Source organism: Equus asinus, chromosome 27, assembly GCF_041296235.1.
Source record: "Equus asinus isolate D_3611 breed Donkey chromosome 27, EquAss-T2T_v2, whole genome shotgun sequence".
Taxonomy (NCBI): Eukaryota; Metazoa; Chordata; class Mammalia; order Perissodactyla; family Equidae; genus Equus; species Equus asinus.
Genome location: NC_091816.1, coordinates 1,914,998 through 2,203,355, shown reverse-complemented (window position 1 = coordinate 2,203,355; position 288,358 = coordinate 1,914,998). Strand labels below are relative to the sequence as shown.

Sequence of the window (288,358 nt, the reverse complement as noted above, 5' to 3'; positions counted from 1 at the left end):
AGGAAGTGTTTGAGGAAGTGGCCCTCGGCTGGCAGGTTTAAGATTCCCGTATTTTAATGTCTTGGGGTGGTGCCAGAGACCCCGGTGGTGCCGCCCAGCCCCCGCCTCCCCCGCCCCGGGGAGCCGCTCCCCCGCCCCGCGGCCCCGCCGACAGGTGAGTCCCCCGGGCGGCGCGCGGCCCTGGTGCCACCTGCAGACCCCGCGTCGCCTCTGCCCTGGCGGGCTCGCACCTCCCTCCTCGCTTGAGGCTCCTGGAGAAACTTATGTCGAGTTTAAAAGTCAGGGGTTCAGGGCGTGGAAGCCTTTCCCTCGTGCGGTTTGAGTCGGGGGCCCAGAACAGCCCTGGCGGGGGCTCCCGGGGGCGGCGTCGAGGTGGGTGGCTTTGGGGGAGAAACGTGATTCGGAACGTAGAGTCTCCCCGCCACCTCGGGCAGAATGCGCGTGGGGCGCGGCGCCCCTGGCGGGGGTCCCGGGGGCCCCGTGTCGAGGTCCCGGGGTGTGGGCCGTCGTCTCCCTTGAGTGACTTTCCTCCCTGCGTGCCTCCACAGCCGCGGAGGTGGGGTAGGGGACGGCGAGGAAGACAAGTTTGCTACCCAAGCCGAAAACCCAACCAACCTAACTGGTTTATTTACAAAACGAAAACCAGCTCAGTTTCTTCTGCTCCCACACTGAGGGGCAATGATATCTCTCACCTTCTCCATCCCCATGACTTCCATTTTGTCTTAACTTTAACCTTTTGCCCCCCACCCCAAATTGCTTACAGAGTTAGCACGGCATCGCTATGAGCTGGTCACCTTCCCTGCCGACCCAGACATGTGGGGCCTGGGAAATGAAAGAGCGACTTGGGACAGGGGGATTTGGAAACGTCATCCGATGGCACAATCAGGTAGGGCTCTGTGCCGCTGGGAAGAGCTTTGGCCATGGGCTTCTTGGGAGAGAGTGCGAAAGGGAGATGGGAAGAGGGCTCCAGGGCTGCTAAGCTGTCTCTGGGTTAGTGATCTCTGAGCTTTATTGACTATGCCACCTAAATAAATAGGAAAAGATTTTAAGTTTTCCGCCTCAGTGATATATATTTTAAATTATCTATCTGTCCTGACATTAGACTGTCATGCGCTAATCTATTGTGTACTAATATTACACATTATAAAACACACAAAAATAGAAAATTTTGAGCCAACCCTGATGGCCTAGTGGTTAAAGTTCGGCGTGCTCCACTTCAGTGGCCCCAGCCCAGGTCTGGTTCCTGGTATGGAACCATACCACTCGTTTGTCAGTAGCCATGCTGTGGCAGTGGCTCACATGGAAGAACTGGAAGGACTTGCAACTAGAATATACAAGTATGTACTGGGGCTTTGGGGAGGGGAAAAAAAAAACTTCAAAAACAGAAAAGTTTAAAGGATGAGAATAATAAAATATTTTAAAATGTCTTAAAAATTAATTTTTACAATATTTACTAATTATGATGTCTTCCCAGGGTTGTTTGCAGTACTTTGCAGCACAAAATATGGAGAGCTACATGAAAGTGAGAATTATCATTAAGGATAGTAGATAAAAATCTGTATTTCAGATAATTTTTATAATTTTGAATTTTGGGGACCAGTTTCTTTTTAGATCTGGTGAGACCCTCATTGTTTTTACTCCTTATGTATCTGACATGAGTTTCTCAGCTTGGAAGTGTTGGTTCTTCCATATTCCCGTTTGTGCAAGTGTTGCATGTACTGAAAAATCTCTGCGGCAGCCTTTTTAAGCCACTCGTCCATTTTATGAGAGTTCTTTGATTAAAATTGGATGATACGGTCCGTAATTGCACCTAAGCAGGGCACATGTAACCTGCAACATGTCCCCACAGGCCCCTGTCCACCCCTTGCCTTTGGAACCCCATTGACCTCAGGATACCTCAAGTACCAGCAGTGGCACTTGACCTGACAAGTGGTGTGAGGAGGGTTTAGTATCAAAAAAACTTAATTTCTTTTTTATTTTTTTGGATTCCAGTCTTGGATAACCCCTGGAGTACATATACCCAATTTGGAGACCACTGCTCCAGGGGACCCTCACTCACCAAATAGGTGAGAGTAGCTTCCTGACCCAAACTTCAGACCCACTGAAGTCCTTGAGGGACGCATCTGCTTTTCAGTCAAGGGCTGCTGAGCGCCCTTTTCGACTGAAGGGATGGCAGATTGCACCCCACTTCCCAGGAGCCTGGCTGCAGCGAGCAGCGGGGGTCACGGAGCTACTGGCCAGCACGTCGAGGGTCATTCTGGTCAGCTGACTCCCGTCCTCAGTTTGTTGGAAGACATTCCAGGCCCTGCCCTGAGCCCTGTGAGCTCTGAGTGGGTGGAATGACCCCTGGAGGGATGTGGCAGCTGGAGCTGGAGGGCAGAGAACAGCCCTGCAGGTGGTAATTCCCATACCCAACTGGCAGGCTAGGATCCCAGCAAAGCCCATGGCTGAGGAGGCCTTAGAAGTGCAACTGGCTCAAATCTGTTCTGGTCAGAGTGTAGCCAGGAGCCCAGCATGTAACAGAAGAGCCAGATCGTTCCATGCGCCACATATACGTGGGCTGGCCTGCTTCTAAACGGGCAGGGCTTTTAGAGTTTTGACTACAGCAGATATCTTGTTGCAGCTGGATTAGAGACATCTTGGTTTCCTTCAAAAAGAGTTCTGTCCGAATGTGCCATGTCTCTGTCATCTCTGGTTCAAAATGGCCTCCATCTGCTCTCTGGGCTTGGAAAGCTATTGTCAGAATTTCTTTGAGGCTTTATAGATATGGCCTAAGGGGTGTGTGTGTGTGTGTGTGTGTGTGTGTTTGTTTGGGTGTTTGGATTAGTCTTCAAGAATTAATACTTTCAAGTTCCTTCCCCTGTTCAAAAACCTTAATTTGTTCTTTATTTTAAAAAACCCAAAAGCTAAACTCCTCATTCTGCCGCTGGAGGCCCCTCCATGGTCTGACCTCACCCTGTCTCTCTAGCATTACGTCCCCTTGTTGGCTCCCAACAGGTTGGTCGGCTGAGCCCTCTCTGGGACAAGCCTGTCTGTCCTGGACAGTTTTACCTAAATCCCGCCCGTTCCTCTGGGACCAGCTGTACAGCTCCTCCTCCATAAGCCGTCATGGACTCCTTCGTTCCGTGGGAATTGGTTCTCCCATTGAGTTCCTTCAGCTCCACTCCTTTGGCACGCCTCGTGCACTGCCATTTTGTCTGTGTGTAGGCGTGTGTCTTGTCAAGGCTCTAAGTTCCTGGTCAGCGAGGTCTCTCTGGTTTTTGGTTTCTTTCAATTCCCCCATAGCAACTATCTCTATGTTACACACATATTAGGGGCACAAAATGATTCTGATAAATGATTCTGATAAAGATCTTTTTGGAAAAGAGAAAGAGCCATTCGTCAGTAATTGTAACTGTAGACTCCGGCTGTGGTGAACGCGGCATGAGAGAGGGGCCCAGTGCAGCGAGACCCCGTGCCAGGGCAGGCCCAGTGCAGCGAGACCCCGTGCCAGGGCAGGCCCAGTGCAGTGAGACCCCGTGTCCCATGCCGGGGCGGGCTCAGTCAGGGGTGGGGAAGGCTTCCCCAGGAGGTGGCTCTTGAGCAGAGGCTGAGGGATCGGTAGAAGTCAGCCGAGCAGAGAAGGTGGGAAGAGTTCCGGGCAGAGGGGGCAGCCGGTGCCGAGCCCCTGTGTGGGGGGATGCAGGGTGGGGGGAGCCGGCTGCGAGGGAGGCTGGAGTGTAGAAGGCGAGAGTCGGACCCTGCTGAGGAGGTTTTGTTTTTATCCCAAGAGCAACGGGGACTCTGTTGAAGGGAGGTGCGCTCTGACTGCGGGGACACCTCGGAGCGGCCCAGGCAGCGGTGGGCTGGGAAATCAGCTCTCTGAAAAGTCTCCCTGGTGGGGAGTGTTGACCGATTTTCACAGGGTAACTACTCCCACCCTGGCTCATTTCAAGCCACTGATAGTTTCACAACGAGTTCTCACCAAATTCCTGAATATTTAACAGTCGGCTTTCAGGGACTGGTACTGGGACACCACTGGCACTGCCCTGTCTCGTGGGGAGACCAGTTATGAAGCTTTTGGGGTAGTCCAAGTGAGAGACTGGACGGGCTGACGGCGGCGGAGCTGGAGGGAGCGGGCAGAGTTAAGAGCTGTTTTAGGGGTAAAACTGACAGGGCTTAGAGACGGGATAGAAAGTGGAGGGGCTGAGGGAGAGGGAGAGGTCCAGCGTGCACAGACACCTGGTGCGTGCTTGCTGAGCCTGGCTCAGTTCGGGCAGCTCTCTCGCTCCTCCTGGGCTGTTCCTCAGCTGGAAGAATCCCTCAGGCTGCTCGGGGTGCTTAGGGGAGGGTCTTTAATTGATGTTCAGGATCAGAACGGGAGCACTGTGGCCTCTGGTGGATGCCCTCCTGCTCAGAGCCTCTTGAAGAGAGCAGCTGGGATGGGGTGGTCTCGATTGCTTAACTCCACTCAGGAATGGTTGTACTTCACACAGCAACCGTGGACCTTGTCCTGATACTCCAGAGATCCATAGACTTTATCTTGTCTACAAAAGAGAAAATATTTTTACTTTAGCACAAGAGAAATTGCAAAAAGAACCTATGCCTCTGTCTCCTTGGCCAGGGAAGTGACACCTAATGGTGAGACCCGTTATTTATTGAGCACCTACTCCACGCAGATTGGTCTAGCATTTTATGCGCTTTCTCTCCAGTCATCACAGTAATCCTAAAAGGACGTAATGCTGTCTTTACTTCCACTTTATAGCTGAAGAAACTGAAGCACAGAGAGGTTAACTCACTTTCCCCAAGAGGCTAAGCTAGTAAGTGAAAGAGCTGGACTCTGCGCCTACATCTATTTGTGTCCCAGACTGCACCTCACGCCTTCTCCACTGTGGCTTGTAACTTCTCCATCATGGAGGATGCAAACTTAGGGTCGCCCCTAGGACATTCTCAGGACCCCACGATCCGTCTAAACCATTTTGAAGCACTAAAGGAAAAACTCTCCTTTGGAGGACAAATATATAAGTTTTCCTCATTAAACAAGAACTTGAAAATAGGTATTTCCCAGTGAGGAAGGGCAGTGTAATAAATGACCCACCTGTTTCCTGAGTGTTTTGGTCCTTTTGCCAAGCATGGGCCTGGACCATCTTTGCTATGTTGGTGTTTCCTTAAATCTTCAGCCCAAGGGTCAGTACAGTGTAGACAGGCTGATATTTTCAATAAGATCTTTGTTAAATACAAAGGAAGAAGAAAAGATGACCTGAGTGACCTCAGCCTGCAACACCTTTTGGGAATAAGGGGGAAAAAACAGAGCTTGCAATCACACACAGCTAGGTTCAAGTTCCGGCTGTTATTGCCAGCGTTGTGGCTTTGGGCCACAGCCTCCCATGTGGATTTGGAGGATGCTAAGATATTGATCCCCTTGGCACTCAGCATGCCTCGGCCGGACATGGGGCGGCTGCTGTCTGGAAGCATCTGGAAACGTCCCAGGGTTCCTTGCAAATATCACATTCTCTGTGCACTTTGATGTGAAAGAGGCTGGGAAGTGCCACCGTAGGTCCCAAAGGATGAGTGTGAGGATGAAATGAGGTGATGTAAACGCTGGCTGTTATAAAGATACAAAAGGTAAGGGATTGTTAATTATCCCTTCTGTGAAGTAGTACTCACTTTTACTTGCCCCTTCAGTGGACAAGACTAAGTTCACTTCAGCTTATCTGTGTTTTGAAGTCTTAAAGACTTTAGTCAGTCAGTTCACTAAGAATTTATTGAGTGCTGGCCTAAGCTCCATCAGGGATCCATGAGGGAAGAAGCGGTGACCCGTCCTTAATGTGCCTGTGCTCTAATTGAGGAGGTAAAATGGAGACTTAGGAACATATCAAATAAGTCTAAATAGAAGCACTGAATTGTGTGGCCAGAATAATGGCTACTATTTATCACGAGTGTCCTGTGTCATTTGTGCTTTGTGCTCTATCCATCTTGTCTCTCCTGAATGCTCAGTTTCTTGAGGAAATGGAACTTCAGCAGGATCTTGAAAGGAGGAAGACTGTAGATAGTCTGACAGGAGAAGAGAAGGCAATTCAAATGGGTAGGGCAACATCTGCCTAGGGCGAGAGAAAGGAAATGATACTACTGTAATTTACTCAAGGCCCCCTCTGTACCAGACACTCCATCTCATTTTAACTGACAACACCGGGAGGGGTAGAGTCATCTCCATCTTATGGATAAAGACCCAGAAGCTAAGGAGTGGGCCCAGTGTCACACATTTACCAGGCGAAGGATGAGGGAGTTACACTCTGACCTACTTCGCCCCTGAGCCCTCGTGGGTGAGTTTGGAGGCCGCTGTGTCTGTTGGATATTTACACTGAAGGTAGTGGGTTGAAGTCAGAGCCCTCTCAGCATAGACTGGTCAGTGCTGTTGAGTGAGGGGCAAAGCTACAGCCAGCCCTGGACCTTTGACTCTCGGGCCTTGGTTCTGTCTCTAGGATCTCTCAGAGCCCAGCGTTGCTGCTCCTTTCAGAAACATTCGTCTTGGAGGGCAGGGCCTGAGAAGGAATGAGGAGATTATTACTGGTTGTCCCCTTATACCACAGTGCCTAGAGGGTGGTTGCCATGGTAACAAGAGCTGGCTTTCGGAGCCAAGGCTTTGAACGTACCCTCTTGGCTTCCTATGAGTTTCCCTTGGTCATTAAAAGAAGGCTGACTTTTGCAGGCAGGGCCGGCTCCCTCTTAGACTGGCGTTCCAGCGCACTTCTGCTGTGGCATCTGTTGGTAGCTCTCACAAGTCTGCAGATGTATCCCCCACCTCCATCTGCACCTTATAGTGCACTCACATTTATATACAAGTTTTGTGTTTTCGCATACAAAAGGCAAAGAACCACAGAGACTCTAAGGACCTTCATAATCAACTGCATTCAATGTAGATAATACTATTGGCCCCTTGCTCCATTTTCTCAAAATACAAACCAGTTTTAAATTTTCTCCCACATGAGGAGTCTACTTACTAGACGTTGGATATGAGATAGTTCTGGCCAAGTGTAGGTTTCTGCAGAATTGAGCTGACCCTGGGAAGTTCTAGACCAAATGAAGAAAGGCGCTCACTGTTCTGAGTTGCATTACTGGTGAAGAACAAACTCCCCAGGGTTTCAAAGCCAGTATTCATTGTCTGTTTCTGTACTGTTCAATTGAATTTTGCTTTCTAGAGCAGGTGTGTTTTTAGCAACAGAAAGTCATTGTTCAGGTTTCTGTTTCAAGTGAAACATACTCATGGCCACTGTGTAAGGAGACTTGAAGTGTGTCTGTATCTGTGGGACATTTCCAGGCTAGGAAGTTAGGAGTTCCCCTGCAGCCGTGGGCCTGAGCTGAACTCTCCAGTGATGGTCTCTGTGCCCTGTTATTCCACAACATGTTCAGTGCTGCTGTTGCTCCAAGCTCACTCCGCAGTCTGAGTTTGAGTATTGAGGCCAGGATCAAATCTTCAGTCTTTAATATCAGTCTGCAATATCAAAATCTATTCCTGGATTCTGGTTGGGCCAGGTGACAGCTGTGTCTTAGGTCCAGTGTTTGCACTGAGCAAAAGACTATGATTATCTACTATTATCTAATGTATAGAGACAGACCTAAAGTATTTTCTAAGTCACTTAGTATATCTGCCTTTCAGGTTTGATTTATCTGTCATTTTTATGAAGGAAGCATACTGTTGGTGGTAGGTGGAGTAATGGGACCTCCCGAAGATATCTCCGTCCTAACCCCCAAACCTGTGAAGATGTGAGGTTACATGGCAAATGGGAATTAAGGTTGCAGATGAAATTAAGGTTGCTGATCAGCTGACCTTAGATGGGAAGATTATCCTGGATTTTCTGGGTGGGCCCAATACAACCACGGAAGTGATTAAAAATAGAAGAGGGAGGCAGGAGAATCAGTGTCAGAGTGATACAATGTGACAGAGACTCAACTGGTCATTGCTGGTGGAAGGGGCCATGAGCCAAGGAATTCAGGCAGCCTCTAAGAAGCTGGAAAAACGCAAGGAAGCGCATTCTCTTTTAGAGTGTCCAGAAAGGACCACGGCCCTACCAACATCTCGATTTTAGCCTGGTGAGACCATCCCGGACTTCTGATCTCCAGAACTGTAAGGAAACAAATTTGTACTGTTTCAGGCCACTAAGTTTGTGGCAATTTGTTATAGCGCAATAGAAAACTAGCACACTGTTCTGTGTATTGAAGTTAAAATAGGTGCAGATTTTTAAAATTCTTGGTTTAAACTCTCAAGAGTCATTCTGAGGTAACAAACCATGAATTGCAAAATCTTCTACTAAACTGTTGCTTACAAGACTGTCCATTGAAACACTGCGTGCTGGGGGGGCACTCTCGACAGTGCTCCCTCGTACAGCACAGCCCGTCAGCCTCCTCTCGGGTAGAGCTCTGCCTTCCACAGGCTGTTTCTGTAGCGATCCCGCCTAACAGGAGACTAGCATCTGTAACATGTGTCGGTGTGTCGGAGCCACTGTTGACGGAGTTACCGTAGAACTGGGGAGAAATATTTGAGTCTGAACACTAATGGGAAGTGAAACTTGAAACCAAATTCAAATCAGTTTGAGAGCAGACAGAGGAATTGGGAAGCTCACGAGGTAGGGGGTGTAAGATTTGGTGAAGTGTAGCACAGTCTGCTTGTACATCGATTGAGGAACAGTGGGATTCTTTTGACATGTTCTCTAACTCTTGAAAACTGTTAGATGGACTTCTGCCCAAATTCACCTCTACAGCTGTACTAATTGGTTCAATAGCAACAGGATTTACAGTTTTTGAAAGAGGTCAGCTCTTCTTCAGAGAGCACCTCAGAATCTAGGCCAAAGATCAGGGTTCTAATAGCAAAGTAAGTGAAGGATACTTACAGCAGAACCTGGTTATCGACACCTACTGCTGCCATGGGCTGCACCGAGGAGTGCTGTTGTCACAAAAGTGGACATGCAGCTCCAGCATGGGTAAGCCGTGGAGACAGTATGCAAAGTGAAAGAAGCCATCACACAAGACCACATACTGTATGATTCCGTTTGTATGAATGTCCAGAATAGGTTAACCTGTAGAGACAGAAAGTAGATTGGTGGTTGCCTGGGGCTGAAGGGGTTGGGGGGAAATGGGGAGTGACTGCTAATGGGTATGGGGTTTCTATGGGGGGTGATGAACATGTTCTAAAATTGATTGTGGTTTTGGTTGCACTATGAATATATCCACAACCATTAAATTATATTCTTTAAATGAATGAATTGTATGGTATGTGAATTATATCTCAATAGAGCTGTTAAAGAAAAAGTAGGCATGTGAGGTCACCACATGACGGAGAGTTTAACCTCAGCAATGTTGGGATTTGATAGAAGCAACTTACGGGAGTATCTCCGAGGTGTTGTAAGTATCTGTTTTCTGCCGTTGGACCTGTAAGGATCAGAAGATGCTTCTACCTTATTTCTAAAGCTTACGGTTCTTAAGTCAGTTTTAGGGATTGGTTTGTTGATCAGTGATTCAGTGGTCTTATTAGACAGCTTCTGCTCCTGTTTGGAGCCTTCCATTTTTCCTTTTTTTAGTGGATGGGTCCTTGTTCCTGTAGGGATCATGGCTAGCTTGGTAAATGTGCGGCTGCGATGAAGTTCTCCACGTGCACACTGGAGGGTCTTGCCACAGTCGTCACGTCTTTTTTAAATCCCGTTCAGTTCTATACGAATTGCTATGCTTAAAAGACTTAATGATTCTTTTCAGTATGCATTTTCATGAACTGACAGAACAGTCTGACAGGCCTTCTGGGGCATCCTTCAATTGGGCAACAGTAGAGTTTTGGTGCCGTTCTGAAATTTTTTCTTGTTGTTGGATTGACCGTACCAACCTGCAGGCCGTGGCCTTTCCCCAGGGGCGTGCTGAGCGTGGGGCTGGTGGGGAGGTTCTTGCTGCAGATGCACAGAATACACAGGATATTGGTATAGGGCAGCTTGCTCACTAATGGCAGACCAGCTCCCAGGCCACCACCAAAGCCACAACCAGGGGCAGCTGCTGCCCCTCACTCATCCTGGAGGCCCCCATGGGCCCGAGGAGGTGGCAACACATAGTGGTGACCCCATTGTGTGGCCAGAGCACCCGAGGACAGAGTCGCAGTCCCTACTGCCACCGATGCTGCAGCCTCAGGGTCCGGGAGGATTTTTCTTGTCCGGGAGGACAGACCAAAAAGGGATTTTTGGTCTGTACCCCATGGCTCCTTGATGCTGCCTAGAGCACCAAGGAAAAGGGAAGAGTTAATCCTCAGGACCCGGTCGGCCAGTCAGTTATTCACAAAAATTTTATTGATTGCCTTCTTTTCCATTTATGAAACGTGAGGGCATTGTGCTAGTTACTGGAGAAGAGGTTAAAGTGCATGAGGATGGACAAGCCTATAATTTAACAAAGAAAAGAGACAATAACCCTATGACCTACAGAAAATGAGTCAGGTGGGTATGGGCAATGAAGGGGTTACCTGTGTAGCGAGGGGCAGGAGCCCCTGGTGGGGGAAGCCTGTGGTGCCTGTGCACCGTGCCGGCACAAGCACAGACTGCAACGGCACGGCCTGGGCCCTCGGTCTAATCTAGCTGCTGGTCGGGCCTGGGGTGGAGTCCTGGGAGGTGACTGGAAAGGCAGATTGGAGCCAAGCTTTGGAGGATTTTAAATGCCAGGAGTACCTGCGTGACGTGGGTCTGCCCCCAGGAGTATCACTGAACACCTGCTAAGGGCTGGACTTGGCTAGGGGCTCAGCTGCATGACAGTGGGTGTCAGTATTCCCATTTTACAGATGAAGAAACTGAGTCGGACCAAGGGGTGTGGTTAAGGTCACAGAGCTAGTAAATGGCCGAGTAGGAATTTGAATCAGCCTGTGTTCCATCTACTCGGCTTACATTCTCTCTGAAGAGACAAAACTCTCTCCAGAGAGAGAAATGTGAAACATGGAGACTGTGTGGCACTGACTATGAGATTGAGCCATGTGGAAGTGCCATTGGTGCAGGTGAGAACGGTCAACAACAGAGTGTCACATGGTTCGACCTGGTGTGACAGCAGGCGGGCTTCGGAGGAATGGGAAATCTCTTGGGCAGGAATGGGAAATCTCTTGGGCAGGAATGGCCAGCAGAGGTTTTGTGGAGGAGGTCGGAACTGAGCAAGGCCTTGACGCAAACTCTGGATGGATGGAAATGAGGGAAGTGCAGAGTGAGAGGTGGGGATGATGGAGACCAGCCTGATGGGCTGGCAGGTTACTTGGGGACATCTCCCAGTGGACACAGAGGCGCGCCTCAGGAGCCTGCTGGCAATGGCAATCCCTGCTTTGGGCCTGCTGTAAAATCGGGAGACAGTTCTGGATGTGACCCAAGGCTTTCTCTTGTGTTTGGTTGTTGGTTCTGCTCATCCTCCCGCGCCTGCTCTCTCTGCAGGAAACAGGTGAGCAGATCGCCATCAAGCAGTGCCGGCAGGAGCTCAGTCCCCGGAATCGAGAGCGGTGGTGCCTGGAGATCCAGATCATGAGAAGGTGAGGGCCTGGTGCTTCGAGCTGCTGCTGGCAACAGGGCTGCCACGGGGGGTGCCGAGGGGCCTGCAGGGGCCGAGGGGCCATGGGACATTGAGATGAAGTCCAAGGCAGTCAGCGGGGCTTGGAGATCTGGAGCAACGGCCCCACCTTCTGCGTCTGGAAAAAGAGAGTCAGAAATCTCAGTCCCTCAATCAGGACGCCAGCCGGTCTGTCCGGATACATGCCTTCCAGAAGAGTGGCAGTCAGTATCCAACGACTGACCTTGTCAAGGGCTCTTGGTTAGTTTTATTTGTTATAATAAATAACTTTAAATAGCTGTCACGTTGAATTTTCCTTTGTCAGCAAAAGTCCTTTTTTCCCCCATACTTCCAATTCCAAGCTGCATGTGACTCTCCACTGCTGTGAGCTGTTCCTGATCTTTCTTCCTCTCGAGTGGAGACAGGGTCTGTCAGTCCTCTAGGTGGATGCTGTCCTCCCAGCTAGTGAGGTGTTCAGGTAAACCAGCAACATAGTTAGCTCGGAAGACCTCAAACAGGTGCTCCGTCCATGAACCTGTTAGAGAGGGGAGCTGTCACCTTGTTGGCATCCAGTGCCCACGTGCACACACACCCCATCCCCACTTGAATGGCATGACATTGGAAGTCCCTCTACTTTCTCTGCTTTTCAAAGCAGTTTTGAAGTACAGTGAGGGCTTGGCGTGAGGCCCTCTAAAGAAGTTTAAGTTACGTGGGATGCACTGAGAGACCTGGGGTTCACAGGGCGGAAAGTGGAATTGGGGATGCTGACCGCCTGGGCCTGGAGGTCAGTCACCCGTTCCTGATTTCTATCTTCCCCTACTTACTCCTGAGGGCCCTTGCTGTTCCAGGCCTTTGTTGTAAGGTGAGCTTTGCTGAGACATGGGCGGAGGGGGAATGGGTTTGAGCCAAAGCTCAGGGTCCTCCCTCATTGGTTTCTCCTTCTTCCTAGGCTGAACCACCCCAATGTGGTGGCTGCCCGGGATGTCCCCGAGGGGATGCAGAACTTGGCTCCCAATGACTTGCCCCTGCTGGCCATGGAGTACTGCCAGGGAGGAGACCTCCGCAAGGTGAGGCGTCCAGGGCGCGGGGAGTGCCGGAGACCTTTCACTGCCTTTGTCATCGGGCAGCTCAGGGAGCCCTGGTGACGTCAGTGGGATTGCCTTCTCACATCCCCCTCGTCCCTGCCCCGTGTGGGGCGATGTGTGTGCGTGTGAATCAAGAGACTGAATGAATCAGAGGCCCTTACAAGAAAGTCGGGAAGAATCGCATTCTGCACAGTGGTTACTAAAACGACGAGGAAAAGGTCACCAGGTCTTGAGTACGAGGCAAGACTGGACGAGTTCCAGAACAAACTCTTCCTCCCTTGGCATGTCGGGGCCACTTCATTCTCTCAGTGTCCTTATTAGGAGGAGTTTCTCCCACAGCTGTGGCAGCACTGCACACAGGGCACAGAGTGGGGCAGGAAGGGAGGTGGCTTAGTAATCAGGGAGCTGGCCTGGGGTTCCAGAGCCACCACTGACTCACCTTCTGGGCTTTCTTTCCTCCTTCTGACCACAGTAACTTCTCTTTGCTAGAACGTACTCTGCAGAGGGGTTGATGGCAGCCCCCCCAAGTCTCAGGGACAGGTGTGTGTCCACCTCCCCAGCGTTCTCTAAAACAGTGTCACACAACCTGCTTCTACACATTGCCTCATTCACTTGTCAACATCCCTGTGACGTTGGTAAAACAGATGCCATTCCCATGTGAAGGATGGGTATCTTAGCCCAGAGACGTTAGGTGGATTACCAGGCCTCGCACAGCCACTGTGGCAGAGCTTGGGTCACGGGCCCTATGAACCCAACTGCAGGCCACTTCTCCATCTGTGAAACTGAACAATGCCATATAGCCTGAGGAAAACTAAAAGCTCTGGGCGGAAGAGTTGTTTTTGTAATGAAAAAGAGGCTGCTCTGTTAGCACACGTCTCCCTCAGCTCTTCGCTCTAGGAGAAGTCCTGTGATTTTAAGGGGGTGCAGGATCCCCGGCGTCTCTCCTGTCTTTCCGTGGCAGTTTCCTGGGCCAGGCTTCATGGCCATTTGTGTTATTCTTCTGGCCCCTTCCGCCTTCTCTTTCAAAAGGAAACTTTCCATGAGGGTCAATCTGCCCGAGTGGCTTTCTCCTTCCGTGGGAGGTGGGCATGTCCTGGGAGTGTCCTGGCAGGATGTGAACACAGTCGTTGGCATGCCCCACAAGCAAGGGACTGATAACTGATGAGAAGTGGGGAAACTGACAACGCTTTGACGTTCCTCTTTATTTTCCTAACCTTTGCCAGTCCTGTTACTAACAGCAGTTGTGTCAGGAGAGGAAGCCATGTTATCATAGTTTAGCAGACAGTCCTTAGAGAGCAGCGTGGGTGGGTCGCACCAGATTACAGAGGGCTCTGAAGCCGGGCAGGGGACTGTAGTCTTGATCTTGTAGGCAGCAAACAGCCGGTCAGCCAGGGCAGAAGAAACAAACGTCAGCATGATGGACCTAGTGTGGGGTGCAGGGTGGCGGGGAGGCAGGGAGCGAGTGCGCCCAGAGCACCGGGGTCTCTGTTCTCCAAGTGAGGTCACCTGTCTTTCCCGCCTCTAAAAGTTCAGAATCAACACCCCTGGGCCTGGAGAGAGCAGCGTGGCCAGCACGGGGGCAAATGTAAAAGCCAGAAGTGACTGTAAGAGGGCGTCTGTGGGCCTGGCTCAGGAAACAGGCTCTCGGATGGTCGTGGGTACCAGTGTTAGTTGATGACTCTGAATCTCAGTTGGGAAGCGCTTTACTCTGTTGTCTGCATTGAAGTGCCTGGGCTCCAGCCTCAGGCAGAACCTGGCTTCATGTTCCGGCTCTGCTCTGTGACAGCTGTGTGAGCAGACAGATGGCTGGCCCCTCAGCCCCAGGTTCCTCACCTGTGACATGGAGATTCCTGCAGTGCTCACCTCAGTGGCAGGGGGAGGATGAAGTGTGACAGTGCAGGGAAGACCTTCCTGAGCTAACCTGAGTGGGGGTCGGCCTGGCACAGGCATGCAGTGCGGGCTTGCTGATCGCCCCTCCTGCTGCACCACCCACTGGCGAGGCCGGCGGGGAGATGGCCAGAGGGTGGTTTTAGGGCCCTGCCCTCCTCGGGCCTCTCAGGAGCAGTGGGCCAGGGTGGCTGGGCTTCGACCCGGGCCTGCCTCCCTCAGGACTGCTGCCATGAGCCTTGAGCTCCCTGTCTCAGAGTGACTCAGACACCTCAGCCCAGCCCGTGCTATGGGTGTGCGAGCGCTTCCAGAGTTCTCAGTACTGCTCCTCCTCCTCGGGCCAATTCCTGCCAGTCCTGCTGCCCCCGCTCCCTGTCAGCCCTGGTCCCCAAAGCCCAGGGCCAGGATTAACACTCGATGACTTCCGCTGGTAAGAGATGCTTGTGGGCTTACTGGTGGTCGGTGACCACTCTCTCTGACGCTTCTTTTCACCTTCTTGACAGTACCTGAACCAGTTTGAGAACTGCTGTGGCCTGCGGGAAGGAGCCATCCTCACCTTGCTGAGTGACATTGGTAAATCCCAGCCCTGGAAGTCAGGCCGTGCCCTCTGGGGAGAGTGTGTGGTGCCCCTGTGAGTCCTTGCGGAGCACAGAGATGAAGATATTTCAGTCCTCTGATCTTTATAGAGGGTGGGGTTGGTGGGGACAGATGTGGAGTGGGGAGGTCACCAAGGGGCTAGTCAGGCAGGCGCTGAACTCAAATAGATTTCCCTTCCTTCCGGACTAAGTCATGAAGTGGATTATGATGTATATAGAATAACAGATTTCCTTTCCCATTAAAAAGCTCCACTCCCTACTTTCCTGGAATGGCCAGCAATGGACTAGGTTGTCATTTGAGTGAGTTTCATCCCTTGGCAATGAATTTTTCCACTTCCACATTCGCGGTTCTTTGCCAACCACAGGCGTAGGAAAAACTGCCCTGGTTTAATCCTTTGATCCTCTTGGTGTCCCCAGATGAGGGTATCTGTGGCGCTCTCTGAGAAGGCCAGGCTGGCTTCAGGGAGAAGAGTGACCTCAGCCTGCAGGGGTCAGGTGCATCTCCTAGAGCCTGGCTCCGGCTCCAGGAGGGAGCGCAGTGGGGGAACTCCGCAAGTCAGCATGTGGCTCCCGCCGCCTGGCGGGAGCAGCAGTGAGAGGGGCCTGGCCTAGGGCTCCTTTTGTTTTTAAGTCTCCACGGTTGTTGGTACAAGTTGATAGTTTGAGATCTGAAGTTCAGAGTTATCCAGAGTTTATCACTGAGTAGTTTGCCCCCAGATTTGGGAATGATGCTGTTCTCCTCCTCTCCCACCACAGCCTCTTTGAAGCTGTATTTTTTTCTTTTTGTTCGCTTGAATTTTTTTTTCAGAAAAACATCCAACATAGAAAAGTTGAAAGAGTGATACAGTGTAACCCACATACCCTTGGCCCGGCTTCACCGGTAGTGTTACCGTTTTGCCACATTTGTTACCGTTTTGCCACATTTGTAAAGCCGTGTTCTCTAACGCTTGGCCTGGAAGGACAGGTGGGCCTGCAGTTTCTACAGCACTTGGCCTTGCTGGCGTGGGTCCGCCTCTTCCGTACTCTGTGCCGTGTCTGCGTCCGTTAGAGGGCGGGCGAGAAGGAGGTGAAGGGGCAGAGTCCAGCAGAGACATGTTTAAGGGTAGGCCCCAAACAAACTAACAGAAAATTCCATCTCCCTCTGTATCCTGTGTCTTCGTCCTTTGGGTGGGGCTCCCGTGAGGGCAGGTTGGCATTGGGTTTTGTCCCTAGTTTTATTAAGATAGAATTGACATAGAACATATGTAAGTTTAAGGTGTACAACGTGGTTACGTTGCACCAGTTTCGTCTGACTTGAGTGGGCGTCCACCACTGGCCAGACTGATTCCTTTGTGGCTGGGCCCGTGTGGGTCTCCCGGAGGGCCTCTCTGTCTCATCTGTAAGTTGAGAGTCCCGCCTTTTTTCATGACACCCTCCACGTGGCTCGCCTGCTCTTGGCTTTGTTCGATGTTTACCTGATTGTGTCTTTTACCCCAGGGGCCAAATCCCTAATTTATTTTCTGTTGAACAGTTTGGAGGCAGGGTAGCAGGCTCGGCAATGTTCCTTTGCTCTTCATGGCCAACTTTTACCGTGTTTCTCTTTGGTTAGAGCTTTAAGTCATTTTGTTTAAATGTTATTCTTTCAGATTTTTTTTCACTCGCTAGATTGTGCATTCAGCGAATAGTTATTAAGAAAGTCTTTAAATGATCAGCTCAAATACACCTGACTGTTTACTTCCTCACGTTAACTTTTTACTCTTTTTACTTCCTCGAGTGGTTCTCAAGTGATGTTAGTAGAGCCTTTACTGGTTGCATATTCTTTGGGCTGGCCACATTTTGTATCTGGTTACCTTTGACTTGTATGGTAGCTTGTGTATTATCTATTCAAGTTGTATATGTGTGTTTGTTACATCTCAGTCAGAGTGATGAAGACAAGTGAATTTGCAAGTGCTTGTGTCATTCAGCTCCCCTGTACGTGGATGACTATTAAAATTCTTTAGGGGCCGGCCCCGTGGCCAAGTGGTTAAGTTCGCATGCTCTGCTTCGGCGGCCCAGGGTTTCGCCAGTTTGGATCCTGGGCGCAGACATGGCACCACTCATCAGGCCATGTTGAGGCGGCGTCCCACATGCCACAACTAGAAGGACTCACAACTAAATAAAATATACAACTATATACTGGGGGGATTTGGGGAGAAAAAGCAGAAAAAAAAAAAAGATTGGCAACGTTGTTAGCTCAGGTGCCAATCTTGAAAAAGAAAAAGAAATTCTTTAGGTCACCGATTCCCTCTTTCCTTCCCAAATTGGAAACACTGAGGCTTCGAAGTTCTAGTGCGCTGGAACTGAACTCTTGAAGGCAGTCTTTACTGTCTGTTCTGTCTCCAGCATCTGGAAGAGCGGTGCCTTAGAGCAGCTTCTTTGAGATACAATCTGCCCTCTGTATCTGGGGATTCTGCATCTGTAGATTCAACCCGCTGTGGATCGAAAGGCCTCCTGATGGTTGCGTCTGTAGTGAACACGTCCAGACTTCGTTCTTGTCCTTGTTCTCTAAACAATACAGTGTAACAATTGTTTACATAGGGTTTACATTCATTAGGGTTAGAAATAATCAAGAGATGACTTAAAGTGTGTGGGAGGATGTGCATAGGTTATATGCAAATGCTGTGCCATTTCGTTTGAGACTTGAGCATCCGTGGATATTCTTGGGGCAGACATCTTGGAACTAATCCCCTTCCGAAACGGAGGGACGACTGTACTTATCAAATGAATGAAATAAATCCCAAAGGAAATTAAAATAAGGACCTATTTCTTTTTAAAACAGATGTTTACATATTATTAACACTCCCAGGTCAAGTACCAGCTCCTCCACTCGTTGGCTGTGTGAGCTAAGACATGCTAATTAATTTTTAAGAACATCAGTTTTATTAGCTATAAAATAGGAACACTGCTCATCTCATTAGAATCGTTATGAGGATGAAATGAAATGATAGACAGAAAGCTCCCAGCACAGCAGCACGGTGCTCTGCTCCTAGCCTAATATGCAGTCAACAAGTGTTAGTTCCTTTCTCATCTCCTTCACCATCTGGATTTGGATTTCTCCCTAATTGGGGTTATGACCTGAGGTTGGAGTCAGTGAGCTGGCAGGTAGGTGATCGTCTTCTGAGACTTTCCTTTCTGGAAATGGTTAACCTTCCTCAGACCCATTCTTATCTCATGCACCTTTTGGATGCAATCACATCCCTGATTTTGTGGTTGGGGTGAGGTTGCTGATAAGCTTGTATTTTGCTTTCATTCCCATCTCTGATTCATGTGCAGGATTCATCAAATTTATTTCTTTTGCAAGGATCTTGTCACTGAGCCAGAGTTCAAAAGTTTTTCTTGGAGCTCATCTAACATAACTCTTTTGTACTCTGAAACATTTCCTGAGCATATTTTGTTCCAGTTTGTTCCAAGTGCTGGCCCCACATTCCTTTTGTTGGAGTTGCCACCACTCTTCTCTGCCACGTTGACTTCAGATAAGCAGAAGAGCCCCACCCTTGACCCCTGGGTCTAGATTCATTGCCTTCTCTTCTGGGTTAAAGCTGTTTTACCCCTAGCCTCTTCTGTGCTAACCTCTCAGAGATGCCACTCAGAGTCAAGATAATAGACATAGGTAGGAGTTTTTCAGTGAACTTTAAATTGCCCGAGAAGATAGTGCAGAGTACATATGGGAAAATGAGCAGATGCCTAGCAAGCATATGGACGAGCCTCCTGTTTCGCCTGCAAGGACAAGGCTGTTAGACCATTGCTCTTATGCTGGTGAGAGATCTGGGGACAGGTGCAGAGGCAGCTGTAAGTGATCTGTCTTCCGAACAATGTGACCCTAAAATAGCTCAAGGAAGTCATATGCGGGCGAACTCTATTTAAACAGTCTTACTCATAATCCTTTGGGCAACATTGGAGTGTGTTTCCTTCTGCCTGCAGAGGAGCGCACTCCTGAGCGCTCAAGATTGAGGGGCAGACCCCTGTCCTCTGAGGCCCACGTCTCTGCTGTGTGAGGGGTGGGGGCCTGCTCGTGCCAGCTGCTGGGGCAGTTGTACAATCACCATGGCCTTATCAAATCTTAGACTTGAATTGATTTTCCTTGATTCTCTGGGTGGCTGGGTTACTGTGGTAACTGACCATCCTGTCCCTCTGAGCCTTCAGGAACCGCACACCCCATTTTTGTGTGTGCTTCATTCTCTGAGTCACCAAACCGTCCCGTTGGAGCTGCTCGTAGCGGGCGTCCAGTACTTCAACATTAAAGAGCAGAGAAGGGTCCAAACAGCACACAGGGCTTTAGGGAAGACAGCTCCAATCTACGAGTCAGAAAACTAGACTCTATTTAGTGTTTCTCTAATTGCGGATTTTCTTGCTTGTTCTATTTAATGTATCAGTCTGACTGCCCTGTTGATTATAACAAAGATGATTACCTGATCTCAGAAATTCAGATTATTTGCATATAAAGTATGTTGAAAAGCATACTTGAAAATCTGGTTGACAATAACCAGATTAATGAATGTAATAATAACAAAAGAAAGACAACTGACCTTCAGTCCTGGCTTCTCCACTTTCCCAGCTCTGTCACCTTGGGCAAGGACCTTTTGGTCCATTAATCTTTCCATTTCTTCTCTATGGAAAACTGTGGTAACTTTCTCAGCCTGTGTGTCCTCAACTTTAAAATGAAGGGTTTGGGCTCGGGGGTCTCCAAGGTCCCTCCTAACTCTAAATATTCCATGTTTATTATTCAGGTAGCTGATTTGCGGAATGGTTGCCCCATAATATCTTTGACATCCATGCCACTGTCCAGCCTGACTGCTCCTACAGTCTCTCTTGCCTCTCCCTAACACATCATCTTTTGCCTGGGGCTATGTCTTGATGCCTCTGTTAATTCCTGCTCCATCCTACTCATCCCTCTCTGCACCTGGACTGACTACCCGCTGCTCTCCAATATTCTGTTTGCCAGGGCATTCTCATGACGGCTTTATCAACCATATCTTCTCCAAGATCTGTATATTCCACCCGATCCCCAGCCTCAACTCTATATCCATGTCTATACGATATTTCTCCCAAAGTCACTTCCAAACTGAAGTCCTAGACTTCTTCCTTCAACCAGATCCCTTCCTGATGTCCTCTTTCTTGTGTCACTAGCCCATCTTTCTGCCCGTTACCCAGACACAAGCACCAGTGTGGAATCTCATCTCTTCGTGGAGTCTGCCTCTTTTCCTGCTCCACATCCTCCCTTTGAAAAAGTCTCCAAATCCTTCCAACCTTCCTTCTTGTGGTGTATCCCATTCTCTCTTTCTGCTCCCGGTGCCTCCACTAACTCAGTGTCATAGCAAATCACTGTAGTGATCTCTTACCTGGTGTCCTTAGCTCCATTTTACGAATCCACCTGTCATGCTTTTGAAAGGACTCTTTCGTATAATCCATCGTTAGATCAAGGCCAAACCTCTCAACCTTGAGTTTCTCCCGATCCACGATAGCCAACTTCATATGTGCGTGGCTCTCAGAACCCACTTTTCAATCCTCTTGCTAGCCTTTGCATGTGCTGCTCCTTTTCAGAATGCTGCTCCTGCGCCTCCCCGACAACTGCATCTTGTCTTTGGGGCACAGCCTTCGATCTGCCCCCTCCATGGGAACTGCCCTGACCCGTCACGGGTTCTCCCTCTCATGGGATTTCTCTCCCCTTGTTGCCTCTCCACTCACTTGGTACTTGGTATCTCTGCATTGTTATGTGATCTCTTCCTGTTTTTGACTGTAAGGACTAACTTCTGGACTTGGGGCCCATTGACCAGACCATTTGTGCAGTCAGTGAAGAAAACATTTGGATTCAGTGGCACATTTTCCACAATGCCTAGCAAATAGAAGACCCTTTATAAGTTCTTGTTGAGTGACTGGGAGAATGACTCTGCACCTTCCTCTCAGCACTCCGTGTGGCTGCCTTGCTGCCTTGCCCATTGGTCTCAGGGGCTGTCTTAGCTGAGCAACCTTTAGCTGGACTCAGTCTTTCTCCACATGTCCACGCTTGGCCTTCAGTCTGTTTTGTTTGGAAAGTTTGGAGACACCAAAGTGACTGGCGCGTAGTAGGCACTCAGTCAATTTTTATTGAGTGAACAAGCATCCTATTGCCCTTCTTACTCATTGGTGACTGGCTTTTCTTTCTCTTCTAATCTCTGTCCCAACTTTTTCATCCATTTATCTTTCTGTTTCTTCTCTATGAAAAGTATCCCAAACAAAAATGTTCTCAAGGGAGCTTAGTAATCCTTTAAATTTGGAGTGTGGGAAGTGGGGATTCACAGACACAACCTTATGAGTCTGCTTTTGCACATGGAAGTCTAGCTGGTCCTCTCTGTTGCCTAATTTGCGATTGGTAAGCTGAAAAAATAAACAGGAGCTATGATTTGGGATTCTGGTTCATCAATAAGAACTCCAGGAGTGTCCTGTTCTTCAGTGTGTGTTTGTGTCTACCTCACAGGCTAAGGGAAAGCTGGGACAATACCTGGATGCTGTTTTTGACAAGGATAATAGGAGGAGGCTCTTGTTTTCCTGTGGCAGGTCCTTACCTTGGACCTGTCTGTGCAGTAGCTGTCCTCGGAAATGCCTGCGTGTGCCTTACAAGTGCACACGGGGTGCTTCTCACAACTCTTTTCTATAATTGGAATGGGAGAAGTTAACTTTTTGGGTTTTGTGCTTTGTGGTGTGGTTTTCAATTTTTATACACGTGCATTATCACTACTGCTAGGAGCTTAGGGTTTTTAAGGAAATTTCACATGCAAAAGTATTTTTCTTCATCTCAGCTTCTCATTTTCCATCCCATTTAAATCAAATTAGGTTCTCTTAGCCCGAGAGGATTTTGACTCATTCCATTCACTGCTCTTCAGGTGCTGTTTTGTAAACTGCAGCCCAGTCAGGCCGAACTAAGCTTTTTAAAGACGATTCTGTGAGGAGATCTCTGTAAGGGGTCTTGCCCGTTAGAATTCTGACTGTTTCACTCAGTCCAAGAAACTGTATATAACGATACCCACAGCGTCTTTAATTCCAGACTTTCAGTTGACAAAAGTATTTGGGAATAAATGACTGCCCTGAAATGAGGATTAATTTGTTACGTACAGTTGCTTAAGCGTAAACATAGCCAGCTATTAATAGTAGGCAGTGACTTAGTTGCCAGCTTGCCCTCCCCCTCAGTGAAGCTCAGGTGACAGCTCTTAATCAGCATGGTGGGGAGGAGAGTGCTTTCACTCTGGTCCACACTCTTCCCTCTCGGGGCTTCTTGGGGCGTCTCCGCTGCTCCGTGTTATTTGTGCTGAGATGTTCACATCTAGCTGCAGAGGCCTCGTCTTAGTCGGGGCGTACGTACTTGCCCAAGATACAGTGAGTCTCAACTTCCATATGTTCTGCTTTTCAACAAACCAACCCGCGCTTGGATCCATTATACCCTGACGCCCTTGTCATATACCAAAATGGGTCTTTTGTGAGTCAGTCCGTAACAAACACGTCCGCTTCCTGCGCAGCGGTGCTCGCTGCCAGCCGCTCGTTCAGGTGCAGCAGCACCACCCCATTTGCAAGGTTGTGTTTGTGCAGTTATTGGAATGTTTTATTATACTTGGCTCTGATTCTTTAAAAAATTAGTAAGACAAAAATGGAAGTGCTGGCAAGAAGCTTTGGTCTTTAAAAGTTAGTACAATTGAGAACGAGGTGGAGTGGAATTTTTTAGGCACACGTTGCAAGCAGCGAGTCTTTCACTGCATTTGGACATTGGTTGGACCTAAGCCAATCGACTGTATTCAGTTATGAAAGAAAAGAAGAATAAGGAACAAGTATGCAATGTTGGAATGACGTGTGCGGTCAAAGGCTGGGTGTAGAAGGGCAGATGGAATTAGAGGTTTGGAAATGTAACTTAATGTTCTGAGGTGGAACTCCCCTCAGATGTTAGTCAATTGTCCAGCTCTCTCAGTTTGACTTTCAAACGTGTTTTCAGGGGAAGCTCAGCATGCAGGTCTCTATGGAGCAATCACTTGGTTTCTGTGGAAGGTGTTTTTCCTCCTGCTCCTGCTGAGCAGATGGGAGCAGCTGCCCGGACCCGCGGCGCTGCCCACCGCCCAGGTTGGGCCACGTTCTGTCTGGGGTGATGAGCTTGTGTGTGTGGTGGCACAGGGAGGGCTCATTATTAACCTTTCTTAGTGTTGTTCTTGCTTTTACTTTTCACCTTTTTTTTTGAAAAAACAAAAAAGTGATCATACCATTGACTTGGCATACAGCCTTGACATCCCGCTGAGTCATAATATCTATATCTGAGTCATATTATCTATCAACCTACGTGACTTTAAAACAGTTGCCTAGTGTAGTGTGGATCTAGCGTCATTTGCTCAACCATTCTCTCATTGTTTCAGGTCGTTTCTAGTTATTTCACTCCGAGCTATGTAATAAGCATCCTTATGTCTATGTTATGATGCTTTTGATGTTACAAGCTCGATTACCAGAGGTGGAAATAATGGGTCAAACAATACATACCTTTTAAAATTTAATGGATATTGCCATATTTCTTTCCCCTAAAGGCACAGCAATTTTTCCTCCTTCCAGCAATGTAGGGAAGTGCCTTCTATTTCTCATCTAAAATTCTTGCCAGTTGAATAGTGAAAACAGGCATTTCATTGTGCTTTAACTTACACTTTTTGGACTGCTCGTGAGCTTGAGCAGCTTTGTGCAGAATTGTTCACCGTTTGCATTCTTCTTCTGTAAGTTACCCCTTTTCCTACTGAGTTGCTTTCTTACTGATTTGTAAGTGCTCTTTGTCTATTAGATATATTTACTCTTTGGCATATGTGTTGCAGATATTTTTTTCCAGCCCTTTTTGTCTTTTGGCTCTGTGAATAGTATCTTTAGCTATAAACTTTTAAAACCTTTTTATGTTATTTATATTGCTTTTCTTTATGCTGTATACTTTTCACCTAACACTAGGGTTTTTTTTGCTAAATTTGTCCTTTGGTATTTTGGAGTTTTTGTTGCTAATGTAAATGGGATTTATTTTTTCTCTTTCCGTTTCAACTGGATATAGCTGACCTTGAGAAAAGCTGTTGATTTGTGTATACTTGTTTTGTTTCCAGACAACTTACTAAATTCTTTCCAGTGGTTAGTCTATTGAGTTTTCTAGGCATATACATGGTCATATCATCTCCAAATAAAGATAATTTTATCTCTTCCAATACTTATTCTATTTTTTTCTTTTGTGGCACACCTTGCAAGGATTTCTGTTAAAATTGTTAAACCTCTCTTATGGGTACAAATCGCCTCCTGCTTGGAGTCTGAGCTGCAGATGGAGCCCGTTGCTCTGTGCCACGGCCCTCCTGTGTAACTCACCTCATTTCCTCTGCACAGAGGTATGGGTGTCGAATGACTTCACTGCCAGTATTGTGCAGACTCTTTCCTTCCCAAGTGGATTCTGGGCTCTTGCAAGTTGAGGATCATGTCCCTTGTTTCATGTCCCTCACAGAACCCAGCAGAGAACTGGGCACATAGTAAACACATGTCACAGGGTCATATGTGTTGAATGTGCTCCTCTTCTCTTCTTCCTGGGCTCCCTACTTCTTCCTTGAAGCAGCTCTGACCTTATTAGACTCAGATCACGTGCCCAAAGCTCTCTCTGCCCGGAACACCCTCCTCCTTCAACCACCTTGCAGAATTGAGATTTTTTTTTTTAACCTTTTATTGAGATTATGATAGTTTACAACCTTGTGAAATTTCAGTTGTACATTATTCAGTCGTGTTGTAGGTGCACCACTTCACCCTTTGTGCCCAACCCCCTCCCCCCATCCCCCTGGTAGCCACTAATCTGTTCTCTTTGTCCACATGTTTAAATTCCTCATATGAGTGGAGTCATCCAGAGATTGTCCTTCTCTATCTGGCTTATTTCACTTAACATAATCCCCTCAAGGTCCATCCGTGTTGTTGTGAATGGGACAATTTTATCCTTTTTTATGGCTGAGTAGTATTCCATTGTATATATATACTATATCTTCTTTATCCAATCATCAGTCAGTGGGCACTTAGGTTGCTTCCATGTCTTGGCTATTGTAAATAATGCTGCGATGAACATAGGGGTGCATGGGACTTTTGGAATTGCTGACTTCAAGTTCTTTGGATAGATACCTAGTAGTGGGATGGCTGGGTCATATGGTATTTCTGTTTTTAATTTTTTCCATAGTGGCTGCACCAGTTTGCGTTCCCACAAGCAGTGTATGAGGGTTCCTTTTTCTCCACAACCTCTCCAACATTTGTTACTTTTTGTTTTGGTTATTTTTGCCACAGAATTGAGATTTTTGAGCCTCCACACTAGAGAAATTCCCTTTCTCAAACTTTTTCAGCATCATCATCACCTGGAGAGCTTGTTAACACACAGATTGCAAAGTCACTCCCAGTTTGCGATTCAGTGGGTGTCAGGTGGGACCTGAGAATTTTCCATTTCTAACAAGTTGAGATGCTGCTGGTCCTGACAGCGGTGTTGGAGAACCGCTGCTCCAGACTGCAGTTGATGACCTTGTGGATCCAAGGCTGAGTTCTTTGCATGAAAAAGCCAGATTCTTGTGGTGGTGCTAGTCCTGCCTGTGCAGCCAGGCCCCCTTCATGTCACCCAAGGGGCTTCTGCCCCCGGCCCTGGCCCACACCGTGAGTCTGTGCACTGAAAGTCAGAGTGTGTGTCAGGGGCACACAAATTCATCTTTCTGAGGATAGGCGATTTTGAAATGAAAAGCATTTTTTCGGCTTAATGAAAATTCACTCCCTTTCCACCCTCTCAGCCTCTGCGCTTAGATACCTTCATGAAAACAGAATCATCCATCGGGATCTAAAGCCAGAGAACATCGTCCTGCAGCAAGGAGAGCAAAGAGTGAGTGACCTCCTGGGACTGGGAGAGTCCTGGGCTGCCTCAGGGAAGCTGCTTTGATCGAGAAGGAACATGCTCTGTGTGTTTGTTTATGTTTGCGTTTCCTTCAGTTTACATTTGCTTTGGTTCTCTGGGAAGGCTTTTTTGTTTGAAAACAAATTCAGCAAAAAGTTCTTGCTTGCAGATTGAGGCAAGTTTGAAAGGATCACATTGTTAATCGCCCAAGTTGCAGGAATCTGATAAGAAAAACAATGTTTCTCTTCCCACCTCCACCCCCAACCTTTGGGACTAACACTTCTTGGAAACAGACTTTTTTTGTTTTCCATTTCTTTGAGAGCCTCAAGTCCTGATGCTAGCGTGGAAACCAGCTCTGAGTGGGTTCTGGATGTGGCTGAGAAGAGGCATTTGGAGGTGGCACCTGCCCATGGAGCCTGTGCTTTCTCACGGCCTTGTTTGTTTAGCTGGGGGCAGTGAGAAGGGCTCAGCTGAGTGGAATGTAGTAACTCAGCTCCTGGGTCACTTAATCTCTTCTGATACACTCTGTCAGCATTCTGGGCCTGACCGTGACTATCACCGCTCTCACCTTTGTTCCAGTTCACACTCATTCTTGCCAGAGGTTCTAAGATTTAAGAACTAAAGATATTGACTGAAAAGGGACTGGCCTGGTCTTTCACCTCATAAAGTCTGGGTTTGGCATTCTTGAGGGCTGGTGCATGGTCTGTTACTTTTGACCATCCTCTGGTTATTGGTTGCAGAACGAGAGAGAACATGTGCCTTTTTTCAGCATTTTTACAGTGTATGTTTTCTTTTGCCCTAAATCTACCATGTGAAAGGCATTCTCCTGTGTCTCTGGTGGTTCCTAGGGACTTAGGCTCTAATACCACCTGGGAATTCAGAAATATCCTCTGCTGTGTCAGCAGACAAGCCGAATTCTTGTAGGAGGACAGTGTATTCTCATAACCCTCAGATTTCTCCTCCTCCCTTTTTTTCAGTTAATACACAAAATTATTGACCTAGGATATGCCAAGGAGCTGGATCAGGGCAGTCTTTGTACTTCCTTTGTGGGGACCCTGCAGTACCTGGTAAGAAATGGGATCTACGTGTTTCCTTAGCAGTTTCTCTCTGATGGCCATCTTTGTGGGGCTCCTCTTCATCCTTGCCTTCCAGCAGCTAAGTCCTGCCCGCTCTGTGGATGTTGCCTAGATGCATGGGAATTGTTGTATGAGGTCAGACCCATAGTCTGTTCAAGTCAGCGCTTTTGCCAGCAGAGGCCCTATGGAAGGATGTGGTCATCTTCTTCTGTCAAAAGGGCCCTGCTTGTGTACCCTTGCACAAATCCCATAACCTCTTGTGCTGCATTATTTTATCTGCAAATAAAGAGTTTAAGCTAGATTCATGCAGGTCTGTAGAGGCCACCGTTTCCATGAGGCATCTCAAAGGCCATGGAGAAGGATGCTGAGCTCTGAGCTCCCGCCCGTTCTTTACATTATTTGGTCTGATGTTGGGGTTCTATCTGAGTCACTCATTCATTCGAGAAATATTGACCAAGTGTAGTCTTAGAGTTTAGCAGGAAAGCAGGCATTCCCCTGATCCTTACACCAATGACTAAGAAACTACAATTGTGATCAATTCTACACAGGAAAAGTGCAGGGGGTTATAAGAATATGTATTAGGAGGACCTGGCCTCTGGCTGAGACCTGAAGGATGAATAGGTGAAAGGGGTGGGAGAGGAAACTCTGGGCAGAGGGATGGCACATTGGAAGACCAGAAGGTGTGGGCTGGGGCCTAGAGAAGAAGGAAGAGAGTCTCTTGAGTAGAATCTGGAGAGAGAGGTGGGGACCAATTCTTCAGGGCCTTTTTGGCTAGGTTAGAGATTTCAGACTTTATCCTGAAACCTCTGCAGAGACATGGCAGGGTTTTATGTTGGAGAGGAATTAGGTTTACCTTTGGAAAAGACCACTCTTGATACAGTGTGGAGAATGAATTGCACTGAGCAAGAGTAAATGGTGGACAAGTAGGAAGGAGGCTCTGGCAATAGGCCAGTTCAGAGCTGTGGTCACAGTGAGGTTACAGAAGATGGTTCAAGGATTGCCTAGCAAGTGGGGCTGGCCCAGTGGCGTAGCAGTTAAGTTTGCACATTTGCTTTGGTGGCCAGGGGTTTGCCGGCCCAGATCCCAGGTGCAGACCTGTGCACCACTTATCAAGCCATCCTGTGGCAGGCGTCCCACATATAAAGTAGAGGAGGATGGGCACAGACGTTAGCTCAGGGCCAGTCTTCCTCAGCAAAAAGAGGAAGATTGGCACAGATGTTAGCTCAGGGCTAATCTTCCTCAAAACAAAAAGAAATGCCTAGCACTAAGAGACTCAGCTAGACTTGGTAATAGACTGCTTACAGATGATAAGGGTCAGTAAAGTGTTGATTGAATACAGGAGCCTGCAGTTTAAAAAACAAAAACAAAAACAGGTTGGAAACCCCTGGGCTAGATGAGCTTAAATATCTTGTCTAGTTCTTAAAAAGAAAAAAATCCTTTGAAGTCTTTTTGAGTGCATTAATGCTCCCTACTTACCCCACCCACTGGGCTAATGGGCTGCATGGATTTATCACCTGCTCTGTGGAGTAGAGGTTTCACGGGGGGCTGCGATTCAGGCACCTGTGTCCATATAATGTAATTATAGAAGTCCCACTGAGTGTCCTCTGGAATCCTCGGCAGCAGTTAAATGGAGGGAACCTTGTGCTCTGACCAGGATGCTCTGTCACGTCACTCGCTTGCAGGTGCTGAGCTTCTGTCCATAACCAGACCTAGAGATTGACCTGACCATCCCCCAGTTTTTCCTGTTGGTTTGGACTCCTTGGCCTTGCCATACGTGTCCCACTTCTAGCCAGACTGTGCACAGTCCTGTCTGCGTGCCTTTGCTTGTGATGGTCCTTCCTGGAATGTCTCCTTTCAGACACTCCTGTGAGGAGCCTTCTTCTGAGCCAGGTTCCTGTCCTGCCTGTGCTTTGAATCTTTCCTTGGTCACCGCAGTTCTTTCTACTTGGGCAGCAGTCATACATCTGGCTTTTTCTGCCTGATTGTAAATATGTCATCCCATTGTACACCCATGTGTTGTAAACCACATTGGTTTAGGAAACTTAGTCAGCATTTAATGCGTGTATTATGCATTTGGTGTGTGTACCTGGTATCATTTTCCTTTGTTAAATGTAGCCTATCTTCCCATCTCTACACAGCGCCCAGGAGAAGGGTATACAGTGTAGTCTGGTCTACCTAGAAATACCCCTGGGGGCCTTTGTACCAGCATCGGGATTGCACGAGGTACAGAAGAATCCTGGCTCCCACTAGCTAAACAAGTGGTGGACGTGCCAGTGCCCCCGGATGGAACCAGCGAAGAGTGGGGACCTGATTAGAAGGGCTGCTTGCCCCCTCTCGTGTTGGCTTCTCAGGAGAGGGAGCGGCTCTGATGTGTCCCCACGTGCATCCTTGCAGGCCCCAGAGCTGCTGGAGCAGCAGAAGTACACCGTGACCGTGGACTACTGGAGCTTCGGCACCTTGGCTTTCGAATGCATCACAGGCTTCCGGCCCTTCCTCCCCAACTGGCAGCCCGTGCAGTGGTGAGTGTGAGGCCAGGGTCCAGGGCCTGGGGCGAGGAGGGCCACCTGAAGCGAGCAGTGTGTCCATCTGTCTCTGTCATACCGCTTCACCCGTCCCTGCCTCACTGGGCGCTCCCAGGCTGGGCCTGAGCCATCTGTGATCTGTCTCCTGGAGCGGAAGTCCTGTTAGGACCCAGCCTGTGGGCAGCCTGAGCTCCAAAAACCTAGATAAGAGAGCAATGGTTAAGTATCCACATGGATTCTGAACCTTAACAACTTGCGCTACAATACTGTGTGTGACACCTGAGTTCAGTAGCAACATGTCGGTACTTTCATAGCCTCTTGTGCAAATGTGTGCCCTGACACTGAAAATGCTGCTTATTAGTTAACAATTAAAGGATGTGTTCACATGACAAATAATGAGAAATATTTACATGGAAATTTATTGTTGACAAATTTTATTACTCCTGAATATAAATTTCATTTTCATAAATTACGTGATAATATATTATTGAGAAATTTTATTATACCTGAGAACAAACTTCTGTTTTCAAAGTATAAGAAATTGGCTGAAAATGTGAACTGAATAAATTACAAAAAAAGATTTTCTAATAAAAAAACAAAGGATACGATTAAGATTTTTAAAATTCCTCTATATTCTTTAACTTTTTTCTGATTATAAAAATGTATTGTTCATTATACGTATATATAAAAGTTAATCATGACTGAAATGCATAATTTAAAAATTAATGTTCCCTTAAATCAGTTAGATCTCATTCAGAATTGTTCCTTGAAAGGCCACACACTAATTGAAATAATGCTACCGTTGTTCAAAAACTTTTTATTTCCAGTTTATTTTTTTGGAGCAGTTGAAAGTTTTCATGGTTCAAACTTCAGAAAGTATAAAAGGGTGTGCCGTGAAAAGTCGCCCCTAGCTGTCTCCAGCCCCCTGCATTCCTTGCGCACGGACGCCCCGACACCATTAGTTTCTGGTCTGCTTCCAAAGATGTTTTGTGCTTGTACAAGCAAATTGGCATGTACTGTTTGTTTGCTTGTTTCCGTGTTTCACCCCTTTCTGATGTCAGTGGCAGCATTATATGAACACTGTCCTGTACATGCTTTGAAAGCGTTTTTACCCTGTGAGAGTTTCCGTCACACAACCCGGAAATAACCTCTGTGAACATTTGTTTGTTTCTCTAGGCTCTTTAGTGTGTGTGTTAGACCTTAAAAAAAAAATTACTTTATGTACTCTCATATAACCTGCTTTTCAAACTTACTGTTGAAAATGCTTCAGGATTTTCCATATTATTTGTAATATCTGATTGTTATTCCACTGAATGGCCATACTGCAGTTTATTTAATTTATCCCCCATTGTTGAGAGCATGGATGGTTGATAATTTTTACTTCTGAAAATAACACCAAGAATAGCATCCTTCTAGGGAAATCCTCATAGGTCCACAATTATTTCCCTAGGGTCAATGCCTAGAAATGGAATTAACAGATCAAAGATTGTGCACGTTTTGATGTCTATTAACTAAATGCTCAACAGGAAGGTTGTATAAATGACATTTCCACCAGGAACCCAGAAAGCTGCCTGTTTCGCCACACCATTGCCAACACTGGCTATTGTCATTTTTCTAAACACCTGTCTAGAAGTAGTAAAAACATTAACCTTTTCAACAGGTGTTTACATCATGAGAATATTTATTTGTAAGAATAAGATCTAGCCTTTGAAATCAGTTCCACAAAAGTGGATTTCTGTGACGGCCGTCCAGGTCAGTCCACATTTATGGACCGGACAGTGGAAGCACAATGATGAATGAGGCGAGATCCCCGCTCGTGAAATGGCAAAGTGTGCCCTCCTGTGGTGATGTATTTTGAAACAAGCAGTGCTTGTTGACCTGCATAGGTTCTGGAATATTGAGGAATTCGCTCATTAATTTATAGTCACACCTTAAAGTGACCATCCTAAAACTAACTTTAGATATCTGTACGTCTGTATTGCTAACTAACCAAGGAATTGCTGCATCCCTTCAGTTCAGATGTTGAGCTTTTCCATTATTTATAATGCAATGAGTTAAAATCCATTAGAACTGGGAGAACAAGTGCTATTTGAAAATACATCCCTAATGGCTCAGCATCTTCACAGTAAGTGTGCTGTCTGCAGAATCAGCTTCCTAGAATTCCCCTCATCAGCGCTAGAAGACCAGGGAACCACTTTCGCGTGGACTTCTCTCAGACCCAGTAAGGAGCTGTTGAGTGGGCTAGTTTGTGGGAAGTGCCTCTCTCGTCTGCTTTGTAAGGCCTTAGACAGCTTTTCAGAAATTTCGCTCTCATCTCAGAAGGCAGGTAAATAGCAATTTCGGGACAAATGCAACCTGAGCTTTATAGTTCTGTTATAAAGCTGCTTTGAAATACATTTTAGGACCTAAGCAATAAGCATTTTATTTATTGTGTCCTTTTATTTTTATAATTTACCATTGACAGACTAAGTTTTCATTGAAGGAGCATCCTGCTTGTGTGTGATGACAAAGTGTTGGCACACCTGACTTACAGCGATCACAGTTTCTGCCAGGGCTGTAGCCCCGCAGCCTCTGCCATACTCCAGCTCTTCTAGGTGTCCTCTGTGGTCGGGATAGGCCAGGTCACCCCGTGCCAATGAGAAGCATTCAGGGCTTAAGCATTTTTGATTTGAATTTCCTAGATGTTTTCGGAAAGGAAGGATTTGGACATTCAGACAGAGTAGGAAGAACACCGGACTTTGGATTTGAGTCACCAGTTCTGCTGCTCTCTAGTTGTGTGGCCTTGGGCAAATCACCTAGTCTTCGTTTCCTTACCGCTGAACAGGGGGCTACAAATAATGTCTACCACATGGGGTCATCGTGGCAAAGAAGTGCATGTTGGGTGTCAGCGTACTTGGTTATCTATGAAGCATTATTCAAATTTAAGTTATTATTCTTGTCATCAAGAAGATTTGAAACCAATTGGATTTAAAATGTTTTTCCTTCAAATACTATTTTAGAGGCATCAGTAAGTTCTCTAAATTGGGAAATGTAAATATTTACCTTTAGAAGTAATATTCAGCCATATCCATTTAGAAGTGTATGCACGTGTTGTGTATGTTTCCTCTAAATGTAATACACATGCAGTAATCTTGGTTTGGAAGTCCTAATTTTGTCCTCTATCAAAACATGGCAGTTTTGTATTAGATGAAGCAGAGAAAATGAAAAGGACAAGCCAAGGATGAGATAAGGAGTCAGCAGTCCTGTCTGCAGAACCCTGGGCCCAGGGAGGTGAATGACTACTCATCAGGCAGTACTGGCCATTCTTAAACTCTCAAAGAAGCCATCCTAGCAGGATACAGATGCACTGACCATTATCCCAAAAGATTAAGTAGTGACCTGGGGGGCATCCTGTACAGTTGTAAAGTGATATGTTACAAAGATAAAATGGCTCTTGACTACGAGGTGACTTCAGGACTGTAGTAAACCAGATCACACATTTGCAGGCATTCCAAAGTCCGGCAGAAGAGTGAGGTGGACATTGTTGTTAGTGAAGATCTGAATGGAACAGTGAAGTTTTCAAGCTCTTTACCCTACCCCAACAACCTTAACAGGTAAGGCACAGTGGCATTTCTCTTCTACAGATTTTTCTTCCTTTTTGAAAAATAGATATCTGAGGTGACATCTGATAGCTTTCAAATAAATTATCAGGATATCATCCGATGACCAAGAACTTGACATAATACATATCAATCTTAAACTTAGAATGGATCCCCACCCTTCACCCCCATCCAGAAATCATCTCTTTTCTGAATTCACATAACAATTTATCTGTGCCTCTTCTCACCATTAGTAGGGTCTACCTCGTATAACATTTGGGTTTGCATAGGGTTTATCTCCTAGTTGACTGCAAGCGTTTTAAGGGTGGGGAATTATACTTTATTTCTTTTGGCACTCCCTATATAGCCTAATACTGGGTCATAGTCAACAGAGAAATCTTTGTAGTTTGAATGGCGTTACAATCTAGTGTTAGGGCCAGAACATGAGCAGTTAAATAATATCAGAATTGAGCAATAGTACAAAAGGAAGCCACAAGGCAGTTACGCAGTTGAGCAGCATAGATGGTAACTACCATGAGTATTTAGTGGATGGGGAGAGAGGTGTGTGTACTAGAGCTATGTGGAATGATTTTGGATGAGCTGGAACTTTCTGGAGGGATCTGGCTAGACAGACGTGCAGGACATGGATAGGTGAAGAGGAAGGAAGTTCAAAGGGAAGGATTGAGGGCTGCAAAGGCACGTTTCGGCAGGCGGTGAGTAGGCCTGCTGACCTCGGAGGGGCTTTCATGGAGGGTGGTGGGAGGTGAGCTGAGAGTGCTCACAGGAGGCAGGCCGCAAGGGCCTGCAGTGCCCAGGGAAGGAATGTGAACCTGGTGAGCCACCAATGCCTTTGAGGGGGGCGACTGACAAAACAAATCAGCCGCATGGGGTCTAGATTGTGTGTGGGGTCACCTGGAGGTGGGGCATGCCTGTAAAGTGCATTTTAAAAAGCTTCACAGACCCTTCTCACTCAGCCAGTGGGAGGTCAGTCTCTGACCGTCTGTGGAGAAGTCCCTGACTTGAGGGGGTGTTTTAGCAGGCCAGGGAGGTGATAAGCACCTGAGTAATTAATTTGGTTGGAAATGTTCACTTTTTCTCTCAGATGAATTCATTTTCAGTAACCATTTATTGGCTGCTGTCTGTGTGTGTCATGGTGACATGCTTGTGAGGTGTGCACTTTTTAGTTTACACGTTAAGGCCACCTGAAAATGGCGTTGGAGGTGTGTCCCCCTACTCTGTGCCCCCTTTCTTCTCAGCATCCTGGCACAGCGACTGGAGAGGTGGCTGCAGCTAATGCTAATGTGGCACCCCAGGAGAAGGGGCACTGACCCCGAGTATGGGCCCAACGGCTGCTTCAAGGCCCTGGACGACATCCTAAACTTAAAGGTGAGCTCGCAGCCATGTTAGCCCTGAGGCACAGGTCAGCTCCCCATGGCACGTGGCGGTTCTTACGAGAAAGAAATACTCATTAAAAAGCAGGTTGTGGGCCGCCCTACCTGGGGGGAGATTCGGCTCCTGTAAGAGTATCTCTCTATGTTAAGTAGGAGGATAGGACCCTTGTGCTGCTGACATTGGTCGTAAGGTCATAGCTGTGGACGAACAGGAATATTAAAGACTTGAATCTATGAACTGTGGCACTCGGGCTGCCTTCCCCAAGCTAGGCCCTTGCTTTATGTGGCTGGGAAATGTTAGAGTAGCAGAGGATCCAGCAAATAGATGAGCATCTGTAAAGGTGGGTTTTTTCCAGTAACATCTGGGTCGTGTTGCAGCTGGTTCACATCTTGAACATGGTCACAGGCACCATTCACACCTATCCCGTGACAGAGGACGAGAGTCTGCAAAGCTTGAAGGCCAGAATCCAGCATGACACAGGAATCCCTGAGGAGGACCAGGAGCTGCTGCAAGAGGCAGGTCTGGCCTTGATCCCTGACAAGCCTGCCACTCAGTGTATTTCAGACGGCAAGGTGAGCCCCTGGCTTCTTGCAGAACGCCCTGTTTTTCTCTGACTTTGCCTCCAGGGAAACTTGTGCCCTCAGATTTCAGCTGTGCCTTGTCGAGCAGTCTCTTAATCAGTGCAGATAGCTGCCTGTTTTTCTAAGTTGGAATGCGACACCCCCTGAGCCCCTAATAGGAGACAAGAATCCCCCTTGATCCCTCCTTGACACTTGACCCTTTCCTTCCAGCCCACTTAGAGTGCCTTTCTTTTGCCTTTGTTGCCAAAGCGATGCTTTATTCTTCTGAGTCAACCAACACTATTTTTGATGTACCTCTCGTGTACAGAATGTGCTGACAACCGCAGCAATGCTAGACCCCATGGTCCCCACCCAAAGAGAGCCAATAAAGTTAACATATGAGAAGCAGTCACTGGATGGGGAAGAAGCTCATGAACGTGTAATGTGCACAGTAAACACAACCAGAGAATAGAATAGAGTGTAATAGTTGTGAATAAGGTGCGTGTTCAGATAATGGGTGTAAAAGAAACAGGAAAAGGAAGTGGAGGCCAGAGTCCTTCAGAAAGGCTTCATGGACACTTAGTATTGGCTGGCCGAAGATGATGCTGTTGGTGAACAGTGGGAGGCACTCTGAAATCTCTTCGTTATTACTTGGAAAAAGGAGAGCTTGGATTCACAAGGTCTCATTTTGTTCTTGTCCCTTTGCAGCTAAATGAGGGCCGCACACTGGACATGGATCTCGTTTTTCTTTTTGACAACAGTAAAATCGCCTATGAGACTCAGATCTCCCCAAGGCCCCAACCTGAAAGTGTCAGCTGTATCCGTAAGAACATCATTGTTTTTTTAAAAAATAATCGCTTATAATGCTTGGGACAGGGCAGGAAGGAGAGACATGGACCAGGGGAAGGGTCCACACCGAGGAGATGAGCTTGCCTGGGCCTGGGGCAGCCTTCCTTATGTGGGACGTGTGAGGAGTAGCCCAGCTGAAAAAGAGCGCGGCAGGCTTCAGTGAACCTCCACCTCAGAGAGAGGACTTCAAAGAGAGGACAGAGAGTCCTGCCTGCAAGCCACTGGACTTGAAGCAGATGGCTATTTTATTTATTTTTTAATTTTATTTATGTTTTAATAATTATTACATGCGTGTGATACAAAAAAATCAAAAGGGACAGAGGAATTTACAGTGAAAAATAAGCCACCCTCTCTCCTCTAATGCCCAGCCTCTTCCAGGAAAACCACTGCGATGAAATTCTTGGGTTTACCTTCCAGGGGTATTCTGTGTACTTCTAAATTATATGTACCCATATATATAACCTTCATGCCTTTCAGGGGTAGTCTATGCATTTATAAATCCTATATGTGTGTATACATGTTCTTTATATTATATATATATATAATTGTATATAGTCTATACAATATATATTCTCTCTATATATTCTTATGTTCTAAAATATATATTTTTTCTTCTTTTTCTTCCCAAAGAAGTGGTAGCATACAATACCTACTGTTCTGTACCTGCCTTTTTCACTTAATATATTTGGCAGATGTTTCCCCTGTTGGTACATATAGGGCTGCCTATGTTTTAATGCCTGTGTAGTCTTCCATTCTGTGAAAGTTAGATGGACATTTTAATGCATCTCCCACTCCTGTTCACACACACACACACACACACACACACACACAGAATTAAACAGATTGAGGGTCCAAAGTCTTAGAGATCTCTGGGCTTACTGCTTATTTAATCATTTTCCAGTACTGCTGGCTGAAGCTGCATTTTTAGAAAATTTCCTATGACCTTAAATGTTGTGACCCTAAGAGTTTCTATTGAAAATATATGTGCCTGTGTACATGTGAATGTCTCCACGTGGTTCACAAAGCGTTCCTGCAAATCGAATCAAGAGCTATTTACTGACTGGTATGTGCCTGTGCTGTCATGGGACACAAAAAAATGTATGAGACAGTAACAGGCATAACAGTCAAAAACAGTCATGTAACAAGATAGTAGTTTACATCACTTTTAAAAATGAGAAAGTGCCAGTGATGTGTCAAGGCACAGTGTGGCTCATTGTCAGAGAGTCATTGTCTGACAGTGCGCATGTCTCTGTTGCAGTGCAAGAGCCCAAGAGGAGCCTGTCTTTCTTCCAGCTGAGGAAGGTGTGGGGCCAGGTCTGGCACAGCATCCAGACCCTGAAGGAGGACTGTAGCCGGCTGCAGCAGGGCCAGCGAGCTGCCATGTACGGGGCCAGGCGGGTTTGGACTCAACTCATTTACAGTTGCTGCGTGGCTGCTGCCGTGGGGAGGCGGTGGAGGCAGGGCGGGGAGCAACTGTCAGGAGAGACAGGAGGAGACGCTGGTTTGGGTGGGCGGGAAGTGGCCTCTGGGCTGGATCGAGGGAGGCTCTTTTAGACCTGGCAGGGTGAGTGAGGTTAGCACTTGGAGCAGAGTATAGACTGAGGGCTGCACAGACTGAACTGAGGGCAGAATTTAGAACATGGGTTAGCGAAACTGCCCGGATGGTCATGCTGGGGACTGCCTTTTTCCCCAGGCTGTGACTAATTTAGGTTACTGGCCGTCTGTGTAGTGCTCTGCCTAATTCCAGTTTTGGTGCGGAAACTCATGTGTTGCTAAGGGCTAGGAAATGGTCTTTATGGTTGTAAGTGACTGCTATAATAATAATAATTACAGCAGGGATCTGCTTTAGTAGCTGAGGTGGTTTTGTTATGGTACAGGAAATGGTATTTGGATCCCAAAGATGCCCTAAGGTTCCGTTTCTTGTGGTCCCTGCAGGATGAATCTCCTCCGGAATAACAGCTGCCTCTCCAAGATGAAGAATTCCATGGCTTCCATGTCTCAGCAGCTCAAGGCCAAGTTGGACTTCTTCAAAACCAGCATCCAGATTGACCTGGAGAAGTACAGTGAGCAGACTGAGTTTGGGATCAGTGAGTGTGCTCTTTGCAATGACTTTGGAGAGACCATTCCTTTCTTGTTTTTCTTCCTGAGGTTTCTTTTGTCCTCTTATGATTGAGTTGCTTGTTTCTGCTTTGGTTTTGTGTTTTCATTTTTTCCCTGCATTTTTTTTCCAGCATCAGATAAACTGCTGCTGGCCTGGAGGGAGATGGAGCAGGCCGTGGAGCTCTGTGGGCGGGTAGGAGAATCATCTGAGGTTTATCTCCCTCCTGAGGGGGATGAGGGTTTTTACTACCATTTTCCACTTTCTCATTGAACACTAGGGCGATCTTGTTCGTCAGAAACTAAGCTTTCCTCACCATGCTCTGTGACCTTAACTAGTACTTGCTGGAAAGAGGCTGGGAGAGCAGCCAGTGAAGGGGGCCCCCCTGTGGCAGATGCAGGAGCTACACAGATGGACAGAGCTGGTCCAGATTTGAATAAGGGGCAAAGGTGTCCCTAGGGGGAAGCCTAGACCTCTCCCATTAGAAAGGGCCTTGGGTGAATGATCAGCACTCCATCTTGTCACAGGTTTTTGCCTAATTTTGTTGGGACACTAAATCTGAGTGAGTCTCGGGACAGTGTAAATCAGATGCCACTGAACAATGCTCATTACGAGGCATGGGAACTAAGTGTGACCTAGTGAACCTCACACAAATTGAAGACCTTGGCCTCTGAGGTTTTGTCCCAGACTTTTCCACCATTTTCCCCTGTGAACGTGGGCAGGGATCTTCACCTCTGTGTTTCAATGTCTGTTTATATAAATTGGTACTGATATGCCTGCTTAAAGATGGGTGTTCTATAGACAATACCTTATTTAACCATAGAGATGGGTGGGGGCTCCACCCCACCTTGGCACTCATATACGAAACTCATGAAAGAAAGGAGTCCAGGCCTCCCCACATGGGATGGTGTGGGATGGACACATTAAGAGAAGAGAAGGAATGTGCCTTGGGCATCTTTGGTATGCCAGGCACCATGCCAGATGATTTACATATTTTATCTTATCTAACCCCTAAAACAACCCTATTAGAAGCCTGTTTTATGGTGGAGGAATCTGCAACTCAGAGGTTAAGGAACTTGCCCAGGGGTCACACAGCTAGAAGGCGGTAGACCTGAGATCCAAGCCTGGGTCATTCTGCTTCCAAAGTCCTTGTTCCCTCTAGACAGTCAATTGAGAATCTTCAGTGACTTGAGAGGGTTTTTCCTGAAGATTTTGCATCTCAGCATGCTCTTATTATGTCAGTTGACATTAGCACAGCTTTTTCATCAGGAGAATGAGGTGAGACATCTGGTGGAGCGGATGATGGCGCTGCAGACCGACATTGTGGACTTGCAGAGGAGTCCAATGGGCCGGAAGCAGGGGGGGACGCTGGACGACCTGTGAGTACCACCTGGGCAGGGAACCATGCGCTGCACACAACACACGCAGATGCCTCAACTGGGGTTTCCATATGTGTATTGGGGTCATCTGAGTGTTCACATGTGGGTATTATGGACTCTCTGTGAGGCCGTCCTCCTGTAGAGCATCCTCCCCCAGTGAATCATCTCGGCATGTTCCTGAGATGAGCAAGGGCAGACCACCATCACTCTGAGCCTTAGTTTCCACATCTATTAAGTGTGAGAAAAACTGTCAGACCTCATCAAGTTGTGAGGATCAGTTCAGATAATGCACAGAGCAGTAGTTCATAAACTCTAAAGGCTGTAATGCAAGGAGCCTTGACCCGCATCAGAAGTCCCCCTGGGTCCAGCGCCCCCTGGATGTGGCTCAAAGAGCAGAAGGTAGAACAAAGTGAGCTAGTGAGTCTTAGAAGTTCATCTGAGTCTTTATCTGGAACTTGGCCTTGGCTCGGGCAGGGGATGCGCTGCCCAGGCAGAGCAGTCGCACCTGAAGGCAGTTGCAGGCGGCCCCAGGGTGCAGGGGGGAGGGAAGCTGGCAAGCCACATCAGCCTCTCAAGAGCTGTCTCATTTGGGCTCTGGTGTCCTCTGATGCTTTTACTAAGATTTTAGGATGAGAAGGCTGAATATCAGAAATCTGATTATTTGTATTCTATGTTTTCTCGAGTTATTTAACACTTTATTCTCCTCCAGTTTCCAAATGAAAGTCACTTCTGAAAATGTCAGTCAGCCTCACTATTTTAAGGAGAAAAGGGGTAGGAGTTTGCATCTGCCCTTGGGCTTGAGTTGCCAAGGAGAGCGTGTTCTCCAGGCTCAGGTCCAGTGATGGCGCCTGAATCACTGTTGTGGAAGACAAGAGGGCGAGGCTGGGGAATTCCACACGGGGAATGGAGACTCCTTTCCTTAAGATTCTCTCTCATTAAACCTTGGGGACATTTGAGTTTTGATAATGAGGGGGTGATCATTCCCTCATATAGATATCACTATCATATCCCTAGGAATAATAATTTTCTCCCATCAAGACCTGTTGCCAGTCTTGCTTCTAGAAATCAGTGATTCTGTTGGCGGGGATTAGCTAACCAATGCTTCAGATGTGCTTATTTGACCTCAGACGGACACAGAGCTGCTTCTTTGTGTGTTTCAGAGAAGAGCAGGCGAGGGAGCTTTACAGGAGACTAAGGGAAAAGCCGAGAGGTAAGGGGACTTTGACGTCTCCTCCGGTTCATCGTCAGCTCGGGGATGAGGCATGGAGCCCTCTGGCAGCCACTTGGAGGAACCGTGCAACTCCTTTCCCTTTCCAGACCAGCGGACTGACGGGGACAGTCAGGAAATGGTACGGCTGCTACTTCAGGCAATCCAAGGCTTCGAGAAGAAAGTGCGAGTGATTTACACGCAGCTCAGGTATAAGCCCCGGCTGTCCTACTCGAGGGTGGGACGTGGAGCGGCAGCTGCTGGTGTGGCTGTTTCTTCACTCCACACCGACTTGTTTAACACCTGGAGAAACTGTCCATGGCTGCTTATTGGATTCCTGACTGCCAGGGATTATGTTCTCCCGCTCGCCAACCCGAATGCCACTGGTGTTTGTCGTGTTCATGCTTTGCAGTAAAACTGTGGTTTGCAAGCAGAAGGCTCTGGAATTGTTGCCCAAGGTGGAAGAGGTGGTGAGTTTAATGAATGAGGATGAGAAGACTGTGGTTCGGCTTCAGGAGAAGCGGCAGAAGGAGCTCTGGAATCTCCTGAAGATCGCTTGTGTGAGTGAGCCCTGTAGCCAGGCCCGCAGCCCTCGGCCGGCCAGCCGCTCTGTGCCCCTCTGCGCTGCTGCCACCGCGCCGCCAGGGAGGCCACAGAGCCCCGACAGACCCCTCAGCTGCTGCTGCCCATCCTCCCTTGTCTTCTCCGTGACTTAGCCTGAGCAGGCATGGGCAGAGATGGGCCTGTACCAGCTGTTCTCATTTGTGCGTGTGTGCCTTTCCTGTGGCTCCTGTAATTCACCGCCACCAAGTTCCTCCCTCACAGTCCTGGAGTCCGGAAGCCTGAAATCAAGGTGTTGACGGGGCTGGGCTCCCTCTGAAGGCTCCAGGCCTCTGCCGGCTTCTGGCGGCTCCAGGCGGCTCCAGGCATTCCTTGGCTTGTGGCAGCATCACTCCAACCTCTGCCTCTGCCTTCACATGGCCTCTCTGTGTCTCTCTTCTGGGTGTCTCTTATACAAACAGTTGTCATTGGATTTAGGTCCCACCTGAAGCATCCAGGACGATCTCATCTCAGGGTCCTTAACTACATCTGCAAAGACCCTTTGTCCAAATAAGGTCACATTCCCAGGTTCCTGGAGTTAGGACATGGACAGGTCTTTCTGGGGTCCTCCATGCAGCCCCCTACAGTGCATGTGAGCATGACCCGCTTGATCCTCGTGTGTGTCTGTGCTGCTTAGTATGGTACCTGCGCTGTCTGTGCCCCCATCTTCATGCTGCTGTGAGTCCACTAAATGCTGCTCAGAGAGAAACTGTGACATAGAAAGGAGAGCCCGGAACAGAGAAAGAAGGGCCAGGTGAAAGCCAGGGAAGCCAGAGCTGATGGGACAGTGACCCCAGTGTGAAGGCTGCAGAGAGGTTAAAGGGGATGAAAAGAGTGATTTAGTCATCCATAGCCTTTAAGAGCCAAGAGGAAAATAGGAAGAGAGTTGCTCAAGGTGGAAACAGGATACAAGGATGGCAGTTTTTTACAATCATGGAGACTGGAGCAATTTGTAGGCCCAGCAGAAGGAGACAGGGTCCCGGGGGATGCAGATGTCAGAGAGGTAGGGGACAGTGGAGTCTCCAGTCCTGAGGACAGTGGAGCGGGGAGAGGTCAGAATCAGGAGCGTAAGTGGAAGGGGTGGCCTTGGAAGGCATGCGTGGCATCTCATCCTGTAAGTAAGGAGGAAAAGAGAAAAGGAGAGAGACAAGGCAAAGAAGGAGGAGAGAGTTGAGGTGTTCACAGGTGATGGCCGGATCTGCCATCTGCGTCCATTCGATGTTTGAGTGCTGAGTATGTGCCCAGCAGGGTGCTGAAAACTGGAGATAGAGAAGGAAAAAAGCTAGGGCGCTTGATCCAGGCAGCGTATAACCCGGCGAGGGGCACAGACAGAGAAGTGAGTGAGGACAGCTTAGGGCAGGAAGTGCTGTGCAGCGTCTGTGGTAAGCAGAAGCCGTAGCAGGAAGACAGGGGAGCGACGCCAGCTTCAGTCTCAGGTGAGGGAACCACAGGAAATGTCTGCAGCAGGCAGTGCTCAGCTGAAGACTGAGTAGCAGTTAGGTGGGTGGGCAGGTGGAGATGAGGACCCTGGGGGACAGAGACATTGCTCTTTCAGAGGCCTGCAGGCCTGAGTGTGTGGTGTGTTTTGGGTGGGATGGCAGGTTGGTGTGGTGTGGGGGAAGGATTCACTGGGGGGGAAATTGGGGAGGTGGCAAGGGCTGGCGTATGCGGGCCACATTTTATTTTAAAGGCATAGAGGAAACACTGCAGGGTTTGTTTCTTCCTTTCATTGTGAAGGAAGTTAAGTATGGAATGGTGTGACATTTGGGCTTTAGAGAAGTCGCTCCAGTGGCAGTTGGAGGACCGACCTGAGACTTGGGCAGACCTCACCCTTGGGAGTGAGGGGCTGCTTGGTGGGGGCTGGAGTTGAGTAACCCCTGTGGTGCTCAGGACAGGATGGTGGAAGGGTGAGGGAGCCAAACAGCACAGGAGTGATCCCCTGCCACACTCGTGGGCCCAGGCAGAAGTAGAGGAGATGGAAGCCCGGGTCTTTCCGTGGGTGACCATCAGGGAAGACGCAGCAGAAGGACAAAGAACAGAACAGGGCAAAATTGGGTGCTTGAGCGGCTGGTTGAAGTTGGACCTGGATGTTCAGCTGGAAGGGAATATGTGGAGACAGGGTGGGTCCCACAGCTTGAGAGGCTGAGAGGGGTTGAAGAGCCACAGATTGCAGTGAGGGCGAGGAGCTGGGTCAGTGAGAAGCGGGTCAGGCCAACAGATGCGAGTGTGGCTGGGGACGCGGGGAGGGAGAGGTGGCTTGAGGTGCTGAGAAGGTTGACAACAGGTCATGTCTGTGAGCTGCAGGTGTGAGGAGGTGCAGGTAGCTGGAGCAGGGGCATCGCTTTAACATCTTGGCTTTGAGGTGGAGTGGCTGGAGCAGCCCAGGAGTCAGAATAGCTTGGTTTTCTTCTCAGCTGTCCCACAGATGGTGCATTCACAGGAAGTTATAACCTTTTTGTGTGTCTCAATCTTCTACTTGGAAAAGAATAAAAACATCTCCCTTTTAATTTCCTTTTAAGAGTTCGTTAAACAAACTAATGAAATAAAGCCTACAAATATAGGCACTCAAATCTCCCTATATTTAGAATCTTTTATCAAAAAATATACCTATAGATACAGAAACATTTTCTAAACTAAAATGCAGCTATCAGCTGTTCTCACAGATGGGGATGTTGACTGACATTTTCTAGGAACAGCGTGTGTCTTGTGGCCAGTTGTCTCGAGAAAAACCACGGTGTCAAGGCGAAATTGGAATCATCCCTTTGCTCCTATATTTGACTCCCATGTTGACTTTCTCTTTGGTTTTGTCCTTTAGAGCAAGGTCCGTGGTCCTGTCAGTGGAAGCCCAGATAGCATGAATGCTTCTCGCCTTAGTCACTCTGGTCAGTTGGTGTCACAGCCTTCCACCACCCCCGACAGCCTACCTGAATCAGCCAAGAAAAGGTACGTCATCATCCGTGCTGCCAAGTGTAATATTCAAGGGCACGTTAGGAGATCGTGGGGGTGGAAATATATGTTTATCGTTGGTAAACACACCGTTCCATCTGTCTTATGATTTTGTGCATATTTTTCTTTGTGTTTGTTACATATGCGAGGTACTTTGGGGACGAATGTGATATTTTGCTCTCATAGTCCCTTCTAACTTGCTAACTAAAGTTTCCTTATCAGAGGATTGAATCACTGATTGCTTACTGAGAATATTGAAAGTGCTGGTCAGTCACATGCTGTCATGTAGTCCATCCGTCATTATCTGTTCTTCCAACCAGACTCCCTGCGGGCCGTGCCCTGTTCGTCACCCCTGAGTCATCCTGCCTCCTCCCTCTCACCCACCCCACTTTGAGTTACCAAGTTACCAGTTTCCTTCTATTGTCTCTCGTCACCTCCTGTTCATCCCTTCCTTTCCCTCCTGCCGCCTGGAGAGGTGGTGAGCAGGACACTCCAGTCCTTTGTGGCAAGGCTTCTTGCTTCCCTGCTTCCTGTCCGGTACTGCCTCTAAGCCCTCTCTGGTCAGAGACTCTTCACAAAGTACCATTTTGATCAAGTTATTCTTTGGTCACTTACTCGTAGTGGCCTCTTGCTCCCTGGAGAGGCAAGCCTGAGCCGTTCAGCCATTCACAGCCGCCTCAGAGCCGCTCTCCAGGCGGAGCCACTGCTCCTGTTCAAACTCCTTGCTCTAGCCCAGCGGCGCTTAAAGCAGCATCAGCATCATCTGGGTACTGGTTAGAAATGCAGATTCTGAATTAGAAGCTCGGGGTGGGGCACAGCAGTCCGTGTTTGACAAGCCTTGGCGGACTCTGATGCATGCTGAAGTTTGAGACCCATGGCTCTGGCCCATGCCCTCCCTGGAGGCACGTCCACTTCCCTCAGCTTCCCACCTCCTCCCAAACCCTGCCCACGCACACACACAGGCATCGCTCTCTTCTTGGCCTGCCTGTGGGGTTTTGTGTCTAGTTCAGTCCCTCACCCATTTATTCAGCACCTTCTCAGCCCTAGGCACTGCAGATGGTTAAAATTGGTTCCTGTAGGCAAATCTGTAGACGTAGAAAATAGATTAGTGATTGCCTAGGACAGGTGGGGAGAGGGGATGGGAAGTGACTGACAGTGGGTTCGGAATTTCCTCTTGGGTGATGAAAATGTTTTAAAACTAGATTATTGTGATGGTTGCGCAACTCTGTAAACATACTAGAGCTATTGAACTGTACACTTTAAATGGCTGAACTTTGTAGTTTGTAAATTATATCTCAATAAAGGTGTTTTTAAAAATCCTGTTCCTGTCCTTGGGGAGTTTGTGGCCTCTACTATGTTGGTACGTAATCATACGTGGCCTTGGACTCTTAGTTTTCTCCCCAGCCTATTGTGAGCTCCTTGAGGACAGTCCCTGGGTCCCCTCCTCTCATGCTGTCTCTGGAGCTGGCGCTGAGCCTCTCACCTAGTTTGGAGCCCTGTAGCTAAGCACAAACGTGCTGTGTGTGCCTTCCCTCAGAGAGCCGCACTGTGCAGGGTGAGGGGAGCCCAGGGCGCTGTCCTCCTGGATTTGCTGTGTTCCCTCCAGTGATGTCCTCAAAGCTCTAGAAACGTCGTCCCGGGAGCACAGGCTGCTGTTTGTCTCTCCGCGTCATAGAGCTGAGGGCCTGTTGTTGAGGGACACACGCATCTCTTATCATAGAAGAGGGAGCAGATTAAATGAGATTAGTTCCCAGAGCTCGCTTCCCACAGATTTCCAGGGTTTTCAAGGAGCTGTGGAAACCTGGTGAAATTGCTTTGTCTATATATATTTCTTCTGTTTGAAAAATTGGAAAACAGGTGATTTGGGAGCCAACTTTAGGTTTGGCAGTTTGGAAGGAATTAAATTCAGCTGTCTGGTTAAGTCAACGAGAGCACTTCTCCTTCTTCCTTTTCTGTTAACCGCAGATCTGTTTGCTTGTTCTTACGGTGAACAGTAATGCTTGTGGCATCTGAAAGTGTTTAACCAGATGAATGAACTCACTAGTCAGTGACGTGATGTTTTAAGACACTCAGCAGCAAAATAATTATTTAATTTTTAAAATCTCGTCAAAAGCTCTTTAACAGATTTTTAAACATTGGTGTTATCTCCAAGAAAATAATATTGACCACTTTCTAATAATGTGATCGTTTTCTTTAGTGAAGAACTGGTGGCCGAAGCACATAGTCTCTGCACTCAGCTGGAAAATGCAATACAAGACACCATGAAAGATCAGGACCAGAGTTTGAGGGTAATGGCCCGAGGGCATCCCAGCTGTTCCACGTCCTTCCTTTCTACAGCAGACGAGACACGGAAAATGGAAAGGCAATCCAGCGTTTCCTCCATCGCAGTACATGACTATGATTTTCTAGTACATGTTTATCTTTATTCACCATCACAATAATGCTGACAGTTATTGAACGGGTGTAGGTGCTTCATGTGCGTCAGCTCATTCCATCCTGACAGCACTTAATCCTTATGAGGAAGGTGCTCTCGTTCCAAGAAGGCCTTTTCCTCCTGTAGCTTCTGCTCTGTTGCTGAGCATCTGTGTGTGGGGAGCTGTGCCGGACTCGGGGAAAAGCAAGAACCTGGCACAGCCCCACTTCTCAGGGATGCGGAGCTTAGCAGTAGGTAGTACTAGTTACATGGAAGCTGACCTAAAAAAAAAACTAGTCAAGATACAAGTATATTAAGACAAAGCTTAAACTGTTGATCAGATCCTAAGTCGTTCCCTCAGATCTTTAAATGGCCTTTTCCAGCCAATACAGTTACCTGCCCTGCCAGCCTCCCCCTGACTTCTCAGTTTTTGGAGGACGCAGAGAGGAGACCACTACTTATCCTTACCTCCTGTTTGGTCATGTGTCCTTCTCCAGTTTGGGGGCTTCCTGTATCTTTTGTTGCTGCTCTTCCTCCTGGCACTGGATATTTTGATCCTTTCACACTTATTTGCACTTCTGCCAGAGGAAAAGAAAGTCTTATGAGGCCATTCCATCTGCTGAGGTTGGAAATGGATGGCTGAGATGAGCTCTTGGTACCAGCTGCCCACAGTGAGTACAAATAAGTGCTGTGAGCCACAAGTAATACTGAAATTGCCTTTCCAGTTTCCATAGTTATGGAATCTCAGGGATTTCAAGCCTGTCCAAAGAAAAGCCCCTCTACAGTTTCAAATATGTAGCTTTAGCTCAAGGGTACCCTCCAATAACAAGACTCTTATTAATGGCAGGATTTAAATTTCCTTCTAAGTCATGGGGTTGCCTCCTGAAGAAGAAAAACAACCTGAAGTGTATTGCTGGCCACTGTGTTTCTAACACGCCTGTTGACTTTCAGTCTCTAGACTGGAGCTGGTTACAGACGGAGGACAACGAGCAGCATAGCCTGGAGCAGGCCTCGTGACCGGACGGGTGGCCTCGACCACCTGGTGGGGCTGCCCGGCCTGAGGCCCTCCCGCAGCGGATGGTGTCCCAGCAGTCTTCGGCATAGGTGGAGATCTTCTCACTGCCCCAGCAGTTGTGACATTCGCTGTGGACATCCAAGGGTGTGGCCTTCCATGGACACTGCCAGCAACTTGTCTGTACACTGGAAGTCCTCCATCACAGAGGCCCAGCCAATGCTGGTGCCAGGCACAAGCATTTAGGGAGGCCAAGCCACAGCAGCTACTTCCTCTGCTCTGAAAGAAGTGCTCCAAGTACGATCGCCCCGCAGACCACTGGACAAATGTGGAACACGACTCTTTCAGGGCAAAGTATGAACAGCACTTGGTACCAGCCTGTCCTCTCCTGCCGGCTCCTGATCTCCAGAGGTCCTGATCCACCTGTCCTCACAGCTAGTGTTTCCCCTGGATTCGGCTTCTCTTAAGCAGACTTTTGAATCATAGACTTGGCCTGGCCTTGTCCTCTCTCTTCTTCTTTTCATTTCACTGCTGCTGAAATTTCCCTTTTACCTACAACTTGGGTGGTTGTCGTCCCTCCTGTAAGGTTGTAGATGAATGATGAGCTCCCCTTGTCTGCGGTCCTTTCGGCCACAGACTGACTCACTGGAGCCAGGATCGAAGAGCAGCTCCCTTCCTTTGGGTCCCACAGATGACCTGGGAGTGAGTTGCCATGGAGAAGAAAGAAAGAATGGGATATCTGTCAACCGCTAGCCTGCTGACCACTCTGCCCACACCTCGTGTGCCCGCTCAGATGCGTGTGTGTGGCGGGGGGACGAGGGAATTCCTGCCTCTCCTGTCATCTAGCAGTATTATTAAACTGATTTATTTAAAAAACAGTTTCTATATTTTGTAACATGACTCAACACTTATACTGGGTTCCACAGTCTATTTTTATAAGATCTGTGGTTGGGATTTATGAACTCAAAATCCAACTTAATGGAAAATTTTATGAGATTAAATAGTGCCATAGCACTAGCACTGCCTCTTTGACATTTCACAAAACTTCTCCTGCATATAAACAGGAGAGCCGAGTGTTCAGGCCATCACAATAGGTGAGTTTGGTTGGAGAAGAAAGTCGGGATAGAAGACTTTGACAAAGTAGCTTCCGTGGAGACAGTTCAGAGGGTTCCACGGTCAAGTAAGTTTGAGAAATGCTTCGTGCTTTCATTGCTTCTTGGAGATTCACGGTGTACACTGGAGTATTAAAGTATCCAAAGTCCTGTGATAATAAACCGGCTTAACTTTGTGTAAATTCACTGGTTACCAAACTCATTTGACAATAGAACCTTTTTTTTTTCCTGTGTGAGTGTATCATTTATTAACATTTGAAAGAACTGGAGTTTGATGAAGCATGATTTTGGAAACACTGGTGAGGAACATAGTGGGAAATAAGACCAGAAAGCAAGGCTGGGAAGGGGTCGGATTGCAGAGGGAATGAATGCTGGGCTAAGGGTCTTGGGCTTATAGGCAGATGGGAGTCACTGAAGAATTTTGAGCAGGGAAATGACATCACCAATTAATGGTTTAAAAGATTACTATAACTGCAATATGCTAATTAGTTGAAAAAGTGAAAACTCTGGAGGCAGGACTTTTGTGTCCAAAAAAATGAAGTAGATGTACTTTCTCCTATTTTTCCCACCAAGCACAGCTAAAAATCCTTGGGCATTATTTATAAACAAATATAAGAAGACTCTGAAAGGCAGAGAGAGATGAAGGCAAACCCGCTAGGGTCCTTGGAGCTGAGGAATGACGGCGGTGAGTTCCCTGGGTTTTCCTTTTGTCTCATATGTTCCTGACTAGATGCTGGAGAAGCCAACCAATGGGCACAAACACAAAAGCCTGCACTCTAGATCTCTTTAGATTCTTAGGACCGTGACAAATTACCACAAACTATAAGGCTTAAAACAACACAAATTTATTTTCTCAGTCCTGGAGGCCAGAAGTCTGAAGTCAAGGTGCTGGCGGAACCGCTTCCTCCAAAGGCTCTGGGGAGATTCTGTGCCCTGTCTCTTTCAGCTTCTGGTGAGTCCAGGTGATCCTTGACCTGTGGCTGCCTCTCTGCCTCTTGTGTCCATACTGCCACCTCTTCTTCTCCCTGTCAAATGTCTCCTGTGTGCCTCTTAAAGGAACCCTTGTGATTGAATTTAGGGCTGATCTTGATAATCCAGGATAAGCTCCTCTTCTCAAGATCGTTAACTTACTCACGTTTTGCCATATAGGTCACTATTTACACATTCTGGGAATTAGGATGTGGACATTTCTTCTTGGGGGGCCAGCATTGAACCCACTTCAGTTTACCATCTAGCTCCCCAAAATTCATGTTTATCCCACATACAAAATACATTCACCCCATCTCAACATCCCCAGATGCCTCAACCCATTACACAATAAATTCTCATACCAAAATCTGAATAATATCAGCTCAAAAGTCCTGAAACTCATCATCTACGTCAGGTTTGGGTGAGACTCTGGGCATGATCCATCCTGGGACAAAATTTCTCCATCTGTGGACTGTGAAACTAGAAAACAAGTTATCTGCTTCTAAAATGCAATGGTGAATAGGCATATGATAGACATTCCCATTTCAAAAGGTAGAAATTGGAAGGAAGAGAGAAGTCACCAGTCCCACGCAAGTTTGAAATCCAGCAGGGCAAATTCCATTAGGTTTCAAGTCGCGAGGGTAATTCTCTGTCTTTTGAGGCTCTGCCAGCTGGGCCCAAGGCAGCTCCATAGCCCTCTGAGTTTTTGTTCACAGTGACTCCATAGGAACCGCCTCTGCACCCGCTGCCTGTGTTACCTGCTTCTCCAGACTCTGCTTCTGAACCCGTGGCTCTGCCCTTGGAATCATCCTTCCTTTTTTCCTGAAGGCTAGCACGTGTTTACAACTGAGTGACTCTATCAACCATTTTCTGCCTGTAGAGTTTTGAAAGTCCAACAGATTTATCTCGTTTCCTCCTCTCCTCGTCCTTTTCAGTTCAAGCTGGTGTCTGCTGATATAACATTCTCAAAAATCTTGTGGGTCTTCTTTGTATGTGTTGGGAGTCCACACCATTAGATAAGATTCACAGATCTTTCTTGGATAACACCATCTCTGTTCCTGGCTTCTGAGATGATTGAGTGAGTGTTTGAGTCACACACATAATCTCTTCAGCAAAGGGTTGCCCAGCTACACCCTTGGGCTTCTCTCTAGAGCATGCTTTCCCAACAGTGAATTTCTTAATTTTAGCATTCTGTGCAATCTGGATAGGCTGTGAACCTCCCAAGTCATCAATTGCTGGGGGGGTTTTTTGCGTAACAGTTCTTTCTTCAATTTATCTTTTTTCTCTTGCATTTTACTATAAGCAACATGGAGAAATCAGGCTGCACCTTCAACATTTTGCTTGGAAATCTCCACAGCTAAATACCCAGGTTCATTGCTTACAAATTCTGCTTTCCACCTAATGGTAGAACACAAATCAGGCAGGTAACATTCATATTTCTACCAACGTTCTGTTCATGATGGTATATATATTCTCTAAGATGATAGAGGTGTTTTCTACCATGCTTCTCGCTTTCTGAGCCCTCATCATCAATATTTATATTATTTATGACATCCATATTTATACCAATAGTCTTTAAGGCAAGCTAGGCTTTTTCTACCATGCATCTCAAAATTCTTCTGGTCTCCACGCATTGTGTAAAAAGTCATTCCCCGTTTTTAGGCGTTTGTTACAGCAGCACCCCACTTCCCAGTTCCAGACTGTAACAAAGTACCACAAACTGGGTGCCTTAAAACAACCAAGATGTGTTCTTTCACAGTTTTGGAGGCCAGAAGTCTGAGATCAAGATGCTGTCAGGGCGGTGCTTCCTCCGAAGATTCAAGGGGAGGCATATTCCTTTCTTCTTCCAGCCTCTGGTGGCTCCAGGTGACCCTTGGCTTGTGACTATACCTGTATAATTTCTGCCTGTGTGGTCTCTTTGCCTCCTCTTCTACCTGTCATGTCTCTCCTGTGTGTCTCTTACAGGGACACTTGCCATTGAATTTAGGGCCAATCCAGATAACCCAGGATAAGTTCCTTCTCTCAAAATCCTTGACTTAATGGCATATTTTGACATATAAGGTAATATTTACAGGTTCTGAGAATGAGGACATGAACGTACCTTCTTGGGGGCCACCATTCAACCCACTACATTAGCCGAAGGGCGAGGACAGGTTCAGCCTAGCAAAGCAGAAAAGTTTTAAACAGTAGCCACTCTACTCTAGCCAAACACCACAGAAAAACTGGCCCCACCTCTGCCAGCAAACACCAGGTGGAAGCTTAAACTTCCGCATACATCAGGCTGTAATTAGGTGCCCAATTGGAGTGATGTCACAGAACATGGGTGAGGAACTGGGGCTTTCATAGATGCTGGGCAGTAACAAGGTCTCTCTTGACTTTCAGAAATGTGCCACTTCTTGTGGCTTCAGTGGTTTCTGACGAGAAATCTGCTGTCAGTGGAGACCAGGTGGGGGATGGGAAGGAGGCATCTCTGCCTTTTCCAATCTGGAAGACACAGTTGGGAGCTTAAACTCCCGCCTCTGCCCAGCAGCAGCAAGGAGCTTCTGTCCCCAGGTGTCAACGGAGGCCTGCTGGGGAGCCTGAACTCCCATTGCCACCCAACAGTGATGAAGAGCCCTCCCTACTCAGGAGTTCCCAGAAGCCAGGTGTGGGAAGCCTGTGCTTCCACTCCCACTTGGCAGTAATGAGCCAGCGCTCTGCTTCCCGCACTGGGACGATGTCAGAGGAGGCCTATTAAGATGGAAGGATTGAATGCAATGTGGAGTCTCATAGCCGAGTGCTCAGATGTCCAGGTTTCATTCTAAAATCACTCATCATAGCAAGGAAACCTCAGCTGAGAAAAGATGATTCACAGACACAGACACAGAAGTGGCAGAGATTTAGAATTATCTGAAAAAGATTTTAAAGCAGCCATCATAAAAAAATGCTTCAAACAGCAATCATGAACTTGCTTGAAAGAAATAGAAATTCTAGGGGCCGGCCTGGTGGCGCAGCGGTTAAGTGCGCACATTCTGCTTCTCAGCGGCCCCTGGGTTCACCGGCCCAGATCCCGGGTGCAGACATGGCACTGCTTGGCAAGCCAAGCTGTGGTAGGTGTCGCACATATAAAGTAGATGAAGATGGGCACAGATGTTAGCTCAGGGCCAGTCTTCCTCAGAAAAAAGAGGAGGATTGGCAATAGTTAGCTCAGGGCTAATCTTCCTTAAAAAAAAAGAAAAAAAAAGAAATAGAGATTCTCAGCAAAGAAACAGAAGATGTAAAGAAGAACCGAGTGGAAAAAAAAAATGTTTTTACTATTACTTTGATTTTTGATTTATTGAATTTCCTTTTTTTTATTGAGGTCATAGTAGTTTATAACGTGAAATTTCATGTGTACATTATTATTTGTCAGTCACCATATAAATGCACCCCTTCACCCCTTGTGCCCCTTCCCCTCTGGTAACCACTCAACTGTTCTCTTTGTGTGTTTGTTTATCTTCCATATATAAGTGAAATAATATGGTGTTTGTCTTTATCTGGCTTATTTCGCTTAATGTAATATACCCTTTAGGTCCATCAAGATTGTTGTAAATGGGACAATTTTGTCTTTTTTTTTTTATTGAGTTATTGATAGGTTACAGTCTTGTGAAATTTCAATTGTTCATTAATGTTTGTCAGTCATGTTGTAGGTGCACCACTTCACCCTTTGTGCCCACCCCCCACCCCACCTTTCCCCTGGTATCCACTAAACTGTTCTTGGTCCATAGTTTTAAATTCCTCATATGAGTGGAGTCATACACAGATTATCTTTCTCTTGCTGGCTTATTTCACTTAACATAATTCTCTCAAGGGCCATCCATGTTATTGCAAATGGAATGATTTTGTTCTGTTTTGAAGCTGAGTAGTATTCCATTGTATGTATGTACCACATCTTCTTGATCCATTCGTCTGTTGATGGGCACTTAGGTTGCTTCCACATCTTGGCTATTGTGAATAATGCTGCAATGATCATAGGGGTGCATAAGTCTCTTTGAATTGTTGATTTCAAATTCTTTGGATAAATACCCAGTAGTGGGATAGCTGGGTCATATAGTATTTCTATTTTTAATCTTTTAAGGAATCTCCAATACTGTTTTCCATAGTGGCTGCACCAGTTTGCATTCCCACCAGCAGTGTATGAGGGTTCCCTTTTCTCCACAACCTCTCCAACATCTGTTATTTTTTGTCTTGGTGAGTATAGCCATTCTGACGGATGGAAGGTGATGTCTTAGTGTAGTTTTGATTTGCATTTCCCTGATGATATTGAACATCTTTTCATGTGTTTATGGGCCATCTGTATATCTTCTTTGGAAAAATGTCTGTTCACATCCTCTGCCTGTTTTTTGATCAGGCTCTTTTTGTTTTTGTTTGTTCTGTTTGTGTTTTTGTTGTTCAGTTGTGTGAGTTCTTTATATTATGGAGATTGACCCCTTGTTGGATATATGATTTGCAAATATTTTATCCCAATTGGTGGGTTGTCATTTTGTTTTGATCCTGGTTCCCTTTGCCTTGTAGAAGTTCTGTAGTCTGATAAAGTCCCACTTGTTTATTTTTTCTTTGTTTCCCTTGTCTGAGAAGACATGGTATTTGAAAAGATCCTTTTTAGTTCGATATCAAAGAGTGTACTACCTATATTATCTTCCAGGAGTTTTATGGTGTCAGGACTTATCTTCAAATCTTTGATCCATTTTGAGTTTATTTTTGTGTATGGCATGAGATAATGGACTACTTTCATTCTTTTGCATGTGGTTGTCCAGTTTTCCCAACACCACTTATTGAAGACACTATCTTTTCTCCATTGTATGTTCTTGGCCCCTTTGTCGAAGATTAGCTCTCCGTAGATGTGCTGTTTTATTTCTGGGCTTTCAGTTCTGTTCCATTGATCTGTGTGCCTGTTTTTGTACCAGCACCACACTGTTTTGATCACTATGGCTTTGTAGTACATTTTGAAGTCAGGGTTGTGATGCCTCCAGCTTTGTTCTTTTTTCTCAGTATTACTTTAGCAATTCGGGGTGTTTGGTTGCCCCATATGAATTTTAGGATTCTTTGTTCTATTTCTGTGAAGATTGTCATAGGGATTCTGATTGAGATTGCATTGAATCTGTAGATTGTTTTGGGTAGTATGGACATTTTAACTATGTTTATTCTTCCAATCCATGTGCATGGAATCTCTTTCCATCTCTTTATGTCATCATCTATTTCTTTCAATAATGTCTTAGAGTTTTTTATTGTATAGGTCCTTCACCTCTTTGGTTAAATTTATTCCTAGATACTTTATTCTTTTAGTTTCAATTGTAAATAGAATTGTACTCTTGAGCTCTCTTTCTGTAAGTTCGTTATTAGAGTATAGAAATGCAACTGATTTTTGTAAGTTAATTTTGTACCCTGCAACTTTACTATAGTTGTTGGTTATTTCTAATAGTTTTCCAATAGATTCTTTAGGGTTTTCTATGTGTAAAATCATGTTGTCTGCAAACAGAGACACTCCCTATTTGGATTCCTGTTATTCCTTTCTCTTGCCTAATTGCTCTGGCCAAAACCTCCAGTACTATGTTAAATAAGAGTGGTGAGAGTGGGCATCCTGGTCTTGTTCCTGTTCTCAGGGAGTGGCGTTCAGTTTTCCCCATTGAGTATGATGTTGGCTGTGGGTTTGTCATATATGGCCTTTATTATGTTGAGGTACTTTCCTTCTCTACGCATTTTATTGAGAGTTTTTATCATAAGTGGATGTTGGATCTTGTCAAATGCTTTCTCTGAGTCTATTGTGTTGATCATGTGGGTTTAATCCCTCAGTTTGTTGATGTGGTGTATCACGTTGATTGATTTGCAGATGTTGAACCATCCCTGTGTCCCTGGTATGAATCCCACTTTATCATGATGTATGATCCTTTTAATGTATTGCTGAATTCAGATTGCCAAAATTTTGTTGAGGATTTTTGCATCTATGTTCATCAGCGATATTGGCCTGTAGTTCTCCTTTTTCTGTGCTGTTCTTGTCAGGTTTTGGTATCAGCGTGATGTTGGCCTTGTAGAATGTGTTAGGAAGTGTTCCATCTTCCCTAGTGTTTTGGAATAGCTTGAGAAGGATAGGTATTAAATCCTCTCTGAAAGTTTGGTAGAATTCTCCAGGGAAGCCTTCTGGTCCTGGGCTTTTATTTTTTTGGGATGCTTTTGATTGCTGTTTCAATCTCTTTCCTTGTGATTGATCTATTCAGATTATCTATTCTTCTTGATTCAGCTTTGGGAGGTTGTAAGAGTCTAAGAATTTATCTATTTCTTCTAGATTGTCTATTTTGTTGATATACAGCTTTTTGTAGTATTCTCTTATAATCCTTTGTATTTCTGTGGTATCCATTGTTATTTCTCCTCTTTCATTTCTAATTTTATTTATCTGAGCTTTCTCTCTCTTTTTTCCTTTGTAAGTCTTGCTTGGGGTTTGTCAATTTTGTTTATCTTCTCAAATAACCAGCTCTTTGTTTCATTGATCCTTTTTATTGCCTTTTTTGTTTCAGTAGCATTTATTTCTGCTCTGATTTTTATTATTTCTATCCTTCTACTGACTTTGGGCTTTGTTTGTTTTTCTTTTTTAAATTCAGCTAGGTGTAGTTTGAGATTGCTTATTTAGGATTTTTCTTGTTTGTTTAGGTTTGCCTGTGTTGTGATGAGTTTCCCTCTTAATACGGCTTTTGCTGCATCCCGTATGAGTTGGTATGGTATATTATCATTTTCATTTGTCTCCAGATATTTTCTGATTTCTCCTTTAATTTCTTCAATGATCCATTGGTTGTTCAATAGCATGTTGTTTAGTCTCCACATCTTTGTCCCTTTCTCAGCTTTTTTCTTGTAATTAATTTCTAGCCATAGCATTGTGATTGGAAAAGATGCTTGTTATTATTTCAATCTTCTTAAATTCATTGAGGCTTGCCTTGTTTCCCAACATATGGTCTATCCTTGAGAATGTTCTATGTGCACTTTAGAAGAATGTATATTCTGCTGTTTTGGGATGGAGTGTTCAATATATGTCTCTTAAGTCCAACTAGCCTAGCACTTCATTTAATTCTACAGTTTCCTTGTTGATTTTCTTTCTGGATGATCTATCCATTGATGTGAGTGGAGTGTTGAGGTCCCCTACAATTATTGTGTTATTATTAATATCTTCTTTTAGGTTTGTTAATAGTTGCTTTATGTACTTTGGTGCTCCTGTGTTGGGTGCTTGTATGTTTATAAGTGTTATGTCTTCTTGGTGGAGTGTCCCTTTCATCATTATATACTGCCCCTCTTTGTCTCTCTTTACATGTCTTGTGCTGAAGTCTACTTTGTCTGATATAAGTGTTCTGACACCTGCTTTCTTCTTTTTGCCACTAGCTTGGCATATCATCTTCCACCCCTTCACTCTGAGCCTGTGTTTGTTGTTGGAGCTGAGATGTTTTCCTGGAGGCAGCATATTGTTGGGTCTTGTTCTCTAATCCATCTCACCACTCTGTGTCTTTTTATTGGAGAATTCAATCCATTTACGTTTAGGGTGATTATCGATATACAAGGGCTTATTGCTGCCATTTTGTCACTCTTTTTCCAGTTCTCCTGCATTTCCTTTGTTTCTTGTCCTGTGCATTTTGTTCTACCAATTGAATTATGTGTTTTTTTATGTTGTGTTTCTTTGTTTTCTCTTAATTATTATTTTCGTCTCTGTTTTGCTTTTTTGTTTAGTGGTTACCATGAGATCTTGTAGATAAGATAGTCCATTTTCTGATGTCCTCTTATTTCCTTAGACTAAACCAATCCAGTCCCTTTCCTCTTCCCCTCCTAAGTTGTTTTTATCACGTCCTATTCCATCTTATGTTGTGAGTTTGTGGTTAAAATGACAAGATTATCTTTTTTTTTGGTGTTTTCCTTCCCTTTATCTTTAATGCTATACTTGAGCATTTGCTAACCTGTTCTGATGTATAGCTACAATTTTCTGATTTTGTCTACCTATTTATCTGCTTACTCTGTGCTTTGTAACCCCTTTCTCCCTTTTTTTTTCAGGTATGAGGGCCTTCTTGAGGATTTCTTGTGGGGGCAGGGCATGGGTCTCATGGCTACGAACTCCCTTAGCTTTTCTGTATCTGGGAAAGTTTTTATTTCTCCATCATATCTGAAGGATATTTTCACTGGATAGAGTATTCTTGGCTGAAAGTTTTTGTCCTTCAAATATTTGGATATGTCATTCCAGTCTCTCCTAGCCTGTAAGGTTTCTGCAGAGAAATCTGCTGAAAGCCTGCTCGGGATTCCTTTGTAGGTTATTTTCTTCTGCCTTGCTGCCCTTAATATTTTTTCTTTGTCATTCTCTTTTGCCAGTTTCACAACTATATCCCTTGCAGTAGGTCTTTTTACATTGACATATTTAGGAGATCTGGTAGCCTCTTCCACACGGATTTCCCTCTCTTTCCCTAGGTTTGGAAAGTTCTCTGTTATTATTTCTTTGAACAAGCTTTCTACTCCATTCTCCTTTGCTTCTCTCTCTTGAGTACCTATAATTCTTATGTTGCTTTTTCTAATTGAGTTGGATATTTCTCATAGACTTTCTTTATTTCTTTTTGGTCTTAGTTCTCTCTCCTCCTCTATCTGGAGCATTTCAACGTGTCTATCTTCTATTATGCTGATACGCTCCTCTGTGATGTCTGCTTGAGCATTCAGGGAATCCATATTTTGTTTTATCTCTTCCACTGTGTCTTTCATCTCCAATATTTCTGATTGAGTTTTCTTTATAGTTTCGATCCTTGTGACATAGCTCCTGAACTTGTTGAATTGTTTCTTTACATTCTCTTTTAACTCATTGATAATATCTATTTTTTCTATTTATCTATTTGTCTGTTTTTTATTTATTTATTTTATTTATCTATTATTTACTTTTCTATTTATTTTATTTATTTATTTATTATTTATTTATTTTTTCTATTTGTCTGTTATCTATTATTTATTTATTTTATTTATCTATTATTTATTTATTTTTCTATTATCTACTTATTTATTTTTCGATGATATCTATTTTGAATTCTCTGTCATTTAGATTACATATTTCTGTGTCCTCAGGACTGATTTCTGGGTACTTGTCATTTTGTCTCTGGTCTGGAGATTTAATATAATTTTTGATACTGCTAGAGGGCGTGGCTCTGGTTTTGTGCATTGTGGTATTATTTGGTTGCAGTTACCACCTATCGCCACTGAGTAGGGGTCAAGAGCCTCATATTCTGAGCCCTCTACCTTCCACAGAGATGTGAGGTGCTGGAGCCGGCGCTGGGTGGGTGGGGGTAGGGGCGCTTTCTTCTGCATGCTCTCAGGGGTTTTTGCTCTGCTTTCACTATCTGCTCTCCTGAGGTGTTGGCTTGATGAGGTCACCCCTCGCAATAGCTTTCAAACCAGTAGAGGGCTTCCTTCTAGGCTGCAAGAGCCCTTGGGGATCTTTGATGTTCCCATGAATGAACATCGCCTCCCCCCCTTCCTTCCCTCTCGGAGGCTGCCTTCAGTCCCAGATTGCAGTGTTTTGGGGAGAGAGCGAAGTTTTCTCTTACCCCTTTCCACCTCCTCTGAGGGGGCCTCCAGCTTCTCTGCCCTCCATTATATGGCTGTGTGGGTCTCTCAAACATCTTTTGTGTTGTGTTTGGATGTCCTCTGTTGGAATATGAATGTCTTTTTCATTGTATGTTGGAGGGGAGAGATTACTGGGAAAGCTCACTCCACCATGATGCTGACTTCACTCCAGAAAAACAGTCTTTAAAAGATATATTTGGAGCAGGACCAGCATGTATAGAGTAGTTAATGTATGCCAGGCACGGAACTATATTTGCTTGAAATATATGTGTCATCAACTCTAAAAAGCATTTTTTTCACAGTGGGATATGTCTTTGCATCAGTGGCATGTTACAATTACAGTAGGTCAGGTGGTAGTTGTCTTACAGTTGCCATTTGCATGTATGAACTTGGTCATAGCTGTCATTCAGTTGAGCTATGTACATTTGGTACTACCGATGTTGAGTTTAATTGTCTTTTAAAATCTCTTCAGGGGCCAACCCCACGGCTGAGTGGTTAAGTTCACATGCTCCACTTCAGCGGCTCAGGGTTTCACTGGTTCGGATCCTGGGCACAGACATGGCACCGCTCATTAGGCCACGTTGAGGCAGTATCCCACATGCCACAACTAGAAGGACCTACAACTAAAATATACAACTATGTACTGGGGGGATTTGGGGAGAAAAAGGAAAAAAAAAAAGGAAGATTGTTAACAGTTGTTAGCTCAGGTGCCAATCTTTAAAAAAATAAAATTCAGAATCTTACCCTTTGATTTGACTTGAAACAGAAATTTATTGTGTACACATAAAGGCATAGAAACAGAGCAGGGAGCATAAATCTAATATTGGTCAAATAAATATTTATTGTGGAGATATGCCCATAATTCCATATTTTCTTTCAAAATAACCACCAAATTCTCATGGGTCATAAGAAAGGAATACACCTACAAGTAGGTGAGGTTTCCTGTTTGTTGCTGCAAAAGGTCTGTCTATCACACATGCCAAGCAATGCAACTGAAGGTGAGAGAAATGGCCAAATCTCTCAGAACAGCTGAAAAAATTCGAAGCAACAAGAAGCTGCTATGACTAATCCGTTCGTTATGCAGGATTATTGTTAAGACATTGTGCCATAGTTCAATTGATAGCGTTTTTTTCCTAGTGGAGCATAAAGTAATGGTGTTTCTTACAATTCAATGGGTTTAAGATTGTTAAAATACAGTCTTCCATAGTCCTCACAACAATTCTAATGAGGCATCCTCATTTTATCTGTAAGGAAACTGAGGCAAGGAGCACTTTAATAAGCTTAAATTAAATTTGACCTCCTTGAGAGGGCCAAGAAATCTTTTAAAAGTGGATTTCTTGGGGCTGGCCCCATGACATAGGAGTTAAGTTCCACATGGTCTACTTTGGATGCCCAGGTTCATGAGTTCAGATCCTGGACACAGACCTACACCACTTGTCAGCCATGTTGTGGTAGTGACCCACATACAAAATAGAGGAAGACTGGCACAGACGTTAGCTCAGGGCTAATCTTCCTCAAGCAAAAAAAGAGGAGGATTGGCAGTGGATGTTAGCTTAGGGTGAATCTTCCTCAGCAAAAAAAAAAAGTGACTCCTTTTCTCTAGGAAGAGTTGGCTTAGGGAGTGGGGCAGAAGTCAGATTTCTCCCAACACAAACTGCTCCCTGGTTTGTTGGAATGATGGTTCCTATAGGATGTTGTGCTCCTGCACAAATTACTGTGCAGGAACATTGGGATGTCCAGAGTTTTTAAAAAGCTTTTTTATCATGGAAAATTTGACAAATGTACAAAAACAGGCAAAATAGTATAGTGAATTCTATATTCTGTTTTCCCAGATTAAAATATCAATATATGGCCAATCACGTGTCTTCCTCACCTCCTGTTTTATTAATGAAGCAAATTTCAGATGTCATAACATTTCACCCATACATACTTCAGTATGTTTCTCTAAAAGATTAACCCTCTGTTTTTTCAACATAATGATAAGACCATTATCATAATTCTTGTAGAATCCAACCAAGAGAATGAAACTACACAGTAGTTTTAACAAGGAAACTTTATATAAGAGGGAATTGGCTTCTAAGTGGTAAAGAAAACTAAGAATACAGAAATAGAGAGCAGCCACTACCCCAATGGCTGAGGCAGAGCACTTGAGGAAAGAACAAGTCTGGAAAAGACCCCCCTCCACTCCACTGCCCTGGCTAAGATCCCAGCCTCAGGAGAAGGTGTGGTTGTGGCTGTCCCCTGCCTGGTGGAGAAGTTTGTGGAGGTGCTGTGCTGGCAGGCCTCTCTGGGATGCTGCTCTCTGGATGCTGGGAGAAGCTGTCCATGGAGAGTTGCTACACCACACAACTCACTGAGAAACTGCCTACAAGGGTGGTGTGGGGGGAAGTCACCCTTTGGGGTTCCAGGGATATCTTCCTGCTGGTTGCCACACACTCTAGGAGCCACCAAGAGGAGCACACCAGAGCCAGGAAGAGCCCCTTCCTCCTCCAGTGTCTTTCGTGTTGCCTGTGACAAAGCTTAAATTTGTGCCAGCTAGCAAGGCAGAGATGCTCCAGTATCAAAAACAAGCCAGTGAAGGGTGGGTTTGGAATTAAGAGGCAACAGATAATCTGCACAGTCCACCCCTTTGACTTCTCAGCTTCCATGTGCATCCTTCTACATACATTTAAACTTCGTACAACTAAACTCTGTTTCTACCTAACAAGATACAGCTACCCTTCATAGAAATGAAAAAGCTCTCACCTTTTCCCCCAAATCAAGAGATTCACAGACCCAACAGTCACTGTATCCATCGCCAGCTATATTAATTACTCTCCAAATTCAGTCACACTAAATTGTAAAGTTCATCTGCAACAACTTGTATATAAAATAATATTGGGAAGAAGGAGAGAGAAGAAGAAAATGGATAGCATATACAAATAACATACATAATAAGCAAAGAGAAAATACACAAAGCTACAGCAGTCTTTGTTTCTGTAACTAATACCTATGTTTTCCACGAGGCTGTAATTGATAGCTATGGCTTTCTTTTCCCACTACCCATTCCATATTTCCCCTACCCTGAGCCACAACCTCAGCTGGTCAAGATTCTTTGCTAGCTGTAGTGATTGAAATCTTAATTCATAACCGATCCAAGTCCAAAAGCGTACACCTTTTTTTTTTCTGTAATTTTATATTAATCTTAACTATTGCACTTGAAAGTGCCAAGAGAAGCCTCAGAGAATCCCCTGGATTCTAGACATGGTCCTCACTGCCCCAATTGTGTAGCAGCAACTCAATTTCTCCTTGGAAATCAGGATCAATCATTCTAATCAGTATATTGTCTTTTGGCCTGCTTGCTCAGTGGTGTAAGGAACCCAAAATGGCCAGGTGGCAGTCTCATGTTTCAATTCAATGGGACCATTGTTATGCTGCTGGTTGAAGTGTTCCCTCCTTGGGCACTAAGACCTCTGGAGCAGCAGAGCTCAAGGTTGCCAGTGTGGGGAGCAAAAATTTTGGAAGTGGGTTTTTGTATATATAGTGAGAGAAGTCACCCCTACTTTCACCCTTTTAGTCCTAAACCTGTGTATTCTCACTTTGAAGGAGATAGAATCATATAATGATCTTTGATTCAACATATAGACTGCATCCCGGAAGACAGAATCCCATCATTTCGAGATGTGTCCCAACTGGGATTGTAACCGAGTCTTCATTAAGCCATTCCAATTTCAGTTATGCCTGCCACGTCTAGATGATAGGGTATGTGACTGGACTTCCTGTGCTGTGAAATGAGTTCCTTGATCAGAAGCAACTCTATAGGGAATGCAGTTCTGTGAGTCCATGAGTTCTACGGTGCTGGCAGAAGCAGACAGGGAAGGCAGATCCACATCCAGACTACGTGTCTGTTCTAGCGAGGAATGATAAGGATGAATCTCTGCTCCTTCCAATATAATGAAACTGCCATCATTTGGCTGGCTTGTTTCCTGGGAGAGTTGTGCCGTAATGCGGGTTCAGTGTTAGTCTCTGTTGGCAGGTTAACAGTAGCATTATCCAGGTCAGCCTGGATAATGGTAAGAGGAAGTTCATATTGTTGAGCCTGTGCATTCTTCCATCCCTGTCACCACGGCCACTTTGTTCATGGCCTATTGAGCAAACAGTGGGGTGACAAAGAGACTGACTGACGTCCACTCACTAAGGAATTGTGTCAGTCTTTTTATTAAGAATCTCCCGTGCAGTGGATATCCTTTGGTGGGCGTCTACAAGAGACACAAATATCTTCAGTCTGTGCCCATTCTGATGGGTTCATCCACATGCCTCTTCTTAGGATTTCCTTGCCACCAATCTTCTGGTCCCATTTTTTCCCAAGCCCCTGATCATCCAGCCAACCCCTGAGTGACAGCCCGTGAATCAGTGTAGATCCACACTTCTGGCCATCTCTCATTGCAGACAAAGTGGACAGAAATGCACTGCTCAAAGTTCTGCCCACTGAGAGGATTTTACTTCACTACTGTGCCTCAGAGCTACCCCTGAGGGGGCTGTAGTGCTGCAGCGATTTACTTTCAGGTAGTATCAGCATGTCATGCAGAGTCAGCCATAAACCAGGCTAGTTTTTTCTTTAGTCAACTGGCCATAAAGAACACCCCAAGAGGCCACAGGAATGGATTGAGGGAGAGGAAGCGAAGGAAAGGGAGTCAGTGTTGAAGGGGTCTGAGCCACCTGCTCATGCAACTTACTCATACCTTGTGGATCCTCCCTCCAGGCAATACCCACATCACCAAAGAGAACCAGCATTCTGACCTCTATCACCATAGATTAGTTTTGCCTGTTTGAACTTCATATAAATGTAGTCATATAATATGTACTCTTTTGTGTCTGGCTTCTTTCCCTCAACATTGTGACTGTGAGATTCATCCATGTTTTGGGTCTGTCCATTTCATGCAGGTCTTCTGTAAAGCTTTTAAATAACTTAAATATTTTCCCCATCTAGATCATGTGCATTAAAAAAATTCCCAGACACTTTGCAGTTTTGTTTCATTGTAACTTCGGTCATTTTTCAGTGTGTTTTATTTCTACAATTTCTTTTTTATTGGTTGTTGCTATTGGAAAAGAATTAATTAATGTTTACAAGTCAATCATATATCTGAGAACCTTACTGAACATTATTACTTCTAACAGTTTATCTTGACTGTATTGTGTTATCTATACAAAAGTTACTTTCAGCTGCCAATAATTATAGTTTTGTCTTTTCCCTTCTGAGCCTGAAGCTTTTTATTTCTTCCTCCTGTCTAACTGCATCGGCTAGGATCTTTGGTGCTGTTTGTACAGTTGTGACGATAGTGGACATCCTTGCCGTCTTCTGAGACTAAAGTTTCCCTGTCCAAAAGGATGTTTATGTGGCCTTTTGGCAAAGAGTCTTTATCAAGTGAAGGATATTTTCTACTATTCCAGTTTTCTGAGCCCTTTAAAATCATAAATTGGTTTGAATTTTATCAAATGCTTTTTATTTATATATTGACATAATCACGTGATGTATTTTATCCTCTATTCCATTAGGAATTGCATTGTTAGATTTTTCTAATGTTAAACTGTTCTTGTATTGCTAGGATAAACTCTACTTGCTCATGATTTTTTAAAATAGACTTTAGTTTTTAAAGTAAGTTTAGGTTCACAGCAAAATTGGGCAAAAGGTACAGAGAGTTCCCATATACGCCCTGTCCCCACACATGCACAGCCTCCCTCATTGTCAACATGCCCATCAGAGTGGTACATTTGTTACAACTGATGAACCTACATTGACACATCATTATCATCCAAAGTCCTTAGTTTACATTAGGGTTCACTGTTGGTATTGTATATTCTATAGGATTGAACAAATTTATAATGACATGTATCTACCATTATAGTATCATACGGAGTAGTTCACTTCCCTATAATTTTTTGGTTTAAAATTCACTTACCTAATATTTTATTTGAGATTTTTACATTTATTTAATAGCTGAAATGTGCTTATACTTTATGTTGATGGCTCATAAATCTACAGTTTTATTTCTAAACTTCAAATTTGTATATCTACCAGTGGTGAATGTATCTAAATATTTCAAGAACACTGAATTTATTATTTTCCCCTCCCCAAAACTTGTTACTTGTGTAATTTTTATTTTAGGTATTGGCATTGCCATCCACCAAGTCCTATAAGCCAGAGATTCATGATCAGACTAGACTCTTCCATTTTCCTCACTCCCGCCTATTTCTCACCTCTTTAAAAAAAAATTTCCTCTCTCATGCCTTGGTTTCTTAAATAGTCTCCCTGCTTTCAGATTACTTTCTAATATCTCCAACTTAACAAAAATTCATCCTCTCCGGTGTTGCTAGAGCGATTTTACTAAACGAACATCAGACAGTGTCACTGGGCTACTTAAAACCTTCGAGTGACACTACAGCACCTAAAGATTAAAGTCTGGTCTCCACAAGCCAGCATACCTGATCCTTATCTTGGTTTCTAACTTCATACCCCACCGACTTCCGTACAGTACTTTACTTGCCCGATATACACTGGGCTGTTTCTTCTTTATGGAAAGTTTTTCACTTCCCTCACCTAATCCAATCCTTTTCATCCTCATTGGTGGCTCTTCCTGTTTTCTTGGCTGATTCCATGACATCTCCCTGACCTCTAAACTAGTCAGAGCCCTGCTCCCCAGTTCTCTCCTCTGCTCCATCCTTAGTGTAAAAGTGATTTGATCCCACCTCACGGCTTTAAATACCATACAATGTTGATTCTTTCAAATTTATAACTCCAGCTCAGATCTCTCTCCTGAACTCCAGAATAATACACCCAACAGCCTCTTCAGCACTGCTGACTGGATGTATAATAGACCTCTCACATTCCAGAAGTCAACTGATTTGTCCCTCCCAAACATGCTCTTTATAGTCATCCCATCTCCTTAAAGGGCAGCTCCATTCTTCCAGTCATTCCACAGCAACGGAATAGAGAGTGCCTGGGTGTCACTCAGGAGTGTGACAAGGATGGGACTACTGGGCTGAGACTTGAATGATGACAAGAAGGCAGCCAGGTAAAGGCCTGAACAATGAGAGGAAAGCCCAGAAGCAGGTACATGTGTGTACTAAATAATGACACGTATGTACTGAACAAAGGGGAAAGTGGCAAGAAATGAAGAAGTAGGAAGTAGGAGAGTTGAAGTAGGAGGGTTGGCAGGAGGGAGATGAGGCCTTGTGGGCCATGGAAAGGAATCTGGATTTTATTCTAAGTGCAATGAGAGGGTATTTAAGCAAATGAACGACATATTCTGATACACGTTTTAAAAAGCTCACTCTTGCTCTATTTGAAGGATGGCCTGTGGCAACAAGAGCAGAAGCAGGAAGCTCACTGAGGAGGCCATGGCAATAATCGGGAGCCAGACCACGGTAGATTGGACGAGGATAGTGGCAGTAGAGGCAGTGAGAGGTAATCCAATTCAGAACATATATTCTGGAGACAGAACAGACAAACTTGCTGATGGATTGGATATGGGGTGTGAAAAGAGCAATTAAGAATGACTCCTGGTCAGGTGGGATTCATACCAGGGACACAGGGATGGTTCAACATCTGCAAATCAATCAACGTGATACACCACATCAACAAACTGAGGAATAAAAACCACATGATCATCTCAATAGATGCAGAGAAGGCATTTGACAAGATCCAACAGCCATTTATGATAAAAACTCTGAACAAAATGGGCATAGAAGGAAACTACCTCAACATAATAAAGGCCATATACGACAAACCCATAGCCAACATCATACTCAACGGGCAAAAACCGAACCTCATCCCCCTGAAAACAGGAATGAGACAAGGATGCCCTCTATCACCACTCTTATTTAACATAGTACTGGAGGTCCTGGCCAGAGCAATCAGGCAAGGAAAAGGAATAAAAGGAATCCAAATAGGGAAGGAAGAAGTGAAACTCTCGCTGTTTGCAGACGACATGATCTTATATATAGAAAACCCCAAAGAATCCATTGGAAAACTGTTAGAAGTAATCAACAACTACAGCAAAGTTGCAGGGTATAAAATCAATTTGCATAAATCAGTAGCATTTCTATACTCCAGTAATGAACCAACAGAAAAAGAACTCAAGAATACAATACCATTCACAATCGCAACAAAAAGAATAAAATACTTTGGGGTAAATTTAACTAAGGAAGTGAAGGACTTATATAATGAAAATTACAAGGCCTTTCTGAGAGAATTGGATGACGACATAAGGAGATGGAAAGACATTCCATGTACACGGATTGGAAGAATAAACATAGTTAAAATGTCTATTCTACCTAAAGCAATCTACAGATTCAACGCCATCCCAGTCAGAATCCCAATGACATTCTTTACAGAATTAGAACAAAGAACCCTAAAATTCATATGGGGCAACAAAAGACCCCGAATTGCTAAAGCAATCCTGAGAAAAAAGAACAAAACGGGAGGCATCACAATCCCTGACTTCAAAACATACTACAAAGCTACAGTAATCAAAACAGCATGGTACTGGTACAAAAACAGGTGCACAGATCAATGGAACAGAATTGAAAGCCCAGAAATAAAACCACACATCTATGGACAGCTTATCTTTGACAAAGGAGCTGAGGGCATACAATGGAGAAAAGAAAGTCTTTTCAACAAATGGTGCTGGGAAAACTGGAAAGCCACATGGAAAAGAATGAAAATTGACCATTCTTTTTCACCATTCACCAAAATAAACTGAAAATGGATTAAAGACCTAAAGGTGAGACCTGAAACCATAAGGCTTCTGGAAGAAAACGTAGGCAGTACACTCTTTGACATCAGTATTAAAAGGATCTTTTCGGACACCATGCCTTCTCAGAGAAGGGAAACAATAGAAAGAATAAACAAATGGGACTTCATCAGATTAAAGAGCTTCTTCAAGGCAAATGAAAACAGGATTGAAACAAAAAAACAACCCACTAACTGGGAAAAAATATTTGCAAGTCATATATCTGACAAAGGCTTAATATCCTTAATATATAAAGAACTCTCACAACTCAATCACAAAACATCAAACAACCCAATCAAAAAATGGGCTGGAGACATGAACAGACATTTCTCCAAAGAAGATATACTGATGGCCAATAGGCACATGAAAAGATGCTCATCATCGCTGATCATCAGGGAAATGCAAATCAAAACTACACTAAGATATCACCTTACACCCGTTAGAATGACAAAAATATCTAAAACCAATAGCAACAAATGTTGGAGAGGTTGCGGAGAAAAAGGAACCCTCATACACTGCTGGTGGGAATGCAAACTGGTGCAGCCACTATGGAAAACAGTATGGAGATTCCTCAAAAAACTAAAAATAGAACTACCATACGATCCAGCCATCCCACTACTGGGTATTTATCCAAAGAGCCTGAAGTCAGCAATCCCAAAAGTCCTATGCACCCCAATGTTTATTGCAGCACTCTTTACAATAGCCAAGACGTGGAAGCAACCTAAGTGCCCATCAACAGACGAATGGATAAAGAAGATGAGGTACATATATACAATGGAATACTACTCAGCTGCAAAACAGAACAAAATCATTCCATTTGCAATAACATGGATGGACCTTGAGAGAATTATGTTAAGTGAAATAAGCCAGCAAGAGAAAGATAATCTGTGTATGACTCCACTCATATGAGGAATTTAAAACTATGGACCAAGAACAGTTTAGTGGATACCAGGGGAAAGGTGGGGTGGGGGGTGGGCACAAAGGGTGAAGTGGTGCACCTACAACATGACTGACAAACATTAATGTACAATTGAAATTTCACAAGATTGTAACCTATCAATAACTCAATAAAAAAAAAAACACAACAACAACAACAAAAAAAGAATGACTCCTGGGGGCAGCCCCAAGGCTGAGTGGTTAAAGTTCCATGCACTCTGCTTCCACGGCAGGTTTGGATCCCAGGCGCTGACAAACTCCTCTCATCAGACATGCTGCTGCAGAGGCATCCCACATACAAAATAGAGGAAGACTAGAATGGATGTTAGCTCAGGGCTAATCTTCCTCAAAGACAAAAAGAGGAGGACTGGCAATGAATGTTAGCTCAAGGCCAATCTTCCTCACCAAATAAAAGAAGGAAAGAAAGAAAAATAGTGGAAACTTTAAAAGGACAGGATTAGAAGGCTGGAAGTATATGTCCCCTCAAATTAACAGTGGTTAAGCTGGATGGTGAGATGATCATTGATTTTCATTTTCTTTTCTCCTTTAATACATTTTTCAACAGCAACTATGTATCATTTTATAATAAGCTTTGAATTTTATTTACACACAAAGCAATTGCCTGGAATTAGCGGTTCAGTACGAACCCTAGGAGTTACATTTGTAAAATAAAATATTGCTGATGTCACATTTCCATTTCTCAAGCAGAACTGTAAATTCGTCAGCTAAAGGTCATCATATTATAATGATAATTTCATTGCTCAGAATCTAGGTTGAGCCCTTCTCCCTTCCTAGTGGTTTTTTCACTTTGGCTCCTACCGCAAAAGGCAGGGGAATAAAAAATAAAGTATCTTTCGACATTGGTTGCCATATCTGCTAAAAAGTTTTATATGGGGGGCTCTGCTGTTGTCAGCTTGTTTCATCCCAGGCTCCTGCGCACCCTAGTGCAGACGTCCGCCGCAGTGTGGACCGCACCACACTCTTACTGAAAGTTTTGACAGTAACTATGACGCCGGGGTTGCCTCGTGTCACGTATAAAATACGTCACGTACTCAGTAACTATTATTGTGCAGATACGATACGTGCATGAGAGCAGTCTTCAGTATCCTGTCCCCAGCCTCACCATCTTATATACTCCACCATCTGAAGTTCTGACATCAGAGTCAAAATCGGACTCCTCTTTTCCCCCTTCTAGGGAGAGGAGTGCCGAGAAGCGTACCGGGTGGGAAAACAGACATAATGTCTTAGGCTAAGAATCCTGGTCTTCCCAGAGGAACCCCACGGGGTGTGGTCCTGAGGCGTCCCTCTGCCCCCTGCCAAGTCCGAGTTCCGGCCGGGTTCCTTCCTCACTCTGCCCCACCCTCCAGGTTTGCTTTTCTTGTTCGCTAGGGGAGCGCCGCCCCGGCCCCGCCCAGCCCCGCCCGGCCCCGCCCCGCGTGACGTCACCAGCGCGCCGCGCGCCGCGCCTCCTGTCAGAGGCAGCCATTGTTCCGCGCGTCGCGCCGGCTTTGCCGGGTGGGTGGGTGCTACGCCCTCTTCGGGTCCCGGTCCCACCTTAGAGCTGGGAGAGGGGGCCAGTCCCTGGCCCTGAGCCCTCTGCGGCCCTCAGGCGCAGGCCACCATGAGCAAACGGAAGGCGCCACAGGAGACTCTCAACGAGGGAATCACCGACATGCTCACAGGTCAGCCCCGGGCCGGGCGCCGCCGGCTTCCTTCTCCTTTCCTCCCACCCCATCTCCTTCCCTTCCTTCTCGCGGCCCGACCGCCCAGGGGATGGGCTCGGCCCCTCGCAGCGGGGAGTCTTCCGTGCGGATCTTCCTTCGGCGCCAGTGGCTGATTGTCAGTCCTGCTGGTCACTCGGGTCACCGCCTGGCCTGGCCCGTGTAGAAGCCGGGGGTCACTGTCCGCTGAGAGGCTGTTTCGTCCGCTTTCCGGGAAACTCAGTTCTCATTTGTTTGCTCGTGGTTCTTGTTCACCTGAGCCTCTTGTTACCTTTTCAGAACTCGCAAACTTTGAGAAGAACGTGAACCAGGCAATCCACAAGTACAATGCTTACAGGTGGGACGGTGCAGCATGCTCTGGTAGCATGCGTTCTGGGACGTGTGGCAGTTAACAGGGCTGAGGGTCCAGTGGATATTTGGACCATCTGCAAGAGGAGGAAAAACCAGGAACTGAGGGTATTGACTCTAGTGGTACCTTTCTGCGGCATTTCTGGGAGAATTTGGGCAGAGCTGTGTAGGATCAATCCTGAGCAGTTCCCAATTCTGATTGAAAATAGGCTGATATGTATTTTCCTCTCATCAGACGTGAATTACTGAAAATGCAGTACGATTTTAAGCCATAATGAAAGACAGTGGATGAAGTCCGTGCTGTCAAATAGATGTGATTCAAGAAATGAGGGCTTTCCAGCTGGTTGGTCTGTGGCTGATCCTGTCACGTTTTTGGATCGGGTTCTTGTTCATCTCACCAGGAGCCTTATCCTAGCCATTGTTGCCATATTCCCCTGCTTCTGCTCCTTAGCCTATAAACACACCCAAGTCCTGCAGTTCTTAAAAGCAAAGTAAAGCAATCTTCTTGACTTTCCTCCACCCTCCAGCTAGCACCTTATGTCTTTCCTCCACTTTACAGTTATCCTTCTTGAATAATCTGTGTTTCTTGCCTGGATTTCTTCATCCCAAGTCATTCCTTGTCTCATTGCAGTATAGTTGCCAACCTGCCATTCTTCTGAAAATGCTCTCAGCTACATCCCATCTTACTGGACTCTCAGTGGCATTCACCACCACCTCATTCCATTCGGGTCTTACTGTTGACTTCCGGGATGCACAACCTCCAATTCTTTCACCTCTTCTAAATTATCTTTTTGTGTTGGTGCTTCCCAGAGGTTTGCCCATAGCCCTCTTTTCTCACTTTCGTGCTTTCCCTGGCAATCTTACCATTCTTGGCTTTGGATACCAGTTATGTCAGTGACTCCAAATCTCTATCTCATTGGACTTTTCTCTAGATTTCTTCACATTTAGGCCTATATTACCTTTATCTCTACTCTTTCAAAACTCCCTCCCCTTCCCACTCAACATAATTCAAAACTGATTACACTCTCTCTTTTCCTTACCTCCTTTGACTTCCTGTGTAAAATAATTGTACTATCATCCACACATTTGAGGGTCTAGAAATCAGAGAGTGATTCAACCTTATATTGTATTTGAGTCACAGCAGGCTTCAGAGAGGAGATGTTTAGTTTTGAAGGAGCCCATCAGGGAATTAGTGAGAAGAAGAACAATCTAGAGAAAGGAAGCAAAATGTGCCAAGGCACTGATACATGAAGGGACATAACATTTTCTAGGAAGTCAATAATTCAGTTTGGTTATGGGATAGGGTCTAGAAAAGCAGGCGTTGCCCTGCCGCCCCTGCATGCTCCTCCCACCCCAGTATACATCTCTCTTGATTGTGGCCAAAGGATTCTTTTGAAAATAGTTACCTGATATTGTCATTCTTCAATATCAGCTAATTAAATATTTCCTCTTTATCTTGATAAAGCCCAGCTTCATTGTGGCATACAAAAGGGCTTTCATGGTCTAATTCTTCCCTTTCAGGCTTTGTCCCATAGTACCAATTATCTGGAACTACTGCCTTTGATGAAACAATTCCCTCTACAGACTGCCCTCAACCTACCTTTCCAGACTCATCATCAGTAATATCCTAATAGAGAAGTTGAAATCCAAATCTAAAGGTTTATTTGTGCTAGAATAGAATGAAAAACCAAGGATCCAAAGACTATCCAGTATTTATGCCTTAGACTTAGATGTACTGTTACTTTTTATCACCATCACTGCTAAACTACATTTAACATTGAAATTATAGACAGGATACCGTCAGTGAGCTCCTAAGGTGTACCCAATCTGCCACCAGATTACTGAGCTGGATGTGTGGAGATGGACGAGAATCACAGGTCACTGCTTTATGCGGAACTGAAATGAGAGCAATGGAAAGAAAGGAGAACTGAGAGAACCACTTCTAAAAAGAAGACCGCCCCTCAACCCCAGAACATAGGGGAATGCAGGGAAACCACGGATTTAAAAATAGCCATCCCTAAGCCAATTTGGCATCTAGTAGTTCAAATGCTACTAGGTGACACATTTTTATGAAAGAGAATTATGAACAGCTTCTAAAAACTATTAAAACAAAAAAGGCCCAATGATATTTTCCACTTAATCCCAAAAAGGAAAGGCTACTAGTTTCCTGAATTTCCCTAGTTTTACGTATATAGTTAAAATCACATTATCTGCAAGTGTAAGGATTTCAAGGTACTTCTAAAAGTTAGAAATGAGGGTGGTCTGTCAGCTTATTTGAATTTTTAAGTTTTACATGGGTGTGGAAAATTAGTTGTCTTGGTGAAAGTTTAAGCTGCATATTTGCTTGTATGTGTATTCCAGTTTAAGAAAAATTAAGACCTCGCTGGATTTCTCATTGATTTTCCCTTTTTTTGTTCCTTTAGAAAAGCAGCATCTGTGATAGCAAAATACCCACACAAAATAAAGAGTGGAGCGGAAGCTAAGAAATTGGTAAGTTTAGTGAGCAGGTTGATTGAAGAATCCACACATTTTTATTTATCTATTTATTAAGATTTTATTTTTCCTTTTTCTCCCAAAGCCCCCCGGTACATAGTTGTGTATTTTTAGTTGTGGGTCCTTCTAGTTGTGGCATGTGGGATGCCACCTCAGCGTGGCTCGATGAGCGGTGCCATGTCTGTGCCCAGGATCCGAACCGGCGAAACGCTGGGCTACCAAAGCGGAGCACGCAAACTTAACCATTGGCCGTGGGCCGGCCCCAAGAATCCACACATTTGATGGGTTCCCATGAAACTAAATTTGCTTCTCTGAAGCTGCCTTGACCCACACAGGATTTCCCTGCTCCTGATTTCTTGAAATAATATTAAGGCTGTTTCAAGCATACTTTTTCAAGCTCAAAATGTTTTTATTGGGGGAGGGGGTAGATTAAAATTTTTTTAAATATATGCAATTACAGTTTTCTTCCTCTACGTTGCTGTATATATATGTACTCACCCTCACAGTGAATTTCAGCTTGAGTGTTAGTCCTCAAGAAGGGTATGGTGACAGAGTTGTACTAGCATGTCTGATCCCCAGCTGTTTTTTTCCTGATGGCCAGGTATAGAAACTTAGGTGAGTTAGTGAGAGTTAGTATTCCCAAAGAGATATCTACTAAAGCTCCTTTGTATATTATGGCATTTAGCCCTGTTCTCTGTAATTTCTCTGAAGTCCTGTGTGCTAGTAGTGTCACAGTTTGTAGAGGGTCACATCTCTTGGTAATTTGTATTAACATTGCTAAGAATATCCTAGGAAAATCTACCTATTGATATTCAGATTGTTCTAAATCTCACTAACAATTCCAAGTTCCTCAAAATTAAGGACCATGTCTTTTTCATCTTTTGTTAAAGATGTCAAACTTACGTGGATTTTGATTAGTCCAGGTCCTGATAGTTATCACCTTCTTCTGTTCTTTACCCATTTGTGCTTCACAAAAGCCCTCTAGAATTTAGGTATTAATATTTGATTGTGCTTAATTTTCTTGTGAGAACCTTCAGAGTATGAACCATAACTGTCCTTACATTTTCACTTTCCAGAGTCCAGAATTTCCAGAATTTATTACCATAAATCTTGTACATCTTATGACTGAGTGACAAATTATCCATATTAATCATGTGCCACATCTTCACTTGAATTTATTATTCACTACAAGTTATGCTGTGCTGTGTATATAGGGTTTAAATCCTTTGTGCAATAAACAGTTCTCAACATCAGTATATCCTCCCCCAATAGACTAGCCAAGCAAGTTATAAATACACTAGACTTCAATTCTGAGTTTCTATCTTGGTGAACTGACCCAGTGTTAACCTCTGGAGCCACTTCTGCATCCATTCTGTTCCCCTTTTATCCCTGTTGAATTTCCTTTTTTATGTTCATTGTAAATAACCTGCTCATTTATTAGAGGCAAACTTCTGACAAGCTCTAATGCACTTCATCCCGAATCTGAGCTTATGGTATTTCCCTAGAAAGAACACAGATGTATCCAAAATTCCTTATAAGACAGGACTTAATATGAAAATATCTTATTATTCCTTTTCACTATTATTTTAAGAATTACAGACCTACTCTCTGGTGATGAGTGCTTCTCAATAATTCTAGAAATCTGAAATTTCCAGAGTGTTTTGCCTTTTATTCCTTAATGTTAGGTGTAGAAAATAGCCTGGGCCTACACTGCTTTAGGTCAGTGTGTATCTTCTGACAGAGGAAATGAGAAACCTAAGCAGGTCCCCTTTTCTAATCTATTCTGCTTTCTAAATCTTTTGTTCATTTCTATCTGGTAATTGCTACTTTCAAAACTTGAATATGCATGCAGTAGTTTTGGGACACTTATTAAACATTAAATAAATCAAGAATATAGAAGGGTGAACTTGGGCCTAAGAGACAGTAGGAAATAACTGGCACACATGTTGTTATGCATGTTGAACGTTTAACTAAAAAGGGCCAATAAACATTAAAGAAAGTTCTACTTCACTAGTAATCAGAGTTGCAGATTAAAACAAGATGCTGTATAGTGCCTATTGAATTATGAAATATAATGTGCACTGTGGATAAAGATGTGGAAAAAGACACTTCTGTACTGCTGATCAAAGTGTTGGTTGTTTACAGCCTTTCTGAAGGATAGCGTGGCAGAATGTTGACAAGATGTATATATCCTTTGTTCCAGCAATTCCACGTTGAGGAGTTTATCCTAAGGAAACCAATAGAGATATGTGTATACAAGGATACATTCTTTTTGAGCACCTCTATGCCAGGTATTCACCAGATGCTAGGGATAAAGTAGAGAAAAGACAGGATCTCTGCTCTCTTAGAGCTTGTATTCTAGAGCAGTGCCATCCAGTACGGTAAACGTGAGCCACATTTTGCTGTTGAGCTCTTGAAATGTGGCTAGTGTGACTGAGGGATTTTTAATTTTAACTAATGTAAACTTAAATGGTAACATGTGGTTGTTGGCTACCATATTAGACTGTGCAGTTTTAGAGCAGTGCTTCTCAAAGTGTGCTACCTAGACCAGCAGCAGCAGCACCTGGAAACTTGTTAGACTTGCAACCTATTGAATCAGAAACTCTGGGGTGGGACTTTAACACATCCCACAGGCAATGCTGATGTCTGCAAAGCTTGAGAACATCTGTTCTAGAGAAAGTTCATCATAGCATTGTTATAATGTCAAAAATTGGCAGCCATCTAAATGTTCTCCTATAGGATATTTAAGTAAATTATGATACATTCATACAATGATATACTATGCAGCCATTAAAGATATTGTAGTTGTATTTACTGTTATGGAAATTTGTTTGAGACATATTTTTAAGTTAAAAAACACTTTGCAATGCAGTACAATTCTGGTTTTGTAAGAAAAAAGTATGTGTGTGTGTGTGTATATATACATATATATATATATATATATATATATGTATATGTATATATACACATATTGTTGACCTTAAACAAATAGACAGCCAGTTATTTTTCCAGCACAAATGAGTTTATTCAAGATCAGCAGAGAATTGCAATTCAGGGTCTGCAACCATGGTGAGCCAGGGGCAAGTCCCTGAGCATCAAGGGAAGAGAAACTCTTTTATAGAGGGGAGGAGGAAGTTGGAAGGCTATTGTAAACAGAGTTTGAGTTGTAGTAGCTTTTCATTGGTTGAGTTGTGACAGTCTCTCATTGGCTGAGCTTGCTGGTTAGAAGAGGAAGTCTTTCTTTTTCCTTTTGAGCTCTGCTATCAATGTAGGGCATGAGAGCTCCCCCTTTTGGCCTTTCAACTCCAGTTTAATGAGGTTTCTATTTATTAATTTCCAATTTCCCCTTTTCATAGAGATCTTTCTCTGAAATCATCACTCATCAAGCTAGGTTTTCCCTATTTCAGCAGCCTTTTGTCCCTTAATGCCAGGAAGGACCTTTCCTGAGTATGGTGGCCCATGTCAGAGGGAAACTGCACAGATTGGAAACCTATTGAGGTCACCTTCAGGTAACAAGGAGGGGTAGAAGGGGGAGCTCTCAGGCATTTCTCTTTTCTAAAGTCCATGTGTTACTGTCGTAGGCGTGGGAGATCATTTGAAGCCTTAAGTCATCGTCAAAGGTTTGGCAGACAAACTTCCAGCAGGCCTGGTCTGGACGTCTTGGGAAAGCTGTCTAACAGACGTCATCTGCTTCAATTCCAGGAAATCTTTGCTTTTAAGTCACCAGATGATGTGCAGGTCAAGTCAGGGCTTGGTGCCTTCTTTAGGTGTGTCACATGAATCCAAGAGTCTTGGCCCTGGAGTTTGGCAGCACAAGGGTTAGTAACAGCACCTGACAGGCGCCTTTCCAGCGAGGTTGAAGAGAGTCCTTCTGGAGGTGTCTTTTCCAATAGACAGAATCTCCAGGTTGCAAGGTGTGATTTGAAGGTCTTCGTCTCGCTGGAGTGCGCTGTGAAAGACTGCTCCACCAGAGCATGGTTACTTTTAATAGAAGCCGTTAGGCCTTTGCCGTACTGGAGTGTAGCTCCTTTATCAGCCTGTGGGTCAAAAGAGGCAGGAGCCAAGCGCATTGGGCGTCCTGTGATTATCTCTAAGGGCGAGAGTTTGTGAGTTCCAGAGGGGGTGGATCTGAGATTTAGAAGGACCAACGGCAATGCTTTTGGCCAAGGCGTCTGGAGGGTCTCTACAAATTATGCCAGTTGAGTCTTAATGATGCCGTTGGTGCATTTGACTAAACCAGAGGATTGAAGGTGGTAAGTTCAGTGAAAGTGAAAGTGTTGTGAAATCGGCCAAACAGTGCAGACTTGTTGAAGTCCCTCCCTGGTAAAATGGGTTCCACGATCACCGTGAAGCCTGAGAGGAGTTCCCCGGGTGGGATAATCCTTTCCAGAAAGACTTCAGCTGCCGAAGAGGCGGTGCCTGTCTGCAAGGGAAGCCTTCAGTCCAGCGAGAAAACATGCAGACCAGGACTAAAGCATATTTATCTCCATGAGATGGGGGAAGCTGTATGAAATCCATTTGCCAAACCTTGAATGGTCCATTAGGCAGTTTAAAATATCTGGGAGCCGTTATGAACAGGCTTCTCTGGATTGTATTTTGGACAAGTCGGGTAGGCATTTTTTGCGGCCTTGTTCATATTTCCCCACCAATACTGATTCATGAGTGCTGTCATTTTTTCAGTAGACCAATGGTTTTGTCTGTACAGTGGTTAGGAGCGGGAATTGTAGAGTCTCTGCTAGGACTGGGTTGTTGGAGAGCTTTGTCTTTTAATCAAACCAATAACTTGAATTTCCAATCTTGTTTTCCCTTTCTGAACCCAATTCCTGGGCTTCTCTAGCCAGTTTTTCTAACTTATCATTTGGGGAAATATCCCTTTGGCTGCTGTTGGTTCCTTTACTGCGTTTCTTGTGGAAATGTCAGCAAGGTGATTTCCTTTAGCTTCCAGAGAGTCAAGTTTAGAATGCCCCAGAATCTTATTAATAGCTAAAGCGGGAGGTAAAAGTATAGCATCTAATAATTCCGGAACACAGGGGCCATTTTTTATTTTATTGCTGCTGGAAACAAGGAAGCCACGTTGCTTCCAGAACGTTCCAAAATCATGAGCTAATCTGAAGTCGTGTCTACTCTCAGTATAAATGTTGGCAGTGTTGCCTTTGGCTAAAGTACAAGCCTGTGTCAGAGCGCAGAATTCAGCCTGTTGGGCTGAATTAGCCATAGGTAAAGCTGCTGCCTCAGTGACATCAAAAGGAGTGGCAGTAGCATACCCAGCACAGTGTTTGCCATGGTCACCCTTTAAAGGAGAACCGTCAGTGAACCATGAGAAGTCGGCATTACCCAGAGGGGTCTCCTGCAGATCATCAGGAGGGGTCAGGAGGGGATCCGTCAGCGTTAAGCGGTCGTGAGGGACTTCATTGGCAACAAAGGGGAGAAGAGTAGCAGGATTAAGGTCATTACAGCTTGAAAGAGTTACGTGAGGAGCAGTTAACAAAAGGATATCGTAGGAGGTGAGGTGGCTGACAAGTATGTTGAGTGTGATGAGAATTCAGTAGGGCTTCTACTGCATGAGAAGTACTACAATAATGGTTAAAGGGCATCCCACAACAATTTCTTGGCCTTAACCAAAAGGGCGGTGGCAGCAATGACTCTGAGGCAAAGTGGGTATCCCTGTGCCACAGGGGCCTGTTGCTGGCTAGAATGCCCTGTGAGTTGATGCTAGTCCCTGTGTTTTGGGTGCATACCCCAAAGGCATTCCCTTCCTGTTGATATACAAATAGGAAAAAGGGAATCTGATAATTGAATGTCCAAGGGCAGGTGGGTTCATCAAACTTTAAGGCCTTAAAGGCTGTGTTGTCCAGTTCCCATAAAATTGGATTGAGGTGGTGGTTCTTTGAATTGGCCATAAAAGAGAAAATTGGAATCCAAATAGCCCGAGAAAACCATGCAGCAGATGCTTAGTTTTGCGTTTTGGGAAACTCAGGGCACCATGAATCCTATCTGGATCTAGTGTAGCCCTCGTTCTGATATCAGATGCCCTAAATATTGAACTTGGATTTGGGCAAACCGCAGTTTCTCCTTGGTGACCTTATGTGCCTTTAAGTCTAAAAGCTTTCGCAAGTGGATGCTGTCTTCCTGTGAGGAGACTTGGGAGGGAGAGCAAAGAAGCAAATCATCCACATACTGCAACACAGTAGAGCCCTTAGGAAACTTTGTATCATCCAGATCAGCCTTCAGGATTTTCTGAGAAACAAGGGCTCTCAGTAAAAATGTAAAGCATTACTGTCCAGATGAATTGTTTTCCTTCCAAAGTGAAGGCAAAAAGGTATTGGCTAGCTTCATCAACTGGAATACTAAAGGATGCACTGCATAAATCAATTACCGTAAAGAATTTGCTTCCAGTGGGAACAGATGTTAGTAGCATGTGAGGGTTGGGAACAATAGGGTGTCAAGGGATAACAGGGTTGTTTATTGCTTGGAGATCCTGGACACACCTTTACCTTTGGCCCTTGGTTTTTCCTCACAGATAAAATGGAGTATTGTAGGAACTAGTACAGGGATAGTGAGGCCTTGAGCCTTGTAATCCTCTATTATGGGCTTTATTCTTTGAAGGGCTTCTTTACTTATAGGGTATTGATTAATTCTGGGGAAAGGTTTTTGAGAAATCTGTTTGAATCTTGATGGCAGGTGCACTGTGAATTTTATCAATATCACTTGGAGATTTGGCCCCTTAGGAGGATGGTAGCTGATACAATAGGGACAAGTGATCCATGTTTATAGAACTCTAGTACCATCAGAGACAGAGCAAATGAAAGATGTCAAAGCGTTGTTTAATTCACCTGATTGGCTGTTTTGATAATGACTATCAAATTCTAGAATTATTTTCTCCTTTCAGGAGAAATTCCAGCATGATATTTTTCCAAGAAGTCTTGGCCTAAAAGATGGATTGGGTGGAGGAACTAAGGAGAAAAGGGTGTGTTTCTCTCAAAGGGCCTAAACAAAAGGGAATAGGTTCAGAGAGGAACCGGTCGAGGTTTATTAGAAATTCCCACTTTTTGAACTGTTTTAGTGCTCCGAGGCGGGGGCTGCTTTACAGTAGTGGAGTTGAGCACCAAGAGTGTGGTTCTCTTGTCAGTTAGCAGAGAGATTCATCTCCAGTCTGGAGAAACGTTTCTTCAAGCCACTTAAGAGGGAGGATTGGGAAGAACCCCTGTAGTTCCTTGGAGCCCGTCATTGGGAATTTGGAGGACATTGGAAAGGCTGGTTAGAGGGCTGAAGGTGCGTGAAGCATTTGCATTTATAACAATCTCTTTTCCAGTGTCCTGGCTCTTTGCAATAATAACAGAAACTAGGAGATTTTTCGTTTCATTAAAGGGCCTTCATTTGCTGGAGTTGAAGGTTAAGAATTTTAGCAGTCTCTCTTTTAGGTGACTCATCTGGAGTGGGGGACAGTTGGTTTGCCAGATTAACCAAATCTGGATTGGACACAGGTTCCCATTCCATCCTGGTCCTTTTTACCAGAAGGGAAAGGTCCTGCTTCAGCCTGTTAATCAACATAGAATTAGAAGCTACCTGGATGGAACCAACTTCTAAGGGAGACCGGAGTTTCCTTTAAAAACAATCTGAAGTCGATTGTAATAGTCATGAACAGGTTCATCAGGTTTTTGTGCACGAGCCTGAGTTGCGTTCCAATCAGCAGGCTTTGGGAAAGCCCTAGGAATGGCCCGAGGAAGTTGTCTAGCGATTGCCTGAACCTGATCATACACTAGGTCAGCGAGTTGATCTCCTGGTTGTAATTCTAGAGACTTCTCAGGATTTTCCAGTTAGTGGTTTTCATCCAATGCTGGGCCTGGCCTTCGCTGACAAGCATATGAACTAGCTGATATAAGTGAGAGAAACTGGGTTGATAAGTTTGAATGACTCAGCAAATCGGTGAGGATCTTCAGTTCCTTTCGAAAATGTTTAACTATGGTTTGCAGTTCAGCTGTAGTCCAGGGAGTATAACAAATTAAGAGTTTAGCCTTTGGATGCTTAGAAAGCTTAATTTTAAAGGGACAGCTTCCGATAGGTTCCAAGGAAGAGGGAGTGAGGAGAGGTTCAGGGAGAAGGGGAAGTCTGGCGAGAGAGTTAGTGTGGGGGCCTGAGGGTATGGAGGAGGCGCAGGGGTGTGGAAGGGAGGGAGCAAGAGGATGCCGGAGGGGCGCCTGAGCGTGAGGAGTGGGCGAGAGGAATATGAGGCTTCGGAAGCCGTTTTATCTTTCTTTAATCTTTTGTTTGCCTCCATTGATCTTGAAGTTTTATTTTGCCAAGAGGCAATTTTAGGCTCCTGGTGACATTTGGAAACCTCAAAATACCAATTGAAATAGGCATTCCATTCAGCTTTGGAAATTACAGAGCTGTGGTTATTCAGTTTGAGTTTTTTTGTGTGTATGTTTTTTTTCCTCCCCAAAGCCCCAGTACATAGTTGTGTGTCCTAATTGTAGGTCATTATAGTTTCTCTGTGTGGGATGCTGCCACAGCGTGGCTTGATGAGCGGTGTGTAGGTCCACACCCAGGATCCAAACCACTGAACCCTGGGCTGCCAAAGTGAGTGCACAAACTTGACCACTCTGCCACAGTGCTGGCCCCTCAGTTTGGTTTTAAGGAAAGTGAGTTTGGGGAGTTCAAAAGTTCCCGACGTTGGCCATTGGTATTCTAAATTACTTTTGGTTAAATCAGTCCATTTAGTTAGAAATGCGCATGAGGAATGACCAAAGTTTTTAAATACAAAATCATCATCGGGGCTTCCTGTGGGAAGTACCCTTAAAATATTTAGATAATCAGGATCTCATTTCTTGAAGGTTTTTCTCTAGAGCAGAGAAATAATTAACAAACAGCTCCGCAGCTCAAACAGCCTGCAGACTTAATACCAGCCACTTCCAACAGAACAATCTGATTTCAGTAAGGTGGACCAAAGGTTGAATCAGGCAGTTCCAAAGAACGGTCCACTTCCAAGTGAAATGAGACCAACGGTCGATCTGCACAGTTCCAAGGTACAGTCTGCTCCCAGGAGTCAGGGCAAAAACTGGACTGGCACAGTTCCGGTGAAACAGCCAAAAGTTGGACCAATGGCTAGCACAGTTTCAGAAGAAACAGTCTGGTTCCAAAAGGAATTGGGTGGAAAGCTAGCATAATTCCAAGTAACAGCCTGATTCAAAGAGTCAGGCTGAAGTGCGACCCTAGTACCCTAGTACCTGGCAGACAAACATGGCCTTAACCAGAAGAGGATGAAGCCTTAAAATAGATCTTGGAAAACAGAGTAAATGCCACATTGTACCTGGTAAAACAAAGTATAAATACAATTTCACAGGGCAAAAAAAGATCTCAAATAAAGCCTAGAGAGTCTCAAACCCAAAGAGGGCAGAAGCTGGGATCGGGGAAAAAGTCTCACTGTCAAGTTCCTGGGTCTGCAAGAAAAGCAGCGTGCTCGGTGGGCCCTGTTGTGGGGCCACACCTGTTTGCTCACCAGCCTCGGAGTCCTTAGGAGCCTTCTTTGGATCCTTGCACAGGCCGCCAAAATGTTGACCTTAAACAAATAGACAGCCAGTTATTTCTCCAGCAACAAGGGGTTATTTGGGATCAGCAAAGAATTGCAATTTGGGGTCTGCAACCATGGTGAGAATGTGCAAGTCCCAGAGCAGCAAGGGAGGAGAAACTCTTTTATAGAGGGAAAGAGGAAGTTGGGGGTGCTGTTGTACACAAAGAGTTGGAGTTGCAGTGGCTTGACTGAGCTGTGTCAGTCTCTCTTTGGCTGAGCTTCTTCGTGGTCAGGAAGAGGAAGTCTGTCTTCTTCCTGTTGGGCTCTGCTATTGATGGAGGGCATAAGAGCTTCCCCTTTGGCTTCCCAACTCCAATTTAATGAAGTTTCTGTTTATTAATTTTCACAATGTACATAACTCTGCTTTTATATAAACAGGAGTCAATATATAGCAGATGTTAAGTGATGAGGTTACAGGTTATTTTAATTGTCAGGGTGATGAAATTAACAAGTGATTTTAGTATTTTTCTTTATGCAACTGTATATTTTCTAAATTTTCTACAACAAAATTTAATTTTAAAAAAGCAAGAGTCATTTAGAATTGTTTTATTAGGGCTCCTCTTTTGTCAGTCACTTAAAATTTTGTCTTTGGGAGAATATAGTTTTACTGGGGCTCAATTTTCTGTTACCTTTGTTTCAAAACTGGTCATGTGAAGATCATTTGTTTTTCATTTCCCACTTTTGACTTTATCTTTTAGTGATTTGGTAAATATTGTATTTATATGATTTGTATATTTTTAATTTTCTATGTAGCCTGGAGTAGGAACAAAAATTGCTGAGAAGATTGATGAGTTTTTAGCAACTGGAAAATTGCGTAAACTGGAAAAGGTAAAATTTTAACTTATTTGTTTGCTTATTTGATTAATGTCTGCCTTGATGGCAACTATCTTGTGGCAGCATTGCAGGGTGACTGATGTCATGCACCCTAGTGAGACAGAAGGAAGAGAGAATGGAGTTTATGGCTTTATATATTTTGGTTTTAAAAATGTGAATGTTGTTCCTATAAAATGTTTGCTTATTTTGTGTGGCTTTTAAGAGACTGTTAGCATATATGCTAGAACTTGCTCCTTATTTTCAGTACCATTCAGAAGGGAGATTATAAACTTTGACTAGAAGATTATCTTTTAGAATTTTAATGCTTAAGCTCTCCTAAGCATTTTTATGGTTTTATTTCACCCTGATGATAGTACGTGTCATTTTATGAATGAATTCTCATTTTATGAATAAGCCTTTTTAAAGTATTGGATAAATTCGGGATGAGACATCTTCATCTGCTGTTATTCACCTATAACCATGGAAGTGGTATTTGAATACTTCTGTGTGAGTTATCTAGGCAAATGTAGATGGCTCCTTGGGATTCTTAGCAGATTGGTGTTATTTCCAATAAGATCATTTGAGTCCTCAAAGCATTCCTAAATCATTGTTAGACCTTTTCTTTTCTTAAAGATTCGGCAGGATGATACGAGTTCATCCATCAATTTCCTGACTCGAGTTAGTGGCATTGGGTAAGAACTATTTTTTAAGCAGACACAGAAGTAAGGTTGGTTTTATTTTTTTATGTCAGCCAAACTAAAGTACTTTATGTTTCTCTTCAAAACTTTCCACCTTTCCACCTCTGTGCATTTGCCCATGGAGTTCACTCTTCCATATCTTATATGTCTGAGGCCAGTTCTTCAGATGCTGCCTCTACTTTAAAAGCCCCGTGCAAGGCAGACGTTACCTCCTTCATGACGCCGGTCTGATGCCCCAGCCAGAAATAATCTCTCCTTCCTCTGGCTCCACTAACACTTGTTCTGTGTGCATTTTATCAGTCTTTCCAGATTATGCCTTTTTTGCCTCTCTGAGTATGATATTTATCTAAGCATTTAAGCTTTTTTCCACAGCACCTAGCATATGAATTTGGAACAGGCACTCAAATATTTTTTAATGAAGGAATCTTTATCTTAAGATTTGAGCTAGCATGAAAGGAGGCTTCTTTGACACTGGACAAAGTAAAGATTAACATTGAAATAATAAGGCTGTAATGCTTTAGTTAACTCTCATCTTTATAGAATGAGGCATTCTTTTAGAAGTAGGATGATTGTTCCTTTAAATGGCAACATTTTGATGAAAGTTATTCTAAAATATATTAAATTCTTAAATCTGGTATACTGAAAATGAGCATGACTCCTTGGGTACCCAAGGCCATTATAAAATGTTAGCAGTTGTTTTAGAGAACTTGTGTTATCTTATCTTCTTTTTCCAGGCAAGGAAACTGAGTACAGAAAGTGAGATTGCTGTGGCAGAGCCAGAATTAGAACCCATACCACCTGACTCCCAGTTCAGCTCTATTTCTTCTATGCCTCATTGCCTTCCTGATGTGAACCTCAGTTTCTGTACCATACAGTTTCTGTACAAAGGCTCTTGTCATTAAAATCTCAGTTTAGATGTCATCTCTGGGGCCTTCCCTCACCACCCAATCTAAACCAGCCACTCTGTCGTTTTACCCTATTTTAATTCATCTACCTGATATTTTTATTTGTTTATATATCTATTAATTGTCTCTCTCTACCCACTGGAATGTAAATAGGTGAGACCAGAGCTCTTATTTGCCTTAGTCTTGCTCTGTTTTCAGCACCTAGAAGAGTATCTGACACACAACAGGCCCTCAGTAAATCTCATTTGGTTGAATGAATAGTTTTCAGGTGCCTGTATGTCTGTTTTATGGATAAAGGACATGGGTATTATGACGCCTAGCTGCTTAGATGTCTTTTTCACGTCCAAGTTCATGGTTGTCTTCCTAGATTGAGGTGTCAAGAATTCTCTGCTTTGGATAAAATTGAACATTATCAAATGCAACATTTTTAACAAGTCCTGTTTAGCTTAATAGTAATAACTGTTTATGTTTGACAAGAGAAGATGTAACTGGTTATTTGTTACAAGGATCTTGAATTTCACTTGATATTGAGATAATGCTCTTCTTTCTTTGTAGTCCATCTGCTGCAAGGAAGTTTGTAGACGAAGGAATTAAGACGTTAGAAGGTGAGTACGTACAAGTCACTAATTCCAGGTCAAATATGGTTCTGAAGGACCATTAATGCTCTAACAAACTAGAACTTGAAAAACTCTTTCTCAATTAGTGGATACACATGATAAGATTTTCTTTTTAACTCTAAGAGAATAGATAAAAAGTATAGTTTATGTTCTCACTTTGACATGTTTGGTTTATAATTCAGAAGAAAATCAAGAAGAGCAAGAGGTGACTTCTTGTCTTAAAGTCAGTGATTTCATTTGCAGATTTTTAGATGATTTAAATTGCCTTTGTTTCTGTAATAAAATTCTAGACAACAAAGTCTTACACATTCAGCCTAAAATGCGAGTTATATTTATTGAGAAAAATTCTGTAAGGGGCTTCCAGTGCTTATTGAAGGAATTTTTGCTGTCAGTGATAAAATAGAGCCTAAGTCAAGTAAGTATAAAACATTTTCTTTAAACCTAATATGCAATCCTTTAAATCTAATTTATCTCTTCATACTTTTCAAGGGTGTATACTATATGTATGGATTCTTTACAGTACATCTGTGGCATTTGGGGATTAATACTTGTGAATTCAACTAGTGGTAAGCAACCCAAATGGTCAGGAGGACAGGTTTGAGAGACTGACCTGGGTTTGAATCCCGTCTCCACCACTTTATTAGAATGAATGACTGTGGTGCTTCCATTTCTCAGCTACGAAATGGTATCACAGTTTCTGCCTCATATGATTTAATGCAATAATGTATGTGAAGCACTTAGCAGAGTGCTTGGTACCTAATAAGTACTTAAAAATAGTAACTGACTCTTAAGAGGCATGCTGGATTAGTAATATTACTGAGTTAAGAATTTGTGTGTCTTATAGCTAGAGAATGAATTCTGCTACATCTGCATCTCAGAGGATTTGTGCTTTACTGCTTGTGGCATATATAGTTTATCTGAGTGAAACATTGGTTAAAGATGTCAAGAATTTGTTTTTCCAAGGTATTCAGTTCCATCCTTTGGGAGTGTCAAGGATCTACTGTAATGGTTTTTACATTATATTTGTAATATAACTATCAATATATCTATCTGTATAACAAACTCAGTATTTGTTTCATTTTCAGTCACATACTTTAGTGTTTTCTGTGTGCACACAACTATGAGAAATATTATGTGCTCCATGTATCATAAAGAAGCTTATTTTTCTCCACTTTGCATCTCCAGAGAGAATTTGTTTGTCAATATAAGGGTGACTGCAGGAATTGCGTTTGAAGCATATTTGTCTTCTGCTGTTTCTTTAACAAGGCTTACTCCTGTACTCGTGCCCAGTAAAGGAACACTCAAATGGAACTAAGTCACTTTTAGATTTAAGATAGGGTGTTATGATATGACAGTTTTTTAATTAAAAAATAAAGACAATACCTCTCCTTTCAACAGGATTTTTTTTTAATTTCTTTTCTTTTAAAGATTGTCACCTGAACTAACATCTGTTGCCAATCTTCGTCGTCTTTTTTTTTCTTCTTCTCCCCAAAGCCCCCCATTACATAGTTGTATATTCTAGTTGTAGATCCCTCTGGTTGTGCTGTGTGGGACACCACCTCAGCGTGGCCTGATGAGTGGTGCCATGTCCACGCCCAAGATGTGAACTAGTGAAACCCTGGGCCGCCAAAGCAGAGCGCGCAAACTTAACCACTTGGCCGCAGGGTGGCCCCTCAACAGGATTTTTAGTACAGGGCCTTCACAAATTGATACTCAAGAAATACTAATTGAATGAAGGAGTGAATGAACAAATGAACAGAATGAATGAACTTAGTTAATCATAATCAATTCAGAAGTTGTTACTATTGCTGCTATTAACCATAAATTAAGCAGTATAGGTTCTTTTTTTTTTTAAGATTGGCCCTCACCTGACGTTTGTTGCCAATCTTTTTTTTTCTTCTTCTCTCCAAAGCCCCCCTGCAAAGAGCTGTGTATTCTAGTTGTAGGTGCTTCTAGTTCTATCATGTGGAACACCACCTCAGCATGGCTTGGTGAGCAGTGCTAGGTCCCTGCCCAGGATCCGAACCAGCGGAAACCCAAGCTACTGAAGCCAAACGCATGAACTTAACCACTTGGCCATGGGGCCGGCCCCCAATATAGGTTCTTATAAGGCTGCTTTTTGCAGCCTTGTGAAATTTGGTATGATCTTGGTATGTTTTATCTACTATTCCATGTAACTATAATTGAAATGTTGATTCAGTAAATAAAAATGATCATGAGATCTACTGTTAGGTTTTACTACATTGATTTGAAGAAGTCACTTTTATCTAATGCTTAATATCTGAAATTTTTTTCTGTTGTCTTTTCAAGGTCATTTCACTGTATTTTCCAGGTAGTTCTTTGTAAAAAGGATCTTTGAATTTAACATTTTTTCCCCAATAATATTTAAATTATTTATTTATTTATTTATCTTCTATACAGATCTCAGAAAAAATGAAGACAAATTGAACCATCATCAACGAATTGGGCTTAAGTAAGACAGCTAATTTTCCTTTGACATTTGAGATGTGAAAGTAAAATTTTTTATAGCTATTCTTCCATACACCATAATAATTCTTCCAACTTAGCTGAACACAGCCATTTTCCTATTCAGAAATGCTAATTTGTTGTGGACTCCTGTAGAGGATATGCCTGTATTCACGGTTTGTTGTTGCTTTCTAGTTTGTTTGCTTGTTTTGAGTATTTTCTTCATTCTCTTGACTTTAGCAGGGAACTTCCTCTTAAAATGCATAGAGGTGAGTGCACCAGTCAGTCAGCAGCTGTTGATTGTGTGCTTACATTGTAGAAAGCATTGCAGTATGTCTAGGGTAAGGATATAAAGAGGTTCAATGTAGCTCTTAAGAAGTTTAGAGTCTACCTGAGAAGATAGGACATGAACATGAAACACTAAATTAAAAAAAAGAAAAGAAAAAACCCTAAACACCTAAATAACAATGTAGGATAACTAGTAAGCATGTTGTATGTCAGCATCAGTAATTATTTTTTGTGCCAGATACAGTCTGGAAACCCCTTTCTAACTGATTATTTACGGTAGGTGGTGCATAAGCTATGTGCATGCGTAAGCATGTATCCTCCAGTCTTAAACAGTCTTGTTGGTGACTCAGTCCTAATAACCTTCTGAGATTGCTTACTGGTGCCTTCCTTACCGTTAATATTTTTAAACTTATGCTGCCTTACCAAAACTTAGAGCCAGTAAGAGACAGGATAGTGTAGTTCTCACTTTTCTTGCATTTACATAGTAAATAGAGATCTTCTGAAAAACTTGGTTGTTGTGAGAATTGGTATTTTGAACAGATGCTTTATCATTCTTGGATGTTATTTTTTCTTTTTCTTTTTTTTGCCCTGAGGTAACATCTGTTGCCAGTCTTCTCTCTTTTTTTCCCCCTCCCCAAAGCCCCAAGACATAGTTGTATATTCTGGGTCCTTCTGGTTTTTCTTCGTGAGCCACCACCCCAGCATGGTTACTGACAGGCAAGTGGTGTGGTTCTGTGCCCAGGAAGCGAACCTGGGCCACCAAAGTGGAGTGTGCCAAGCTTTAACCACTAGGCTGTCAGGGCTGGCTCCTTAGATCTTCCTTCATACTGAGACAATATTTTTATAATAGCCTTATTGACATATAATTCATTTACCATACAATTCACCCATTAAAGTGTACAATGTAATGGTTTTTAGTATATTCACAGAGTAGTACAACCATCATTACAGTCAATTTTAGAACATTTTTATTATCCCAAAAAGAGCCCAAACCCATTAGCAGTCACTCCCCATTTCTTTCCAACCACCTCTCCCTCCCTCTAGCCCCTGGTAACCACTCATCTGCTTTCTGTGTCTATAGATTTGCCTGTTCTGGACGTTTCATATAAATGAAATCATACAATATGTGATCTTTTCTGACTGGCTTATTTTACTCAACATAATGTTGTCTGGGCTCATTCACAAAATAATAATTTTGCAGGATTCAATAGCAATAAAATGTAATCCCTTGACTTGCCAGTAGGGAGCAGTCTAGCTTGCAAACATACTAACAAATGTATTTATTTACTCTTGGAATGTGAATGTGAAGCTTATTTAGAATAAGTATGGATGGAGTATCTGGAATATCACAAAGGATGACACTAAAGGATTTTGATCTGAGTTAAGGAATAAACCTTTCCCCACTCCGTAATTTTACTGTTGTCTTCTTAATGAATTTTGGTCTTGATTTTTGAATGATCTGCTGGTATAAGGACACTTGATATGGTAGGCAGTTTAAGTTTTAAAGAAGATTTAAATTTCACAAGAAACCTTCTGTCTACTTATTCTGTCTTTATAGATATTTTGAGGACTTTGAGAAAAGAATTCCTCGTGAAGAGATGTTACAAATGCAAGTAAGAGTGTGCTGAATTGTATCCTTTGATGAGAATTGAGAATATCACTTGGTGAAAAACCATTTTTAGAATACTGACTTAATTTTTCTTCTATTAGGATATTGTACTAAATGAAGTTAAAAAAGTGGATTCTGAATACATTGCTACAGTCTGTGGCAGTTTCAGAAGAGGTAACATACTTCCTAATCTTAGGTTATTCATGCCTTGATGTTAAAATTGCCTAATGTATATGAAAAACATGGATTCACAAGGTGTAATTTGTGTTACTTAATAGATGTACTAAGACCCAGTAGGATTAGCTAAGTTTATTTGTTTATGGATGGGAATATGTATTAAAAATTTGATGAAATTCATCCAGATTTTATTATACGATGCTATTTTAATGACTAGTTTTAATACAATTTATAAAATAATTTTATGTATGTTAAAATCCTAGTAGTGGTTGTCTGGCTAGATGCTAGAGAAGCTGTGGTTAGTATTTTTTTTAATTTACTTTTTTCATTTCCTAAGTTTTTCATAATGGATCTAAGAATAAGTTCTCAGAAGCACCAGTTCAAAACCAATTCTCACAACAACGAGTTTCTTCAGAAGATCTTGATTTACTATGTGAATAAATATAAGCAAAGTGAGACCCACACAATCCTAGTCTCTTATCTGGCAAAATTTTAGAAGGGAAATATAAATTTAAAAATATTAACTTTAAAAATTGGAACAGAAAAACTTTCTTTAAAACTTTTGGGATAGATATCTGACAATATCTCTGGCCACCTCTGGAGTTTTGCTTAGGAAGCGGTGATGGGCTATCAGAAATTCTCTGGGTAGCTGCTCTAAGAATGAGTTGGGGAGAGAAAAGGACTAAATTTGTAATTGCTGATAAGTAGAAAGAACATTGAATTGGGGCCAAAAGACTTAGGTTCTGAGGCTAAACCTGCTATCACTGTCTGATTTTAAGTAAGTCTGTCTCTCCACATCCTATTTTTCATATTTGCAAAATGAGAGAATAAAAGTTAACCAGTTGTTCAGGTCTGTCTATGCACCAGAAATACCTAGGAAATTTTTAAAAATATATGCATTGCTGAATCCTGTTACAAACCTACTAAATAAGGATATTTTTAGGTGGGGCCTTAGAATCCATATTTTCAAAACATAGACTTTGGTGCACGGCAAGCCAAATGCATGCTCAGTTGTATATCATAACCTTTTTGATTTATATATTTCTGTTTCATTTTTACCTTTGTTCAGAAGGTTATATGGTTACATGTTTTAATATAAATAAGGGACACACTAAGAAGTCTTTCTTCTACCTCATCCCTGTTCACTCTTTTCCACTCCCTCCCACCACTGTCCCATTGATAACCACTTTCTTGTGTATTCTTTCAATGTTTCTGCATGTAAATATAAATAAATATAAATATGCATTCTTGATTGCCTCCACTCCCTCCCTTTCTTTTACAAAGGTAACATGGTATATACACAGTACTGCACCTTACTTTTTTCACTTAAAAATACATCCTGGAGATCTTTCGACATCAGTAAATAGCGTCTTGTTTCTTTTTTATAGCATTTTGTAGCATTGTGTGGATGTTCCATACTTTAGTTATCTGGTCTCTCTTAATGGACCCTTGAGTTGTCTCCCTTCTTTTGCTCAAGTAGTTTGTTTTTGTTTCTTAAATGGATGGCGTAATACATTTTTGGTAGTAAGTGAATGGTGAAAGATGTTCAGCTTTTAGTAGAAAGAAATGAGAAAAAAGAAGACAATAAAATTTTCTCTGTTGAAATAGCTCCATGAATGTCCTGGGATCAGCAACTTCAGTCTAGTCATCTTTATGTTTAAGTGTCTCCTTAAAGATTATTGATGTGTAGGATAATGATCCAGAGACACTGCTAGATTTTCAGTGACCAAAAGTACGTTTTATATATATGTACTTATAAAAATGCAAAGAAGGGAGATAAACAGGATTATTTTCTGCCAGCTGTGTGCTAGCACTATTATAGATGTTTTGCATATGTTCTTACTTAGTTGCACAGTGGCCTACACAGTAGTTTTTAGTAGTTCATAGACAGGGAAACTGAGGCCTAGAGGAGTATGCAGTCCTCATCTGCAGCACTGGAAAAAGACGTTGAAAGTGGGAAAAAGCCACGTAAATGGAGACAAAATTTCATAGTACTGTAGTGAACGAAAGGGTTAAACAGCTGTATACAACCTACCTGAAGTTAGGTTGTTGTAGAGTGGGGGTCAAAACGAAAGCCTAAGTCGTTATAAAGTGCTGTGTTCTTATCCCTGGCACTGTGAGAGTAATTTTCACCAACGCTCGTGAAATGAGTTCAGGCCTAAGGAGTTGAAATGAGTTTTATGATTAACCTTTACAGAGTTAGAGCATATTGTTTAATTTGGGGGTTTTGGATATATAGTGTTCATAGATGTATTTTAAAGCTAATTTTACATGTTCTTTTTATTCATTATTGAGTAGTTACTTAGGTGCATTTTAATACGTTAAATTAACCAATTGTATGCACTGTATATCTAATGCCAGTTACTTTGTTATCCCAGATTCTGCTGTTTACTTCAATATACCTGAATAGTTGGACAGAAAAGTGAAATCTTGTAACTAATTCTGAATCTGAAGCACAGTGAAATAGAAAGTTAGGCTCTAAGAAGTAAGGCCCTGTATGTGTGTCATCCCCTGGGCTCTCTCTGCCTAAGTGGCCCGTGTATGTGCAGAGTCCCCTCCACAGTCTTTCTTCTCTCAGGTGCAGAGTCCAGCGGCGACATGGATGTTCTTCTGACCCATCCAAGCTTTACCTCTGAATCAACCAAACAGGTACCTCAGAGTTTATAATTAAATGTGATGAGTCTTACGCAGCAGTGGGTATCATTTTCTAAATGATAGTTGGGTATTTTCAGAAGGAGTTTTTGTTTTAATCCTTCTGAAAAGTCAATTGAAGTGTTTTGTACTAATTGGATTCTGTGAAAGGCAAAGAAATTTGTTAAAAGGGATACACGTTTTTCCACAAGGAATTGAGAGGACAATGTAACATTTGAAAGAGATGAGATTTAGTAAAATATTTCAGAATTATTTTATTGTCTATTGTAGATATTTTAGAACTACCCAGTGTAATGTTTAGGTTTTCATTAAAAGAATGTTTTTTTTCTTTTTCTTTTTTTTTGTGAGGAAGATTGGCCCTAAGCTAAGAACTGTTGCCAATCCTCCTCTTTTTGCTTGAGGAAGATGGTCCCTGAGCTAAAATCTGTGCACTCTTCCTCTACTTTGTATATGGGACACCGCCATAGTATGGCTTGATGAGCAGTGTGTAGATCTGCGCCCGGGATCCAAACCTGCAAACCCTGGGCCGCCAAAGAGGAGCACTCGAACTTAACCACTACACCACTGGGCCAGCCCCTAAAGGAATATTTTTTTATTAAAAAATCTTGTGTTAAGAAACTTTACCTCTATTAGAAAAATCCATGCAGGCAAACATTTTTTGATTTTGGAATGTCTACTTTTTAAAGATGAAGCAGCTATCTTTTTAATTTAATGAAACAGATACATACAGATGTTTGGGAGTATCATGATATTGGTGAAAAACAGTTTCTAAAAATATTTTTTATTTGATAAGATGAATTTTCTGTTAGAAGAAAAAAATACTCAGAACATAGGAAAACTAGGCATTTCTCCACAGATAATCAGAAAACTCGTGTCAAAAGTGTTTTCTTGCCGTAACCGAGTGACTGCTCTTTGCTTATTCCCCGATTGTGATTCTGCAGCCAAAGCTGTTGCATCGTGTTGTGGAGCAGCTACAGAAGGTCCATTTTATTACAGATACTCTGTCAAAAGGTGAAACAAAGTTCATGGTAAGTACTTGTTTAAATTTTCACATGTGAAAAAAAAGCCTTGGAGACGGTTCAGTAACCATCCTGATCGTGTGACCTCACTGTGGCTTAGTGTTACAGTCAATAAATAGGCTATCCAGGAGACCTTAGAAAAGGAGGGTCAGCAGGATGCTAGTCTCAGAATATTTTAGTAAGAATTTTGTTTTAAATTCCCCACTTATAAATAATATGTGCCGTTGGAATAGATAATTATGACTTTGACGCATAGTAAGTTTTTCCCGAAAATAGCAAATGTGCTCATATTCTCTGACTCAGAATTCTTTAGTAAGTGAGATTAGAATTGTCTAAAGAGGGGGCTAGCCCTGTGGCCAAGGGTTCAGTTCACACGCTCTGCTCCGGCAGCCCAGGGTTTCGCCAGAGCAGATCCTGGGCGCGGACTCCTTGGCTCATCAAGCTGCACTGAGGCGGCATCCCACAGAGCTCAGCCAGGAGGACCTGCAACTAGAATATACAGCTGTGGACTGGGGGGCTTTGGGCGCCAGAAGAAGAAGAAGAAACAAGATTGGCAACAGATGTTAGCTCAAGTGCCAATCTTAAAAAAAAAAACTGTGTCAAGAGTATTAATCTATTCCAAGACCAAAGAAAGAAAGGGAGTCAGGGTATGTGAGAGAACGCCCAGGGGAAGAAACACGTTGTGTGAAATGAGAAGTAGGGGAGTTAACGGGGGGACACTCGCAGAGATTTTCACGAGACCCATCCTGAGGAACTGCGAAAATCCTATAGTCTTCCTAGGGAACAAGATTTGAAGATTCAAGACAAATGGCAGTGGATTAAAAACAGATTAATAGGTGGCCCTGTAGAAAAACTGACAGGAAGGCAGTTAGAAATCTAGGACTAAGGTAATAAAGGCTTACCGGTATCCCATTGCTCACTTAAATACATCATTTGGATCCCCTTTTCTCCGTCCCTCCATTTCCCCCCAGTTATGTGACTGAAAGGAAAAAAACTGTGCTTTTGGATACTGGATGTGCTAAAATTAGCAAGAGTCTCCATGCATAGATTTGACAGTAGTTTTAGCCAGAAATAGAAGCTGGTTGAGATAGATAATTGAAATATCATGTCATTCAGAAAGTAGAATGGTGGTTCCTGGGTGGGGGGATTGAGGAGTTAGTGTTTAATGGGAATAGAATTTCAGTTTGGAAAGATGAAAAAGTTCTGGAGATGGATGGTGGTGATGGTTGCCCAACAGTGTGAATCTACTTAATGCCACAGAACTGCACACTTGAAATGGTTTAAATGGTAAATTTTATGTATATTTAATCATACACGCAAAAAAAAAATCATGTCATTAAATTCACCATAGTGATTTTAATGGGCTATGAAAGTGTATTGCTTAAGTTGGTCACACTATCAATGTTTTCAAAAGAAATTTAGGAAAGGTAAAAATAAAAATTCTAGTTTAGAATTAAATCTAAAATCTGTCTTCCAGAATCTCTTAGATTTTGAGCTCTTACTCTATGCCCAAAAATATATACACACAGGAGATGTTATTAAAAATAGGGTTTGTGTGTACTCCATGAACATCCTTGTAAAATTTAGATTGATGTTAATTCATTCAAAATGAATGTGCATTAATCTTACATTTAAGAAACAGTCAGATGAAATGCTAAAGAGAATATGTGTTAGACAAGTTGGATTTTTTTTCATAGTAGCAAAGTGTTTTGGTATGTCTGGGCATATTCTGGGGACCCCTTCTGGCCTCTCTTCCTCCAATAGTCATCTCTTTGAAAGGCACTGGGACTCCCTAATGGGAAATGAACCAGCTGTTTTCAGAGTTAGCAACCAGGAAGGTGTTTATGCAATACAAAAGCAGAAGCATTCTTTTACAGTCTGAACAGTATTCTGCTGTGCTCAAGGAGATCCAGAGGAAAAACCAACAGATGCTGTAGTATCCCAGCTAACAAGAATACAAGGAAAAAATTACAAGCTGTGGCTGGGTGTAACCTGAAAGGAAAGGTGGGTGGCCAGGAGTATGTGAACATGAAGAGTTGCTGACAGTAGTGGAATTGCATCATCCTAGTGGCTGCTCAGTCGAAGAAGAGAAGACTTTGTCTAGGAAGTGCAGGGACAGCCAGATCCCGGGGCCTGCTACAGAGCAGGCCAGTTTAGCCCTTCTGTGCGTGTGACATACGAAAGACTAAGGGCGCCCCCCCATCCTCGCATACGGCTGGAGTTGTGGGAAACTCTGCTCTCTCTTGCCTTCCCATTCTCCCAGTCATACTCCTGGCAGCACATGTACAGGCACTGCCAGAAGGGGAATCTTCCAAATCCATTTCCAGAAGTAAACAGGTTAAAAAATAAGGTGGTGAGTTTTTTGTTTGTTTTTAAAGTGTAGAAGGCTTAGATGACAATAAGAGCAGGAAACTAAGTCTTTTATGTTGTGACACGGGAATCCATCTTAGTAGATGGTTTTTGTGTAAAGTTTGGATACTATACAGGTGGTTTATATATTCCCTGAGGCTTAAAAAATGCCATGTTTGAGCCTGCTGTTTTGACGTTTATAATTAGTATTTGTTAGGATGAGACGCACTCCAGGTCAAGTTTCAAATCAATTCATTAGAGAGGCAGTAAGAGGTGATTTGCATCCTGTTGCAAGGGGCAGGTGGGCATCGGTATGCTTCTGTAGAAGAATAGATTTGCATCCAGAAGATAGAAGGTTAGTACTTAGATCTCTAGCAAAGATTACTCTGCGCCATTAGGAGTTCACTGTGTCACTTTACTTCTAAAGGCTTAATTTTTTTAATCTATAAAATGATACATTTACCCTCTGTCAAAGGACTATTAAGCAAATCAAATTACATAATATACCTGGAAACTTGGACGGGTTTGTACAAATGTCCTTTGAAGATAGTGAATCTTCAGAGAGTTGTAGAGAGTGCTGTATTAATATAATATATAATAATAATAGAAAAATAATATAATGTTTCTGTTTGGAAGTAGATCAGTAAAGGAAGGTGACCTGGTAAGGATCAAATTGGGGAACAAGAGAAGGGATAGACAGAGAGGAGGACGATATATATGAAAGAACAGAATGGGGAGACTGAGTGCCAATGGGATGAGGTGCTCAGTCATTTCAAGCAAGATGTCTTCAGCATCTACTGCATTCCAGGCACCGTTCTAGGAGCTGGGGTGTATCAGTGAATTTTAAGTAGAACTTTTATTTGGGGGGTGTGGGGAGGGACTGGGAGTTAACAATGAACATAAAAAATAGGGAAATTGCACGTTAGGTTAAGATAATAGGTACTATTCTAAAAAAAGGAAGAAAGTGGGGTCTGGGGAGATGGGAGTGCAGGAGCCGGTCAGAGGCAGCCTCCATGAGCAGATGAGACTTGGGGAAAGACTTAAGGTAAGGAGTTAGCCCAGCAGGTACCTGGGGGAAGGAGAGCCAGGCAAGAGTCGGAGCAGTGAGCCTAAGTCCAGGAGCATGGGCGGAGATATCCAAAGATGGTAAGATCTCTAGGGTTCTGAAAGAAAATTGCCTGCAAAATGAATTCAGCTTATCAAGTGGAATAAACCATTTTCTTTCTGTATCCACTTGATTTCAAAACCTCTTGTTGCTATAACCGGTGACTACATAGTTTTAAAGGTGTGGTCATCTGTGTTTTTTTCAAGTTATCTTCAGAACATAAATTCCTTTATACTAATAGTGATCAAACGTTAGGAATGCCAGGGTTGTACCAAATCTTCATGTAAAATCAGGGTCTTTAGTTAATTGAGCTTTTCTTCCTGTGAATATAACATTTGAAAGAAATAAAATAATTTCCTCTGCATTAGATGCCTGTTTGCCGTGTATATGATAAGTACCATTCAAATTTTAGCATTTTGTGCAAGTTCGGCCTTGGATGGTTTTCTGTGAAATACCTACAATAAAGATTCAAGGGACAATAGCAGATTCCTTGACTACCCTGAGGAAATGAAGAGGCTTCATTTCAGACACTCAGCATGAAGCTCCCTAATTGAAATGCCAAACAAAACTAATCCACTCGAGCTAATAAAGGATTTACAGTAACACAGAGAAATTATTTAACATCAGCACTTCAGAAAAAGTGCTGGAGACAAAATTAGCCTCGAGGAAAGGAGCAAAGCCGTTAGATGAAATCCTGTTACTGATGTGACAGACGGCAAGATCACTGCCTGTGGCGTTCAGACACCCACATCCGGAAGGAAATACCTCACGGTAATTCCAGATGGAAACCATTTCTGATGCATTTGAAGATTGAGTTGAAACTTGTTAGTGCCTAAGAAGGTAGGTTTCATATTTTCAAGAGAAACAGGTTTCATTAATCTTTCAGCTATGGAAACAGCTAAAGAAAATGCCCATTTTAGGTTTTAGATTTTAATTTTTCTATGTTGCTTAGTGAAAAAGCATGGCTTTTAGTGACTTGTATATACCAACTTGAGTATTCTTGAGGACCAGAAGCCTGTCACTTGTATATTTTTCTTAGAATGTGGCATTTGAAATTGGGTGATGTTTGTGGCTCTTTTTACATATTTATGGGTTGATGCCCAGTCCAGAATTTTCCCCCATTTTTCTGGAAAAGGAAAAGATAACAAAACAGACCTTGATAATTTTGTTTACAAACTGTAGGAGTTTAATGAAAACTCAACTGTAGAGAAGGAATTTTCTTATCTTTTAAATTTTTCATCTCTCTGCCTTTTCTCATTTTTGGGAGATTTCCTCAATTTCAAATTCTTCTACTTCTGCTATCACAATTTTTATTTTGATTTAAACCTTTTCCTTGAGCATTCTTTTTCTGTGGTATTCTGCCCTTATTCATGGATGGAATCTCTTCTGTTATCGGAAAATGTTACTGATAGCTCTTTTTTTTTTCCTTTCCCCAAATACTCATTTCTTCTAAGTTGCATTTTCTTTCTTTTTTTTTTTTTTTGAGGAAGATTAGCCCCGAGCTAACTACTGCCAGTCCTCCTCTTTTTTTGCTGAGGAAGACTGGCCCTGAGCTAACATCCATGCCCTTCTTCCTCTACTTTATATATGGGACGCCTACCACAGCATGGCTTGCCAAGCGGTGCCATGTTCACATCCGGGATCTGAACCGGCGAACCCTGGGCCGCCGAGAATCGGAACTTGCGAACTTAACCGCTGCACTACCGGGCCGGTCCCTAAGTTGCTTTTTCTGTTTGTTTTGGTGTCTATCATGTTTGGTGCTTTACTTGATTCATTTCTTGTTTAGAATCACCCAAAGGCCACACCCTCACAAGTAGAGTGCTTGCCTGCTGTTTCACATAGTTCTTCAGTTATCATGAAGTGTAATAGAAGGTGGTGATAATATGTAGTGCATGGAAAAGCTACTACGTTAAAAGTGCTCTGATTCCTAAAACTGCCTCCAGTGAAAGCAAAAATAACCTCACATTTAGCAACATTTGATTAAAATTAAGCTTTAAGTTTAAAACATCTTTAAACATTATTCTAAATATCCATTTTAGGGTGTTTGCCAGCTTCCCAGTAAAAATGATGGAAAGGAGCGCCCACACAGGAGAATTGATATCAGGTATTACTCAAAATTTGTTGCTGGCCTATTAAGTTTTTCCTTCTTTTCTCCCTTCCCCCTCCCTCTGTAGGACTTGGCATTCACATAAATGTCTAGGACTCCTGTTCGCTCTGAAGGGCTGTATGTGCCTGCTATAAACAATGTTTAGCCTGAAAATGTGTAAAGAATAACGACTGTCTACAGAATCTGATGTATTTTCTCTAGATTTTCTCTAGATTTGTCTCACCATGTTGCCTTACATAGCTCAAAAGCAGTTTCCTGCGTGGGGCAAGTGCGTTGTAATAAGTGATACTGTTTTTTACTTCTCCATCCCTCTCCCAGAGCGTAGCTGACCAAAACCTAAACCAACCGCGAGGTTGAAGGAATTGGTCAGTAGTCCACCCAATGATAGTCTCCTCTTCAGGTTGTCAGACCACAGAGACTTATTTTAGGTGTTTTTTGTGCCTTATTGATTTCAGAGTCTTATTTTTGCTAAAATTTGAAATGTATAGTGAAAGATTTATCAGTTTTTTTGTTTTTGTCTTTCTTAGATTAATACCCAAGGACCAGTATTACTGTGGTGTTCTCTATTTCACCGGGAGTGATATTTTCAATAAGAATATGAGAGCTCATGCGCTAGAAAAGGGCTTCACGATCAACGAGTACACAATCCGTCCTCTGGGAGTCACGGGTGCGTATCTGTGTCCGCGTGAGAGGCAGTGCCGTCATCTGGAGAGAAAGTTATTTTCAAAGATATTGCAGTTTGGCACCTCTGCTTTGTCATAAAGCCTCTAAGTCACTGTGCCTGGTAATTGTTGTTTCTTTGTATCGTTAGTCCCTCAGGCAGCACAAGAGCTATAATCCATAGGCGCTCTCAGATCCTCATTTGAAGGCCCGTGATGCAAGAGCTATTTCCAGCTCTGCTAGAATGGGATGAAATCCTTGTACCCTTGATGGGCAGGAAAACATCGTCTTGGTCTAGAGGGGTTTTATTTTTCTACGTGTATCTCCAAGACCTCCGAAGAACCCAGGTGTCATTGCTTTTAGTGCCAGGCCAAACTTGGTGGCTTTGGCCTCATGCTTTTGAAGATTAGAGAGTAAGAATTTCTTAGTCTCTGCTTTTTGGATGTTGTTAACATTTCACTGTATACCATGTGGTTTGCTGTTTTCTACTAGGAAATTGAAGATTGTGTCCTAGAAGCATAAAATAAGACTTTGATCCCTGGAAGGCTAGGGCAGTGCTTCTCACATGTCAGTGTGTGTACCGCCACGTGGGGGCCTCCTTAATGCAGATTTTCGTTCAGTGGGTCTGAGCGGGCTTCTGCATTTCTAGTCAGCTTTTAAGTGATGCCCATACTGCTGGTTCAGGGACCACATTTTGAGTTGCAAAGGAACTGATTAGGGTATTTTATGTAATGCGTGTGGCTACAATGGACATTCAGCCTAGAGGAAGATTGTGAATTGGCTCACTCCAAACGGCCGCAGTTGGGATCCCCAGGTTCCTTTTGCAGCACTGGTAGTGGACGTGAACAGAGCTCAAACACAAGCTCGTGCGGGAGGCCAGGCGCACTCGCTGTCTTATTTTTAGTGGCTTGGTAACTATTTTCTTTTCTTCTGAAAGGGAGTCCCATACAGCTCTCAGTCCTGAACCCTCTGTAACTAAATTCCAAAACACAGTCGCAAGTAAGTTCCTTTTCTCTCCTTACTTGCAGGGGTTGCTGGAGAGCCCCTGCCAGTGGATAGTGAGAAAGACATCTTTGACTACATCCAGTGGAAATACCGAGAACCCAAGGATCGAAGTGAATGAGGCCTGCCCTTCCTCCCAGGCGTAGCCCCACAGGAGTCTTAATTTATTTCTTAACCTTTGCTATGTAAGGGTCTTTGGTGTTTTCAAGTGGTTGTTTCTTCTTCATGCTTAGTTTGCACTGTAGTCAATAAAGCCTCTTATACTATTATCAGATGATCTTGTTCTTATTTTGTTAGCAAATATGTTTAAATTTACATATTATGGATCACTCTTTACTTAGGGTTTAGTAGAGAGAATTAAGAGATGAGATGATAGCTAATCTTTAATGGGAATTTTTATTTTCTCGTTTTCAGCCTTTATGCTATCAACCACATTACCCCACTACCTTTCCTCCTGTTTACTAATTACAAATTAGTCAATTAAGGTGCACCCAGAAGCTAGCCTCTGGAAGGTGGCTCAATACTTTTTAGAAACTAGGGACCTTCTTGAATTTAATTGTTTTGCTTTGGTTGTCCATATTCAATTCTGTAGTATATACTTGTAACTTAAAGAGAAGAACAGGTGTGTGCTTTATCTCTTAAATGAAATCTATAGCAGTTGGTTGTAATCCATGAGAAAGAGCTTCCCTAAGCAAAAACCACTTCTAACATCTACCCCTCTTATACTTCACACAAACAACAATTTCACCTTTTTGGCTCTAGTTTTCCTCCAACATAATGTCTAAGTTCAAATGGTCAAAATATATAAGTAAAAACACTTCTTGAAAACCCTACCTATGAAATATAAAAATTATGTAAATACAAAATGTAAAAAACTATCAAATGTAAGTAAAGCTATTGAAAACAGAATACGTGAAAATGCTTTGTAACTTGCAAAGGACTATACAAACATAAGATTACTACCTTTTGCATCTTATTTCTTTATTAACCAAATTATTTTGTAGTGAAATGGCATTTCCCTTCCAAAAACTGAAAGAAAATAAACAATAGGGCTTTAAAGAAAAATATAGTATTTGCTGTGATAATTTTCACTAGTAAGATACAAGAATTAATTTAACTGCAGATACTGTCACTTATTTTCCCCCAAAGCTAATGTAAGGTACCAGAACTTCACCAGAAATTACTTAAAGATTTAGTTGAACTAATTGAGTCACTAGATAAAAATTACATTGTTTTTGTTATAGAATCACATCTCTCTTCTGCACAAATATACAAAAAGCCTAAGCTAGTTCCCATTCGTCACAAGGTCGCATGTCACGGTTCTCTAGCTCAGTCTATTTCATTTACTACAAGATTTGAAAAGATAACTGTATGGAAAGATTTTAAAATTAATGTCTGGGATTTCTGCTTGAATACAATAAAGAGTAGTCTTTATTTTGACATATTTGCAGCTTTTTAGATTTTTTGGCATACGCTTAACCGTGCATGTTGTTGATTGCCAGTCACTTGATTTCGACATGATAGCCTGGGACCACAGTCACAGCGCTGGAAGATTTCTGGAGCTTGTGCAGCATCCTTATGCCCTCTCTTAGAGCAGACCTCTCCCTCCAAAAGGACTGGCTTACAAATTTTAGTCCAAAAGTGACGAGCACAGCAAAGTCCAGTTCCGCAGTCAAAAGTTCTGAGACAGCTTTCTCCCTCTTGTCCTGTAACAACATTAACACGGGCTTTACCAAGAAACGGGGAAAGTGGCACCTGGGGGATTGCTCTTGGGCTGACGGCATGAGATGTAAGACCGAAGGCCACAAAGTAAAAATAAAGACAGCATGCACGTCTCCTAGAGTTAGATCTTATGCTGAAAGCGATAATGAAATGGGAATTTCAGTCCTGGCTAACAGAATCCGTAGTTTTGTAAAGTTAAAGCATTTAAGGGATTTCCTGTCTTGAGAAATGAAATAAGTATCACTCATCAGTGTTTTATTAAATGGGATTTATACTGATACAAAAACTACTTATAAAGGGGCCACTTAACCTGAAGACACAAACAAGAATGGCCAGTTCACCACCTTCAAACATTCTAGCTATTTTATGTCAAAGAACGGAATTTGAGACTACAATTTTGTAAAAAGCATCTTAGTGAAGTTTGTATTTTGTCCGAGAATGAAAAGTTAATGCGTCTATGTTTCTCTCTCTTTTATTTTGTATCCTGAGCATCTAGAAAGGGAAACTGCCATTTGCTGAATTGTAGAGTGTAAAAAGATGTGTGTGTAAAATTCAATTAAACAAAAGTGTTTTTGCTAGCCAGTCTGTTATTACGGCTATTCCCCTGTGCTCTTGGCCTGATGACTACCTTACATACTCTCCCAAGCTGCTCACAGAAAGATTAGGAACAGGACATGCCCCCTGTGTGTTCCTGGGGCGGAGAGGAAAAAAGCCAGTTTCAGCCTATCCTTAACAGCCTAGAAGGAGAAAATATTTTTCTTAAAAAAGATTTACTCAGAATATTGCTCTTACCCTTACTACCCTGTGATTTCTTAATATTGGGCTTCCTTTTGGGTTTGTTTTCCTGAATTGGATGCTCAGTTGTTCCTTTGGTATCTGTGTCATCAATCTGCCTTTCCAATATTGGGGTTGCATCTTCCGTTGCAGTACAAACATCTGAGAGACAAGCAGGGGTAGAGTTACTAACTTCAAGGATTAGAACCACAGACATGCTGATTATCATACTGTGACAGCCTGGCAGTACCTCTGCCTTCTGTTTATATGTAAATTTCTAGATTTCTGGCACATATGCACTGAATACGTGATCACATATGGCAAAGAAGGTAGTTAAGTAACTAGTGGAATTCAAGTGAAGATGGGAGACTTTGAAAGATTACAACTTGAACCCTTCCTTTAAAATTATTAATCTCCAAATTGCCGGCAAGAGTTTTTGCCAGGAAATAAACTATTTCGTTGCTTCTAGAAAGGGCAGCTGCATAAATTTACTTCAAGAATGAATCCAGGAAATCTTAGAGAGCGCCTGTCTGGAAATAGTCTATGAGATGCAGATGCTTTCTTCACTGTGTAAAAGCCACTGTCGGCTGGAGGCAAGCAGCCCTGCCAGGGGGTATAAGAGCTCACCGTTCAAGCAGAGCGCTCCTGGGCAGCACATGGCATCGCGCTGGCACCTCCTGCGTAGCCTGTGGCATGTTGCACAGAATGCCTTCTCATGTCGGGGCTTGAGGCAGAATTTCCTGGTACTGCAGTCCTTGTCAGACAAGCACTGTGAACCCTGTGAAGAGAACCTGTTGTCACAGGGCTGGGGAACCCAACAAGATATGAGCTGACTCTCCACTTCAGGGCGGGAGGCCAAATCACAGTGGCACTTTGATGGCCGTGACAAACTTTAGGCGACATCTTAATTTTTTAATACAATTGGTTTTCTCCCAGTGAGGGGAGATCAACCCACCAGCCAAGAGACCTATGTGCTGCGAAGGTTATCGTGTTTGAAAAATCATCCTACTTTTAAAACTCAGAATTTAATATTCCTCTGCTCTTTGTGAAAACGGAAGAAAACATTTTCCGTGTGTGTCTTACGGACGGTTGTGAGATGTTTCCGTGTGTCTATTAACTCCAGAAGCTGTGCTACAGGGTGATCCAGTGCGCTGCTGCTGCTGCGTGTGGCATTCCTGCATGATGCTTCACTCCAGCGCAGCCCATCTCAGCGCCCCGGTGAGCCTTTCTCGGGAGCTGCCCTTTGACTGGGGGCGATGCCTCGTTGCAGAGAAACAGATACCAAAGGCCAATTTTTCTCATCTACAGTTGATGCTTTTTTGTACATATACATATGAAAGAATCCGTAAAACAATTCTGTGAAGTGAGCAGGTGACAATACAATGCACCTTTGCCCTCGGCGTTTAAAATCCAACTCCCACATTTCCTGGCTGTGTGGCCCTGGTTAAATTCCTCAGTGTCTCTGAGCCTCATTTTTGTCATCTGTAACGAGGAGGTGTCTTGCCTATCTCAAGTTGTGAGGAAGATTAAATAAGATATTATGTATAAAAGGTCTGGCACAGGGTAGAGCTTTCTAAATGTTAGCTTACTCCCCGATTTATAGGCAAATTTATAGGTGATGCCTTGAAAAGTCAGTTTGCTTACTTAAAATGTTAATGCTAAGGCCACTGGATTCTTCCCAGTTCCTAAATCAAACCAGTTTACCTTCTGGTTAAGATATTTCAGACCTTAATCTGAATAACTCCCTTAAACCCCAGTCCAGCACCCCCTGAGAATGAGCGCACAGAGTCCCCCCCCTCCCTAGCTGTGCTGTACCTTCTGAGCCCCTGGTACTTTGGCAGGGCTCTTGATGCCATTGAAGTCCAGAACCAGAGCTCCCAGGGGAGCGCAGAACCAGCTGAGCCCCAGCAAGACCACCACCTCCATCCTTCCGCACGGTCTCCTCAGCCCTCTCAGCACTCCACGTCCTCCGAAGCGAGGTGGCTCTGAACCCTCACAGAGCTCTGGCCAAAATGGAAGCTTTAGCTAGTGTCTGTAACTGCTGTTTCTGAAAGAGAAGCAAATCTTCGTCGAAGCAAGGTGTGTGAAATAGGATAAGGGAGGTCTGACCAGCAGGTTCCTCCTGAAACTATTTATAGCCAGATGTGCCCCCTCATCTCTCTCCTCCACCCTCCTCCATTTCCTTCCTTCTTACCCCACACAGGCTTCAACAAATCCCTTCAAATCTGTTTGATCAATAGTTCAAAACAAGGACTCCACAGAGGGAGGGAAAAGGCAGGGCCACAGCGGCTTCTCCTCCAGGGGTTGGATCCCTCTTAATTATTGCATATCAAAGTTAGTTCAAAGGGCTAGCCGGAGCGCAGGATGTCTGTATCAAAGGCAGACTCTGATAATCACCTGCATTTCCTACCTCCAATAATCCTTTGGGGGTGGAGGGGGTCTGCTCTAAGATCTCCTTTCACAGCTAATTGTGCTCAAAGAAAGAACGAATCACACTGGCCAATATGCCGTAGAGGATGCCAAAAGCTAATGAGTTACAAACTATACTGAGACACTTTAAACTGTGCTTCAGATAGCGAAGACAGATAGAAAAGGGGGAAAACGCCTTCTGATCAGCTCTGGCATCCAGATGTAAAAATCCAATAGCTCAAAAAGTGTGAACATAATAGCGTCTGTTCCGACTAAATGTCAATTGGAAAAGAATTCTCCTTAAAATGAAAGTTGAACTGTTTGAAGTTAGGGTTATTTAATTAGGAAAAATAATGAGATTTATAAAAATCCCTTTTTTTTTTGATGATGGCGACAACCACGGAAAGCCCATTTTATAGAGATTTAGACAATTCAACAGGAAGCTTTGGATCCCTTTTACGGGCGATGTACTCATCCTCATTGCTCTGTGCTAAGCTCCTTAGTGGACCAAGCCCCCAAGCTGCTAGCTGATTTCAGATGGGTTTTCAATTTCCCTAATTTGAACTTTCAAAAACTTCTGCCTCCTCCTTTTTTGTCTGATTATTTTTTCAGCCAGACTGTGAGAGAAGTCAAGTAATTTAGACATATGCTCACCATGCCTACATACTTTAGGGTAGAACAATCTAGACCTGGGTCAAAAAAATTCCTTTTTTTCTCTCTTCATTGTTTTCATTGTTCTCAGTGCAGATTCATCTTAGTACCTCAGGTGTGAGGTGCCCTTTAAAATCTAAAACTGCGTCTTCTCCGCCGTCAGCTGCAATGTGAGTATTCCTGGCTCTCCATCCAGAACAACCTAACTTCGGTGCATTGACAGTCCATACCATGGGCACCTTCTCAACCTCAGAGCCCAGGGCCATTCACCTGCGGATACAGCCGCCCTAAGGCGCCCCTGTGCAGCACTCTTCCTCGCTCTGTGCTGCTTGTCTGCCACTCACACGATGCGACGGGAGCGACTTCTGCTGCAAGTACTACTTTTTCTCACTTAAACTGACAACGTCAAACACCGTAGGATGATATGATACGCCTGGTGACTGGTGTGTCACAGAATTTATTTTGAAGTTGGACAATGAGGACCAAGGACAAAGGAGAGCAGGACCTGTGGTTAGATGTGAGAACAAAAGATAAAACACAGTCCTTGCCCCTGCGGAGCTGGTATCAGGCAGAAGACAGAGAGAGAGAGATGATTGCAATGTATTACGGCAAGCACTAAGATAAAGGTATAAATTCAGAGCTGGAGGATCACAGAGGAGGGCACGAGTAGACCTTCTGGAGAAATAAAGGAATGCATCTGCAGAGGAGGGAATATTCGAGCTGGGTGTCGCAGGATGAGTAGGAGTTTCCTAGGTGGAGAAGCAGAGGGTGGTCTTACCCCAGGCTCAGAGGGGAAGCTGTGCACGTGCAGGGAGGAGCATTTCGGTTCCAGGGACAGATGCTGTGTGACTCTAGCAGATGGTGGAGGGATGACATGAGGCTAGACTGTGAAGAACCCAATGTACCAAACAAAGACAATCGGGTTTTATTTTAGATGCAGTGGAAATGTGAGATCTGATTTATACACAGAGATATTTGAGATAGAAAATGGCACAATCTCATTTGCTTTTTAGGAAAGCGGTGCTGGTGGCAGTATGGAGCTAGGGTTGTGGCAGGTGAAAGGGGATGCTGGGCAATCGCCCCCATTATGAGGAGGAGGTCAGCATAAGGCAGTGACACAGTGACAATGAGAACCAAGCAAAGGATGGGATTCTGAAGTTGAAGCCTGTCATTTGATGTGGGGGGTGGGGAGTGAGTGAGAGGGAGGAGCTAACTCTCCACATCTCATTTTGTACACTGGGTGGATGGTGATGGCACTGCAGACAGGGGATTCAGGCCAGAAAGCAGGTGAGAAGAGGCAAGGCGACAGTTGGCCTTGAGAAAATTGTCCAAATCATCAAGGCTTTGCTGGACATCTAATATCAAGATGGAAGACGAACCATCACGTCTTCCAGGACTGATGCTGTCCATTTGGCCTCCTACAGACAGAGGAGAGGAGCCGGGCAGGGCCAGACACTGGAGACTTACACGCAGGGCATGGGGGCATGGCACAAGACAGAAAGCAGACTTCCCGGTCCCGGTCCCGGTCTCTGTCTGTGTTGTATAGGATTTGGAGTCAGGCCAATCTGATTTGATCACAAGGCGGGCCCCTCCTCTACCCCCAACGCACCCACTCCCCGTGCATCCACCTGCCTCTCTTGGCACTTAGAAAACTCTCTTCTAATTGTCTACGCATTTGCCTTTACAGCTAGAAGACAAGACTTGGGAGGGCAGGGCCACGGCTAATTCATCTTCGTATCCTGCGGGACACATAATGGAAGCTCCATGAATTTGTTTATGTGATGGAGGTGTGAATGCACAAATAAATGGATTTATAGTAACTTTGTGACCTTGGGCAAGTTACGTCGCCTTTCTAGGCTTCAGTATCCTCAACTGTAAAGCTGGCACCACTCCCCCACGGCTGTATTTTGGGGGTTCATTGTGTGAATGCACGTGTAGGGCCCGGTATAGTAACTGACACTCATAAAACTCTAAACAAATGTGTCTCACCCATTTTCCATGCCAGAGCTTTCCATCATCACGTGAACTTCAGTGCCCAGCGTAACACATGGCCCTTCCATCTCAACGGCTGTTTGCTCAATCCAATTCATCAAAGAAAAATCGCCCCTAACCTGAGGCCTCATTTTGCAATAAGGCTACTATTTCTATGTGTCCTCAAAAGCCAGGGCAATTCTGAGGCAAGTAAGTATGTGAAATCTCCCCGCAAAACGACTTCTGGACTATTTTCCAATCCGCCGGGGCTGCTTGCCCGTCCACCCCCGCAGCTCTCCTCGGCCGCGGTGCCAGCACCCTGGACGAGACGCCCCCGTGGCGGCCTCCCCTCGGCGCGGCCGCGTCTCCTGTGTGGGGACTGGAGGCGACGGGGCGGTGGGAGCAGGAGGACAGACAGCCGAAAGCGGGGAGAGCAAGGCTTTGAAAACGGGTCGGCTCGACAGGCCCTTTCTGTGCGCGCAGGTCGGGCCGCCAAGTTCCCCAGCGGACGCGGCAGAGAGCGCCGCAGCGCCCCCCGCAGCCCGGGTCCCTGCGCAGCGACTGGCTCGAACAGAGACGCCGGGAGCCGCGTCAGGCGCACAGCCAAGGAAGCCCTAAGATGCTGCCGTTTGGATGCCCCCTGGCCAGGAATACGAGTTAACTGCAAATCTCCAGCTGATCTTCTTAGTTCCGCAGTGAGCACCTGGACCAAAGGGGCGCTCAAATCGAGCAATTCTGCCTGAGCTTGGAGGCAATGAAAGGTCCCAGAAAGCAGCTGCCTGGGGCCCGGTTCGCGCTGGAGGTCTCTGGGGCGCCCCGGAGATGCGGGCCCGGGACCACTGCGGGCGGGGCCGGCACCTGCGGCCTCGGGACGGCAGCTGCCGCGGTTCAGTCAAAGGCCACCGTCAGGGCCCTGATTTATAGTCGCTTCGGAAGGGAGATTTTTATGTGTTATGGCTCCTGTGTCAAACCCAGTTTGATTCCCATAAATTTTGCTTTTCTTAAAAAAAGATCAAAGGAACTGAAACAAGCAGGTCCTTGGCAGAATCTCACAGGAAACGTTCAACAAGATAAAAGATGAGAAGGGACGTGTGGATGGAGCAGACGGGGACGGCAGGGTAGGATCAGGTCGATGTGAGCGCTGCCGTTTAGTCACCTGGGGTCAGAAGGTAAAGCAAACTGCGATCGCTGAGGAGTCATTTGTCAGGTGTCTTGCAACTCAGCTTGGGGGCGCATCTGGAGACAGGATGGGGGGGCCAGGGAACTGAGCTAGACTCCTGCCTGACTGTGTGGCCTTGGCTAGGTCGCGCCACCTCTCACCCTCATGATCTTGAGGGCCTCTTACAGACCAGTTTTCTGGGAGTTTACTGTGGGGTCCCCCTGGCCACCATGTTGCACAGCTCCGGGAGGCGCCATTCATAGCATTCACCGTTCTATGTGAATGGCCCCCTTTGGAGGCGTGGGCTGTGCTGGCGCTGGGGACCTCCCTTTTCCAGAAGCAATAGCGTCCGAGTTCTCCTGACTCCACACCAGGCTTCTGGCTAGGAACAGCGCCAGGAATCCCTGAGCCTTCCTACTTCAAGGACGTGCTCTGCCTTCTTTGTGCTTAAAAAAATTACGTGATGTGTGTGATGTCATAGATCCTAAATGCCTTGTCCACCTACCCTATTCCTGGCCACTCTCCACACTTGTCTTAGTCCATTCGAGCTGCTATAACAAAAATACCTGAGTGACCGGCTTGTCAACAACAGAAATTTATTTCTCACAGTCTTGGAGGCTGGAAATCCGAGATGAGGGTGCCCGCATGGCCAGGGTCTGTGTCTGTAAGGGCCTGCATCCTGGTTCAGAAACAGCTTTCTGTCTCCTGGCATGGAGGCAGGGGCAAGGACACTCTGTGGAGTCTCCCCCATGAGGGCGCTGGTCTCATTCGTAAGGGCTCCCCCGAAAGGCTCCACCTCCTCCTCCCGTCATGCTGGACACTAGGATTTCAACGTGTGAATTTGGGGGGACGCAAACATTCAGACCATAGCAACACCCTTCTTTCTCTGTGCCACGCAATCGCTGACATGCTTACATTACAAAAAACATGGGCCAAGGGTGAGGGGGAGTGTGGCAATACAGGCTGCCGTGAGAGGCAAGGAAAGATGAAAAAGAAGGCAGCCATGTCTCAGTATGTACTGGTTGGAAAACATGACAATGCTGCTCACTGGTCAGTGCAGGAGGCAGTGAATTGAGAAGAGGACCTGCACGTATCTGAGTGGACTGTCAGCATTGCTCTGGCCTGTGACTGTGACGTCCTTCGTCGATGCCACTGTGTGCCCCGGCAGCATTCTACTGATCACATATGTCAAATTGTGGTGTTTTTTAAGAAACTGAATTCTATGTATGTTTCTAGAGTAGTTTATGACTGCCTTCTTGAGCTCCTTCAGCCTTTTGGTTCTGTGAATCTCTCTCATGTGAAGCAAAACTTTGGAAAGCAAGGTTTTTCCAGAGAGTTCACTTTGTTCTGTTCTCTTTACCGACCGTGATGTCACAGTACGCACACTGTGGGGAGGTGAAGGGCGGGAGGAGGACAGAAGCCTAGGAGACTGAGCGGAGCACAGTTTTCATTCTTTTCCGTTAAATTCATTGTCTTCCGTTCTTCTTTTCCATCGTTTGTGTCTTTCTCTTTTGCCTCATTTCTCTTCATTATTTTCTCTTCCCTTTGCATCCTCATAACTAACCCCACTTATTCTCTTTTCTCTTAATCCAAATGTCCTGTCACATTGCACGGCATTCTGGTGGCACTCGGAGCCTCTGGGCACAGTGAGCTGCTGCTCGGGCCTGCCTCTGTTGCCCTGTGGCAGTTGTCTAGGTGGGGCCAGTGGCCTCTACATGTAGGTGTGTGATCCCAAAAGTACCCTGGATCCAGTCCAGGGCCTTTTTTTGGCGTCTGTTAAGTGGGAGGCTGGAAGGGTTGCGGAAGGAGGGTAAGGAACGGAGACTCTGCTATGACACTGTGTATGACTTTGGGGGCAGAGAGGGGACGTGAGTGGTGATCCGCATGCCCCCGGAAGCTTGTTTCAGGGCAGGAGCTAGTGGAGGGGAGGCCTCCTGGCCTGCAGCCTCTCCCCCAGGACAGCACAGGTTCTGCCATCCTTTGGTCTGGACCCTAACTGGTGTCTGCTTCTTTTTCCTCAAAAGTAGGAGGGGAATCCTATTGCATCAGGAGACCCCAAGCCTGGCTGGAGCCTCAAGTCTGCAGAAACGAGTGTTTGAAAATGAATGGCGCGGTGGCTCTCGTCAACAGGGCTGTGTCGTGGGCTTGGGAGCCACTGTGAGAGCAGAGCTTCCGTAATCAACGGCAGCAGCAGAATGCAATATTGTGAGGTAAAGTGTGTGTTAGACAGCCTTATTGTGGTAAACATCGTGCGATGTATACGTGTACCAAATCATCACATTGTACACCTCAAACTGACACGATGTTATATGTGAATCTTACATCAACAAAGCTAGGAAAAGAAGAACGGCTCCCCCTGGACTCTGCACCCACGAGCTCTGGAATCCCCACTTCAGGGAGAGGCTGTGCTCCTTGAATTTCCCTGGGGCGTTGTCCAGGGGCCCTGCCTACTTTTATGTCCCTCCGCAGTAGTTAAGGCCCCTCTGCTCCCCGTTCAGGCTGAGTCTCCATCTGGTTAGTCCACCTTCCTGGGTGTCGGGATGTACCTGATTCCCCGGCTGTGATCTGGCCCTCCCTGTCCCAGGCTGCTACCCTGGCTGTGGTCCAAGCCTCCTCAGAACTTTGGCCAAAGGAAGCTACCTGTGGCTGGAGCCCTCTGGGTGGGCCCCATTTGACCAGGAGTTTTCTTCTGAGGACCCTCCCTTTGAAAAATGAAGACACTGAGGCTCAGAGAGGTCAAGTAATTTGCCCAAGGTTACATGGCTAGTGAGTGCAGAGGTAGGATTTCAACATAAGTTTTCTGGTTCCAAAGTTTGTTCTTTCCTCTATACCACATTATACAGCTTGCTAACTGCAGTCCATTCCCAAACGTATCAACTCGCTTGAAACATAGCTATATATTCACTAAGAATTAAAATCACAGGGAACACTGCCTGTTGCTGTTTTCGGATTGCATACAACTGCAGGAGTATGGCACCTTTTTTCTTAAATTATCCTTTATGTAAATATGTTTATAGTGGTTATAAACCATAGCCACCAGAAAGTGGTTAAGATGAAACCATTTCCAGGCTGTGTCAGCCGGGCTGTACCCCAGTCCACCTGTGGTTCGTTGACAGAATTCGTTTCCTCATGAAAACAACTTGTAAATATTTGCTGCTCCTTTGACAGTCAACTTAGGCTCTGACTTTGGTGGGGAGCCCCCGGACACACCGTGCAATCCTACAGGATTCAAAACTGTTCACAACCTCGTGGAGAACTGGGATGAGGCTCTGGGGAGCGAGGGGAGGGGAGGCCCGCCCCAGCTCCACCCCAGCCCAGCGCCCAGCCGCCGGGTTAGCTTTTCTGTCACCTTGTCTCCTTCGCCCCCTTGTGGTCATGAGTGAAGTGAGCACTCGGAAGGCCCAATGTAAATTCCAGGTACTCCATTCCAGAAGAATTTCCCAGTCTTCAGTGGAAGTTCTCCCGAGGCACAGCAGTCCCCTTCTCACAACCCAGGTGCCTTCCCGCCTTGTGAAAGCAGGCTCACCTCTTCTAATTACAACAGACATGCATGTTTCCAAATTTTAGAAACTTTGGAAAATACAGAAAAGTGTGAAGAAGAAAGTAAAAATCACGTATACTCTGACCCAGCAGAGATGGTCATTGTCAAATTTTGGTAAAATTTTCCCAGGTTTTTTCTGTACAGGTGCATATACACTCATATACATAGCATTTGTTTATTTAATATACAATATAACTAATCTATCACCGGCTCCAGAACTAGCCGTTACCAACGTCCACGTCTACCCCTGTGTGCCTCCTCTACCCGGTCCCTCTGTCTGTCTCCCTGTCAGAGGTATACCCTGCTGTTGATGGTTATTCTTTTTTTCTTTTTGGTGAGGAAGATTGTCGCTGAGCTAACATCTGTGGCAATCTTCCTCCATTTTGTATTAGAGATGCCACCACAGCATGGCTTGATGAGTGGTGTGTAGGTCCGAGTTCTGGATCCGAACCTGTGAACCCCAGGCTGCCAAAGCAGAGCACATGAACTTCACCGCTATGCCACCAGGCCGGCCCCCCTTGCTTATTCTTAAAGTAAAACTGCAACACACACACACACGCACATACGCGAGATTACATGTACTTATATTTTTGTTTCCTCCTTTTTTGTCCACCAAGCCTTTCCCCCAGATCATAAGATATTATCAGAACACATGGCTGTACCATAACCCAGGATGTGGGTGTATTACAGTTTATTTAAGGAATCCTTTAACCGTTGGCCATTTAGGTGGTTTTAATTTTTTGCTTCTCTAGATCATTCAAAGTATTCAAGATGAATCTTTGCACAAATCTGTGATTATTAAAGCCCATGTGAAATCTATGGGCTTTCAGGGTGCCTTATATTCAAGTCTTTGATAGTTTTGTCCCTCTGTGCTGGAAGCCATTCCCCTCCTGTCCACCTGAGCCATTCTGACACGTCGCTTCCTCGGAGAAGCCTTCAGTCTCGTCCCTGGGCGCGGCCGGGAGCTTCCCCCGGGGCCCCGTGCTCTGCCACCCCTGTGGACAAGGCCCAGGGACGTGGCCTGTACCTCCTCCTCTGCACAGATGCCTTTGGCTTTCAGTAACTAGGGAATCCTCACCCTACATGAGAATTTTGGAGTACTTGAAAACAAACAAGTGGGCCCTTTTTCTAAAAAAAAGAGGGAATTAAGTAACACCACTGGCTTCGGAATTTTGATTTTTCTTACACTTAATGTAATTGAGCTACCAAATCACGTCACAGCGTGGCTTCTGTTCTCAGTTGTTTTCTCGTTTCTGAGGGTAAAACTATATGACCTTCTGAGATCTTCTCTCAGAAAGGCAACATAGGCAGATCAGCAGGTGATCCTGACTAGAGCAGGTGATCTGTACTGGGAACCTGCTCACCAGGTGACACCATCTCCTGGGGCTCTGGACCCCAGATCCCCGACACGCTGGGGGGCTTCCTCACGCATCAGCTCCGAGCACGGTGCCTGGTCCACGGTAAGCACTTAGCAACGTCTCCCAAATGCAGGAGTCCAAAGTCCTCTCCCTGCTCTAGAATTCTGTTCTAGAGACTTCACAGGGGAAGAATGCCGTATTATTAGGACTCGGACTGAGAAAGTCCTTTCTACACGTCACAAGAGTTGAGATCCCAGCGGGGTGAGGGAACCAGAACTGACTGCAGTTTCGAGGTGGCCACGGCCTGAGCGAGCGTTAACCTGAATCCAGCGAAGCTGGCGGGGCCAGGCGGGCAGCAAGGAAGGACTCCCTCCAGCAGCTGTTGCCTTAACAGTTTCTTTCATCACCTTCCCGCATCAGGTGTCGGAGAGAGAGGAAGTGTCTCTGCAGGACCTGGGACCGGTGTCGTCAGTCCTTTCTGAACAAAGGTCTTTGGGTAACAGAAGCCGTCTTCAATTAATAGAAGCCAAAGGAAGGAATGTTGCCACATTCCCATTCAAGATGCTTTTTGCAGCCTAAGTGGCCTGCTGTCCCCGACAAAGGCCAGGTTTGTGTCAAAGCACAGACTGAGGTAGTGGCTCTAATATTTATATATATATGAATAAATATAGATTTTGCCTGTATAGCTTTTAAACTCTTATGGCATATTGATTTCCATCTGTTATTAACTAATGAACATCTTCCATATGCCAGGTAGACTGTTATGTGCTACGGATGCATTATTTCATTTAATGTCCACTACAGTCCTCTGAAGTAGGCCTTATTTAGTTCTGTTCCACAGATGTAGAAACTGAGGCACAGAGAAGTTAAGTTGCTTGTGACAAATAAATGGCGAGCAATAGGATATATTGGAGTATATGAGGAAGCCATATGGCATAAACTTAATTCGGCCTGACTTTGTTTTTCCCAAAAGGCCTAACATGGCCGTTGAGCATGCATTGCATATCTGCTTAAGCATTTGCTGTGTCCCAAAGGCAAGAACAAATGCCCTTAAGACAAACATGCAACTTCCCCAACACTGGCATCTCCTTAAGGATAAGCATCTCTCCCGAGGCTAGGAGCTGATGGCTGTGGTCACCTGTGACCACCCGGCTTGAGACAACAGACCTGCTGCCCTGCTGTTTCCACCGAGACAGCAGACCTACTGCCTGCTGTGTCCATCAATCGCTGTGCTGACAGAGCAGTCTCGTGACTATTGTAAAAGGGACATTCCAATCGTATGTGAAACCTGCTCTTTGAGGGTATATAACCACTCTGTACACTCCACTTCTTTGGTGCCCTTTGTTCCTTGGGGAAGGAAGGCCCTGGGCTATATGGTCCTCACATTTGCTCAGAATAAACTCACCCCAAATTTTCATTTATAGATTGGTTATGGATTATTTTCATTGACACTTGCTTAAGACCACAGAGTTGGCAGATCTGAGATGCAAACTCAGCCTCTTTTGACTCCAAAGCTCATTTTATTTGGCCTACTGTTACACTGCTTTGCTTATGAAATTTATCATTTGCCTTGTGAAATTACATTTGCCTCATTTGGCAGGTATTTGTCCAAGTCCTACATTATGAGTCCTTTGGGAACATTTAACTTACTTATCTCTTATTAGCCTGAAGTGCCTCACACACAGCAGGCCAATAATGATGTCTGCGTACTGATTCCAGTAGGAACCTGATGTTGTAGACTGAACATCAAAGATTTTGTGCAGGTTTTCTCTCCCCAACTTTTTATTTTGAAAAATTTAAAACTTACAGGAAAGTTTCAAGAATAGTGCAATGAACACCCTCATATCCTCCACCCAGATCCAATTGTTAACATTTTGTACATTTGGTTTTTTCTTTTTCTTTACCATTTGAGAGTTAGTTGCAGACACATGCTATTGAATTCCTAAACACTTTAGCACGTATATCCTAAAAACAAGGCCGTTTCTGCATAACCAAGACATAATCATCACCCTCAGAAAATTTTACATTGTTGGAATACTAATATAGTCTGCATTCAAATTTTCTCAAATGTCTCAATAATGTTCCTCAAGAGCTGGGTTTTGTTTTTTGATCCAGGGTCCAATTTAGGATCACAGTGCTCTTAGTGTCGTATCTTTTTTTTGTCTCCTTCAATCTAGAACAATTCACTAGCCTTTTTCTGACTCTTTCATGAAATTTCCATTTTAGAAGAGACCAGGTGGTTGTTCTGCAGAATGCCTCTCAATGTGGATTTGTCTGATCGTTTCCTCATGAATAGAGACAAATCCCACACCTTTGGCAAAAATATTATCTTTGTGTCCTCTGCGCATCACATAAGGGAGCACACGATGTTAGTCTGTCCCACCCCTGGCGACTTTAAGTTTCATCACTTGGTTCAGGGTGATTTCTTTGATGTGACGGTGCCCTTTTCTCTTTAGTAAGTCATCTGTGGGGTGATGCTTTGGAACTATGAATATCCTCAACCGTTCAGCACTTATTGATAATTTTTACCTGAATCAATTATTGGTCGTTCAAAAATGGTGATTTTCTAGTTCTATAATTTCTTCTCCATTTATTAGTTGGTATTTTCCTCTAACGAACAGCTTTCCCTCCTCCATCTCCTCTCTCCCTTTGAATTATGATCCACCGCGTGATCTTGAGTAAGTCACGTCACTTACCCCCTCAGGACCTAAGTTTTCTCATCCTTAAGATGAGATGACCTAGGGGTCACATTCTTGATTTTTAGTCAGTCAAAGGGGAAATTCTCATAAAAGAACTGCGAGGCAGAGAATGAACCGGTCCGGGTCTGAAAGGCCAGGCCATGGCATCCATCCATCAGTAGAAGAATCCCACGTCGTCCCCGTCCGCCTCCCCGTGGCCCCTCCCATGGCAACAGTAACTAGTAACCTCCGGGCGTTCTCGCGAGAGCGAGCCCTTTCCGGGACAAAGGTGCGGTACCCCAGGCTGATCCGCCGCACATCAACCCCCGCCCAGCCACCTGCGCGCTGTGTCCTCCCGCGCACGCGCGCGCGCACGGAGCCAGACAGTTGGTGGCGCGGCTTCGCCCCAGCTGTTCTCCTCCGCGCTCAGAGCCGCGGCGCGCGACCCCGGCGCGACACGACGGCGCAATCGCGGCGCGGGGGGAGGCAGGGGCGCGCAGGCGCGGCGGGGGCAGCGAGGCCGCGCAGGCGCGGACGGCGGTGGTTTGAAGAAGACCTTCAGCGTTGCCCTGGCGGAGCGGAGAGGGCTCCCTGGCTGGAGGTGAGGAGAGCTGAGGTCGGCGGCGGGCTGGGCCGGGCCCGGCCGGGGGGCCGCCGCCGAGTGGGGGCCGACGGACGCGTGCCTGACGGAGGGCTGGGAGGGAGAGCAGCCTGACGGGGCGCGGGCGCGCCGGGCCGCACAGGGCAGAGGGGACCTTGCTCCCCGGGCCCCTCAGGTGATGGAGGCGCGGCGCCGCGCCCTTCCCTCCGCCCGCTGCGCCCGCAGGGCTCTTTCCAGGCGGCAGGCCAAAGGGAGGTTGGTTTCTAGGGAAGTTGGATCCTCGAACCCCAAACCCGCGCCGCGCCCCCAGCTTCCCCTCTGGAGTTGTCCAGCATCAGGGGAGCTCTTCCACCCCTTACCGCCGAAGGGAGGATGCTGTCTGTGCAACTCAGAAAGGCGAAACGAGGAACAAAAGGGCCTCTTTACTGACCTTCAAGTTAGTAGTGGTTTAGAGTAATGGTTAGTAATGGTTTAACGCCCCCTGCCCGCTCCCCCCCCCCCCGCCGCGTCTAATGCAACCTGAGTACGTTGTGCGTGTCTGCAAACAACAAGTGCATTTTATAGGGCTAGAAGATAGATGTGATGATAGCTTTGCTCCCGAGTAACAGGATGGCTCTGTGTCTTCTCGATTTTGCTTGATCATACCATCAGTGCATTACCCATCAGAGTCTTGGGCCTGAAAAAGTAAGCTTGAACTAGGCGGAATTGAGATGAGTTAGCAAACTAAGCCAGCCACACGACTTGTGCAAACTGGCGGTGCTTTTGAAAAATAAACAAAATGCTAAGAGATTGTGATTAGTCCCTAGATGGATTTTTGTCAACATGTAAGTGTGTCTTTTTCTTGTCAGTGGATGAAAAACCAGACTGTAAAGGCTTAACATTTCTATTTGAATATATAGTGCCAGTTTTTCTATACTTACCTCCCCGAATTATAGACTGCTGGCAAAATTTCGACAGCTACCAGTGTCACTTGTGATTATAAAGAGTAATATGAAATTGCAATTGGCAATGTGTAAAAAGTCTAGAATTGGTCATTTGACTACAAGGGATTGAATTGTAAAATAATTGCTCTGGAAGTGAACTATGAAACCCTGTGGCTCAGAACAAAGATTAGTTATGGTATGAGTCAGTGCATTTATCCCGATTCATCTTTACCTTATTCTTTCCTCTTAACTTTTATGTATAGTTACACTATACTCTGTCCTCTTAACATATCATAATGTCTGTCATATTTGACAGATTTAGGTTAAGGAGCAAATTTTCAATGAATTCACGATTAAGAAGTGCATCATAAGTGTATGTTATGTTCAGGTATAATGGTATAGGCAGAAACTTAGCAGAAGGCCAGATTAAGAGCGAGGCTAAATACAAATAAATATTAGTTTGACTGTGTAGATGGTTCAGGCATAGTAATTGCAAGGGCTAGTTGGTGCTCTGGATTTTTCTGGTATAGTAACCGGGCTAATGGGGTTGCTGGACGTGGTTCTGTAATTGGTAGACGTGGCTTTTGAGGCTGCTGCTGGAAAGGGTTTCCCATTATACAAAGACGGCAAAGGAATGGTATGTTCAGCAGTGTTGATAGAGCTTCTGAGAATTTTGATATGAGGGTCATATTGGCAGCAGAAACGCTGCATGCATTCTAAGTATCGAAGATGAAGAGTCAAGGCATCTGGCGTTTTTGAAGGCTCTAACCTTCGAGTGTACACCAGTTTTTGTAAGCAGATTACTGCAGGTAGAATCTGTCCTATTTCTGGTTAATGGGTAAGATCATAGCACTTTGAGAAGAGCTTTGAGAGAGGGTATATTCAGGATGAATAAATTAAGTAAAAAGTCCCATTTAACAAAGCATCTTCTTCAGCCTGAGAGAAATTTCTTTTCTTTGAAATGAAATCAGAAAGATGACCTCTGTGAATCTCATGAAAAAATTCTTTTATTCTCCAGTGTTCTAGAAAGCTCTTTTTAAAGGAGCAGAATGCCCTCTCCTAATTTTGCGTGCATTAGGGTATAAGCTTTAACGTTGCAAAGGAAGAGAAAACTGTATACCTCTTCTCACACGACTAAAAGGTAGGACTGTGGGTGAATAAATACTAAATGGTTCTTTTTATTCCTTATTCTCCATTTTTCTTTATAAGATATGTGTAACACACCGACTTACTGTGACCTAGGAAAGGCTGCTAAGGATGTCTTCAACAAAGGATATGGTAAGTGTGCTATTGGAAATATCCAGTTTGGGGTAAGGGTTAGTATTCAATGCCTACTATATGCAAGATACTATACTAGTAAAATGAGGTTGTCAATATTAATCTCCTTCACAAGATTTAAGGGGATAACTATTAACACGTTATTAGACTTCACTCTTTAGAGGTTGAGTGCTTTGCAAGCATTGAAAGCAGTTTATCTACATATATACATATGCATATTTCATATTATCTGTAAGATGAAGTAATATAAATAAATCTATAATATTTATGCCTCCTCTGGCTAGTCCTGGGGACAATTAAAGTGGGGGTACATTTTTCCTCTTCCAAATAATGGCACCGTTTTCATGACAGTGAGGATACAACTTTTGACTTCTTTGGAGGAATATATATTCTTTGATCCCAAATAGACATTTGTTTTTTGGTTTTTAAAATTTAATCTTTAAATTTTTAATTTCTTGAGCTGTACACATTGATTTTTTCTTATTAACTAGTAATGTTAATTGTATAAGCTTGTATTTATATCAGTATAATATTTTCTCTTAATTTTGGTGCTTATAATAGTATGTATCCCTTTCATTTGTTCTTTAACTTATATTTTTAAAATATGTCTTTATTATTTTGAGGGGCTTAAAAATTATTCTTATTTTGTTATAATTCAGTTTCTCATGAAATTCTCACCTAATGAAAATACTGTGTATTTTCCATATGGAAGGTACTATGAACTATTTTCATGATTTCTAAGTTGCAAAAACTGGAGTGAATGTCACATTTTGTACATTACTGTGTTTTTGTGTGTCTAGGGTTTGGCATGGTCAAAATAGATCTGAAAACCAAGTCATGTAGTGGAGTGGTAAGTACGTAATATATTTTTAATAGATGTAGCATAATTAATAAAGGCAGTTGTTTAGAAATCATTGTTTAGTCTAGTTATATGAAACAGCGTACTCTTGGCAATTCATTGTCCTCCCCACAGCCTTGTCCTGCTCTCACATTTCAGGGTGCATCCTCATTGAGCCACGGAGGCCCGGGGACAAACAGATTGAAGTTTGGAGGGCCTTTGTGTTTGTCATGAGTCTTACTCTCAGAAGATGTAAAACATATATATATATTTTCTTGACCCATGTCATATTTATACTTTCATGAAAACGTATAATGGGCGCTAAAAACTTTGCTTCCATTATAATGGGTTCATGTAAGTTTTATTGCCCTTTTACAAAACAATTTTAGTCTCTGTCCCTTCATGATTAGTTGAAACAAATGTAGAAATAAAATGCATGTAGCTTAGTCTACAGTTTTTATTGATGTTCATAAAGTCTTTTTTACTGGAAGTTAGGAATATAGTAAAGGATATATGGGTATATTTTCAAAGCATCATTAACCAGAGCTTTTATTCAGTAAATCTCAGCGAGTAGATTAACTTTACATTCACCTCGTTCTCTGATTTGTCCTCATTGGCTGCATCTTTTTTTGGTATTTACATGTTCACACCAGTGCAAATTTTATTTCTGGATATATGCATTTAATGGAAGAGCTGGAGGCATGTCTCATACTCCGTATAATCCTGCTTTGTCACTCTCATTCTTTCTCTTTCTCGTAGTAAACAAATACATATGCAGCTACCCTACTAGGATGGACATAGTGTTGAACGGTTCTGTTAAAATAGGAAAATTACACTCATTTTGAGTAGGGTTTCAAAATTTGTTCAAGTTAGGTTTGTGTTGCAAAAATCATCATCTAAAAATTTTATCTCCCTTTCATGCTGCTGTGATGTGGAAATACTCATTCAGATGGTAAGAAAAACAGCATATTTGTGTGCCTGTTTTTATGGCTGCTTTTGATCTCTGGTATTGATTTAGGGTAAATTTTATCCATTGCTCCAAATTTCTTAGATTGTATCTATATTTTTATCATATGCTATCTATTTAACAGTAACATTTTAATGATTATTTTCTTGCTTACTAGCATTTAATTTAGAGCAATAGATGTTACATGCATGTTATAAATATATTTTGCACTATTAGATCTAATTATGAAATTAGACAAAAACTGAAGCAATTGTGCGCCAATTCTAAATTTTCAACTTAGAAAAACTCTAGCCTCTTTTGGAGATTTATACTTCTGGCATTTTAGACTTTTGACAGAGCTTCAGACTAAGAAATGATGATGAAAACAAGAAATATGGACTAAATATTCTTTTACCTTAATTTTGTGCCTAAAGTTTTCCTAACTCCAAAATTAAGGTTTATATTTGCTATAGTTTCAAGTTTATGAAAGGTAAACGTAAAACATAAAACGGTGGATCGTTGGATCTACTACAAAAAAAGCAATGGTCACATTAAATAATGTGTGTGAGCTGTTAAACATGACTAGCACTTTATCATTGTTTACTAAGGCCTTGCCCTAACTGTGCAGCATGAGATTCTGTTGGAACGCTTTCTGTGTGGTGTTGATAAACAGATCATAGTTTCCCAGTTGTTTCATCAGCCTGTAGAACTAGAGTTATGAACCGGGTATTTGGTAAAGGAGGATTCATGTTGCAGACAGTGAGCCAGAGCTGCGCAGGATTGGCCGCATTCCATCACTGCTGGCAGTATTTCAGAAATGTTCTTTAAACACAGGGCCAATCAGAATGTGTTTTTCTTGACAGTTCATAGATTGTCAGTGACAGGTGTTGACTGTTTGCTTCTCCCTAGAAGGAGATCTGTTTCTAATTGCATATTGTCATATGACTGAAAGGACACCTAAGAAGGGAGAAGGATATATTTTTAGGCATTCATTGTAACTACTTAATAGAAAGCACTTTAAAAGGTAGATGGGGGAGAAGGGAGAAAGAGAGAAATTATTTCATTTTGTTGTGAAATATGGGTAGATACTTTCAAATACTGAAATTGTTTATGCTGAAAGTTTTACAGATTGCTTTGTGGACAAAAGCAATAAAGTTTTCATAACAATGTGAATGTACTTAATGCCACTGAACTCTACACTTTTTAAATTTTTAATGGTAAATTTTTGGGGCCGGCTTGGTGGTGCAGCGGTTAAGTTTGCACATTCTGCTTCAGCAGCCCAGGGTTCGCTGGTTCGGATCCTGGGTGCAGACATGGCACTGCTTGGCAAGCCATGCTGTGGTAGGCATCACACATATAAAGTGGAGGAAGATGGGCACGGATGTTAGCTCAGGGCCAGTCTTCCTCAGCAAAAAGAGGAGGATTCACAGCAGATGTTAGCTCAGGGCTAATCTTCCTCAAAAAAAAAAAAAAGTAAATTTTATCTTAAGTGTATTCTACTGCAATAAAAATTTAAAAAATTCTAAATGCGATAAATTTCTGACCCTATTAAAGGGGAGAGGGGGGTGCTTCCTGGTGTCTTGGGATTTTTAAGGACTTTAAAATTAACTGATAGTCTGAAAGATATGATAGAGAATGGATAATCTTTTTCAGGTCACGAGAGCAAAATGTTCGAAATTCAATATTTTGTCTTTTTAGTAAAGGCGTTTATTTTCAGTAAAGATATTTCTCTTTTAAAGAAAGGAATTTAAGATTCCCATTTAATAAGAGAGTATATGAAATAGGAAATATCAATAAAAGAGGTGGAGTAATGGAAAGATCTAAAACTGGTGAGAGTAGAGATTAGAAAGAAAGAAGGAAAGCAGGAAATAAGTTGCTGTAGAGTAGGGCCGTGGTAAAAGTAAATTGTATTGGTTTCTGATTTATTGACTACTACTTTTTGAAACAAATATTTTCTATTTGATTTTAAAGTAATTATTTTTTCTTGCTTATCAGGAATTTTCTACTTCTGGTCATGCTTACACTGACACAGGGAAAGCATCAGGCAACCTAGAGACCAAATATAAGATCTGTAACTATGGACTTACCTTCACCCAGAAATGGAACACAGACAATACTCTTGGAACAGAAATCTCTTGGGAGAATAAGGTAAGAGAAAGCATCAGAAGTTATTTGTAGGTTAATTTATCTTGCAGATAAAATGATGAACAAACCCAAATATAATCTGAACGAGATCTTACGACCTATCTAGTAGTCATATATTTTCTCTGCACATGGCCTTCTTTGGTATGTCTTATGTTTCTAGGAAGTAAGGCTTCGTTTGTGAGTACATAATTATCATATCACATCTTTGTTCTGGCCTTTTGTCCTTATTCTGTTATATAGCTGAGTCTCTCTTGGGTAGACCACACTGTTTGCAATGATTTAGTTTAATTTTGTTTTGTAACCATTGCAAAATTGGCTCCACAGAAAAATGTTTCTAAAATCTATAATGTTTTCAAAGAGAGAAAATTATCAGCGGATATTTGTCAAGTGCCTGCTGTGTGCATGGCACTATTTTTTGAGGTATGTCTGTATGCATATTACCATATTTGGAAAATATATATGTGTAGCTGAATAAATTACTCAGGTTGGCTCATTAAATGTCAGGTTATCTCATTACAGTGATTTCAGGAGAGTATCAAGATTATTTTGTTGTGTTGGAATTTTGTTGTTTTTGTTCTGTAATTTATGTTATTGGCTGTAATAGGATTTGACCTACACATTTTAAACTCTGGTGAGAGAATCATGATAAAGCCTGGCAGTGCGGGGAGAGGGGCAAGGGGACAGGGAAGGATAAAGAGGTAATTCATTAAATAATTTAATATTTGACTTTCTTTAATGTCTTGCTTTTCTTGTTAGGAAGTTAGAGAAAACTTTAGAATTGTTTTCTTGAGTCAAAAGAAGAATTGAAAATTAAAAATGGTTAATTTTAAATCTTTATTTTTCAGTTGGCTGAAGGGTTGAAACTGACTCTTGATACCATATTTGTACCGAACACAGGGTAATTATCCAAACCCCATTTTTTGAAATGTCTTTGTAGCCCTTTGGGATAGAGAGGTTTAGAATCGGGAGTTGCAATGGGAAGTTTCAATGCAGGAAGAGCTTAGGAGGTTGCTGTTAGGAATCCTAGAGACCTTGTGTATGGAGTAAAGAGAAAGCAAGACTCTCTTGAGGCAGGGTCAGATTTTGATTTGAAAATTGAACAGATGAACAGAAATATAAATCTAGTCCAAAGAGGCATCTAGTAGAAAAAGTTTAGGAGCTAGATGAGCTCGAGACTAGACATTTCTTAAGCTACTCTAGAGATTCATGGATGCGGTATTTTGCTGAGAAGTTACTTTCTTAAGAAAACAGTGTAATCTCCTGGCTGTGGAACCTGTAACCAGTAGTTCTGCTACCGACTTGCTTTCTTAGCCTTTATAAATCCCCCAACTTCTCCACCTCAGTTTCTTTATCTAAAAAATGGGGATTGTGGTGTTTCCCCTCTGGCTAATGTGGGCCAGTGCTGTCTGAAGGACAGAGGTGCTAGGTAAAGGCCGAGTGGCAACAGGTGTGTCCTTCTTGCCATACACTTTAGTTATCTTCAGGAGAAATATTCTTATAAGAGGCCTGATTGGAATGGGGTAAGGTTTATTAAGAACTAACTTCAGGGGCTGGCCCCGTGGCCGAGTGGTTAAGTTCGTGTGCTCCACTTTGGTGGCCTGGGGTTTCATTAGTTCAGATCCTGGGTACAGACTTGGCACCACTCATCAGGCCATGCTGAGGTGGTGTCCCACATGGCACAACCAGAGGCACTCACAACTAGGATATACAACTATGTACTGGCGGGCTTTGGGGAGGAGAAGAAGGAGGAAAAAAAAAGATTGGCAACAGTTGTTAGCTCAGGTGCCATTCTTTAAAAAAAAAAAAAGAACTAATTTCATATTTTCAGTATCTTCCTTCAAAAATGTGTACTTCCATCCATCTAGCATTGTCCAAGGAGAAAACAGTGACCCTCAGGGAAATAAATATGCTTACCAAAGGGCTGAACCCTTGAAAAAAAACAAGGACACTTCTCTCCACTGATAGGTTAATAATTTAGACATGAAGCGTGTGGAGTGTTAACTTTTGTAGCATTTGGACATTTAGAAACATTTAAAGAAATTTAGCTGCTTGTATGTCTACATACATATTCAGATTATTAATTTGGTACTGAAATACCTTATTCCTTTTTATACTTTTGTTCATGGCTTCATGAAATTAATCACGAAATACCGTATCATTTGAACTTATAGTGAGGATTAGGTCAAAATAGTGTATATATTTTTAATCCTAACAAAATTATATTTGCAGAGCTAAGTCATTTGAAACATTTTTACTATATATATGCCATCTACCAAAGTAATATTTACATTACGGGAGAGAGATGATCTTATGCTAAATATTTTGGACAGTAATAGAAACGTATGTTGTTTTCATTGGGTTGTTTTTGTTTTTTACAGAAAGAAGAGTGGGAAATTGAAGGCCTCCTATAAACGGGATTGTTTCAGTCTTGGCAGTAATGTTGATATAGATTTTTCTGGACCAACCATCTATGGCTGGGCTGTGTTAGCCTTTGAAGGTTGGCTTGCTGGCTATCAGATGAGTTTTGACACAGCCAAATCCAAACTGTCACAGAATAATTTTGCCCTGGGTTACAAGGCTGCAGACTTCCAGCTGCACACTCATGTGTGAGTGTTTATAATTCATTACTCCTTTAGTGCCAGTGCAGTCACCCAAAAAGATGGCAGCCATTAGCATGTTGAGAAGGTTAGAAGTGATGGTCCTTGCGTTTCACATGCCTTGGTGGACACCCACCCTCGCTGTGCTGTTTTCGTGGTCAGCAGAACATTGCCAGGTGTTAGTGCACTTGGTGCATTGTGCTGTGCTGCTGGTAGTTACTGGCCTCTCAACCTGTACCCCAAACTTGAGGAAGCTCTAGAATGTGGAGAGAGCACAGGGCATGGGTCACCTCCTGATATAAGGGATCCTTTGGAGATGTTCCAGCTCACTCTGGTGCCCTACACAGCTTGGCATTGTGTGGAAGCAGGTCTGTTTGAATCTTGAAGAACAAGTACCTAATAGGTCCAACATCCTGGAGCATCCGAAGTAATTCTGTGGAGGTTTTCAGGTACCCTTGGTCAGAACCCAGCCAGCCCTGTTGCATTCAGATGTAGCAGAAGTCCTCAAAGCCATCCTGGGTTCAATTCAGTAGGCTGCACGCTGTTTGGTTAAATGAATTTGAACTTTTAAATTGTCTTTTATGTCTTGGTGTACTGGGCACTGCTACTATACCAGGAAGAAAAAGCAAAGGATGAGCTGTCTGTTTTTTGAAGTGTTGCAGATTGCTCTCCATTAGGCATTCTAATTCACTTATGGGGACTAAAATAAAGTCAAGCAGTGGTACAGACAGTGGCATTAAAATTGATGAAACACTATTAGGAAAATCATGAAAACTCAGGGACTAACTTCTGGGATGCTTTGAAGCAATAATTTAGGTAATTCTCTAGAGCAGTGCACCCTAGGTATTGTAGGGAGGGTGCTTTCTAACTCTAGGATTGTGTTTCTAATGAAATCCAGAATTGCCGTTATTCCTGTACCATTATGTATTGCTTAACGACGGGGTGTGTTCTGAGAAATGAGTTGCTAGGCGATTTCGTCGTTGTGCAAACATCAGAGTGTACTTAACAAACCTACATGGTATAGCCTACTACACGCCTAGGCCATATGGTACTAATCTTATGGGACCACTGTGGTGTATGCAGTCTATCGTTGACCGAGACATGGTTGTATGGCACATGACCGTACTTGTACTGCTATATATATTTTTTGCCAGAATCTTTATTGAACTCTACTTCTAAATTCTGTGACCATCTCAAAGAGATCTTATAGATCATATTTATCTGAGGTGTCTGCCTTCGTGCGTAATTGAGTTATGTCTAAGAAATGTACATCTGTGGAGGAGCCAAGTAAACGAATCAGGTGTGAACTACGTTTCACTTAGGGGTTAAAAATTACATAACTGGATTGAGTTCTTTGTTGTGTTTGGTAGTCATTATGCAAGAAGTCGGCTGAAATCTAGAGCTCCAAAATGAAATCCTTGTTGAGATGGTCTTAGAATGTGTTTCCATATCATGATGGTGGTACAAACTAGATATTTATGACTTTTTCTTATACCGTGAAAATAGGAACGATGGCACTGAATTTGGAGGGTCTATCTACCAGAAGGTTAACGAGAAGATTGAGACGTCAATAAACCTCGCTTGGACGGCTGGCAGTAACAACACCCGTTTTGGCATTGCTGCTAAATACAAGCTGGATTGCAGAACTTCTCTCTCTGTAAGACTGTGCTGCCAGATTGGGTCTGCTCCTGGGGCGTCGTCTAAGCTGTGAACGGATGCTGTGATATCGTTGTAGTTTGTGTGTTCTTTATTAACTTGAATTAGCTAGTCATTGTGTAGTGAGGAAGAGTAACACACCTGAAGTCACGAAACGTGGGTTCTAGTCCTACTTCCTCCTGGATTTGGCTGTTGTCTGACCGTTTCAAATCATTTTATCTCTTTGGCCTCAAAATTTTCCTATTTGTAAATTCACGGGATTTGAGTACTATTCTGGTTGCTATTAGTAATTCTTATTAATAATAACACTAATGGAGCTGTTAAGTTTCAGGTACTGTGCTAAGGGCTTTACATGTATGATCTCCTTTAATCCTCACAACTACTCCACGTGGTGAATAGTATCCTCATCCCCATTTTACAGATGAGGGACCCGAGGCTTGGAGAGGTCAGGTAACTTGCCCAAGGTCACACAATAAGTGGAGTGCCAAGATTTGGACCGAGGTCTGTCTCTCATCAGAGTTCATGCTCTAACCACCATTAGAAGTTGTAAACTGTCATCTCAGAATTCAGTACATGGGGATGTTTGGCTGCACAGTGTTTTAAAAAAATTTGAGGCATTTTTAAGCTTGCATTCTCAAGGTCCCTGTTGTCCCCACCAGTCGTATTAACTTCTTAAAAGATTTATCTGTTTATTATTCAGTTTCAATAACTCTAGATTGGCCCTAAGGTGCTTTAGCTTTGGAAATATGGTGCCTGAAATGGTGGTTGTATTGGACTTACATGTTACAAAATTGATTGTTTTCTAACTGTTTCTGTTTCATCTCCTAATCTTAGGCTAAAGTAAACAATGCCAGCCTGATTGGACTGGGTTATACTCAGACCCTTCGACCAGGTAAGTAAAGGAATTAATAACGATGGGGTTATGACAGAGGAGTAATGAAAATCACTTACAAAAGAACCTACCATCACTGTAGGTTGATTCAAAACATTTTGTAACATTTGGTTCATACAAAGAAACAGATCAAGAACTTTTGCTTAAAAATATTTTTTTTATTTCTTATTAAAAATATTTATTATATATTTTTAATATTTATTTTTATTTATTTGTTTCTACTTAGCTCACCCTGGCTTGTGAGTTTGGTTGATCACTCATTATTTTAACCCTGAACTCTAAATAAAGTTTGCCATGATTATACTTTACTCATTACAGATTAGATGATTAGATATAACTCTGTGTTGAGTTAGTATGCTTGTAACTCCTGCACCCAGCTGTAATCCATGCCATTAACTCCATATATTGCTTCTAGAAAATTCAGATCTGGTTGTAATACGTGATACAAATGATTGTGGTGTTTTCTTCTTCGTAGGAGTCAAACTGACCCTGTCAGCTTTAATCGATGGAAAGAACTTCAATGCAGGAGGTCACAAGGTTGGGTTGGGATTTGAACTAGAAGCTTAATGTGGTTTTGAGTAAAGTATCAGATTGATCTGGAGGTGAAGAGAAATGAACCCACTATGTTTTGGCCTTAAAATTCTTCTGTGAAATTTCAAGTGTGAACTTTTTATTCTTCCAAAGAATTATAATCCTCCCCACCCTGAAGTCTAGAGATCGCAGGTCCATCATAAGGGAGGTGCTTGAAGGCATGCTTGGAAGTTGTCACGTTCGTGCCACGTTTCAGTTCAGTTCCGCAGTGTTATTTTAAATGTGTTCCTCAGCGACAATGTAGTGTCATGTTATAAAGGAAATGACCCAATCCTCCAGTTTGTACATCACGTCCTGCATGTCCCACACCACTTTTTCATGACCTTTTAATATATCGGTCTCTGTGCTATAGTGGAATTTTTGGTTTTGCATCAGAGTAAAATAAAATAAACCCATCACATTTGGAACATAATTGCTTATCTGACTTGCTGCTCGTGGCTTTCTTATATTCGTGTGATTGATTTTGTTTTGAAAAACACTCACAGGTGGGGTTTGTTTCTAAAGTGGGATGTCTGAAATCTGCGTGCTGTTGCCTGTCCCTCCACTCTTGTTCACCTCTCTCCCTGCTCCTCTGCGGTCAGGCCAAGTAGTGACAGTGGGTTTGGTCATGCTGGGCAGAAGCACACGTGTCAGGGTACTTGCTTCCTGTTGCAGTGTGATGGAGCAGTGTCATAGGGTCGTTCTGTAAAGCTGCTGAGGAGTGAGGGTATGAGTGGGCGAAGAGACGGGCAAAGGCAAGAGCACAGCTGGCGGAGATGCTGTCGGGCAGGACTGGTCAGAGGAGCCATGGACGAGGGTGTGTCTGGCTCCTCGCAGGCTCCGGAAAATGCGTGTTAACGGGTAGATCAAGGACAATGATAACCAAAGGCTGGAAATACCAGTTTGGAAGAGAAATGAATATTATTTTCAGGGCTTACTGGTAAATCATCTAAAAGTAGAACTCCCTTTGAAAATCTTGGTATTTTTTTAAACACAGAATATATACTGGTTGCAACAAACTCAGTCAGCTTAGATATAAATAAAAGTGAAAATTCCCATTCCCCTCTCCGGTCCTCCTTTCCTCCACTACCGCTAACAGTTTGATACATATCCTTGCAGATAGTTTTCAGTGTCTTTAAAGATTACGTATGTACTTATATATATAAATGTTAAAGTGCACATCTTGTTTCGCACCATAGTTTTAAATTTAACATCTTTCTGTTTGTTCATATAGCTCTGCCTCATTTTTTATCATCTTATACGGTAATTATTTATCTACTGCCCTTTTGCTGTATTCAGTTTTTGCTTTACAAAGAATGCCGCATTGAATATCCTTGTCCACTCTGAACATTTCCACAGCAGCACCGCCCAGTAGAACTCTGTGTGACAAAGGTGATCTGTGTCTGCACTGTGCCATGCGGTAGCTGTTAGCCACATGTGGCTCCTGAGCACTTGAAATGTAACAGGTTAATGGAAGAACTCAGTTTGTAATTGTGTATCATTAAATTTAAATAGCCACATGTGGCTAGTGGCTGTTGTGCTACACAGTCTTTCTATAGGATACGTTTCTACAAATGAGACTGCTGAGTCATAGGGCCTGAACCTTTGATAAGTAGTACAAAACTGCCCTTCAGAAATTTTGTATCAGTATGTGTTTCTACCAGTGGAGGTTAAGAGTGCCCATTTCCCCACATCCTGGATAACGTGAATGATAGCAAACTTTAAAATTTTTACCGGTTTCAAGTGAAACTGGTAAATGGTATCTTGTTTTAATTTGCATTTCCCTAATTGCCAGTGAGATGGAGTTGTTTTCATGTTACTGATCATTTATAATTCTCTGATTTGCCTATTCAAACTTCCTTGCTCAGTTTCCAGATGAGTCATCTAAAAAAATCTAGACACAGTTGCTTTTTGAAAAGTTTCAGTGCCGCAAGGTTTACCTTTACACTACCAAAGATTATCTTTACTTTATTAGAACCGAAATTCTAACCACCACTTCTTCTGTCGGAAAATATCTATGATACCAACAACAGGATACAATTTTATTTTCTCATTATATTTGTGGTTGAACCACCATTACAGGAGATAAAGTATAACAGGAAAGGAAAAGGGAGTGAGAGGGAGGGAACAACAAATGCATTCCGGCTTGTTGACACCTGTGTCTAGTTAACTTGACAGTCCTCAGTCGGTATCTGGTGGGGACTGCTTCCAGGACTCCCACAGATCCCCAAATCTGCGGATGCCCAAGTCCCTTAGTTGGCAAAGGGGCATGAGAAAATTCGAGGGAACACTGATGAGATACACCCCCAGGTAATTTCTCAGTTATTTATCTGATGAGGTCGTTGAATTTATGGCCTGAAATAGATGGGAAGGAGATTGCTGTAGGTTGTATTTTTTTCCTTTTTCATACTATCCCTTTTAAATTATTTGTCATTGCATTGCTAAAAAGCTGCATTTTGTGTGTTGGTACAGTAATCCAGATAGGAACGTAGGTAGTTTAAATCCAGCCTTTCCTCAGTACAGTCACACGCATGTGAACATTCCGATCAAGGATGGACTGCACACACCGCAGTCCCGTAACACTAGTACCATAGAGCCTAGGTGTATGGTGGGCTCTCCCATCTGGGAGTGTGCGTACACTCTGTGATGTTCACACGACGGCAAAACTGCCTAACGATGCATTTCTCAGCATGTATCCTCATCGTTAAGTGACGCGTGACTGTCGTTTTATTGCATCATGTGGCTGGCGAGGCTGTGTTCTCAGTACCCTCATCATTGTGGGAGTCATTAAATTGTAGCAGAAAGGAGAGCACATTTCTTGAGCTGCTGTGCCAGGCACTGTGCTGGTTGCCTTATATGACATAATCTATTTAATTCTCATAACAATAACTGCAAACATCTTGGAGTCCAGGAAAGAAAGCCATGAGGTGTTCTAGCATGGCGCAGTTTGTTGTGGTTTCTCATAATGGGGATTCTCAATAGCTCCCTTCTCTCCCCATAAAATGCACGCAAGCACCTCTCCCTCTACTCCCCCAGCTTCCTCCTCCTCATCTTCCCTCTCCTCTTTCTCCCCAGTTAGCCTTCTATGGCCAGTCATTTATTTGATTTCTTTAATTTTTTAACTTGATTCATTCAGGACCTTGCCGGGATGCCCCATCTTGCCTTTGAGCCCTCCTCTCAAGATAACTTATTTTGGCCTTTACCACAGCCTGTGAGCTTTGCACCTGGAGCAGAGAACTAACATTCTAGTAGATATGTATTGAATGTCAGTGGATTCTTTGATTCAGTGACTCCACTCTGTGGAATTGGCCTTAAAAAAATCATCAGACACATAAAGATTTATGTACAAGGTTTCTCATTGCAGTGTTCTTTATAATAGAGAAAAACTGCTCACCATCCAAATGTGCAACAACAGGGGAGGGGTTAAATAAATGATGGCATGCAGGGTCATCAAATAGAATGTCAGCCACTAAAATTCATGTTTTTGAAGAATAATAGCCACTGAGAATTGTTCACAATATGTTAAATAGAGCAAAGTAAAAAACTAATCTCAATTTTATTTTTTACAAAAGTATGTGCAAATATATGAGAAAATGCTCCAAAATATTACTATTATTTTGGGAAGGTGGAATCCTAAGTAATTTTATTTTATACTTTACTATATTTTTCTAAAAAAGAATTTATTCTTTCTGTAACTAGGGAAAAATTCTTCTAGTTAATCTTACTGTTTGAAAAAGGTAGAGGGCCCCTTGTGGCAGCACGGCAGGCAGCGTGTCTGATGGGTGGCGAGTCTGTTTGTGGCTCAGCAGGTGCTGCGCCCCCTGGTCTGAGGAGGGCAGCGAATCCCAGGGCATTGGCCCAGGCAAGAGACAGCAGTGGTTCTTACTTGCCACCCCTTAGGAAAGTTACCCAAATAGAGACATGGGTCAAAGTATTGGTGTTACTTGTGACTAGGAACTAATAGGCATAAGATTTTTATTAAAGTTTGTCAAAATAAGAGATTAAAGTTCACGTGTTATATTTGAAATATTAATTACTTCTGAAAGAGACCGGGAGGATGACATGCTGCTTTGCTAATCCATCATCCTTAGCATCACTGCTCGAAGGACAGAGGACAGTAAATATCCCAGAGTTTCATCTGGTTACTATGTCTGGCCCTGGAAGCTCACTGTCAACTTGGCCAAGCCTCAGGTTCTAGAACCTCGGACAAGAGGAGCTCTAAGAGTGAGCCAGAGCCTTTTGGGGCCATCCTCCAGTGTTATCTACGTATACACGCGTGACGACCATCCTTCCCTTTAAGACTGTAGCCTCTGATTGCTCATGTGTCGTGTACTCTTTGATTCAGTTCCCTCTGCCTGTTTCCCTTTAGAAACAAATCCTTTTCCCACCACTTAAATGGTGACGTTGAGGTTCTGTCCTCAGCCTTCTCTAACTCCACACCCTGGCATGTTTGCGTGAGGAGCTTTTTCCAATGACATCTGCCTGTCCTCGGAGATTGTGGTAAGTCTCAGGGGCCTTCTCAGAGTCAGGGTGGTCTGATGATAACGCTGTTCTTCCTCACTTAGGTGTTAAACAAATTGTAAATTAGGACAAGGTGTCAGTGGATCGAGCCCAAAGCTTCATCTTTACCAACTGTGAAGACTAGCTGATACTCTTGCTTAGGCTGAGAATGACAGCAGTGTTGGGCCAGGGCAGGCCTTCCCTCCTGTCCAGCTTGGAGGGCGTGGAGGAGAGGGGAGTTCTTGTGCTCTGATGTCAGTCTCCCTCCCAAGAGGAAGACAGGAGGAACTGACTCCAACATGCCCAGTTCATCCTTCCCAAATGTACCAATCAGATGCACTCCTTTCCTCTGGCAGAGGGAATCTAAGGGAATCTCTAAGGGAGAGGCAGGAGTGTGATGCTAAAGGCGGTCTAGTCACACGGAAGGAGACCTTAAGAACGGGGCACAGCTTTCCAAGTGTGCGTTTAAGCCATAGCCAATGCCTGCCTCCTCCCCGAGACTTGGGTGTCCACCTGGGAAATGTATCCAGACCTCGAGGTGTTGGGGTGACTGGAGTATATGCTTCAGCACATCTTCCTGGGGGTCCTCACACAGCCACCCTGCTCAGCCTTTGAACACCACTGCTCCCATCTTCCTGGACGCTGCCTCCTGACGCTAATGACTCCCAGACCTTGTCTCCATCTCAGAGGCTCTGCTGACCTCCAGACCCTTTTGCACGCTACCTGTCAGACGCCTCTTCCTGGACCTTCGGCAGGGATCCGAAACTCACTGTTGCCCAAACTGAACCAGTGTTCTCACTGTCCACTTTGCACTGGGAGTCCCAGCCGAGTTTCGGCCTCTTCTGTGAAAGCGTCCGTGACCTCCCGAAGCCGCTTGCCGGCCATTCTCTGGGTTCCTACCCTCTGTGGAGGTGTGTTCTTGTCAGTGTGGCACTTCTGCTGACCCGCCTCCCCACCTGCCTGTGAACTGCTGGAGGCCTATCCTTTTGTCTTCCTACCTCCAGTGGCCAGGCCGGCATTTGACACCATAGGCACCCAATGGATGTTTGCTGAATGAGTGAAAATGAGCCATCAGGCAGGTGGGCTTGGTTGGGCTTCCCAGGCATGGAGATTTCTGCATATGGCCTGAGGTTCTCCTTCAGCAAGTGCTCATGGTTCCCTGTGGCCATCAAAGAATCACAGGTAATTTCTGCCATTTCTAGCAACTCTTGATATATAATTAACATTCTGTGAGGTGACCACTGCTGCAATTTACAAAGGTTCTGGAAAGATGGTCATAATTGCAATTACACGTGAGCCCACGGGGTGCCGCTGTTGTCGCTGCCAACGGAAGATGATGGCCCAGCTTTGGGCTCTGTGCCTTCTGCCCTGGAGATCAGTCTGTCTCCTTCCTTTTGACCTCCCTGCTCCCTCCCCCAACACCTATGACTCCTAGTTTGGAATCCCTACATTCAGGGTTTGGTTTAACCTCTAACTGTCAAGCCTTGGGGAAAGACAAGGAAATTCCTCATCCGACTCAGGCCCCAATCCTTTTTGTTCTGTTTGAGGTTCTGTTTTGTTCTAGCAGGTGGAGATGGAGAACAGTTGATCACCCTTGCTGAGTCTGAAATTCCTTACTTAAAATCAGACTTAATTCCTCACGTTTTCTTTATAAAAGCAGGCAGGATCAACTTGTCGCCCTTTCTTCCCAGGCTTTGTTTCCAGGTTCTCAATGACCGATTATCAACCTTCCTTCTCTGAACCTTCCTCCCAGGCCCGTGGCACAGTGCTCCTTCCTCTGGAGACCACCGTTGTGGACAGTCTGACAGCCGCCGGACAGGAAGAGGCTGAGGTCAGGAAGCTTGGGGCCTACTCTGGCCCTGTTACCATTTGGCTGCCTGAACGTCTCCTCATTCTGTGCCTTAGTTTCCCCAGTGTCTGGTCAGCTCCAGGTGCTTCAAAGACTAGTGTTTCCAAAAAGGCTGGTGGTGGGATGATGGAATGCAGGTGACTTTTTCCTTTTTTCATAATATACTTCAGGGTTGTTTCACTGTTTTTTCAATAATAAAGGATGATATGCTATAAAAACATTTAAGGGGGTGACAATTAATTAACCCAAGAACAGGACTACGTTTTCCTAGTATGAGAACTTAACCATATTCAACATGTCTCACCAGTCCCCCTCCACGCCCCTACTAAGCATCCGGAGGATCCTGCTCCCGTTTCTTTTAGTCTAGCTGTTTTGTCTCATTCAGCTAACTGTGGTTTATTGTCCGTTCCTTTTCTCCACCAGCTAATTTAATGCTCCTCTGAGCAGTCCTCCCGACAGGAATCATCCATAAAAATGAGGTAGTGAATACCCATTCACCTGCAAGGGAAGGAGAACAAACTCTCTTCTGGGCCAGGCCTGAAGTGGCCCGTTCACTACAGTCCGCACGAGTCCCCGCAGCTCCCTGCGACAGTCTCACTGTCCCCACGTGAGGAGGCTGGCGCTCGGAGCCCAGTTCCGCCCGACCCAGGAGTCATGCCCTCAGGAGCACTGCAAGGCAGGGGGCAGACGTGGTCCCCCCAGGGACAGGGGAGTAACGCATCCAAACACAGCGCTGGCTCCCCTTCCAGCGCCCTTTCTCCTGCCTCGCTTTGTAGCTGAATCGGCTCATTGATGCCATAAATTGCACTACTTTCTGAACGATGGAATTGTTTTTAATTTTTATTATGCAACTTATTCTGAGGAGACAGGATTTGTTTTAAAAATTGCCTTGTTGAAAACGAATGAATGTGTTCACATATTTGCTCAAAAGGTCAGTGCTTTTGGAAAGGCAGAAAATGAAGAGAACTTGTCTCCAGCGCTCTTGCTCCTCTGCCAGCCTGTGCTGCATGCAGACTTTGCCCCTCTGGGTGGCACCCAGACGCTGGGAAGGCCCGTCGCAGGGGCTCCTCAGCACCACACAGCTCTCTTACGCAGTGATCCCGTGACAAAGTCACAGTAACTGCCAGGGACGCAGGCGTTACCCTTGTCTGAGGAGTATTTGCATTTTTAAAGGATGAGACTGATGAACTCAGGAGAGACTCTCAGGTGGCCTGGTTGCGGGGCCCTCCACCAGAGTCCCCCAAGGTGACCCAGCCTCTGCCTGAGCTCACCATCCCTGCAAGGGAACAGAGGGGCTGGGCAGAGGGGCAGTGGGCCGGGCCTCTCTCTGCACAGTGCTGGTGACAGGGCTGGAGCTTAGTCACTCAAAGGCTCAGTGGGTGTGACCTTTGTCCCACTTTGCTCCAGGTCTCTGCCACCGCCACCCTGGCTGCTGGGGCTGTGCTGGGCCGAGATGGCAGCCCTTCTCCCAGCATACGGCTTGCCAACTGGCACTGTGTTGTGCCATTATTTTTCTTATAAATAAATTGAGGAAACTGAACTTCTTGAATCTATGGTTTATCAAAAGTAGGGAAATGAAAGGCCTAAAATGCCATCTTAAAAAAGAGGGCAAATTTCTTCGTGGAGATGAAGGACTTTTTCCACCCGGCCTGTTTTCCTCCTCTGTTACCTTCCTGGTTCCGAAAGGCAACTGAGCTTCAGAGGCTGGAGAAGCTTCCTTCAGAAGCTCCCAAAGCTCAAGCAGGTGTGTTTTGCTTTTTGCTTTTTGGCTGCTTGAGCCAAGAAGACAAGATGTGCATTCTCCTGCTAGGTCCTTAGTCCCAACCATGTGACGCGACCCCCCTCCTCCGCTGCAACGTGGCAGAGGCCAGGCAGCAGGGGTCCTCCCTTCACAGGAGCCGCGTCCAGGACAAACGCTCTTGTCAGACAGCCCTCCACTGAAGGGTCAGTGTGTGTGAGCACAGGGGTTCTGGGTGCTGGGCTGTGGGGGCCAGTCTTGCCTTTTCTTGCTCCTGTGTGTTTTCTGCACAAACAGGTAACAGTAAACTAAGAACAGAAAGGTATGTGAAAAATAAAAGTAACCAAATTATATAGCTTTTATTTTTGTGGGAACTGAACAAAAAACATTATATAGATATTTAGAAAAAGACTTCAGAAGCAAACTTTTCAGGGGCATTTTAATTATAAATTTAATATGGTTGATTAATGAAAAATCACAATGAAGTACCGAGAAAATGTTTGTCAATATAAAAATTTTAGCAGCATTTCCACAGTTTCAGGCTCTAGCATTAGCCGTGCTTCCTCCCTCCCGCTGTCAGAAAAGAAGCCCATGGGACCACAGCAGAGCATCAGGACGTTCAGCTTAGTAAAGGCCTCAAGGAAATCCTCAAATCCACTGTACCGCCCAATATTTCCCCCTCCCCCCCCGAAGTTTCTAGAGTGTCAAAGCTCTCGCCTCGCCTTTGAGACAGGAATTCCGCTCCTCAGGCTGCAGGGGAGGATGGGGCGGCAGTATGCACCGGACTTGAAATGTAGTGCTCGATCACACGTCCTCACGTCTGTACATTCTCTGACGACACAAAAGGCCACGCACGAGGCTGCCGGGCTCTGGCCTGGGGCGGCAGTCGCGGGGCAGTGGGGTGGAGAACCCACCGTGCAACATGCCCACGGCGCGGGCTGGTGCCTCACCACCACACTGTTTTGGGGCAGGTCAGGGCATGGTGGTCTTGCCACATCCCAGGGTAAGGGTGGGATTATTGAGAAGGGGAGACAGACAATATGAAATATAATACTGGCAAACTATTCCCCCGCCTCTTTGGTACTTTCCAAAAGTCTCTGATCACAAAAGTATAAGGGAAGCACACCATTACAAAATTACAGTTTGAAGTATTTACAGAAGCCATTATGATATATTACATAATCAATACACAGTATGTGAACAAATTTCTCAGTGAAAGCACTTGTGAACTCTGGTTCCAGTATTATTCAAGAGCACACTGACGTACACACACCTTCCCAAATCTGTATCATCCATCCTGTATCTCACTTATCTTACAGTATATTAAAGAGGAAAAGTATCATTTTCCCATCCATACTTTCCTTTTAAAAGGTTCTTAAAATCTGCCACTGAAATCATTATGTACAAAGATTTCTGAATATTGGGTTCTAGGCAATTCTCTCCACTCCCATTGTGAGTATGTCTGAAATAATGCTACCTATTCTATGTATACAATATATATTTAATATATAAGTAACCGCACCACGTTACATGACCACGACACCAGTTTAATGCACATTATTATGTACAGTAGTTAAGTAGTTCTGGAGGATGCTTCTCTACAGCCTAGGTGAACAGTGTGGTTTGGAACCATTGGGAAGGGACACAGAGAAGCCGGCTGGGAGACAGCCCGTGCGTGGGCAGGACGAGCATGCGGGTGTGAAATGTGGGCACACGCCTCCCACACATACCCACAGCAGACTATCCCTGTTTACTGGCTGGAAGACGACAAATCACACATATGGAAGGATCCCGTACATGAGGAGAGCCATGATAGCAGCACTGAACAACCCAGCCACCGGGACAGTTACAAACCAGGCCACAAAGATGTTCCGGAAGAGGCGCCAGTCCACGGCCTTCCGGGAGCGGATCCAGCCCACGGCCACCACGGAGCCCACCTGGAGGAGCACAGACAGAATGTGAAAATGGAGGCCCACAAATTTAAACAGGAGACACCGGGGTACATTCAACCAACGCAAACTGCCCATCTTAGAAATAAACTACATAAAATTACCAATTCCTTCCCCTAAATTTGCTAAAAGTTTTAAAAATACTTTATATTTTAGGTATAGTTATTTTAGCATTATTCTATGCAGTATACATTTCTGATGCGCTTTTCCCCCTATATTCTGTTCATCTGCGTGGAACTTTAACCAATTAAATGGTTTTCTCGCACCTTATAAACTAACTACGAACGAACGCCCTTGTTCCACACATTCCCCCGTGTAGGATGCTGCTCACTACAATAGTGAACCTGCTTGATTACATCATGAAATGGCAGGAATGTATCCTTCTAGAATAACAGCATTATGAAATGTTGGAGCTGGAGAAGACCCTTGAGAATATCTAATCCATGTCGTCGCTTGTTTTACAGAGGACAAGCCAGACCCCCGGAGGGCTGGGGCACAGGGAGACTGTAAATTACGGCGGATCGAGGACTAGAACCCAGGCCTCTTCCTGTGAAACTGGTCTCCACCATCTCAAGCTGCCTTGCAGTCCTTGTACTTTAGCTCATCAAAAAAATAAATGAAGCATAAATATTATTGGATCTAAACTGTCATATGCCTCACAAAATGACAGAGATACTTGAAAATCAGAATATTAATACTGATTTAAATATTTTTCTAAACACAGCACATATTATGGTTTGTTGAAAGTTTAAAAAAGGAAAAAAGACACAATGTTAAGTATTCTAAAAATGAAACTCATAAGAAAGTACAATGCCTGTAACCCGCATGCCTCACTCAGGCCATGGGGAAGCTCAGAGAGTTCAACGGGGTGCCCTTGACCACCTGGGGGGGATCTTGAAGATCTCCATAAAGCAGGCTTTGTCTCTACCGACCCTCAGATACTGCAGAATCAGCAGTGGCCATGCAGGTTCAAATAGCAAGCGGGGTCTAATCACAGAAAACATAAAACCCAACACTGCAAATTGTTTATGGAAGCAAACTGGGACACCAAAAACAGCAGCATATTTAAAGGCAGTTAACCTGACATTTTGTCACCCCAAGCCATGATTAACCAGCAACTCTGGACAGCTCCAGGACAGCAACTGACAACCCACAGGAGGGGTCATCCACACGATGATTGTATGCGAACTCTTGGCTATAACCAGTGTACTGGATGAAGCTGAACTGCTGAGCCAATCCTAAACCGCGCCAGACAATGGAGCTATTCCCACGCATAAGGATTAGCTACATTCTGCTGGTGCAGATACGTCAAATCCACAAACACTAGCTCCTGGGATTAAATTCTCCCTGTTACTCACTGTCCCTCCAGAGCACGTCCCTCAGCAGTGCGCTCTCTCATGTGCCCTGGATTCCTTAGGGAGAATGCGCTCAAGTTTCAATATTTATCCACGCCCTCTTCCTTTCTTAAAACACTTTTTTAAAAAAAGGATAAAAGTAATAATAATAATATTATAGCAAGTTTCTATAATAGGAGGGTTGAACAATTACCCAGAACCCCACTTTTGTCATATTTATATATTCCTTTCTAGTATTTTTATAAATACACCTTTATTTGTAAATAATAGGGTACACTACCATTTCCCTTCTTTAAAAAGAATTAACATTATACTGTTTATAAACATTTTCCCATAGTGCTCACAGCCTCTAGGATTATCATGTAAAATGGCACACCCTTTCGGTGAATGTACCTTAATTTAACCATTTCCAATTTGCTTCCAATTTTCCCCTATTAGAAATAGTTTTGTGACTAATACATTCATTCATATAGCTTATATTTAGGCTTTAAAAAATATTCCCTGAAATGGATCATTAATTAAAGGGGGCATTTAAAAAATATCTTTCCACGTGGTAAGGCCAGTTCCTCCTCATCACTTTTCTTTTTAGATCATTTTATGTCCTTGCTAATTTTACCTACCAAATCAAATCTCATCTTGTAAAGTTATAAGAAAAGTTCAGTTGGGGTTGTATTTGAGGAGAACTGACCTTTTTACAAAATTCAGTTCCCCATCCAATAACAGCACATCTCATACTCAGGTTTCCTTTTACCTCTGAGAAAAGTTGTGTGCCTTTTTCCAATATATCACTCACATTTATTAGGATTATTCTGAAAGACCTTTTATTTTTGCTGCAATTCTGAGGTGTTCTTGTTTCTACTACATTTTCTTACTGGCTGTTGCTAACAGACAAGCTCTAGATTTTTGTATTTTTATCATGGACTTGGTTATTTTTACTGAGTTTTAGCAGTGTTTTAGAAATACCTTCTGAATTTTGTCAAATGTCTTTTTTGCATATATCTCAATAGATGTTCATCTGTTGTTTTTTGATGGTTGTTTTTAAAGGACTGCTACGCCATATTATATTGAAGATGTCTGTATACCTTCTTGGGATTCACTCAACACCTGTTGGGCACCTGACGAGCCAGCCCTGTGTAGGTGCTGGCGGAGGAGAAGACCTGCCTTCAGAGCCTGCTTTCCAGTAATCCAGAGGATCAACTTGGCCCTGCTGAAATGTTCTTTTACCATACTGTTGATGTCATGTATTAGCATCTTAAAGTTTTCTGTCAATATTCACATGTACATATAGCTTTCACAGTGATGGTTTAAAGCAGGTTTTGGTATGAGGGTTATGTAGTACATGCTTTATAGAAGAAATTGGGAAGTTGCCTGTTTTATTTTTTCTCCGACATTCTGGAAAGTTTCTGCCATGTAAGAATTATCTGTTCTTTTAAAATGGAAAAGATGAACTAATGAATCCACCCAGAAGTGGAGAGAGCCTGTCCCCTTCCTTTTGGCTTTTTTAGGTGAGAAGAATCGTTCCGGAGAACTTCCTTAATTTCTTCCTATTCCTCTGGTCTGGTTTTCCACTTTTTGTGTCAATATTTATTTGTCAGGTATATTTTTGCAGAAAATAATTCATTTTATGGATGTTTTCAAATCCTTAGCCTACAGCTGTATGGTCTCTTTTAGAAATTAAAAATTCTCCTTTATATCTGTTGTTATGATGTCTTTCTCCTTCTAACTTAATTCCCCTCCCTGCTTTTTCGTACTGTGACTTGATATTATTTTATTAGTAACTACTTTCTTCTCTCCCTCCCCTTCACTATTTTTTTAAAATTTATCTTGCTTTTATACTTATATCCTTCTTACTATTGCCTCAGAATTTTTATTGTTCTGCACTTTTATAAAATCCTACTTTGAATGTCTGGCTCTTTTTTTTCTTCTTCTTCTTTTTTTTTTGCTGAGGAAGATTTGCCCTGAGCTAACATCTGTTGCCACGCTTCTTCTATTTTATATATGGGATCCTGCCACAGCATGGCTTGACGAGCAGTGTGTGGGTCTGTGCCCGGGATCCATGCCTGCAAACCCCAGGCTGCTGAAGCAGAGCACACAAACTAAACCGCTATGCCACCAGGTCGGCCCCAAATGTCTAGTTCTTCTATTTTCCCTTTGCTCAGTTAAACCATTTAAAGATACGAATTTCATCTGAGAATAACTCTGGTTGCCATAGCTTTTGCAATGTACACACACACGCACACTTACACACACACAGTTTGTTTTTTTCCTAAGAAAGCTACCATTGTAATTCTTAGACTATTTGATTCAACTGTTACATAAAAAGAGAATTTAAAAATGTCCAAGGGGACCCAGCTCCTTTTTCCAACACATAATAAATTTCTAGTTTAACTGTGATTAGAGATTATGTTTAGTACAACTTCTGTTCTTTTTTGCCCTAAAGATTGGCACCTGAGCTAAAATCTGTCGCCAATCTTCTTTTTTTCCCCCTTCTTCTCCCCAAAGACCGCCCCCCCCGCCCCCGCCCAGTACATAGTTGTGTATATTCTAGTTGTAGGTCATTCTGGCTCTGCTATGTGGGATGCCGTCTCACACGGCTTGACGAGCAGTGCTGGGTCCGGGTCCGGGGCCAGGATCCAAACTGGAAAAACCCCGGGCCACCAGCGGAGCGTGAAAACTTAGCCACTCGGCCACAGGGCCAGCCCCTGTTCTTATTTTATAGTGAATTTTATCGTGGCTTTCTGAATTTATGATTTTTATAAATGTTTCATGATACTTGACAAGAAGGCATATGATCAGTAGTGTAAAATTTGATGTACCTTTATTAATTGTAGTGCTCTAAATCTATTGTTCAATACTTTACTGATTATGTCTTTGGCTGATATAAAATGGTATTCTTAGCTGTGTTCTGAACTTCCCTCCTAATAAGTTGAGTGTGTTTCCAGCTGAAGGCCACCATCAGGCACTAACAGCAATAGAATCATTGAGAAGTAGGGACCCAGGGTGCAAGAATTGGAAAACTAAACTAGAAATTATCATCCTAAATTTTTAAATCGGTAGTATTTCCTGTAAGCTGTTCCAAATCCAAAGGCTAGCTGAATAATCACCAAAGTCATCAACAGAGATGAATAACGTAATTCACAAAAAAGAATGATCCTAAACCACCTCAACGCGGAACTAAAGCATTTTGGATAACACCAGTGTGAATTCCTATTAGAGAGCTCACAGGTGAGTGTCTGGGTTCCACAGTGGCCCCGTCTGTCGTAAGTTAGGGCTGCAGACCAACACCGATTCAGTTCACAGAAGAGAAGAACAATTAACAAATTACTGAAACGTACATCTGTGGATGCTTTTATTTTAAAGACTCATTTCTGTTCCTTTAATCAAGGCTTTTGACTTGAACCACAGGTATTATCCCAGGAAAATATCTAGTGGCTGTGGCCTCTGACATGAAACAGAAAAATGTGTAACACTGAAATGCTTAGAGAAAGTGAAACTTATAATCAAAGGAGACTGTTTCATGCATGCCTTCTGGAATAAAATGTGACAACATTTTTCTAATTATTCTTTTCCAAATTATACATTCAGCTAACACTTATAAACGTTTTAAACAGGATACCATAAAATTTAAACTATGCACTTTGCTATATACACTTAGAAGGAAGCACGAAGAAACGAAATCTACCCAGATAAATTCAAAAGCTCATTTTCTTTTTCTTTTTTGAGGAAGATTAGCCCTGAGCTAACATCTGCTGTGAATCCTCCTCTTTTTGCTGAGGAAGACTGGCCCTGAGCTAACATCCGTGCCCATCTTCCTCCACTTTATAGGTGGGACACCTACCACAGCATGGTTTGCCAGGTGGTGCCATGTCCACAGCCGGGATCCAAACTGGTGAACTCTGGGCCACCCAAGCGGAATGTGCACACTTAACGGCTGCACCACTGGGCCGGTCCTCAAAAGCTCATTTTCAATAATAGTTTCCATCTTTCTTCCTGCCAATTTCCCAACTTTTGCCCACCTTCTGACAGAGGTGGCTCTAAACACGAAACCTAACATGTGGATGGGAGAGGAAGAAAAGAGCTGGAGAAGTCCAACACAGGCTATGATTATTCCTGAAAATACGATGGGGTTCAGTGACGATTTCATGTGGACACCAACACGTTTTGAATGCTTCCACACTCGCGGTTTTGCTCGCACAGGGCCTCATTCTTAACGCCATCCTATATCTCATATTTCATCCGACATTTGCCATTTGGGGACTGTCGCATACAGAAGAAACATGTGGTCTAAGAGAATAAGGCTGATGGGGTGACAGCAACTGTGAAGCCCACTTGGCCTTCCTGTGATCTGCACTTTGCTCTCCCGTCCACTGCCAGCTCTTGAGAGCCAGGACTCGGTCCGTTAGCTGCTGCAGTGATCAGCTCTTGGCTCTGGCCACAGTCGATGACAGTGGACAAACCCACTAGTATCCAAGTGGAGCCCTGTCTCACGTCTGCCTGAGGGACGAAATCCACCGTGGTCCCACGTCAAGGAGACTTGTTTTAAGCGCCAATGAGCTATCCTAACACTACTTATCGTCAGCTCTAAGGAAACAGAACCCACCATACGACCTGTATAGACATTTTAGGATGATGATAACACACATTTATTCAGTAAGGTCCTGTATGAACTGGACATAAATCTGTAGTAGTACCCCCTTATTATACTATAAATATAAATATCGGGGAAATGCCATTTAAAGATAATATCAAACTGAAGTATTTTACAGGCATTTTATACTTTTCATCTACTTCTATTATGTATTAAAGAGTTCAGTGTTATTAGCAATCTTAGCATTGTGAGTTATAACACTTCACACGTTAGTATAGGTTAGATTGCCAACATAGTTAAGTAACAAGAACAACCTAGAAAACCAAACTTGTGCTGTGTCTTCCAGAGACCTTTCAAGTGGTGTGTAGGAGCGTGCCTCACTGGGCTTGCTCACGTGCAGGGTTAACCACTAAGAAGGTGAAGGAACGTGCATTTAAACACAGCCCAGAAGCCTCCTGGCGCCTCGAGCAGGGCTGCAGGCCGGCGCGGGCTTCCACGCGGGAAACACTCCACGGCCGCGCGCTCTCGCGCAAGTCTGAAACGCCCCGAGTCAGACGCCGACCGCGAACCACCGGGAGGGGCGCCCGCGGGCCGCGGGCCTCTGGGCGACGCGCACGGCCGTGCCGGCCCCTCCGCTCGGCCCCTCCCCGGCCGTGTGATCTGGAGCAGGGGACTCGGCCTTTCTGGGCTTCGCTCTCCTCCTCGGTCCAGCAGGGAGCGTCCGCACCCACCTCAGAGCCCCTGCGAGGCCGAGAGGAGCCGCGGCGGCGGCGCCGGGACCGCGGGCCGGGACGAGCAGGCGCGGGGCCGCGCCGCCCTGCCCCCCTCTCCGCGCGCGCCCGCGTGGGGCTGCGCCGGGGCCCCGCCTTCGGAAGCCGCCGTGTTGCAGCGCAAACGGGGCTCACGCCGCCCCCTGCCAGGGCTGCGTGGGGACCGCACGCCTGCTGTGCGTGCGAGCACTGCACCCCGCGCCGGGCGCTCTGCAGACAGAGGGGAAGGGACTTTGATAAGGAAGGTTCGTCGGAATTGAGGTTCTCCTATACTGTCCTGTAGGCTTATCTTCTACGGCAAAAAAGGAAAACACAGAAAAACCCCTTTCCCACGAGGCTGCTTCCCCAGCGCAGAGCTCCCGCGCCGTCAGCCGCCGCTGAGCGGCCGTGCCCGTTTGCTGGGACCTGTTTCTAACGTGGCCGGGGGTGAGCCGTGGGTAGTGTAGATGGCCATCCCCGTGCGGTCGCTGCGGCCGCCCTGGGGCCTGCGGCTGTCCCCCCACAGCAGGTGCAGCGGAGTTTTTCCTGCATCACGCGAACACACGGACCTAGGAGAAATCTGGAAGCGCCGTCTGCCTTGTTGAGGTGAGTGGACGTGTGTGTACAGGAGGCCCGCTGAGGGTGTCCGAGAACTCGCTCCGGGACTGGGCAGCCCCGGGTCTCAGACCTGCGTGCTAGCCGGCCTGCCCCCTGGGTGACCTCGGATAACTGCGTCCGTCACGAGCCTCTTTCCTCTTCCTGGATCGTCGAGGCTCCTCGCCCCAGCGTCCCCCACCGCCACCAGGACCTCCGTCTTGCCCAGCCCCGAGGAGCTGGCGTTCCCCCCACTGGGAACTCACTCTAAGGCAGCGTGGGCCTGTGACCGTCATCTCAGGAAAAAGGGGAGCCAGCTGTCTGAGAATCCCACTGAGAGGATTCTTGCTGTCTCGGCGCCGCCGTCCACTCCCAGGCCCCTCCGAGCCCGGAGCGTGGTTAGGGACGCGACTTCGCCGGCAAACTCGCCGTGGGAACGACGAGCCACGGGCGCAGGGAGGGTGCCGCGCACGCGTTCGACGGGGCGCCCGGCCGCGCATGCGCCGCAGCAGCACGGTCCGCTCCGCCGCAGGAGGCCCGCGCGCACACGCGGCCGGCTCGCAGCGCCCGCGCCCCGGGCCGGGCCCCACAGCCACGGGCACAGCCCCGCCGCTCACCCCGGACGGCAGCGACCCCGCGGCCCGGCGGGCGCCCGCTCGGCCTACCTTGCAGTGTGTGGTGCTGACGGGAAGTCCCACGTTGGAGGCGATCACCACCGTGAATGCCGAGGCCAGCTCAATGGTGAAGCCGCTGCGGAGGGGACAAGGGACACATCACAGGGGCTGTTTGGGGGGCCTCACCCACACCCCGGGGGCCCAGAGTCTCGCCGGAACGCTCTTTGGGCGGCCCGTGGACTGCTGACTGGGCCAGATGACATTCACAGAGCAGAACCTGAGCACAATGGCCACGTTCACACGAAGACTGCATGACACTGCTTACAGGCCACGCAGCCTGGTCCTCTGATACGTTCTCCAAAACCACACGCCGCAGTAACTGGGTCGGCAATGCTTGCGGTGTGAAAATGGTCAGTCATTTCTCAAGTGGCATAGGAAAAATGATGCTCTTATTTTTAGAATGTGTACTTATTATAAAAAGTGAATTTTTTCTCAGATTACTAACTTCTCTTCAAATCAATCTTATAAAAGAAACGTTCACTAAAATGAATTTCAGGGGGAAACTTTCGAGGAGGAAGATTTCTTGCACTAGGTAGTTCTCAGTTTTAGGTGTATCCTGAAAGTTCTCTTCTAAGTTCATTTAACCCCTAACACATCTGACGCTTACACAACAGAAGGACCACAGAGAAACCCTGCGGGAGAAGCCCCCAGACGCCCCCAGGCCGCCGTGGCGCCCCCCTGGCAGAGCTGGGGAGGGTCCCCAGGGGCCCTCAGGAGGGTGGCGGGGGAGAAGGGTGGCTGGTGTGCCCGAGGATGTTGGGGCGGCCGGCCCTGCGCCGCGGGGCGGTTTGCGTGGGCTCCCTCCCACTCGCTCCTGGACGTCACGCGGGAAAGACCGCCAGTGGGAGCGCACGGGGGCTGCAGAGTGCCTGCTGCTGTTCCTCCTCCCTCCTGCTCTGCTTCAGCTTCTCCTCCCTTCCACCCTCCCACCGCTCTCGTCTTCCCTCCCTCATCTTAGTGCCACTGTGCGTGGGGGCCGAGGAGTGCAGGAGGGCGGGCGGTGACGGGGGGGAGGGGTGCAGCAAAGGTCGGGGGCATGCTCCCCTCGGCCCCTCTCCTCCCTGTGGCTGCGGAGCGGCCGTGCCGGGGGTCGGGGCAGAAGAGCAGCGAGGGCTTTGCAGCCGCGGGACGAGCCCGCGGCCGGCCCGCACCCTGGCTTACCTGGAAGGGGTGATGGGAGTGAGGTCTCTCCCCATGGTCTGGATAACTCTTCGCCCCCAGATCCAGAGACCCGTACAAATGCCAACGCCTCCATAGAACAGCAGCCAGACGGGAGTAGCGGCCTCCTGTAGGACTGCGCCGTGCTCGTAAATCAGCCACAGGGCCACCAGGGGGCCAATGGCATTACTGGGAGGAGGAGAGGTTAGTTACGCAGACGTCCTGTGCGCACACAAACGGCCCTGTGCACAGCGTGCAGTACTTCTCAGGCCTGAGGACAGCCCGTTTTACCGTGGCTTGCCTACAGAATCTAGTGGTGATAAAAATGATCTAATATTTTTTGAGGTAAAAACAGGTAATAGAAAACTTACCACCTTAATGAGTTTTAAGTGTACAGTTCAGCATGTTAAATATCTGCACACTGCTGTGAAACAGATCTCCAGCACGTTTCATCTTGCACATCTGAAACTCTATACCTAAGCAACAGTAATCCCCTTTGCCCCCTGCCCCCAGTAACTGCCATCTTACTTCCTGTTTCTATGAATGTGACTCCTCTAGGGACCTCATCTAAGTGGAATCATACAGTGTTTGTCTTTGTGACTGGCTGATTTCACTTAGCATAATACCCTCAAGATTCATGCATGTTGTAGCATAAATCAGAATTTCCTTTCTTTTTAAGGCTGAATGTTCCATTGTATATTTATATATAGCACACTTTCTTTATCTACTCATCAGATGATGGACATTTGGGTTGCTCCCACCTCCTGGCTATAGTGAATAATGCTGCAAGGGCCCCGGGCGGACAAACGTCTTGAGACCCTGCTTTCAATTTTTTTTGGTAAATACGTGGAAGGGGCATCACTGGGTCACACGGCAGTTCTATTTTGAATCTTCTGAGGACCCTCCAGACTGTTTCCCATAGCAGCTGCACTATTTCACATTCTCATCAACAGTGCACAAGGATTCTAATTTCTTCATATCCTTGCCAACACTTGTTATTTTCTGGGGTTTTTTTGAAATAGTAGCCATCTTAATGGGCTTGTGATTTACCAATTATCTTCGAAGTACTGAAAAATCACAAGTGGACACAAAAAACAAGTTCTTTTTTCTCTTCCATTTTTTCTCTATTTCGTTCTATTTTCACCACCAGCACTGCTACTAATATTAGCTACCAATTTTGGGCCGCCGCGTCAGGCTCCACACTATGGGATCACAAACATTATTACTAATCATTAGTTCTCACACCCATCCTGCAAACTAGGTGTTGCACCTCTCATTTTACTGATGAGGAAACTCATGCTAAAGTCAGGTCCCCAGCAGCAGGCAGGACTGGGATGGGAGCTCAAGACTCACTCAGGCGCTCATGCCCTTTCCCCTAGACCTGCCACTCAGGTTCTTAGTAGCCACACACTGACTTTTGTTTTTAATGCTACAGCTTTCAAAAACAATTTTTAGGGCCTGGCCCCATGGCCGAGTGGTTAAGCTTCCATGTGCTCTGCTTCGGTGGCCAGGGTTCACAGGTTTGGATCCTGGGCGCAGACCTACTCCACTCACCAGCCACGCTGTGGAGGTGTCCCACATACAAAAAAATGGAGGAAGATTGGCATAGATATTAGCTCAGGGCTAATCTTCCTCAAGCAAAAAAAGGAGGAGGATTGGCAGTGGATGTTAGCTCAAGGCAAATCTTCCTCAGCAAAAAAAATTAAGACCATTTCTTTAGAGCAGTTTAAGGTTCACAGTGAAACTAAGGAGAAGGTACAGAGATTTTCCATATACCCTCTGCCCCACACATGCATAACCTCCCCACCATCAACATCCCCCACCAGGGAAGAACATCTGTTACAACTGATGAACCTACACTGACACAAGAGAACCATCCAAAGTCCACAGTTTGCATTAGGGTTCACTCTTGGTGTTGTCCAGTCTCTGGGTTTAGACAAATGTACAATGACACGTAGCCATCATTATAGTATCATATATAATAGTTTCATTGCCCTAAAAAGCCCTCTGTGCTCCACCTGTTCATCCATCCCCCCATCTAACCCCCTGACGTTTTTCCTGTCTCCGTTGTTTTGCCTTTTCCAGAACGTCATATAGTTGGAATCATACAGTATTCTCAGATTGGCTGCTTTCACATAGCAATATGCATTTAAGTTTCCTGCATGTCTTTTCATGGCTTAACAGCTCATTTCTTTTCAGCACTGAATAATACTCCATTGTCTGGATGGACCAGTTTATCCATTCACCTACTGAAAGACATCCTGGTTGCTTCCAGCTTTTGGCAATTATAAATAAAGCTGCTATATACATCCATGTGCAGGTTTTTGTGTGGACATAAGTTTTTAACTCCTTTGGGTAAATACCAAGGAGTGCGACTGCTGGATCATATGGTAAGACTATGTTTAGTTTTTTTTTAACTTGTTATTGAGATTATGATAGTTTACAACCTTGTGAAGTTTCAGTTGTACATTATTGTCAGCTGTGTTGTAGGTGCACCCCTTCCCCCTCCGCGCCCTCCCCCACCCCCTTTCCCCTGGTAGCCACTAATCTGTTCTCTGTCTACATGTTCAGCTGCCACATATGAGTGGAGTCATACAGAAATTGTCTTTCTCTGGCTTATTTCACTTAACAGAATACCCTCCAGGTCCATCCATGTTGTTGTGAATAGGACGATTTTATCCTTTTGTATAGCTGAGAAGACTAGGTTTAGTTTTTAATCAACTGCCAAACTGTCTTCCGAGGTTGCTGTCCCCTTTTGCGTCCCCACCGGCCGTGAGCGGGAGTTGTTGCTGCACGTCCTCGTCCGCATTTGGCGTTGCTAGTGTCCCGGATTTTGGCCATTCCAACAGTTGTGTAATAGGATCTCACTGCTGTTTTAATTTGCATTTCCCTGATGACATATGACGTAGAGCATCTTTGCATGTGCTTCTTTGCCATCTGTATATTTTGTTTGGTGAGGTGTCTGGTAAGATCTTTGGCCCATTTTTTAATTGGGTTGTTTGTTTTCTTATTGTTGAGTTTTAAGAGTTCTTTGTATAATAATTTTTTATCAGATGTCTCTTCTGCAAATATTTTTCTCTAAGTTTGTGGCTTATATTCTCATTCTCTTGACATTGTCTTTTGCCCTGCAGAAGTTTTCAATTTTAATGAAGTCTTTCATGGATTGTGCCTCTGGTGTTGTATCTAAAAAGTCATCACCATACTCAGGTCATCTAGGTTTCCTCTTGTGTTATCTGCAGTTTTATAGTTTTGCACTTTACATTTATGTTTGTGATCCATTTTGCGCTGATGTTTGTGAAAAGTGTAAGGTCTGTGTTCTGATCCATTCTTTCGCATGTGGATGTCCAGTTGTTCCAGCACCACTGAAAAGACCCTTTGCTCCTTTGTATTATCTTTGCTCCTGTGTCAAGGATCAGTTGACTACATCTACATGAGTCTACTTCTGGGCTCCCTATTCCGTTTCATTGATTTGTCTGTTCTTTCACCAATACCACACTGTCTTGATTACAGTGGCTTTATAGTTAGTCTTGCAGTTGGGTAGTGTCAGTGCTCCAATTTCCTCCTTCAGTACTGTGTTGGCTATTCTGGGTCTTTTGCCTCTGCATATAAACTTTAGAATCAGTTTGTCGATATCCACAAAATAACTTGCTGGGATTTTGATTGGGATTGCATTGAATTTATAGATAAAGATGGGAAGAACTGACATCTTGATAACATTGAGTCTTCCTATCCTTGAACATGGAAAATCTCTCCGTTTATTTAGTTGTTCTTTGATTTCATTCATCAGTTTTGTATTTTTCTGCATACAGATCTTGTATATATTTTATTAGATTTCTACCCAAGTATTTCATTTTCGGGGGTGCTAATGTGAATGGTGTTGTGTTTTTAATTTCAAATTCCATCTGTTCTTTGCTGGTATGTATGGAAAACAATTGGCTTTTGCCCATAAACCTTGTATCCTGCAACTTTGCTATAATTGCTTATTAGTTCCAGGAGGTGTTTTTTAATTGATTCTTTCAGATTTTCTACATAGACGATCACATCATCTGTGAACAAAGACAGTTTTATGTCCTCCTTCCCAATACACATACCTTTAACTTCCAGGGCGGTGTTGAAAAGGAATGGTGAAAGGAGACATCCTTGCCTTGCTCCTAATCTCAGTGGGAAAGCTTTGAGTTTCCCACCATTAAGTCTGATGTTAGCTATAGGTTTTTTGTAGGTTTCTTTATCAAGTTGAGGAAGTTCTCTATTCCTAGTTTACTGAGAGTTTTTTTTTTTTAAAGATTTTATTTTTTCCTTTTTCTCCCCAAAGCCCCCCCCCCCCCCCGGTACATAGTTGTATATTCTTTGTTGTGGGTCCTTCTAGTTGTGGCATGTGGGATGCTGCCTCAGCGTGGTTTGATGAGCAGTGCCATGTCCGTGCCCAGGATTCAAACCAACGAAACACTGGGCCACCTGCAGCGGAGCGCATGAACTTAACCACTCGGCCACGGGGCCAGCCCATACTGAGAGTTTTTTATCATAATAGGTGGTAGATTTTAAATGCTTTTTCTGCATCTATTGACATGATCATGTGATTTTTATTTTTTAGCCTGTTGACGTGATGGATTACATTAATTGATTTTTGAACATTAAATCAGCCTTGCATACCTGTGATAAGCCTCACTTGGTCATGGTGTATAATTCTTTTTATACATTGTCGGATTCAATTTGCTAATATTTTGTTGAGGATTTTTGCATCTATGTTCATGAGAGATATTGGTCTGCAGTTTTCTTTTCTTGTATTGTCTTTCCCTGGTTTTGGTAAAAGGATAATTCTGGCCTCATAGAATGAGTTAGGAAGTATTCCCTCTACTTCTATCCTCTGAAAGAGACTATAGAGTATTGGTATAATTTCTTCCTTAAATGTTTGGTAGAATTCACCAGTGAACCCATCTGGGCCCAATGCTTCTGTTTTGGAAGGTTATTAATTATTGATTCAATTTCTTTAATAGATGTAGGCCTATCAGATAGTCTGTTTCTTCTTGTGTAAGTTTTGGCATATTGTGTCTTTCAAGGAATTGGTCCATTTCATCCAGGTTATCAAACTTGTGGGCATAGAGTTGTTCACAGTATTGCTTTATTATCTTGTTAATGTCCATGGGGTCTATAGTGATGTCTCCTCTTTCATTTCTGATACTAGTACTTTGTGTCCTCTCTTTTTTTCTCAGTTAGTCTGGCTAGAAGTTATTAACTTTATTGATGTTTTCAAAAACCCACTTTTAGTTTCAATGATTTTCTCTATTGACTTTAATTTCATTGATGTCTACTCTAATTCTTATTATTTCTTCTGCTTACTTTGCATTTAATTTGCTCTTGTTTTTTGAGCTTTCTAGGGTGGAAAACTTAGATTATTGATTTTATATCTTTCTTCTTTCCTAATATATGCATTCAATGCTATACATTTCCATCTAAGCACTGTTTCCACTGATTCTCATAAATTTTGATGTGTTTTCATTTTCATTTAGTTCAAAATATTCTAAAATTTCTCTTGATAGTTCTTCTTTGATCCATGTGTTATTTCAAAGTATGTTGTTTAATCTCCAAGTATTTTGGGATTTTCCAGTTATGTTTCTGTTATTAACTTCCAGCTCAATTTCATGGTGGTCTGAGAGCAGACATTTTATTAGTTCTTTTTATTTCTTCAGAGCATCATGTCAGAGGGTACGTAATGTTGATATGTCTTATTACTAATGATGTTAACCTTGATCACTTGGTTAAGATAGTGTCTGCTAGGTTTCCTCACTATAAAGTTATTATTTTTCCCTTTATAATTAATATATATCTTGGGAGAGATCCTTTAAGACTATGCAAATATCCTATTTCTCCTTAAACTTTTGCCCACTAATTTTAGCATCCATTGGTTGATCTTACCCACAACAATTATTACCTGTAGTGTTTACCAAATGGTATCTCAGTGTTATTTATTTATTTAGGCTACATGGAAATAAGCCAATATCATGGCTAGTGTAGGAGTAGGTCTTCTGCACCAAGGCCTTTTCTTGAGAGCCTTTTACACTGGCTTAAAAGGAACAGAGACAAATGTGGCTCAGACAAATATGGCTGGAAAAAAAATCACACCAATCCCAAAAGAATTAGAAATGGCAGTGGTGACCAAAATCAGATTTTTAAGCTGGAAAACTTGGAAAAGTTTGGGTATTTGTTTGTTTCTTCTTGAAAAGCTGTAACAATTTATTAAAAAACCCAACCAGCCTTATCACAGACGCAGGGGAGAAAGTCAGAGCAGTCACATCAGCTATCCCATGATTCTCTACTCTTGTTTTTTCTTTTACAACTATTTGTTGGCTGTTTTTTTTTCTTCCCCCTTTCTTTACTCTTTTTGTTTGTTTTATTTTTACAGGTGCACTTCCATCCCTAATTTTCTAAGTTATTTTTATAAAGTGGATGTTGAAGGTATTAAAGACATTTAAGACTCATGATGCATTTACTCACGTGATCATATAATTTTCTCTTTTAACTTATTAATATGCTACCTTGCATTAATATATTTTCTAATGGGAAACCAAATTTTATTTCACTATTAGAACTTTATTGGCCAATTCTGCATGGGGTGTCTGTATGTGAACTGAAAATTGATTAAATGAATTCGCTAATATTTATAGGATTTTAATTTTACCTTCATTGAAATTGTTCGATAACTTTTTTACACCTCTTTCACCCATTTCTTCCCCCCTACCCTGCCCCCTACCTTGGTTCTATTCTTTTAGATGTGTTAGGGTCTGTTTTATTACCCAGAATGTGGCCTGTCTTGCTGACTGTCCCATGTGAGCTTGAGAAGAATGTAAATCCTGCTGTTGGATGGAGTGGTCTATTGATGTAAATTATCCCCAGGTGATTGATGGTGGTGTTGAGTCCAACTATGTCCTTACTGATTTTCTGGCTACTGGATCTGTCCATGTCTGCTCTGTCTGAAATCAACATAGCTACTCCTGCTCTCTTTTGACCAGTGTTAGCATGGTGTATTTTCCTCCTTCCATTTACTTTTAATCCATCTGTGTCTTTATAGTTAAAGTGGGTTTCATGTAGACGACATACAGTTGGGTCTTGTTTTTTGATACAATCTCTGTCCTTTAATTGGTGCATTTAGACCACTGACAGTCAAAGTGATTATTGCTACAGTTGGATTAATACCTACCATATTTGTTACTGTTTTCTATTTGCTGCCCTTGTTCTTTGTTCTTGTTTTTCTCTTCTAATTTTTTTTTACCTTTGGTGTTTTAATTGAACATTTTATATGATTCTATTTTCTCCCCTTTCTTAGCATATCAGTTATGCTTTTTCAAAAAAACTTTTAGCAGTTGCCCTAGAGATTGCAATATATACCTACAGCTAATTCCAGTCCACTTTCAAGTACCACTATACCACTTCACAGGTAGTGTAGGTCCTTGAAATAAAAAAATAATCCTAATTCCTCCCTCCTATTCCTTGTATCATTGCTTTCATTCATTTCACTCAATATACGCATACATAAGCATATATATGTATGCATGTATATATATATATATATATAAACTACATATATACATATATCTAGTTTAATTCAATTGTGGTCTAAGAGCAGACATTGTATTATTTCTATTCTTTCAAATTTGTTCAGATGTGTTTATATAGTAAACTATAGATATATGTACATATATGTAATTATATACATGTACATATAATAATACATAAGCATATATAATTATTTTGAATCAACTGTTATGTTAGATTAAGAATAAAAAACATAAAAATTTCTTTACCTTCACCAATTCCTTCTTTGATGCTCTCTTACTTTCTGCAGAGCTGAGTTTCTGACCTATATTATTTTCCTTCTCTCTATAGAATTTCTTTTAGCATTTCTTATAAGGCAGGTCTACTGGCAACAAATTCCCTCCATTTTTGTTTGTTTATGAAACTGTTTCTCTTTCACTTTTGAAGGACAATTTCACAGGGTACACAATTCTAGGTTGGTGTCTTTTTTCTCTCAACACTTGAAATATTTCACTCTACTCTCTTCTGCTTGTGTGGTTTCTGAGAGGAGTGGGATGTAACTCTTATCTTTGTTCCTCTATAGGTAAGGTGTTTTTTCCCTCTGGTTTCTTTCAGGACTTTTTATCTTTGATTTCCTGTAGTTCAAAAATGTTATGCCTAGGTTTAGGGATTTTTTCTGCATTTATCCTGCTTGGCATTCTCTGAGCTTCCTGGATCTGTGGTTTGGTGTCTGGCATTAATTTAGGGAAATTCTCAGTCATTATTGTTTCAAATGTTTCATCTGTCCATTTCTCTCTTTCTTCTCCTTCTGGTATTCCCATTATATGTATGTCACACCTTTCATAATGGTCACATAGTCCTTGGATATTCTGTCTGTATTTTTTTAACCTTTGTTCTCTTTGCTTTTTGGTTTTTGAGGATTCTATTGATATATCCTCTGGCTCAGAGATTCTTTCTTCAGCCATGTCCAGTCTACTAACAAGCCCATCAAAGGCATTCTTTGTTTTTATTACAGTGTTTTTTAATCTCTAGTATTTCTTTTGGTTCTTTCTTAGGATTTTCTTCTTTCTGCTTACATTGCCCATCTCTTCTTACATGCTGTTTCCTTTGTCCATTAAGCATACTAATCATAGTTGTTTCAACCTCAGTCTGATAATTCCAACATCCCTGCCGTGTCTGGTTCTAATGTTTGCTCCGTCTCTTCAAATTGTGCTTTTTGCTTTTCAGTCTGCTTTGTAATTTTTACTTGATAGCCAGATATGATGTACTGGGTAAGAGGAAGCACTGTACACAGGTCTTAGTGGCGTGGGGGGAAGGAGTGTGGAAGGGGAAGTTTCTGGAGTCCTAGGACCAGGTCTCAGTCTTTCAGTGAGCCTGTGCCTCTGGACTGTGAGCCTGACAGGTGCTTCTCAGTCTTTTTTCTCCTTCTTATGTAGGACAGGATGGCTCGGGTGGGCTGGAGTTGGGTATTTCCCCTTCCTTGGTGAATTAGGCTCTGATAATACCCTCACAAGTTAGGCTCTGGTTAACTAGTTTCCCCTGAGGGCGGGCCTTGTTAAAACACAGTGCTCTGGGTATGTCAAAGTGGTTACTTCCCCTGCCCCTGACAGAAGCAGGAGGCAGTTTTTCCTCAGATGTTTACTGTGAGAACCTGGTAGAGTTTCTAAAGGTAAAACTCACCACGTCATGGGGTCCCCCTATCACTGGGTGCCCTTGGAGTCTTTAGTTCTCAGACGTGTCTCCATAGGAGACAAGGAGCCTCCAGGACTCATCACTCCAGTTCAGGTTTTCCTACCCGGCCCTGGTTTCCATGGCAGTTTCCATTCGTGAGTCTCTCCTCCATGACTCCCTGTCTGTCTGTCTCTCTTATCTTGGGGGCGGTGGTCTGCCCTGTGTCCTGTCTCTTATGGATCCAAAGAAAGGTTGTTGATTTTTCAGTCTGTTCAGTATTTTACTCATTGTCAGGATAGAGTGACAACTTCCACGCTCCTTCCATGCAGAGCCACACACAGGCTGAGAACAGCTTCTGGAGCTCTAGTCTCCTCCTTCCAGCCCACTCTACACTCCGTGTAGACAGAGTGTGGGCTAAGAGTCATGAAGAACTGGCTCTGAAGTCTGCTTCTCTCTAGCTGTGTGATTGTGGGCATGAACCATCACATTTCTGAGCTTCAGGTTCCCAATCTTTGAAGGACACTACTTACAACCTCAGAGGGCTGTTCTGAGGAGGAAGAGAGTAAGTGATAAATGATTCAGCACTGAGAGCTGGTAAAAACTTAAAGCCTTTATGGAGTGGACAGGAGCCCCCTCTTCACTGTCATTATTATTTCAGACCCTTGCTTTTATCAGGCCATATCCCTGCTCCAAAGCCTCAAAACCAGCCCCCAAACCTCAAGCAATTGCTCTCAACTCTGGTCACCTGTAGCCGTGACTGCCTAAACTCCTCCTTAGGCCTTGAAATACTGTTTTTGGGTGGTTTGTTACTTTTCCACGTACATGTTTTTCTTATCTCCCTAACTGGAGTTTAAACTCCTAAAGGACAGGGACCCAATTCATAACACATTGCCAGTAAGAGGCCTTCAATAAAGAATTCTTGAGATCTCATCAAGATGGCGGTGTAAGCAGACCCTGAATTCATCTCCTCCCACGAACACAACCAGGTTACAACTATTTTTGGAAAAATTACCCTGGATAGAAAACAGAAAACTGGATAAAAAGAACCCCCACAACAAGGGACAGTCCTGACTTAGGCAGAAGAGGCAGAAATTCCTGCTGGAGAGAAATAAAGCCAGCTTTGGGAGCAGCAGAGTTTCTCAGCCAGCCAGGTGGGAGCCACCCTAAGGTAAGCAGCCCTCCCTGGAGGAGTGAGGTCCAGAGTGGGGCCGATACTGCTATAAGCATCCTTCAGACTCAGCGCAACTGAGACGAGGGTCTTACTGTCTGGCTTTGCTGGCTATTAACTACAGCAAGGATACCCCCAGAAAAACTATTGGATGAAAGCTCAAAGATCTGGGTCTTAAAGGGCCCACACACAAACTCACCTGTCTCTGCAACCTAAAATCACCAGAGAGAAGGCTGACAGTCCTTTGGTGAAATGAGATTCACCTGGTGGGCTCTGGGTGCATCTCAGTGAGAGGAGGGACCTCTCCAGAGACTGAGACTTTGGTGGGGGCCATTGTTCTGACCTGGTCCAGGCATACTGACACAGACCCCGCAGATGCGATTGAGGTTTATCCCTTGGCCGATTAGCCCAGGGGTCTGTCACACCTGCTAGAGCCCAGATTTAATCCAGTTCAGCCAGGGAAGGCAGCACACCCTAGGGACCAGCCCTGTGCAACAGCAAGCCCTCAGGCTACTTTTCAGCCTGCAATGACTGGGTGCCTTGATCCTCCACAGGCAGGGGAGTGTCTCCCTCTGTGGGGCAGGGCCTGTGTGAGGACCAGGTGAACGGTGGGGGGCCTTGGTGGAGAGGTGGGGGCCTCTGTAGTGGGGCCTTGGGGTATGCTCCAGGGTGGTTGGGAAATGTGCATGGACCAGGACTGTGTTGACGGTGTGTGTGGTCCTGTGGGGGGGTGAGGCTTATCAGTGGCAGAAGACCTGTGCTTCACACATAGCCATAAAAAGGATCAGCCCCACCTTCCAAAACCTGAAATAATTGAGTGCTCCCATGCCAAGGGCCAGCCCCACTCAGCTGCACTCCTAAGAGAATTGACAACAGCCTTGTAGGCCTGAGGCCTATAGCAACTGTAAGCCCCTGAGCCTAGCAACCAGCTACACTGGGTACCTGCCCAATTAACAGGAAAACTGCAACAGGAGTGTGCTGTTAGACCTTGTAGCCAACAGTGCTGAGGCTCCCCAAACTGGATATACAAACAGCTGGCCAGGGAAGGAAAGACTAGACTCCCAGGGTACCTGCATTAAGAGCAACCCTACCATAGCAAAAAGACACAAGTAGCCCACAAAGGGGTCACTCCTGGATGTTTTGGACAGGTGATGAGAGGGAAGCACACTGCTGGACCTCAAAAAGCATCTCTTACATAAGGCCACATCTCCAAGATCAGGAGACATAGCTGACTCACCTAATACATAGGTGTAAGCACAGAAAAAGAGGCATAATGAGGAGACAAAGGAATACATTCCAAGCAAGGGAACAGGACAAAGCCCCAGAAAAAAGACTAAATGAGACAGAAATAAGTGACCTACCCGACAAAGAGTTCAAACAAAAACTCATAAGGATGCTCACAGATATTGGGAGAAGACTGGATGAACACAGCGAGCTCATCAACAAAGAACTGGAAAATATAAAAAAGAACCAATCAGAAATGAGGAATGCAATACTGGAAATGAAAAGTTCACTAAAGGGACTCAATAGCAGAGTAGAGGATACACAAGAACGGATCAGTGAGCTGGATGAAAGACTAGAGGAAATCACCCAAGCTGAACAGATAAAAGAAAAAAGAACTAGACAGAATGACAACAGTCTAAAGGAAATCTGGGACGATATCAAGTGCACTAACATTCGTATTATTGGTGTCCCAGAAGGAGAAGAGAGAGACAAAGGGGCAGAAAATTTATTTGAAAAAATAATAGATGAACATTTTCCTAACCTAAGGAAAGAAACAGACATTCAAATACAGGAAGCACAGAGAGCTCCAACCAAGATAAGCCCAAAGAGGCCCACACCAAGACACATTGTAATTAAAATGTCCAAAATTAAAGATAAAGAGAGAATCCTAAAAGCAGCAAGAGAAGGCAACAAGTGACATACAAAGGAAACCCCATAAGGCTATCAGTGGACTTCTCAGCCAAAACCCTACAGGCAAGAAGAGAATGGCATGACATATTTAAAGTGCTAAAAGGAAAAAACCTACAGCCAAAAATACTCTATCCATCAAGGCTGTCATTCAGAATGGAAGAAGAGATAAAGAGCTTCCCTGACAAGCAAAAATTAAAGGAGTTTATCGCCAAGAAACCAGTTCTACAAGAAATGATGAAGGGACTTATTTAAGTGGGAAAGCAATGACCAGAAATAGGGATAAAAAAATGATCAACCCCCCCCCTCCCAAAAAAGCCAGGAAATAAAATCACTGGTAAAGGTAAAAATATAGTAAAGGTAGCAGATCAACCATCTGTGAAGATAATATGAAGGTTAAAAGACAAAAGTACTAAAATTACCTATTCAATGATAAGAGGGTAATGGATAGACACACACAAAACAAGAGGCTAGATATGATTTCAAAAACGTAAAATGTGGGAGGAGGGGAGTGAAAAAGTAGAGCTTTTAGAAAGAGTTAAAGCTAAAGAATCTATCAATTCAATACAGGCTGTTATATACATAGAATATTATATAGGATCCTCATGCTAATCACAAACCAGAAACCTATAATAACTAAGCAAATAAGTAAGACAAAAGAAATCAAACATATTACTAAAGATGGCCATCAAACCACAAGGGAAGAGAGCAAGAGAAAAGGAAAGGAACAGAGAACTACTAAAACACCCAGAAAAAAAAGTAACAAAAAGGCAATAAATACATATTTATCAATAGCTACTTTAAATGTCAATGGACTAAATGCTCCAATCAAAACGCATAGGGTGGCCAATTGGATAAAAAAACAAGACCCATATATATGCTGCATACAAGAGACACATTTCAGACCTACAGACACTCACAAACTGAAAGTGAAAGGATGGAAAAAGATATTCCATGCAAATGGCAAAGAAAAGAAAGCTGGGGTAGCAATACTTATATCAGACAAAATAGACTTTAAAACAAAAACTGTAACAAGAGACAAAGAAGGGCACTACATAATGATAAAGGGAACAGTCCAACAAGAAGATATAACACTTGTAAATATGTATGCACCCAACATAGGAGCACCTAAATATATAACGCAGTTATTAACAGACATAGGAGGAGAAATAGACAGTAACACAATAATAGTAGGGGACTTTAACACTCCACTTACACCAATGGATAGATCATCCAAACAGAAGATCAATAAGGAAACACTGGCCTTAAAGGACACATTTGACCAGATGGACTTAGTGGATATATGGAGAACATTCCATCCAAAAACCACAGAATACACATTCTTTTCAAATGCACATGGAACATTCTCCAGGATTGATCAGATATTAGGCCACAAAACAAGTCTCAATAAATTTAAGAAGATCAAAATAATACCATGCATCTTTTCTGACCACAGAGGTATGAAACTAGAAATCAACTACAGGAGGAAAACCGGAAAAGCCACAAAAATGTGGAGATTAAACACAATGCTACTGAACAATGATTGGGTCAATGAAGAAATCAAAGGAGAAATAAAAAAATTCCTGGAGACAAATGAAAATGAAAATACGACATGCCAAAATCTATGGGATACAGCAAAAGCGGTTCTACGAGGGAAGTTTATAGCAATTCAGACCTACCTCAACAAAGAAGAAAAATCCCAAATAGACAATCTAAAAGTGCATCTAAAGATACTGGAAAAAGAAGAAAAAGACCAAAATCAGCAGAAGGAAGGAAATAACAAAAATCAGAGCAGAAATAAATGAAATAGAGACTAAAAAAGCAATAGAAAACATTAATGAAACCAAGACCTGGTTCTTTGAAAAGATAAACCAAATTGACAAACCCTTAGCTAGACTCACCAAAAAAAGACACAGAAGGCTCAAATAAATAAAATCAGCAATGAAAGAGAAGAAATTACAACAGACACCTCAGAAATACAAAAGATATTAAGAGAATACTATGAAAAGCTATACGCCAATAAATTGGATAATCTAAAAGTAATGGATAGATTCTGAGAAACCTACAACCTTCCAAAACTGGACCAAGAAGAAGTAGAGAATTTGAATAGACCAATCACCAGTAAAGAGATTGAAACAGCAATCAAAAACGTCCCAAAAAGTAAAAGTCCAGGACCAGATGGCTTCCCTGGTGAATTCTACCAAACATTCAAACAAGACTTAATATCTATCCTTCTCAAACTCCTCCAAAAGATTCAAGAGGAGAGGAGGCTTCCTAACTCATTCTGTGAAGCCACCATTATCCTGATAGCAAAACCAGACAAGAACAACACAAAAAAAATTACAGGCCAGTATCACTGATGAACATCAATGCAAAAATTCTCAACAAAATACCAGCAAATCGAATACAACAATACATTAAAAAGATCATACATCATGATCAAGTGGGTTTTATTCCAGGGATGCAGGGATGGTTCAACATCCACAAATCTATCAACGTGATACACCACATTAACAAAATGAAGAATAAAAATCACATGATCATCTCAATAGATGCAGAGAAAGCATCTGACATGATACAGCAACCATTTATGATAAAAACTCTAAATAAAATGGGTATAGAAGGAAAATATCTCAACATAATAAAGACCATATATGACAAACCCACAGCAAATATCATTCTCAACTGAGAAAAACTGAAAGCTATCCCTTTAAGAACAGGAACCAGAAAAGAATGCCCACTGTCACCACTCTTATTTTTAACATAGTATTGGAAGACCTCGCCAGAACAATCAGGCAAGAAGAAGAAATAAAAGGGATCCACATTGGAAGAGAAGAAGTGAAACTGTCACTCTTCGCAGATGACATGATTTTATATATAGAAAACCCTAAAGAATCCACTAAAAAACTTTTAGAAATAATAAATGAATACACTCAAGTCGCAGGATACAAAATCAACATACAAAAATGAGCAAAGTAGCAGAAAGAGAAATTAAGAATACAATCCCATTTACAATTGCAACAAAAAGAATAAAATACCTAGGAATAAACTTAACCAAACAGGTGAAAGATCTGTACACTGAAGACTATAAAACATTGTTGAAAGAAATCGAAGAAGACACAAAGGAATGGAAAACTATTCCGTGCTCTTGGATTGGAAGACTCAACACATTAAAATGTCCATACTTCCTAAAGCAATCTACAGATTCAATGCAATCCCTATCAAAGTTCCAACAACATTTTTCACAGAAATAGAACAAAGAATCCTAAAATTTATATGGAACAACAAAAGACCTCAAATAGCCAAAGGATTCCTGATAAAAAAAGAACAAAGCTGGATGTATCACACTCCCTGATTTCAAAATATACTACAAAGCCATAGTAACCAAAACAGCATGGTAGTGGCACAAAAACAGGCACACAGATGAATGGAACAGAATCGAGAGCCCAGAAATAAACCCACACATTTATGGACAGCTAATATTCAGCAAGGGAGCCAAGAGTATATGATGGAGAAAGGAGAGTCTCTTCAGTAAACGGTGTTGGGAAAACTGCAGCCACATATAAAAGAATGAAAGTAGACCATTATCGTACACCATGCACAAAAATCAACTCAAAATGGATTAAAGACTTGAATGTAAGACCCGAAACCATGAAACTTCTAGAAGAAAACATAGGCAATATGCTCTTTGACATTGGTCTTAGCAGCATATTTTCAAGTCCCATGTCTGACTGGGAGAGGGAAACAAAAGAAAAAACGAACAAATGGGACTACCTCAAACTAAAAAGCTTCTGCACAGCAAAGGAAACCATCAACAAAACGAAAAGACAACCTAACAACTGGGAGAAGATATTTGCAAAAAATATATCAGATAAGGGGTTAATATCCAAAATATACAAAGAACTTATACATCTCAACAACAAAAAAACCAACAACTCAATTAAAAAATGGGCAAAAGATCTGAATAGAGATTTCTCCAAAGAAAATATACGGATGGCCAAGAGGCATATGAAAAGATGCTCAACATCATTAGCTATCAGGGAAATGCAAATCAAAACTACAATGAGGTATCACCTCACTCCGGTCAGAATGGCTATAATTAACAAAACAGGAAACAACAAACGTTGGAGAGAATGTGGAAAGAAGGGAATGCTTGTTCATTGCTGGTGGGCGTGCAAACTGGTGCAGCCACTATGGAAAACAGTATGAAGTATCCTCAGAAAATTAAGAATAGATCTACCATATGATCCAGCTATCCCACTGCTGGGTATTTATCCGAAGAACTTGAAAACACAAATGCATAAATATACATGCACTGCTATGTTCACTGCAGCATAATACACAATAGCCAAGACTTGGAAGCAACCTAGGTGCCCATCAAGGGACGAATGGATAAAGGTGTGGTATATATACACAATGGAATACTACTCAGCCATAAGAAATGATGAAATCCTGCCATTTGTGACAACATGGATGGACCTTGAGGGTATTATGCCAAGTGAAATAAGTCAGAGGGAGAAAGTTAAATACTATATGATCTCACTCATAAGTAGAAGATAAAAACAATGACAAACACACACATAGCAACGGAGATTGGATTGGTGGTTACCAGAGGGGAAGGGGGGAGGGGAGAGGGCAAAAGAGGCGATTAGGCACATGTGCGGGGATGGACTATAATTAGTTTTTTGGTGGTGAACATGATGTAATCTACACAGAATTCGAAATATATTACAATGTACATCTGAAAGCTATATAATGTTATTAATCCAATGTTACTGCAATAAAAAAAATTTTTAATTTTTTAAGAAAAGAATTCTTGATAAGGAGGAGGAGGTTGGGTAGTGCCAGGAGCGAGAGAGTCAAAAATTAAGAACATAGGGTGGAACGTGGTGCCTCAAATAAAACCACATGCGACACCTATGTAACCCTGAGCAGAACACAAGACATCCAGGTCTCTTGTCTGCGGGAAGACTTCTTTGAAAAAGAACAGAAATGCAGTTGCATGTGGGTAGACAGTATATGGAAACCCACAGCTGGTAACTGGGCAATAAAAAATGCAACAATAGCACACTGTCCTGGTCTGGACGGAAACATTTGCCCTGCACGAAAATCATCCTGAGAGTAACAGTGAGAATGTATAGATACGGATTAAGGAGCCCTGTCCTAAGCATGTTAAATAAAGCAGCTCACTTAATCCTCATGGAAACTCCATGAGCTTGCTACTAGTTTTACCCCCATTTTACAGATTGAGACACTGAGGCTTTGGGAAGTCAAGTGACTTGTCTAGGGCTACCCAGCTAGTAAGAAGAGAGCGGAGACTCTCCCCATACTCCTGCGTATTCCCTACACATTCCAGGCCTCCATCACCTGCTGACCTTGCAGTCTGTACTCTCTCCCTCCGTAGCCTCCTTGCTCTTCCTGGAACACACGAGGCACACTCCTGCCTCAGGCCTTTGCACCTGCTGTTCCCTCTTCTGGGACGCTCTCCGTTGGGTGCTCACATGCCTGGCTCCCTCACCCGCTTCAGATCTCACTCTGTGAGCCCTTAGCTGAGCAGGCTCTCCAACATCGAAATCCCCCAGAGGCGCCCCTCCCCCGTTCTAGTTTATTTTTCCCGTTAACACTGATCACTGTCTAGCATCTTACACGAGCTACTTATTTATTTGTTTACTGTCTGTGCCCCATCCCTCATCCTTCCTGGCCAGGATTTTGTCCATGTTGCTTGCTGCTGTATCCTGGCACCCAGAACAATGCCTGGCACATGGTAGACCCTGGAGATGTACTTGTTGAATGAATGAATGTACTCACCTCACATCATTGCCACCATGAGCAAAAGATCCAAAGCAAGCAGTAAGGACTTGCAGGAAATGGAACAGGAGGTGGACCTCGGGTGTGTCTTTCTCCTCCTTTTCCTCTTCTGCAGGGTCCTCTGGAGCCTGGTCAGGATCCGTCAGCTCGGAGGCCAGCTTCATTTCCACCCCTCCCTCTTCTGCCTCTATCTCAGCTTCTGCTACTGCGTTGCAGTAGCTTGAGTAGCTGTCATAGCGAAGTCTCTTTTTAGAGTAGGACACAGTGTCACCCACCAGCTTTTCGCTGTCCTCTGGCGCGGATGACGAGTCAGCAGCTTTGAACGTCGAGTGCACCGGCATCCCACAGATGGCTGCTGTGTAGCAAGTATAGCTGTTGTTCCGGCGGAGCAACCGGTAGTTGTTTTCCTGTGCGGGCTTCTCCTCAGGGCCCCTGTCTGTGTGGATTTTGTGCAGCAAGTCTTTGTAGAGCCCCGAGTCTTTGTGCACAGTGTGATACACGTGACCGTCACTCCTCGTGTGGCCGTCAAAGCCAAACGTGCCATTGGAGACGGGCGATTTCCCAGAGCCCTGAGTCATGGAAAGTGCCCTTCCTGAAACGGGTGAAAAGAAAAGGTCTTATTTTCCAGTCTTTTGAATATAAATCGTGTCAGGGAGGAGATACTCCCCGCTCTTTATGTGGTGGTCATCTCTGGAAGGCTGGATTATGGGTGATTTTAATTTTTTTGCACGTTTTCCTTCCTAAATTGACCAGAAAGGACATGTAACATGCTTTAAATAAAAAGGCAATGTGGGCATATCCAACAAAATGGTAAAACTAATAACATGGTATTTAACAAACGTTATTTATGCTCTCCTAAAAAGTGTCTCCAGAAATTACTGTGGCACTCTTCCTGTTTCTAGTAACCAATAAAGGGAGAATCTGTACATAGAACTTATTTTAGAAAAACTTGACACATGAAGGACCAAACCCAGTGCCCTGTGAGGCAGCGACTCTAGATGCTCCCTGGAAGGCCAATCCCGACTGTCACAGGCAGCATCTGGCAGATCAGTGGGGCAAAACTACTTTGCTTTCTTTGGGCCAAGTCTGAGTGGCACCTATGGAAAGTGGGTGCCAGGGCCCCACGTGGCAGGGAGGCGGGAAGCTGCCCGGACAGGCTTGGCAGAGGCTGGTGCTAAGCCCCTCATTGTCCACAAATGTTCTGAGACAAAAGGACCCCCCCAGGGCAGTCTGGACGCTTCGGAGGTTTCTTTGATTCCATAGTAGGAAGCCCTCCTTGGTTCGTTAGAGCCTTCCCGCGGCGTCCTCCCCGCGGCAGGCGTCCTTCCCCGCAGCGGAGGTAACTCGCACACGGAGGCGGCGCGGGCGCCGGGCCAGCCTGGAAGCAGCTCTCGGGAGAAAACCCCAGAACAGAGTGAGTCTGCTCTACTGACTGAATGGTTTCCCGAGGCCTCTTTAGCCCCTGGGTTTTCTCAAAACAAAATTGGGGGGCACTTTTGTGCATTAAACCCTAATTGCTCACACGTGGGCCCCGCCGGCACCCCCAGGCCCCGCTCGCTCTCTGCCCCGCGCACACCTCCCCCGCCACGTGGGTCTTACCGTAGGTGGCCCGGGGGTGGTGTCCCACGGAGCTGCCCTCCAAGGCGCCAACCGTTTCCCCGGCTGACCCCGTGAGAGGGACGGTGCTGTCGTCATTCGTCTTGGCACCTGGTAGCTCTTTAAAGACTGGGGACTCCACTTCCTGAATTTTATTGAGACTTTCATCAGAGACTCGCGATAAAGCACCTTCTTTTTGTAACTTGCCTAAAAAACAATAGTAGTCGTAACTAACATTTTGAAAGAGCAATCTTGTTATTCAAAAATGAATATAAAAAGTGAATATTTATCTTCATACTTGGTACGTACTTTGGAAATGAGAAAAAAGGTGAGAGCCACACAGAGAAAATAGTTCAATTATCTGGGAAACTCAAGACAGAAAACTCAGCTATTGAGGAGAAGATAGGGGCTGAGACTGAGTGAGCACATCCAGAACCAACAAAAAACAGAGGCCTCGCCTCGACCCTGGCCCTTCCAGCCTCGACCCTGGCCCTTCCAGCGCTAACCTTCCACGACTACTGAGCCCGGGCTTGCACTTTCCTAAATGAACCGCAGAATCACTGAATGTTTATCCATTTTGTCCTCAGAGATATTGTTATGGTCTGTTTGGTTTTCTTCTGTTCAATAAATCATTGGTCTCAGATTTCTTTTGGTCACCAAATCTTAGGAAATAAGTAAATCATCTTCCAAAAAGGAACCGAGAGATCCCACCTACTCTGAAAAATCCTTTACTTTCAAAAGAGACAAAGGATTTCAAAAAAGCGCTTTTAAAGCCCGACAGCATTCTTTTTAACCAAACCTGTTATGTGGTGCTCCTGATTTACTCATCTTGCTGCTTGCATATTTTTCTGAGCACATTTCTAAGCTCTCACCTCCAGAACTGAAATGGAAATACTCTTCTTGGTCCCTCTGCTGGAGGCGCTCGGCCGCCATCCCTCTCTCTGATTATCATCTGTCTACCACGAGTCAGACCTACAGGCAGGCTCTTTAAAACAAAGTTCTGCTACGAACTACAGGGAACAAAAAAATGTACATACAGATCTTTGACCCCAAGTTGCTTATAATCTACCTGAGAGAAGATAATATTTGTAAAGATTATAATAATAAACCAAAGATTGCTAACATTTACACAAGACAGGTATTATTTTCTGTACTTTATTAAAGAGCAAACTGAGGCACAGAGAGATTAAGTGATTTGTCCAGGGTCACACAGGTAGTAAAGGGCAGGCAGTTTGGCTCTACGGTCCGTGCCCTTAATCACTAGTCTGTATTTAAAATAACAGAGCAAGAAATACACATTGAAATATCAAAATATACAGCAGTGACGAAAAAGTCTCCGGCGAAGCCAGAATGGGGAGCAATGTCAGTTTCCCTCTATGACATTATAGCCTAAAGTTGGAAAGCAAAGATTTTATGCTCCATTTGACATGAAGGTTCAGCTATTGGGAAAAGCCTTTAAAAATCAAAGCATCTAAGTATAGTTTATCATCCCCCGGGGTCAAAGCAGCTGAGCAGTGGGTGAGGGGCTCCTCTTAGGCTAGTGCTCTGCATGCTGGAGGAGGTGAGGTCTACTCTCGGCGGAAGGCAGGGAGCGCCCACACGGGAGAGGAAGCAGCAGCTGGGTGTCAATCCATTGTCTATGTGGCTTTACTACTGAGTTTGAAGTTGTATGTATTAATGTGGAAATTTTTAAAATTCACATGCAGTAAACTGCCTCTGCGTGAGTGTGTGTGTGTGTGTATGCTGATTCTAACACATGTCTAGATCTGTGTAACTGCTACCACAGTCAGGATACAGAAAGGTTCCATCATCCCCTAAAGCTGCCCTTGTAGTCAGACCCTCGGCCCAGCCCTAACCCTTGACAACCGCGGATCTGCTCTCTGTCCCTACAGTTTGTCTTTTTCAGAATGCCATATAAATGAAACCATAGATATGTAATTTTTTGAGACTGCCTTCTTTCACTCAGCATGATGCCTTAGAGATTCACCCAAGTTGTTACATGTATCAATAGTTCATTCTTTTTCATTGCTAAGAAGTCTTCCAATATATGGGTGTACCATAGCCTGTTTATTCATTCTGTGGATAATCTGGGTTGTTCTAGTTTTTCGTGATCACAAATAAAGCTGCTATAAACATTCATGTACAGATTTTTGGGTGAATTTAAATTTTCATTTCTCTTGGGTAAAACCTAGGAGTGGGCTAGTGTATATTTAACCTTATAAGAAACTGCCAAGCTGTTTCCTCGGGCGGCTGCACCGTTTAGCACTCCCATCAGCAGCATCTGAGAGTTCCAGCTGCTCCTCATCCTCATCAGCACTGAGCATCGTCTGCTTTTTTTAAAGCTGTTCCAATAGGTGTACAGTGATATCTCATTGTGATTATCATCCGCATTTCCCTGATGGCTAGTGATGCTGAGCACCTTTTCATGGATGTATTTGCCATCCACATATCTTTATTGATAAAGTGTCTGTTCAAATTTTTTGCTCATTTTTCATCTATGTTGTTTTCTGAGATTTCTTTATATATTCTGAAAACAAGTCCTTTGTCAGATAGGGGACTTGAAACTTTCTCCCAGTCTGTAGCTTGTCTTTTCATTCTCTTAATAATGTTTCTCACAGAGCAATAGTTTTTAATTTTGATGAAGTGCAATTTATCAACTTTTTTTAATGAATTGTTTTTGGTGTCATATAAAAAATACTCTTTGTTTAACCCAAGGTCACAAAAATTTTCCCTTATTTTTTTTTCCCTAAAAGTATTTCCTATTTTACATTTAGATCTATGATGCATTTTGAGTTAATTTTGTTTTTCAAGGTATAACGCTTAGGTCAAGGTTCTTTTCTTTTAGCTTACAGATGTCTAATTACTCTGATACTATTTGTCAGACAGACTATGCTCTCTCCACTGAACTGCCTTTGTACTTTGTTGAAAATCAATTTGCCATATTTGCCTGGGTCTATATCTGGACTCTATCCTGTTCTGTTGATCCAGGCGTCTATTTCTTCACTAATACCCCACTCTCTTGTAGCTTTACAGGGGGTCAAAGTTGAGAAGTATGAATCCTCCAACTTTGTTCTTTTTCAAATTATTTTGGCTATTCTAGTTCTGTGGCCTTTCCAGATAAATTTTTTTTTAAAGATTTTATTTTTCCTTTTTCTTCCAAAGCCCCCAGTACATAGTTGTATATTTTTAGTTGTGGGTCCTTCTAGTTGTGGCCTGTGGGATGCTGCCTCAGCATGGCTTGAGGAGTGGTGCCATGTCCGTGCCCAGGATCCAAACCAGAGAAACCCTGGGCCACCAAAGCAGAGTGCGCGAACTTAACCACTCGGCCACAGGGCCGGCCCCCCCAGATAAATTTTAAAAGCAGCTTGTCTAAATCTACAAAATCTCCTGCTAGGATTTTTATTTAAATTGTGTTAAATCTATGGATCATTTGAGAAGAACTGACATCCTTACTAGATTGAGTCTTCCAATTCATGAGCATGGTATGTTCCTCATTTGTTCTGATCTTCTCTGAAATATGAGTTTTCAAATTCAGGTATGTCCACACTAAAACATAATTGTGAGGCACACTCTGAGGACAAAAGGAAACACTTCTTTTGAGAGCTCTGTAAAAGCATGTGGCCTCAAGGCTTGGAATTCAATTATGTTGTTAGTGGCAGGAAAATAGTTCCAGCAGCTTTCTAAGCCATATTCTTGTTCTTTCAAAAGTTGTTTTTCTTGAGGCATAAATTACATACAATAAAATTAACACATTTTATTTATTTATTTATTTATTTTAAAGATTGGCACCTGAGCTAACATCTGTTGCCAATCTTGTTTTTTTCCTCCTTCTCTCCAAAGCCCCCCCGTACATAGTTGTATATCCTAGTTGTAGTGCCTCTGGTTGTGCTATGTGGGACGCTGCCTCAATGTGGTCTGATGAGCGGCGCCATGTCCGCGCCCAGGATCGGAACCAGCGAAACCCTGGGCCGCCGAAGCAGAGTGCACGGACTTAACCACTCGGCCATGGGCCAGCCCCAAATTTGTGCATTTCAAATGTGCAGGTGGATGACCTGTGACAAACGAGTACACCCCATAACCACTCCCCCAATTAAGGCAGAGCACACTTCCATGTCCCCGAGAAGTTCCCTCCTGACCCTTTGCAGCCAGTCTCCTGAACCCGCTGCAGGCCACCGCAACCAGTGACTTCTATGCTAGAGATTAACTTTCCCTCGAATCATACCGTATGTACTCTTTGTATCTGCCTTCTTTTGCTTGACATAACGTCTGTGAAAATGATTATGTTGTTGCGTTTACAGGTGGTTCATTTTCCTTATTGCTAAGAAGTCTTCTGTTGCATGAATATACCACAATTTGTTTATCCATTCACCTGTTAATGAACATTTGGGTTGTTTCCAGTTTTTGGCTATTGTGACTAAATGATTTGTGTACAAGTCTTTTTATGAACATGTATTTTCATTTCTCTTGGATAAATGCCTAGGAGTGGAATTACTGGGTCATGGTGACTGTATAGGAAGCTGCTACATTAATTTCCACAGTGGGTGTGCCACTTTACATTTCACCATAAAGGTCTGAGAGCCCCAGTTATTCCACTTCTTTATCAACACTTGGAATCGCTGCTCTTCTGGCTTTTCGCCATTCTTGCGAGCGTGAAGTGATATCTTATTATGGTGTTAATTTGCATTTCCCTAAGGACGCATGTTTTCATCAGGCTGGTAGAACTTGACTGCACAGTCAACTTCCGGTTTCCATGCAACTGGGACTGAACTGCTGCTCACTTGGGTCACAAGTTATCAAGGAAAAGTTTTAGAAAGAAAGCAGTCAGGAGCCAAGAGACAAGGACTGGGCATGTTTCTTGGTGTATGTTGCAGGGTTATCCACACTTCCATTTCCCTCTGACGGTGAGGATAACCGGGGATTACATCCGAAGGCTCAGGAATCAGGAACACTCTTGTACATCAGAAGAGTCCAAAAGCCCTCACCTGCTATTTTCCTCCGCATCCATGGACACACGAAGAGCCACACAAAGAGGGCAAACAGCAGCGCAACCCCAAAGGAGATGAGCGCTATTGCCCACATGGGAAGGACCAGACCGAGCACTGGAAACAAAAAGGACAGCAGTGTTGTCAGTGGGTACTTTCTGAAAGGCCAAGCCTCATGTCAGCGTATGTTTCATTCCCCAAACCTAAACGAATCACCTGGATTTTGTATTTAATAAAACTCTCAACCAAAAAAATGTGGTATACTTTTTGGGGTAGAAAGCTGTGTGTTTAAGACACACTACACCTTGTGAATATGCGGTTAAACTGGTTAGTAAGCTAATTATTAAAATTTTACCAACTTGGCACAAACAGCATATTAAGTTGGGAATAAAACCACGTATGTGTTATCTCAATATCTAAACGTGGCTAAGAAAGCAGTCCACCATCCTCTCTCCTAACAGGCAGCCCACTCCACGGGCAGTGAGAAGCTGAGGTCTGGAAACGCTGCATGGAGCCGCTGACTGCTGCCTCTTTTGGTTCCTCAGTAGTCAGCAGCCGTGCTTTAAATGGACATGATGCTCTGACCACATATACAAACCTTTCTTAAAATCAGCTTAGAAATAAGTTTTTTTAAAAAGACATTGACCTTCAAACTTAACACTTCTCTGAAGTCTCAACTCATGGAATTACAACATAGAAAAACTTTTCATTAAAATCTGATAATGCATACCAAGTTGCAATTACACTAGCCAATAAAAGGGGAGAAGTGCACACGGTTTAGGAACTTCGTATTTCCCTAACACTGTAACATCCTCAGCGCTCAACACTCTGAATTTTGTACATCTTCTGTCACCGGTGGCAGTAGGCACATGTCACACACATTCACAGGTGTACAACTTACACACACATGCTTGTGCAGGAACACAAAGATAAACGTACAAGAAAACGAACTATACAGCATTATTTGTAATAATAAGAATTTGCAAGACAACGAATATACGCATCAGTATGGAAATGTGAAATAATTGCAATGCACAGTCATAAAAATGCGGTAGATCTATACATGTGTACTGATAAAGAAAGAGACCCAAGATCTAGTTAAGTAAGAAAGGCTAGCCGGATAATGGTATGCGTAGCATGATCCAATTTATGTTTAAAAAAAGAAAACAGGGGCCGGCCCTGTGGCCTAGTGGTTCAGTTCAGTGTGCTCTGCTTTGGCAGTCTGGGACCAGCTCCTGGGTGCAGACCTACACCACTGGTTGGTGGCCATACTGTGGTGGTGACCCACATACAAAATAGAGGAAGACTGGCACAGATGTTAACTCAGGGGGAATCTTCCTTAGCGAAAAGAAAAAAAGAGAGAGAAAGAAAATAGCCTCACATTTACACCCTATCATATGTGGGAATATATAGAGAAAGTTCTGGAAAGATACAAGGGTTGCTCCTGTGGTGAGATGGGAATTGGAGGGGGTTTCCAGTTCTTACTACATATACTTCTGTATTGTTAACTTTTAAAATATTTAATAAGCACGTCACTTTTGTGAATCGTTAAAAGGTTTTAAAAAGTTTTAAAGGCGTGAACTATTTAAAACTTTGATCTTTGCTCTTAGATTAAATAAATCTTTAATGATGCTTTGTTACATCGTTAACCATTTTATACATACAAACCAACTCAAAGTTATTCAATTAAGGTATTATTAAATATTTTGGTAATTGTAAAAGATAGAATAGGTAGTTAATTCTATAAACAGGGAGTAGAGAATTAGCATTTATAAATATGAAAAACAAAAAATCAGAATCACCTAGTTTAATTACAGCTAAGAGCTCACTGGCAGGAGTACAGACTCTTAGGGGCTAGAATGTTCCACTCCCAAACTCCCCATCACATCGGAAACAGTGGATCCAGCAGGCCTGCACTGTGTAAGCTGCAGCCCGCTCGGGCCCGGTTCCGCCCCAAACGGAGGCTTGGAGCTGCTTGTAAATGACTCCAGCTGACCTCCCTGAGCTGTGCCTGTGCGCCCGGCTGCCTGGTTTCTGCTGTCTATCTTCATGTCAGCAGCGTCTAACACGTGAGAAAGGATCACTCCACAGCTGCCTCTTGCCCAACTGAGTGGTAACTGTTAATTACCAACATCAAACTGATTAACATCAACACCAATCACTCTTACGGCTTAAAAGTATTTGATTTTTTGAAGAGGTTTCCCTTGTGGCTCCTGGTTTAGTTGATGGTAAAACTGTTAATTGTGCTACTTTTGACTTCATTGTGTTAACCTGATCTAAGAGAGACAAGCCCTGGAAACTGCGGGGAGAGAGAAACAATTTGTAAGTTATATAAGTCGTTTTTTAAATAAGTGAACATTTTTGCTCTCAGGCCCTTTTCCCCCATCCATGCTGAGTAGAGCCCACAGCAAAAGCAGACAAGGGCTGCTGGATGTGATCCCTCCAGGCCCATCTCCACGCTCTCCGTGGGCTCACGGGGGATTCCAGAGGGTGTGAGGACCAACACCTGAAAAGGAGAAACTTGATCCTTGGCTTAGACAGTAAGCTACAACGTCACCTGCCACTTGAACCTTTACCATGGCAACCGTCTTTGCCATTGGTCTGGGCTGGGCAATGGCCAGAAAGCTCTGAAGTCACCCTCCTAGTCACAAGAAACTGGAAGGGAGAGCAGGGGATAGACACCACCAAGTGGAGGGGGGAGACAGAGTAAGAAATCAAGGTGGAGGAAAGAGTGAAGGAGCACAGGAAACCAGGGGGAAATCATGGACAGCGAGTAAGAGACGAGAGGGGGACAGAATGGGGACCGAATTTGGATCTTGCCAAATTATTGCGGCAGTTTAGGAATTTAATAGAGCATCAAAAGAACACGAGGATTTACGTTTAAAGCCTGCATGTAAGAAATGCAGGCTGGCAGTTATTTATGCTATATACCTCCAAATTGTGCCAAATATATACAATCAAGTTTCATGAATAAAAAATAATTAAACACAAAACGTCAGCAAAGAAAAGCACTTGAATCAATGTGCTTCCACGGGAAAGCTTTTTTCTTCTGAAAACTTAAGGTTGACTTATACATAACAAAATTTTAGACAAAAATATTTTCTGTTTCTTCCTGTGAGGCTCTAATCGTTTTCCAATAATTACTCCTTAAGAGGGCAATAAGGCCTGGCGCCACTGCACTCCGTGGACAGGCAAAGTAGGACACGGCTTGAACTGCTCCAGGTCCCTCAGCCAAAAGCACTGCCAGGAGCCAAGGCTGGGAGCTCCGAACCAGCCCTCCCCCAGCCGCTCAGCGGCCTTTCCCCTCAAGCTCCTCCAGTTTCTGAACAGCAAAGACACGGTGAATAGTGATTTAGGTCTAACCTCAAGCATCTTTACAGTTCTGTTCCAAATCCCCCAAACATCAGAATATTCAAGTGAGTTGGGGAAGAAGAAAATAGAACTTTCTAGAAACACAGTCTTTCAGAGTCATGACTTTGTTACACTTCTTGTTTTTCATGTCTAACAATCATCATTAGAATCTACAAAATAAATAAAACTTGTCTAAAACCAATAGGGCTGGAGCCCATATTAGTGTGCCAATGCCCCTGATGGGTATCAGCCTCTCCCTCCAACCTTCTTTCTTCTCTTTTTAATTTTATAAATAATATGTGATTATACAAATACCAGCAGGACAAAACTGTATGATGTACAAAGAGGAAAATTCCTCATCACTCTCCCCTCTTGAACCCACTTCCCAGAGAAACACTAACTATTTGGTGTGTATCTTTCCATGTATTTTCTAGATACAAGCAAACACACAGTGTAGAATGTTTGCCAGAATTTTTTTCCTTTTTTTTAAACTTAGACGTAGAATCAGACTGTCTGGACCGTCCTGTGCTTTCATTCCTAACGTAACAGTATATTGTGGACATCACTCCACAGTGACACACACACACACGTTGACCTCCCTTGCAGAATGACTTTTTACTAGTCCTCCCTTACCGGATAGCTGTTACTAGTTTCCATTTTGTTCTCTTGGTTTTAGATCAACATGTTCAAAGCATTAGAGGAAGCATAAAAAGCATAAAGGGAATCCTGGAGCAGCTTCCTTAAGAAAATAAAGCATTCCTTTGAAATTAAAAAATGCTATTGCCTAATGTGTCCTATAACTGGGATTTGTGTGTGTGTGTGTGTGTGTGTATGGTACCAGCATTCTCAAATCAGGGTTCATTTATAATAATTCTGAAAAGGAAGTGAACTTAAACCACTGCGTGTGGTTTGAATCCAGCCCTTGGTGATGCTGGAGACTTCTCACCCCAGGGCTTCCCCAACCCAGGGCTAAGAGCCACTGTGGTTGCTCTACAGCTCAGAGCTTGAAACCTTAAAATGGTAACAAGGAAGACAGAGCTCCTCTGGGAACAAAGCTCCTACTCACAAAGACAGCAGGGGCCGGAGGGTTGTTGATGCTCTGATTTCCTTGGGACTGGATCAGAAGAGCTGCAACTGGAGGAGGAAAAGGAGGAGGGGGAGGAGGAGGAAAGAAGGAGGAGGAGGGGGAGGAGGAGGGGGAGAGGAGGAAGAAGAGGGGGAGGAGCGGGAGGGGGAGAGGAGGAGAGGTAGAGGAGGAGGAAGAGGGGGAGAAGAAGGAGGAGGGGGAGAGGAGGAGAAGGACGGGAAGGAGGGGGAGAGGGAGGAGGGGGAGAGGGAGGAGGGGGAGAGGGAGGAGGGGGAAGGGAGGGAGGGGGAGGGGAGGGGAGGGGAGAGGAGGGGAGGGGAGGGGAGGGGAGGGGAGGGGGAGGAGAGGCAATGTCAGCCCTGTCTCAGGTGCAGACTGTCCTGAGGAAGCCAGAAACCAGGCCTGGTTAAGTCTGAGAATTCATTTGCTGGTAAAAAAGAGTGATGGAGGGTTGCTAGTTGGAACTTTTGAAGAACACCGGTTTTACATAAGAACCGCAATAAGGTGGCAGTGTTTGTGGTAGGAGGTTACGGTAAAGAGGTGATCAGAGCAGTGGTTCTCCAGATGGACCACGCATCAGAATCACCCACAGGGTTCCCTGCTAAAACCCAGATGGCAGACTACAGTAATTCTGATTTAATGGGTCTAGGGCTGGGCCTGGAGTCTGCATTTTGACAAGTTACCATGTGGTGCTCATGTTGTTGGTTTAGGGAACCACACTCTGACTTAGAAGTTATATATAACGACCAGAAGCTTAACTAGGTGATCTGCTCTGACTACGCAAAGAGGCATGCAATGAATTTCAGCTGATTCATTCTTTACATGCTGAACACAAACCAGGTCCCACACAACCAAAGACTTTTTCATTAAAAATAAACTTCAGGCTTGTGTCCAAACCAAGTGAGCACTTTATTTCCCAAAGTTATTTTTGCTTCTTGCAAATTATTTTCTTAAGGACAAAAATGCAAAGATGATTTTTTAAAGTGCTCACTCAGTCTTTGAAGTATAAGAATGACTTTTGAGAAAAGTCATGTCAAATGCAAAGCAAAACAAATCAAACTAAGCCTAAGACATAAACAATTTCAAAATAACTTAGAATGGAGGAAGAGAGGAAATCAAAACATCATAACTCAACATCCAGTGGGTCCTCACTGAATTCATCTCCACGCATAAAAATGCTATTTATCAAAACCTCTTAGTTGAAACTGGGAAGATTAATGCTGCCACTCATTTTTGTTAGGGAATTTCCATCTTTCCTTTTATCTCTGAGGCCCCTATGTTGAATGCAAACATTCTATGGAGGAAAGAAAGGGAACTGGGAAGCATAAATTCCAGGCTGGCAGAAAGGCAGACTTCTTCTGAAAGGAGCAGATGAACTGAGTCATTGTTGAAGTGACTCTTCTCAGCTCAGCCTTATCACCAAAGATGACACCACGGCTATTTATGATATGGCTGCACAGGCAGAGAGGTCCCACATGAAGAAAGAGTGTGCAATTAGAGTCTTGTTTGAAGGGCCAAAGTTAACCTTCAATGTTTAAATAAAAATAAGACTTGGACTCACCTACTGGATATTCTAGAAACATTCCCCAGGAACCAAAATATTAGGAAAGTCCTTTTCTGACTTAGTGGAGGAACAAAATGGTGGGTCCTTCAGAGGCATGACCTTCTTCTCCTTCCTTCTCCTCTAGGCAAGCCCCCCGGAAAACTTCAAGTAAGAAATTTTCCATATCAATATGTGTGGAAAAAATAGAAAGATAGGATGACTCAGGATATGCTGGCAACTTAGGGCCAAAACGATGAGGCTACTTTTGGTTGATGGTACTACAATAGCCTCTAACAGCATCAAGAGTTAGCATGTGCCAGGCACTGTGCTGAGCGCCCTCCCCACGTTATCTCATGTAACATGGCATCCTCTCACGGACGTCCTCCCACTGTCCCCTGTGATAATGAACAGAGGCTCAGGGAGGGGAAGCAATGTGACGTTTGGTTGGGCACAGCTGCCCAAACACATTACTTAGCATTAACTCTAGCACTGGGAATACGCTGTGCTTTCAACTAAGTAATGATCTTCAAGATTCTTGTACAGATTTTTTAACATTCCTAATTAAAGAGGTCACCACCCTCTTCACATAACCTGTATATTAAATATTTACACAAAACATATAGCCGGGTTTCCCAATATACAGGAAGCCATTTTTAAAGAGAGTGAAGAGAAGGGAAAGAACATAGCAAGGAGGATGTATTTTGATTGTCATTAACGTTGACATTAGGTTCCAGGCGCTGTATATTAGGTGCCTCACCCAGGCCACGTCATACAGCAGTGCAATGTCATAACTAAGAGCTGGGGCTCAGGACTGGAATGCCTGCTTCAAATTTTGGTCCTGCACCTTACTACTTGTATGACTGTGGGTACTCAGCATTGCTGTGCCTCAGTTTCCCATCTGTAAAGTGGAGTTAGCAATATTACCAATTTCCAAGAGGAGTTCAGAGACTAAAAGGGTTAATTCATGTAAAACTCAACTCAATAAAAGTTAGCATTTACATTATTTATTTCTCACAACCTCTCCATGAAGCATTTATATTACCCTTAGTGTCTCATCCATTATATAGTTTAATTTTCTCTAGAATAATTTACTCTCCCATTAAGATGATTCTTTTAGCAAACTGGCAGTAAAACTACAGCAAAAGATGAGGAAAAGAAAAAAAAGAAGAGATGGAAAAAATAGGCCAAGTACAGAAAAAGTCAAATTTTAATGAAAATCACACAGTTGATTTCTGCTGACATTCGGAAGAAGATCCAGGGAGCAATAAGAACAGACGGCAGAAAAAAATAAAACGCAGAATAAAAAATAAATCATCCTTATTTGTACCAATTGCCGTTTCCAGGACTCGGCGCTACAAAGGCAGTGCAGCCTTTGCGACGCCGCCTCTTAAACCCGCACCGGAGGCGTCTGCTATCGGCAGTTGCCTGGCTTTTTGTTCAGCTAAGCTGAGCTCCATGGGCCTGTAGGGAACTAGGAACAAGGACTCAGGAGCACGCGGACGGTGGACAGAGGGGGCCGCAGCGCACTCCCCCGGCGCTCCGCGGCTGCCCGGCTCTACAGACGTGCTGGAGAGTCACACACTTGGGAGCGGGCTTCACTGTGTGGTATGGAACTGTTTTTTCCTCTGCCTCTGGTTTTCATTCTATATCATGAAAACAGTCAGTGACAGACACGCTGCACAGTCTGTGCACTGTAAGCCCTGGCGGCCACCAGCCACTGTCCCTGAGCCCAAGGTCCCAGCTCTCCGGCTCCCATCGCTGGGACCTTCGCCTCGTGCTTCTCTTGTGACCTACGGCAGCCGTGCGGCTTCGCCCCGGGCTGCCCCCAGAGTCTGGGAGTCCTGATCCCGAGGATTCACAGCTTTAGATCAAGGTTTTGAATGGTGCCGAGATGCCAGAGCAGGGTAGACAATGCTAAGAAGCCTTCACAGACAGGGTTTCATTTTCAGTACTGAAGCACACAAATGGATAATTAGATATGCCTAATAAAATAAAATCTGAGCAAAACTGCCTTGAGAAAACCTAGTTTGGGAAAATAATAATGATTTTCCCTCATTCTGGAAGAGGGCACTTTTCAACTTTAACATGACAAGCCGTTTAGCAGAAATTTTTTCTTTTGAACAGAGAGGGGGAGATTTTTGTCAGATATGGCAAGTAACTGAATCTTTATTCATAGACATTAACAAGAAGAAAAACAACACAAACTAACATATCTGCTGACTTCAGGTACTCACACCCACAATAACGGGTGTACTCAGGGTCTGGCTGTAGGAGGCGCACCTCACCAAGGGGAACAGGAGGAATCTTCTCAACCAAAACATGTACAGAAACACTGCATTTTCGAATGTTACCAGTTCATCAACATTGCAATGTGTGCAAATAAGAACACTGTATATAAGTTTTTCTTTACCGATTGAAAATGCAAAAGAAAAGAACTTTTAACCCTGCCCCCTAAAAAGCCCCAAACCCTGTAAAAAAAGAACAAAAGTCAACAGAACGGGAAGAAAGGGAGTAATTCTGAAAATGAAATCATCATTGGCTTCAGTGTCTAGAAAAAAAAGGGTAGCTTCTAATTACTGGATTCACTGGTCTGACAAGTCCAGGGAGTTTGACATTTGTGCCATAGACCACGTCAGAGCTTCCCCTGGCCTGTCACCCATGTGTGGTCTGCTGCCACCCCCAGGTGCTCCACACGCCTCCCTGGCCCCTCCCCAGCTCAGTGAGGTATGTGGTGTCAGTCATGTGCCGAGACTCAGAGAGCCGAGGAAGCTGCTAAGGTAACACAGCGGGGTGAATGGCAGAATGGGGATTTCAATTTTCCTTTTTTAAGGCTTAAAGTCTGTTGCCTTTTTATTTCGCATATCTCTTGGGTATTTAAAACAAGTCAATGCACTTACTACTATTTTTACTACTTCATAATAACCATGAGTAATGCTTTCTACTGTCAGCCAACAACAGTGCCAGCACGAAAGAAGCCAACACCGTTAAGTGGCGATACACCTCGCCTGCTGGGTTTCAGGGTCCAAGGGATTCTTACCTGGTGCTCCTGTGTACATGATGGAAAACACATTTATTGCTATTGTAGCAGCATAGAACACCGGAAGTGCCCGGAGGCCATTGGGAACAGGGTCCTCCTGCATGATAATGAGATAAAGCGGAAGGTCAGGATTCCAGGAGCATCTGGAGCCAACACAGGCAGAATGATAGAAAACACTGTCACCAGAAAACCTTCCCAAACACTGGCGTGGCCCAAACAGCTGGCAGTGCCACTGCTGTGTGATCTGCCACACACTACAGACACAGCAGTGGCCTGGGCCATCTCTCCTACACAAATGCTGTTTCAAAGACCCCACCATTGTGCCCAGCAGACCCGTTCATGCACTGGAATCACACCAGCTGATGTCAGATTGAGAAACAGTGAAGAACTGTTAGGTCAGCTCCTGGGGGCTGAAGCCCAGAGCTCGGCATCTACTTCAAAACCTGTGGCTAAGTTCAGGTTTGGCCCTAACAACCTACTTTCAACAAATCTTTTGAGACCCGACCCTCTGAGGATGCCCGAAGAGAGTCAAATGACTTACACACCACTGCCTCACTACTAGATTTTATGGCACTCCATCACACAGAACACTTCAGCTCTATTAAAATACGTAAAGCACGTACGTTACCATGTGCTACGATTCTCAAAATCTTTTCATAAGGTACAGTATCTAACCTTCAGCTATTAAAAGTTAAAAAGAACTGTGGGTTCTCTGTCTAATAAAACATTTATTTACAACTTTAGGCTTCTGGTACAACATTCCCAACACCTAAGACTTCAACAAGAATAGTAGTGCGCACGTTTTAGGCTAAATGACATCTGGACAGTATTAGAAATTTAGAGTTTTCAGCAGATCTACAGAAGCTTCTGAAGCACAAATATGGATTGGGAACTCCTCAATGCAGCACTGGCACACAGTTGTTGCTTAAATGATTCAAAAAAGGACTCATTTCTAATACCCATGTGAGACACTCTTGTACACTTATACAAATCTCTTACGTACTCATGATAAAAAGAAAAACAGGTTTCAACATTGATGTGAGCTAGAAGAGTAAGGCTAAGTAGAGATGATCTCAAAGATTCCTAGTGCCAAATGCAAACATGTATGGAAATCAAGTAAGTTTGCACAACAGCAAACTCATCAAGAGCCTCTTCTGCAATGTCTCAAGTAGCCAACAGCACCTGTCAAGAGGCTTGAGTTAAACGTAGTGAGGCGTAAGGAGCAGTAAGAACAGGGGTAGAAAGAGATTCAGTTGCATGAGAGTCACAGCCAGACCAGGCAGGGGATGTGAAGAGCAGATGCGAAGAAGTGACGGTCAGGAGCCAGGGATGAGAGGCACAGCAGTCTTCTCACCTGTTACGGACCATGTGAAAAGAACCCAGGCTGAACTGAACCAAACGCTGGGATGCTCAAATGCCTACTGACCCTGGTTTCCAAAATGTTGTTTTCTCGGGGATAAGAGTTGCTAAAGAAAGACTCCCAACCAACAAGTCCTGAAGGTACATATGTCCTGAGTTTATGTTTTTCAATTGAATCACTTTACATTTTCTCAAATAACCTATCCTTAAAACTCAAATGACAACGTCTCATTAAGACTTGTCGCCTTTCCTCCCTCCTGTCTCTCTCCCTCTCTCCTTTCATTCCTTCTTCCCGTCCATCCATCCATCCATCCATCCCTCACCCGCCACCCATCCAAGCATCCATCATTCCCTCTCAATAAATATTCCAACTTTGAAGTGCTAAGCACAGTGCTAGGTACTGGAATAAAAAGTGAACAAGACAGTCATGATTTCTACTCTCAGATTTTGTAGGCAAATAGCAAACAGGCCACTAAGCAAGAAATAAAACAGCGTACAACATGATAGAGCAATGAGGGGAAAGTACAGAGTGTTGCGGGAGTATTAAAAAAGAGGGAACCAACAGAACCTGGGGTGGGAGAGGAAAGGCTTCCAAGGAAGTGACACCTGAAGGCTGAGTAGGAGCAGGAGTTTGCCAGGCAAGGATGGGTTCCAGGCAGAGGAAATAAAAGAAGTGAAGGCTAGCAGGTGACAGAAGGTAGCGTCTTCCAAGATGTAAAGAAATATTAGTATGGCGGGAGCCCAGGGGAAGGAGGGGCGAGTTTGTCCTGATCCAAGAGAATGAGCCCGTCAACAGACTGCAAGGCAGTGCCAAGAAAAAATGGCTGCCTCCTCCAGCAGGAGACAGCTGAAGATAGGCATGCGCCTCGTGTGCTCAGCGTGTGCTGCAACACAGGGATCAAAGGCGTGCGCTACGGCTTAGAAAACGCTGCAACAACCACTTGACAGTCAAAGAGAAAAATGCAATCAAGTTTCTTTCTAGAATACCGATCTCAGTAAGTTTTTATTTTAATCTCATTTTATTATTTATTTATTTATTTATTGTTTTAAGATTGACACCTGAGCTAACAACTGTTGCCACTTTTTTTTTTCTTAATGCCTTATCTCCCCAAATCCCCCCTGGTACATAGTTGTATATCTTAGTTGCAGGTCCTTCTAGTTGTGGCATATGGGACGCCCTCTCAACGTGGCCTGATGAGAGGTGCCATGTCCGCGCCCAGGATCCAAACCAGTGAAACCCTGGGCTGCCACAGCAGAGCGTGCAAATTAACCACTTGGCCACGGGGCCGGACCCTCATTTTATTTTTGATAAAACGCACCCCAATAGATATATTTCCTTCTTTTTATCCTTTCCTCAAGGATAGAAAAAAGGCAGTGTCTCAAGCTTGCTTTCTCCATTAAAAAATAGAAAACATTTCACATTTGGGCACAGAAATTCTCCAGCTGTTTTTAGTGACAGTCAATTTCAAAATCTTAACACTATCTCTGACTCTATTCTGTTTAACATTCAGGAAATACTTACCTTTCCTTTCTGAGTTCTGAGCACAATGCCTGGGAGTGCTGACTAATGCACCAAACCACAGGGGAAGAAACACTATTGACAAGGCTGGTTTCTGGGGAGCCCTGTGTACTCGGCCTTGACTCTTTCCGCATACTTTATGATAAAGTCTGATTCTGACTCCAGGGTGCTGTGCCCAAACAACGTAAAAATACAATTATTCCTATGACCCTCTCACTATAGATTTCTTCTGAGTAGAACCAAAATTAGTTCTAAAACGTAATAAAAAAAATAAAAGCCTCACTTACCTTTTTTAAGATGAAAATTCTGATCAGTACAAACAGCACTCCAGACATGAAGCCAGACAACAGTGGAGATATAAACCAAGAAGCAACTGAATAGTTAAAAAAAGAAATCTAATGAATGTTAAAATGCCACCTAATTCAGGTCATATTTATATAATACAATGATAACCAACATAAGCACATATATTAATAAATAATCCTGGAATTACTACCTAAACTCAGAACCTCACAAGCCCTACTCCCTTGGCAGAGCTGGCCCTCACACACGTATCCTCGACACAGACGCACAGTCCCGCAGAACTGAGCACACTTCCGGCACCCAGTCCAGCATGTTCTAGCCTCAGAGGACAGCTTCCTTTGATTCCCTCTGAGCCCTTTCTGCCTGTTCTTCTTATCAGTCCATAGGGAGACCGGTCCTTGTTCCAACAGGAAGGGTTATCTAAATGGTGGGCTCCCTTCCATTGCGTTGTCCAAGTTCAGTTGGTACTGCCATCGTGACACTTTAGCCTCTAGCCCAGTAGTTCTCAACTCTGGTTGCACATTGGGAGCACCCGGGGAGTCTTCAAAAACTAGTAATGCTCTGGCTCTACCCCCATAATTCTCATTTAAAAGGTTTGGAATGAGGTCTGGCATTAATATTTTTAAATCGCTCTCCCAGGTAATTCTCAGAGTTGAGAACCACTATTCTAGAAGAATGGGATCTAAGGCAATTTTCCTGGCTTCTGTGTCCCTGCTTGGCAGGTCAAGAATCCATTCAACCTAGAGTTCCTGAGGCCACTGTGATTCTTAAAAGGATGAGCAACCCAGAGGACAGAGACGGGGAAAGAGAATATTTTTCACAATGGGCGGGTTGGTACTTATGGGTCTCAATGGATTTCCCTCCTGCTAAAAGCCAGAGCCAGGAGGCAGGCCATCAGACCCCCTAGAACAGCCCCTCTGGGAAGCCTACAACCCAGAAGGAACACTGGAGTGCCTCCTCTACAGGGCAGCTGGCGACCTCGTGAATGCTGTGAGGTAAAGAACACGGGGCTCACTTCCAGGCTCCCCCATGACCATGAACTCTGACTCACCACAACCTAGTTTTCCCTCTGACTACAGGCTGACTTCAATCAGATAAACTTCTTTTCTGCCTGGGAACAAGAGACAGATATTTGAAAAGAGTGCCTGGAGTTAAAAAAATTGTCTAACACATAGTAGTTCACAATTCCTATGAACAGAAATTTTGAGGGAAAATATATTACCCATGTAGGTCTTCTAGAGCTTACCATTTGAGGGAAAAATATATTATAATGGTAACTTCTAATAAAACTTACTCTAGAAAATGTAAACTTTCCTTGTTACAGGTAAAAGAAATGGCAATTACCAATCTTGACAAGCTCCATCCACTGCACACCTTTGGTACCAATTGCAACAAGTGAGAATCCTATTGTGGAGCCAACGATGCAATGAGTTCCTGAGATTGGAAGCCTCAGGAAGGATGCAATCAGCTGCCAGACAGCTGAACCTACAGTTTGAAAGATAAAAAAAGAAAAGTCAGATACAGAGTACAGTTCTTAAAACAGCCCCACAGGAAGAAATCCAGATTACTGTTCTCCATAGCAACAACTCCCTGGGGCTGATTTTCTATGGATTGTTTCTTTACAAAGTGCTAAAGCTCTGACAAAAATCACTCAATTAGCTTTAGTCAAAGGAACATTCTTCAACACTGAAGAAATAATGGTGACTTATTTAAAGAAAAGTAGTTAAAAGTATTTAAAGAAAAGTCTCCTGATGCCAGCTAGTAATTGCCTTTGTCACACTTAGGTTAAGGGTGCTGACAATGAACTTGTTCTGACGTGAAGTGTGGCCAAGAGGAAGCAAGAGATTAAAGATGCTGATGAACAAGAGAAACAAGAAAGGCTGCATGCTGGCAAAGATCTGGCTGTAGTTATGACTGATGGTCACGTAAGGAGGAGGGCTAGGTACTGGCTATGTCATATTAGTCTGTACAAGAGAGATGGAATACACAACTATCAAATCATTATGTTGTACACTTGAAACTAACATAACATTGTATGTCAATTATACCTCAATAAAAAAAAGAAAGAGAGTGTATTCCCACACTGCTTTTTGTATTTCTGCCCCTCACTTGAGCAGTAACTAGGATATTTAACCCAGAGCTGGGCACCTCCTCTCAGCCCCTGCCCTGAGGACTGGGCCTTTCCTTTGCCTGCTCTGGCAAGCCTTCTAACTCTAGGAGTTAAGAGGGTCCCTTAGTTTGGGCTGCTTCGTGTCCTTTTGCCTCAATTTCACCATGCTTTTCCAGGCTGAACGCTTTTCTAGGCTACAGTTCACTCCGGACGCTTTCGTAAGCAGATCGGATTCTGCAGTGAGTATTAAAAGCATCGGCTGTGAGAGATCACTTTCAGAAACAGTTGTTGAAAAGCTCATATAGCGCTAACTGTAAGGGAGCAAAGGGTTTGGCTGATAGGCAGGGCACGTTATTAATCCCAAATGTTAACTCTGGAAATCGGGTTGCCTGGCAGCAGCCGCACTTTTAAGCAGACCCCTGGCATTTTCTTCAAAAATATCTGCGTGACAGAGGATCACACAGGTGGTGCAGGTCCCAGTTTGTGAAGCCACACTGACAGCTGCTCCATGAGCACCAGGCATGCTGACCTTTGAACCCAAGTAGGCTGTGGCCCATGCTATCCTTGAAGCGTGTTGGGAGGAGAAGAGGCCAGCCTTGTGCTGCCAAACCGGCGACAGGCTCCATGGCAGCACCCAGGCCTCCCCGGGGACAATTCCTTAAGCCTTCACATCTAAGCCCAGGCCTCCTTAGGGATTAGTTGTTTTAAAAATAAAGCCAGAGTTTGGAGAATGTTTCATGGCATATAACCGTAACTTAAGAAAGAAATTTTATACTTGTATTCTTACAAAAATGAAAATAATCTAGTGATGTTAAGAGAATGGTATAGACTCACCCTAATGAATTCAGACTGAGATTTTCCTTCCTGAAAGCTGCTATCCTTTCTCTGCCCAACTTTGTAACATATGTCCTGGAGCAAGAGGGTTTGTAAGGAAAGGTACGGAAGATGGGGCTGCCTGAGAGAGGGAAGGAGGAGAGGAAGACGGAGCGGGAGGAAGGAGCAGTGGCAGGGGGCCTAGCAAAGTGAGAGTGTGTGACAGCCCTCCTTAACCTCAAGAATTTCTGAAGGCAAGTGCGATTACATTAACGTTAAGAAAAACAGCGGGGGAAAAGAAAGAGATAATTTTAACCTGAGATAATGATATGCTACAAAGAGGAACGGGATTAAGCACGGGATAAGGGTGTAAGACAAAACCTAGGGGAAGTGGGGATAAAGATGGGTGCCTCTGAGGCTGCAGGTTCCTGGGAAGATGGAAGAATGGCAGGAGAAAGGGTCAAGCTTACAAGGGAGGCAACCAGGCAGGTGTCAGTGAGGGCAGGGGCTCGGGGGAGGGGGAGAAGGCTCAGCAGTCATGGGTGCAGAGGAAGCTGTAAGGGGGCTGTGCACTTCGTGGGGTGGTTCAAGGAGACGGATTGTTCATGCTGTTGTGGGCATTTCCCTGAGAAGACGGTGAGTTTTGAATTCTCATAGGTTTTTGGAGCCACTGGTGGTTCTATACGAAGTAGACTAACTATTGCTTTCGGGCTGAGCCAGAGGCCCTAAGATAACTTCTTCAGGAAGCTGAGCTGGCATGAACAATTTCTTTCCCTCAACCAACTTAACGCTACCACAATTCTACCAGAAAGCACAGAGACCCAAGGGTTTGAGGAGACATTTCTTAATAAAAAAGAGAAAAAATAAAATAGAATAGAATAAAAAGACAGAGAGAGAGATGGAGAGAAGAAACGGATGCTGAATTTAGAAGAGGAAGATGGGGAGAATTCAGGCACGTGAATAGATTCAGCTTTGGTTTTGGCCAATAATAATTATACCGCCATGTTAAATTTACATAGCTCCCATTTGAAAGGAATCCAATTTAAAAAAATCTAGGTAACTCACACAAATTCCCAACAAAATAGGCTTTGAGACTCCTCTAACCACCCACCAAAAACAAAAAAAGAGGAAGAAACCAAAGCAAACAAAATCAAGTTATTCAAGCAAAACCCCAAATTGCTTTGGTTAACCTAAATTCTAGTTGAGGTAAGTATTCTTCATTCTTTCAGTAAAGAGCCAAAGGCCAGGGGTGGGAAAACTGAAACATTGGACAAGTTATACCGTCCACACGAAAAGTCCACAGCGACGTGAAGCTCAGCTCACGAGGCTTTCTGACTGCTGGAGCCTCGGGGCAGATGCACTAACGAGTCGCTAACGAGCACCATTCCCGAGGTCATCCAACGAACGGAGACACTTCCCTTAAGATTTAACTTTATGTTTTTCTTTATTTCTCCCTTACTTTCAACATATCTTGTCCACGTCATCCTGATTGGAAAAATCTCAATTTTGATATTATGTCTCATATCTATCATGGCTATCAGGGTAAATTTTACAAATAACTGTAATTTTGATCCTATCTGACTACAATGGAAACACAAGTTCAGTGAAGGCAAGTACAATTCAGTCATTACAATAGCTTTTGGATTAAAGCATCGTGAACCTCACATCTTTAAACCACAAGACATTGAGAAACGAACTCCAGAGCATGGCCCATCAGCCTGCTGTGCTGGGTAACAGTTAATACCTCCTACACTGTCTGTTGCAGATCGAATGCCTCAGCAACTTCTCAGACTAACTTGCTGTAACAAAAACACGATGGGCCATCTTCAATTTGGCAAATAATCTCCGCATTCTGGGTGCTTAAGAAATGCTAGTGATAATCACAAATACCTAGGGACCTGTGGAAGGTAGCTGCATTCTTGGTACACCAGCATCTTATCTCCTACTGCAGGACTCTACCTACAAAAGGATAGGTCCTGTTGAAAGCAGAAGGTGGCAGAATTCCTCTCTAACCCTTTCCTCCCTAACCAAATTACCTGTACAGCTCAGCCATGGCTGTGCCGTCATCTACCTAGAGGCGAGCAGAGAGAGCGTGCTGGCAGCTGCACTGGAGGCATTCCTGCCTGAGGCTTCTTCCAGCTGCAGCAAGGACATAAGGAAGCACCCCACAGCGCTTCAGGTCCACGGCCACCGGGGCCATGGAGAAATCACTGTCCGACCAGTCAATCTGCGTGTTAACATAGCGCACGGCCCTCAACACGTCTCTTCATCTGGACAACCTGAAACTACCAATAAAAGGTCATCCTGGACACAGGTGACATACCAATGATCTCTTGGCCAGAAAACAAGACAAACATACCAAATGGAGCTCCCAGAGGTAGGATCAGATAATCAAAACAAAAGCCAACAACAGGATTACAAGTAACACAGAAGATCAGAATCTCTTGAAACATAAGCACTTAAGATTCATTTGGTAACTGCTCTGAAACTTAAACTCAGAATACATCATTAAATTAATAAATCCTGTTTTTTGGCATCCAAGCTTTCAAAAAATTGCATCCTAACTGATGAAAAATCTATGAAAAAACAGAAATAAACCTTCAAGGAAATCTCATAAGTAAACCTTTCAAACACATTCACTTAGACATGATATTTCTTTAATAACTTTCAAACAGCTTTAAAATGACAGAGCTATTCTACAAATATCTTTTTTTGTACTTTATGAAAAGCATTCACTTAGCCAAAATCTATTTTAACAACCAAGTTTGCTAAAAATGAGAAAATAAATGTTTGCTTGACATTTGAACACTGAAAAAACCATAATTAAATTAAAATGCAGAAAGCAAAAATACGATAGAGTAAATAGGAAGCATCAAACCAGTTTTTGAAAAATTAAAGCAAAAACCACATTTATGGATATGACAAAAGTACTGTATGGAAGTAGGGAGTGGACACATTTCTCATGGGTGTAAAGAATGACGCTACTTACCAACCATCGCACTAACTTCCCCGGCCATTAGTGTTTCTACTGTCTCGTTGTACAGGTTCACGTCAATGATACCTTTTCGAATGGTCTCTCCTACTTTGGCTCCCAATAACACTGAGCCAGTGGTTTCAAATATTGAAGCCAAAATGCACGCCTGCCTCAAGGTCACCACACCAGAGCCCACAGCAGTACCAAATGAATTGGCAACATCATTTGCACCAACCGAAAATGCCAAGATAAAAGCAATGATAAAACCCAAAATGACCATCCACAAATACTCATCCATGGCCATTTTGGAAAGCGAGCTCCGGGTACTTTTCTTTTGCAGAAATATTTTAAATAAACGAAGCTTGAGGTTATTAACGTCCTAAGGCTGAGAGTTCTTGTAAACAGTGAGTTTGCTCTGGAAAGTGCTGGACAATGTCAGAGCCCAAGCAAACTGCTAACTGCTGGTTTTCAAACTCCTGTCAGTACAGTTCATTTGGTTGTGTTCAGTCAGCAGTAAAACACATTCCATATTTTTCCTCCCAATCTGGGAAAGCTGTGATGTCTCCTCCTGTAACAGAAAGAAAACAAAAGCAATCACTCACCCTGCGAGACCTGTAACAGTCCGTCCTTTCAGAAATCAAGGTCTTAAGCCTGCTAATGGGGTCTGATTTTGGCATGTGACAAATCTAACCAAAAAGCAACTCTAGGAAGATTATAATTAGGTTAACTGTCCCCTCCCCCCTAAAAAAGCTGGTTTCTAGAATGTCAGAGGTTGGAGCATACTTTATAATTACAGACTGATAGTAAGCCTTAATAGGATACGATTTCACGCAATTTGAAAAATATATGCAGTCATTATTTTCAAAAAGGAAAAATTGCCTCAAATGAGCAAAAGATAAAGAAATGAGAAATTCAGAGTTAGCAAGTTTTTCAAATACCCCTCATTTCTTAGAACAGGGATTACCAAATGTGAGTCTGTGACACCACGGGGTGTGGCTAATTCTCTCCTTGCACGTTTACACCTAAGGAATGCGCACTTTACATTATGATCCATTGTGTGTGTCTCAAAGAGAGGTTACAGCTTCTGGTACAAAGTGACTCATCCAGAGGGTGACAAGAGTGGGAACTGAAGGGCCTCGCAAAGGAACAGAGAAGCCTGGGAAACAAAATGATCCTATTAAAGCCCGTGCCAAATCCTGTCCCTATCCTGTCGCCGACCTCCGCTCCTGTCCACTCCTTCCCTTACCGGCTCTTCGCTATTCCTTGAAAGCACCAAGCTCTCTCACCTCAGGGCCTTTGTACCTGCTGAGCCCTCTGCCAGGAAAAGCCTCCCTGACAGCTGCATGGCTGCTCCTCACTCTATTTGGGCCTCTGCTCAAATGTCACCGTCAGAGAGGCCTCCCCTGACCTTGTGAACGAGCAGCCCTGCCCCCAGGCCACTTGCCATCCCTCTCACCCGGCGTTCTTTCTTTTCTACTATCACCGTACTCATTCATTCACTCACTCACTCATTCTTGTCTGTCTCCTCTCACTAGGACGCAGGGACTTTGTCAGATGCACTGCTGGCTCTCCAGCACACAGAATGGTGCCTGGCATGTGAAAGCCCTAACAAATGGAGAAAAGCCTTCATGTTCCTCCTTCTGGGATGAAGAGAAGATGTCACAAAATTAATATATCTGTGAAGTAAAAATGCGACTGAAAGCTTCAGTACTATGGTATTCTATTATAATATAGTCAAAATATAAAACCTGTGTGTTTTCTTTGAATGGGATTAGGCGTACAGAATGGTATCTAGCACAGTGTAGTTCTTAATAAACGTCTATTGAATTGAAGTGAATAAATTAGGCTCATATACAATATAACGATCCATCAACATTAAGGTTATTTGGGAAAAACAGCAGACAAAATTTTATGTGCATTGTGATTATGGCAACATTAAGAAGACATATAAAAAGACTAAAAGGTAACATCCTAAAATTGTAACAGCTGTTGAGTTTTAGTGGTAGTGCTATAGATGATCTTTTCCTTTCCTCCAAAACTATATACTGTGGTTATGTGCTTTTCACATTAAAGTAATATATAATAATCAATAAACATATATGGAGAACCATCTATGTACATAATGTTATAGGCATAAAATTAAATAGAAAATGTACACTGATAGATCTTATCATTTTCTAAGATTTGTAGCTTATGCATTTCTGCAGATTCAGACCCCATGTGAGACAAAGGAAAATCCACCCATAAGGCAAAAGACAATATTCCACTGAAAGAGTATTTTATTAATATGATGGGCACATTAAATCTATAAATGAAAATGCAAAATAAAAATATTTGGACCAATATTATCCAGAATTCTTGATGAAGCTTTGTCAGGTTTGGCTGCCAACAGGGCAAAGAAGAGGAACAGTCCACAAACATCTACCGAGAGCCTCCCCGGAGACGAGGAGGGAAGAAGGATGTGGTCCTGGCACACGCGGGCTCACAGTCCAGGGAGGGAAACAGGCACTAATCAAACAAACACAGGGATGTATGCTATAAACTGCGAAAAGTGCTACAAAGGAAGGAGGCACGGGTCACACAGCACCACGAGAGCAAAGGTTGGGGGCATGACTGGTCCGAAAGGGCAGGAAAGGCTCACCTGCAATCTAAGGATGGTGGGAGTGGGCTCGGGGACTGGAGGAGGCATTCCAGACATTTCGCAGGTGGGAAGGAGCAGAATGAGGACAGGAGGCTGGAGGCAGGCAGTGTGAGGAAACCATGATGAAAGTTGAGGTGGGCCCTATTAAAGACTGCGGCCACCATGCAAACAACGGGGTACCGATGGAGGCTTCTAATCAGAGGGGTACTGACATGCTCAGACTTCCAGGTCATTCTGACTGCAGTGTGGAGAATGGACTGGATGGGAGACAAGAGTGAATGTGGAGAGATGAATCACCCGGCTACTGCACGGTGCAGGCATAAGATGAGGTATCCTGGACCCAGGGCGGTAGTGATGATCAAGGGAAGAGAAATGATTTAAAGAGGCATTTCAGCGGTTGAAGACAATGGGATGGTGAGGTTTGCATATGGGGGTTGAGAGAGGGTAGATAGTTATTGACTTGTGGAATTGGCTGAGAATAACTGAGTAGGTGTTTTTCTCTTTCGCATTGTATTCGGTTTTGTTTTTAGGTCGTAGGGCGGGGTTCCACCACAGTTCACCTGTGGACACACTGTAGACAGAAGTAAATGACAGGAGCACGGAAGAGACAGCAGGTGGATGAGGCGCCAAAGCAGGTATGTTCTCAGCCCAGTTTTGCTCGAGAAGGTTTTTAACCGTCTTTATGGTGCCAAAGGTATCATTTCAGACCAGGGATTCCCTCCCCTACTGAGTTAATCTTACATAACTGATTCCCACAATCATGTCTATGCTCTTTAATTTGGCTTTTCTCCTTCATGTTCACACCCTCAGCTAACCAGCTTAAGTCCAATAAGCATCTGGTTGAGAAAAGCTTACCACTTTTTTGAGACCAAATGATTTCTATCTTGTACTATATTTATAAGGCCTCTTTTATTGCAAGTATCAACACCTTGATTTTCTCCCTTTTCCATTAATTTTTATCCCACATGAGCAAAATAAGACAAAGTGCTTAAATAACTACACGATCTGTTGCATAGAAAAAGATGGCAATGCTGCTGAAACCGGGCCATTGCCAGGCCAGAGGACCGTCATGCAGAAGGCCATGACGGTAATTTGTCAAGAATATAGAAAGCCCAAATTCGGAGTGGCTGAGGTCTGACCAGGTATGACCTGAAATTGCTGGCTGTTCAAAAGTAGGCTTTTGAAGGTGGGCAATCAAATCAGTGGGGAAAGGTTGACTTAGTCAATAAATGATGTTGGGACAACTTGTTAACTGCTACCTATCTGAAAAGGGGAAAAAATTACCTACCTCACACCAAAGTTATAATTTAAAGTTGATTTAAATGTAAAAATGGAAACCTGAAGAGAATAAGTAAAAACTTGGGTAAATATTTACTTAATATTGGGACGAATAAGCCTAGACATGACATCAAAGACAGTTAAGAAAAGGAATCAACACGTGAGTTCACACAAATCACGTAGTGGGGAGGCAGAGAGGTCTAACGTGTGAGCGTATCACAGAGCGTATCACAGAGACGCCTCGTCTCTTCCTCAGGGAGGGTTCTCACAAGGATGCAATGCTATTTAGAATTTCCAGCTAATGCCTTGGTTCTTTCTAACTCTCCTCAAGGGCTTTTCTGAAAAAGGTCAGAACACGAAGGAGGGTTAGAACAGGCTTCCTAACTCTCTCTCCTTCCCCTAGATGAAAGTCCCTGTATGGCTAGGATTCACAGGACTGAAGGTTACAAGATATTCTTCAATTTTTAAATGCCACCGACCTCTTGCATTTGAGGAACAGAGACTTTACAGTGTTTCGAATTATTGCAAGAGGTACTGAGGGCTTTCATAAGTTCTGTCTCCCAAACTTTTCTCAGTAGCCTCAATGCCTTCTGAACAAGCTTCTCAACTGTCAGTTCTGCCTGCCATCCCTTCTGTTCCTTGATCTCTGAACCAGCTCTACGTCTTTCCCAGGCCCCACGAGAGCCCCGGCAGGACTCCTGAGTTAAATGCTTACAGATCCTCTCTCTGTAGTTTCCTCTATGAGCATCTGCTTCAACTCTACCTAATATCCTCTTATCCACACTAGGAATTTTACTAGCAACATTACAGAAAAAGTGAAAACAAACATTCTCAGAATATTTCTAGGTAGATTTGCACACGGTTTAAAAACAGGAATGTTGCTGAGTTGTAGCACTTAATAGACATTTATACAAAAAGAAGTTTGGGTGGAAGGGTCCCTGCTGTGAAATGCTGTCAAAGGTAACATCCACGATGACCCATGACCTTTCCAAGCAAACGTGCGGAGGTGTCTGTCCAGCCCTCCCAGCAGCACCCCTCTCCTCCCTCAGCCTCAGAGTCCAGCCCTTTCCTCACTTGGCACTGCCAGGCCCGGACAACCAGGTCTGTGGCAGATGGTGGCTTAAGTTATGACTCCTTCCAGGGACCTTGCAGGTTCAAAGGATCGGCCCACAGCCAACCTCCTTTCCATTGGTTTTCTTTTGGCCTATGAGGAGCTTTTCCCTGAGATTTCATGGACTGCACAGGCCAAGCTCTCCCTCCAACAGAGGAGGGGAAGGAGCCAGGTCCCCCACGCAGAGGACCCTTGAAGTGGAAGCATCACATAGAGTAATTTTCCAATACCTCCCCGAAAGCCCTAAGTGCGTCACACCCACCCTCTAAAAGTGTGGAACTTATCTTCCTGGAAGCTAGGGTCAAAGCAGGAAGACACAGATCTCTCTTCAATGCATAGATATAAAATCTAATGCTCTCTGCTCCATGTGGGTGAGCCTGACTATTCAGACATAAAAATGACTAGCTTTTCCTGATAATATTTAAATAAAATGGAAGGTTTTTGGAATCTTATTGTTTGCAGAATAGTAAGCAGAAATTTTTTTCTTTCAACATTTAGGATGCAGATCTTGTCCTAAGGAGTTTCGATTAAGATCATTCTTAAACAGCTTATAAAAACACCTCCTTTACATTCTTAAATTTAAAAAAATAATTTAATAAGTAACAGTATATTTATGATAGTAAATACCGACTTTTGTATCTTCACACTGATGATTAAAAAATCGAAACATTAGTAGAAGGGTTCTGAAACTTGCCTTAACTGTCTTTAAATGGCATATTTACAAATATGAAAGCAGTCCTTGGGAGTGTGGGAGCCTGGAGAAGGGCAGGTGCTATTGGGACTGAAGCAGGAGCAAGGAAGGAAGGGATGGGTAGAGAGGATGAGAAGGGGAAACAAAGAGAGGGAGGCACGGGGAAAGGAAATGATATCAGAAGGAAAGGCAAGACAGCCAAACCAAATGTTAGACCTGACTTGGAACACAGGGGACACGGAGGAAAAAGGACACAGATAATAGAAGCAGGTTTACTCTCTGTGGACAAAGAGCAGGAACGTAAAGCCTGACGATAAAGATGGAAGACATCCAGAGTGAACAAGGCACAGATTCCAAACCCCATGTAAACTGGAAAAGCAGTGGCAAAGACAGTCTGCTAGCACGCTATGGCTCCCGCCCAGCACTGTGTCCTTCACCTTCTTTTCTCTCTGCTGCTAAATGCGGAACATTTGTTTCTCCTGCATGGAGATGGGGAGAGAGCACAGGACCTGCAGTCAGAGGCCCTGGGCCCTCTGTCTGGCTACACAAGCCTGAGGAAGCCACTTAAATGACTCATCTGAAAAATGGGAAGAATGCTACATAATGTGGTGGTTGTGTACAGGCCCCAGCTCCGTGCCAGGGATCAATACACGGTGACAATTATTATTAGTGGACAAAGCCCTGGTGCAATGGACAGGACAGCTGAGGCCTAATCCTGGCTCTGCTACTAACTAGCAGTGTGACCTTGGGTAAGTCATGTACACTTTCTGAATCCCATTTCATTGCGTGTAAAATGGGGTCGTAAGAACACATGTACTTTACAGAATTATTGTTAGGATCAAATCTCATTATTGATACAGAATTATTGTTAGGATCAAATCTAATGCACACGAAAGTGTTTTGTAAGTGGTGGTTAGCCTCAAGCAACTTGAAGTGACTGGTATCACCGTAGTCACAGGAAGAATAACAACTTGAGGTTCCAAAATCCTTCTAGAAGGATCTTTCTCATTCTTACGCCCCCACCTCCTCTCACAGTCATGCAGATAGATCCAGTCTGCCTCCTCCTAGTCCTGCTCTTCCTCCTCAGTGTACAAACTCTGGCCTCGCCTTTGGTTCAAGACTGACATACATTGTAAGGCACGAGCACTTTTTTGAGGGGTGGAGGGAGATGAACAGGTAGAGAAATGAAACTCTAAAAGGGGCTAAGGAAAAAAATCACACAAAATGGTAAAGCCACTCTGGAAAACAGTTTGACAGCTTCTTATAAAGTAAAGCCTACACTCAGCACACAGCCAGCAGTCTCATTCCGAGGGCCATCTACCAAGAGAAATGAAAGCATGTGTCTACACAGGAAACGTTTTGTTCTGTACCTTGAGTATGGTGGTGGTTACACTACTGTGCATCTGTGTCAAAACTCACAAGACGGTACACTTGCAACTGGTGAACTTCCTTGTAGATAAATGATACCTCAATAAAACTGATTAGAAAACAATACTGGTACATATCAATACGTGAGGTGACGGATGTGCTAATTAACTAGATGGGAGAAATCTTTTCACAATGTATACATATATCAAATCATCCCAATATATACTTTAAATATCCTACAATTTTATTTGTCAATTATACCTCATTAAATTTGGGAAAAAAAGGAAAATACCAGTCACAAAGGGTAATATTCACTTTTGATATTTTTCCTTTCCTATATTGCCAGCATTGTCTCCCCCCAACTCCCAGCACCCTATTGTAAGTTATAAAACTTAAATAGTTAAAAAAAGAAAGAAGGAGTAGCTCCCTTATTCAGTGAAAGAAGGAACACTCCCCTCAGACAAAGTAAAACCAGCCAGTTCAACCAACGGAGGGCTCAGGGCAGGCTGCCCACCTTGTCCAAAGCAGTGGCAACAGGAAGCAAAGAGCCAATACAGAGCAACTAGAGGAGGTGGCTGCCAGCACTGCCAACAGGAAGTCCACAGAGAGGTACTCAGACACACTGTCCCGAGGAGCTTGCTGCTGGGACAGACTACTGACCTCCCTTCAAACCAGGCGCTCAGTACTTCCACAGAGAGAAGCAAAGCTGGGCCTTCCCGCGGCTCTACAGGATCCAAAAGGCGGAAGCCCATTCAGCAGCGCTCAATTTAGGGCAAATACACACATTTCAGCTGACAATCACTACTACGGAGAACAAGAAAATGAAGATACTTCCAGACTGGACTTGTGGACACTTCACACACCAAAAGCTTCAAGGAGTCAATTAAAGTAAGTGAGAATGTGAGCAAGCGAGAAGCAGCAGCCCCTTGAGCTGCAAGCCCAATCCCAGCTCTAACTCAGTCCTGAAATGCTCCCTCCTGTGACTTGAACAGTTCTAAGAAACAGCGTTTATTTTCATCTGGAAATGGCGCCTGTAAAGCTGCCAGGCGGGCTCAGATGCACAGCAGTCCTAGCACTCTGTCTTGATGGAGGAGTACTCAGGCAGGGCATGGGTGTTCTTTACGACATTAATCTCAAAAGTTCAAGAAAATAAGCACATAATTTGAAATATGAATAAACACTTACATACAAAGATGTTTATTAGCATCACTTATTACAATCATGCAAAAGAGGAAACCATCTAACTGTCCCCAGACAGCAGAATGGCTGAGGACAAACTGGCGACTCCTAAAGATGGAATATCATGTAGCCACCAAAATGCAACTTAAGAGTTTTTTATGACATTAGAGCACGGTAAAGCTAAGTGAAAAATCAGTATACAAAGTGTCACATGCCATACGATCTCGACCACGGGGAAGAATGTACTGGCAAGAAGACTACGGAAACGTGCCCAAGGTTAAGAGTGGCTCTCTCCAGGTGCTCTTTACATTTTTGCTACCATCCCAAACCTTCTACAATGAGCAATGACTCCTTTTATTATTGGAAAAACTCTTCAAAACACTACAAAGGAAAGTACATTTTTTAAAAAGTTAGGAATGTACCATCAAATACGCTCAGTTGTTGCTAATAAACAAAATGAATTTACCACAAATGTGTTTGTTTTCACCGTAGGCTTCTCAGACAATTCTTTCTTCAAGCTTACTACCTACAATTTAAGATGTAAAACACATCTTCTACTCCTTTTATTTATCTTATCTTTGTTTTTCACTTTCAAGAACATCCCTTTGTTCTGATATCTGAGCACTTGGTGAAGGGTCTCTGCATGGTTCTAGAGTCTTCTATTCCCATTTGCAGGCTTCTAAACGTCCATCCTCAGTTGCTGGCCTTTCTTTAGGATTCTTCCTTCATCTTCCTTATGCTTCTCTTGAGGGTGGCCATCAGGACTGGATAAGAAAATGTCCTGATAGTGCCAAGTACTTTGCAGGCCTTTTTTACTGAAACAACCTATGATTACTCTTTTATTCCTACTTTGGGTTACAGAATTAAAGCATCATCGAACATTAGAGGTAGAAGGGACTTAGAGGTCATCTAATCCAATTCTGGTCATGTTGAGGATGTGACTTGGCATAACAGAAAGTGTAGGTTAGATAATGGTACCCTAAATGCTTTCTCTACTTACTACAGTGGAGGTACTCAGATGGAAGCAAAGACACTAGGAAGTGATGCTCCTGCTTGACATTCATCAGGCCTTCTTAATGATAATAGCTCCTATTTTGGGAGTTGAGATTCCCTAGGGTCCTGGCCTAAGCTGGGAACAGGGAGGCAGAGGCAATGGGGAGAGAGAAGAGGGTAATAAAGAGAATGGATTACTAGGAATGCTGCAGAGCCTTCATCCTTGGAAATCTTCAAGATCAGATGATACTTCGAGTTCTATCCAACTCTATTATTCTACATCAACTAGAGACCACAGGACCAAGAAGAGGCGGTTTAGCCTGGAACTATGAACCACAGGATTGTGCTGTGGGGAGCGGGGGTGGAAATTTCTGACCCTTCCTTGAGCAGTGCAATCAACGGTCTTCATAAATTTATGGAACATGGACAAACTTGTTTTGGTCCTCTGTCTCAAGTTTCCACTGCAGACCGTGCCGGCTCAGGCCTTCTGCACCCCTTTTCTTCTCCAGGCCTCATTCCTGCTATAGTCACTCTCCCTCTTGCATTTTTGTCATTCCGACATTTAAATTTCTTGTTGGCTCATAAGGCATTTGTGTTATTTAGATGTTCTCCACACAGCCTTTTGCTCTCTGGGAAGGCATTATGTAAATCTACTAAGAAAAAATATTTTTAAAAGGATAAAGAAATAAACAGCAAAAATAATTAAAATGAGATAAAGTTAAAGGAGTTAGAATGATTTGGCCTGAAGAAGAAAAGATTTAGAAGGTTCTACATGACTTAGGTGAAAAATAGCTTTTAAAAGCTGCAAAACAGCCTCAGAAGGTGTAATGCCATTTCCTTGAAGATGTTCTGGAGGATCTGAATGATGGTATGCTGGATGATTGTAGAAAGTTTTTATGTCTTGTTTCCATTTTAAATTTACAATTCAATAATTCCATGAAAATGTTACTATAAGGAAGTAGATATCAGTCACTTTTTATCAAATTTGAAGACATAGCAAACAGTCTTTCATTGTATTAAGAAAGACTACACTCAGATAGGAGGGAAAAAATATGTAATTGAATAGGCTGCCGCACACTGAAATGAGCTCCCATTGGAAAGGTGGAAGCACCTGCACAGAGATTTTTTTAAAAGATTACCACCTGGCTGAAGTGTTTTGGGTCCAATACTGCTTGAAAGCAAGGGACAAGAACAGCTGAGCTTTATACATTCATTGCCACTCTAAGATAGCAATGGCTTCTAAACATTTTTCCCTTTCTTTATGCATTAGAGATGAAGTTCCCTCAGATATTTCAGGTAATTTTTTTTCTTCACTCACAACCAAAAATAGATTAGTTTTCATGAGCAAATCACTTAACATCACTTCTGTCAAATGGCAAACCGAAGAGCCCGTGTTCCAATTCCATGCCCTGAAGTGTTGGACTGTTTGGCTAAGTTTCAAGAGCTATATTAGGAAAATACTTTCCCTCCAGCCACAGTTTAAAATGGAACTACGTATGTAAATAGATATCTTGGTTCTCACATATTTATTTGCTAATTTTGTTCTGATTATAGTGGAAGCTCAATAAAAATATGAATGGTACTTATAAAAACATTGATTCTACTTGTTCTTTCTATTAATGAAACATTAATATAAATAGAAGAGTTGATAGATGAAGATTATTGTCTTAACTATTTTCCATGCTCAACTTACAGCCCCATATTTCTTGTTCTTCTTCCAGAGGTTCTTAAGCAATAGTTTGTAGACAGCAGAAAAAGCAAGAGGGTACAAATAATTATTAACTCATTTAGTCAGACTTTTCCTCTTTGCAATGTATGAAAGTCTGTTCAAATCTCTAAAGTGCTTTGTCAGAAGTCCGCAAATTTGATTCAATTCTACCAATAACTTCCCAAATTAGCCGTATAAACAGTCTAAACAAGGCAATAAGTCCATAAAATTGTTCCTCTGATTAGTAAGTCAGGTCAGAATTGAGTAGTTCTTCATATCTTCCACTGAGACTACTGAAACTAAAGTTTTTACTAAATTAAGAAACCATAAGCATTTGTTTGATATCACCTTCAAAGAACCATGGAAATAGAAGTTAAAAAATATAAGAGAGATAAGACAGTTTATAAGATTTCTTTGAAAATTATCTCCTAATTCTGAGAGTGCTCTTGGCACTTTGTTCCTTATGGACGATTAAGATAAACTTTCTTGTGCGAGCACCAGCTCTCTTCGCCCCAGTTCTTCCTTTGGAAAACTTGGAGCTAGGGAGGATGCTTTGATGTGAACACAAAGAGCTTTTTCATAATAACTAGAGGGCAACCAGATACAAGCTGCTCTTTAGTGATGTTTGAGATTAGTTAAGAAAGAAGAAGAAATACCTAATACCTTTTTATCATTACCTACTTAGTTCCCTTTACTGGAGCACTCGTGTGTGTGTGTGCGCGCTTCTGTCTGTATTCAAATTACTGTCTAGTATCACATCCTTTCAGCCTACTGAACGTCTTTTATTATTTCTTGTAAGGCAGCTCTGCTAGCAATGGATTTCCTCAGTTTTCACTTACTTGGGAATGTTTTCTTTTGCCTTCACTTTTGAAGGTAGCTTTGCAGGATATGGGATTCTTTCAGCACTTGAATATGTCACCTCACTGCCTCTGGCCTCCACTGTTTCTGAGGCGAAGTCAGCTGTTATTCTTCTTGGGGTTCCCTTATACTTGATGAGTCACTTTTCTCTTGCTGCTTTCCAGATTTTCTCTTTGTCTTTCAAAATTTTGACTATAACATATTTGGGTGTGGATCTATTTGTGTTTTCCTAATTAGAGTTTGCTAAGCATCTTGGATGTAGATTAATGTTTTTCATCAAATTTGGGAAGTAGTCACTCATTAACTTCTTTGAATATTTTTTTCTTCCCCTTTCTCTCTCTCTCTCTTCTACTTCTGGTATTACCATGAGTACACTCACTGGTGGCCTAAATTTTTCTGAGGTTCTGTTCATTTTTCTTCATTCTTTTTTCTTCCTGTTCTTTAGACTGCATATTCTCTATTGTTCTGTCTTCAAGTTCACTGATTCTTCCTTCTGACAACTCAAATCTACTGTTGAGCCTCTCTAGTGAGTTTTTCATTTTATTATTATGCTTTTCAACTCCAGAATTTCCATTTGTTTTTAAAAAATTTTTAATTGTGGTAAAATAAACATAAAATTTACAATTAACCATTTTTAAGTGTACAGTTCAGTGGTATTAAATACATTCACCTTAAACACAAACATCACCACTATCCATCTACAGAACTCTTTTCATCTTGCAAAACTGGGACTTCACCCATTAAACAATAATGTCCCATTCCACCTCACCCCAGTCCTTGGCAACCACCAGTCTACTTTCCATCTCTGTGAATCTGATGACTCTAAGTGCATCATACGAGTGGGCGCCTACTCTGTTTGTCTTTTTGTGACTAAGACACAGATGTATGATTTGCAAATATTTTCTCCCATTCTTCAGGTTGCCTTTTCACTCTATTAATTATGTCCTTTGATGTGCAGACTCTTAATTTTGATGTAGTTCAATTTATCTATTTTTACTTTTGCTGTTTGTGCTTTTGGTGTCATGTCTGCATTTTGTCCTTTTTTATCATTTCTATCTCTTTAAGGACAGTCTCTATTTGATGAGTCAGTACCACCGTACCTTCCTTCAATTCTTTAAAAATAGTTTCCTCTAGTCTTTGAATGTATTTATAACAGCTGCTTTGAAGTCTTTGTCTGCTAAGTTCAATACGGGCCCTTCAAAAGCAGTCTCTACTCTCTGCTTTATTTCTCCTGTGTGCGCCACACTTTCCATTTTCTTTACATGCCTCATAATTTTTTGTTGACACCTGAAATTTTAGATAATATATTGTAGCAACTCTGGTTACTGATACCTCCACCCCCTAGAGCTTGTTGCTAGTTGGTTGTTTGTTTATTTGGCTAAAGTAATTCTGTGAAGTCTACTTTTCCCACAGCGAGCAGCTGTTAACATCCCTGCTCAGGTTTATTCCCCCTGTTTTTATATTTTAGTCTGACTTGCTAGGGATCACCCACAGGGCAGCATAAGCCATTTACTGTCACAGGTTGTGTGCAAGCCCCCTTAGCTAGTTGGGTTTTCCTGCTTTGCCATGGATGTGTGGGGCTTGGAGACGATGTTCCCAGTTCAGGGAGGATGGGATGGAGGGAAGGTCTGCACACAAAGGGGCAGCACAAGGGTAATCTCTGGGGAGTTGGAATTATTATGTATCCTGTCTGTGCTGGTGGTCATAAAACCTGAGTGTATGTAAAAACTCACAGTTTCACCAGAAAAAGTGAATTTTACTGGACGCAATTTTTTTAAAGTGACCACAATTTGCCTTTATAAAAAAGATACCTCTATGCCTGTATTGCTCTTGCATAGCTGGATCCAGTTTAATCACTTGAGCTCTTAGACGCTCACTACCTAATATTTAATGGAGAGATGGGAAACAAAATCTTTCTTATTATACTATTGCCTGCTGAGGGTCATTTCCCCTCAGAACACAATAAAAATTAAACTTCAAAAAATGCATCATTCTAATATTAACAGTTAGTATCATAATGTCAAGATTTTATACCTGATCAAAAGAAGTGTCTTCTGGATTAGGATTCAAGTCATTTTTCTTCAAGTAAAAATTCTCGATTTACTTAATTGTTTCTGACAAGTCTCACAGAGCCTGAAGACAGTATGACTTAAAGATCAGGGGAAAACCAAACAAATGTAAACAAAAGTAGGGATGGCAAAAATCAGGTCTGACAGAAAGGGGTGCATGGCTGGACGCCCGACTCTCTCAGTCCCTAGGGACGCCTAACTCTGCACAGCAGGCTGAGGCGGAGAGTGACAGAGCTTCCCAGTGATTCTCTCTTCCTGCTCCAGCTGCCACTTCAATTTCAAGTCAAGTCTAAAGCAGTCACTCTTTCTGTTTAAAACCTTTGGAGTAACAGATGAGCTCATTTATAACTCCCAACCACCCCACTGTGTTGAGTGCATTTATAACCTCTTATTTTTGCTTTTAGTCTTCAGAGTAAAGGCAGAAAAAAACAAAATAAAAAATGAACAAACAAGAAACAAAAAGGAAGAAAATAAAGTCAGTTCACATCTTAGAGCTGAGATCCATTCTGCTCTTGCTCTTACAAAGCCACCCTTTCCCTTGACAGACATCAGACAGTTTTCCGACGTTTTCTAACTTAGTCTATAGTCTCAGGAAATATTTTTATCTGCTCTATCACTCTTAAAAAGATGTTCTCTGGGGCTGGCCCGGTAGCACAGCGGTTAAGTGCACATGTTCTGCTTTGGCAGCCTAGGGTTCGCCAGTTCGGATATCGGGTGCGGATGTGGCCATGCTGTGGTAAGCGTCCCGCATATAAAGTAGAAGAAGAAGGGCACGGATGTTAGCTCAGGGCCAGTCTTCCTCAGCAAAAAGAGGAGGATTGGCAGCACATGTTAGCTCAGGGCTAATCTTCCTCAAAATGAAAGAAAAAGATGTTCTCTTTCTTCCTCTGAACCACTCAACTTGCAAAGCATTCTGTGAACAAACCAGAACCACCTGTTGAGTCCATCTTGACTTGGCAGGTGGCATTCACACCCCCTGCTCACACTGTGTGCAGGAGAGCTCTGTGACTCACCTGAGTTGAAACCGCATGGCAGCTAGGACATGCTGATGTGGCTATCACAGTTCTCACTGGGGACAGTACTCTGACCACGGACTATCTGATGATTCTCGTTAAATGGTTCACCCACATCTCTTTCTCCTCTCCCCAGCCCAGAGAAAAAGACATGTGGGATGTGTCTTTACTTTCTTGAGGAGGCAACAGTGTAGAGCAGAATTACATGATTATTCCTTTCACATACTTGCAGGAGAAAGAAACAAGATGATAAAGAAAGAAAGGAGAGGATGAAAAGAAGAGCACTCCTTGTAAGGATAAAAACGGTAAGCAGGAAACTTGACAAACCAGCTTTCTGAGTTCCAAGTGTTCCAGGAAACACTCTTCTATGAGTAACAAAGGGTCTGAACCAAAAGCCAGGCCAGAACATGGTAGTACATGATACTAGATTCCTTTGGTTTCTCAAGGCACCTTGGCTTTAAATTAAGTTTAACGTACCAGTCCTGTTGAAAGTGGGTTCAACCAGTCTCAATCTAAACCTCTGTCCCCAGGTAAAGCTGGTAACAGATTCTACTCACTTAGGCCCAGACTTAGTAATATACTTCAAAGAAAGACCTTTTAAATAACCCTCGAAAGTACTTATTCTCATGTGTCACTATACAAAGTGGGTTGAAAGGGAGGCCTACTGTTTTTGCTCAAGATTTCCTTAAATCAACTGCCACCAGTACCAAAACAGTTACCCAAAATAACCTTCTGATTAAGGCCACAAGGACATCCTAGCAGTATTTGGCAGAAATAATTGAGGGAGCCAGTCCTCTCTTAATGTGCTATCATTTTTAGTAAACACTGGTGCGATACACTTTGATACCACAAAGATAAGTGCTTTAGAAACACTACATGACTTGTTCTTTCCATTATCCCTCATCACTCAAAATATTATCCAAGGTCTACGGCACATGGTTCCATCATTCATCACTTCACATCTAAGATCTACAATGATGGTCCCTTATAAAATTTAAATGAATAATCCTAACACCAGAGGTATTATTTTAATGACAAAAATATGCTGGATTCCATTTTGCTCTCCCAATAATAATGAACCTGAGATCCTGCCCAACTTGAGATCATATTAGAATTCACTGAACCTCTAGAGCAGTAAGTAGTGAAAGCAGAGCCTTGCTGAATACCTTTCGCATTGCAGAATTAACAAAATTAACCTTTATTAATAACTGCTGCACCTCAGTCTGCGTGTGGGTCTCTTCCCAAGAGCCAAGATCAAGACAAATTTTTCCATTTAAAAAATATGCACTCTTGGGGCTGGCCCCATGGCCAAGTGGTTAAGTTCGTGCGCTCCGCTGCAGGCGGCCCAGGGTTTCGTAGGTTCGAATCCTGGGCGTGGACATGGCACTGCTCATCAAGCCACACTGAGGCAGCGTCCCACATGCCACAACTAGAAGGACCCACAACGAAGAATATACAACTATGTACTGGGGGGCTTTGGGGAGAAAAAGGAAAAAAATTTAAAAAAATCTAAAATAAAAAATATGCACTCGTATAAAATATTTGGTAAAAACAGAAAAGTGGAAAGTAAAATGAGGACAAATGCTCCTAGCCCGCCAATACAAAATAACCATTGTTTTTGTGTACATTTTGGTGTACTAGTTTTATCCATTGGGGTGGGCATTACTTATGTAAGCCACTAAGAGGCCACTGCCAAATTAAATAAAAAGGTCAAAATAAAAATGAGGGGCCGGCCTGGTAGTATAGCAGTTTAGTTCTTGCACTCTACTTCAGTGGCCCAGGGTTCGTGGGTTCGGATCCCGGGCATGGACCTACACTCCGCTCATCAAGCCACGCCATGGCAGCATCCCACATACAAAATAGAGGAAGATTGGCACAGATGTTAGCTCAGGGCCAATCTTCCTCACACACAAAAAGGAATTCAAGCCATTAAGCCATTAAAAACAATGCCTTCCATTTAAAAAAATAGGGTCATACATATGTATTTTGTAACTTGCTAGTTTTACTCAATATAGATCTAATGTCATCATTGTAAGTGGCTGTATTTATTTAATTAGTACCTTATTGGGTTGTTTCTGGGGATATTTTACTGAATTATTAGGTCAGTTAGTCTTGTGTAATCTAATAATAAGAAAAGCTTTTTTCCTCCTTTCTCTTCACGTTTAATTTTTTGACTGAACAACTACAATGAGACGATGTTTATCCCAAACCACTTAACCACTTTCGTCTTTAACGATACATATGTGGGCTAGATACAAGACTGATTTTAGAAACAAAATTATTTTTTGCCAGGGTGAAATACTGAAAAGAATGACTATTTAGTAATTTCTCTTCGTATAGAAATGAAAATAGCCTTCTGCCTGCTATCATTAAGAACCAACCAGCCATTTGGCATTTTCCCTATTTCAGTTATAGTTATTGAGAGCGCAAGGTTTTAAAGAAAATATTTTATACTCAGACACTAATTCAGGGTGAGCAATTCACTCTCTCTGGCATCGGACTGGAGAGAGACGTCTGCCTTATCAGTGTGCAACTGCCATGCTCCCCAGGCTGCATCTACTCTGCAAGCAGACAAGATAGAGAAAGCAACCCTGTCTGCACTGGTTGATGCGCTTAACGTCTGAGAGTCCGTGTTTTTAAACATAATGGGGTCCAAGGACTGTGTGACAACAGTGTATGCACTTGCCACTTTCATCTCTCTGGCTCCCATGACAAGGCAAAACTAGAGTTTGAGCCGGAGTGCCCTCACTTATCTTTTCTCACTTCAAGAGGTTTTTAATACTTTGCAAATCTGTCATTAACTACAGCTATAAAAGCCAAGGATTCTATCCACCCGGGTTTTCAGCACTGAAATAGTAGGGCCGCGCCACCCTGGCCCCGGGACAGCATGTCTTCTCTGGAGACGGCAGCGTGCCACTGGTGTGCCACTTAAGCCGCACGGGCAACACACGTCCTCAGAGAACGCTTTCTTCCTTAAGACCACAAAGAGCTTTTATTGTACTAAACGCTGTACAAAGTATAACAAATAGATACACTCTCAGTAGTTGGTGTTTTCAACCTAAGACAATTCCGTTAAGCCAGAGCACAAAGGAAAAATATACAAAAGCAAAGATGTAACCAAATCAAGAAGCATTTATTTTATGTGCAAAAGGAGGGGTCAGCACAGGGGCTCTTAGCAGTACCCATGTTGACTGGGAAGGGCAAGCACTGCCGACTTCCTGACTCTAGATAATTAAGTGCATGGAAGAGGGCAGGGCATCTGTGGCCTTGCACATTTTAGCTGGATAATTAACCATTTATTTGCATTAAGTGCCTACTATGTGTACCATTGGCTATTTGCTGCAGATACAAAAACGTCAAGATGAAATAGGTCACCATCCTCCACCTCTAGGGGAGACCCCTTGAGCTGCCAGCACAGGATCCTGTGCTTGCATCCTCTGGAGTCCTCCCACTTTGCCCCTACTTCCAGGGTGTCAGATGGCATTCTCCATACCAGGGATGGGGAATGGCATTCCCGCAGGTGGAGTGCCAGCACCCCCACTGACTTCTCTTCCTGTGCAAGTGACAGAGTGGGGAAAATGGGGCACAGTCGAACTTCCCCTCCAGACAACCATCTTCTGAAACGGGCTTCATGAAGAAAGCAACCAGTTTAGCCAGCAGTCTGTGAAATGATCACAGGCTAACATTGAGGGCCTCCTCATTTTGACCTGTGCCCAAATTTCCCTTCAGGTGGCTGTGAAAAAGTCACCCGGCAGGAGGGAGTCTATTTAACAGCATTGTGATAAATTAAAGTAGGCTATATCTGGTAGCACAGCATTACTACTTGATTCTATTTGATCAACATTACCATTTGATCCTCATTTGTAAGCAGGCATTGTCTTAACTACCGAGTTCAGGAAAGTAATTGCAAAATTTTCCTGGTTAATTATTAATCTTCCTGAGGGACTGAGGAAATTCAGAGCAAAGTCAGGGCTGGAAGGGACTTTGAGAGGTCATTTATCTCCTGACATCAGAGAGAATATTGAAAACTTTGCAAACAAATATAAACCCATTTTTAGATGACTTCAGGAAAAAAGTTTACATTTTCTGGTATCCAAATTCTCCATTTTATAATACCCTTCTTCCTCATATATCGTCTGGTGACCCTCAAACTTCAGTATGCATCAGAATCTCCTGGGAGGCTTGTTACAACATAGATTACTGGGTCCCACCCCCACAGCTTCTGAATCAACAGGTCCTGGGTGGGGCCCGAGAATGTGCATTTCTCACAAGCTCCCGGGTGGTGCTGCTGCTGAGGGTACTGGGACCACACTGTGAGGACCACGGTTCTCACCAACCTTTGCTGGACTGAACCCTTAGATTCTCAATGGAAACAGATACCAGCTAGTCATCATTCCTTCGTACTAAGGCATACATATACTTGAACAATCATTCGAGAGTCCCCCAGTCATTTTTTTTTCTCCAGACTAAATAATAGAAGTTCCCTAACATCTTATTATAGGTATCATTTTTCAACCCTTTAATCATTTTTTGAGGTTCTTTGTTGAGCCCTCTCCAAGTCTCTCTCAGTTGTGGAGCCATGAACTAGACCCAGAACCTTAGTCAGACTGGATGAGGTTGAGGATAAAGGGAAAAATGACTCACAGATTCATACAGTGTCCTCCTATTTATTAGTCTCCAGTATCCGAGCTTGCCTCACTAGCGCCCTTGTGATTCACGTTCTTCTGACTCCTTTATGGGCGGCAGTAATGCTTAGCTGACCTTCCTAATGCTTTCTTCCGAGAAGCTCAAAGCACTCCTCTAACTAATTCAACAGTTGACTCAGCCTCCTAAACCAATGCAGGGTTAAGGAGCTTGTTCAAATGCATATCAGTTCAGAGGGGAGAAAAATCTGGAATCCAAATTCGGCTTTCTATCCAAATATCATTACATGCAGAAAGATGCTTCTTACATTTATCACACTTCATGAGATACCAGGTTTACCTCCCCTAGAGAACGATGGCAGTTCCAGGTCCAGGAGAAACCACCAGGTCTCCCTCCCTTTGTGGGGAGCTGTGACAGAGAAGAGGAGTTTTGGGTATGCTCCTCGGGTCAGTCTTTCACTCATCCCCATCCCTTCCCCAGCCGCTGGAAGAGAAAGGAAGCAGCACCGTGGGTGGCACTGCGGTCTGTCCTATCCATTCAGCAAAAGCCCAGATGAACTGAAAGCTAACCCACGAGCTGCCCTTGACCCTTCCCACTCCTTCTTGTTTTCTTTTTCTTCGTGCTCATATTCTTTTTTCTGCCCGTTTACTCAGTGTGTGTGTCGGGCGCCCAGTCTCTGTGCACTGCCTAATTCTATCACGTGAGTTCTTTGAGAGTAGGAACTATGCTTGCTTTGTGCATTGTATGTGCTTGGGGTTCTTAACACATGCTAAACAAGAACAGCAGGCCCAGTATTTCCCGGAGAAGTCTGCATTCCTGCTGAGGGTCCGACCCCATCACCACACGCTCGTGGACAGGACAGCGAAGCTGAAGGCAGCCCTCTGCCCACTGCTCATTCTAGATAAAACGGTTGAAACTCAATACAACAAAGCCTATTCCCACAAAATTTCCTTTCGAAAGAGAACATTCTAGAGATGTGATCACTGAGCACTCGCATTCGGCTGTTGGACATCCAAAAGGCAGGCTGTTGGATAATGTAGTTCCCACACAGGCATGCAGACAAGTTACCTATTAAAAACCTCATGTGGATGAAGGGAACCCAGAAAAAACATTCCTTTCTGCTTCCCTGAAAAATTCCTCAATGCTCCAGGGCAGATGGCTATTCTCAAGACACAAAGTCACAGGAAAACACATCTACCGCAGTCAGGAGCGCTGGGTCGGTAACTACTTTAAGAGACAGAAGATTAGGACAAGAAGGTGGGCCACCAGCGAGGGCGGTTTCAACAGGACTGCAGGACAGATAGCACAGCTACCTGCGGCGAAGGTGACGGCGATGGAAGGTGCAGGTGTGCACGGCACATGGGTGGGCTGGGCTCCCGGGCACTGCCACAGGCCACAGAGTTGCCCATGTTTCTCAGCATCTGGAGCCCCCATGTGTGACTCTGGGCTGAGCTCATTGAGATTTGTCACACCCAAGGTCATAACTAGTCAACAGAGCCTCTACTCATGAGGGAGCCATGACCAGTATCACTCCATCAGGCACACAGGACAAGAAGCATCAAAGAGAATCACGGCACCATCAAGCACGAGAAATTCTGACCCGACACTTACATAATCTAACTGTTCTCTTCTTTCTTTCACATATATCACTCTCTCACAGCACATAAATCATTACAACTAACACTCTCAAGGTGTTTACGAGCATTTTAGCAACTCCACCTAAAAGAACACGTGCTTCCTAGCAGTAAAAAGACCTATGGAAACTTCTTTCTGTTAAATTGAAAACTGGATAAATTTTAAACAGCTTTTCTTTTTTGCAGGACTAAACTACAATTGATTTTATGAATAACAGCTTGAAAACTATCTAATATCCAACTACAGTATACCTTTAAAAACACTCCACTGAGATCCTGATGGCACCTTACGAACAACCAGAGTAAGAATTAGAACGGTTACTTTCCTGGGATAAAAGTATGTATTATGAAGCATATACTGAAACAAAGTCCCTTTCACTGCTGACGATAACATTACAGACGCATCTGTTATAATTACATTAATCTGGACTGCAAATTTCTCTTCTGCTCAATAAAAAACTTAAGTTTAAAAAAAGTTTCTTTCTAAAAATAGCCCAAGAAGAACTCAGTTCTATTTTCCCTTCATACATTCTTTTCCTACTAAATGTACAACTGAAACATTTCCTTTCATTGTTGACACCTTAGGTCATTTGGATTTAAAATCAGACAATACATAATAACATAAAAGTCTTTAAATAAAGCTTTTCAAAATGGGAAATTGGCATTTGAGGGCATGCTCAGAGAGGACTGAGGAGACATAGATGCCTGGCAAGCAGCTACTACACCGCCTGTTAGAATCGTTTCATTAAAATCAACATTCCTAAGGGGATACAATTTACGTGTTAATTGATAAAGAAATTCCTGCCTGGTTCTGTGTTACGGCAAGTTGTCTGGCACGAAGTCAGTGTACTGTGAATTAAAACACTTTAAACTAAGCAGGGTGATTCAGATTTAATTTAAAATATTCGATATTAAAACCTTTAGTTTTCTTCAGTCCAAATTTAAGTTGGCAATGACTTGTTAAGATTAGAGAATTTCATGGCCTTTGGTTAATTTTGATAACTAACTCAATCTTCCAGAGGATGCTTTCAAGTACTTTCTAAAAGCTGCCTCCTAAATTTATTTTATTTTTTTCTTTAGGAGTATATTCTTCTCTTTAGGAGAATATGGTCTATTTTTAAGCAAAATAAAATCCTCCTTAAAAAAACAAAATCTTCCTTAAAAAAATAAAAACTGTCCATCTATACATTTTACAAAATTACATTTGACATTCATTATTTCTGGAGCATAAACTTGTAGTTCAGGGTAACTATGTTACAGGAATCCACTTTTAACATTTTTTCTAATAAGAATTAGTTTACTCTGGACAATAAAGCTCAATGACACAACCATTTCCATTAACCAAATATTTTAACAGATAAAATAAGTAATAATCTACAGCCTGCTTTTGCAAAGATAGAAACAGTAAGAATGAAATACTTTCTCTTGGGAAAATTGAATAAGGCAGGTTTCTTGCAGTAAGATAGATTTAAAGAAAAACCTTTGCTACCATCCTTAGAATCCTCTAAAGTACTCACCCCAAGGCTTCCAGTTTTCCCAAGAGATAAAAAATTACTATGATGGCAACATTAGGAAGATTTAAGAAGAAAAGAACAAAGAGAGATCTTAAAAGTTCACCCAGTACTTACAAGTCCTTTCAAAGGAAATCTGAGCCGCAATTCTTCAGAAGCCTGCTCTCCGGATCATAAACACAATCTGAAGTCTAAAATAGATATCCTATCACACTAGGCCGAGAAGTCACATTTCAGCTTACTAACTTCTACTTGGGTAAACAGTTTTACAACTCATAGAACAAATCCTCGCTAAAATTAACTGCCCCAGCACAGCAGGCAGGAACTCGCTGCTATGCATCATGTGTGCCGGGATTTATTCACCAGGACAACATCGGTGTCCTCTTAATGGGAAATCTGGCCAAGGGGCGTGCTCTGGGAACAATACATAGCATCATGATTATGCTAATTATTGAACCCAGTCCAATAATGCTAACTTCTTTTAAGTTGTTTTCGCAAGTACTGACAAAGAGAAAGAGCAAGCTGTTTTTCGCAACGGGTGTCCACTTGATTTTTAAGCTTTCAAATCAGACAAAACTTTGGCAACAAGGTGGCAGTGCTGTATGCTCTTCACAAGGAAAAGCCAAGTCAAAAGACTGTCAGATTATTTAAACAGTAGGATTAGATAAGGGGCTAAGGGAAACTGAATAGACATCAGATACACATACCAATAAGTCTATCAACAAGTAGCCTTCGAGGAAAGCTTTTTTCTTGATATATAATGAACTCATTTCGTCTACTTGCTTTCTGGCTTTGTCTTCTGTACCTCCCAAGGAGTTGCCATGTGGACACGGTCACTAATAAATTACAACGAAGAACAAACATCTCAAATATTTGCAAAAGGCATCATCCTTGGCAAAAAGCATTTTGAAGTGCATTTAACTACCTGGCTGGCTGGAACTGCTAAATTGTCCTCTAGAGGTGACCGGCCATCTATAAAGCAAGGGGAAGTTCAAGCTGACAGTTAAAGACCCTAAGTATACTGCTGATATTTAAAAAAATTAGAAGTACCATGGAACTTTCCTTAAAAAATATAAACTCCCTTAATAAATACAACCTATATCAAAGACACAGAACTGCATAATATCTACTCAAGAGGGTTCAGACTAGTTTGTTTTAGACATCTAAGTTCTAATGACATATTTTGCTCTTACTGCATACTTCATGAATGATATCAGAGCACATTAAAAACATCAATCAAATCCCCAAACATCTCTGGGAGAGGTCATTTTTCCATTTTTTTTAACAGAGAGGTAAACAGACAGGGACATTCAATGACCTGTCCTAGGCTTCTCTCTGAATCCACACTGAACCATTCCATCTCCCTCCTAACCTCCCTATGGCATGCCTTCTGGATTAACTATTTAGCTCTAATGCTATAGATCTTTTTAGCGCTGTTTGTTTTCCTAATTTAAAAATGTCATATGTCAGGGGGTCAGCCTAGTGGCCGAGTGGTTAATTTGCACGCTTTGCTTCAGTGGCCCAGGGTTCAGATCCTGGGTGTGGACATAGCACCACTCATCAAGCCATGCTGAGGCAGCATCCCACATGGCACAACCAGAAGGACCTACAATAAGAATATACAACTATGTACTGGGAGACTTTGGGGGGGGGTGGGGGGAGGGCAAGGGAGGAGGAGGAGGAAGAGGAGAAGGAGGAGAAGAAGAAAAAAAGAAGAAGAAGAAGAAAAAAAAATGTCATATGTCAATTTAGACTTTAGGAGATTTATTCTAGTCAACTCCCAAATCCCAGGTTTGAGCTCCAGGGGTTTACTCCTTGACTCTCTATTGCAGGCAGGTATCCGGTAACCATGGATCCTTATGATATGACCATGTCCTTAGGAAGCACTGTCCACCTGTGGCACCCACACCCAGAGTGGCAAATGGGTTGATTTTCATTGGCATGAGCTGGGAACTACCAGCACAACCCCCCTCCTGGTTGTTCACAGAAACTGCTGGTGGCTAGCTGGGATTCCACCCCCACTGCCCAACTGTGGGCAGCTGTAGCCAGCACTTGCTCCACCTCCACAAAATGGCAGCTGATGCATGCTCACCACCTCCCCAACACAGTCACTGGAGGTGGGCATCCCACTCAGAACCGAAAGGAAGAACTTACCACTTATCAAAGATAGCTGACCTCTGATTAATATAATTAATTCCTTCTGATCCGCAGCAAACTTACTCGAGAATTCTTAATGCCAAAAGAGGACAGTCTGAGGCTATATTTGACACAATTATCCTTATCCTATTATGTGATAGCTCCACAGAAGAGTTTCTAAGCCAAAACATTATTTCTTTTCTAAACCAGGAAGAAAAAGCAAATATGCCAAGTTTACTTATGCATCAGATTTCGCATCACAGAGGAACAAGATAGTGGATCCTACACCCATTATACAAAGGCAGGGGACATGGAACAGTTTTCCAGCTCCTCATATCTCAAATATGCTGAGTATGACTCCACCGTTTCTTTCAACAGCAGCCACACCTGTTCCAAAGTGTAAGAACCACAACATTCCAAAGAAAATGGTGCATCTTCCAATTACATTAGTCATTCTGCTGCTTCCTTTTTATTAGCGAAAATAATTTAAGAGTCAACTGTACATTTGTTCAAGGCATACTTAAGATAGTAGAGAAAAATCTGTGTCCATCATTAAAAGCAAGGTAATTTCTTCCCATTTGTTCTCATGAATTTTTGGTGGTGGGGGAGCAGGGATGGGCAGCATAGTCAAGTGGAGGGTGGTGATCGAAGGGATCTTTAGTCCAATAGATCTATGACATTAAAAACAAAAAAACTACTGTTTTTACGAACTCGCATTAATGAATTAACCTGGATATCAACCCTAAAGAGCAGCTACATACATAACTTAAAATTTTATAGGAGTCACATTAAAAAAGTAAAAACAAACAGGCAAAATTAATTTTAACAATAGATTTTATTTAACTCAGTATCTCCAAGATACTATTATTTGAACACGTAGGAATTCAAAAATTACTAATGAGATGGTGGGAGAAATGGAAAGCTGAGGAAAGCTAAGAACTGAGACAGACTGCAAGAGAAGGAAAAATGATTTAGAAAGGAGAAAGAAAGGACTAAAACAAGGCCAAACAGACCAAAAGGAAAGGAGAAGAAAAGCTCTCCCTAGCATGGAATTCAGTTATAAGATCATGGAACAAATATTGGGAAGTTCCCGTTCCGGGGCGAGGTGCTAGGGATACAGAGAGGAAAGACCAGGGTCTGTATTCAAGGGGCTCACATTCTAGTGAGGGGCACAGACCCACCTAGGCAAATACAACACTCTGGTAAGTATGAAGGCACAGCTGTGGAAGCACACAAGGGGGACACAGTTTATTTTTTAAATGAAGGTTATTTTCTAATGAAATTTTAAATATATGTTTTGGGATATCTCAGGGTTCTGAATTTTGCTTTGGAATCTTAGAAGAGGCAATGGAGAGGTCAGGGGGAGATCAATTATTCCAAAATATTTAAAAATTACATCTAAAACCAGCAGTAAAGTTTCCATTCTGAGCTATTTATCATCTTCAAATGAAACCTGGCTATTTGATCCAACTAGTGAAGGTGGTAGAGTAGGGCAAGAGTAGAAAGAGAAAAAAAATTCACGTTTCACCGTGGTTCCCAGTTCTTCAGAGGATGATATAAAACACTCAAAGGCTTTGATGCTGTAAAAAACCATTATCAACCCATTAGGGAAGAAATTCTCCTTTAGATTGTAGTGGTGGAGTCAGAAAGACCCGAGTCCAAAACGTAGTCCACCACCTACCAGCCACGTGACCTCAGGCAACTTAGCTAGCCTCTGTGAGCCGGCTCCTCGCCTGTAACACAGGGCTAGGGCCGACATCCAGGGGCAGAGTCAGAACCCCGAGAGGGTGTGCAGCATCAGCACAGAGGAGCTCTCTGCAAAGGCTGTGGCCATTATGATCACAGCCCTTCCACCATCGGTGAAGTACTTCCCGAAGATCAACTTGCGATATTTACTGACTGAGGGTTAAAGGCTCCATGCTTTTATAGCTCAAAGCTTCAAAAAATAAAAAGTTGAAGGTGGTTTCAAATGATTGTCAAGAATTTCAGGGAAACACAGGGTCTATAAACTATCTCTTTGAAAACTCTGCAGCTTTGAGAGCCTGCTCAGTTTTTCTGTATTCTATCACCTTGTGTTGCTAGCCTAAATTTGACTCAGAATTTAGGGACACTGACTAAACAGTACATACAAATTCCACATCTTGGTAGAGTGTTGGCAGGAATGACCCCCTATTTGTTCCTGCTTCCCTGTATCCATACCGTTTGGTAGCCCCTTCCCACACTGACCCTGGGTTGACCAGCAGGACAACAGCAAACCCAGACACTTGAAAAGTGCTGACCCATGGGGGCTTGCCTCTCCTTGCTGTCCTCTGGAATCCTGAGACCACCACACAAAGCGGCCCTGGCTAGCCTACTGAGGATGAGGAGACCACGCGGAGCAGAGACGTGCCGTCTGCTGCTGAGGCTCCTACACCAGCCCCATGACGATGCCTGACACGTGAGTGAGGCCATCCTTGACCATGAGGCCCAGCCAAGCTGCCCACTAACTGAAGCCAGCCAGGCTAACTCAAACTAGAAGAACCACATAGGTGACCTGCAGAATTGTGAGACATCATAAATGTCTCCTTTTCTAAGCCACTAGTGTTAGATGGTTTGTTACGCAGCAAAAGCTCACTAATACAGTCGCATGCCGCAGAGCAAGTTTTCGGTCAACAACGGACCGCATTCACAACAGTGGTCCTGTAAGATTAGTACCATGTGGCCTAAGTGTGTAGTAGGCTACACCATCTAGGTTTGGGTAAATATACTCTGTGATATTCACACAGCAACAAAATCGCCCAGAGCACCTTTCTCAGAACATAATTTCGTCATTAAGCAATACATGACTATATCAAAAAGTCTACAATATTCCCACCCTTTATCTCCAAATGAAACCTTTTAAGATTAATCAATGTTTACCTTATTCTTAAAATTCACAATTCTGATTACTATATTTACTCTATCTGGTGTATATCAACTACTATGTTAATTAAACAAAAAGGAAACAGTGATATGGTCTGATTATAAAATTGCTAGAATGGTAAGTGCTCTATTTATTTCATCCTATAATTTGAAACAAATATATGTGGCTTTCAATGCTACAACTATATATGCTAAAGAAACGATCCCTCCATCCCAGCCTTCACAGTGATGACAGTGCACAGTTCATAGCTACTCGGTCTGTCTCAGTACTTCAGAAATGGATTGGGGGACCAATAACGGCACACATGAGCAGAGAAATCTAACTCTAAAAAGAATAAATCATTTTTTCTTTAGTGTTCACCTTTTTGTAAGCTAAAAAAAAAGACATATACATAGTAGCAAACTCTCAAAGACAGTTCTTTTTAAAACTTCGATAAATAGCTAATTCAGCATGATTTTATAACATAATTTATAGCAGGACTGTGAACGTGAAGGCAGTATTATTACTGCTGTTGTTTGAATACTTATTTTAACATAGTTGATTTTTTAAAGTATCTTAGAATAATATGGGGAAATTTTACCCTTGCCATACATTCCTAATAGTGGTCCACTTTTAAGAAACATTTATTAAACAGTTGGTTCCTGCCATTATGAAACTCCCAAGCATTTCCAAGGTATGTATGCATGGCAGGATGCCCATGACTAGAACAGAAAATAGTGTGAACGACAGTTCTGCCTTCAAGAGGTTTATAATCTGATGAGAGACATGAGAGCATATACAAACTTTCTACCACATAAGAGAGTAATCAGTAAGTATCCGGAAGGGTAAAATCTCATTCCATTAGGAATCTAAGGAAAAAAGAAGAGGCTTCCAGTTGGGTTAATCAAGAAAAGCATCTTAGAAGCGACATTTGAATTGAGCCTCTGCAGGCTGATAAGCTTTCAATAGCAAAAGGAGTGGAAAGAACATTATACAGAACCAATGACATAAGCAAAGACAAAAACAAGGAAAGCTATAATATGTGTCAGGGAACGGCTTGGATTCAGAACTCAGCTCTATCAATTAACAGCTGTTTTGGCTACTCATGAAGCTCCTTGATATCTCCAAGTCTATGCCATAAAGTATCCGATGAGAGCATAGTGTCTATAGCAAGATTGCCTGGGCTCAAATTCCAGCTCTATCATTTAGTAGTTGTTGACCCTGGGCAATTACTCTCTCTATGCCTCAGCTTCATCATCTTTAAAATGGGGATAATAAGATACATACTTCATAGGGTACTATGAAGATTAGATGAATTTATATTTACAAAGTATGTAGAACAGTGTGTGGTGCTTAAAATATAAACACATTTTGTTAAATAAACTCACATGTTTATGCATACACAGCAGGATAGACAGATAGATATGTATGAATATAGAGACAGACATAATGAATATAGCTATATCACCAAAAACAGTACTTGGTATGCAGTAGGGATAAATATATTTTTATTTTTTCCCCTTTGTCTGGAGTTCATAGAGAATTGCCCTAGAGCACAAGGATCGGACATGTTTTCATTTGCCCCAACATTAGCCTCCACTCAATTAAAAGAAGAGAGACTCTCCCTCCTCCACTTTGAAATCGGGGGTTTCCTCCGTTCTCTTGGGGCAACAGTTCTGTGTTGCTGATATAAGATGCTAAACTTGAGACTGCTAGACAGACACAGCCCAGCTGCCAGAGTCAAACAAAGGAGTACTAGCATTTATGTAATAAATACACCTCAAATGGAAAATAAGCATAGGTTTATTAAGTACAATCTGAACCTTAATAATTTATAAGCATTCAGGCTAATCTAAAACAAGAAACCCTAAATGTACTGTAATTTGAGATTTTGTAAAAAACATATTTATTTAACGCCACAGTAATTCAAAAGGTAGGTTAATAAAATTCTACTAATTCCCGTCCAGTTTGGCTTCAGGTAGCTATATATCCACACAGAAAATGTTTTTAAATGCAGTTTTATTACTTGAATCTATTAACAAAATGTTAAACTGAGTTCTGTCTGTTTTTAAGATGGACGTACTAAAGAAAGTTAACAGATAACACTAAAATATATATATACTACTAAAAGTATTTGAAAAGATTCTGCTGTTGAAATAAGTAAAAGTTTCCTGCAATCTTGTATTATTTATTTGTTTAGAAACCTTTTTCACAGATAATGCAAAGGTAAATTTTACCCATCACAAATTGAACTTGACTGCCCATGCCACGTTGGAGGGCAGAGTCTGAACTAACCCAGCGTGCTGCGCTGCCAGTCCAGACGCCTCCTTCTCAGTTCCTCCATCCACTTCTGCGGAAACCATTAGGAATCAGGCAATAAGCCACTGGCTCCCAAAATCTTTTGGTACATTAGCATCAAAGATTAACTATAGTTATGTCAAGCCACTCTGCTTCACAAGCAATCAAGTTTGCTCCCAGAGCACTTACAATCTTTTTAGGGTAAGGGCTACCCCACTTTCTAACGTGAAATGTAAGACTTTCTGAGGAAAAGAGGGCTGTAGGGGGTACGTGAATAGAGCCATACAGCTGGGGTCACTCAAGTCAAAGCTTACTAAGCTCTGCGACCACAGGCAAGTTATTTAACAGAATTCTCTCTGCCCATCTGTAAAATGAGGACGAGAATCCACCTCCTAGGATGTTGTGAAAATGAGTTAATGCACATACAGCACTCAGAACAGTACCTGGAACAGATTTTTTAAAAAATATACATTTTAGCTATATAAAATAACAGTGGGGGCCGGCCCCGTGGCCGAGCGGTTAAGTTCGCACGCTTCCGCTGCGGTGGCCCAGGGTTTCGTCAGTTCGAATCCTGGGCGCGGACATGGCACCACTCATCAAGCCACGCTGAGGTGGCGTCCCACATGCCACAACTAGAAGGACCCACAAATGAGAATATATAACTATGTACCGGGGAGCTTCGGGGAGAAAAAGGAAAAAAAAAGTTTGTATAAAATAACAATGAAGGGGAATTCCTGGTTGAACCACCTGTACGTGGTAGTGAGAGGATCTGCTTTGGGTTCTGGGTGTTTAGTTTCTCTCTCCAACTTCTGTCAGGTGGACAGAGCTTACAGGGTAAGACCGAAAGAAACCTCCTAACAGCCCAGAGACACCAGGTTTACTATTAATAATTTCAAATATGTTCTCTTGGCTCATTGTTCTCGTGGCTATTCCACTCTCAAGTCCCCAAGCATTTGTAAGATTTGTTTGAAGAGTAGATGCCCAAATGTGTGGTAGAACACAACACTTGGTACCAATTTACTCAGAAAATTTGGAAATCAAGAATTTATTCTCTAATTGTTAGTAGTTTTGCTGTAAATGGATGCTGCCTGTTCCCAACCAGATAAACTTAGAAGTGGTCACTTTTAGGGTAAGCACTTCAAAATCAGCCTCACACAGGAAGAGATGAAATACTCCTAAGAGATTCTAATTTCTCCTGGCTACAAGAATCCAGCAGGGGGCAGTTTCTTGAGGAGGGCACGGCCTAGTCTCTTGATGATGGTACATGACTGTACCTCTTAAGCACTAAGTATTTCATTTAAAAAAGTGCTCCAGTAAGTGCTTATTTTTCAAAACAGCAGCGATAAACAAAAAATCAGAAGGATTAACAACTCAGCTCTAAGAACTATAATTGCCCAGTAATTATAATAATCCAAGAGGCCATTCTCAGAAACACCAGAGACCAGTTCCTTACATAGGTCCTGGTTCACAACAAGAAGAGCGGACAAACAGTACTGGGGTAGCTGTGGTTGATCGTAGACCGTGACATAATAGACAACTATCCATTTTAGACCTTAACATTTTCATTCTAACAGCCGGTTTCTTCTTTTTCTTAACATCATATTCCTGTCTCCTCACTAGCCAGGAGAGGGTTCATATCCCAGTTCTTTGACTCTGATCTGTTTTTAAAAGTGCTCTTAGAAAACAACTAAAAATTATTCTTTTTAGTTTTACAAAGTGAGATCCTTCCACATAAACCACATTTTAAAGGAGGAGCTCTTGCTAGATCCAGATTTGTTTAAGGCTTTTTAAAAAACTTTTAAAATAAGATGATGGAAGCATAAAAGTGTAGCATATTAATAAATCCAACTAACATTTTGATTTTGAATAAGAAAAATCTTGTCCTTATTATTCAAGCTTATAAGATATAAGACTAGAAAATAATAGGCAGCCAGTTAGACAAAGGGTATTTGAGTTGTTCATACCCAGTAGAACAGAACGACGTATACCCAAATCACGCCATCGGACTCGCACTCACTGGTTTCTGTGTAAGTGTTAAATAAGTCATCTCTTCTCCTGAAAGTGTAGTGGTGGGTCAGCGTTCAGGAAAAAGGGCAAATAAGCAACCCAAAACATCCCCAGAACAATATCCAAAAGAATCTCTCTGAGATAATTTACTGAAGAAGTCTCTTTCAAAATCACCATTAACTTAAATTAATCCTGGGCACTGAAGAAATGGGAAGAATAAATCGCACTTAAGTTACGAGTCTTTAGAACGTATTGGGCAATTCTGAGATATATCGAGAAAAAAAATACTAAAAATAGCCAAGAAAAGGAATAGGCAGCAGCTAAAACACAAAGGCCAGGGGTGAGATCAAAATTAGAAATATATATTCTGGAGAACTGTCCATATAAGGCTATCTTTAACTCACTTACTAAGTTAGGAATAATCCACTGGGTAAAATAAACAGCTGCCTTCATCATATTGGCTGATTCTCCATCCCTCATTCAGAAAGCTCTGGAGAGTCCCAGGAGACAAACATGACACAGACTTTATGCTATTATGTTCAATAACATTCAACAACGTCTACAGGTATTTTCAAAGCTGGTCTCCACTTTCCTAGCCCGAGATGAGAAACTTCATTTACTTTGATCTTTCATCTTCATAAAAGTATGAAAAAGCAGTAGTAGAGGATAAAACTTCTGCTGAGCCTTCTTGCCCACATCTAGTACACCGTATTTACTCACTTTCGCCAACCCACGGACTTCCTGATTCCCCAGACCGGGCTGCTCTTTGTTCCTTCTCATTTACTTATTCATCAGATTCTCAGGAAGCTTCTTAACCTGGTGCCAGACACTAGAGAAATGAAATAAATAAGGATCCTACCTTCTAGGAGTTCAGTGTAGTGAGGAAGACAGATACACAAGTAATTATAACATAGCGTAGGGCCTATAATAGAAGTTTGTAAAAGTAAGGGTTGCGATTCTCTCTGAGGCTTGGAGGAAGGTTTTGCGATGGAAATGACCAGGCAGAAAAATAGTGAAGGGCGTTTGAGGCAGAGCGAAGAGTACAGGCAAAAGCTCAGAGGCAGGAAACAACAGAGCATGTTCTGGGAATAGCAGAAAGTATGTGTGCAGAGTGCGAGAGCCGGGCTACTCTGCGAGAGGAGATGAGGTGAGCGCTGGGTCACTGAGGTCCTTAGGTGCCACACTAACAATTAGTCCATTACCCTTTAGGCCTGAGGCGCTCAACTCTGGCTACATATTAAAATCTCCTGGGAAGCTTTAAAACAAAATACTGATGTCTGGTATTTGTCAGTATCAATTAATTGGTCTAGGACGGGGACCGGGCATCACTATTTTTAAAAAAGCTTCCCATGTGATTCTCGTATGTGGTCATGGGTGAGGACCACTGCTGCAGGCAACAGGAGTCCACACAACTGTACAAATAGTACGGCAATGTAAAAATATTTTTTTAAAAAAAGCTAAGTGAGTAACAGTGTGACGAGTAGATGAGAGGCACAGAGACTGGGGCAAGAATGCCAGTTTACAGGCTACGGAATACAGGCAAGGGATGAGTCTAAGCCAATAGTTGTTTACCTTTTATGGGTCACTGACCTGTGTGAGAGGCAACAATAAAGCCTAAAAACCTTTCCTTAGGAAGAATGCACATCTTGTCAAAAAATGTACATATATGAACCTCTTTGAGAAATGGATTCAGTTAAGAACCCGTGAACCAGATGAGAAAGGAGAGACTTCTGAGGTAGCAGCAACAGCACTGATGACTTCCAGGGGAGGGGAAAGAAGGGGCATTAAGGATGACACTACCATTTCTAGCTTGAGAGTTCTAACACCGTGACCAGAACTTGCGGTGTTCATTTCTTCCCATACTACCTCTGGTGACCGATATCCATTTATTAAAAAGAGGAGACAGGAGGATAGAGTAAGAGTAGGTTTCGGATGGGGGGGGCGGGTAGGGATATAAAAAAATTAGTTTTCAACAACCATCTTCAACATAGTGCACGACATATAAATGACAGTATCTGCTAAATCAGAAAAAAATAGAAAGGAGCTCAAGAGGGCGAGCAGAAGATACAGTTCTAGAATGTTCATCAAGTCCTCTCCATGTGCCCGCCCCAGGCTGAGGGCTCTCTCACTGAGCCTAAGCGCTGTCAGCTTGCCTTCCCCAAGCCAGGCAGCAGACATGGGGGATGCAGCTCTCGCCGCCAGCCAGTGGTGGCCCATCTTCCTAAGCCTAAGCGAGGCCTCTCCAGCATGTTAGGAGTGGAAACCATGGAGGCGTAAGCGGCAGCAGCCCCACACCTGTTCTAAGACTGTTAGTGTAAGAGACAAAGGGTTTTTTTTAAAGATTTATATAGAAATATTTTGACAGTATTTATCCATTTCCATAACCTAAAAGATTTTTACATTGTTTCAAATATTTGAAGGGTAATAAGGGATATGTTGTTTCAACCAACTTAAAAATATTAGAGAGAACTTTTCACAGGTCAGTATGCAAACTTGGGTGCAATCCTCTGTAAATCAGAAAGAATGACACTAATTCCATACTGTGTTGTTATTATCTGAGGCAGGATTCAGAACAGGTAGTCTAATGGAGGCAGTGTGCCTGTTTCCTGAGGCCACAAAGAGGCCAAGAAGTGGTGAAATTTCCTTTTTTACTCTCGTTTTCTAGTTTGAAAAGAATGCAGTCTTTCTCCTCTCTGAAGTAACGAAAATAAAATCTTAAGTCACACTCCACAAGTCTAGGCTAGTTACTGCAGAGTTAACAGCAGAATATTTTATGCACCGCGGTTTCAGATAAAAACCTGTTATATTTTAATGTTTCAGCACCTTTGAAATAATGACAATCATGTAGCTTTGAGTCAAAAGCCTTCCTTCTACAAAAATACTCGTAAAGTTTTAAAGAGCCTACAATATTATCCTAGAGTTTTCTCCTGTTTTAGAATTAAAGTACCTCAAAGGAGAAATATAAAGTTCCAATTAAATGAGTTTTGAAGTCCTGCTGTACAACCTTTCACTTAGAGCAGGAACTCCTACAGACTTATCTCAGGTACCCATCGTCATGCTTGAAGGGCTCTGTCGACAGGAAGTCATTACTGGAGAAATCTCACCAGAGTTTAGATCAAGTCAAAATCTTTTGGCTGTAATTTTCACTCATTCATTCTTTCAAACACTTACTGAGCACCTGTGTGTCCGTCCGACAACGTACAAGTTCTCCACAGCCCTCCTAGTCTCCCTGTCCCCTCGTCACCAGAGCTGCTACCACCGTTTTCCATACCCCTCCTGAGATCAACAAACTCCTTTAGTGGTTCCTCACGTGACGTCACTTCTCAACCCAACACTATCTTCGTCTCCCTCCTTTGCTAATGTCTCCCCTAAAGGGTTCACGGACATAAACACAATTCATCAGATGTGGTCTAAAACTAGCTCCTATTTTTAGCAGCCACATCACAGAGATGGCTCATATAAGCTTGTGGTCAAATAAACGCCTGGCTCTTTTCATCTCAGGTGCATCTGAGCCTGTCCTCCACCCCAAGCTTCCTCAACCCCTGCAGATGGTTTATCCTTAGTGTATTTCATCTTGCTCATTTTAGAATATTATTACAACCTACTCAGATTATTCAGAATCTAGAGTTTGCTATCTAGACTATGGTATTCGTCATCTCTCCTAGGCTTACATCATCTGGAAATGAAATTTATTTCAATCCAGACCTTTACAGAAAGAGGACACTATGATTAAACATGCGCTACCAATGGGAACTCAAAGTACTTTCCAAGTTCTGCAGATAAATACTACTCTCTGATACATGTGTTATCAGCTTTTAACCTTTTTGGGGGGGCAACAGCCCCTTTGAAAATCGGATGAAAGCCATTCAAGGGACAGTTGTACGCAATTTTGTAATCAACATTAGATGGTTCCTGGACCCCCAAGAAGCCCATCCGTTGGCCTTCTGTAAGGCACTCTTCTTCAGGGATTCTAGGACCTATGAAAGGCAGTCCTGGTCACTAGGATTTATTAATATCTATTTCTACAATCACTGATTCTATCTAATGCCCAACTTAATACCCAGAAGGAGCCGATTAACTGGAATCAACTAACATTAACTAATTCTCACTATCAGACAAGGTATCCTGAAACTAGGAACTCTGACCAAAACCAAACCATGGATTATAAGAATACTTTAGAAACAAAAGCACAAGGACCTAAGGTTATATAAACACAGACATACGTTGCAACATTGTTTGTGGCCAAAAGAAAAATTAATAAATAAATCTTGAATTTCCGTTCACAGGGAAATGGTTGAATAAATTATGGCATTTGAAACTTTTATTCACTTTTTGAAAACAAGAGTTAGATCTATATCTATTGACCTGGAGAAATATCCAGGATATATTATCAAGGATGAAAAGCAAGCTTCAGAATAATGTATAGGGTATGATCTTATTTAAAAAACAAAAAACACTGACAAACGTTTTGTCATTAAACATACTTTTATGAACACGGAAAAAGGTGTGGAAGAATTCACATCAGGCTGTGAATGTGCGTGACGGATTCTTTTCTGTATTCATCCTTGCATACTTTCACTTGTTACAAATAAACATTGCTTTTGCAAAGTAAAAATTTAAATTAAAAAAGGAAAGAAAAACTAAATAAGGCTGACAATAGGATTTATCAGTAAGGACTCAGCTCTCTCACCCCTACGCTCCATGCAGGTAAATGCCTCATTTCTCAAAAAGTGTCCCACCCATAGTATGTCCTGGATGAAACCTAATTGCTTTTTTGACTTTTCAATGATTCTGAGTTTCTCAGTTTTGGGTAAATGATTCCACTTCATAGGCACTCTCCTGTTATACATATTACAGCTGTTTTATACTTTAAATGTGTCCACAATTCACAAGTGTGACTTTTCCCCCTTCAGGAAAATACACATCTCAACAGAGCCATAAATAAAAAGGATGTGGAACACACATTAGTCCAATACCTAGGAGAGGGAAGCATGGAGCACAAATACTACCAAATTCTACAGGGAAGAAATAGGAGCGCAGAGGCCGTTCCTTGTTGGTTCAGCGGTTCCCAACCTTAGCTGATCATTAGAATTACATGGAAGCATTTCAAAACACCAATGCCTGGGTGCCACTCCCAGAGATTCTAACGTAACTGGCCTGGGCATGGGTGCTTGTTTCATTTTAAAAGCTGTCTAGAGGGGCACCGGCCCTGTGGCCGAGTGGTTAAGTTCGCGTGCTCTGCTTCAGCAGCCCGGGGTTCGGATCCTGGGCGCGGACATGGCACCGCTCGTTAGGCCATGTTGAGGCGGCATCCCACATGCCACAACTAGAAGGACCCACAACTAAAATATACAACTACGTGCTGGGGGGATTTGGAGAAAAATAAGCAGGAAAAAAAACTTGGCAACAGTTGTCAGCTCAGGTGCCAATCTTTAAAAAAATAAATAAATAAAAGCTATCTAGATTATTCGAATGGGCAGTCAGAGTTAAGGATCACTGTTTTCTACATTCTATCCTTTTCCTTCCTTTCTTCCAATTTTTTACAGAGCTTTTCCTTTATCAGTTATTTTAAGGCTAGTAGATATATTTGAGAAAGCCAAAACTAATCTGCCATCCACAATTTATACTGTCCTGATGTTGACTTTTGATGCCAGACTAAGTTACTTAAATTTAAGGCTGTCATAAGTAAGAGCCCTTCGCATATCAAGTCTTTGTAGTTTCACCTTAATGATTTATCATTTCTTATTAAACTTGGAGACAATGATTTTATAAAATATCTTAGGACCCCAAACATTATGTTGGAAAACAAAACCAACACCGCTCTACCAATTATTTGAAACGCTCCCGGACATTAGTCAATTAATGGATTTCTGATTTTTTGTGCTAATCTTTATAAATATTTAAAAAATTCATCTACTACATTGCAAAGAATGATAAAAAGAAAACCATTACTTGAAATATCACCCCCATTTAAATTCACTATTTGAGAACAGTAACACACCCCACAAAAAAATGTCAATAAACTATGAAAGGAGATTCATTAACAAAATAAAATATTTATTTAGTACATATTATATTACAGTACAAAAAAGAAAACAGGATTCTATACTTGGACTCATTCTGCATATGATACAGAAAGATATTTTAAAACAAAGGACATATATATTATTTATAATGGCTGGCATTAAGAAATAGTTGCCTTTATATATTTACAAGCGTGGTTGGTATTGGCATGTAGTTTCAAACAAGCTTACAACAATCCTTAAAAAGTTTTGATCTAGGAATTGTACTCCAATTTGTTAAATCTCGTGTTAAAAGTAATCAGTACTTAGTGGAAACCCAAAACCAGGTAACATACAGAAAAGTATAAAGAGGACTGTGAAAATCACTAGTAATTCTACCTTCCAGAGGTTAACATTTTGATTTATAATCTCCCAGACTTTGGTGTATTAATACGTAAGTCTATTTTTAAAACAAAAATAGGTTTAGAGATTTAGATAAAAGCCATAACCTAGGCCATTTTGTATGGTGGACAGATAGACACTAGAATCTCTCTATAACCTCTGGGCGATTACACCAAGGATTTTGGTACCACCGGGGGAATTGTACCAACTGTATTTTCAGTAATGCCAGCTTCTAATCCACGGTGAATACCAACTTTGGAAGTTTTTATAACTAGATTTCCTTGCATAGAAATGTCTTTAAGGTATAATGGTATTGTGGTTGTGTTTTGAAAAAAAGTTTTTCTTTTTGAACATACTGAAATATTTACAGATTAAATGAGTTAGCATCAGGGATATACTTAGAAATAATAAGGTGGGGGGGAGTTTTAAACAGGATTGGGCACAAATTAATAGATAAAGCTAGAGTGACAGGGACATGGAGATTAATTATACTACTTTGTTTTCTTTGGTACAAGTTTGAAATTTTCCAACATAAGAAGTTTTGTATATCTTTGTATGGGATATAAAATATACCCACGTAACAAGGAACTCTAAGACTTATGCAGAAATCCAGGTTCTTGAATGCTTCTGCTGCTCGCTGCACAATCCCAGGCCAATCATCTCCCCCAACAGCACACAGTTTCCTATTTCTAAAACGCACGGATGGAAGACGATTTCTAAGGTCTCTTCCAATTCTAAAGTTTTTGCTTTTTGAGAATGCTGTTTTGTTGTTCTGAATTGAGTTTAAATTCATCTTGTTGTCTACAGGAACTGATTCCACACTGAGAAGGCACAGATGTCTCAAGACAAGGGGTAATCTCCAAGCAGCTCTTCAGGACCACGGGTGCTACCCCGCCACCAGCTCTGATCACATGGGAAAAAAAAAGAACAGGCAACTCCAGGGATAAACACACCACTGTTTTCCCTAGGTAATGTGAAAATCCTCACTCAGAAACCTGCTGAGGATATCTTTAAGAAAGACTCACATATCACATAAAATATGGAAAGATGGGCAGTCCTTTTAATATAGCAATTTTTCCTGAACTATCAAACAATATTTTCATAAACATATTTGTTGAAGACTGCTCATCACAGTATTGTTTATAACAGTGAGAAATCTGATACCTAAATTGCCATCAACAAGGGATTAAATATATTACAGTATATTCTTACAACGGACCACCATGCAGCTATGTAAAAAATGAAGATATTAACCCACAATGATAGGGTATAGCAAAGGGACACAGGAACCAACTGAAAGAGCACCCAGTGGCTAAAGATGAAACAATTAGAGCGATAAAGTTGTACTGGATTCTAACTCAAAGTATAAATAGCCATTAGTCTACACTCATATAAATAAAGGACTGAATAAATAAATACACGAGGACAGATAAATCTCCCGTGCAGAAGAATCCCAAATAATCTCAGTAGATCCTCTGCCTCTGCCCTCAAGGAGGTGGAGCGCAACTCTATCAAGTGTAAACTGCCCTCGGTCCCAAGAGCCCCAGATGGAAGGGGAGAGAACAGAGCAAGCCTGCAGTAGAGACGCCTGACCATCTCTACCTCAGGCAGGATGTCAAGGTCACCGTCAGACTGACAGGTCATGCAGATAGCACGCATCCTTGCAACGATGTGATGCAGATGGCATTTTGCTTCCGTGGGCTCCCTCCCCAGAACACAGAACCCCAGTTCAACGATGAGAAAACATCACACAAATCCCAATGGAGGGGCATTCTACAATATCTGACCAGTACTCCTCAAAATTGTCAGGTAATAAAAAATGGGAAAGTCTGAGAAACTGTCTGTCACAGCCAAGAAGAGCCTACGGAGACATAAGGACTAAATGTCGTTGGAATCCTGGACAGAGTCCTGAAACAGAAAAAGACACGCAGTGAAAGCTAAGGAAACCTGAATAAGGATTGACTTTAGTTAATAATAACGTATCCAGGGCTGGCCCCGTGGCCGAGTGGTTAAGTTCGCGTGCTCCGCTGCAGGCGGCCCAGTGTTTCGTTGGTTCGAATCCTGGGCGCGGACATGGCACTGCTCATCAAACCACACTGAGGCAGCATCCCACATGCCACAGCTAGAAGAACCCACAACGAAGAATATACAACTATGTACTGGGGGGCTTTGGGGAGAAAAAGGAAAAAAAAAAAAAATAAAAAAAATAATAACGTATCCACATTGGTTCATCACTTGTGACAAACAGCCTTAACTAATGTAATGTGTGAACGCTAGGGGAAACTGGGAATTCTCTGTACCATCTTTGCAATTTTTCTATAAATCCAAAACTTCTCTAAAATGAAAATGTTATTTCTAAATAATGAAAAAGAAAATCTAAAATGAAGATAGAAAGTTATAATGATGTGGAATGATGGTCAATATACAACAAATGAAAGGACTTATTAAACAACATGCATGTTATAAACCTATTTTTGTTTTAAAAATACACTTACGTATTAATACACCAAAGTCTGGGAGATTATAATCAAAATGTTAACCTCTGGGAGGTAGAATTACTAGTGATTTTCACAATCCTCTTTATACTTTTCTGTATGTTACCTGGTTTTGTGTTTCCACTAAGTACTGATTACTTTTAACACTGAGCCCCATTACTTCCAGAATCAGGAACAAAGTTATTTTATTTTAGAAAAAAATAGGTGTACAGGGTAGAAGAGAATACTCCTTAACTCAAAATAATAGGCATTTATAAAACAGCTAATTTTACTTTTTCAAGGGGAAGTATTTTAAAAGGTAGTATAGAAAACTGATCAAAAACATGCGATTTAATCAGACCCAGAGTAAAATCCTGGTCTTACTACCTTTGTGACCTTGCACAGTTCAATAACCTCCCTCAATTTTCGTATTTTTATAGTGATACTCCTAACACCCTCTTGATCAGCAGAACTGCCTAACAGTTATTTACTTACTTATTTATCAACATAAACGCATACTGTAGACTATATACGAATATATATTATATAAAATACATTGTATAATATCAAATTTTATTAGAAAATTACACAAGTAGTAGCAAATGCATGTATGTCAAGAGCCTGGCCCTACTGAGACCCCATCACAGTGTTACTGTTATCAATAATAAAAAATAAAAATCCAAGAAAAAAATAAAACATTACCAGAAAAAAATTTAGTTTCTCAAAGAATCTACCAGGGAGCAGTGAAAGACAAAACCAGTACGTTCAGCTCATTCTACACCATCTGCCACCATTTCCCAAACATCTCTCTCTCTGCTAACTAGATATTCATTATGGCAATTAAACATGCTGTTGTTAACATGCTCACAGGACTACCGAGAACCTTCCAGGGAACACAAGTAAAAGCCACTTTTCTAATCATAACCAGCTTAAATTAAGCTTTGGAATATTAATACACCAAATCTCCCTTTCCATGGAAATACAGTTTCCCTACACATGAATATAATGTCAATACAAATTAACACCAGCCATTAAATACAAAGTAAACTTATTTAAATCTCTTGATTGTAAATAATGAACTTTAGCAAAGAGGTTTTAGACAAGGCATTTATTTTGATCATTATCAAAATTCTGGGCTGACAGTTCTGTGTCAATATTGATATTTTTAAATTGCCCCAAATACAACCCTTGTAATACACAAAATCATGATATAATAGACAAGTCTAATCACGCTGTGAATTAGTGGACTTTTATAACAAGGCCAAACAACGCAGCGAAAAGTTTATTTCAAGTGAAATTATTTACCCGCCCTAATTTATCATATGGTCTAGGACATAGACCCATGTTTTAAAGACTGCTAATTTAGGAAGAAATTAACCGTAAACAAAATAATGTTAAATCATTGTGCCATTTTTTTCTACTACATTATTAGAAAATGCAGACCGTTCAGTTTGGTTCTGTTAAAGGAAGTTAATTTAAACAACTTTTAAAATAACAAAAACATAGATATAATCCAGGAACTATATTCAGGTTAGTATATACAACCGAGCATTGGGATTACAAGTACACAACAACTGATTGCATAACACACTCCAAAGATTTGTATCCCATTAGTCTTACTCCAACCCTCCTGAACGCAGTCATTACGGAGGCCTACTCCAATGATGTTGTCATTCTGGCTGAACACTCCAGAAGACTGTGGCATATTTTTGTAAAATATGCTTAATTGTAGCAAATTTTGGATGCTCTGAGAATGGATTTGATTTATGGGAAGAGACAAGTGTCACTGAGAACTACATCTGGCAAACAGATCAAGCTAAAGTTCTTCTGGTTAAAAGAAAGAAGGGATTGACTATAAGGTTTTTAATAAGGTTAGTTTTCTTAAAAATCATAAAAGCAAATTTAAAACGGAAATTCCAAGCATTTTGAGTAGCAATATTATCTAAAATAAGAGTATATTCCTATACTATGTTCTCTAATGGTTGTTTAGTTCTCCAAATTCTAAACAATAATTGAATAAGGGGCCATACTGGCACCTCATACAGACTATCTTATTTGATCCATATAACATTACTAGATATTATCACCATTTCAAGGTGAAGATACCGAATCTTTAAGTACCGAAAGCTTTAAGTAACTTGCCCAATTCACAAAAGTAATAAGAGATAGACCAGCAAGTTCTTCAGTCAGAATTTATATACACACATACATACACACGTTATATACATATTATATATGACATTTTTAGGTTTTTAACCTATAATTTCTTTCTTTTTTTTTTTTTTTGAGGAAGATTAGCCCTTAGCTAACTACTGCCAATCCTCCTCTTTTTGCTGGGGAAGACTGGGGAAGACATCCGTGCCCATCTTCCTCTACTTTAACCTATAATTTCTGACTCTCTCAATTAGTCTGTTCCTATAACAGCTCCTACCTATGTATATTTTATCATGTGCCGTGTTGTATTGCAATTATTTGCTTATCAATATTCTCTACTCAATTATTAGCTTCCAGAGAGAATGGACCAGACCTTGTTCATCTCTGTAATCCCGGAACAGTCTTGTCCTTAGCACGTCTGCATAAATGTCTGGTTAGTAAGCTTACCTGTGATTCTGATGTTGTTTGTACTAGCTGTTCACAGGTGGCGAACCTTACAGTACCACCATCAGACCATTAGCCATTCCTTTAGCTTCAAGATACCCAACCACCACCATCACAACGAGGGAAAGCTCAGGCAGAAAGAATATTTAATATGATCAACCTCAATGTGTAGGATTGTTCTTAAAATCTTATTTAAACACTACGTTATGTGATGTATAAGGTTTTCTTTTTTAAGCGTGATAAAGCTACATCTGCACTCACATTAGTCTACCTCCAGCAGTTCATACACATTATGGAAAACTACAGGCTAGCACCACATTCATAGTATACACAAGAATAAAAGAACAACGTTAGACAATGTTAGACATCAACAGTATAGAATAAAATTTTGCCAAAAAGCTACCTTTATAGAATCCAGAGGGGCAAGACAATACAATTTACAGTCACGCGCCTTATGATGACGTTTCAGTCAACGACGGATGCAATATACGACAGCGGTCCCATAATATTAGTACCACATAGCCTAGGTGTGCAGTAGGCTATCAGATATGTGTAAGTGCACTCTATGATGTTCACACAACGACGAAATCGCCCAACGATGCATTTCTCAGAATGTGTCCCCGTCGTTCAACGACACAACTGCACATGCTTTCCCACAAAAGGAACTAACAGGGTTGGTTGTAAATGGCATTTTGAGAATGCTGTAGTGTGATTACAAAACGACACAGATTAATATTTAAGGAGACATCAAGTCTCTCAAAATAAAATGAATATTTACAAGATTAAGTTTCTGTTTTGTTAAACATTAAATAAAGGCCTTGGAATTTAAAGGGAAATGTGAAAATACTGATGACCTAGTACTAAAACTGGTTAACAGAATTACTGATACTTTCATCCTTTTAGGGGAGCTTTTATCTAATAAATATTAAAGCATGTGGTTTGTGGCTTCAGTTTTCTTTCTAATTCTAGAAATTCACTATGAGTCCTTTTCTAGAATTTACCTTTCCCTTCCCACCCTCCAGCCACCTCCATCCCCAAACCTGCTTCAGATGTCTTCTTTAATCTTTCAAGACAAGGGAGTGGATTCAAATGTCATGAACTCTTGAATAAAGAGTTAAAACGACAACATCATATGACTACTCTCTCTTTAAAGTAATATTAGTCTTCTAGAATACCAATCTAATTCTTAGAAGCAAAAACACAGGAAGCTCAATGTTCTAAGAAAAGTTAGTAATAATTGATTCATCCTGGCTACCCAGGAAATACACAGCAAGAATCTGTGTTCTACGCAAACACTGACAACAAATTCATCTAGTAATACCTACCACTCAGGGACAAGGAAAATCAAAACAGAGCCCAGGGAGCAAATGCACAAGGACTAAAAAGTACAGGAAGAAAACAACCCAAATTTAGAGAAGAGAAGGGATCAGAGCTAGCGGAAACACGAGGGATCCGTGAGCGATACAGACCGATATAGACTGAAGCAGAGGTGGAAGAGAAGAGATCACCACTGACGGGAGCCAAGAGTGGAATGCAAGCGGACAAGTGAGCGGTCAGAGGGGAGGGCCGAGACAGGCAGGAGCTGCGACCGGAGCTGAAGTCCAAGAGATAACAACTAGAGATGAGGTGGCAGATGAGGAAGGAGGCATGCCTCAGGAAACAGAGGGCAGAGAGAGCAAAAGCATTTTCAGTGGGAGGCTGAATCAGGCAAAAGGCAGGAAGTAGGCAAAACACAGACACCAAACGAGAAATTCTGGACAGATGAGGAAAAATGTAAAAGTGAGACCAGGTGACAAGGAGACAGGGGAGAGAGAGGAAAAAAGATGAAGTGAAACATGCCTACCAGAGAAGAAATAATTTAAAAAAAAAATGGTTTCTGGAATTTCACTTTATTAAATTAAAATTTTAAATCTGTTCTTTTGCTTACGTTTCTCTCTGTTGGGTAAAACTCAATTCATAAGAACAAAGCTTTCCTCAATTTACAGAGGAAAATTTATGAGGTCAACTTAGTTGCAAAAAAGAGCTGAAACACCAAAATTTACTTATGTCAGTTAACTATCTTAGCTCTAATCCACAAACTAATTTTCATACTGACAATGTGTGCATACACATTAATGACCTTAACGACCAATTGCTTCATTTGTTAATTACAAAAGCTTTCTCTCTCTGTCACTCCTTCTCTCTCCATGCTTATCAGCGTTTGGAGAAAACCCTGCTTCTTACTACCTGCCCCAAAAAGGAAAGGGCAGAGTGAGAAGGTAACGTTGACATCAATATTGAGAAAAAGAAGTCTGACGGAGGGTTAAAACAATAATGGTAAAAAGGTGGTTTAAATGTTCTATAAATTTCTGACTCATGTTATTCTGGTCTCCTAGACAAGCGAAAAAAGAACATAGAGATCATCCTTCATTTTCATCTAGAACCAGTAAAGGAAAACAAAACACTGAACGAGAACATAAAAATAGTAAAGAGCAACTCTGGAAAAGAATAGAAATGATCCTATTCTTGATCAAGGGTAGAAGAGTAGCCATACAAAAGGTCTATTTATGAAGATAGAATTTTATCTCTAAACTGAAAAAGTACGGTCATCAGATCTTCAGTCCAAAAAACTGTGCAAGCAAAAGGTAGGCACTTCCAGAGGCTGAGAGCAGATAAAGGAAGAAGGGTCTAAAGTCGAGACGGTGAGCAAGCAGCAGCACACCGCGACGCAGTGCTGAGCAATTCCGCACCAGCCCAGCCCGGCAGCAGCTGTTCAGTCAGTTTCGGGGGCCAACCTTCCTCTCTCTCCTACTATATCTACTGTTTCCCTATCCACACAGAATAAAACTCTGACCATAAGCAGATTACCAGCTACTGCAGCAGAGGAAAATAACTCCAAAATTAGACACAAAAGCAGATGGGTTAACAAAGATAATGTAAGAAACATGTAAAGAAATATGCTCGAGTCTTGTCACTCATATTTTCAGAACTATCTTCTTTCAGCTGCTCAAAAATCCTAAATGGCATTGGGGTCGCTTCTTGAAATGTGTCTTTTCTTCGGTTTTTTATCATTCTTCCATGAATATCTTAAGCAGTGCCTTTGCCATACAGTCCATTGACAGGAATCTGACACATTATTATTTACTCCTGGAAATGGTGCCGCTCCACAGGCTTTAGGAGACTTCTTGAAGGAACAAACCTGGTTCTTTGGTTTCTATTGAGGACATGCTGAAACTAGGATTCTCTCTCATACTCAAAGACGACACGGAAGCCAAATTGTGTTATTTCCAAGGTAGGATGCCCTGAAAAAAAAAATTAGAAATCAACCAGATTTCAAAAACACAAAACTCTAACAAAGCAATGCAAATTCTCACACAATATTACATTTTAGCTAAGACTGGAAAACAAGTAATTCAAATAAAAAATTTTAATCTTTCACTTCAGCTTTAAATATATTTTCAAAAGAAATTTAAAAGGGCATCACGTGGTATATGATGAAAATACTGCAAATAATTGACACTTCCTGAAATTAATGAAAAACATCAGTTAAAAATGTAAAGAAATTCTGGTGACTGATGTTTTGATCTTTACCATGGCCAGGAAAGAAGACAGGCTTTGAGAGAGCATTATTTCTCTGTCTTCATATCTCACTTGGAAATGGTGTGAACAAGCATGGTTTCACAGCTTATATTCAGCTGTAAAATGAGCTAGCAAATTGATGACCCGGAAAATTTCTTTCAGCCATAAAATTCTGGAAATACGTATTATCTGGTGATTAAAACCTTAGTGTCACTAAACCAGCTGTAGGCAATCATTTGACTTTGCCCCGATTTTCTTATCTATAAAATGCAGGGCTGGTTCTCCCCACAGGGGGAGGGGGGGAATAGGATCACTGGAGGCTGGTCTAAAATGCAGATGCCCAGGCCCAGCTCCAAAGCATCTGAATCTCTGGGGCAAGGCTAAGACATCTGTTACTTTTAAAATAAACCCTGGGTGATTCTGATGTAGCATCCTACTTAAAGAACTACCACGCTAGACCATTTTCAGGACCCAGCTCGACAACCCTAAAATTCATAAAACTGGGAGTCGAGATTTCATTAAACTATCCCAGCTTGAGAGGCTTAAATAAACGGTGTATCATTTTCTCTTTCCCTAAAACCTCCCCCATTCAGAGAAGAGCCTAAAATTAAGATGAAGGCTAACATGCCAATTGGATAAACACTTCAATATAGATCATTTTAACTCAAATCTTCCAAATCATTTCCTCAGATATTTAAACAGAACACAACTTTGGGACAATATTCACAGTTACAAGTTGCTCCCCTGAGAGGCCAATCCAAAATATGTGATGTGAAAATGACAGCAGCATATGTCACTGCTTCACCGACTCAAATTATAAGCTACCCTCAAGACAAATGACATGACCTCCTGCCCAGCAGAAATGACCTGTGACACAGAATACCATACCTGCAGAGTGTGAGTCCTGCCCAGCTGCTAACCAGGTTTGTGGCCCACGCTTCACTCAAGGGCACTTCCTCCTCTGATCCTGGACCGTGGGTGTGGTGACGTATGTACTCCCCTCTCTGTGGAGTCACTGAGATTCAGTGATTCTGCTGATGCCCAACACCCCTCAAACAACACGGTCAGCTCCCGACAAGAGATGCAAAACTAGGCTCTCAGAGAATACCATTTTTCTTCTGGCTGGATTTTGTTTGACTCCACTCCAGGTCTGTCACCAAATCAACAGCACAGTTTTGTGTGTTTTTTCCACCAAAGACATATTACTTGGTTTGAAGAGGCCTCCTGGCCCCAACAGTGTTCTCTACTGCCGGAGACAAGCTGAAAAAGTGGATCAAGACTGCACATATGGACAAAGCCAACAGACAGAAGTACACAGGAACCCTTCAGTAACACATTCAGCTAAATTACTACCACTAGGGGTTTAAATTTAGTAAGTGCTTAAAAAAGAAAAGTAGTAAGATATCAAGTGTCATTCAATATTATTTTATTGCACCTAAATTTTTTGACACTAAATTAGTAACTTCAACAGTCACTGTCCCGTGTCTTGGTGAATGACTGTCCTAGAATTCTATACCTACGAAGAGTTAAAATCCTCACTCAGCTTTCAGATTCAAAACTCAGTTTTTTTCCCCTTGCCTTTAGTCATTTCCAAATACAGTGCACCCTTAACCATTTCATTATCAACCTCTTCCATCTAGAAAATTCAGCAGTATTTCTGCAGCTCAAAGTCACTGCAATCTTTTAGGCTACTTTGAAATTAGAAAAACAGCACCTTTTACAGCTGAGAAACTGGTGTCAGCTTTTAGAGCTGTCTTCTGCCTTCCATAAAGCAACCCCCCCCCCCCCAGAGAAACCACTGACTCGAGAGTCAGACTGCCTGGGTCCACATCCCGTCTCCCCATTTACTACTTGCATCGTGATGTCGAGCAAGTAACTTAACTACCTCGCTGTGCCTCAGTTTGCTTCCTCATTTGAAAAATGGGATTTGAACTGTACCTACTTCAAAGGATTATTGTGAGAGTCAAATAGATTAACATGTAAAGGCACCTGGGACAGTGTCTGGCACGTTTTAAGTACTACATAAACGTCAGGTACACATATTACTTTGTTTTACTTAGCTCCAAATCCTCATACTGTTTCACACGTGTGCACAATGTTTGCACAACTAAAATACTACCTACTTGAGGACTGGAACCACATTGTGAGCATCTCTGATGCTTCCCCCCACGGTATCTAATATTCACTCAATAAGTAAATTTAAACCTACTCTGTATATATTATACTGCATGCACAAGGAAGTTGTCAAACACAGAACTGTAGAAATACATATTCCCTGCCCTCGAGTAGCCTATATTTTAGGTGGGGAAACATAACATAGGAAACACTTATGTAACAATATAAAGCCATAAAAGATTAAACGCCAAAGTACGTGGTATAAACAGGTAATATTCAAAGGGCTTCTGACCGGCTGCGGACTCTGCAGAGGGTAAGACTGAGTGGGCCTGCCTGGAAAGGTAAAGTGAGATCTTCACTAGTGGAAAAACCAGCCAAGATGATTCCAATGGATTTTTGTTCATTCCACAAACATTTACTGAGCACCTTCCATACACCAGGCTCTGTTCTAGGCTGTGGGGATATGGCAATGAGTGACACAGGCTTCAAGGGCACCCCGTGTGAGAGCCAAGTTTTGAAGTAAGGAATGAGAAGGGCTCGTCTTCCAATCTGATGAAACACATCACTTACATGCCCTACAAACAGGAGCCATCGTAGTCACTCCAGTTTCCAAGGACAAACACACAGAAATGGCTGTCATGCAAAAGTCACTAACTTTTCATGCACTGTATTCTAAACATGTTTCATTGTTTATAAAGCACATTAAAGGGTTAGTCTCCATATTTCTGGACACAAATAACTTGTAAAAGTTTATGAACACATACAGTTAACATTATGGGGATGATTTTCATCGCAGAGGCTCAGTTCTTAAACTGCCCAAATGAAAGCCAACTGATGCTGTGCTGTGTACCCTTGCGCTTCGTCTCCTCCCCTCCTTTCTTTCCCCTCTTTACTTCATCTACTAGCACCTGCCCATAAGTATCAAATATCTCCTAGGAAAGTGCCTGAAGACGCATGTGGTGGCAAGTATCAGTTAGTCACGATGGGTGGAAGCATTAACTCCAGAAACAACAAGTGCATCCTTTTCTTCTTCCATCCTTCCATCCATCCAGACTTGAGGTCAACTCTCCACTCAGCCCCTCCCCACAGAGAATGCCTCTAGGTAAAGGAAAATGCTGACTGGCAGCGCATGCACAATCTCTTCCTCTCCAACGATGGCCCTCTAGAATCAGAAGACAGGTTAGGTCCAATATGCTCTAATCACAACTAAGACACATTTCCAAGCACTTCCCTCACCCTCCCCAGTCCTTTCCAACACTTCTACTCCTACAAGACGCAAACTGTTAGACTCCACCATCATTCTCATCACTGTTAAGACTCTATAAACCCTTAAATTGTATCTTGGAAACAGAGCCAAAATAAACAGATTAAGGAAGTCAAAAATACTTATTTAAATCCAATTAAAAACTTAATGCACAAAGTACTGGACTTCAAACTGAATTACATGTACAAGATATTTAAAGGCAAACTGAAACAGGTAGACCCCAACAATGTAGATGATCTAACATTCTTTACATTCACATGCCCATGAACGTCTGACTCATCGACACAGTAACAGTCAACCCAGTTTTTCATTTCCTTGGTTTGGTACTGGAAAATTACTCTTCCTGTTTCATTGTCATTTGTTAACCCTTAATTAGGCATGTCACTTAGAAACTAAATATGGAAAGAGAGGGCCTTTCAGAAGGAGCCATAAAGGCTTTGCCAACATTTGCCTTTTCCTCTGTCCTCGCATAGCCTGTTCTTTGGGTGACAATGAGATGTAACGGGAACTTGGATACATAGGAGACACACGGCTTTGGGAACTACTGAATACCCAAAGAAAGGGACTAATTGCAGCTCTATGCAATTTTAAAGCTTTCTTTCAAGTTGAAAAACACATTAATTTACTCCATGAGTCATTTTATATTGCCAACACCCTTATTTTACAGAAGCAGAAACAGAAGTAATTAAGGTACATATTCCACATTTGGACACATTCAAATCAAACTCGTGTATTCAAAGATATTAGAGCAATCTATGCTTATGCAAGAAGTTATCCGGGAAGATTAAATGAGATAAAGCATGGAGACCATCTGGGACAGGCCTGGCAAACAAACAGTGTTCAACATTGCCCATTATTATTGTTCCTAATTTTCCAACTTTAGAGTCAAACTAAGTGGTTAAAAAATTATACATATGATTACCCATATATAAGCTAATATGTACTAATGGTAGAAACAAAGCTAGTGTGTTATTTTACCAAGTGATGCTCTTCATCTAGACAAAGGTTAGTTTAACTGTACCAGAATGATCCACAAAGAAGCAGAGAAAACTTGCTAAGAGGTATAGTGTTAACTGTTAGCTTTTATCTCTGCTCATCAATTAAGAATACAACCTTTACATGGTCTACTATGAATTACAATTAGCAGTCAGCTGATCCTAAAGAACTAGCTCAAAATGAATACTTAAGACTCAAGCACAAGGACAAGTGGCCATTTATTTGCAAGGCTGCACCAACCACTGAAATCTGATTACTCCAACACTGATGCTGAAATCCTACATAAACTCATTTCCTATCTCTCGCTAAAAAATACATCTTTCAGGTCCCTACACAAAATTGTTTAAAAATACCCAAAAGTCATTCAAACTGACACTATTTACAGCGTCCTGGGCACCTGCAGCTTTTAAAACACTTCAATAGTCTCAGCCACGCATCATTTATTATAAGGAAAATGGAAAAGCAGTTTGGAGAGCATATGCTTTCTTAAGAAAATATGAACGCAAATCTGAAAAGCAACCCTGTGCCCTCCTCAGGCAAAAACAAGGTCTTCGCGGCCCCAGCTCGGCCTCGGCTCTCGGGACCGGGCAGCTCCCCCTCCCACGCCACGAGCCGCGCGCGCCGAGGAGGGCCGGGGAGAGGCGCGCGGCACCGCCGTCCCCGCTCCGCCCGCCCGCTCCGGCGCGCGACGGCCACACGCACGCGGACCTGCGGCGCGGGCGGGGCCCACCGCCCCGGGAGCCCGCGGGGCGGGCGGGGGCGCGCGGCGGGGGGAAGGAGCCCGGCTCCACTCACGCGCCCGGGGCGGCACCGGGGCCGTCGCGGCGTCTCTCGCATTCACAACTGAGGGGGGCGGGGGAGAAAGACCTGGCTCCTCGCTGCGTCCGGAAACCGCCGGGCCGGCAGGAAGTGACGAAGGCAGAGGGGGTCCGCTCCAGGCGGGCGCCGCTCCCGCGCGTCCGGCCCGACTCCAGGGAGAGCCCGAGCGAGCCGGCCGGCCGCGCGCCGCCTCCGCAGCGAGCAGCGTGAGTGGCCCCGCGCCCCGCGCCTCCCGGGCCCCGCGCCGCGTCACCGGCCCCGCCCCGCCCCGCCCCGCCCCGGCCCCAGGCGCCTGGGCCTGCCCGGCGCGCGCCGGAGCCTCCCGGGGTCGGGGGAGCGGGCGTCTCCCGGCGCTGCCCGGGCCGGGGTGGCGTCTTCCCCCCGCTCGACTGGCTTTCCTTCCGGGAGGAGCAGGTCGCACCAGCTTGGGGTCAGGGCCGGAGGAGTTGAGGTGGGGGAGGCAGGTGCGTGTGACAGCCCTGACGCTCCACCCTGAGCCTGTGGGACTTGGGGCGAGCCCTGTGGCCAGCGCCACCGCCCCCTTCCCTCTGTCGGAGGGAGCCTGCGTGCCTGCCAGCGGGGCGGGAGAGGGAGGCGCGTCTGCGGGCCGCGCAGCGCGGGAGCCCGCGGTGTGTCTGCTTCCCGCTGGTTGAAGCCTGTTGGCGGGCACGCCGCTGCTTCAGAAAGCCCCCCTGCTGGGTCAGGGGACCGCGAGAAAGTCCCATTCACGCGGGGGTGGGGCGCGTTGTGAGGAACGCGTGGAACTGCGCAACTGATGCTGATCTGAATTTGTATCAAAGTACCAGAGCTCCAAGTGAGGGACAAAAGTGCTAACATTCAAGGCATGATGACAAGCGATACTCGATTTTAGAACCACCGAGACTTGGTATCAGGAACCCAAATCAGCGCACTAATTTTAAAGCTTACCGTCACTTGATCGCCCGAAAAGTTCTAGTTCTCCACCTGAAAGTTTACCAAACTAAAACCAAGCCCTATTTGTCGCGTTTTGGCAGCTTTATCTCTGGATGCTGATGTTTACCTGGGACTTGATTCAGCTCGTCCTAGCATCTCCTTGCTGAAATCGTTCAAGCGTTACTGTACAGGAAGAAATATGTGAGAAAACTTCAGTTTTCTCAGAAGCCCTGAATGATGATCCACGCACATGGCTGGCTGTCTAGATGGTGGTCTTTAGCCTTAACTTGCCAGGAAGAAACCCTTGTAAGGCCCCCAGGCCTTTTGCTTCACACTCCAGAGGCGGCGGCGGTGGTGTGCACGTGTGCCCTCGGTTAGACTGGGGCCTGCTGCGGGGATGGTCAGAGTTCAGGCCGCATGTGGGCTGTGGGTCTTTACTATGACTCTGCACAAGGCCGTTCCCTGTTCCTGGCAGTCCTTGGAACTCATGCCATTGGTCATGATGGGTGACTGGGCAGGAAAGGCCTTCCCTCGGCGCAGGTCTTTCACAACTCCACTACTAAAAATAACTCCAGTGCATGTCCCTGGAACTGGGGAATGCTAGTGTCATTCCATACCAGCGAGTTGTATAACATATGTTGTATAATTCACGTTAAAATTTTACCATTCTGGGTCAGCAGTAATTCCGAGTCCTTCTGTACATATAATTAAACACTGGCATATTTGTAGCAGGAGGAAGACAAGTCCTGTGGGAATACACCGTTTATTGAGTGGCACATGAACAGAATTTTGTGAAAAACTGAAGCAAGAAATTAACCTGGCTCAGATCCGTTCAGGCGTTAGAAAACAGGTAGGAAACACCTTTGTAATTTGTCAGACAAAGGGCATCTGCAGAATGTTCTAGTGGCCGTTGCTATACGTTCCCTGTTCTTCCCCAATTTATCGATAACTCTCACTTCTGAATCCTGCCACCTTTGCAGCCCAGACCTTCCGCAGCATCTCACATCAGACGGCTAAAGTTATCTCTTTTTGTCAGAAACACAGTCGATATTTTACATTTTGGCACCAACAAAATTCTAGATTCCATAAAGCATAAAGACAGTTATAGTCTCTGGTCTTCCAAAAGTTTCCATTTGTAAAGTAGGCTGATTACTCACTATAAATCTTAATGTTAGACTCAGAGAAACTCTGGAGTTCAGTTTTAAGAAAGAAGAATTGAAACCGTGAATATGCCGAATCCCCCTGTGCCTCCGATTCTCCTGGGGAAAAAAATACATAGCCAGTCTTTAATATCTAGGAATTGAGTATGGCTTAATATTTAAATAATATTTAGATCATGTATCTGAATTTTTATAATTTAAAGTAAGTTCTGTTTTTATTATTCGCTGGCTAATTTTTACAAGACCAGTCTTTATATTCATCAGACATCAATAGATGTTTTAGGGAAATTACTCTTGCCCTCAGTGGCTAGAGTTTAAGTTAAATGCCTATTTATGATACTCACTTTATTGTAAATGAATACAGTATATCCCCCAACGTGTGACAAAGACTTCACATGTCAGAAAGGGGCACACATACCACGTGGCTTAGGAGCACATCTCAGGGGAAATTTCATTCATTTTATGCAAGGCAAGCTATAAGAAAGAAAACAGATTCTGCCCTTAACATAGACTTATTAACTCACTGAGCCAAATCTACATTAAAGAACATTTTGGAAGCTTACAGGAGAGATTGCAAGATATTTTTGTGGAAGAATTTCTGCTGTGCCATCAGTGTAGGATGTCTAGAAAAAAATTGCAACGCCATTTCTTGGATATTCCAGATACTCTTTTTCTTGGTATTAGAAAATGGCCATCTTATTCTTAGACACTGCAGCACACTTATCACCTATCTTTGTGCAGTTTTTCTCCTTTTTCTAGAATGTCTAAATCAGTGCCTCTGTATTTCTTTCACATATTAGGTCATTTTACTTAGACTTGCCTTTAAGTCTAACGCAAGGGAGGAACTTTCTCTTTAAGGAAAAATTTGATCAACTTTTCAAATACAAGTAAGAAACCATTACTCTTTGCTTGCTGTTTGACACACGTGCTATTACCACTCTTATCTTTTGTGGGAATGTCCAAAGAATGCGTTTCCTTGAATAGAAGTCACAGCTGTGTAAATAGCAAAAAGTAACTTCTTATCTCATAGCTTCCTTTAACCACATTTGGCTGGGAGGCCACAACCAGATCCGACTGCCTGGGGAGGCCTGTGCCGGCGCCCTTAGGGCTCCCGGCCTCTCCAGGCTGCTGTCACCGGGACAGCCGCTTGTCCGGGTCTGCGTTTTAAAGTACTGGGTGGCTTTCTTCTGGGTGATAGTTACAGGTTGGAAACTGTGTGATGACGTTTCAGCCTACATCCTTTTAGTAATAAGATTTTTTAATCCCAAATTTTAACCTTTGTGTAGAAGATGTAATGTTTCAAAGTTGAAAATAAGGGAAAATACGTGCCTGAGTTATCTGGACCAGTGTTCGGCAAACTTTTTCCTAAAGGGCCAGATTATATATATTTTAGGCTTTGGAGGGCCATGAAGCAAAAATCGAGGATATTATGTCGATCCTTCTAACCATTTAAGATGTATATCCATTTAGAAATGTAAAAGCATTCTTGGCTCCAGGGCCATACGAAAACAGGTGGTGGGCTGGAGGTGGCCAGCAGGCCATATGTTTGCCAGCCCTTCTCCAGATGGCCATCTCTTCCCTAACTCAAAGAAGCTGTGCTCTCTTTTCTGTCTTACAGCCCCATGCCTGGAGGTTACGGAGTGATGGGTGACGATGGCTCAATTGATTACAGCGTTCACGAGGCCTGGAACGAAGCCACCAACGTTTACTTGGTAGTGATCCTTGTTAGCTTTGGTCTCTTCATGTATGCCAAGAGGTAATTTTTGAGTATCTCAAAGTAGATAAGAAACTGGGCATTTAACAGTTTTGCAGGTTGTTTGTTTTATCTGAATTAAATGCACAGAAATAATTTCGTCAGCATTTTTGTTCTGCTGTGAAAGCACTGTCTCCTCAGGTTTGTCCTCGAGCCCTGGACACCAAAGTTTGGCTTTGAAAACTCTGTTGCTTTAAGAGATAGAGATTTAAGTGCAACTCTCAGCACCTGCCCGGACCAGCTCCTTGGTCCTCTCATTCTATCATTTCTTATCTAGCTCAATTTTATCATCCAGCCTGGGTTCATTGTCATCCTTGGATGAGCACATTTGTTTGGCCGACATCCCTGAAATGCAGACACTAACGCCTGTGTGTTCAGCAGTTCTCGCTTCACACGTTTCAAGCTTTCCCTTCTGTTTCTTGTGCATGACTATAGCATGGCACTTATTGCACAATATTGGTGTTATCTGATCACTTGTCTGTCCATGCTACAGAAACTCGAGTCCCTTGAGAACAAGGGCTTTTAACCCTTCTGTCCCTGTTGTGCCACATAGTATAAATCCTCAATAAATATTTCCTGCTTTAATTCCAGATGTTGTAGCATAATTTAACTGTTGTTTTCCACACTCTCTAGCTCCTTTCCTTAAGTACAGTAAAAAAAAAAAAAAAAAAAAAAGGAGGTGCTTTAAAAAAGAAAAGCAGTATTAGTTAGGCTGAGTTGCCTCTGCTTATAGCCACATGCTTCATGGTATCCTCTACCAAGGTAGAAAGACATTCGATAATTCAAAATAATTAGTAACCCCCAAATAATTGTGTTTGGCCAGATGAATAGTTCAGAGCCTGCACTTGCTCTCAGATGCACCCGTGCCGGCTGCATGGCCCCTGGAGCAGCTGGCCCATTGGCTGCCTGGACTCTGCAGGGTGGGTGGGAAAAGGTGCCACAGATCATCACTGTCCACTTCCGGTAACAACTTTCCTCTGAAAATAGCTGCCACCTCCTCCCCACACCACTGTTTTAAAAGCAGGGACACACTGTCGTTCATTTTAAGTAGCTGGTCCTACTGAGGCTATACTATTGTATTTAAGAAATATGTTTATTTATTATTTTCTAACATTAAGGTCTGCTCACATTCCGTTTATTTTCTAACCCAGTAGTTTAACTTTATTTGGATGACATGAGCTGTTCGTGCATCTTTCCATACAACATCAGGCTTTCCGTGGGAGAGAGTGGAAGCACAGTGGGGGTATGTGACTGTCATATTGGTGGATGCGTTCAGCTACTTTCTTACACGTAAAGCCCCGTGGCTGTAGGTGTACAGCTGCATACTTTTTAGTGAGAGAAAGAATACCTGAGCCAAGGAAGCATCTCACAGAGAGAAAACAGAAGATGATCTTACTGTCATTTAAGTCCATTTAATGTAGCTTCTGATTACTATGATCATGAGAATATTACAATCCTGTAGATATTAATACAAATCTCTCTTCTGCATTTGGTTTGTGATTTAGGAATAAAAGGAAAATTATGAGGATATTCACTGTGCCACCTACAACAGAAACTTTGTCAGAGCCCAACTTTTATGACACAATGAGCAAAATTCGTTTAAGACAGCAACTGGAAATGTATTCCATTTGTAAGTATGTTCTGTGCGTAACTGCATACATAAGCATGATTAAATAGATTTTTCGGAATTCAGTCCAGTTAGCAAAAGGTTATCAGAAATAGTTGGTAATGGAAACTTAGTACCTGTTTTAGATGTTCAACACAGTATTGACAAAGGCAGATTTGCATGAGGTTAATACTTACGACCTTTACTAGTATAGGACCCTTCTAAGACCCTGAGAGGGCCCTAGCAGTGTGTGCATGTGATCCTATTTCTGTGCAGTTTGCAAAAATTAGCTATTTTAAGAATCAGTTAAGATTGCTGCCTCTTCCTACTCTGATTGGCCCTCCTTTGCACTTCGCCTCGTACGGAGTGGTGTTGAAGTGGCCAAGAGCATTTGGGGATCTGGCTAAGGGAAAGTCAAGTTGCAGCAACTTTTAGTTTACGTTTGGGTTTTGTATTTAGGGAGTTTGCAGTCACTTCTATTATAATTAAATTATTGCAAGCCAAAGCAGTATAGGAATGGCTTCCAGGAATAGGGCATGTGACATCAATGTGCCAGGCCAGAGGTTGTGTCTCAATATGTTCTCTAGTACTGCAACCAGAAGTGTGTAGGTAGTAGAAGATAAGCAAAGTTTAAAATGTATAGAGCCAGAATTAATTGTGCCTGTAAGCCATAGCCTTTCATGCCACTGTTTAAAAGAAGGAGATGTAGTTTCCAGGCTGTATCGTTAAGCAAGAAAAGCAAGATATCAAATATATATTCTCAGATGCCGCTCTTAAAATCAAATGACCAAAACCTCCCTTGTATTATCTACCTATAGTATAAATATTCTATAGAATCGTGCAAGCATGGAGGAAGGCTTGGAAAGATGGGCATTAGATTATTAACATTCATTACCTTGAGAGGGACAGTGTGGGACTTAAGGAAAAAAGACTGGATATTTTTTAAAGAAACATTTTTACAGTAAAAATTTAAGGGGCCAGCCTGGTGGTGTAGTGATTAAGTTCACGCACTCTGCTTTGGCGTCCTGGGGTTTGCGGGTTTGGATGCTGGGCACAGGCTTATACACTGCTCGTCATGCCATGCTGTGGCAGCATCCCACATAGAAAATCAGGAAGACTGGCACAGATTTTAGCTCAGGGATAATCTTCCTCAAGCAAAAAGAGGAAGAGTGGCAATAGATGTTAGCTTGGGGCCAATCTTCCTCACCGGAAACAAAAAAAAAATTTAAATGTGTGTGTGTGCATAGAAAGAAATACGAAACAATGATTGGCAAGATGTTACTAGTGTATGTCTTAGGTGGAGTGGAATTTCAGGTGAAAAGTAGGAAAAAATATATGTACATATATATCTTACACAAGTAGAACCTTTAAAAAGTTCTTCAGCATAAATTTTATCCTCAGAACTGGAGCAGCACTTTCTTTGTGGAAAGGAACTGGGTGGGTAGCCGCAGTACTGATGAGGTAGGAGGAGGTAACACTTTGCACTGTTTCCTCTTGTTCCTTTTGCATTTTGTACCGTATGCTTGTGTTACTAGTTCAAAATAAGAAGTAAATCTTAATTTAACATAGCAGTGTTACAATAGCCAAAAGGTGGACACAACTCCACCGTCCTGGACAGATGAATGGACACACAAAATTTGGTATGTGACTACAATAGAATGTTATTCAGCCCTAAGAGGAAGGAAATTCTGACACATATTACAACACAGATGAACCTTGAAGACACTATGCTTCATAATTATTCTTATTGTGTAGTGAAACAAGCCAGTCACAAAGAAGAAATATTGTCTGATTTCACTCATATGAGGCAAATTCCTAGAGCCGGAGAGTAGAAGGCGCTTGCCAGGGGAGCCATTGTGCAGTGGATCAAGAGTTCCGTTTGGGATGATCAGAAGAGCTCTGTGGATGGATCGTGGTGATGGCTGCACAACAATGTGAATGCAGTTAGTGCCACCAAACTGTAAACTTAAAAATGGCTAAAATGGCAAACTTCATGTATGTTTTACCACAATGAAAAAATCCTTAAGAAAACTTAAGTATTTGAAAAAAAAAGATACAGAGCCGGAAGCTCTGTATGGAAAGTTTAAGTAAAGAATTAAGTTTTCATTGATGCCTAGTCAAGACAGAAGTTATCTCCTATTGGTAATATATTCAGTAGGATAAATTATAAACCCAGTGTGTGGGTTTTTTTCTTCTTTGATGGGAATTGCATGAAAGAAAATTTATCAGAATTCCTGTGTTTGTAAGATGTGTTTTCTATTGCTGCTGTAACAAATTAGCACAAATTCAGTGCTAATGTATTATCTTACGGTTTTGTGGGGAAAAGTGCTACAGCGAGTCTCCCGGGGCTGGAATCAAGGTGTCAGCAGGATTCCATTTCCTTCTGGGGGCTCCAGAGGAGAAGCTGTTCCTTTGCCTTTTCAAGCTTCTAGAGGCCACCCACATTCCTTGGTTTGTGGCCCCACCCCGCCATCTTGAAAGCCGGCAACATTGCATCTTTCTGGTCATTCTTCCATTTTTATGTCTCCTCTCTCTCTAAACTCAGCCAGGAAAGGTGCTCTGATCTTCAGGGCCCATGTGATCAGGTTGGGCCAGGTGATCTAGGGTAGTCTCCCCCTGGCGAGGTCCTTACCCTAATCATCCTCAGAGTCCCTTTCGCCCTGTAAGCTGGTATCTTCACAGATTCTAGGGACTAGGATGAGGACATCTTTGGAAGCCATTATTCTTAGAAACAGTGAGCGTATGTGTAGATTTGCACATTTAACGAATCCCATCACATTGGATCATTCTTAATGTTTGTGACATGTCTAGTCCTGGCAAAGTGTGCAGTTCAAGAGGAAATAGCAAACAAAATTCTTTTTCCTAAAAACGACTCCCAGAGTTGTCTAAACTTTAGGCCGCAAAAATCTGGATTCACCTTGAGTAGCGTAAACAGAATCTCTTTCTTGGCTAGTAAAAACTTCGTGAAGGCAAGTTTTAAAGCTAAGCAGTAAATGACATTCATAAAGATTTTAGCCTTGTACTTTCTCTAGTTTCAGGTTAAGACCATTCTTCTTCAATAAACCTCTCTCAGAAGTATGGAAAAATACAGAATTGCATAACGGTTTTTTCTTCTAGTTTATATGAATGACAATGTTCAATAATAAGTCTGTTATGCTTATAAGTTAAAATGTAGTCCACTTCCTTCTGATGTGGGAAAAAGCATTATTGTTAACTTATCTTAAGATGACGTAGGAGATAGGAAAGAAGGAAATTACAAAATGTTAATTTAATTTTAATAGCTTAATTAATGTCTGCCCTATATTTTAAAGCTCTGAATGATCCTGATATACAAAAGATAATAAACATATAAAAATGAATATAAGCAGTGCTGAGAAGTTAGAGGATCACAAAGTATAATAAATTTCCTCTAATGAAGAGAAGTTGTTTCATTCTAAGCTAATTCTTTACTGAGAATCATGACTGGACTGTGATTTAGTGATGTTAGCTAGTAATTATTTTGCTGTTTTATTAATTTTCTCTTTTTTTCTGTTTCTGTTTTGTTTTTAATAGCAAGGAAATATGACTATCAGCAGCCACAAAACCAAGCTGACAGTGTGCAGCTCTCGGTGGAATGAAACCTCGGAAAGGGAGCAGCGCGTGCAGGTGTTAAACACTATGGCAGCAAGCTCCTAATTCTGCTAGATCATGAACAGCATTTTTTTAAAACTTCTGTCTCCATAAAAGCATTTTACTTGTGACTTTTTCTCAGTATTTCTGTGTGCTTTGTTGCATCTCCTGGTCATTTGTTACACAAATAAATAATGGCTCCAAAAGCCTGAACACAGGGAGTCTGCACATAGCTAGGGAGACACAGTAGAACGAGGATGGGGATTTTACCTGCGATCTGTGATTTCTTCAGGATACAATCGGTCAGGAGTATAAACACATCTTTGGAAGTGAGAATCTGGAGCTTATGCAGCTTGGATTTGAGCATTTTGTAAAATTAAAAAATAGAAATCCAGTCATTGGAATAACTTCCTCTTAGATTGTATTCTGTGATAAATGTAGTTATGGATAACAGACTAATTTGTGTTCTGATTGCTGCTGTTACCACTCCTCAATTGAATTAACTATCTTCGAGTCTTGCGAACCTGCGCAGTACACTGTCTTTTCCACCTCAAGGAGCATATCCATCTGCTAATTGAGGAAGCTTCTGTGACTGGAATTTTTCCCCTTAAGTATGTTCCTAGGAGGTTGTTTGGTTCTTTTTTTAATTCCACAGTTTCGTTTCCACCAGAAGAGTCGTCTTTAGGCCACACTGGAATTAGACATGCTGCTCAATAAATGAGCACCTCTGTATTGCTGTTAGCAACTGGCTTTTCGGTCATGTGACTATCAATGTTTAATGTAACTGTCTAGTTACTTAGACTTTTTTAGCATAATAAGTTTCCCTGAAGATTCTCATATCTTGTACCATTTTGTACTGTACAATGAAATGTTTTTACCTAATTTTTCATATTTATTTAAAAGCTGATTCGGGTAGTGGCAGGGAAGTTTAACTGCCCATGTAACTGTCAAAGAATTAGTTTTTGAATCACAACTATTTTTTTTGTTAGTTTGGTGAGGAAGATTGGCCCTGAGTTAATATCTGTTGCCAATCTTCCTCTTTTTTTTTTTTGCTTGAGGAAGACTGTCCCTGAGCTAACATCTTTGCCAGTCTCCCTCTATTTTGTATGTGGGACACCACCACAGCCTGGCTTGACAAGTGGTGTGTGGGTTTGTGCCCAGGATCTGAGCCTGTGAACCTCGAACCACCGAAGTAGAGTGCGCGACCTTAACCACACTGCCACCAGGCCAGCCTTAATCACAGCTATTCTTAATCGTAAGAGGTAGAGTTAATATTTCAAGCGTTATTTCCTTTCCTGTTTATGATTGTGAAGAAAAGAATATGAATTTTAAATGAAAAGGTTTAGACCAAATAAAATCATTCAGGGAAATTGCATTTACTTTTAGAATTTATATCATTCAAAAATGTATATATAGTACAAGGTGAAGTGTTGACGAAATGGAATAATTTTTTCTTAGCTCACAAATGAGTTTGAATGCACCGCCTCTACAAAGAATGAAAAACTGACTAAAGGCTTATAAACAGTTATGGGCTGGGGGGAGCGGAGCAGCAGGGGAGCATCTTCTTAAACCTTACTTTGCTCTTAGAAGAACCGCTGTATGTTTCCACGAGCAGAGAATGGAAGCAGAAGCAAGAGTGGTTATTCGCTGTCGCTGACTCGTGGCACCAGCTGGATAAATTACAAAAACTGACTATCTCAGATGATTTGTAAAAATAGTGTACGTAAATAAATAGACAACACCATGAAATTGACTGCGCTTATTTGTTATTTGCATCCACTAGATAGAGGACAGTCATAACTGAAAACTGGTAGATCCTTGCTGAGCCTCAAACCTTGGGAAGTGAGAGGATGAATTCCTCCTCGTTTTTTCTCTGAAACTAACTGATGGGAGCCACACCCCCCACTGGCAGGAACAACAGCAAATCGGCCTTTGAAGTGTCTTCTCTGCTTCAACAGCTGAGCTGGGGTAGGGGGCAGCCCTGCGGCCACACTACAGAGCAACACAGCTGAGGGTCCTGCTTCTGCCCCCACAGCCACCAAGGATTCAATGGAACTGTTTTCTTTGGAAGAAAAACGGAATGACTAATAAACTGGTAAGTAACACTTGTGTTCTCCTTTTCCTCATTTCTTCTCTTTTTAACGCCTCAGACTTTGGGCGCTGCTCCATCTCGCTGCACGGCTTGAGCGTGTGAAGTCACTGATGTTTAGCTGGGCCCGCCAGCTGCACTGAGGGAACAGTTTGCCTCCAGAGGGCACAGGTATTTCCTGTTGACCTCACAGTTCCGGGGGGAGTTATGTATGTGATTGACCAGAAAATGAGATTCAGAGTTTACGGTAAAATCTCTGTAATGTCAGAAATATTTGAAGTATTGAGTAGAAATAAGAGATAAAATAGTGATGATAAAAATAATTTCTGACATTAAGATAAGATTAACTGGATCTTAGAAAATATAGTTAAAGAGACAAGGGACAAAAGTAAATTATACTTTTCATTCAACATGTGTGAACTTCTATAGACAGTTTGGTTCTAATAAGAGAAACAGACTAGGAACAGGTGCTGGGAAACTAAATGGAAATGAAAAGGGCATTCGGCTTACCTCCAACCTGTATACAAAATAGCATCATAGAACAGCGACTGGAGCTTAGTCTTAATCCATCTCCCACTTGACTCCCCAATAAAATCAGAGCCAAATTTACACGAAGCTATAAAGCAAGAGAAATTTTCCACCTCTCTTCTTGTTCCTCTTCTGCCTCCTGTAAGTCTGTATGGGCGAGACAGGCCTTGAATGAGGATTTAGGAGTAAGGATGCGGAATTAAGCAGAGAACTAAGGTGGTGAACCCTCAGCAGCAGATGGTCCTCCTGTCTTTGACCTCTCACCCCAAAATGAAGGCGTGGCATTCAGCGCTGGATTCTACACTGATGTATTCTCTACCTTTATTTTATTTCGGTGTAGTAAAAAGCTAAGCCATTTATGTAGATGAGTAATATCCTACATTCTAGGTAGGAAGATGAGACAAGTCAAAGGGAGGCTGCTTACTGTCCAGGCTTCTTGGTGGCAATTCAGCCCCAAATAGGACACTGAAGGAGCACTATGTTGTTCTTTTCTTTTGTTTTTGATATGTCTCGTTCCAGAGTTTCTTTCTTCTCTTCCACATAGAGAAACAACGGAGGTCTCACTGTTATGAGTGACTCCATCCCAGGGATGTTTATAAAAAAATATTGTTGACAAATTTCAAACTAACTGAAGAAAGTAGGGGATTTTTCACTGTAACCAACTCTTGGTGTTAATAGCAAATACTTTCAGCTTTAGAAATCGGAATTTCTTGAAAAGATGCACCACATACATATAAAGTATTTATGACAGAACAAGTAAATGTATGTTTACTTTATTCATTTCTGGGGGAAGGGATTGCAAGTGTCTCTAATGTTTTGAGGTTTAAAAAACGAGGCCCATTCATGTTGACTACAATCTAATATAATTCTTATATCTGAAATGCTTTCTAGCACAGACTATTAGCATAACTAGCCCAAAGGAAATGCTTGGTAAATACTTGTGGAATTAATTTACTTGTAATAATTTATGGAATTGATGTTTTATTTTTTAGTTTTTATTCTTCTCCCCAAAACCCCCCAGTACATAGTTGTATATTCTGGTTGGAGGTCCTTCTGGCTCTGCTATGTAGGACGCCACCTCAGCATGGCCTGATGAGTGGTGTGTAGGTCCACACCCAGCATCTGAACCATTGAAACCCTGGGTGGCCAAAGTGGAGTGCACAAACTTAACCACTCAGCCACAGCGCTAGCCCCTGATGTTTCATTTTTTATGTTTTTAAAAAAGTGTTTGTAAATTCTGCTTGAAGTAATGGAAGAATAATTGTGTCAGACTAACTCTCTTACAGATAATGATTAAGAATTCAGAACAAAACATAAAAACTATTCGAAGGTAACTCTAAGCAGACAAAAAAGAAGGAAGATGGCCTTTGAAAGAAGAGGACTGCACTGGTTGAGATTTGTGGTTATATTGTTTTTGCCTAAAGGCATTTCCCAGTCCACCAGTTAAGAGTAGCCAGAACTCAAGCAGAAAGCTACAGTGAAATTGGTTTGAGGAACAGGACAGAGTTCAGGGCTTCTAGAGAGCCTGAAAAGTGAGGAGGAACATCACAGAAAGAAGGGAACCACAGAAGGGGCAACATTAAAATCTGCATATAAATTCTGCCAAATCCTTGGCTGATTCCTGAGTTACAAATCTATATAAGAGACTGTAAGGAGCCTGGCAGAAAGCAAATAGCTAAAAGGATGAAAGTACTAAGCAGAGTTTTCAGCTGCTGCCCACCATAGGAGATATAGTTTGAGTCCTACCAAATTAACTGCCTGCGAGAACAAAACCAGCAATTTTCAGAGAAAGATAACAGAATCTAGAATCTCTACACCGTATCATCCACAATGTCCAATATACAATCAAAAATTACAAGAATGAGAACAGGAAAATGAGACCCACAATCAAGAGAAGAAATAGGGTAATGTGGTCCCTAGTCAAGAAAAACAACGCCAATATAAACTGACTCTGTGGTGACCCAGATGTTGAATTAGCAGACGAGGACTTTAAAGTGGCTATTACAAGTATGTTTAGATTAGCGAAATACTTTTAGATAAGTGATAATTAAAAGGACTTATCCGTAACACATCTGCTGTACAAGATATACTAAAGGAGGTTCTGTGGCCAAAAGAGAAGCGATAGCAGGTGGAAACTCAAATCTAAGCAAATTCTGGGCATAATAAATGACCAGTTAGGAAGAGACAATGATACAGCAAGTAGGGGCTTTCACCTACTGAGGATGGAGTATATAAGAGTTTCTTGCACCATTATAACTTTTCTATATGCTTGACATTATTTCTTTTAAGTTATAGAAAAAGTATCTGGAAATCAATTTCTTAGTAAATCAGATTCTACTTTTTGTGTTTACCAATCATTGGGAAAACTCCAAAACAGGCAGGGTGTCTGAAGGTGTCTTGGATAACAGTATGCTTCTTTCTTCTCTACTTCATCCCACAGTATCCAATATCCCTCTGTTCTCTATCAAAATCTGCTTCCAAGAAAGAATCTAAAACACACTTCTACAAACGTATAAATGACTGATAACAGTTAAAGTGTTACTTCTCACAGGGTGTTTGTTCTGCATTTTAACAGAAAGAGCCTTCAATTGGAAATATATGAAGTTTTCAGACATTAGAGAGCAGTAGTAACTTTTAAGAATAAGATAGCCTTTATGGCTTCTGAAGTCATGTCATCTAAGCAATTAAGTCCACCTAATCATTTGGGTACCACTTCCAATTCTACCCTCCGCCATCATCTTAGTTTAAAATTAGCAATCAGAATGTCACCTCTTCTCCATCAAAATTGTTAAATGCATTGGCTCTCCTCAAAAAAAGTGATTTTACAGTTTTGTATCTGTTAAAACACGGCACAGTCAATCCTGCTCTATTGTCTCATCTCTGTGAGGTAGAAAGACAGACGATAACAGATAATGATCTTTTGGTTACCATTTTACAAATGAGTGAAAGTGAACAATGTGAATGACCCTTCCAGTCCCGGCCTTTTGCAGTATTGAGAAATGTGAAGCTTAAATGGGAGGAAATATCTCCAGGGGCAACCAGGGGGAGGTATGAAAGCAGGTTTACAAAAAGGCAATTTCTGACGAACATACAGTTTGGTGTCAAGTTTTTTCTTTATCCACCGTAGTATCTTACAAATATTAGGTGTTTAACAAATGTTCACTTAATTAAACCAGGTTGAATCCAATGTTGTGCTATCCCAGAAAGAAGTCAGGCCGATGCAATAACCCTATTTTAATCGCTTTTGAGTTTTTTCCCAGTGCCACAGGGAGCAACAGTGATCCTACCATTCGTGCAGCTCCTGCTGGCAGTCCAGTAGACTTTGTGAAAGTAGTTAACTCCCAACAACATATCATATTTTATTTTACTTATTTTTTTTAGTGGCTTAAACCAACACACATTTATTGCTGCACAGTTGAAGAATTTCAGACCATGTAGCTGAGTGGCTCAGAGTCTCTCAGGAGGTTGCAGGGAGGATGTGAGCTGGCGGCAGGGGCCGCCCTCAGCTGGAGGCTGGAGGAGCTGCTTCCAAGATGGCTCCCTCAGCTCCTTGCCATGCGGACTGTATCATATTTACACCCTCCGAAAAGCAAAAAAAAGGAGGATGGATTTTTTTCCTCAAAATATTCCAGAGCACAGTACATTACATATACTTAAGGTGTTATAATTTTTTTAATATATAATTATTCCTCAAAAACTTTTTAGCAATTAAATCTCAATTTATCACATCAGTGAAAGTGGTTGCATGGAAAGTCCAAAAACAAACTAAAAAGGTTAACCTTTTTCTTGTTGTTATAAGTTTGTCTTTCCAAATTAGTTTTGCTATACCAGTATTTTCATTGGTTTGCAATTTCTTAAACTCATTACACCTAATGATAACAGCCAGCAAATCAAAGCTATTTTAATTCCAAAGGGAGGGAAGCTGGCCTGGGACTGTGAAGGGGTTGCGGGTAACCTCCAAGTTTGCCAGTTGGTATTCAGACAACCTTGAGGGGCCAGTTCCATTTTTTAAGAGTAGTCATGGTGCAGGTGATCGTTCTTACAAATTCCTTTCTCCATGGTTATACAGTATTCAGATTTAGCAAATTAACACAGGGTCACATTTTGAATTTACTTAGGTCACCACCTTCCATAATTTGTAGTTCTTAAGCAAAATCTAACATCCCACTACTGTCTTGTACACCAGCAAAACGTGGATCAAGAAGATATTGTTGATTAGAAACCAACAACGACTGAGGAAATATCTCAGCAGCCGAGAACAGGGAAGGGGCCTCTGGCCTGGCCAACTGCAGGCACACTTCATGCACCCTGTTTGGGCTGTCACGGCTTTTATCAACAAATCTTTTTGGGAAAAGAGTTGCTCCCTTTCTTCCTTGAGACTTGATCGTCAGAGTTAGTTTTCTCTTTTCATCTTCAAGACCTGTGACATTTTCTGCAGAGGACTGGAGACTGGGTTTTAGTAATGCCAGTTCTAAGGATGGATTTTTATTTATCTACAAATTATAAAGGAAGAAAAGTGGCTGGAAACTTAATTACTCAAAATTTGCTTATTTAGTTGCATTCTAACTTTACTTAAGGCTCTGGATGTCTTCGGCTCCTTCTTAGATGCTTTACTTGGCCTGTGGCCCGTTGCCATAGTGAAATGGAATTAATAATTCTGACTTATGCCAACTTAATACTTGTTCAATATACCCTTTCTTTGTTTATAAAAAAAGAAAAGGAGCCTGGCAAATCTAGTATGCTTCAAAAGGATTATAAAATTTTAGGAACTCTAGTCCTGAATTATAGCTGTGGAGAAAGGTAAGCTGAATGTATTACCCAACATAAGACAAATGTAGATACTTACTGTTCTGCCAGCTGACAGTTTTGACTGAAGCTTGATGTTTGCTTTTTCAAGCTGTTTGAGGGTAAATTTAGCTTGAAACAATTCTGAATGGAGGGAAGTCACTTCATGGTCCAAATCATCTTTTTCCTTTTGAACTCTATTACAACTTGTAATTTTGGCCGATCAAAAGGCTCTAGATCATCTTTCTCTTAAGTTAAAATAAAATTTGAATTTGATTTAGTTTGTATAAAGTCACATTTAATACAATCAAAGACGACTCCATTTCTGCATATTTTGGGACAATTTTGAAAGCACCAGTATACACAGAAAATGAACTAGGTAACGGTTTAGTTAATACAACACAGAATTTGAAACCTGAGTCCCAGCCAGTTTTGATCTGTGCTGCATCTGTTTGAATTTGAGCATATCATAACCTCACTAGGCCTGAATTTGTTCATCTGTTAAACAGGAATAAGACTGCCTTTACCCCAGGGATGGTCAGATGCTCAACGATTTGCCGCCTGAGCCCCTTGGAAGGCGATGTAAAGACCCTTGGTGATGGGGTCATCGTGCAATATTCTTTTACTGTGTGACCAATTTATATATTTAAGAGTTCGAAAAAGCAAAATGACTCTAGTGCCCCCAGGCCACTGGGGTGTGCATTCTTTACTTTCTCTGCGGGCCCGGGAGAAGCAGCTAGCTAACGAAAACTTACAAAGTGCATGGATCAACAAAATTGCCTTCTGTGAACACACTGCTGGGTATCATTCACTTCGACTACATTTTAAAAACCTTCAGTCTTCTGTGTCATCCTTCAAGTAATGATAATATCTCCATTTTTCAGATGGAAATATGGGCACAGAGAAATTAGGGAATAGGCCCAATGTTAAAAACCAAAATTATATTATCTCTTGAGATTCTTTCTACCCTAGGTTTCTATGGTTCTCATAATAGAAGCAGAATGATTTGGAGGTTCAAGCATTGTTTCCAGTAAAAAATAATGCAGATATTATTCCTGGGGAATAATTTATCAGCCTCAGTCAAGTCCCTTTGAGATCAAAGAAAATTCAAGCAAATGGTAGCAAGGAAGATTTCCTTAGAATATTTTAAAAGTATTGCTCCCATTCAAATACAGAGGATTCTTTTATTCCTTTGTATTCTTTTGAGTACCCTGTAGTTTATAAATCACATGTCTGTTTTGTACACTTTGTACCAGACAAGTCTGGGCACGCAAAAATTGTAGGGTGTTTACAAAGCCACTTAACATATTTGGTTGTCATTTAAGTTATGACTTTGAAAACCAAAGAAGACTAGCCCTTTTACAGTGATAGGCAGGTTTACGTAACTTGCTGCACAAACTAAATTCAAAATTACTTTAGTTCACATTGAACAGGTTATTCTTTCGTTGCCATTCTGACATAACACTCTTTGATGTTTTAAAAAACATCCAAAGTAATTAACAAGTATGACATGAAAGTTTCAGTACCTCTTCTCCTGTGTATCATTTTTCCGTCATGGAAACTGCAGCCAGTAGGGCTGTCTATTGACGATTGGATGAAGTCTAGCTTTTCCTTCAAAGTGCTTATCCTGACACGTTGTAATCAGAGAAAGGAAGCCAAAAGACAGAGCCTTAGGAACACATGTAGGATTGGGAGTTCGTTCATTTGCTTCATCTAGTATCTGTTTTTGCTACAGTTTCAGTTCAGTGACGCAAGAATATCCAAGATAGAAAAAAAAAGACTCCTGCAGCTCAGGTGCCCCTGGCGGCTGAGGGAGCGCGGAAGTCAGCAGGTGTGTTACGTGGGCACGTGTTGGAGGGGCTAGCACTGTGAGGTGTGGCCAGAGAAAGACCTGGGCTTACATCTCAGCTCTTTTTCTTACCAGCAGCGCTCTGTGCCCTCATCTATAAAAGGGACTATAGAGAACTATTTTCAGAGTTAAATGAAATCTCCAATGTTAACTGCTCTGCGTAGTGTCTGACAGAAAGCATAACCATAAGAGTCGTTATCATTATATATTCATTTTGAGCCAGTCTATATAATTTATGCTAAAAATAAAATGAAGGATTACTAGGATGAATTGAGAACAGAGACCATTCTCAGGAGTGAAATATTTGTATTACATAATTTAACAAACAATGGAGTTTCTTACTTTCAATAACACACAGCATCAGAACTACCTGCATAAATTGTGGCAAACCTGTTTTAATGAACAAATAAGAGCCACTTAGAATTATCATAGCAGGATATACTGGAAAGGGGTGTTAGATTTACCTGATTTCAATTCTAGCTTTGGCCCTTGAGCAAATTTCTTTATCTTTGATCTTTGACTTCCTCATTTGCTAAATCAACACCTTTCAGGGCGGTAGTGAAGATACACAGTCATGCATTGCTTTACAGGGACATGTTCTGAGAAATGCGTTGTTAGGCAATTTCGTCATTGCACGAACATCATAGCATGCACTTACTCAAGCCTAGTTGGGATAGCCTACTGCACACCTAGGCTAGATGGTACTAATCTTCTGGGATCATGATAGCACATGTGGTTTGGAGTTGACCGAAATGTCGTTATGTGGTGCATGACTATATTAAAACTATTATTAAGAGTATATACATGTGTGTTATCTATCCATCATCTATCTATCATCTATCTATAAAGAGCACACAGTAAACTATAGAGAGTAGTGATTATTCCAACATTATAATAAATTTCTACTGCAAATAGAATTTTTAAATTAGAGTGCTAAAAATTAGTCTGATATATGTAAACATTCTCTTTGAAATTATTTGCACTATTGTTTACCTAATCCTTTTGTCATTTATATGATTAAAAATTAACTTCAAGGGGGTCGTGACTGTGAGGGGGCACATGGAGTGGCTTCTGGGGTGAGTGGCAAAGTTCTATTTCTTGACCTGGGTGGTAATCGCAAGGGTACATCTGCCTTATAATTATTCATTAAACTATATATTTGTTTTGTGTGGGTTTTGGTGTCTGTGTGTTATTATACAATGAAAAATTTTTGAATAAAAAATTACTCATACCAGTTACTGTATCAACTATTACAAAGGTGAAACTACAGAGAATTGATTTAGTGAGGTTTTACTGTTTTTAAAACACAAAATAGAATTCATGTACAGATAAATGAGAGATCTTGATTCCTACCTCTTTATTGGGTCCTTCCACGAATGCACCAAATTGCTATCTGAGCCTTCTATTTTCATGTGAAAAATTTTGGATGCCAACAACTGTGAGTATAATGTAGGATTAATGTCATGTTAGACAGTAACAAAGTTCACTTGGCAATGCCTATGATCAATGTTGTTGATTGGAAAAGACAAACCAGATTGTAATGAACTCTCATGATTTCAGTGGAGGCAAGCATGATAGTGCCCACTTAAAGAATAAAAAGAGGTCAGTGGATGACAAGGTGAATGTGAGTCCACTTTTGTGTGGCTATTAAAAAAGTAAAACGACGTCCCAGCTATGGTAAGTATTTATTGAACAAGTTACTATTATATCTACTGAAAAATGCGAAAATTGCAATGATTTTGTGAGTATGTGGAAAATATATGAATAGGTCTCTTTGGGATGTTTTACTTGAAAAAGAGGAAACTCCTCAAGCTCTCTCCAGGTCAAGGAATTTGGAGGTATCTTATGATCTCCACAGCTTCCTGAGTGATCAGAAGCAGAAAGCCTGTCAAGAACCAGGGCAAACTGAGTCTCTCTCCCCTTGCCGCCATGGGCTCTTGCCCTCTTCTCTCTGTAGTCCACCTCCCACTCCATGACGATCAGCATACATGTCCCTGAATGGCTGTCCTATGCTTCCAGATCTCTTGGGGCCAGTGTCTGCTTACCGCAGACTCATTCTGTCTGAGCCCCAATTCCAAATAACTTCGGGCAAAAGAGACCATGGGAGCGGAAGACATGGTGGGAGTGAGAGGAAATGACTTACTAGAATACAATACAGATAATGACAGGGCCACCAAAATGAGTCATTCACTCATTGCACCAACACTGAACTACCAGGAGTCAGACTTTGCTGGGGATTCAGGGATGAATAATGCCCAGTTCCTACCCTTGAGGAGGTCAGACTTCAGAAAACAAGACAGAATATCTAAAGAAATTCTTTAAAGAGGACAAAATAAAAGAGGTCTGAGTAAATTCTTTCAGTATCCTAGAGGAGGCAATGACTAATTTCACAGAGAAGATTATAGTAGAACAATCTTGAAGAACGAGTGTTAGAACTCAAAAAGCACACTCAGGGAAAAAAACGTGTTCATTTACTTACATTAAAATTGGGAATTTCTCTTCCACAAAGGGTACTATGGATAAAGTCTTGACAGGTCCAGATTTTTGCAATATCTAAAACTGACAAGCATCTAATGCGAATCAGCATGGAAAAATGATGGATGCTCCAAAAGAAGATAGGTGAACCTTGTGAACAAGCAATCACCAGAGGAGAAAGCCAAAAGCATCCAGCACCACTCATCCGTAATCATTTTACACCAGGTAGACCAGCAAATCAGCAAGCTGGATAGTGCCCAGGGTGGGCAGGCGCCGTGGGGCGTCGGCTCTGGCATGGAGTGTTGATCAGTGCGTGCATCCTGAGAGCGCTCTAGCGGTGTCCTCGAGTCTGCACTAACACTCTGCATCCAGTGTGGGAGAAGGGGGCAAAGGGAGAGGCCACCTTGGAAGGGTTTTCTGTGTCATGAGTTTGATTTCGATTCTAAAGACCATGGAGAACCAAGAGAAGATTTTAATCAGGCCAGTGCTGTGACATGGCCAGAACAAAACTCATGGCAGTGTGGAGTTCAAAACAGAGTAAGGGGCAGATGGCAGCTTAGACAATGAGTGAAGGGGCATGTATATATAAAATGACATACAGGGAGTAAAGCAGAATGCAAAATCGTATGCACACACCAGCTACTTGTGTATCTGAGAAGGGCAGAATACATTTAATGAAAACAGAAGTGGGCCGGCCCCATGGCCGAGCGGTTAAGCTCACGCACTCCGCTTCAGCGGCCTGGGGTTTCCCCAGCTCGAGTCCTGGGCACGGACATGGCACCGCTCATCAGGCCATGCTGAGGCGGCATCCCACGTGCCACAACTGGAAGGACCCACAACTAAAAATACACAACTATGTACCTGGGGGCTTTGGAGAGAAAAAGGAAAAAAATAAAATCTTGAAAGAAAAAAACCATAAGTGAATCTGGAATTAAACATCATATGTAGCATTCACAGGTTTCTTTTTTCCTGTGCAGCAGCTTGTTTATGATTTTTTTATGGTACAAAATGTGTTTAGAATTCGAGTCTAAATATTAAAAGCATTATTTTTTAAAAAGGTACACAGAGATTTGAAATAGAATCATGACCTTTGATCCTACTTGGCAGGTAAAGTGTTGGCATCCTTTGGTGGTTTCAGACAGTCCTTTTTTATATGACTACTAGGAAAATTTAGAGCCTAGTTCTACATAAATTACTCTTTAAAGAATGTAACTATTCTGAGTTTATGGGATTATGGATGATTTTTCGAAACATGTTTTATATTTTCTAACGTTTCTACAATGAGGTTGTACCCCCACAATTTGCCATTTTTCCAACTAAATTCTGACTTATAATTTAGATGAATTTAGGGTTTGTTTTAGGTAGGATTCCAATGGAATTGTAGACCTTTAAGCCGACCTGGTTTCTCTTGTGAAATTAATTGGTTGGTCCAGCAAGTAGCTGATGTCACTGCTGCCTCAGCCGGTGAGCAAAACAGCCGTTTCCCCGAGGAGTGTGGGAAGTCAGGCCCAGCCACTAGCCGAGTCTATGTAGAGATGAAACACACGGAGAACTTGTGATCTCGAAGGCATGAAGCCCACCAGTCCGATGAAGTAGGCGGTCAGTAAGTGTTCGTTAGCTTCTCTTTCGTATGTGCAGAGATTTAATTACCTCCACTCTTAGAGACTTTTCATTTGGCTTCTGTAACCTGAATAGTAATTAGCACCCTTTTCTCTTTCCTGTGCATCTTCCCATCGCAGGTGTTGCCCATGCTGAGAATACACAAAGTCCTTTTTCTTATTTGCTTCTAGTTTTCTGATTTTGCTTTCTCCCTCTGCTTCTCTGTTTTGTCTCAGCCGCAGTCTGTTGTGTTTCCTCTCGTGCCCTGTGTCATAGGCTTGATGGCGTGTTTTCTATTAATCCACGAGAAGATGACATTGAGGCCTAGCACAGTCTAGACAAACAGACAATCTGGGGAGAATGTCTTTACCAACAGGACCCCACAAAGAGGGGGATGGAGGATTTATGCTCGTTCAGCAGTGGTGTATTCTAAAGTCAAAGAACCGTGTAAACATTACGTTACATGCTAGAATCTTAAAAAAAAAAAGATTCTTGGGATGCAGGTCAGCTCTTTATTTTGTTGAAAATATCACCCATCTACTAGAAACGGTGTTGAGTTGTGTCAGGCATTATGAAATCTGCCACGTTCTGCCAGACCCAATTTCCTGACTGGTCTTAAGCACCTTTAAAGAACTGCTTCATACTTTTTGACCATTATGATACGATTTTCTATACTCTAGTAACAAATGAAAATTAACATAGCTGTACTCTACTTAATGCGATAGGAGAGCTCCTGAAAAGTAGTATGTAAAGAAAATTACGAATAGAAAGAATAGAATTTTAAATTACTAAGCTCTGTGAAGAAATTCTATTGTTCATTACTTGATAATTAAAGAATCAGGGGCTGGCCCCGTGGCCGAGTGCTTAAGTTTGCATGCTCTGCTTTAGCCGCCTTGAGTTTCACTGTTTCGGATCCTGGGCGCGGACCCAGCACTGCTCATCAGGCCATGCTGAGGCAGTGTCCCACACAGCACAACCAGAAGGACCTACGGCTAGAATATACAACTACGTACTGGGGGGCTTTGGGGAGAAGAAGCAGAAAAAAAATAAAACAAGATTGCAACAGATGTTAGCTCAGGTGCCAATCTTTAAAAAAAATTCCTCTAGTGAATACGATGGCACATTATCAAGTGGGAAAATAATGGAATTTGGAATAATAAGTGCTAGGTTTCAGTTCTGATTCTGCAAAACATGAGCTGTATTACATCAAAATGCTCTTAGCCACAGTTTTCATGTGTAAAACAGGCATTATTTCACAATGTTATTGCACTTTGCAAATTATAAAGTTCTACACAGCTGTGGGCTACTGCCATGATTATTCAGAGCCTGTTAATACACACGGTCTCATGTGATCCTCCTGCAACCTGTGATCGACATAGAACTGATTTTACTGTACTTTCTACATAGATGAGGTGTCTGAGGGTCAGAAAAGTCTAGCCGTCCATCCAAGGCCACATCACCAAAGGTGGCAGAGGCAAAACCAAAATCCGAATTTTCTAACTCCTAAACCAGTACGTTTTCCGCTACACCACGCTACTCAGCCTTTGGGGGTGGGGAAGAGGAGATGAGCACCTATGCGTTAATATGCTTTTTCCCACCACAGTGTAAAGTGGAAGAGTGTGGGAAACAGTCCGGGCTGAAACACTAGCTCTGCCTCTTAGAAGCTGTGTGAGATTGGATATAATACTTAACCTCACTGAGTCTCCTGTTAGTCAACTATAAATAAAGATAATAACATCTAATTTGTAGGGTGGCTAGGATTAAATAAAATGATGTGTGTGTTATACATGGCACATAAAAGGCATTCATTAAAGAAAATATTAGTGTCCATTTAGGCCCACTTAGATGTGGGCAAAAAGAAACCAAATACATGTAAAGTGGCCCAGGGAAAGTCAATAGTTCTGCCTGTCCTGATCCCTTAAGGGGCCATTTTTGGGGCCAGGACAAGAGAAACACTGTCATATCCCATGAATTTCCTCCACTCCAGGCATTCTAGCCATCAAAATTCCCTCCAATTCAAAACACCCTTCCCATTTCTTCCTAAGCAGCAACAGTGAAATTATTTCTTGATGACTAAAGGAAACAGAAGATTTTCAGTCTCAGATGGCAGACTGAGTACATAAATTTATTAACTCTGCATCAAAATGCTAATAAATAATATTTTGAAAATTCCAACAATAAAGAGAATATGAGGGGCTGTCATCAACAATCAAGGGAGTTCAACAAATTTCTGTAAAACAAAAAGTGTATAGACTGATGAAAAAGACTCTAAAAAGCCTAGATTATTGGTGGGACTATACTGCAGGCATTGAGTGAAGTGGGACTAACCTGGGAATTAGTTACAGATCTATACATTAAAATCAATTTCCTGCCATAATTCTGCCCGACTGCCCTGTGCAAGGTGTCTTGTAGCCAGATGTTTAACTCCTAAGCAGAGAAAAAATACCATTTCTACAGAAATCAAAAGAACTCTCCAGGAAGGACTGAAGTGGCTAGAGCAGTGCTGGTGGTCCAGGGGAGGCTCGCCTCCTCTCAGCACACTGCATCCCCACGGCGTCCTCCCAGCCTGTTGCCCAGACCACAGCGGAGCGCGTCCAGGTGGAAACTCCTACCTCTGCGCCCAGGACTCTCACTCAGTCTTTGAATTTCCTCATTGTCGAATATAAACAGACACCCAAAGATCATCAGACATTTGAGTCAAACCTGCAAAATGGAAGAGAAAGAACAAGGAAACAAAGCGCAAAACTGTCCCTAAAGGAGATGGAACTAATGAATGAGACAGGAGATAGCCCTTTAAATGATATAACTGGTACCACCATGGAGACACGACTAAATAGCATGTCCATTAAACAAGGATGGAAGGCTGTGGAAAGAAAGAGAAAATCAGAAACAGCTCTTGGAAATAAAAAAAAAAAGGAAAAGAAAAAAATTACTGAAAATGCAAATTCAATAGAAGGATAGGAAGATAATCAAAGAACTCTTTCAGAAAGTAAACCAAGGTGGCCAGCCCCGTGGCCGAGTGGTTGAGTTTGCGCGTTCCACTTCAGCAGCCTGGAGTTTTGCTGGTTCAGATCCTGGACGCTGACATGGCACCGCTCATCAGGCCATGCTGAGGCAGCGTCCCACATGGCACAACCAGAAGGACCTTCAACTAGAATATACAACATATACTGGGGCGCTTTGGGGAGAAGAATTAAAAAAAAAAAGAAAGAGAAGAAGATTGGCAACAGATGTTAGCTCCGGTGTCAATCTTTTTTTGAAAAAAAAAAAGAAAGAAAGAAAGTAAACCAAAACAGCAAACATACAGAAAACTGAACCAAAAAATAAGACACATGGAGACTCAATCTAGGAAGCCCAACATACAGCTCGTAAGAATTTTAGAAAGAGAGAACAGAGAAAACAGAAGGAATGAGTTTATAAAAAAAAACCCAAAACATAAATTCCAGAAGTTGTAGAGAAAGAAACTACAGGATGTCCAGAAAGATAAGTGAAAAAAAAGGAGCCACATCTAGAAATTTCACTGTGAAATTTGAGAACTCCAGAGATTAAAATTCTGAAAACCTTCAGAGAACAAAACAGGAAGGAAGAAGGCTAAGATATTCATTGTGCCAGAATGAGAGCAAAAATAGTCACTTTCAGATAGGCAGTTCCCAGAAAATTTACTTCGTACCCTACCTTTACTGCAAACACTTGGGAAGGTTTTCTGGTAAAATGAGGAGTAGGAGCTAGAATACAGTGGATGCGAGGCAGGGGAGTAATGAAGGATGGTGCCACGATGACATCTGTGTAGCAGTCCCAGAAAACAACCAGGTCCAGATTAGAGCATGGGGGTCCTGGAAGGGAGGTCCCTGGGGACAAAATGGTACGACCATTTATTTAGACCAAATAGAATGATTGTGCGCTCAGGAAAAGTAAATGAAGACATAATAATGGCATTGGGTCCAAGAAGGTAACCAGAAACTCCAGGAAAAATAAAAAGCTGTAGAAAAAAATCCCACAGTCTAGCCTGAAAACTGGAGTTTCAAAAAGAAACATGGAATAGTTTCCAGCAATGGATAACATGAATAAGAACCTGGAAGACAGTGGGGAGAAGGTCAGGAAGACGTATTCTGTTAACACATACGCTCCTCTCAGAATACCCACAAAAGAGTAATTAGAAACCCCAGAGGAAAAGTCTAAGAAAGACTTTTCCAAATATAAGGTAATCTGAGATGTGACATCCTTTGATTTTGTGTTAGGACCCTTCGTATTTGAGTGGCACATGTGCTCAGGAGAAAGCATTGTGTTTATAGATGCTATTTAACTACTTAGTGAACAATTTTTACAGTCATAATGTTGTAAATTCCGTGAATTATTTTTAATGTTTAGAATAAACTTATAGACAAAGAGCAGAAAAGTTCATTATGGTTGCAAAGCAGTCTATAAATGTAACCAGCTTGGGTATTTTAAAACAAAGGTTCAGCCGACGAAGGTGGAGATGGAAAGAAAGAGCCAGGCTGCTAACATTCATAACACAACTTGGGAGGTTGTGGAAACAGCCCATTGTAGGGAACAAGAGAGGGAGGTTTAAGTGTCCTTTGAGGGTTGCAACGGTGTCAGGGAGCTAAATCCTTAGCTGTCGTAGCAGGAAGTGGATAGATAACATTTAAAGTTGATGAATTGAGAGTAATATAAATACATAGCGGTGTTGATGTATCATTTACTGACGTGGAGCTAACTACTAGAATAAACGAAAACAGAACAAGGCTACAAGTGGTGACTATGGCGGTAGGAGAGGAGGCAGAGAGGAGTGGGACAGGGGACTGTTTACTTTCTTTTAATCCCTTTACAATTTTTTTTCATCTAACAAAAATGCTAATATTTTTTTCAGTTTAAATTAGTCTAGAATGCACTGCATATTATGTTTACACTTTTTACATGCTTCTATTTTGACGTGGTGAACGTTTACATAAGAACTACTATTATTCCCATTTTACAGATAGGACACTAAGGCTTAGAGATGTTAAAAAGACCATTCAGTGCTGCACAGCATGTAAGAGCAGAACTGAAATTCCAGCCCAGGTCGAAGGAGCTCGTGTTCCTGATGCGATATCATCGTTCAGAGGATTTTCAGCCTGATACCCAATGCTCAGATGAAGGATGCAAATTTACCAGAACAGGAATAGTGCTAGGAACAAACAGAGCAGGGTTTCTCCACAGCTCTGAAGAATATAAGGTTACACACATCACAGAGTCAGAAGAAAAGAGGCAAGCTGAGTATGGGACTGTTTTAAAGAAAGCATTATCTGTGATTAGAGGAATTTCTAAAGAGAGTTCTGAATGTGGATTACAGAATTTCTAGGAAAATGATCTATATAAACCCATTGACTTAGCTCTGACATGGTCCCCACCCTCTCCCAGAGCGTATGCACCCCATACACGCATGCCCAAGAAGTATCGTTAGAACCACCAGGTCTTGGGTCTTGAACTTCCTCTTTGTGACTGAGTCAGTATGGCTTCAGCGAAGCTGTCTCGCCCTGACCTCTAATATTCTTTGGGAAAACTTACCTTGGCTAAAGGTACTGAAGAGAAGGTTAGTCATGGACCTCCTGATCCTTCCATCACCCCAGAGAGAGGTGTGGTGGAGTCTCCCTCCATCAGTCTTCCTTTTCAGGGCAAGTGAGGGAAACTGTCTTGTTTGAAGGATTTGGGTGCCTGCTATTTAAGGAGCCATCTGGGAACTCCAGATGCCCAACCTGGGGAGAATTTTTGGCTCATAAAATATTGCAATTCCCCTTGCTCGGGGAAAGAAGCTACCCGTCCCATGGAAAGCTGAGCAAGGGTACAGGGATTCTAGCTCTCAGCCCCCTCCTGTACCCTCCTCTCTCCCCATCCCAGCTGGCTCATTGTCCAGACAACCCAGAATTAGTTTCGTTCACCAGTTTCAGACAGTTCTGTTTATTTCATGACAAACTCCTAGCCCTCCTGAAGCTGCTGTAGCTGGAAGCGCAAGTCAACCCTAAGCAGCCACGTGGAGGGGGTGCTCTTCCGTCCTTCCATCCTCACCGGCTTTAAAGCACTGACACCACTGACTACTCCCTTTTCTTGAAACTCAAACTTCTCTTGGCTTTTCCAATATTATTCTCTCTTGAGATTCCTTCTGCTGACCTCCATCTCGTTCACTAGCTCTTTTTATGCCATCTAAATGTGAGAGTTGTAAAAAGTTAATGGATAATGTTTAAAATGGAAAACAAATCCAAGAATTTTAATATTTTTATAATAATTAGAAATATGAGAAATAGAAGCACATAAATAACTAAAAGAGTTGCACATGTTTTCTCTGGGAAGATTAGGAATTACTGGCAAGGAGAGGTACTGTTTTTTTGTAACAATTCTTATATACTATTTGACTTTTTAAACTAACTATGGCTATTTCTTTGATTGAAATTAAAATATACTTTAAAAATCTCAGTAGAAAGGCTGGAAGATAAAGAAATCTATATATATACTGATATGTGGAGATATCTCTAAGATTTGTTAAGAGATAAAAATCACAAAGGAAAACAGTGGTTGGTATGTGGCTATGTGTGTGTATACATGTGTATGCAATGCTCATATAAGTATAGACTCTCTCTGGGAAGATGTAAAATCATTTCACAGGAGTGGTTCACTCTGGGAAGGGAAACTGGATAGTCAGAGGACTGGGCTGGGACAGAGACTTCTCATGGCATACACTTTTTATTTTTTGAGTTCTGCATTATGTGCTTTTTTTTACTTATTAAAAGAAAATTCTACTCATCCAAATCTGATTTAAAGTAATGTTTAGCAAGCAGCTCTTAAATGCAGTAGCTCCAAAGCTTTTATTAAAATATCTGTGAAGATGAAAGTTCATACTATCACAAAAAACTAAGACTGATGGACAACAATAAAGATTCTAGGAGGACTCATTCTTAATTATAAGTCAAATGAAGGTAAGTTGCAAACACATACCCAACTTTCATTTCAGGGCATGCCACCTTCAGTTTACAAAACAGAGAATACTTTTTTTTTTTTAAAGATTTTATTTTTTTCCTTTTTCTCCCCAAAGCCCCCCAGTACATAGTTGTATATTCTTAGTTGTGGGTCCTTCTAGTTGTGGCATGTGGGACGCTGCCTCAGCATGGCTCGATGAGCAGTGCCCTGTCTGCGCCTAGGACCAGAACCAAGGAAACACTGGGCCGCCTGCAGCGGAACGCGCGAACTTAACCACTCACCCACGGGCCAGCCCCGAGAATACATTTTTAATGGTGGAAAATGCTTTAAAGCTTACACCCCACTCACAGCTCAGAGGTTTAGGGTCCATTGTTCATTCATTCTCATGACAAACATTAAGTGCTCAAGTATCGTGTGAGATACTGTCCTGGTGCTGGTGCTGAGTCGGTGTGCGGGATACTCATGGGCATGGCCATCACGCAACTAGAACCTAGCCAGAAGAGTGGGGAAGCAGTCTCCTCCTAGCTGGGACTGGTTTGTGTTTTTTTTTAAACAATACCAGAGCACAGTTGCCACCAGCCCCACCTCCAGCCCACCCACACCCCTTTGTCATCTATGTACGTAAGTTAAGAGACAGGAAGTTCCAGGTGATAACTGGAGGTGGTACAGAATATTCCTCACAAGTAAACAACAGCTGGTTGGGGCAGACAGGAAGAATCCTGGAAGCTGTGCATACCCAAATTGTATTTTCTTTGTTTAGAATATTCCAGAATTAGGCAGATTCTGAAGAATCTGGAGATTGTGTCACCTCAGCAGAGCAGAAGCACTGGCTGGAAATGTAGACTTGGACTGTGAGCTGGATTCACCCACCTCCTCTCCACTGGAGGATCGGTGACAAGATTTTAACCATCACTAAATAGACACAGAGTGAGGCCAAAGGCAACACATGTACACTATAGATTGAAAAATGTAGTCTTATTATCCAATCAAAAAAAATCAAATGAGGCCTATAAAAACACATCACAACAAAGAGAAGGGAACAGCATACTGAAGACTTTGAGGAGACCTCCAAAAACCAGAAGAAACTTTCAGAAACTGTGTCCTTAATAGAATGCAGAAAGATATGGTCAATATGAAAAACAACAGAAAAGTCATAAAGAGTAAATAGAGTAAGATGAAAAGACATCAGAATGAAATTAAAAGGGCCATGGATAAGATAAAAAAAAAAAAAAGATAACATGGAAACTAAAAAGAAAATAGCAAAATAAAATCTATAGATGAGAATTGATTCTGCAGAAAATCGAATAAGTAACATAAAGGAAAAATGTGGGAGACTGACCCCATTAATGGCCCTAATTTATAGTCTCCCTTTATCCATGCTCCTTGCCCCGTAATTTTGAAGCTCATTCTGCTTTGTCTTTGGTCTCAGCCATTGACTGGCCACAGAGACCGACACAGAGGCTTGAAGAAGGGCTTGAGCACTTTCGCTCTTCACCGGCCCCTCTGCTTTTGCCATGAGATCGTGCCTAGGCTAGCCTTCAGGAGGATGAGTGACCACACGGAGCAGAACTGAATCATTCCAGCAAAAGGTACCTAGACAGCCAATCGCTGGTCAACCCTCCAGCTGACCACAGAATAAGAGCGAGCCAAGCTATGGGCTGAGTTCAACTCAGATTAGCAAAACCTCCTCCCTACCTGTAGACTCTTGAGAGGTAACACACAGTTATCATTTTAAGGCATTACATTTTGAGATGATTTGTTACACAGCAGTAGCTAACTGATGACACAAACTTGAGAAAGTATCCCAGAATTAGAGGAAATAACAAGGAAATAACAAAGAAACAAAAAGAGAGAATGTGGGTATGGAGGACAGAGAAAGGAAATCCAACATGTAAATAATATATATTTCTGCAGAAGACATCAGAATAAATCAAACAGAAGCAATTATCAAAAACAAAATTAAAAAAAAAATTCCTGGGATGAAGAAAACCTATGTGCTCAGATTAAAAGTGTTCTTCAACTTTAAGACAAAATTTATTTATTTTTATTGCAGTAACATTGGATTATAACATTATATAGCTTTCAGATGTACATCCAAAATTTATTTTAAAAGGCTTATATCAAGACGCAATCTAACAAATTTTGATTACATGAATATTTTCTTATTTAGTCTTTTAACATGGTAAATTACATTGATTGACTTTTGCATGTTGAAATAGCTTTGCCTTCCTGGGATAAATCCCACTTAGTTGTGATGTATTATCATTTTTGGGAAATTTCTGGGCTCAATTTGCTAATAATTTATCAGGAATTTTTGTATTATATGTTCATGAGAAATATTGGACAGTAGTTTTTTGTGTGTGTGCGTGACTTTTTTTTTTAATTGAGTTAATGACAGGTTACAATCTTGTGAAATTTCAGTTGTACATTAATGTTTGTCATTCGTGTTGTAGGTGCACCACTTCACCCTTTGTGCCCACCCCCCACCCCACCTTTCCCCTGGTATCCACTAACCTGTTCTTAGTCCATAATTTGAAATTATTGGACAGTAGTTTTTTTTGTAATATCTTTGTCTGGTTTTGGCATCAGAGTAACACTGGCCTCATAAAACTCCCTCCTTTTCTTTTTTCTGGAAAAGGTTGTGTATAATTGGTATTATTTCTTCCTTAAGTGTTGGGTAGAATTTGCTGGTGAAATCACTTGGGTCTGAAATTTTCTTTGTGAGAAAGTTTTAATTTAATTTTACTACAAATGTAATGTATTCAATAGACACAGGACTATTTCAGGTCATCTATTTTTTCTTGAGTGAGTTTTAGTTTTTGTCTTTCAAGGAATTGATTGATTTTATCCACACTGTCAAATATATGGGTATAGACTTTTTCTTAGTTTTCCACTATTATCTGTCTAATGGCTGTACGTTCTATAGTGATAATGGCAATTCATGACTTCTCTCTTTTTTTCCTTGGTCAGCTGGCTAGAGGTTTTTCAAAGTTTTTTTTTTTTAAATCTTATCAAAGAACTAGCTTTTGGTTTCATTGATTTTTCTATTGTTTTCTCTTTTGTTTCTAATTGTATTATCTCAGCTCTTATCTTTTTATTTTCTTCTTTCTGCTTGCTTTGGGTTTAATTTGCTCTTTTTCTATTTCATAAGGTGGAAGTTTACATTATTGTGTGTTGTGGATTGAATGTTTGTGTTCCCTCCCAGATTCATATGCTGAAGCCCTAAGTGATGGTATTTAGAGGTGGGGCTTTGGGGTGGCGATTAGGGTTAGATGAGGTCATGAGAGTGGGGGCCTCATGATGGGATTAATGCCCTTATAAAAAGAGGAGGGGACACGGAATCTGTCTCTGAGGGCCGTTGCCAAGAGCCCAGCCGTGCTGGCACCCTGATCTCAGACTTCCAGCCTCCAGAACAGTGAGAAATAAATGTTTGTTGTTCAAGCCGCCCGGTCTGTGGTAATTTTTTTATAGCGGCCCACACTGACTGAGACTGTTTGAGGCCTTTCTGCTTGTCTAATATAAGTGTTTAGTGCTATAAATTCCTCATAAATTGCTTTAGGTGCATTCTACAAATTTTGACATGTTGATTATTTATTTTAATTCAGTTAAAAATATTTTCTACTTATCCTTTAGACTTCCTTTTTGACCCAGAGGTTATATACGTGTTGTTTAATATTTTGAGATTTTTTTCAGGTCTCTTTCTTTTATTGACTTTTGTTTTATTTTGTTATGGTCAAGGAACATATTTAATATGATTTCAATTTTTGAAAATTTGTTAAAGTTTGTTTTGTGGCCCAGAATATGGTATATATTGATGAGATGATAACTTTCTTAGTTGTTTAAGAAAGAGTAGGTTATCACTCGTAGGCAAAAGCATCCTAGGGGATACACTATTTCAGTCCGAACTTTGACTGAAAGCAAGAAACAAGATAATGGAACTAGCTCCAAACAAATTATAGCAATAAATGCTTTAATCTCGCTATTACATTCTCTCTTATAAGCCGAAGATTTTCAGATTGAGTAAAAAACAAGACCAATCTATATTTCTTGTAAGAAGCAGCTTAAAACAATTTTGTCAAAAGAGTGTTAAGATAAAGGATGAGCAAACATATCAGGCTAATGCAAACAAAACCTACAGCAAGAATTACGATACAGTCACACGTCACTTAATGATGGGGACACGTTCTGAGAAATGCATCATTAGGTGATTTTGTCTTCGTGCAAACATCACGGAGTGTACTGAACAGGAACAAAATTTGCCACTCCAAAATGTGCCTCTTTAACATGAGGATTATTTTAGGCTGATTATTTTTAAGAAACAAAAGACTCACAAACTTGTTCTTGTTACCTCCTCCTTAACTTCCTAAAAGAATTCAGATAAAATTCTCAGGAAGTGAGCTATCACCTTAGCATAACGTGAACTAGATGACAGACAGAGAGGGACCTAGAAAAGCCTGTTTGTTGGGCTCCCCTCTGTTCTTTTCTGTGTGGCCAAACCAACACTTGTTTTTCAAATGTTTGCTTCTTTTCACCTGCCTATGAATTGCCTTCTTCCCCTCTGAAGTCCCTGACACTCCCCACCACCACCGTCTTCTTTTGTCTTTAGCTGAGGGGAGTATTTAAGGTGAGGGCTTCGGCCATTTTGTCAAGTTACTTGGTTTTCCTGGGTTTCTCCCAGGTACACATGCTATGAAACTTTTGTTTGTTTTTCTCCTGTTAATCTGTCTCATGTCAATTTAATCCTTAGGCCAGCCAGAAGAACCTAGAAGGGTAAGGGAAAATTTCTTCCTCCTCTGCAGTACTTACAGAAACCTAGATGGTATAGCCTACCACATGCCTAGGCTGTATGGTACCAATCTTCTGGGACCACCGTCATATATGCAGTCTGCTGTTGATCACAACACCATTATGTGGCACATGACTTTATGTTTTGTAAAATGATGAGATGTGGAAGATATGCTCTTCATAAACTTTTATGTGTTGAAGAGTAGAGCACCAAAATGTGTAAAGCAAAAACTTAATAGGAGTGTGTTTAATATACCTCTGAATATTTGACAGATCAAATAGACAAGAAATGTCAGGGATATAGAGCAGGAGTTGGCAAACTTTTTCTGTGAAGAGGGAGATAGTACATATTTTAGGCATTGTGGGCCACACACAGTCTCATGTTCTACTTTGGTTTTTTCACAACCCTTTAAAAATGTAAATATTATTCTTAATTGGTGGGCTATACAAAACCAAGCCATAGGCTGGACTTGGCTCTTGGGCCATAGTTTGCCAACCCCTGAAATGGAAAATTCAAATAATATATTTAATAAGGCAATGTAATGAATTTAAAAGTTGTATCTCAAACTTAGTACATTACGTTTTCTATGCTTATACAATGAGAGCTGTTTTGGTCGCAAGTTTAGAAACCCTCTTGAATTAGCTTAGGTGGTGAAGGAGTCATTATTGAGAGCCACAGAGTTCTCTCTCAGAAGCCATAATCCAACTGGCTTCAGCTCCAACCCTGGTCCAAGTGGCTATGACCAAGGAAACAGGTCCCACCCCATGCATGGAAAAAGGCATTGTCAGAAAAGGGGATCAGGATCAAAGCAGATACTCAGAAGATACCTGTGACATGACAACCTTTAGAGAACAAGTGTGTTTGGACACATACACACACACGCATGCTCACACAGATGCTCATTCCTCCAAGGATGGCACCTCCTAACGTGATCCCATGTCTCCAGTGATTTTCAAATTGTGGGTTGCAACCTATTAATGGTAATAAAAGCAATTTAGTGTGTTGTTTGGCACTTTAATAAATGAAATAAAATAACAGACAATATCAGAATGTCTTACCTGTAAGGTTAACTATTGTTTAGAGATTTTTAATTTGTTTTATATGGAAATACGTATTAGTCTAAAAAGTTTACCAAATGCTGAATCCCCACGTACAACCACAGCTGCCCTCATCCCTCACACCAAAGGAGGGAAGCCCAGATCTCATTCCTTTTCTCGGCCAGGCTTGACCTGGTCCAGCTCTGCCTCCCTACCATCCCAGGGCATATGGACTAAATGATCAATTCACCACCTCCCACCACACTCGCCAAAAAAGGGGGCTGTCCTGAGGCATGAGGAAGTGACACTGGGCATTAACTGTCTAACTGTATGAAGTTTTGATAGTAAAGTTATGCAATCTTGGTACAATGAAGAGGAGATTGCGAATCTTTTCCTGTGTTCTGCACCATTTTAAATAACATTAGCACTATTTACACTTTGAAAGTTTGAAAAGGACTCAGCTAGAGTCAGCTAGAATATGTGTCTGTTTCATTGGCAGTTTTTTTTTCAAGGCCAATTTCAACTTTTCCAAGGTTGTTGTTCCATTCAGTTTTACCACTTTTTTTTGCAGTATTTTGCTCATTTATGTAAAATCATTAATTTTGTCCAACTTTTCAAGTGTATTAATATTATTTTGTAGAAGTCCTTCTCATACTTATTAAATCTCTTCTGCATCTAAATTTGTCTCCTTTCTAACATTTAATGAATATATTTATTTTTCTTAATTATACTTGCTGGAGGTATGTCTATTTTATTGTCGATTGTTGTTTTTGGAGAAATAGCTCTTGAATTTAATTCTATCATTTTGCTTTTCAAAATTTATTTATTTTAGCTCTTAACTTTCTCAGTTTCTTCTGCTTTCCTCGGATTAAAAAATTTTTTTTGCTATTTCTTTACTAATTTTTTGAGAAGAATTCTTGATTTATTTATTTTAACTTTTTTCTAATTAATAATGAAATCATTTCAACTGGTGAATTTTCTTGAATACAGGTTTGGCCTTACTACATAATTGGAGTATTTTATATGTTATCGTTGCGCAGGGGCCATGCTAATCTTCTCTGTATGGTTCCAATTTTAGTATATGTGCTGCCGAAGCGAGCACTGGAGTGTTTTAAATGTTTATTGACTGTCTTAATTGAAACTTCTGTTTTTAATTTCTAAAATTATTGTATTGTGACAACAGAATGTGGCCTGCATATTTTTGGCTTCTTGAAATTAAATGAAATTTGTATTTCTGATTAATACTTGAGTGTTTCTATAGATAATTTAGTAGACTCCTGGAGCTTTCTGGCCAGCTCATGCCCCTTTCTTTGAGGATTGTCCTCGCTCTCCCAGGATGGGTTTCAGAGCATGTGACCTTACTCTCCACTCCAACACCACACCTGCCTCACATCCCCAACAGCTAAATCAATAGGACTCAAGTAGAGCCAATCAAGGTTTTTCTCCCAGGAATTGGAAATTGAGGTTCATTGATGATATGGATCTCTGTTGATTGTTCCAACTGTAGGGGAACCCATATTCTACCTTGTGCATGGAAAATTAAAGAAAGTTGACAGAGTGAGAGAGAGAGGCAGGAGACAAAATTATTGGCTCTTGGCGGCTTTCCAGCTTCCAGCTTCCCGTTTTATTTTCTTCCCAAAGTCTGACTATACTTCAACCTCTGAGTTCCAAGAGATACTCCTATATTCTACCGGAAACTCCTTTTCTTGGCTTAAGGTAGTTTGAATAGATTTCTATTACCTGTTAAAGCAAGGTATGAAGATTCATGCTATTTGCATGTAAAACAGAGCTCAGTTTTTCTTTGTTCCATTAGCAGTGGTTTGTCCCACTCTGTGGAGGAGAGAAAGTTGCCCCAGAGAAGGAAACATTTGCCCTCCCTTCGAGGCAGGGGAGATCAGAGAATTGTGATATCTAAATACTGAGCCCTCTGTGTCCATGAGAAAGAAAAACTGCTCAGTTTTTCTTGACAATCAGGGCTTTTTCTAATGTAGAGTCAAGGGCTATTAGAAAAGAAAAGAAGAGAATAGGGCTTTTTGGTGTAGAAGGGACCTTGGCCTCAACATTGGAGGAGGGTAGGAGAGAAGTTGATGGAGATTCTGAAAATGGCGCCATTTCCCAGGAAGAGCCAGGTGAGTGGGCAAGAGAAGGCCCTCTGCAGGAAGTGGAGAGTCCTGGAGCTGTTGGATTAGAGTCCTCACTGACTGACAATCCGTGTTTTTAATGGTTGGCCCACACAAAGCTTTGTTTTATTTATTTTTGCTCTCATTTTTACTCCCTTTTTCCTAACCTCTACAGGCAAGCATTTTAAAGTGTTTGAGATATTGTGTTCTTTTATTTGTTCTTATGAAAACATTTACTACATATTTTTTATTGAGATATAACCCACATATCATATAATTCACCCTTTTAGCATGCATAATTCAGTGAGTTTTAGTACATTCACTATGTTGTGCAACCATCACCACTATTGTGTATGTATTATTAATTTACATAAAGATATTGTTCTATATTGCCATTCTGTTTCTTACCATTTTTGATAATGACTTTTTCTTTAGGTCCATCCATGCTGCATGCACATCTATTTCATTGCTTCTCACTGCTGCGGAGTATCCTATAGTGTACATCTACCACATTTTTCTTATCCATTCTGTCTGTGATGGACACTCAGGTTCTCTCCAAATCCCCAGTGTAACAACCAATGCTGCAATGAACATCCTCTTACATGTCCCCTGGTGGACCAGTGTGAGAATTGCTCTTCTGGAGGGGACTGCTGGGTACAGTCTAAGAGTACCTGATTTGAGTAAGTACCACCAGCTGCCTCTCTAGAATGGCTGCACCATTCCCATTCCCATTGCAGAACAGACATCTCCGTTGGCTCTCAGCATCATCAGCTTTCTATTTATGCCAATCTAGCAAGTATAAAGAGAGACATTCTTGTTTGATCTCATTTCTGTCATTGCCACCAAGATTGCACGTATCTTCACATGCTTATTAGCCTTTTGGGCTTCTTCTTCTTGAATTGCCTATTTTGTTGTTGTTGCCATTTGGGTTTGCCAGTCCCTCTTTTTCAGTTGGATTCCTGTCTTCTTTTCTATCCTTGTGTACTCTAAATGTTAAACCATGTCTGGTTTAAGATACCGCAAATATCGTCTCACGATCCGATCTCACTGTTATTTTTCACTATGGTCTCTCGCTTCCCATGTGGTTAGAAAATTCAAACTGCCTGCATCTGGAACCTGTGCCAGTCAACTGTCCAGCCTTCACACGAGTGGAAACCTGACTCTGTCTGCCACAGACACCCTCACCAGTCAGCCACTGGTGACTGGTAGGAGAGGCCAAGGTAGGAGAGATGCCTGGCCCCTGCCACTGGTGTCTGCTTTGCCGCCATCTGGCTTTACTATGACAACTTCTAGGAATATTGCTCCCCCCCGACTCCTCCAGCAATAGTAAAACCAAAGATGACTTTGACACCCAGTGAGGTAGCGAGGGAGGAGAACCTGCGCATGGAGTGTGTGTGGAAATGGGGTGGGCAAAGAGCAGAGAGCTAAGCCCTGGGAGAACTTTGAGGGGGTACAGTAGGGATAAACACTCCACTAGGGTTTCAAATACAAAAGGCTTTAACAAAGGTGGAAATTGGTACAGAGTTGGTTTATAAGTAAAAGACCCTTGGGGAAAATGTGGAGCTGGGGGCCACTGGACTTCCCCACCCCAGGAAGGGAAGCTGGTAATCTACCGTAAGTCACCAACGAAGACCCCTGCACCTCAGCCCTCTGATAGTAAGGCTTAAATCAGACTCAAAGTCTTTAGTAAAATGTACCAGCAAATTGACAGATTCCAGACCAAGGTGGCTTGGCTGGAAACAAAAAGGGACAAAAGCCAAATATTTGAAAATCCAGTCTAATAATCATGCCAAGCTGCAATAACTGAATTTTGTACTTTGCTCCCACCTCTATTGCTAAGGTTTAAACCCTAAAAATTGGAGTCTGGCGAGTGCAATGGGGGGTGCATAGTAGGAACGTGAACTACTAGAAAACCCAGACTCCTAGGCCTTGCTCACATTTGCCTCTCTGCACGGCTGTGGAACAGAGATGGAGAGGCTTCCCTCCGGAGACTTCTTTGGACAATAGGGTTGAAATGCAGCAGAAGTGGATGTTCGTGCAAAGGAAAGACCCCTTCTGCAACCTCCAAAGTCCATTTTTCCTCCATAACCCCAAACTAAGAAGTTTTGGTGGGAAGCAGAGCTTAGCCAACTCTTTCTGTCAAAAAAACTAGACAAGAAGGTGTGGTCCAACTCCAACTGTTTAACTGCTGGTAAAGTTATTCACAGAGCTGCCTAGCCCAGCATGACAAGATGATAACCTCTGCATTGGGTTTTGGCAAATAAAGTGACTAAAAATAACACTGTCAGGCAGCCTACTAATGTTCCGTGGAGTTAAGTCACCAGGACAAAAAAAAGTCTGTCAAGTGAGAGCCTGCAGTTGATTTAGCATCTGGCCTCTGTTTATAGTGGACCTATCTGAAAAAGAGAACCACACAGAAAGAAGCAGAGCCAAAGGACAGAGAGAAATTGTTCAAGACATTGTATGAATCCCCAAATTCAGCCATGACAGAAGCAACTTCTGCCTGTTCTGGTACTTTCATTTCTTGCGTAAGACAGTTTAAATTGGATTTCTATTATGGGCAACCAAAACATTCTGACTAGTATAAGTGGTGTAAATATTGGATAGGAGAGTAAAATTTTCACTAGTTATATTAACTACCTGGAAACCCCCAAAGAATCAGCTGAAAACTTATTCAGCTGAAAACTTATTCAAACAAATAAGAGAAAGGATGATTCTTTTTTTCAGTAAGCGGTGTTGGGACTTTAGATCCCTACCTCACACCAAAATAAATTTCAGAAAGATAAAAGACTTAATTAAACCATAAAAGAAATAGAAGAAAACGTAAACAATTCTTTTTTCTCATTTTGGAGCAGGAAAAGCCTTTCTTAGCATTCAAGCGAAAAACAGAAAATGAGCCAACAAAAAAGACAGACTTGTAAAAATTAACTCTTCTGTTAAATAGTAGGTAATGATAAAGCACAGAATGAAGAATCCATTCAGATAGTAAATTTGGGAGGAAGATCAGGTTTCGGGAATCCAGGGGCCCTCTCTGGGAGCAGGAAGATGGTTGATTTGACTTTAGACGTGTTGGTTCTTGTGGGAACCATTCTGTCAAAATGAACTAGAAACAGATACACATGTCTAAAACCCAGGGGTGACTACAAAGTTAGAGACACACATTTGGGACAGTTCAGCAAATAGATGACATGAAATCTACTAGCATGGATGGGGTTATCCAGGAATGAGAAAAGAAGTGGTTCCCAGAACCCTGCAGAACACTGACACTTAAGGAACGTGGAAGAAGAAAAACCCAGGAAGACGCTTAGTTCCTTCAGGAAAGGAGATATTCCAAGGCTGATTTGTCTTCCTGGTCTAGACAACATCTAGCACTGTGCCAGGTATGTGTTGGATGCTCAGTGCACACCCTTTTGATTGTTTTCATTTGTTTCTTAAATTTGATTAATTTGAAAATAGGTCAGTTAATATGATTCAAAATTCAATAGGTATGAAAGGATATTTTCTTGGAACCCCGGTCCCACAGCCACTATTTTCCCTCCCCAGAATCAATGAATATTAACACTTTCTTATGTATCCTTTCAGAGATATTTTATGCATATAAAAGCAAATAAGAACATATTTTCTTTCTTTTTAAAAACCCTCTTATTTCAACTCCCTTTTTCAATTGATATAACATTTTAGAGATGGTGTCATGTCAGTAAATAAAGAGCTGTTTCATTCTTTTTGTGACTGTGCAGTATTTCAATTTACAGATGACCACAATTTGCTTCACCGGAACCTTTGTGATGGCCCTATAGGTTCTTCACAATATTTTGCTTTAACTAACAACGCCAGGATAGAAAACTTTGATTGTGTGTCATTTCATGGTGGTGGTTTTGAAATGTGTCAGCTGGATTAGGCTGAACCACGGATGTTTCCTGTTAGGACAAGCCAAAGAGGCATTTTTGTCACGTGAGATGGGGGAGGAGAAGGGACGATGCAGCCTATCGTTTTCACCTCGGAAGGTCGGGCAGGACCACCAGGGGGTTTTGTAGCTCACGAGAGTTGTTGCTTATTTGCCGCCTCAGCTCCTCAGAGTGGAGTGGTAGGCTGCACCCACTTTAAGCTTAGAAACGATTTTGCTCTGGCCACTCGCATGCTCTTGCAGCTTACTTTCTTATATCTAAATATGTAGACCTTTGGGGCCGGCCTGGTGGTGCAGTGGTTAAGTTTGCACATTCCGCTTTAGTGGACTTGGTTTCACCAGTTGGGATCCTGGGTGAGGACCTACGCACCACTCATCAAGCCATGCTGTGGCAGGCGTGCCACATATAAAGTAGAGGAAGATGGGCACGGATGTTAGCTCAGGGCCAGGCTTCCAAATAAATAAATAAATAAATATGTAGCCCTTTGGAATTTGTCCATGTGTTTACCCCGTAGTTCCAAGACTATTTATTGAACACTCTTGTTTTTTCACCATTGATTTTAATGCCATCTGCACCATATTATACATTTCTATATGTATTTGGCTCTATTTCTGGACTTTCTCATCATTTCTATTGATTTGTGTGTAACATATTATTTTATTATTAAAGTTGATAATATTTAAAATATCTGGTTGGTCCAACCCCCTTAATTACTCTTCTTTCTCAGAATTTTACTGCCAAATCTTTCTTTCTTTCTCTCTCTCTCTCTCTCTCTCTCTCAGTCTGTCTCTCTCTCTCCCTCTCTCAGTCTCTCTCTCTCTTTCTCTCCCTTCCTCCCTTCCTCCCTCCTTCCCTCCTTCCTTCCTTCCTTCTTTCTTTCTGTCTTTGAGGAAGATTAGCCCTCAGCTAACATCTGCTGCCAATCCTCCTCTTTTTTTGCTGAGGAAGACTGGCCCTGAGCTAACATCTGTGCCCATCTTCCTCTACTTTATATGTGGGACACCTGCCATAGAATGGCGTGCCAAGCAGTGCCATGTCCGCACCCAGGATCCAAACTTGTGAACCCAGGGCCACTAAAGCGGAATGTGCAAACTTAACCGCTGTGCCCTCAGGCTGGCCCAATGTTTATTTTTTTCACACAAAGTTTAGACTCAATTCCTCTAATTTAAAGATCTATTTAAAAATTTTATTGGAATTTTACTAAATTTATAGATCAACTTAGGGAGACTTGATGTCTTTATGATATTGAGTCTTGTTAGCTAAGAACTCAGTTTACTTTCCACTTGATCAGTTTTTCTTTCGTGTCCAAAAGTAAATTTAAAAATTTTCTTTCTATTTATTGTATCTATATGAACTGATGGATATCAGCTAAAGCTATTGTGGCCATCATTTCATAACATATGTAACTCAAACCATCATGCTGTATGCCTTAAACTTACACAGTGATACATGTCAATTATTTCTCAATAAAACTGGAAAAAAATTTTCTTTGTAGAAACTTCACATTTATTAGTAAGTTTATTTTTAGCTATTTTATCTTTTTGTGAGACAATTGAAGTAGGTGTTTTCTTCAATTATATTTTCAATTGTATTTTTCTTTTTTTCTTCTTCTTCTCCCCAAAGCCCCCTGTATATTCTAGTCGTAGGTCCTTCTGGTTGTGTTATGTGGGACGCCGCCTTTGCGTGGCTTGATGAGCGGTGCTAGATCTGCGCCCAGGATCCAAACCGGCAAAACCCTGGGCCACTGAAGCAGAGAGCACAAACTTAACCACTCGGCCGTGGGGCCAGCCCCACAGCACTTTCTGTTTCTATTGGGTTCTGAGTGGGACACCTGAACTGTTGCAAGTCAGTTACTATTGCTCTTTTTTCCCTCAATAAGTTTCCTAGGCAGTCTTGAAAACAGTAAATTAAGTACTGCAACTCACTCGCAAATTTCTCTCTTAGCCACTCAGTTTCAAAATTCCTTAGTAAGGTCACACAGATGGTGTCCCTCTCTCCTGGTATTTTAGTCAAATCAAAGGTTTTGTTTTTGCTTTTTTTCTGCAGGCCAAATAGTGGAGATGTTTTTGGTTAAAACCAGAGTTTGATCTCCTTAAGTCTCCACACTGAGCTCTCGGGAAGCTGGCTAGCAGGGCTGTTATCTCTCGTGAGGACCCCGCTGGCGAGGATCATTCTGCAAGTCTGTAGAAACTGCTAAGGCCATATTTTCCTGCCCTCTTGTGAACTGACACAGCTTTGTAGTGGTGAGAGCATAAAAATTACTATGCTTTTGTCACATTAATTAATGAGAAATGGTTGGAACAGCAAGGGGTTTTTAAAATCACACATTTGGTCTAAAGCTTTCATTTTACAGATGAAGGGCGTGATGAAGAGACAGTAGTCAAAAAGGGCTGCATTAAAACTGAAGACTTCGGACGCCGGAGTGGTGTTCTCTCTTCTAATTTAAACTGTCCTTCCTCCTCTAACTGAAAATATCTCAATGTTTCAAAGGAACTTTCTACAATAGTCATTGTTTTCCATTGTAAGCACAAGTGAAAAACACTTGGTCCACCACAAAATGCACTCATCGATAAGTCAGGCCAAGTGGCTGTGTTTGACTTCTGTTTGTCTGTCTCTGGACGTTTTTGCTAATCTAGCAGTTCTCAAAATGTGGTCTGGGGATCCCTGTGAGATCACAAGACCCTTTCAGGAGGTTTGCGAGGTTAAAACTATTTTTGTAATAATATTA

The 288,358-nt window shown here is 42.6% G+C and overlaps 6 protein-coding genes and 1 pseudogene across 47 annotated transcripts in view; 4 read left to right on the top strand and 3 right to left on the bottom strand.

Moving 5' to 3' along the window:
* Nucleotides 1-48,911, top strand: part of IKBKB (inhibitor of nuclear factor kappa B kinase subunit beta) — a 49,171-nt gene extending 260 nt beyond the window's left edge. The window contains exons 1-22 of one of the 6 annotated variants that reach the window (XM_044750720.2): nt 1-154; nt 764-886; nt 11,415-11,509; nt 12,476-12,593; nt 15,002-15,071; nt 25,885-25,973; nt 26,963-27,052; nt 29,456-29,580; nt 33,069-33,176; nt 34,418-34,547; nt 34,931-35,125; nt 35,822-35,936; nt 37,221-37,344; nt 37,898-38,049; nt 38,194-38,255; nt 39,330-39,439; nt 40,600-40,649; nt 40,757-40,856; nt 41,059-41,206; nt 44,062-44,189; nt 46,390-46,480; nt 47,557-48,911. The exon at nt 1-154 is cut by the window's left edge and continues 260 nt beyond it. In XM_044750720.2, the coding sequence (XP_044606655.1) occupies nt 782-886; nt 11,415-11,509; nt 12,476-12,593; nt 15,002-15,071; nt 25,885-25,973; nt 26,963-27,052; nt 29,456-29,580; nt 33,069-33,176; nt 34,418-34,547; nt 34,931-35,125; nt 35,822-35,936; nt 37,221-37,344; nt 37,898-38,049; nt 38,194-38,255; nt 39,330-39,439; nt 40,600-40,649; nt 40,757-40,856; nt 41,059-41,206; nt 44,062-44,189; nt 46,390-46,480; nt 47,557-47,622 (2,271 nt within the window). In that variant the 5' untranslated portion in view covers nt 1-154; nt 764-781 and the 3' untranslated portion in view covers nt 47,623-48,911. Of the gene's footprint in view, nt 155-763; nt 887-11,414; nt 11,510-12,475; nt 12,594-15,001; nt 15,072-25,884; nt 25,974-26,962; nt 27,053-29,455; nt 29,581-33,068; nt 33,177-34,417; nt 34,548-34,930; nt 35,126-35,821; nt 35,937-37,220; nt 37,345-37,897; nt 38,050-38,193; nt 38,256-39,317; nt 39,440-40,599; nt 40,650-40,756; nt 40,857-41,058; nt 41,207-44,061; nt 44,190-46,389; nt 46,481-47,556 lie in introns of all 6 variants that reach the window. The other 5 variants (XM_044750719.2, XM_070500042.1, XM_070500040.1 and 2 more) reach the window with 5 other exon arrangements.
* A 21,511-nt stretch (nt 48,912-70,422) lies between these two features.
* POLB (DNA polymerase beta) lies at nt 70,423-101,862 on the top strand. Of its 2 annotated transcripts, XM_014837786.3 has the most exons (14): nt 70,423-70,675; nt 70,994-71,051; nt 73,486-73,552; nt 83,880-83,954; nt 84,573-84,631; nt 86,098-86,147; nt 88,581-88,632; nt 90,472-90,526; nt 90,624-90,696; nt 93,278-93,348; nt 94,293-94,379; nt 99,864-99,928; nt 100,459-100,598; nt 101,620-101,862. In XM_014837786.3, exons 1-14 carry the CDS (start codon nt 70,615-70,617, stop codon nt 101,712-101,714), a joined length of 1,008 nt encoding a protein of 335 aa, XP_014693272.1. In that variant the 5' UTR covers nt 70,423-70,614; the 3' UTR covers nt 101,715-101,862. The 2 variants fall into 2 exon arrangements, with proteins under 2 accessions (XP_014693272.1, XP_070356144.1); XM_070500043.1 differs by lacking the exons at nt 70,423-70,675; nt 70,994-71,051; nt 73,486-73,552 and adding an exon at nt 83,389-83,476.
* A 1,054-nt stretch (nt 101,863-102,916) lies between these two features.
* DKK4 (dickkopf WNT signaling pathway inhibitor 4) lies at nt 102,917-106,160 on the bottom strand. Its single transcript, XM_014837787.3, has 4 exons — nt 105,905-106,160; nt 104,717-104,867; nt 104,108-104,251; nt 102,917-103,299 (listed from the first exon to the last, which is right to left on the bottom strand). Exons 1-4 carry the CDS (start codon nt 106,013-106,015, stop codon nt 103,049-103,051), a joined length of 657 nt encoding a protein of 218 aa, XP_014693273.1. The 5' UTR covers nt 106,016-106,160; the 3' UTR covers nt 102,917-103,048.
* An 11,957-nt stretch (nt 106,161-118,117) lies between these two features.
* VDAC3 (voltage dependent anion channel 3) lies at nt 118,118-130,735 on the top strand. 2 transcript variants are annotated; one of them, XM_014837797.3, is made up of 9 exons: nt 118,118-118,457; nt 120,590-120,658; nt 121,459-121,508; nt 124,438-124,590; nt 125,433-125,485; nt 126,966-127,193; nt 128,691-128,841; nt 129,675-129,732; nt 130,208-130,735. In XM_014837797.3, exons 2-9 carry the CDS (start codon nt 120,592-120,594, stop codon nt 130,297-130,299), a joined length of 852 nt encoding a protein of 283 aa, XP_014693283.1. In that variant the 5' UTR covers nt 118,118-118,457; nt 120,590-120,591; the 3' UTR covers nt 130,300-130,735. The 2 variants fall into 2 exon arrangements, with proteins under 2 accessions (XP_014693283.1, XP_070355917.1); XM_070499816.1 differs by lacking the exon at nt 118,118-118,457 and adding an exon at nt 120,090-120,189.
* Nucleotides 130,736-138,810: 8,075 nt separating this feature from the next.
* Nucleotides 138,811-245,644, bottom strand: SLC20A2 (solute carrier family 20 member 2). Of its 19 annotated transcripts, none has more exons than XM_070499806.1 (14): nt 244,515-244,626; nt 240,381-240,532; nt 240,161-240,276; nt 238,893-238,995; nt 192,234-192,786; nt 187,666-187,806; nt 186,306-186,391; nt 183,141-183,237; nt 174,123-174,239; nt 169,144-169,347; nt 167,545-168,136; nt 149,460-149,645; nt 148,290-148,374; nt 138,811-140,326 (listed from the first exon to the last, which is right to left on the bottom strand). In XM_070499806.1, exons 5-14 carry the CDS (start codon nt 192,520-192,522, stop codon nt 140,162-140,164), a joined length of 1,962 nt encoding a protein of 653 aa, XP_070355907.1. In that variant the 5' UTR covers nt 192,523-192,786; nt 238,893-238,995; nt 240,161-240,276; nt 240,381-240,532; nt 244,515-244,626; the 3' UTR covers nt 138,811-140,161. The 19 variants fall into 19 exon arrangements, with proteins under 19 accessions (XP_070355907.1, XP_070355905.1, XP_070355908.1 ...); XM_070499804.1 differs by having other exon boundaries at nt 244,443-244,528; XM_070499807.1 differs by lacking the exons at nt 240,381-240,532; nt 244,515-244,626 and adding an exon at nt 245,506-245,640.
* On the top strand, nt 244,533-255,255 carry SMIM19 (small integral membrane protein 19). Of its 17 annotated transcripts, XM_070499826.1 has the most exons (7): nt 244,781-244,930; nt 245,480-245,579; nt 246,108-246,228; nt 247,339-247,425; nt 248,157-248,294; nt 249,797-249,921; nt 253,450-255,255. In XM_070499826.1, exons 5-7 carry the CDS (start codon nt 248,161-248,163, stop codon nt 253,512-253,514), a joined length of 324 nt encoding a protein of 107 aa, XP_070355927.1. In that variant the 5' UTR covers nt 244,781-244,930; nt 245,480-245,579; nt 246,108-246,228; nt 247,339-247,425; nt 248,157-248,160; the 3' UTR covers nt 253,515-255,255. The 17 variants fall into 17 exon arrangements, with proteins under 17 accessions (XP_070355918.1, XP_044606799.1, XP_070355919.1 ...); XM_070499817.1 differs by lacking the exons at nt 244,781-244,930; nt 245,480-245,579 and adding an exon at nt 244,533-244,672; XM_070499818.1 differs by lacking the exons at nt 244,781-244,930; nt 245,480-245,579 and adding an exon at nt 244,535-244,672 and having other exon boundaries at nt 246,111-246,228.
* Nucleotides 255,256-280,608: 25,353 nt separating this feature from the next.
* Nucleotides 280,609-280,707, bottom strand: LOC123278402 (U6 spliceosomal RNA; annotated as a pseudogene).
* Nucleotides 280,708-288,358: the final 7,651 nt, after the last annotated feature.

What these genes read in the sequence shown, in the direction of transcription:
- POLB (XM_014837786.3), top strand. Translation starts at nt 70,615, where the DNA reads ATGAGCAAACGGAAGGCGCCACAGGAGACTCTCAACGAGGGAATCACC. An exon ending in CCTCTGAATCAACCAAACAG is followed by an intron (nt 93,349 to 94,292) that starts GTACCTCAGAGT and finishes GTGATTCTGCAG; the next exon opens with CCAAAGCTGTTGCATCGTGT. An exon ending in CACAGGAGAATTGATATCAG is followed by an intron (nt 99,929 to 100,458) that starts GTATTACTCAAA and finishes TGTCTTTCTTAG; the next exon opens with ATTAATACCCAAGGACCAGT.
- DKK4 (XM_014837787.3), bottom strand. Translation starts at nt 106,015, where the DNA reads ATGGAGGTGGTGGTCTTGCTGGGGCTCAGCTGGTTCTGCGCTCCCCTG. An exon ending in AAGTACCAGGGGCTCAGAAG is followed by an intron (nt 104,868 to 105,904) that starts GTACAGCACAGC and finishes TTCTCTTCACAG; the next exon opens with GGTTCACAGTGCTTGTCTGA. An exon ending in GAAATCACAGGGTAGTAAGG is followed by an intron (nt 103,300 to 104,107) that starts GTAAGAGCAATA and finishes ATGTTGTTACAG; the next exon opens with GACAAGAGGGAGAAAGCTGT.
- SMIM19 (XM_044750864.2), top strand. Translation starts at nt 248,161, where the DNA reads ATGCCTGGAGGTTACGGAGTGATGGGTGACGATGGCTCAATTGATTAC. An exon ending in CTCTTCATGTATGCCAAGAG is followed by an intron (nt 248,295 to 249,796) that starts GTAATTTTTGAG and finishes TTTGTGATTTAG; the next exon opens with GAATAAAAGGAAAATTATGA. An exon ending in ACTGGAAATGTATTCCATTT is followed by an intron (nt 249,922 to 253,449) that starts GTAAGTATGTTC and finishes TGTTTTTAATAG; the next exon opens with CAAGGAAATATGACTATCAG.
- VDAC3 (XM_014837797.3), top strand. Translation starts at nt 120,592, where the DNA reads ATGTGTAACACACCGACTTACTGTGACCTAGGAAAGGCTGCTAAGGAT. An exon ending in CCAAGTCATGTAGTGGAGTG is followed by an intron (nt 121,509 to 124,437) that starts GTAAGTACGTAA and finishes CTTGCTTATCAG; the next exon opens with GAATTTTCTACTTCTGGTCA. An exon ending in TACTCAGACCCTTCGACCAG is followed by an intron (nt 129,733 to 130,207) that starts GTAAGTAAAGGA and finishes TCTTCTTCGTAG; the next exon opens with GAGTCAAACTGACCCTGTCA.
- SLC20A2 (XM_070499808.1), bottom strand. Translation starts at nt 192,522, where the DNA reads ATGGCCATGGATGAGTATTTGTGGATGGTCATTTTGGGTTTTATCATT. An exon ending in GGAAGTTAGTGCGATGGTTG is followed by an intron (nt 187,807 to 192,233) that starts GTAAGTAGCGTC and finishes TTCAAACTGTAG; the next exon opens with GTTCAGCTGTCTGGCAGCTG. An exon ending in CATGGTGGCAATGATGTGAG is followed by an intron (nt 149,646 to 167,544) that starts GTGAGTACATTC and finishes TCCTCCTCCCAG; the next exon opens with TAATGCCATTGGCCCCCTGG.